This window comes from Geotrypetes seraphini, chromosome 1 (assembly GCF_902459505.1).
Source record: "Geotrypetes seraphini chromosome 1, aGeoSer1.1, whole genome shotgun sequence".
Taxonomy (NCBI): domain Eukaryota; kingdom Metazoa; phylum Chordata; class Amphibia; order Gymnophiona; family Dermophiidae; genus Geotrypetes; species Geotrypetes seraphini.
The window spans coordinates 448,048,232-448,336,589 of record NC_047084.1 but is presented as its reverse complement, the minus strand read 5'-3'; the positions used below and the strand labels follow the sequence as shown (position 1 = coordinate 448,336,589).

At 43.3% G+C, this 288,358-nt stretch overlaps 7 protein-coding genes across 12 annotated transcripts; 3 read left to right on the top strand and 4 right to left on the bottom strand.

The window, feature by feature from the left end:
• Positions 1-13,332: 13,332 nt before the first annotated feature.
• On the top strand, positions 13,333-32,643 carry LOC117363348 (caveolin-2-like). Its single transcript, XM_033950947.1, has 3 exons — positions 13,333-13,686; positions 30,676-30,863; positions 32,389-32,643. The coding sequence occupies exons 1-3, from the start codon at positions 13,561-13,563 to the stop codon at positions 32,537-32,539; spliced, it is 465 nt and encodes a 154-aa protein (XP_033806838.1). The 5' UTR covers positions 13,333-13,560; the 3' UTR covers positions 32,540-32,643.
• Positions 32,644-45,627: 12,984 nt separating this feature from the next.
• On the top strand, positions 45,628-57,043 carry LOC117348516 (caveolin-3-like). The gene is made up of 2 exons (XM_033920736.1): positions 45,628-45,872; positions 56,024-57,043. Exons 1-2 carry the CDS (start codon positions 45,759-45,761, stop codon positions 56,363-56,365), a joined length of 456 nt encoding a protein of 151 aa, XP_033776627.1. The 5' UTR covers positions 45,628-45,758; the 3' UTR covers positions 56,366-57,043.
• A 3,948-nt stretch (positions 57,044-60,991) lies between these two features.
• ARHGAP4 (Rho GTPase activating protein 4) lies at positions 60,992-206,760 on the bottom strand. 3 transcript variants are annotated; one of them, XM_033920717.1, is made up of 24 exons: positions 206,161-206,760; positions 195,532-195,658; positions 172,400-172,595; positions 172,031-172,193; positions 142,630-142,692; positions 138,777-138,962; positions 137,743-137,871; positions 117,288-117,509; positions 108,689-108,790; positions 108,041-108,235; positions 107,085-107,169; positions 90,409-90,436; positions 89,664-89,763; positions 84,901-84,961; positions 84,710-84,787; positions 80,539-80,673; positions 80,237-80,342; positions 72,614-72,844; positions 70,345-70,409; positions 68,458-68,629; positions 63,694-63,786; positions 62,293-62,445; positions 61,644-61,788; positions 60,992-61,467 (listed from the first exon to the last, which is right to left on the bottom strand). In XM_033920717.1, exons 3-24 carry the CDS (start codon positions 172,591-172,593, stop codon positions 61,222-61,224), a joined length of 2,952 nt encoding a protein of 983 aa, XP_033776608.1. In that variant the 5' UTR covers positions 172,594-172,595; positions 195,532-195,658; positions 206,161-206,760; the 3' UTR covers positions 60,992-61,221. The 3 variants fall into 3 exon arrangements, with proteins under 3 accessions (XP_033776608.1, XP_033776603.1, XP_033776615.1); XM_033920712.1 differs by lacking the exon at positions 195,532-195,658; XM_033920724.1 differs by lacking the exons at positions 172,031-172,193; positions 172,400-172,595; positions 195,532-195,658 and having other exon boundaries at positions 206,161-206,759.
• A 4,320-nt stretch (positions 206,761-211,080) lies between these two features.
• NUDT16 (nudix hydrolase 16) lies at positions 211,081-216,713 on the bottom strand. Of its 2 annotated transcripts, none has more exons than XM_033950729.1 (3): positions 216,502-216,713; positions 213,311-213,583; positions 211,081-212,074 (listed from the first exon to the last, which is right to left on the bottom strand). In XM_033950729.1, exons 1-3 carry the CDS (start codon positions 216,637-216,639, stop codon positions 211,895-211,897), a joined length of 591 nt encoding a protein of 196 aa, XP_033806620.1. In that variant the 5' UTR covers positions 216,640-216,713; the 3' UTR covers positions 211,081-211,894. The 2 variants fall into 2 exon arrangements, with proteins under 2 accessions (XP_033806620.1, XP_033806710.1); XM_033950819.1 differs by lacking the exon at positions 216,502-216,713 and adding an exon at positions 216,319-216,452.
• A 9,357-nt stretch (positions 216,714-226,070) lies between these two features.
• NAA10 (N-alpha-acetyltransferase 10, NatA catalytic subunit) lies at positions 226,071-259,104 on the bottom strand. 2 transcript variants are annotated; one of them, XM_033920690.1, is made up of 8 exons: positions 258,940-259,104; positions 255,930-256,028; positions 235,086-235,144; positions 234,673-234,718; positions 233,021-233,136; positions 232,843-232,887; positions 231,552-231,636; positions 226,071-229,555 (listed from the first exon to the last, which is right to left on the bottom strand). In XM_033920690.1, the coding sequence occupies exons 1-8, from the start codon at positions 258,958-258,960 to the stop codon at positions 229,319-229,321; spliced, it is 708 nt and encodes a 235-aa protein (XP_033776581.1). In that variant the 5' UTR covers positions 258,961-259,104; the 3' UTR covers positions 226,071-229,318. The 2 variants fall into 2 exon arrangements, with proteins under 2 accessions (XP_033776581.1, XP_033776590.1); XM_033920699.1 differs by lacking the exon at positions 258,940-259,104 and adding an exon at positions 258,679-258,839.
• Positions 259,105-262,554: 3,450 nt separating this feature from the next.
• Positions 262,555-281,691, top strand: LOC117348473 (perilipin-2-like). 2 transcript variants are annotated; one of them, XM_033920681.1, is made up of 8 exons: positions 262,555-262,664; positions 264,118-264,155; positions 264,238-264,433; positions 267,706-267,788; positions 268,373-268,658; positions 276,598-276,773; positions 278,356-278,469; positions 280,776-281,691. In XM_033920681.1, exons 2-8 carry the CDS (start codon positions 264,132-264,134, stop codon positions 281,178-281,180), a joined length of 1,284 nt encoding a protein of 427 aa, XP_033776572.1. In that variant the 5' UTR covers positions 262,555-262,664; positions 264,118-264,131; the 3' UTR covers positions 281,181-281,691. The 2 variants fall into 2 exon arrangements, with proteins under 2 accessions (XP_033776572.1, XP_033776564.1); XM_033920673.1 differs by having other exon boundaries at positions 262,571-262,688.
• Positions 281,692-286,926: 5,235 nt separating this feature from the next.
• LOC117368139 (taste receptor type 2 member 9-like) lies at positions 286,927-287,774 on the bottom strand (the record flags this gene model as incomplete). Its single annotated transcript, XM_033961504.1, is given in 3 exon segments — positions 286,927-287,332; positions 287,384-287,583; positions 287,586-287,774. Coding segments are annotated over 3 exon segments (795 nt in total), but the record flags the coding sequence as incomplete, so codon positions are not given.
• Positions 287,775-288,358: the final 584 nt, after the last annotated feature.

The window sequence follows — 288,358 nt, the reverse complement described above, 5'->3', positions numbered from 1 at the left end:
GTCATTATATGAGTAATGTATTTTGAGATTTCATTTGTTATGCTGTTAGGATGGAGATGTCGTCTGCATATATTGTGGCGGGGCCGGGGTTAAGCCTAGCGCTGGCAACCCAGCTCCCGCCCCAGGCGTGGGGACCAGGCGCTCCCAGGAGGATTCCCACTGGGAAACAGTGAAATAATTAGTGGAGGCTGCGTTAGTGGTAAAGTTCAGCTTTTCTTTATTTCCCTCAGTTTGCAGCACTGGGGTTCCAGCAGTCCCTCTGTGTTGAGGAGACTTGGACAAAAGCATACTTTCATACAGTCCAGCCTGCTGTCCAGGCAGAAAAGCCAAAAAAAAAAAATAAAACCAAAAACGTTTTCTCCTGATTTTGCTTTTTCTGTTTGAGAAATCTTTAGGAGGCTTTAGCACTGTCCCACCTGAAGCCCAATGCCCCCACTACCCCAAACTCCCAGGGTAGGGTTAGGGAACTTTATTACCCAACCATTTCAGACTGCTCTTAAGGGTTAAGAATTCTCGGGACTCTAAGTTCCGTGCAAGCTTTCGGGAGAGGTTAATTACAGGTTCTCACCTCCGGCTTTCCTCTCAGGCTCTAAGTAATTTATTCATACTAGTTCACAGTTAGACTAAGGGAGAAAGAACGCTTTGGTTTCTGTCCTTGCCTCTCTGCCTTGCCCTACCTGTTGGCTCTTAGTGATAGGCACAGGGTTACTAGGCAGTTTCCTGGGCTTAGGAATAGGGACAGCCCTTTGCAAGGCAGGGTTTAAAACCGGGTTTAAACTGCTGACAGGCACTTCCCTGTCACAATATGTATTGGATCAGGTTTGGTTTTTGCAGTGGGTGTCCTAGAGCTGATTCTGTGGCAGTCTTTGTCCTTTGTTGTAGTGACAAGCAGGCTGACTAGTTTTCAGCACTGTTTGTAGGCCAGTAGGTTTCAGGTTTGTTTGGGGAACTTACAGAAACAAAATGAAAAAGGGTAGAAATACATTTGTGTAATTATTAAAACAGACAGTCAGAAAGGCATATATTTAAAAACAAAGCAAAACAAATTATAATGAAAAAGAAAGAGAGAAGGATGAAAACAAAAGGGAGGAAACAAAAAAATAAATAATCTAGCACTTTATAGAAAAGATTAAAATGAATAAGAAAAGCAAGGAGCAAAGTCCCATTACAGTCTTTAAAAGGACTATTATACTCCAAATGCGTCTTTAAAAAGAAAGGCCTTCAAGCTAGTTTTAAATTTATCAAGTGATGAACTTTATTAGTATGCACGGTGCCAAGGTGTTTTAAAGAGGGAATGGATAACAGGTTTTGATAAGAAGAATGTAATGTGCGATGCAGGTTGTGGGAGATTAATAACCTGTTGATGAAATCAGGTAGACCGGAAGCTATGGTTTTATGTATCAAGTTTCAAGTTTATTAGGTGACATGATCAAATTTTTGAGCTTTTAAGGTGAAATGATTTTGATGGCAGTATTTTGAATAATTTGGAGGCAATTGTCTTAAAGAGGGTCAGGATAAATTAACTTTAATTAATACAGGGGCCAGAATTAGTTTTACAGATAGAGCATGAAAGATATGGAAATTTGTGAGATTCAAGTTTCAAGTTTATTTTTAACTTATTGAATAGCTTAATTTAATTTGCTAAGCGATTTACAAATCAAGTTTCAAGTTTCAGGTTTATTATTTTTCTTGATTAATCGCTTAATCAAATTCTATAGTCAAATAAGGACAATACAATACAAAACAAACTTTAAATAATAACATTGGGTAAAAAAACTAATACATAATATTTTATACTCATGACATAGGGTAAGATAAGGGTTAGAAATATAATTGATGGAGAAAAGTAAAACAAAAGAAAAAAATACATTAAGTGAATCAATTAACACATAGCATAACACAGTAAAATAACATTACCAAATTAAGAACTATTTAATTAAATATTAAAAGCATCTTTAAAAAGAAATGTTTTCAAATTGCTTTTAAAATTTTCCTAAATCCTGCTCATTCCGCAGATAAATGGGAAAATCGTTCCAAGTTTGAGGAGCAGTTACAGAAAAAAAATAAATTGACGTCTAGTGTTAATAATTTTAAGTGATAGAATGGTTAATAAGTTTTGCTCATTAGACCTCAGGGTTCTGTTTGAATGATAAGGAATTAAATGTTTAAATATGAATGCTGGGGTCTTATGAAGACTTGGCTCTTCTCCAGAACGTAACCCCGTCCCGCTCCTGGCACTCTCACACCAACCTATCTTCTCTCATACTTATATAATTCCACTGGAGTTCCGTTCCTTCCCTAACCATGTAAACCGTGTCGAGCTCCATCTGCGGAGATGATGCGGTATATAAACCCAAGATTTAGATTAGATTAGATTTTAAAAAAAAACAAACAAACAAGCAGACAGAGTTTGTACGTTATCCGAAATTAACTGGAAGCCAATGTGCATCTATCAAAAGGGGTGTAACATGGTCATATTTTCTAGACTTAGTGATGAGTTTAATGGATATGTTCTGACATAGGAATTTTGCAATAGATCGTATCCTACGTAATCTGTAAAATGTAGATTTAATTATAGTGCTAATATGATCATATAAACAAAAGGTGTACACATATGCTTATTTATAGTAAATTACATGAGCCTGACATATTGACATACAAACTAACAGATGCATAAGGAAGAAAGGGCAGAACTACAATTGTATTAATAGAACACAAGGGAAGACGTGAATGATGAGGGCAATAGGAATAGGGAATAAATAAATTAAAGGCGTCTTTAAAAAGGAAACTCTTCAGATTGCTTTTAAAATGGTTTAGGTCATTTTCTTCTTCAATAATTCTTTATAATTGTTTCTAATCCTACAAGTTTATATCTTGGTGAGAAAAGTGGCACACTCACCCCTGAGATAGAAGGGAAGTCCAGAAACTAAACAGAAATTTTCCTACAGACCAAAGTGCCAGGTGCCAAGAGCTAATTCAGTGGGAGAACTAATTCAGAATGAACTTTTACTTTCAGTAATGGAATTGTTAAGAGTTTTTGATTAATGGATCTTAAAGAAAGTGATATACTATGGGGAGTAAATAGTTATTAATGAATTGGGGTTCGTTCAAAGACAGTGTTTTAAAAAAAACTAAAAGTAGGATTTTAAAGGTAATGCGATGAGTAACAGGAATCCAATGTGATTCGATTAGGATTGCAGACAGAGCTTGATAGGTGTGGAAGAGGCTTAATGAGTCTTAGTGCCCATGCAAATATGGATTCCCTACTTATTCAGACTTTCCTTTCTAACCTCCGTTCTCCTTTGCAGATTCTGGTCAAACAAATGATTTCAGAATGGCCCACTAGTTCTCGTGCATAATTTCAGATTGAAAAAAGGAGCAGTGCGGGGTTTGAACCCCCAAGCCTCAGGTTCCTTAGGCTGTAGCGCTAACCACTACGCAACACTCTCCTACGCTTTGAGATCTCTAAGCCTTGGGAAATCCTGCATTATTAGGGCCAGCTACCTACCTGGGGACCGCGCCTGTCCGCTCCTCGCGGAAGAAGGGGTCACGGGTTTCGTAGCGGGCGGGCCCCTGTCTCCGATTGAGATGGTAATAATCCATCTAGAAGTACTGGATGTTTTAATTGCGGAGACCCTGGTCACTGGCTTAATCAATGCCCATCTGGCCGGTGCCCAAAGCCGCCCTTCGGACGGACTTTGGTGCAAAGAGGGGAAATCCTGTATACCAGCTGCCCTTGTTATTGTTGACATGTTCTCCCCTCCCGATAACCTGAAGTTTTTTCCCACTACAAATGAAACTGCTCAGACTATGGTGAACATTTTACTTCGCGAAATCATCCCTAGGTGGGGATGTCCCACACACATCAACAGATAATGGTCCTGCTTTCACTGCCAGAGTATGCAAAGATTTAGCTATCGCATTCCGCATTGAGTGGAAATTTCATCTCCTATATCACCCACAGAGTTTCGGTGTTGTCGAACGCATGAACAGGACTATTAAAGATAAAATCTGGAAAGCCACAGCTGGCACATTTGTGAATGGAAAAAATTCCTTCCTATTGTTTTAGCTGAAATTAGGATGTTGCAAAATTAAAATGTGTTTTTCTTTTCTTTTTCTTAGCAGCAGTTCGGATATATGCATGCCCATCCCAGTTTTGGCACTAGGATATTTCTGGTGTTTTCCAGGGATCCTCTTTGTCACTGCAGAGATAAAGACGATCCAAAGAGACATTAGCTTTTCTAAATATGAGATGGTTATGATATGCATTTCATCTCTGTTTTGTTTTTCTATAACAATGTGTTTATTTGCAGAGTTAAATTCAGCCCTGAACACTTGACAGATGGAAGAATAATGCCGACGCCTCAAAATTTGTGTTTTATGTTGTCTGTGCTATGTGGTCTGTCTTTTGTCTATTTGTTTAGGGGGTACCCCAGGATACATAATATTGGCCATTTCTAGAGCAAGCTCTTTTCCCACTTTTTACTAGTCCAAATGCGCAATGTTCTTTTTTTCCCTATAATTTGCATATGCTAAATGTAGCTTAGTTAGGGGTTATATTTTAAGAAAAGGTTTTATTCTATATCTATATTCTATGGTGCTCACTTGATATGAACCATTCAGTACACATTTCTGACATAATTTTTTAAATACATTCAGTACAGAATTATGGTCTCTCTGAATTGCCATAATAGTTATATGCAGCACACAAAAAAAACATATCTTTTTGAAATGTCTGATTAAGAACCTTAAGTACCTGATTATTGTCTGTCTTTTGCCATAACTGTGACAAGTAGATGCATTGATATTGTTACATGTTGCCACATTCAGTACAGGCAACTAGTCTTTATCTCTCTCTACATTCAGTACAGGCAACATGTTTTCTCTTCCATTTTCTATCTCTTATTTGGATCACACTGGAGTACAGCTGCTGAATGATGCACAAACATCATTCCATCTCAAGGGTGAACACCACCAGTTTCCAGTGACTTGAAAGATCCTGTGCAAACATCAGATCCTGTGCAAACATCATTTCATCCCAAGTGTGCATCTCACCCATTTAAAGAGACTGCCGGTTCCTGCTAGACTGTAATTCATCTTCCTGCACCCTGACTGCAAAGACTTTTCCACACATGCTGTACACAATGTTTCCTGTTCATCGGAGAAAGCCACCTTCCTAAGAACGCTTTGCTGTACAATTCCTCCTATTTAACCTATTCTATGGACATTTCAGACTTTACTTCATATGCTGTACATCCACTATCTCTTGGAATGGGGAATGAGACATTCCAAAAGCTGCTGAACTTTACTGAACTCCATACTTTACATTGAACAACTTAAGAAAACCTCCAAAGAAGTGAATCATACTATCACTTTTGAAAATGGACAGATTGCACAAACTATAGAAAATTTGCTACGAGATGCTCATGTCTCAAGCTTTGGAACTTTTCTTTGAGTATTCGCCCACTGCAAACCATGTATTTAATGTTTTAATTCATCCTATCTTAACTATTCTACAAATTTTGCTATGTATTGTTATGATTCTCCTTTGCTGTAGAGTGAAACACGTGTACATTTCTTTTCTCACAAAGTTCCCTCTAGCTTTTAAGGCAGTTATACATGAATTTCCAGTATCTTCTCTGACAACTTGCTAATTTGGTTCTAATTTGGTTTTAATTTGGCATGGCCTATTGCATTACCATTACCAGGGTCAGAGATAATATTATCCCATACTTACATACTCTCTTATGACATCTTTGTATCTTTTTGCCTGGGCCTCCTGAGAAAGTTTCCTACAACCCTTATGCACGTTCACTCGCTCAACGACGGGTAAGATATGGGCATACTGGGATCCCCGCCCAGATTATGGCCTATACGACCTAAGACAGAGGTTTGAACTCATAATGGGAACTGTTCATCTTCATAGCTTGGAGGACAGCTATGATATACTGTTAGAGATTGGCAAGGCATAAGCGAGGCAAGCTGGCTAAGGGTACCACAAGTTTGCTTTCATTTCAAAGAATATGGAAGATGTCAGCATAGCCGTTGCAGGCGTTCAGCATTTTCGGTTGGCATAGCTGGTGTCACCAAAAGCCTATGGGAAATTGTATCAATCTGACTCTGGCATGGGGATGCAGATAGACCCTGAGGACAGGAAGACGGTTTCAAGTAGTCCTGATTAAATCATGATTAGCTAAAATGTGTTAATGTATTAATCAGAAACTATTGTCCGAGGCATACTGGAAATTTAACTACAGCCTAGTATTCTTTTTTTGGAAATTATAGGTATGCTTCACTGTTGCAGCATTAGATTTTTCTTTAGGTGATATTTACTGGCTCTGTGGAGACCTCCGGCTCCGTGTTAAACTACTCAGCCAGTAGATAGGCCAGTGCACTTTAGCTATACATAGATGAGATAGGGGTCCCAGATGAATTCAAGGCCCGAGACCAGGTTAAGGCTAGGTTTGAGTCCCTTATTACTATCAATAAGAATGTTGAACTTAGACCTTCTTATTGTTATAATCTTTATTATTATCTGCACTCTTGTTGCTTATGTAATTTTTAGACTGTTCCTGTGCTGTTTGACTCATTGCAGCCCCTAAAACCCCTCCTCAAGAGACATATCTAGAATATCTCTCCCTCCACGCTCATGCTGTGCATTTATGACGTCATTTTCATGACGTAAGAGGGGATTGTAATGAAAGGATAGATTTTCTGTCTCTGTCTATGAAAGGACACATTTGAAAAGGACACACATATTTTATGTCTTTTGTTCCTGCCTGTGCTGGAAGTAATCAAATGTAGAATGTTGGGTGTTTACTTTCTTAATGGTTTGGGAAGAGGTCATTTAATTTATGTTAACTAGGTTAGTTGTCTGAGACAGGAAGGCTCAACCCCCCACAGCTCTTAACACCTTTAAGATTTAAACAATGAAGTACATATCCTGCTCACGCACCCCTTCCCCTCTCTTGTCCATCCCCCTTTTGTTGTGATAGTTACCACTGACCCATGTAACAGATATATAAATGTTTTGCAGACTCATAATAAATCAGGCAAAAATCTCTTTGGAATACTGGCTATCTATCTTTCTTTCTAAGGGGAATTGCCTCCAGATGACAGAATGTTATTTTGGGGCCTAGAAACGGATCCTGTTCGTTTCAATTAATAGAAATTGCTCTGAGAAAAGGGACGTTACCAGTGGTTTGCCTCAAGGTTCTGTTCTTGGGCATGTTCTTTTTAACATTTTTATAAACGATATTGCTGCAGTGCTGTCTGGTAAGATTTGCCTCTTTGCGGATGATACCAAAATCTGCAATAGAGTAGATACCTAGGATTGTGTGAATAACATGAAGAAAGACCTGGCGAAGCTTGAAGAATGGTCTGAAATTTGGCAGCTAAAATTTAATGCTAAGAAATACAAGGTCATGCATTTGGGCTACAAAAACCCAAGGGAATAGTACAGTTTAGGAGGTGAAGAACTTATGTGCATGACAGAAGAGTGGGACTTGGGTGTGATTGTGATGATCTTAAGGTGGCCAAACAGGTTGAAAAGGTGACCGCGAAAGCTAGAAGGATGCTAGGGTGCATAGGGAAATGTATGTCCGTTAGCAAAAAGAAGGTATTGATGCCCTTGTATATGACTCTGGTGAGACCTCATTTAGAATATTGTGTACAATTCTAGAGGCCACACCTTCAAAAAGATATAAAAAGGATGGAGTCGGTCCAGAGGAAGGCTACTAAAATGGTGCTTGGTCTTCGTCATAAGGCATATGGGGACAAACTTAAAGATCTCAATATGTATACTTTGGAGGAAAGGTGGGAGAGGGGAGATATGATAGAGACATTTAAATACTTACGTGGCATAAATGCACAGGAGTCAAGTCTCTTTCATTTGAAAGGAAGCTCTGGAATGAGATAGCATAGGATGAAGTTAAGAGGTGATAGGCTCAGAAGTAATCTAAGGAAATATTTTTTTACAGAAAGGGTGGTAGATGCTTGGAACAGTCTCCCGATAGAGGTGGTGGAGACAGAGACTATGTCTGATTTCAAGAAAGCCAGGGATAGGCATGTGGGATCTCTTAGAGAGAGGAAGAGATAATGGTTACTGTGGATGGGCACACTGAATGGGCCATTTGGCCTTTATCTGCCATCATGTTTCTATGTTTCACTAAGTACAACGCAGCTGAAAGATCAAAGTTCTTCTATTCAAGAAAAGCTTTCTAAGGTAATACCTTCTTCTTTAGATCAAAAATGAGCCAAAGATGACAAATATGAGAATATATAGGTGACACATAAAAGCATTCCAATGGCTCTTGGGAAACGATATGAGTGTGTATGGGGACTGAGAACAGGGAGAGATGGATGGTTGATTACAAGCTATTATTTGGGGGTTTTATTTTGTTATATTTCTATTTATTACCTTTAAAAATTGACTAATACTACTACCACTACTATCATTTTGTCTAACTGTCAAAAAGAAATGCCAGTGAGATTCAGTTCTACCCTGTTGCCTCCAGGTGGCATAAAAGGATAACTAATCCACTGTCAGGTTTGTGGCTCAGTCATTTAAAATGACAGTTGTCAAGTTATTCAATGCCAAGATAATTGACATATTATATAGCAATAACACATAGAAATCAGGCCTGGATTTAGATTTAGCCAATTAACTGGGTTGCCAAAATGCTGAAGATGCCAAATAACAAACAAAAAAAAAGAAACAAAACTGCAGGAGTGATGTACAAGATGCCAAGTCTTTAATCAACAAACATAGATATGAACATAAAACAGTTTGTATCCAAAATATGGTCCAAGAAGGTTGGTGAATCGGGACCACATACGTATTTAAATGTCTCTATCATATCTACCCTCTTCCGTCTTTTCTCCAAAATATACATATTGAGATCTTTAAGTCTATCCCCATAAGTCTTATGAAGAATACTGACCATTTTAGTAGCCTTCTTCTGGATCAACTTCCTCTGGATCGACTCCATCCTGTTTATATCTTTTTGAACCTGAAACGCCAAGAAGTCCGACTCTGCATTCAAGGCAAAGCCAGAGAAAAAGAAAGAGATATATTTCATCATGTACTGTGTAAAACATAAAGATAGAAGGTGTCAAATCCCAAAACTAATATATTATCATCACTAAATGGGAAATAAATTATTGTTTTCTATCTTTCTTGTCTGGTAATTTTACTTTTCTAATCATATTTGTCCCAGTCTCTGGTTCTTCTTTCCTTTGTCCTCTCTCCTTGTATTCTAGGGCCTCTTGTCAGTTTTCATTTTTTTTTCTCTTCCTGTCTTCTTCACTTCCTTACCTACATTTATCTCTGACATTGGTCTTTCATGCTCAGCTTTCTTCCATTTATTTTTCTGCAACTAAATCCACTCATATTTCATCACCAAGCTCCTCACCAAGCTCCTTCTTTTCTTATTTTCCCTTCCTCTGTGGCCACCAATTCTCTTCAAGTTCCTTCCTGCCACTTTCACAGCAAGTCCCCTTCCACTTTTCCCTTGTCCAGCATCTCCCCTTCCATCTCCCCCATATCCAGCATCTCCCATTCAACTTTCCCAATGTCCAACATTTCTTCTTACACATAAACAGTATCTTCTCCCAATCTTACCTTCTATAACCCTGTCCAGCATGTCACATGATCTTTTCTTCTACATGTTCTGTATCTCCCTTGTCTCTCCTATCTCCTTGCAAAGTCCAGCATCTCCTCTTCCTTCCACTTTCCCATGTCTAGTATCTCTCCTTTCTTCTCCTTCAATGTGCAGTATTTTCCTAAATTCCTGTCTCACACATCCAGCATTTCCCCTTGATCTTCCTTTCTATCCCCTTTCCAGCATTTTCCCCAATTTCCTTTTCCATGTGCCCACCACCTCCCCTATCTACTACTTCCACATCTTTTTGAAGTCCAGCATCTCCCTGGTCCTTCTACTTTTCCCCAAGTTCAGCATCTCCCCTTCCATCTTTCTCATGTCCAGCATTTCTCTGGCTATTCCACCTTTCTCCAAGTCCAGCATTTTCCCTGATCTACTCTTCCACATGTCCATCGTTTTCCTCAATTTCCCATCTGCCTCCGAAGTTTAGCATTTCCTTCTCCACCATTCCTGTGTCCAGCATTTTTGCCGATCTTCTTTCTCACATGTCTAGCATATCCCTCAATCTTCCCTTCTTCCCCTTCCACACCCATGTCTATTATTTTCTCTCAATTACTCCTTTGTGCCACAGCTATTCTGACATCTGAAACAAAAAGCCTTGTAGCCTATGTGCACACTCTACTTCTTTCTGTCCCTTCCTCTTCAATACAACAACTTAAGTCAGAGTGCTCAGGACCAGCAGATGCCAAGCCCTGGAGTACCCTCTTGCCAGTCAGGTTTTTAGGATATTCACAATGAATATGCATGAAAGAAATTTGCATACAATGGAGGCAGTCTCTGTAAATCAAGTTTATGCATGCTCATTGTGGATATCCCAAAAACCTGACTGGCAAGAGGGTACTACTCCAGGACCGAGCTGAGAAACACTGGTCTACACGGACACATGTTGCTATTTTCTTCCTGTTGCATTTGTCTGGTGCTCGGGGGGGGGGGGGGGCGACTGGGATTACTCAGTAGTAGCTATAGCTTTGGCACCCTGATCATAATATAAAAGGTTGCTTTCTGTGACAACTAGTCTCATCTTTCCATGAGGAAATGGCTATAGATCCTGCAATTCTTTGGTACAGCTCACAGAACCTGACAATAGCACCTGGAGAAGGTAGTTTGTGGCATCCAAGCCACAATGACCACTGTTCTCTGGAAGAAGCCAGAAGGCAAAGTGCCCCTAATTTATATATTTATTCAATTTTCTATACTGTTCTCCCAGGGGAGCTCAGAACAGTTTACATGAATTTATTCAGGTATTCAAGCATTTTTCCCTGTCTGTCCCAGTGGGCTCTCAATCTATCTAATGTATCTGGGGAGGATTAAGTGACTTACCCAGGGTCACAAGGAGCAGTTTGGTGTTGAGGCTGTAGCTTTAACCACTGCGCCACACTCTCCTCCTACTTCACACCTTCTGGGATGGCATGACCCCTTGTAGTAGTAATGAAAGATTACTGCTAGGAGTCACCAGCAACATTTTGCATTTAGCACTGGCAGAGGTGAGAGCAACTGAGAATGCTGGAACTCCCTAGACCAGTGGCATACCAAAGGGGGGGCAGTCTGCCCTGGGTGCACGCTCCAAGGGGATGCATAGCTGGCAGGGTCCGGAACCTCCCGCGCTGCTCTAAACGGCACCTAATCATGGCTACTGTACTTATTCCAGAGCAGAGTCGGCAGCCGCCCTGAAGTGCAGGAAGTTCCCGTGATGACTGCATCTACCGCCTCTGCTCTGGAAGAGATAAGTGACGTCAGAGGGGTTGGATCTTGCCGCAACTCCCTGCGTCTGCCAGTCCACCCCCCTCCGACGTCACTTACCTCTTCCGGAGCAGAGGAAACAGAAGTAGTCATCGCGGGACCTTGCTGATTTGGATGGAGAGAGAAAGGAGCATAGCAGGGTGGTGGAAGGAGAAAAAGGAGGTCAGGGTGATATGGAAGCATGGTGGAGAGTGAGAAAGGGGTCAGGGTGATATGAAAGTGTGGTGGAGGGAGAGAAAGGGGGCAGATGCTGATGGAATTGGTGTGCAGGGAAAAGGGAAAGAGACATAAGGGGGAAGGATACTACATGGAATTGGGTTGGAGGGAAAGAAAGGGGGCAGATGCTGATGGAAGTGGGGGGAAAGGAGAGGAAGGAGTGAAATGCCAGATCATGGGGGTATGGGAGAGGGAAGGAGAGGAGAGAGATGCCAGACCATTGGAGGAAGGAAGGGAAGAAGATGGATGCTAGATCAATTGGGGGTGAAGGGAGAGATGGAAGGGGAGGCATAAAGTTTCTGGAAGGGGAATAGAAGGAGAGAAGATGCCATATAGAAGAGGCGGAGAGAGGGTAGATAGTGGATGAAAGGAAGAGAGTGACAAGAAGAGGAAGAAAGCAGAAACCAGAGAAGACAAGAAAAAAATTATATATATATATATATTTTTTTTTTAACTTTAGGGGAAATGCATCGCTGTTTCTGTGATGTTGCATTGTATGCAGAGTCCAGCTTCTTGGTGCTTCAGTTTAACCTTTGTCTACGTATTTTTATTCTATCTCCCCATTTACAAAACTGTAGAGAGTTTTTTAGCATTGGCATCTGAGCTGTTATCACTGTAGCTAAAAACCACACTACAGTTTTATAAAAGGGGGAGGAGTTAGTTTGTGATTACATATTCCATACCAGGTGAAGGTGTTTTCTGTGTTCTGTGTGTTTGAAAAGACATGGTTTTCTGTTAGGATTGACTGTGTAGGATTAATCTGTACTAGTCTGGCTTGTTTAGTTTTACAGTGGGCGTAGTGATGATTTACTGCTCACTGCAGTATGTAAGATGCTGCCTTTTCCTAGGTACACTCTTGTGTGACGTGGATTGTTACTAAAAATCATGTTTTTCATACAGATGGGGGGTGTCAAAAAATGATGGGTCACATATGCTAGGTACGCCACTGCCCTAGACCACAAAGATTGGGAGCGGTAGGCCCAGGGTAACCTGCAGGAGGAGATCTATGGGTAGTGGTGTCTGTTTGGAGAGGTTGGGGGGGAGAGGAGAATCACTGTTCCGCTCCTGACCCTTTAAGATCACTCCCTGGGAGCACTGGGTGCAGCATGCGAGGTTGATAGGAAGTTGCATTATTCATGTACTGGTACTGATTGAGTCACTAACCTGTGGTACTGGAATACTTTAGTGACTTCCATGGTAAAAGGCTATCTTTTACCCCACATTAATAACATGGGGTCCTTTTACTAAGGCGCGTTAGCCATTTTAACTCACACTAAATATTAGCACGTGCTAAACGCTAACACATCCATTATAGTCTATGGACGCGTTAGTGTTTAGCTCGCACTAAAACTGTTACATAAGAGATGATTCAAAAGCAATTTCATTCCCATCTATTTATAATAAACCTTCATTGTTCTGTCATCCCCAGATCAGTCTCTACTGTACATTCTCTGACCGCCTCACCTCCATCCTCTACTCCTTTCCCTCCATCCCCTTGTATCTGTTTATCCCTCTGCCCCCCTCTTTCTCTCTCTCTGCAATCCCTTTTGCAGCTTTTAACCCCCGTCCACCGAGACAGCTGGCGTGTCTAGCACAGAAATATGTCGAGGCCCGAACTGCCAAGAAAGAGCTGGCATTCGAAACATTATCCAAGTCCCCCTTCCATTCCCACCCTCTCTCAGAATAGCATCCCCGTCACATTCCTGCAAAGAGAGAGACCCACACACTAACAGCTGGACCGACAGAGAAGAAAAAGCATAAAGCACCAAAGAGAAGTGAATGGAATGAAAAAGTGACTGAACAGCAGGGTGAGCCAGGTGGGGAGGTTGAGAATTGGAAATCCTGTTTAGCTGCTGCCCTGCAGCACTTGTCTCTTCCCTTCTTCTCTCGCATCTGAGTTCACCTCCCCCAGCTGGGGGCCCAATTCACTACCTCAACCCACATGAGCACTCTTGGGATGAATGCAGATGACTACTTCATCGAGTGCAAGATCGACCCTGGTCAGCAGGCGGATGCCTCGTCAAAGCCAGACCTCCGGGATCCCCGAGGCATAAACAGCCACCTTAAGGTAAGACCACAAGGAAGAGAGGGGAGCAGGAGTAATAACAAAAGACAACATAACCTGTAGACTGGACTTAATATAAAGTAACTACCACATGCAGAGAGTGTTGGTGCTGCTGTTCCCACCTCTAAGGTCTCTTTTCAGCTGTTCATGATATCTGCACACTTTCCATTCAGGATTTTCTTCTTTGTACTAGTGCTAAGACCCCATTAAAATCTGTGCTCAGATTGCTTCACTTGTTAAGACTATAGGGTGCCCCTACACCTTTTAAAACCTTCTAACCTATCTAAGGCTCTTCCCAAGCCACCATTCTCACTCTCCTTAGTCCATCAGCTCTCTTTGATACGCCATTGTTCCATATTCTTTACGTACCCTCGGCTCTTACCTGGCTCTCCTCCTCTTTTTCCACATGTTCCTCTCAGGCTCCGCCTTCCGTGGATGTCTCTCCAGAGCCATTGTATGAATGTTAGGCACCCGGCCTAGACAAACCTTGAGTGTTGCACCCCCTCTAGCCCCAGTCACATACACATAAAATTAACTGTCATAAATGAATATTATCCACAAGTAAGAATAAAAATCCTGCAGTGTTACTAACTGCATTATGTGACAGGAAAACAAAGGAATATATACTACCAGGGCAGGATTAATTCTTCAAGGGCCCCTAGGCACACAAGTATACTAGGCCCCCTAGCCCCGCCCCCTGCTCCACCCCCCAATTATTTACCTGTTTTCTTATTTACTTCTTTATTTCCACTTATAGTTCTTTTTTTTCTTTTATTATAAAATTCAAAACAAACAACAAACTTTACCAAACCCGTGCCAGTGTACAGTTTTAGCTCTGTGCAAGCCCCAAACATCTCTGAACAAATCCCCCCTTCCTTCCCTTCCCACCTACTTGCCCAGGACCCATTCCATACGTATATAAAAGTGTTCAAATGCATTGTAAAGCAGTAATACTATCCGAAAAATAAGTCTATATTAATAACTAAGTTTGCAACTCCTCTCAACTGCCTCACTCTATGTCAACCAACTTTAACCCATATGTATGTATAAACAACCAAATCTGTAACTCCTCTGGTACGTTCCACTCCATGTATGTTAATTTGTAACAAAACAACAAGGCAAGTGGTCCACCAAAGAATCCAACGTGGAACAAAAGAAGATCAGCAGACAATAAGGAGATTCAAATCAGATTTATTCAAGGTGCTCCGAGGAACCATGCCTGATGTATTTCGCCAAACAAGGTTGGTCAATGCTAACAGAAAACCATATCTTTCATACACACAGGACACAGAACCATCCTCACCCAGTATGGAATAAGTAATCACAAACTAAACTCCCCCTCCCCCCTTTTTATAAAAGCATGGAAGAGGTTTTCAGCGCTGGCTGGCGGGCTGAATGTTCTGCGCCTTTCTGACAATAAAAGGAATTCTGTGACCATCAAAGCAGTGCAGAGCATTCAGCATGCTGGCTTGTGCTACAAACCAAAGGAACGGTACAGTTTAGGGGTGAAGAAACAGTGGTGCATATCCCCCAATACTGAACAAAATATAAAGATAGCAGATGTAAATTTTAAAAAAGAAAAATAACAAATCACTTTACAAATTAACAAATAAAAATAAAACAAAAAATGGAAAATAAGATAATACCATTTTATTGGACTAATACATTTTTTAATTAGCTTTCAGAGGTCAAACCCTCTTTCCTTAGGTCAGTAAAGTATACTGCTGTTACAGTATCCTGTCCTGACCTGAGGAAGAATTTGATCTCTGAAAGTTAATCAAATGTATAAAAATAAAAGGATCACCATTTTTATTTCTAACCATTTATCAAAACTGCTAAAATACTACTTTATCCTAAAGCAATAAAATAAAAAAATAGAATTTTTTCTACCTTTGTCATGTGGTTTCTGCTTTCCTCATCTTCTTGTCATTCTCTTCCTTCCATCCACTGTCTGTCTTCCCCTGCCCCCCCTCATGCCCCACCCCTCCCCGCCCCTTGGTCTGGCATCCATCATCTTCCCTCAGTTTACCTCATGGTCTGGTATCTCTCTCCTTCCATATCTACTTCCCTCTCCCCTGTGGTTTTTAGCATCTCTTTCTTCGCATTTTCTCCACTCAGATCTGATATCTCTGTCTCCTGCCCAGTTCTTTGGCATCGCTCTCTCCTCTTTCTTCCCTTTCCTATTCTTTTTTTTTTGTTATTTAATATTTATTGAATTTTTCAGTATAATCAAGCATAAAACTTGTACAGAAAGGAAATTCAGCATGAAATTAATACAATTGAAAACATATATAAAGAAATATCAAATATAAGCATAAATTTCTACTCAAGTCCTCAATAAGATCCAAGAGGGGAAATAGGCGAATCAAAGTAATTATATATAAACCAAGTAATAACTAGCTGAATGAGATTAAAGCACCCTTTCTTAAACTAAGCACTTTCTTTCTCCAGAGATGCAGTTGAAAGAAAGGTTGTCAGTTGAGATGGCTCAAAGAAAACATATTTATGAGAATGATAATTAATAACACATTTGCATGGATGTCGCAAATAAAAAGTCGCCCCCAGAGATATAACACCAGGTTTCCTTAACAAGAATTCTCGTCTCCTTCTCTGTGTGTCCCTAACCAAATCTGGGAACATCTGAATTTTACAACCTAAAAATTCTTTTTGTTTATTTTTAAAGAAAAGTCTCAGCAACCAGTTTTTATCTGGTGCGAGAGCTACTGTCAAAAGTAAAGTGGCTGGGGTCACTAATTCTCTATCAGACATTTCCAAAATATTAGATATGTTCATTAAATCAGGTCCCATTTTCTGTTGTTGTTGTTGTTGGTCTTGAGTCTTATTTGGAAGGTAATAGACCTGTGTAAATGGTGGTAACGACTCTTCAGGAAGTTCCAATACTTCCGTCATATAACGTTTCAGCATTTCCCTTGGGGCTATCATAGAAACCCTAGGGAAATTTATCAGTCTGAGGTTATTATTACGAGAAAAATTTTCCATTGCCTCCATCTTCCTTCTTAGGTTAATATTGTCTTTAATTAATGTCTCAGTAATTTGTTGGGAGACTTTTAATTCTTGACAGACATTCTGTACTGAAGTTTTTGAGTCCTCTAATCCAGTCTTTAAGTTTTTAATCTCAGTCTCATGGTTATTAAGTTTCTTTTCTAGTTGTTGTAGTTGTGGGTTAATAGATCTTGCCAAATTGGCCACAAGATCCCACAGAGAATCTAATGTAACCTCTCGGGGCTTCTCAAATTGAAAAGTTTGTGATTTTAATTTAATTAGCTCACCCTCTGGCAACTTGTCTTCAACAGCAGTCTGTCGAATTCTCTCATCCCCCAGCGCTTCCTCCTCAGTCTCCTCGCTCAGACTCCTCTGCACCGGCAGGGAGTCCTGCAACACAGTTCCCCCGTTGTTCTCCTTAGCCTCCGGGAGGAGGTGAACTCCGACCTCAGGAAGTACCTCCTCTCGCGGGGAACTGGTTGACTGAGGGCGTGGGGGAGGTGCTCTTGCTTCGGGGCTCAACGATGTCTCCGGCCCCATGGAGAGCGACACAGACGCGCCTCCACTGTGCGTCTCCCGCGGGGAACTCCCCAAAGCCGCTGGCGTGCCCTGCATTCTCCGCATCAACTCCTCTATATTCCCGAAGACGGCTGTTCTGGAGCGCTGCGAGGCTCCAGCAGTGCTGCGTCCCCTCCTCTTCGGCATTGTTCAAAACAGGTAAAAGATTTAGAAGTACACGGAGATTTTAAGGAGCTTCAGGGAGAGTGAAACTCAAACAACCTCTCGTGCGGCCATCTTGGATCACCCATGAATCGAGTCCCCTTTCCTATTCTTCTCTGGTTTTTCTTCTCTATTTTCTGCCTCTGTGTAAATTAAATTCTTTTTTACTATTCAGTCCTCAGTTTCCCTCTTTTCACTGTGTCTACTCACAGCTTGCCACCCCTTTCCTCCACCCCTCCACTATCTCACTAACTCTATCTTCTTCCCCCATTAAGCACCTCCTCACCACTGCTGCTTTCCCATATATGCCTGATGCTGACGGCACAATTTCTCCACACTTCTGTCATCTTCCCCCATTCTCTCTCTCTCTTCTCCCCACTTCCATCATCTGCCCCTTCTCCAGTCCCCACTTCCATCATCTGCCCTGCCCCCTTCTCTCTCTCCTTTAAGTTCTTTTCACTTCCATCATCATCATCAAATCCTGACTGCAAGCCTACTTTTTCGAGGCTGCTCTTAACTCCCAATCACTTGTAAATTACCCATGCCTATTTTCTCATTCCCTCTATCTGTTTTAATTAGATTGTAAGCTCTACAGCATACTATAGAAATGAAAAGTGGTAGTATGCTTGCTGTACTGGTAGAGAGGCTGGGGGAAATGCTTGGGTAGTACCCCACTGTACCTATTTTTCACTGCACCATAATTCATTTAACCATCTTGCCTTCTTCTCCATCCAATCCAGGATTGCTTACCTCCCCACCCAGGTCTTCCACTATCTCTAGGGAGGTGCATGCAAGCTCCCCTCCCCTTGCAAGTCTAAGAGTCCTGGGCCCCTGCCATGTCTAACCCCTGATGCTTGCTTTAGGTCCTGGAGTGGTTCCCACAGGCCTCCCCCGATTAACTTGCTTGTTAGAGACTAGCCTGAGAGCTGGGACCTTAGGGATATCCAGCTTTTACTTCCTTTTTCTGGAGCCAGGCTGAGATCAATTCCCAAATCATCAGCCCCCTGGCAGAGGATGAAAGCTGTGTACCGGGACCCAGGTGGGAGAGGTGGTGCAGAATTTGCTGCCCCCTGAGCCCGACGCACAGCGGCTACTCCAGCGTCTGCACTTGGCTCACACACCGGCCCCCAGCAGCAATGGCCAGGTGGAGGGAAGGGGCGGGGCAGAACGTGGCTCCTCCTCCAAAAACATTCCTTGCCTCGCACGCCACAACCAAAGTTTGCAATGATACTGGGCAACTGGGACATCCGCGGAGTGAGTCCTGCCCTGGATTGGGGGGGCTAAAGGTGCTGTGTTGGAGCGTTGGGATGCTTTGTTTTTTTTATGCGCATAAATGTGCATTTTCTGTGTTCCCCCCACCCTGAACGAAGAAGAGTCAAAGCAGAGGGAGGAAATCTGTGGTTTGCTTTCAATGGATGCCGGGGGGCTGTCGCTGTTTGAAAAAAAAAAGCTGAGTCGGTCTTACTTGTTTTTTTCAGCGGGCCTCCCTGGCAAGTTTGGGCCCTAGGCACGTGCCTAGTGGGCTTATTCATTAATCCAACCCTGACTACTACTACTTATCATTTCTACAGCGCTGCTAGAGGTACAAAGCACTGAATACTAACATGTAAGAGAATCTCTGCTCAATAGCGCTTGCAATCTAATTAAAACAGACAAACAGGACGAATAGGGCTAAGGGACTTTCTCACAGAAGGAATGATAAAACGGACGTGGGTACTTTACAACTAGGTGGGAGTTAGGAGTTAAAAGCAGCCTCGAAAAAGTGGGCACCTGGTTATTTAAAAACAAACATGTAAATCAATCAAAACATTTTAGGGGCTGGTTTTATAACAGTGCATGATTAAGTCTATTTTATAAAGATAATATTATATACACCTATACAGTATGTCTTTATAATATAGGATCCTAGGACAAGCCCCAACAGCAGGTACATGTTGACATATACATTTGTATTTGCTCAGTAGCTGATGGACACTCAGAACAGGCAGTGGCATGTTATGGGGGGGGGGTGTGGAGCAGACCACCATGGGCGCCATCTTGGTGGAGATGCCAGTACCTCTCCACCCCCTATACCATGTTTGCGCCCCATCCCCCCCTTTAAAATCTTCACCAGCACGAGCAACTACTCTAGCCTGCTGTTCGCGCTGGCCTGGCTCCCTCTGAAATCTCTTCCGGGTCACGTGGCCAGGAAGTGACATCAGAGGGAAAGCCAATGCCAGCGTGAGCCGCAGGCCAGAGAAGCTGCTCGAACTGGCGAAGATTTAAAGAGGTACAGGAATGGGAAGAGAGGGCGCGAGCATGGCATGGGGGTGTAGAAGGAGCAGGGGGGTGTGGAGAGGAGAGCGTGGGGGGCACCAGCTCCCCAGACAGCTCCCACCCTCGCTACACCCCTGAGAACGGGGACTTAGATACTGAAGGAAGGAAAACTAGAGTCTGAAATATTTACGACATGAATGGAAATCAGGGGACTGCAGAGATGCCAAGCAAGGGCGTAGTTTGACTGTTTCATTTGGGGATGTGGCACATTAACAAATCATTTGCATAGATGCATCAGGGAGTGTGTGGCACAGTGGTTAAAGCTACAGCCTCAGCACCCTGGGTTTGGGGGTTCAAACCCACGCTGCTCCTTGTGACCCTGGGCAAGTCACTTAATCCCCCTATTGCCCCAGGTACATTAGGTAGATTGTGAGCCCGCCGGGACAGACAGGGAAAAATGCTTGAGTACCTGAATAAATTCATGTAAACCATTCTGAACTCCCCTGGGAGAACGGTATAGAAAAATTGAATAAATTTAAAAAAAAATAAATTGTGGTTATTCCAAAAAAAGACAAACTGAATAGGAAGCCAGTATATCACAACAGTGTGTGCGTGCGTTCGTGTAAGGTTATAGTTATCTTTATTTGATATTCCGTCTTTCTTAAGCAGATATAGATACATTTTTTAGCTGAAAATTAGCGAACAATGGGAAATTTCTCTCATTTTGTCCCCTCTCATATTCACATGAACTAGCAATCGGCAAGCCCACTCTCCCTGTCCCCCTTTCCTAATAATAATAATAACTTTATTTTTGTATACCGCAAGTACCACAAGCAATTCAGAGCGGTTTACAGAGGAAGAGACTGTGCATAGCCAGTGATGTTACAGAGAGTAGTTTCGAGTTACATTGGTGTCAGGGGTGCAATAAGTAGTTCTGAGGTACAACAAGGTCGGAAGGAGTCAGAGAAATTTATCAAAGAGATAGGTTTTAATTGATCTCCTAAAGGATCGGTAGGAGGGAGTATTTAAGATGAGGGTGGTTAGGCATTTATTCCATTTGCCTGCTTGGAATGACAGTGTTCAGTAAAGGAATCTCTTGTAGATGCAGCCCTTTAGGGAGGGGAAGGCAAACAGATAGGCGTTGCGTGTGCAAGTGGAGCTTGGGAATACAAAGTGGTGTAACATGTAGATTGGGGATAAGCCTGTTAGGGTTTTGAAGCAGAGGCAGACAAATTTGAAGATGACCCTTGCTTCGATTGGCAACCAGTGAAGTTTTCTGTAGAACGGGCTTATATGATCTGACTTTTTTAGGCCATAGATGAGACCCATAGGCGGCGGAAAGCTTTTTTGTTTGGGAGGGGCCCAAAAGCTCCGCTCCAGAATGCCCAAGCTCCGTCCATTACTTCGCCCCCATAATAATATTACTAATTGTAAATGCCATTTCTTTCATTCATTTTTCACATACAGTATACCCCCGCGAATTCACGGTTCGCAAATCGCGGACTCAGTCTTTCGCAGTATTTTACGACCGCCCCTTCCTGGTACTAAAGTCAGGCTACACCAATCAGGAGCTGCTTTGACACGCCAGATAGCGTGTCAAAGCAGCTCCTGATTGGTGTAGCCTGACTTTAGTTCCCGGAAGAGGCGGTCGGCAAATACTTAGAATGATCCTGCACCCGATTTTCAGCACCCACTGGCGCCCCAGCTGCCCTCTCCTGCCTTCGATCCTCTCCTTAACCACATTTGTATTTTTTTGAAATTCACAGGTGTTCCTGGAACGGAACCCCCATGAATTTCAGGGGAGTACTATACACACAATATAATCTTATTAACAACACATTATGGTAACCACAAAATTAAACTACACAGAGCATATTCTTTTCCCCCTCCCCAATCCTGCACAGCATTTTTTCCTCTCTTCCTCCCCTATGTGCAATGTCTCCCTCTCTCTCACTGTCCACCATCTCTCTTTCTCTCATTCCCTCCCTTGCTGCAAAGGGAGTAGGAAAAGAGAGCGATTGGGATCCAGGGTGCATCTCTCTAACTCCTTCTACTGCCACATCCAACATTTCTCCCTCTCCTATCCCCCAGATTGTGTGCAGTATCTTTTTCCCCTGCTCACCAGCCCCATGTCCAACATTCCTCCCTCTTTCATCCCTTTCCATCTGTCCCTCTGTCCCATCATATCCAACATTTCTCCCTCTCATCTCTCGCTACCTCACTCCTCTCGCACAGCCATGTCCAACAATTCTCTCCTCCCTATTTACAACAATTCTTTCTTCCTTTTCCCATGTACACCATCTCACTCACCCATTCTCATCCATTCTCCCTTTCTATTGCTTCCCCCACCTCAGAATCTCTTTCTCTTTCTCCCTCCCTTCTTTGTCCCAATGTGCTCCCTCTCTCCCTTCTGTGTCCCAAGTTCATGCTCCCTCCATTCCTTCCAGCCTTTGTCCCAAGTTTGTGCCCCCTCTGTCCCTTCTGTGTCCCAAGTTCTCCCCCCCCCAAAGTGGGCTGTGCAGTCCAATCTACAATCAGTCTGTTCTCAGTTTCCAGCAGGTGGAGATGGTAAACCTGTGCTGTCTTTCCTTTGATAGTTAGGGCCTGTTGGATCTGATTAGTGACCTTTTATTGTCCCTTTTTTCTGTCCGGACAGAGCTCGGGGGACCCTTTCAGGGATCCGTCCAACCTCAGGAGTGCCACACTCAAAGGGTTGAGTCCCTACCCCCATTTCCCCATTATCCAATTTTATTTCTTTAGAGGTGCCTCAGCTGGCGCATGGCCACCCTTCGGGCACAGACTACAGCTTTGAGAGCCTGTGGGATCTACTGTCTTATCCTTTACAGTGGTTTGCTGTGGGAACAATTGAAGAAAAAAAAAAAAAAGGTGTAAAGGAAGCTTTGAATTGGCTTTAATTGCTTTCTTTTTTTTCTAACTGACAGTTTTGGGCATTGGTCTCCTGTGTGTATGCTATGAGCACTTTTACAAAGGAAGAAGTGCATTTTATGTGCGTGCCAAGTGGTGGATGCGGCCGGTGTGTGCACGAAGTGTTCCGGCCACTTGGAGGGAGAATCCACGTCAGCTTCATGTGCAGGGTTCCCCTTCGCACATGACCACTCATCAGCTGTAAGTGGTGAAGCCTGTGCTTACCCTACAGCCCGTGCTGGGATTTTCCTCAGCCACTGATGGTCAGGGAAATAAAGTTGCCCTTACTGCCGATGGCGCTGGGAATTCCTTTATCACTACAGTGGCTGCTGCTTGCAGTTCTGGTTTAGCATCTGGGTCTAGTCAGTTGCCGTTACTGGACTCAGGAGACAGTTTTTCGGTGGGCTTTTCTCCGGTTTTGGCGGAAAGCTCTGCCATTTTGCCTGTGGCCTAAGGTGACCTTCCTCCTGTTTTAAAGTGACAGGAACAGCTGCTTCTTCTGCACCTGCAGTGAGTTCTGTTGTGTTGCCAGGGGTTTTTTGCCCTGACTTTGTTTTAGCCATGTACAAGGCTTATTTGCAGGTGGCTGGGGGATCATGCTTCCTCCCCAGGGGTCTTCAGGTCTGCTGAGGGGTCTCTACATTCCAAGTTAGCCCCCGTTCAGTCTCCTGCAGCGTCTGACCCCATCCAGTTCCCCCAGCTATCGTCCAAGTTGTTGCGGGTGTCTTAGGATGAGGAATTCTTTTCTAGCTGACCCAGTTTCATCGGACTTAGATCGTAGATCCTCTAGGGAGGATGGATGATTTAGGCAGCGGGATTTTTGGAAATGGATGCATCTGTCTGGCACATTTTTCACCGGGAAGAGCTGCAGGAGCTTATTCTCCAGGTGTCTTTGGTTTTGCATTTTGAGGAAGCTAAGAACCCCCCCCACACACACACACACACCTTGAGTTGTGGTTCCTCTGCTTTGGGGTATTCGGTAAGCATCCTGCTCATCTCCTATGCATCAGGATATTTGGGATTTGGTGCATGCACAGTGGAAGACTCTGGACGTGCCTTTTTGCTTGATGCAGTTCATGGCCAGGCAGTATCCCATTACTGATGGGGATAGGGATACCTTTAAGTCTCCTGTGGTTGATGCTGTGGCGTCTGCTATTGCACATAGGCATACCATTCCAGGGTGGTCCAGCCCTAAGAGACCCTCAGGACCGTAAGATGGAGTCTCTCCTTAAACAGAGTTTTGACGTGGCTGCTTTGGTTGTCTAGGTGGCGATTTGTGACGGTTTGGCGGCCAAAGCTTGTTTCCATGGTCTGAGTGGGGCCTTGACCCGGAGTCTGCTGACTGGTCCTTAGTGAATCAGGAAGTGGCAAAGATTGAGCTTGGCACTTCTTATCTTTCTGATACCATGTATTATCTGTTGCGGGTTCGGCCAAGTCCACAGCCCTCGGAGTAGCTACTCGCCATACCTTGTAGCTTTGGGGTTGGTTGGCAGATGCAGCCTCTAAGTCTAAGCTCAGTAAATTTCCTTTATGGGGCTCATTCCTCTTTGGGGAGGAGTTGGATAAACTTGTTCAGGCCATGTGTGACTTTAAGGTGCCTTGGCTTCCAGAGGATCGCCCTCACCAGGCGTCTCAGGGCAGTGCCTCCCAAGGGTCGGGGCTTGGCTCCTTTCCCTTCCAGAGAACGCTTCTTTCAATGCATGCAGTCCTTTCGAGGAGCCCACCGGGGAGGTCAGGGCTCCACTGGTGGCTCCTGCTCCATTCATCTGGCCCAATGACTCACTGTGGGTCCTTCCCATAGTTCCTGTGGGAGCCCAGTTAAGGGGATTTTACAGGGGGTTGGTCGAGTACACAACGGATCAGTGGATCCTTTAGGTGATTCAGGATGGCTATGCTCTCGAGTTTTACCTGCCCTTACCAGATTGTTTCCTCTGTTCTCCTGTCAGGCAACTTGGAATAAGTGGGTGTTTTCACCTCAGAGCGGTTGTCCCGGTGTCTCCGCAGCAAATTTGCACCAGAAGGTATCTCATTTACTTTGTAGTGCCCAAGAAAGAGGGGTCTTTCCGGCCCTTTTTTGGATCTGAAAGATGTAAACAGAGCACTCTGGGTTCCATCTTTTTGCATGGAAACTCTGAAGTCCGTAATTTTCGCTGTTCAATCTGGGGAGTTTCTGACTCCTCTTGACCTGATGGAGGCCTATCTACATGTTCTGATGTGGGTCTCCCATCAGTGATTACTTTGCTTTGCGATTTTGGAACAGCACTATCAGTTTTGTGCACTTCCTTTTGGTCTGGCCACGGTTCCATGGATTTCACCAAGATTATGATAGTGGTGGTGGCGGCCTTGCACAAGGAGAGCATTCTGGTTTATCCCTTTCTGGATGACTGGTTGATTTGAGCAAAGTATTTTCAGGAGAGCTCCTGGGTCATGGCTCGGGTTGTGGTGTTTCTACAGTCACTAGGCTAGATGGTCAACCTGGCCAAAAGTCAGTTGACTCCATCTCAGCGCCTGGAGTATCTTGGAGTTCTCTTTGACACCAGCTTGTGGAGAGTTTTTCTTCCCGAGGCCTGGTTGTTGAAATTGCAGTTGCAGATTCGCTCCCTGATGGATTGTCGTTGCCCTCGGGCACAGGATTTTCTGTGGGTCTTGGGGTCGATGGTGGCCTCCCTAGAAGTAGTCAGATGGGTACAAGCTCACATGCGCCCCCTCCATATGTTCTTCTTCGGCGATTCACAATCTGGACTCTCCCATCCCTCTTTGGGGGTTAGTTCATTGCAGCCTGCGCTGGTGGCTACAGTCTTCCAATCTGGTTCAGGGAGTGAGTTTAGATCAGAACCAGTGGACAGTGCTTCTTCCGGATGCCAGTCTCCTCGGTTGGGGAGCTCAATGTCTCAGTTGCTCAGCTCCAGGCAGCTGGTCACTGATTGAGGCGTCCTGGTCATTCAATATTCTCAAGTCCAAAGGCATTTGCTTGGTATTAGGGGCCTTCTAGTCATTGTTGGAGGGCAAGTTGATCCGGGTTTTCTTGGACAATGCCATGGTGATGGCTTACGTCATTCATCAGGAGGGAACCAAGAGTCATCTGGTAGCACAGGAAGCAACTCTTCTTATGGAATGGGCAGAGGCTCACTTTCTGGACATCTCAGCTTCCCATATAGCGGGAACGGACAATGTCAAGGCGGACTTCCTCTGTTGTCATGTACTAGATTCTGGCGAGTGGTGTCTTGTGCTGGAAGCCTTCAGATTGATTGTTCAGTCTTGAGGCTGGCTGGTCAAGGACCTCATGGCCATGAGTGTCAATGCCAAAGTGCCGAGGTTCTTCAGTTGGCGCAGGGATTACCATGCCGAGGGGCTGGATGCTCTGGTGCAGGCTTGGTTAATGGATGGCCTGATGTATGTCTTTCTTCTGTGGCCTCTGGTAGACAGAGTTCTTCTTCACATTGCCCGGCATTCAGGCCATGTGTTTCTGGTGGCTCTGGACTGGCCTAGGCGCCTGTGGTACGCAGATCTGGTTTGTTTTCTCAGGGCAGATCCTCTTCCTCTGCCCCTCTTGCCTGACCTTCTGACTCAGGGTCCCATTCCTATGTTCGATCTGAGTCCCTTTTCTCTTATGGCTTGGATCTTGAAAGGGTACGCCTTAGTAAGAAATAATATACGGATAAGGTGATCTCCACCCTCTTGGGTTCTTGGAGACTTTCCGCTTCTCAGGCTTATGTGCGCATTTGGCATCTTTTTGAAGAGTGGTGTTCCGCTTGTGGCATGATTCCCCTTCGCGCGTCTTTGCCTTACATCTTGGAGTTTTTGCAGAATGGCCTGGAGCAGGGCCTTGCTTGGTCCTTCCTCAGGGTTCAGATTGTGGCTTTTTTTCTTTTCGCAGTCTGTTGCATGGTCGGCGTTTGACCTGTTCTTTGGTCTTGAGAGTGGCAAAATTGCTCCAGCCTCCAGTTCGTCCTGGGATCTCAATCTGGTTCTTTCCATGCTTGTTCATCCTCCTTTTGAGCCTCTCAGCTCCTGCACATTGAAGGACCTTACTCTTAAGGCAGTGTTCCTGGTGGCCATTACTTCCGCAAGACGTGTTTCTGAATTGCAGGCCTTGTAGTCCTCCCTTCCTGGAGTTCTCTAGGAAGTGGGTTGTGCTGTGGCCAGTTCCCTTCTTTCTTCCGAAGGTGGTTTCGCCTTTTCATGTCAACTAGTCCATTGCCCTTCTGGTCTTGTGTAGTTGGGAAGGCTTTTTGGAGCAGAGACAGTTGCGCAAATTGGATGTCCATAGGGTCCTTTGCGTTTATGTTCAGCAGACCCAGGAGTTCCATTAGTCAGATTGTCTTTTTGTCCTTTTAGTAGGTCCTCATAAGGGGAACAGTGCTTCCAAGGCTACGATTGCGCGCTGGATCAAGGAAGCTTTCGTTTTGGTGTATCTTCTTCATAAGAAACCGGTTCTGGATTTTCTCAAAAATCATTCCACTCGTGGTCAAGTGGTCTCTTGAGATGAGAGTTCTCTTGTACTTCCGGTGGATATCTGTAAAGCTGCGGTTTGGTCTTCTCTCCATGCCTTTGTTTGCCACTACCGTGAAGATCATTAATACCAGAAGACAATTTATCTTCTCAGTTACTGCCCCACAAATCTGGAACTCTCTGCCAATTTATTTAAGAGAACATAATATTGATAAATTCAAGACCAATTTAAAAACATTCCTTTTCAAAGACGCTTTTGATTAATAAGTCTTACTCTGAATTCATTAATGCTGTATTTGACCATTCATTTTAATTCCCAATCTTGTGTTTTTGCCTGACCTCCTTTTCTATAATATTTTGTAGTTCAAATCCCCTCTTCCTCTTACTCGTGTTTTGTTAAGTTTGATATAGTTTAGTTTATTTTAATGTTATGTTTAAATTAATGTTTTATTTTTAATATTGTAATTTTAATTGTTTCTGTTCATCGCTTTGAAGTAAGATTAAGCGATTAATCAAAAATTTTAATAAACTTGAAACTTGGATGTTCAGGTGCGTTGGGATGCAGTGTTTGGTGAGTGTGTTCTTATGGCCCTTAGAAGGTCTCACCTATGATGGGTACTGCTCTGGTATGCTCCATCCATTCTGTGCCTGTCTGGAGGGACACTAAAGAAGGCAAAATTAGGTACTTACCTGCTAATTTTCTTTCTTTTAGTCCCTCCAGACTGGCACAGACCTCGCCCTGTTGTTTTATTTGGTGTTTTTCCCAAAGAGTGCATTTTTTTCTACAGTATTGTTTGTCTTGGTTGTTGGGAAGTATAATAACAGCAGCGGTATTTGGTTCATCTGGTTTAGCTGGCGAACTGTGGGGACATTTTTGAAGGTTCTTGTTCTAATCAGTATTCAACAGTGTTTCCAGGTCCGATCCGGACACTTAAGTGGTCTTCTCCATGTGAGAATGGAGTTGGTATGTTTTCTTGTTCAGCCTAGTTAGTTTCTGCTTGGCTCTTCATCAGACTGATTGTAGATGGGACTGCATAGCCCACTTGTACTACTGCCAAAAGTTAATATTTCTCAGTCTCCACGTGCTGGCAGAGGAACATAAACCCATCTATTCTGTGCCGGTCTGGAGGGACTAAAAGAAAGAAAATTAGCAGGTAAGAAACTAATTTATCCATGATTTAAGTGTAGTATCGCTTTGCAAATGAATTAAGGCATATTAAATGATATTGACTTTTCTTTGGAGCCTCTGAAAAAAAAACAAAGTGAAAAGCAATTTGCATACATTTTTTAAGTTGAAAATGTCTTCCACCTATCTATATATATAAAATCGGAGGTATGTATGTGTGTATGTGCCGCGATCACGCAAAAACGGCTTGACCGATTTGAACGAAACTTGGTATGCAGATCCCTCACTACCTGGAATGATATGTTCTGGGGGTCTCGCGGCCCACCTGCACACGTGGGCGGAGCTACAAACAGAAAATCAGATTTCACCCATTCATGTCAATGGAAAAAATGTAAAAAGCTGCCAACGCAAAAACGGCTTGCCCGATTTGAACGAAACTTGGTATGCTGATCCCTCACTACCTGGGGTGATATGTTCTGTGGGTCTCGCGGCCCACCTGCACACGTGGGCGGAGCTACAAACAGAAAATCTGATTTCACCCATTCAAGTCAATGGAAAAAATGTAAAAAGCTGTGGGACCGATTTGAACGAAACTTGGTATGCAGATCCCTCACTACCTGGGGTGATATGTTCTGGGGGTCTCGCGGCCCATCTGCACACGTGGGCGGAGCTACAAACAGAAAATCAGATTTCACCCATTCACGTCAATGGAAAAAATGTAAAAAGCTGTGGGACCGATTTGAACGAAACTTGGTATGCAGATCCCTCACTACCTGGGGTGATATGTTCTGGGGGTCTCGCTGCCCACCTGCACACATGGGCGGAGCTACAAACAGAAAATCAGATTTCACCCATTCAAGTCAATGGAAAAAATGTAAAAAGCTGTGGGACCGATTTGAACGAAACTTGGTATGCAGATCCCTCACTACCTGGGGTGATATGTTCTGGGGGTCTCGCTGCCCACCTGTACACATGGGCGGAGCTACAAACAGAAAATCAGATTTCACCCATTCAAGTCAATGGAAAAAATGTAAAAAGCTGTGGGACCGATTTGAACGAAACTTGATATGCAGATCCCTCACTACCTGGGGTGATATGTTCTGGGGGTCTCGTGGCCCACCTGCACACGTGGGCGGAGCTACAAACAGAAAATCATATTTCACCCATTCAAGTCAATGGAAAAAATGTAAAAAGCTGTGGGACCGATTTGAACGAAACTTGGTATGCAGATCCCTCACTACCTGGGGTGATATGTTCTGGGGGTCTCGCTGCCCACCTGTACACATGGGCGGAGCTACAAACAGAAAATCAGATTTCACCCATTCAAGTCAATGGAAAAAAATGTAAAAAGCTGTGGGACCGATTTGAACGAAACTTGATATGCAGATCCCTCACTACCTGGGGTGATATGTTCTGGGGGTCTCGCGGCCCACCTGCACACGTGGGCGGAGCTACAAACATAAAATCTTATTTCACCCATTCATGTCAATGGAAAAAATGTAAAAAGCTGTGGGATCTCCAGTTATTTTACTTAGCAACCTTGACCCACCAAAACTTTGCAATGGCACAAGGCTTTGTGTAAAGAGATTACTGTCCAATGTAATTGAAGCGACTATCTTAACCGGAAAGGGACAAGGTGAAACCGTATTTATCCCGCGGATACCACTTATTCCAAAAGATCTTCCTTTTCAGTTTAAGAGATTGCAAATTCCAGTGAGACTTGCATTTTCTATCACAATCAACAAATCACAAGGACAGACTATTACATACTGTGGAGTGGATTTAAGATCCCCCTGTTTTTCCCATGGACAACTCTATGTTGCTTGCTCAAGGGTGGGTTCACCCAAGAATGTATATGTTCTTGCTCCTGGAGGTGAAACTAAAAATGTTGTTTATAATCAAGTTTTGTGTTAGTAATATTTCACATTATTATTTGAATATTGTACTTTTTATAAAGCTGTAAAAAAATAATTTATTTCACCACTATAAAGTATCTTTTTTTGAATCCATTTACAGTGTTATTGCTATAATTAAATACCCGTGCAACGCCGGGGCATCAGCTAGTTAGTTATAAAAATGTACATTGGTTTCAGAGCACATGTACTTGCAGTGAAGGGAAAAGGGACAGGGCAAGGGAAAGCAGTTAGCAGAAAGGTGTGCTCAGATTTCTCCTTACTGATTGGACCACTTATGAAAGCAGTGATCAAGATCAGTGCACTGGTACTGAAACTCTAAAAGCTTTCAATAAGTGTGAAACACTCCTAATGGATGAGATGTGGCATCTCTGTGAACCTTATCTCCAAAATGGGAGCCAGACTGTAGCTGTAGGCCATTTTGATCTTCATCTGCCATCATTCACTATGTCTGTATTCTAATTATTATTTATGGTTTTTCTCAATGTTGTTTTAGTCTTTATATGCCCTACATGAATAATCAAAATTATATATTCTACTGTTGTTTCCTCTTCTGAGTGGTCTGTTAGATCTCACCCTTTTCTGCCTTGTTTCCAGGTGGATTTCTCTGATGTCCTGGCTGAGCCCGCCTCCTTTCACAGCTTCGACAAGGTCTGGACATGGAGTGACATACTTTTTGAGTCCTCTAAACTTTGGTGCTACAGGATCATCTCACTGCTCTGTGCTGTCCCTGTCTCTCTCCTCACTGGATTCCTCTTTGCCTTTCTAGGCTGCCTGCACATCTGGTAAACATGTTTCCCATCTGTGTTGAACTAGCCATAGCATAGAGTGATACCCCTGTCCCTAGGAGGAGGAAGTGACCTATTGTGCAGCGGGTCACTTCTTCCGTGCCATGAGAGTTTAGCAGGGGAGGGGTAGAGAGAGTGAGCAGAGCTACTACCATGGCTGAAAATCAATGAAAAGGGGCCAGAAAAAAGGTGAGCGTGCAATAGGAGATTGGGGACAGAATACAGGGGTAAATGTGAATGGAAGGCAGAATAACAGAGTGAGTGTGCCATGAGGGGTGGGAGGCTTGCTGGAGGCTGCTATAGGAGTGTGGAGGGGAGAGATGACACAGTAATAGCTGGGGAGATGAGAAGAAAGAATAACAGGTTGAGATGGTTTTGCTGATCCACCCCTGTGGTTGGTTGGTGATAATCCCAACCCCTTCAGTTTGACTAGGTCCCTTTTCTTTCTGGTATCTACCTGAAGGTATTGGTTGAGCTTTGGCCCTTTTAAGTAATCTGGATACCTGGAGTGTCCATGCTCTGCTGGTGTACACTGTACAGGTCTCTTTGAACCTTCCTGCCACTATTGCTCTGCTGTTGATGCTCTTAATCATACAGGCACTCTGTGAAAACATACCAGCAATTAGGCTTATACCTGTATTCCTCCTTCCAAAGGTCATTCTTGAGTCCTGGTTTCCCAGAGCACAGCAATTTACCTGATTCCTCTTGAGGGCCTTGAATAGGGTCTCCTCTCTTGCTTAGGGTGAGAAGATACTAACTCAGTTAAAACCCCCATGGATGCCTATTACAAAGAGAAGGAGACTGCCCCCCTTTCTGGGTTTTCCTCAGTCTATAGGGTCTCTTAAATAGCTTCAGAGTCCTTCAGAATCCTTTTATCTCTGCAATAAAAAATGTATGCAAATAAATATGCAAATCAGTTCCTTCAGATGCAAATCAGTCCACTTTCTCTTCTGAGGTTTCTTTATCAACAGTTTATCTGACCAAGGTGTCCCCTCTAAAAGGATAAGGGACATCTGGGTCCTGTCACCACCCTCCTGGTCTTTCTATATTGACTAGAACCTCCCAAGCAGGACTGCAATTCCCCCAGTTATATCCCAGAAGCTGTTCTGCAAGTGAACGAGGAGATCCATGATCCTTAGGTTCCTGGGATAGGATGTACATCCCGTCACATATATGTTAAGTTGTACTTTATGTTTTATTCTATACATTTTATTCTATATTATGTTATGTTATAAACTGTTTTAATACTGTGTGCTAAGTGATAAATCAAATAAATCAAATCAAATATGCAGAGTGAACACTTTCCTAACAGTGCGTGCATGCATGATGATTCACACATGCATGCACTCTCAGGAAAAGAATGCATACTCTTTGAGAAGAGTGTATGACAACATTTGTGGCTGGGAAAAAACCCACCAAAAATATTTTGTGGCTGCCTGACCCTAGTCTTCACAGCAAGTGTCTCAGATGACAAGTTTCTCAATTGCCCGATTGCTCTCTCCTCTGCTAATTGTCTCTGCAGGTGTGTGATGCCCTGTTCCCAGTTCTGTACTATCTGTATGCCTCCAATCCGCACTCTCTGGACCAGTATCCTGGACATCCTTCTGGCCCCACTCTGTTCCAGCATCGGCCGCTGCTGTGGCTCCATCTACCTCACCGTTTCCCGGAAGTGAGGGAGTGCTCTCATTTTCCTCTGGAGAAGAAACCACAGGTGCTCTGGCTTCCATCTGCCCATCAACTCTTGTAAATTCTGTCTGTCTTTTTGTTTGTGTTTATAAATAAATCTATGACACAGGTAGAAAAAAACTTTGAGTTTCATATGTGTTTGAGTGTAAATATATATAAATGTATCTAGGAACAGAGGAAGAAACAACAACCACACATAAATTACTGAGAGAACAGATCAATAAAGCATATTACAAAAGATTTAAATTGATAGTGAAAAGTGCTTTAACAGTATAGAATAAAATGCAAATCATTAGTCAGTTGACAATTCCCATACTCTCATACAGCTTTGGAATTGTAGATGGGCCTCTTAAAGATCCTGAAAAAAATGAGTGTTTAAACAAGAAAACTTCTCCATGCCTACAAGGTAATTTATCAAATGATATGCTTGATAAAGACAGATTACATGTACTGAGCTACTATTGTAGGTCTTCAGAACTATCTGACAGCATTAATAGATCCAAATGCATAAAAAATGTTACATATAAAAATAAATGTTCAAAATCTGCCTCCATCATTAAACTTAAAATGCAATGAGTAAAAGAAATGAAGAAGAATCCACCACTATTAAAACTGAAGGAAGCAACAGCATTTGTAAAACAAGAGAGAAAAATGAAAGTACTAAATGCAGAAACACAGTAGGAAATTTTTCCAGGAGCCATTCATTGATCAAAACCAGACACACGAATGGTTAAGGCAGTGGTTCTAAAATCTGTCAAGGGGGCTCCCCAGCCAATCAGAATTTTAGGATAACCACAATGAATATTCATGAAAGACAGTTGCATGCAGTGGAGGCAGGAAATGCAGATCTCTCTCTTGAATATTTATTGTGGATATCTTGAAAATATGACTGGCTGGGGAACCTCCAGGACAGGTTTACCTTGTGTAGTGATTAGTCGGTAAGTTTCAAGTTTCAAGTTTATTAGATGGCTTGATTAACCGCTTTAGACAAAGTTTCTAAGCGGTGAACATTTAAAAAGCTACATAGCTTAGGTAACAAAACAGTCCATACAATTAATAAATAAACTTATTATACTAAAAATTAACATTGTTTAACACAAGGTAAGGAGGGATGAAATACAATTTGTAAAGTAAAGAGGAGACATCAAAGGGAAATACAAAAGGGTAATAAGACATTTAGGGGAATAAAATAAGCAAAGCAATAAAATAAAAGATTAACTTGCAAATGCATCTCTAAAAAGGAAAGTTTTTAATTCGTTTTTAAATTTTACAAACTCTTTCTCCTCCCGTAAAAACATAGGGAGGGCGTTCCATGTTTGCGGTGCCGTACAAGAGAAGATAAATTGTCTCCTTGTATTGATAATTTTTAGAGAAGGAATAGATAAAAGATTTTGTTCGCTAGATCTCAAGGTTCTCTTTGCAGAATAAGGGATAAGTAATCTAAATAAAAATGCTGGGGTCTTATTATATAAAGTTTTAAAAATGATTGTACATAATTTATGCGTAATTCTGTGCATAACAGGAAGCCAGTGAGCCTTTTTAAGGAGTGGTGTTACATGATCAAACTTTTTGGATTTCGTTATTAATTTAATTGATGCATTCTGAATGATTTGTAGTCGTTTTATTTCTTGTAAAGCAAGTCTGTTGGCGAGGGAGGTGGTGGGACCTCTGGATGAGGGAGACAGGAAGGGAGTGGTGAAGGAGGAAAAATAGGTGGCAGACAGACTAAACATGTTCTTCTCGTCGGTCTTTACAAGAGAGGACACATCCAACCGGAAAAAATCTTCAAGGGAGATCAAGAGGAAAAATTATCATGCATGGAGGTAAGCCTCGAAGACGTACTCAAACAGATAGATAGATTAAAAACTGACAAATCTCCGGGCCCAGATGGAATCCGTCTGAGAATAATATCTTTTACTGAGACGCAGTGACCAGAATTGCACAAAGTGTTTGAAGTGTGGTCACAACATGGTGCGATACAAAGGCATTATAACATTCTCATTTTTTTCATTCCTCTCCTAATAATTCCTAACATTCTATTTGCTTTCTTAGCTGCCACTGAACACTGAGCAGAGGGTTTCAATGTATCATCAATGATGCCGCCCCTAGATCTTTTTCCGGGGCAGAGGCTTCTAGTGTGGAACCTTGCATCATGTAGCTATAGTTTGGGTTCCTCTTTCCCACATGCATCACTTTGGAATTGCTCACTTTAAATGTAATCTGCCATTTGGATGCTCAGTCTCCCAGTCTCATAAGGTCCTCTTCCAATTTTTTTTCAGTCCTCTTGCGATTTAACAATTTTGTGTCATCAGCAAATTTAATGATCTCAGTAGTTATTCCCATCTCAAGGTTATTTATAAATAGGTTAAAAAGCTGCATTCCCAGCACAGACCCCTGGGGAACCCCACTATCTACCCTTCTCCATTGAGAATAGTGACCTTTTAACCCTACCCTGTTTTCTATATGGTAACCAGTTCTTAATCCATAAAACATAAGAACATAAGCAGTGCCTCTGCTAGGTCAGACCAGAGGTCCATCACGCCCAGCAGTCCGCTCACGCGGCGGCCCATCAGGTCCAGGACCTGTATAGTAATCCTTTATCCCCTTTTGAACCCCAAAACCGTACTTTGTCCTATCACACCCTCCGGAAGCACATTCCAGGTGTCCACCACCCTTTGGGTGAAGAAGAACTTCCTAGCATTGGTTCTGAATCTGTCCCCTCTTAATTTTTCCGAATGCCCTCTCGTTCTTGTAGTTTTCGAAAGTTCGAAGAATCTGTCTCTCTCCACCTTCTCTGTGCCCTTCATGATCTTGTAAGTCTCTATCATGTCCCCTCTAAGTCTCCGCTTTTCCAGGGAAAAGAGCCCCAGTTTCTCTAATCTTTCAGCATATGAAAGGTTTTCCATACCCTTGATCAATCGTGTCGCTCTTTTCTGGACCCTCTCGAGTATCGCCATATCCTTCTTAAGGTACGGCGACCAGTATTGGATGCAGTACTCCAGATGTGGGCGTACCATCGCCCGACACAACGGCAGGATAACTTCTTTCGTTCTGGTTGTAATACCTTTCTTGATAATACCTAGCATTCTGTTCGCCTTCTTAGAGGCCGCTGCGCACTGGGCCGACGGCTTCATTACCTTTTATCCAATAACTTTCTAATTTCCTCAGGAGTCTTTCATGAGGTACTTTGTCAAATGTCTTTTGAAAATTCAGATATACAATATCGACTAGCTTACCTTTATCCACAGATTTATTCACCCCTTCAAAGAAAGGTAGTAGATTGGTGAGGCAAGATTTCCCTTGACTAAATGGTCCTTCTACTAAAGTGCACTAACCAATTTAGCACTAAATGCTAAGATGCCCATATAATGGATGTCTTAGCATTTAGAAAGTGCTAATCTTTAGTGTGTGCTACATCGGTTAATGCATCTTAATAAAAGGACCCCTAAATCCCTTTCGGCTTTGTCTCATTAATCTATGCTTATGTATATGCTCTATAATTTACTCTTTATAATAGTCTCTACCATTTTGCCTGGCATCGATGTCAGTTTCACCAGTCTATAATTTCCCAGATCACCTCTGGAACCCTTTTTTTAAAAAATTGGCATCACATTGGTCACCCTCCAATCTTCTGCTCTTCCGGAGGCTGTTATAGGGGAAAACACCCTCCAGGAATTCAAAACAAAGTTAGGCAAGTTCCTGCTGAACCAGAACGTACGCAGGTAAGGCTAGACTCAGTTAGGGCACTGGTCTTTGACATAAGGGCCGCCGCAGGAGCGGACTGCTGGGCACGATGGACCACTGATCTGACCCAGCGGCGGCAGTTCTTATGTCCATACTATTAACAGTCATTCTGCAAGTTCATTTTTTTATTCTATCAATATTCTGAGATGTATACCTTCCAGTCCAGGTGATTTGCTACTCTTCAATTTGTCATATTGTCCCATACACCCAAACAGGAGATTCTATCCCCTCAAGGTAGAACAAAGAAAAACAAAAGAGGCGACCTATGGTGCTCAATCCTTTTATTCACTCAAGACTTGACATGTACGTGTTTCGGCCGTACGGCCTGCCTCAGGGGTCTTATCCTCAATACAGAGCACGTAGCTTAGATTACAGCACAAATGGATGATTAAGAGATTTTGATTGTTTCACTATAAGAGAGTAATTGTAAACACAGTGCTCTGTATTGAGGATAAGACCCCTGAGGCAGGCCTTACGGCCGAAACACGTACATGTCAGGTCTTGAGTGATTAAAAGGATTGAGCACCATAGGTTGCCTCTTTTGTTTTTCATATTGTCTCATTACATTTTACAGGTTTAAGGAGATTAGTTTCAGTTCCTCTGACTCATCAGCACTGAGTACCATTTCTGGCACTGGTATTCTCTTTCACATCTTCCTCAATGAAAACCAAAGCAAATAATTTATTTAATCTCTCCACTATGGTCTTGTCTTCTCTGAGTGCTCTTTTTACCCCTTGGTCATCCAGTTGTCCTACTGATCCTTTTATCGGCTTCTTGTTTCTAATATACCTAAAAAGGTTTTTTACTATACTGTATATTTTTGCCTTCAACACAATCTTCTTTTTAAAGTCTCTCTATGCCTTCCTTTGCATTTCACTTGCCATTCCTTATGCTGTTTCTTATTATTTTCAGTCAGATCCTTCTTCCATTTCTGAAGGATTTTCTTTTAGCTCTAATAGCTTCTTCCTTCACCTCACTTTTTAACCATGCTGGCTCTCATTCGGTCTTCCTTCCTCCTGCGAATCGTGGAGAGAGAGAGAAAAGATCCTTAAGTATAAAGAAAGCAGTCCAAGACCTAAAAAATGTGGCAGAAAGATTTAGAAAAAATCTGCTTGATTAAAAGGAATTTTCAGGCACACGTGGAAAGGTCACCCATACATGAGTGAGGCGCAGTGGTTAGAACTACAGCCTCAGCACCCTGAGGTTGTGGGTTCAAACCCACGCTGCTCCTTACAACCCTGGGAAAGTCACTTAATCCCCCTATTGCCCCAGGTATATTAAATAGATTGTGAGCCTGCCAGGACAGACAGGGAAAAATGCTTGAGTACCTGAATAAACTCATGTGAACCATTCTGAGCTCTCCTGGGAGTATAGAAAATTGAATAAATAAATGTTACATTCTATGAACTCCAGAGAGGAGCTCTCTTTGGTATGATACAAGTACAAGTGTTAGCACTAAATTTGAGAGACTGAGATCTTACTCCACATATCCTGACTTAGAAGTGAGATTCATTCCTATCATAGCATGCACAAACTAAACCATTCAGATACATTACGCTCAGGAGCATTTTGCTGAAACATTCCAGCAAGGAGCAAATGTAGAGGTGAAGTTGCTATTAGGTACCAGGTGCAACAATATTTTCTGAAGTAGATGCGTGGAACAGTCTCCCGGAAGAGGTGATGGAAACAGAGACTGTGTCTGAATTCAAGAGGGCCTGGGATAGGCACATGGGTTCTCTCAGAGAGAGAAAGAGATCATGGTTACTGAGGATGGGCAGACTAGATGGGCTATTTGGCCTTTATCTGCCGTCATGTTTCTATGACCTCACAGACTAACATTTACCAGGACAAAATATCACGTAAACACCTTCAGGAACAAAGGTTATGCATTCTACACATACATTCTACACATACATGCATTCTACACAAACATGCATTCTACACATACATTCTACACATACATGCATTCTACACAAACATGCATTCTACACATACATGCAGGCTATATGACCACCATATACAGATGTACATAACAAGAGACAAAAGTGCTACATACATACTTCCTGCATGTGCATGCATTAACATGCATCTCTCTCAGAAACACGTGCTACATACACCCAGAACATGCATCCCACACAACTACAAACTGTCTAGGGAAACACTTGGATCAGGCTCATATCACAGTGAAGCAGGCTCAGACTTTATCAGTACTTCCATGGTCAACCACTAGGACACTAATTATCCAAATAAAGTGTAGTTACTTACCTGTAACGTAGGTTCTCCGTGGACAGCAGGATAGTCAGCCACATATGGGTGTTGTCCCAACGCCTCCCAATTTGCGGATAAGCTCTCCAATAGCTCAGAGAGATTTTTTTTTTTTTTTCTCTGAGCACGTGCAGTGCCCGGGCCCCACTGGGCATGCCCGAGCCCTACCCATTTCCCCCTGCTTCCCCCTAATCCCCAGGATGTTCCTAGCTGTGGCCGGGACGGCCGTATGGGGAGGCAGGTGGGTTGTGTGGCTGACTATCCTGCTGTCCACGGAGAACCTACGTTACAGGTAAGTAACTACACTTTCTCCTAGGACAAGCAGGATGAGTCAGCCACATATGGGTGACTCCCTAGCCGAGGGATGTACTGACTGGACCTGCGCCTTAGCGCTTTGTGCATCCCTCGCCTGGCTGTGGAGGCCGAGCCGGGCAGGGTAATCAGGCAAAGCAGGTAAAGTTGTGGAAACAAGGTTTTAGATAAAGCGCTGTGTTAACTGAGCAATAATACTCACAGAACAGTGAACTGGTCAATGACAATCAATGAACAGTGAGAAACCAACTGGTCAAAAGTGACAATTCGTACTTGCATGTGAGAATTCATACTTGCCTATTCCACATTCAGTCTAGACAGGAGTGCTGGAAGACCTACTTAACTCACAGAACAGCGAAACTGGTCAATGACAATCAATGAACAGTAAGAAAACCAACTGGTCAACAGTGACAATTCGTAACTGGTCAACAGTGACAATTCGTACTTGCATAAGAGAATTCATACTTGCCTGTTCCACATTCAGACTAGACAGGAGTGCTGGAAGACCTACTTAACTCACAGAACAGCGAAAACTGGTCAATGACAATCAATGAACAGTGAGAAAACCAACTGGTCAACGGTGACAATTCATAACTGGTCAATAGTGACAATTCGTACTTGCATATGAGAATTCATACTTGCCTATTCCACCTTCAGACTAGACAGGATTGCTGGAAGACCTACTTAACTCACAGAACAGTGAAATTGGTCAATGACAATCAATGAACAGTGAGAAACCAACTGGTCAACAGTGACAGATCGTACTTGCATGTGAGAATTCATACTTGCCTATTCCACATTCAGTCTAGGAAGGAGTGCTGGAAGACCTACTTAATCAATATCTATAACACCCTACTTGATCAGTGTTTGTCAAGGCTGTGCTAGTGGTTGCTGTCCCTCCCGGGAGGGAACCTGTTCTTGGTGAAGGTGTGCATGGAGGACAAGTGGCTGCATCGCAGATGTCCCCTATTGGTGTGTGGTGCAGATGTGCCGTTGTGTTGGCTATGGTTCTGCGCTGGTGGGCGTTGGCTCCCACCTGCGGTTGATGCTGCGCTTTTCTATAGGTGAAGGGGATGCACTCTTATATCCAGCGCGCGCGCCTGCGTTTGGTGGCCGGAAGTCCTGGTTTGTTTTGGTCGTAGGAGACGAACAATTGAGGCTTGTCTAATCTGCTGCATAGTCAGGGCCCGCACACAGTCCAGGAGGTGTTGCTGAGGTGGCAGTGTGCCTTCCCTGTGGGGAGATGTAGAGTGCCGGGAGGCACGTTGAAGCCGCCTTCGGCAAGAATCGGGGGTGGGTTCTGGGTACCACCCTGTTCTCATGAGGGAGTGTGTCGGTAGACACGATGGTCAGGGTTTTCCCAGCCAGGAATACGGGATCTGCCTCCCCCAAAGGTTTGAAGGGGTCGAGGTGAGATGATGCGGCACCAAGTTGAGGTCCCATCCGGGCGGTGGTGGTCTGACCGGTGGGTGCAGATTGGACAGTCCCTTCATGAAATTTTGTGATTACTGGATGCCTCGACACTGGTTTGCTGTCTAGGCCAGCGTGGTATGCCGTGATTGCACTTAGGTGGACCTTGATGGAAGTGGGTTTTAGGCCCCCCTGAGATAAGCTCAGTATGTACTGCAGGATGTCTGGTATGGGGCAGTTGTAGGGGTCTCGCTGCGTGTCTGTGCACTGGTAGCGGAACCTTCTCCCTTTCAACCCATAGCGTTTTCTTTTGAAGGTCTTCTGGCTGCCATAAGAGTATGCTCCATGTCTTGTGGTAGGTTCATCCTCTCATCATCCATGCGGTCAGGGCTAAGGAACGCAGGTCGTGGTGGAGGGGGTAATGAGAACTGCACTGATCGGGAGCGGGGAGAGGTGGGTGAACCGCTATCCCTTGCCGGAACGGGAACCATGGTTGCAGGAGCCCGAACAGGGCAATCATGATCGCCGTTGCTCTGTCCTGAAGAATCTTCTGCAGGACTTAGGGTGTTCCAACTCACAGACAGACCGTCGGGGCTGAGACGGCGATGGGTTGATCTCTTTGCGCAGAAGGTCGAGTATTTTGAGTTCGGTTCGGTTGCAAACAGGTCGATGCTCGGTGTGCCCCAGGTGCTGAAGATCTTCTTCATCGCCGCTGGGTTGAGACACCACTCATCAGGATCCAGCTGGTGGCTGAGTCTTTCTGCCAGGTCGTTCTGCTCCCACAGGAGGTAAGTTGCCTGGATGGTGCATTGAATGGAGTTGGAGAACTCCCACATGTGGCAAGCTTCCTTGCATAGCGAGGTTGACCCTGTCCCTCCCTGTTTGCTGATATAGTGCGAGGCCACCTGGTTTTCTGTTTGGGTGAGGACTGCCCTGCCTGTTTGAAGGTTTCGAGGGCATTCCCTAAGGCCCTGAGCTCCAGTGGGTGGGTGGTCAGAGGTTGGGTACACTGGTCCCAGTGACGTCTGAGGTGCCCTTTCAGGGATCACATGAGTAGTCTGGTGTGCTGCACAACAAAGACCGGAGCGTGCTGTAAGAAGGTAATTTAGATTTGCGGCTACAGGGCAGGGAGGATTGTTGGACCCGGGCTGTTATCGGTCGGTCGGGGAAGTGCCACAAAAGTAAGGGGACCTGGCCGGCTGTGCTGCAACCGGGGCGGGGCGGGGTGGACCGCCCCCCTCCCTTGGTAGCCACTCAAACCGCGAGGCTACTCTCCTTCTCCTTACCTGCCCTGCCTGCAGCACAGAGCCGAACGGAAGTCTTCCCGACGTCAGCGCTGACGTCGGAGGGAGGGAGGGCTTTGTTTAAGCTTTGTTTAAGCCCTCCCTCCCCTCCGACGTCAGCGCTGACATCGGGAAGACTTCCGTTCGGCTCTGTGCTGCAAGCAGAGAAGGTAGGGAGAAGAAGAGCCGCGCGACTGAGTACATCCAGCCCCGCAGGAGCCCCGCGACCCTCGGAGGCGTCCCCATGGGATCCCCATGACCCTAGAGGGCGTCCCCACGGGATCCCTGTGACCCTAGGGGCATCACCACGGGATCCCCGTGACCCGAAGGGGGAACCCGCGGGATGCCCGCGGGTCCCGCGGGATTCCCATCGTCCCCGTTCCCATGCAGCTCTCTAGTCTGCAGGTCCCCTCCAAGGGAAAGAAGCATGGGAGATTCTTTCTCCTTAAATTCAGATTGGGAGGAGGGTGGGGCAGAGCCCTCGGGGCTGCAACAGATTATCAGAGGTTTTCCCAAAAACAAGCAGATAGGACTTACCTTTGAACCCCAATCGGCTCCCTGCAGAGGCTGGCTGAAAGAGGCAGCATGCCGTCTGGAGGGTGAAAGCCCCGATCTGTTGCTTGCAGAGGCTGTGGATTTACGCAGCAGCATGCAAGACTCCTATCGGCTGCCCTGCAGAGGATGGCTGTGCGTGGCAACATGCAGGGATTCCTGGAGAGATCTCTCGGTCTGGCGAGACTCCTATCGGCTGCCCTGCAGATGCTGGTTCTAAGCGGCAACATGCAGGGACTCCGGGAGATATTTCTCTACCGGGCCAAGTGCAGGCGGGGGGATTAGCTGAGCCAGGGCATCCTGAAGGCTCCTTGCCACTGTAGCATGTGGATCCCCCGCTGCTGCATTCTGATGAGGATGGCTGCTGGAGGAAGATTCTCGGGCCTCACTTCTCTTCATGCCCTGCGGAGGCTGGCTGTAAGCAGCAACATGCAGGAACTCCTGGAGAGATCTCTCGGTCTGGTGAGACTCCTATCGGCTTCCTGCAGGGGCTGGCGGCTAGCGACAGCATGCAGGACTTCCGGGAGAGATTTCTCGACCGGGCAAGTTGCAGTCGGGGGGGTTGACTGAGCCAGGATGTCCTGGAGGCTCCTCACCGGATTCGTCTGTGGATCCCCCGCTGCTACGCTCCGATGAGGATGGCTGCTGGAGGAAGATTCTCGGGCCTCACTTCTCTTCATGAAGTCTCTCAGTGCCCTCTTCCTTAGCTTGCGTGCACGTGGTGACATGTGCGCACAATGCAAGCCACACGGAAACCTCGAGCGCCAGATCCAATCAATGGGCGCACAATTCATGAGGATCCAGTGTGTTCATCCTCCTCCTGCATCCCAGTTGTTTCTTTAGATGATTCAGGCATCTTCAAGTTGATGAGTAGAAAAGTTGTAATGGAGAGCTGTAGAAAAATCCGACCGATGGGAACGGGCGGAAACTAAAGACTGGGGATTAGGGGGAAGCAAGGGGAAATGGGTAGGGCTCGGGCATGCCCAGTGGGGCCCGGGCACTGCACGTGCTCAGAGAAAAAAAAAAAAAAAAAATCTCTGAGCTATTGGAGAGCTTATCCGCAAATTGGGAGGTGTTGGGACAACACCCATATGTGGCTGACTCATCCTGCTTGTCCTAGGAGAACCAGCATGCACTATGCATGAGTGGAAGAGTAGCCTGATAGCCAGGGCAGTAGCTTGACAACCTAGAGAATTAGGTTCAGTTCCCACTGCAGTACCTTGTGACTCTGGGCAAATCACTTTATCCCTCCATTGCCCAAGGGTATAACGCTTAGATTATGAACCCAACAGGGACAGAGAAAATACCTCTTATAATGTATACAATGCAGTGTATGTCTAGTAGCAGTAAAGGCAAAAGTAAAACAAGAACACATAGCATGCAACATACATTAAAAAAAAACCCCACAAAGCCCACAGGTCAACATGCATGTGACACATCTACAACACATGAGTTATTCCCATTTTGCTTCTGTAGGTGATATGCTTAGCACCTGTCCTCAGTGTAGGAAACACAAATCCCACAGGACTACGAGCGACAGCTGAAAAATTCTCAGCCCAACTAGCCATGAAACCTACAAGTTATTCCATACTTTTCTTGACACTTTTCGTTTCAACGATAAGAAACAAAACGAAAAGTGTCAAGAAAAAAAGTGTGAAATAACCTGTAAGTTTCATGGCTCCACATCATTCTCTTCTTGGCTGGGCTGAGAACTTTTCAGCAGCCCCTCATACTGTGATGTCATAATGCCTCATTCCACCAATGCCTAAGAGCCAACCTCATCAGTGACATCACAATGACTTGGTTTCCTGTGACCATTTATTAGATGCATTTGTCTCATTGAAATGAAAAGCGTCAAGAAAAGTGTGGCTTAACTTGTAAGTTTCATGGCTCCACATCATTCTCTTCTTGGTTGGACTGAGAACTTTTCAGCAGCCCCTCGTCCTTGAATGAAAAATAGGCTGAATGACACCAGTGTACTGTACATACATTTCTGTGTAGTATAAAAAAATACATTCCACAATTCCAAAATTACTGTTTCCCACCTATTATTCTGAAAAAAGAATTCTCATACTACCTCCAGCACACAGCCCTGGTAACTCCTTATGAACTCCAAAGCATGAAACATGCCATAGCCCATATTCTGCCTTAGAGAGATGTAGCCATGATGCAGCCCTCATGCCAAATGGCAGCTGGTGAACCTAGGCACCGATGCTGAGAGCTCCTCTTGGATCCCCTGCTCCCTCCCTCCTTGAATACCAGTTTGTTCTACCAGCCCACCCCACCCCAAACATCAGATCCCCCTTAACTCAGAGGCAGGAATCCCGGTACTTCTGCACGCTGCAGGGGAGAATAGACATGAGCAGGGCCTAGCAGGGAGGGGGGGGTTATAGGATTTCACATTCTTTGCAGTCTTGAGAGAGTCAAAGTACTATTTAGAGCACATGCAGCTAAAACAGAAAAGGAACAGGGATTAAGAGGAGAGTGACAGAAGGGTGCCACTCTCACACTTGAATTTCTAATGCCCCAGACTTTTATCTGGAAGGCACAGCGGGAGCCTCCCTCTGTACATTTGTGACATCATCTATGACATCAGTGCATCATGCTCCAGGCACAAGCTTTCTACCTTTCCACCTTTGTTCATGATGCCTATATCCTTGCAATTGGTTTTTGGGAGATTAAAAAAAAGCAGGAAGGGGGGAAAGTTATGTCATTTCACCTTTTTAACTCATCGCATTCTGTTCTGACCAGAGTAAAAACATGTCGGGGCTTTGTCGTTCACGTACTTTCTGCATTAGCCATGCACATAATAGGATTTTTAATCAGTGAACTCTACAGATTTGAACATAGAAACTGGGAACAAGCAGGTGGTTAGCCCTGAGAAGACACTGAATAAATCCTGAATAAAGACTATGGGGTCCTTTTATCCGCGTGTTAAACCTCCTGCTGCGCTAGCTGCTAAGGCCAGCATTGAGCAGGCGTTAGTTTTTTTAGCCGGCTGCGGGGGTTAGCGCATGATGAAATGTCCGACGCGCTAACCCCGCTAGCAAGGCTTGATAAAAGGTTCTCTATAAGTTCTAGTTTTAATGGGGGTTTCTTTGTATTCAGTGCTCTAATAAATCATAACCCCCTCTGGATAGAATGCAATGTTATTAAAACAGAGATATTCCCTCCCCTCAACTTCATGTTTTCCATCCTAACTCCCCATCTCCACCCGTCCTCCAAACACATACACACATGTTGTTGGTTTTTTTTACCACTTAAAGGGCAATCTCAAAGTTTCCTAAGGCTGAAAATTGTCCCTTCTATGCTGATACCGTTGCTTCTTTTCCCTCTTTGGGATCCATATCCAGAAATAATTGATCGTATAGAGCATGTTGCAGAGTTCTCAGAGTGAGGGAGATTAGATAGGGGAAGAGGGTGGGAATGATTCCTTTGATGGGACCCAGAGAAAGGCTACACTTTCAGGAGTAGGGGAGGAGAGAGGGAGTGCCCTTTGCCATGCCTGGGAGCAGCAGCTTGACAGACAAAGCTGAGTTGTGTAGAGAAAAAGAAACAGAGGAGCCCCTTAGATATTCCTGAAGTGGGATAAGACACAGTCCCCCACCACAGCAATAAACGAGGGGGAACATTGAGAGCCATGGCCCAGCAGGAGCAGCCACCGGAAATTGGCAAGAGCTTCCAGGAGATGCTGACCAAAGAGATTGACCTGGTAGATAGAGATCCCAAGAAGATCAATGAGGAGGTGGTGCAGGTGAGGAGGGAAAGGATTTCAATGCCTCCCAAACTGGGAGAAAGGTGTCACAGGTTGGGGAGGGGATAGAAAACGAGTGTGTGTAATGAATGAGTGAGGGTATGAGTAGGTGTGGGAGGGGGAGAGAGAACATGATCTGGAGTTATGTGCCCTCTCCCTGGTTTCAATGGTTATTGAATATGTACCATTGTGCCCTCAAGTGAGTCTAAGTTGGTAGCCGTATCCGTTTTTAAGTTTCTTAGAGGCCACCAGAGGTCAGAGTGCACTGGCCAGTGCCACACCATGCTCCTTCTCCTCCTTACTGGCCCAGGGTATGCAGAGAGCTAGCCTCCCCAGATTTGAAAAGGGGATAGAGAAGATTGGGGGGAGGAAAGAGACTTGAAAGTTTAAAAAATTCAGTGCAGATCCCTTACCCCAGTGACTCCACTGTACATCCCTCCTAGACTTCCAGGCAAGCTGTGAATAGCATCAAGGGGGCACAGAAATAGCAGGGCACAGCTGTTTCAGAGAGACGAGGAAGGAGGGGAATGGGGACTATATTTAACTTGCCACTTAACTCCTTCCTTCTTTACTACTGTGTGGTGCTGGGATGGCTTTAGGGCTTGTTTGGGGGTTTTTTTTGGAGGGGGATAGGAGTGGTGGGGGTAGGATGGATAGACAGATAGCAGCAGAGAGGAGTATTCTAATACCTCACCACTTTAATTCTTTGTCTTCTTCCTCCTGTGTGGTATCACCATTTATTCACTAAACTTGCACCTCCTTTTGTTTGTTCAGTCGTCATATAATTCCTGGACACGTTTTCAAGAATGCGTTATCAAATGAAAACTCAGTCATGTGTTAGACGGGAACTTTAAGTCACACAGGAAAGACTTTTTACAGTTTAAAGTTTATTATTTGGTTTGGGGTTACATATCATCGGCAGACAGCTTTTGTTTTGCTTCCACTGCATGCCTGGGTTTTATACTGTATTTTTCTGGAGTGCTGAAGTATGGCTCAGTTCTGCAGGGTGCGGTTGTTCCTCTGATGTGTAACTTCCTTTCTAGTGCTACCCCAGATCCAACAGTGCATAACTCTAGTATTCAAACTTGCAGTCACTACCTAGGTGCATCATCACTTGAAGTAGCTGATGGGTCGAACGTGGCTGCATCAGGCCAGCCCATCTAGCTGTATTCACTGCTCTTGGCTACTGTCTAGGACAGGGGTGGACAACTCCGGTCCTTGAGGGCCGGAATCCAATCGGGTTTTCAGGATTTCCCCAATGAATATGCATTGAAAGAAGTGCATGCAAATAGATCTCATGCATATTCATTGAGGAAATCCTGAAAACCTGATTGGATTCCTGCCCTCGAGGACCGGAGTTGCCCATGTCTGGTCTAGGACCTGGTGACCTTTGTTTCTCCATCCAAGCTTTATCCTCCTCCCATCCCTTCCCACTCCCTCCCTATACCCAACACTGGCTAAACTTTCAGATTAGTTGCTTGACAGCTTTAAATCCTTTGGGATCCAGGGATCATTTTGTTAAATAGGAACATTATGAGTCTGACAATGTCACTGAATACTTGGTTAGACATTGTCTCCATACAGCTAAATTGATGTTGGCCGCTGTGCAGAAGGATTCTGGAATTTCACTCCTTTATAAATGGAAAGCTAAGCTGAGTTATATCTAAGGGATGGAGAAGTTAGCTGTGTGTGACACATGGGAATTTTTTTACCTCAATAAGAAAATAGTCAGGGGAGGTACTTTTTGTGTGGAATAATTGATTTAAATGCTGATTTTTTTCTACTATGCATGAAGTTAAGTTTGAGTTGGATGATTGTGGGGAAATGGAAGATACTATTTGAATTTTGTTTCTGGTGGAGATTTGAAAGTTTTGGTTTCTATAACTATTTAAAAACTGGAGGTTGTTAAGCTTATTGATTTTTCAATTTTACAATTGCTATTTCATAATCGCACTTTGATGCTGTCCCAGAGTCAGAAAAATAGATGTTTATTGGTGTATTCACATTGTGAAAAGACAGATTTTGTGGCTTTTTAACTGGTTTCCATTCAATGATCCCCAATTTTTTGATGCAGTTATGAGTATTGGAACTTCCATTCTCACAACATTTTCACAAATGAAATGTCAGCTTTCACATAAAAAAAAACTTTTATCAACAAAATATGTACCCATTAAGAGAGAGTACCAATATGGAGTGCAATAAAATATTTGCCCTGAAAGTCAGTCTTTTCTAGAAAAAAACCAAGGGCCTTCACATCCCCACAGCCTTTAAAGGGCAATTCTATAATTGAGCATCTGCATGCATGCACCACTTGCACATGTAAACATACAAAATACTTTTGTGAATAAGTGTACTTTACACCATAATTCTATAAATAGTGCTACAAACTGCATGCAGAAATTTGGGTGACTGCCCAATTTCTGCATGCAATTTAATTAACAACCCAATTAGTACTGATAATTAGGTGCTAATAATCATATCGACTTTGATTAAAATTTTCACATGCATTTTAGGCATTGGGATCTGCGTGTAAATTTTATATGTGGTTCTAAAAAGGGGGTGTGGTGATGGGTGGAGCATACTTGTTTTTATAGAATAAAGGGAATCCATACCTATCCTGTTTGTCTGTCTTGTCTGTTTAGATTGTAAGTTCTTTCGAGCTGGGACTTCTTTATAGCTCTGTACAGCACTGTATACATCTGGTAGTGCTATAGAAATAATTAATAATAGAAGTAGTAGTATTGTAAAATAATGATTGATAATATTTCAATATTTTATATTTTTTAAAAATCTGTGGTTAAACTAGTAGGGAGCATAGAGGCTGACATCTCTTTAGTACAACTGCTGTTGTTTGGATAGTGTAAATCTGAAACAGCACACTCCATCTCAGCCTGAGAAGCCCAATGAGACAAAGTGCTAAATACACAAAGCACAGTCGTTAAGACCATGCGGGTCACTGTTGGCTGATTTTTTGGCCAATTTCCAAACAGAGATCTATGCTCAAAAAACTTCCCATGCAAATGAATTGAGTTGGATGTCTACCCTAATGCTGCCTCACCAGTCATTGGAAAACTGACTCTACATATGGGCAGAGAATTAGGAACACCTGCACTGCAGGAGAATCCCCAAAGCAGCCTCCAGCTGCTCAGCTGTTCAGGCAGGAAGCCTTTAAAAAAAAAAAAAAAAAATTAATGGACAGAGATGTTGTGACAGAGCCAGTCAGGGCCTTAGGTTCCTCCCTGTGCATCCCCGGATGCAATGGGAAGGGGAAGGACCACCATTTTGGAGTGACGGGCCTGTGAGCAGGAGGGACTGGACATTCCTACTGCGGTCTAATGTGTGAACAGGTACGGGGGAGGTTCGGGGGTGTGTGAAGTGGGCATCCTTCCTGATTCTTTTTTTGTAGGAAGGAGAGTGGGGAAGGGGAGGGTTTGTGGTGGGGTGTCAGTATGGGGGGGGGTATGTTCAGCTGCAGGAGGGAGTAGACATTCCTCCTGCCAATTTTGGATGGCATGGGGGAGGGGGTTCACAGCAATAGGCATCCCTCCTGCTGATTTATTGGTCCCGGGGTCATCGGGGGGGATTGTTGGGGTGTGGCGATATTGCATGGCATTTTTTTATGGGCACATCTGTGCTCATAGAAAAAAAAAATTTTAAACCGGTTACTGACAATCTGTCTGCTTTTCCTGGTCGGTCCTATGACCCAATTCTGGCATGCTAGTTTATGGCATCGATCGGATTCCTGGTTTTAATATTAATGGACTCATTTGCATATCAGAATCGGAGAATATAGGACCACACAGAAAACCACATGGTGACCGTTTAGAACATCAGGTCAGCAAATATGATTGGTCGCTAAACCAGTTTAGCGACGATCATTTGAAGATCAGAGGCTTTAGTGCATCTAGCCCAGTGGTCTCAAACACGCAGCCCGTGGGCCGCATGTGGCTCTCCAGGTGCTATTTTGCGGCCCACGGTCTGGACACGATGATCAACTGTAAAGCGGCGGTGGCTCCTCGCGCATTTCTCTTCCCCCTTCCCTTGTGGAGCAGCAGCGTGTCAGGCCGGCTCAAGTCAATCGATCCGTACAAAGCCGCGGGTGGCGGCTCCTTGCGCTATCCACTCCTGCATTGGAAGCCTCTCTGATGTCACATCAGAGGCTTCTGACGCAGGCGCAGATCTCGCGAGGAGCCGCCACCCGTGGCTTTGAACGGAACGATTGATTGGGAGCCGGCCAGACACGCTGCTGCTACACAAGGAAAGGAACCGAAGGGGAGGGGAAAGAGAAATGCTCTGCTGCATATGGAAAGGAGGACCCTAGGGAAATGCTGCTGCTGCTGCACAGGGAAAGGGAGAGGGAGGGAAAGGGGAAGAGAAATGCCTCTCCTGCACAGGAGAGGGGGGGAGGGAAATGCTGCTGCTTCTGCTGCTGCTGCATAAGGAAAGGGAGAGGGAGGGAAGGGGAAGAGAAATGCCTCTCCTGCACAGGAAAGGGGGAAAGGAAATGCTGCTTTTGTTGCTGCTGCACCCAATTGGGGAAAGAGAGGGAAGGAAGGAGAAGGAAGACAAGGGAGAGGAGAGGAACAAGAGATGCCAAGTTCATGGGAGGGAGGGAAGGAAAGGAAATATCAGACCATAGAGGGGGAGGGAGAGATGCCAGAGCAAGGGGGGAGGGAAGGAGACAGATGCAAGACCAGGGAAAAGGAAAGAAGGAGGGAGGGAGAAAAGGAAGGAAAGAGATGTCAGACCATGGAAATAGGGATGGAAGAAGAGAGAGATAGAAGGAAAGGTAAGACATGGAAACGTAGATTTTGAAAAGAAAGCAGAAAAATTGAATATTAAGTTAATGCCAAAGATGGATGCAATAATAGGTGAGAGACTGACTATGGTAATAAATACCAGTGGGGAGAGAGCAAATGCCGTCTAGAAAAACGCTCAGAAAAAGTGAAACTCTAAAGGGGGGGTGAATACCTCCCCTTGGTAAAAGAGTTTACCATCCAATCATTGCATTCACTTTATAGAACATCACTCTCTGACCATTGGTAAAAACTTTGATAGTTTAAATAAACTTGCTTAATCGACAAAAATGTTCAAAAATGTCGTACACAAAAAGATCTCTTGCTTAATGAAAGAAATGATACCGTGCACTTATCTGTGCAGACTTTAAAGTTTGTAGTTGTGAGGGCTCTGGGGTCTCAACGTGGCCCCGTTTCGAAAATCTGCTTCAGGAGACCCAATACTACACACTTGTGAGCCTTCGGGACAGTAAGGGAAATTTTCAAGTACCTTTCTTATTTCTAATCTTAATGTATATTTTCTGTAAACCGCTTAGAACCTAACGGATGTAGCGGTATATAAGAAATAAATTACATTATATTACATTACATATATATGAGTCCCTGTATGCCTTCTTAACAAAGATGGATGCAAGGCAGAAAGTGAAGTTGGAGAGAAAAACAGTCAAAGGACAAGAAGGCCCTGGAAACATAGTTAAAAGCACAGAAAAATAAAGTCACCAGCCAACAAGGGTAGGGAAAATGATTTTATTTTCAATATAGTAATTGAAATGTGTCAGTTTTGAGAAAGAAAAGATATTAAACTTTAAATGTGAGGGCTGCAGAAAAAATAGAGTACTTGGAGGGCCGCAGAAAAAATAGTTAATGTCTTATTAAAGAAATTACAATTTTGCATAAGGTAAAACTCTTTATAGTTTATATATCTTTCCTTTTAACTGTTAAAGGAAAGTTTTATAAACTATAAAGAGTTTTACCTCATGCAAAATTGTCATTTCTTTAATAAGACATTAACTATTTTTTCTGCGGCCCTCCAAGTACCTACAAATCCAAAATGTGGCCCCGCAAAGGGTTTGAGTTTGAGACCACTAATCTAGCCCAAAGTCTACCACTGGCTCCATAGTCCCAAAATAAGCAGTCGCTGCTTGCTATATTTCATCACGATAGAATAGGATATGGTAAAGCAAACTTAAGACTCCTTTTACTAAACTGCGGAAGAGCTTCTTACTGTGGTACGGCAAGGTATATGTTCCAACACTCACTCAATTTCTATGAGCTTTGGATCGTTTACCTCGCCGGCCCGCAAAAAGAAGCTCTTCTGCAATTTAGTAAAACCCAGGGTTAGCCTTCATTTTGGCCAGATATGAGCAGAGAGGAGAAAGGTCTTCCACAAAACAGAAATGTGATTAATGTAGTTCTGAAAACAGAGTATTGTTTGGCCCTGATATCCCAGCTTCCTTCCTCTCAGAAATGCGTGCAAAACCTCCTGCTTATGCACATAATTAAGCCTGTGTTTGGAAATATTGCAAGGAGTAAACCATCACTCAAAGAAAGTCATACTGAATCCCATTAAGGAACTCTCAGAAGATACTATAGCCACTGGTCAGTGGTTTTGTCCACAGAGATGTACAACTTGATCATCATTTTCTCCCTCTAATTTTTCCCCTTTAATTTTAGTGGTGGGGAACTCCTTTCATTGAACATTTATGTATGTTAGCTTTCCGGAAGGATTGAGGTGGGCGTTTGTATCACTTGGTGGCTTCTTTACTAATATTTGTATTATTTATGCCATTTCGCTTCTCTGCCTCCCCCCCCCTTCACCCCTTTTTAATAAGCCACGATAGAGATTTCTACCATGACCCCGGGCACTAAATGCTCTGATTCTCATAAAATTCCTAAGAGCGTTGGAGCAGCATCAAAGCATTTAGCACTCTGAGCCATGGTAGAAAACTCTACTGTAGCTTAGCACAAAAAAAAAAAAAAGGGCTTTGTTTTTCATAGTGAACTTGAGTTTGGTCAGTATAAGGTGGTTTTTTTCCCCCTTATTTTGTTCTCTCTGACTTATAGAATATAAGATTTCTTGCACACATAAATAAATAATAATTTTATAAAGAGAAACTTTTTTTTTATTTTCATCAGGAAGACATTTACCAATCTAAAAATACTGCATAGGATTAAAACATTCTTGGATCCATCTTAGCAGAAAACAGTATTGCAGGTCATTATTCTAATACAATTGGATTATTGTAATATTATGTTGCTTGGCCTTCTAGTCCGTCCGTTATGCAGACTCCAGACTGTGCACAATGCTGCAGTTAAACTGTTCTTTGGGGGTACATCAATCGATCATACTACCCCATTTATGTTAAAGCTGCATTGGCTCCCTGTACATATGGCATAGAGCAAATTGGGTCTAATATGGATGTTTCCAAAAGATTTGAAGAATATATAAAAAGGCCTACCACAGGCTAACTTGAGTGTGTCTAGCTTCAATATTAGCTGTTCCCATATAGAACAAAATAAGCTACTATCTTTTTCTAAACAGTAGATTTACTTGCAATAAGAGACAGGCGTATCATAATCGTGGGTGATCAGATCATAGGATCTCTTATAATTTCCATATTATTTCAGGTCCACACATCCTGACTCCAAATTTTAATCACCTACACCTGTCTCATCCTAACTGCCTCACTTATTTTGTGTAAAAAAAACTACAGAACTACATCTGCAGGTGTGTGCTTCATGAGCTGTATCATCGAAATATATTGTATAACAATGAAATTTTTTTTTTAAAAACCCACTAATCACAAAAGTAGTAAATATAAACCCTCAAATCATGGGTGAAGAGAGAAAGCAACATTTATCTCAAATGGTATAACCCATGAACCAGTGCTGGTTGAGAATGTACAACTTCCAACACCCTTCTGACAGGAGAAACAGGCGTTTTAATCTGTCCAAAGCAGATCTTCCTCAGGGGATAATAACCAGCGTTGCTCTTCTACAATGAAAGAAAAGAAAAAACCATAAATAGGAAACACAATTAAAACATATGTGTGCACCAAAACCCCCTTTGATTTCTTTTTTATCACAAATATATAATTGATAAAAGCCATGTTTATATGTACTACATTTGTGATTAGAGATTTTTTTTTTTCATTGCTATACAATATATTTTGATGATACAGCTCATGAAGCACACATCTGCAGATGTAGTTCTGTAGTTTTTTTTACACAAAATAGGTGAGGCAGGTAGGATGGGACAGGTGTAGGTGATTAAAATTTGGAGTCAGGATGTGGACCTGAAATAATATGGAAATTATAAGAGGTCCTATGACTGATCACTCATGATTATGATACGCCTGTCTCTTACTGCAAGTGAATCTACTATTTAGAAAAAAGATAGTAGCTTATTTTGTTCTATATGGGAACAACTAATATTAAAGATAGACACACTCAAGTTAGCCTGTGGTAGGCCTTTTTATATATTCTTCAAGTCTTTTGGAAACATCCATATTAGACCCAATTTGCTCTACGCCATATGTCATTCTGGGTAGGATGATTATTCAATAAGGAAGTCCTCTTCTTCTTGGTTTACCTTTGGCTCCCTGTACAAGCAAGAACAGAATTCAAACTTCTTTAATTTATTTCTAAAATCCTACATGGTTTGACACCTGAATACCTCTGTTCATCAATCTCTCTGCTGTATTCCTTAGCCAAATCTCTAAACCCCCTCCCCCCCTTTCACAAAGCCATGATAGTGGCTGCCGTGCGACAAATGCTCTGACACCCATTAAATCCCTCTGGGCGTCGGAGGAATTACTATAGCAGCAGCCATTACCGCAGTTTTGTAAAAGAAGACCTAAGTTTATTTCAGGAAACTTGTTTATCAATTCCATCAAACTCCCTATGTCAAAATTCACCATGAGACTAAGATCAATTGTAGGCAAAGGCCTGATTCATGGAATAGGTTTCCGCAACCCCTCAGAGAAATTGAATGGTCTTAGGTTCAGTTATTGAAAGCTTATTTGTTCGATCATTATCTATTAAGTGCTTAATGTTATGGACTCTTTTGACATTCTTTGTATTTTTTTTAAATGTTTTTGTTTTGGGGATTATAGCCCATTTCTTTGCATTGTAGTCTGCCTGGAGCAGAATAAAAATGCTCATATTAAATTAGTTTTTTACCTGTACTATTTATCTGCTTCTGCAAATTAAAAAAAATATATACTGTATATCTAAACCATGAATACAGCACAGACAGCTGATATTGAGCTCCTTTTACTACCGACCCAGAGCACTAAATGCTCCAACACTCATAGGAATTCTATAAGTGTTGGAGCAGCATTGAAGGTTTTTTGGCGCTCCATGCTGTGGTAGAAACCTCTACCATGGCTTAGTAAAATCCAGCGATAATTTAAAATGTATACACACACATAGGACAAGGCTATGATAAAAGATGTATTTGAACGTTGATTATCCAGATTGCTCCGGTAGTCTCACTTTATATTCAAGTTCCTCCTGAAGTACCATGCCTATCACCCTCCCTCCCACTAGTGGTTTTTCTCTGCTTTTGCTGCCACTGCCATCAGCTCAGCCCAGCTCCCCCCCCAAACCGGGAAATTTTCCCCCCACCATTAGCATGCACCCTACAAGAGAAGAGAGTGTTTCCCCTCCCTTCCCAAACAGACATCAACCCCCCTCCCGGACCCAGAGGAAGGACCCCGGGCTTACCTTGTTTCTCTTGTGGTCTAGTGGCACGCTGGGGCAGGAGCAATTCTCACTCGTTCCTGCCCTTGCTCTTTCAGTGACAAAAATAGCTGCCGAGACTTCCAGTGGCAGTCTCATGAAATTATGAGTAGCCTCGTGAGACTGCCGCTGGAAGTCTTGTCAGCTATTTTCGTCGATGAAAAAACATGGGCAGGAGCGAGTGGGAAATGCTCCTGCCCCAGCGTGCCACTAGACCACCAAGGAAACAAGATAGGCCTGGGGTCTTTCTTCTGGGTCCAGAATGGGGTTGATTTTGTCTGTTCTGGGAGGGAGGAGAAATGCTGTCTTTTCATGCTGGGGGGAGGGGCACTGACAGTATTTTTAAACAATTTTTATTAAAAACAAAACCAAAAAAATAATGTCCAATCATCCAGATTTTTGATAATCTGGACTGCCCTTTGCTGAGGTTAGTCCGGATAATCAGCATTTTACTGTACTTTAAATTCTCCAAGAAAAGTGTGAAAAAATTACAAGAGGTTGTAAAAATGACTAAGAGGTTGCAACAGAGCCCAGACACAGGTAGGTTAATATGCTGAACTGGTCTCGTCCCTCTTTCTCTCTATTTTCTATTTCTTATTTATTCCTCTGCAGGTGGATTTTGAAGATGTCATTGCAGAGCCGGATGGTACCCATAGCTTTGATGGGGTCTGGAAAACGAGCAACACCGTATTCACGATCACAAAATACTGGTGCTATCGCCTGCTCTCAGCGGTGCTGGGAGCCCCCCTGGCACTGCTCTGGGGCTTTCTCTTCGCCTGCCTCTCCTTCTGTCACATCTGGGCAGTGGTACCATGCATAAAGAGCTACATGATTGAGGTGCAGTGTGTGAGTCGATTCTATGCACTGTGCGTGGCAACCTTCTGTGACCCTATCTTTGAAACTTTTGGAAAGATCTTCAGTGGCATTCGTATGACTCTCAGAAAGGAGGCCTAGGGAAGGACAGACATCAGCACCCAGGGAAAAGTACCTTTAATCCAACCCCAAACACAACATAGTCCCATATTGACTCTGTAGGGAGACAAAGACTGACACTTCTCATTTCATATTTCCTTCTTTTATTTACTGCCTGGAGGATTGTTCTTTATTCTTAAGTGACAGGTAAAGCGATGGGGAGTGATGGATAGCTTTTGCAGCCCTCTTGGTTAGGCCAAGAATGACTAACTGGCTCTAGGTCAGGAATGCCCAGCAGAGTTGGTTGTGGTTTTATTCCTAGTATATCTGTGGTTTGGTAAATTTGTTTTGCATATGAGAGACTGGAACGAGACCTAGAGATACAATGGGGGTAAAAGTAGAGAGGGTTCAGCCTGTCGCTGATGAAATGGAGCTCTCAGATCATCTCAGTTAAAAAGCATAATAGTTGGAAGGGAGAGCCCCACATATATGGACAGAGGTTTCACTGGATGGCTGACCATGTCTGTGGTGCACTAATTCCCTTCTGCTGAACCTGCAAGGTACAGGGGTGGGTAAGAAAACTGTAAATACAAATAAATGACACAGTTGCCTGAATCCTCGAGATGTGTATCTCTTGTGTTCCTAAGGTTAACTCCAGAAACACTGGGCCTGACGATATTCAAAGGATTGTGCTTCTAATTATGAGGACTTTTTACTAAGGCATGGTAAAATCTAGGCTTAGTGATTTACTGTGGCATATTTTTAAGGCTTTTTAATTTTTGTTACTCTTTTCATTAATGCACAGGACCACTTATTTAGGAGGCGTTAAGTCTGCTTTATCCAGTCAGGACCAAATTCTGTATATGGTGGCCTAAGTTGCACTCACAAAATCAGTGTGCACAGCTAATTTGTAACTTAATTGTACAACAAGCCAATTGGCACAGATTGGCAATTAACCAATTGATGCTAATTGGCACTAATTAGAAGCTGCGTGCTTGCAGGTATATTGTATATAGTGGTGCGTGTCACTTCTAGTGCGTGAATCTCAAAAGGGGCGTGGTCAAGGGTGGCACATGGGTGGATTATGGACATTCCTAAAAGGTAGACACACTGTTGTAGAATAAGCCCAATCCACACGCAGCTTAGGTACAGGTATTTAGGACTGGCTTTCCTTAGCCTAAATGAATGTGCCTAAATGTTATGCCACATATGGCTGCTAAGCGTAATTCTATATATATAGTGGATGCCTTTTATAGGAGCATGCTAAGTGCCATTCTGATCAGTGCCAATCCTTTAGGCACCATATATAGAATTTGGCCCTTAATGTGCACTAATCGGAGCCCACTAAAGAGGCCATGTTGTTGATACACCACCTTTCTGTGGTACAACTAAAGCGGTTCACATATATTATATACAGGTACTAGCTGGATAACACTTCAAGACCCATTCCTACCCAAATCACACCCCCTCCCAAAAATAGTTTTTTTAAAAATGATATAAACTACCACAAAATGCTTTAGTGAATTTTGCAGGCCTTTGTCCCGTATTAAGTGCATGGTTTAGTAAAAGGGCTCCTATGGGAGTTATGCTCCTAAATTGGCCTTTTTTAACTTTACTAGGGTTGAGGACCTATATTTAATATCAAAACTTCACTAAACACCTTTAAACCTAGGAGCACAAAAAGTGGGTGGCAACAGGGGCGGATTTACGGCAGGGAAAAAGGTTATGAGCTTAGCACTGATTTTCAATACTAGGCCCAGAAATCTAGGTAAACAAATGGCAGGCCTGGATTTATTCAAACATGGATGTTTGCAGCAGATGGTAGGTGCAAAACAAGGAACTGGAATAATATATCAATTATAAAAGGTTCTATGATGTGAACCTTTGTGGTTATGATATGCCTGCTCTCTGTTTAGATAAGTGTCTGGGGAGAGTGCATTGGATATACAGTGGTACCATGGTTTATGAGCATAATTCATTCCAGAAGCATGCTCGTAATCCAAAGCACTCGTATATCAAAGCAACTTTCCGAATAAGAATTAACGTAAATTCGGACAATTCATTCCACATCCCAAAAACTTAATTACCATTAGCAACGCCTCCACCGCTGCCTCTGCCACAGACCTATCCACGCGGCTCCTCCAGTTCTCTTGGGGAGGCCACTGCTGCTGTTCGCTGCCTCTCACAGGACCTGGAGAGGGGCTGTACTGCAGGGCGCTCATGTCACTGTGGGTGATGGTGCGCCCTGGCTACAGGGTGCTGGCTTTAATCAAACCGCCGCCGCCACAGAGCCTGGATGGGCACCATTGGCCCTGCTATTCATGTGCATAGCCGCTCCCGGACGCTGCCCCCCTGGATACCACTACCCCCCCCTCCGCCCCCCCCCCCCCGGGACTCTCAGGTGTTGGCCCACTCCTGCTGGACTCCCCCCGAGGCCACAGGTGCTGTGATCGCCTCCTCCCCCCACTAACCGGCCCTGTCCTTACTCGTGCGCTGCCGGTGTTAGAAAGTGCCTGCCACCAGTTTTCTGCTGGGCTGCTGCTGGACCTTGAGCATCTTCGCATGCTCAAGGCCTTCTGGATCTCACCCTTACCGAGATTCTCATGAGATCTCGAGACTCATGAAAATTTCGGAGAGGGTGAGATCCAGAAGGCCTTGAGCATGCGCAGATGCTCAAGGCCCAGCAGAAGCCCAGCAGAAAACCGGCGGCAGGCACTTTCTAACACCAGCGGCGCATGGGTAAGGACAGGGCCGGTCAGTGGGGGGTGGGGAGGCGATCGTGAAGGGAGGGAGCAGCGCTGGTGGCCACAGGGAGAGCAATACTGCTGGTTCCCGGGGTCAGGTCGGGTCGGGTGGGGGCTTGCAAATTGAGTCAATGCTCGGTTTGCGAGTTACAGTTTGCTCGAGTGTTTTACTCGTCTTGCAAAACAGTCACAAACCGTGTTACTCGCAAACCGAGGTTTGACTGTACTTCAGTAAAAAAGTCTCTATATCAGGCCTGCACAACTCCGGTCCTCAAGGGCCAAATCCAGTTGGGTTTCCAGGATTTCCCCAGTGTATTTGCATAAGATCTATTTGCCTGCACTGCTTCCATTGCATATTCATTTGGGAAATCCTGAAAACCTGGCCTGGCGAGGGCTGAAATTGTGCAGGCCTGCTCTATATGAAGGTTTGTTCCTTTATAAATAGAAGCTCCTTGAGCTCTGTGTTAAGGATTTTAAGGCATCGGAAAAAGTTTTTTTGACCATCCGGTTTTACCCTTTGGCTCTAGAAATCATTTACATTTGGGTAGGATGCTGTTTTTAAAAAAATACCAGCTTTGTTGGAGGCCTGGATTTATAAGCATAATTAAATTAAGATGAATTTTCAGATGAAAATTTACCCCCTCTTTTACAAAGGTGCACTATGCTTTTTAGCGCGCGCTAAACGCTAACGCATGCACGTTATCCTATGGACACATTAGCGGTTACCGCACACTAAATCCACGCTAAAACACTTAGCACGCCTTTGTTAAAGAGGGCCTTAGGTTCCTAAGTCTGGATGAAAACAAGGTACAAATTTAGGAGCCTAAATTTAAGAGTTCAGCTTTTCTTTGAATATTGGGCTCACTGTGAATTTTTTGCCCCATAGCCATGCCAACTTTCCAAGCCCTGGCAGCCTTGCTGGAAAGCAGAGGTGAGAGGATGTCTCATATCACAGCCTCACCCTGCGCCACAAGCTCTAATCCTGCAGCTTCTCTTTCCCACATGCACCTCCCCCCCCTTCTTTGTTCAAAGACCACTAGCCAATCCTTAGTTCAAAGGGATATTACCATCCTCCAGAGAGAACAGAAAGTGAAGGCATTCCTGATATACCTTTTTCTACATAGTTCAAGTGATTTCCAGAAGCTTAATTTAAAAAGCTGGGTGAACAATGAAGGTTGAGATTGAAAGAAAAGGGTGGTGACCCTTCTTACTGTCCAAATACAGAATCTGTGGGAGAAGTTAGTGGATGCTTTACTTGGGCACAGAGCTCTACTCATCCTTTCAAGCAAGAGTTGTCAACCATATAGGATAAGCAAGCCCCTTATCAACCACCAAAAGATTTTAGGACCCCCCAGCCAATACCCAACTACTGTATTTTTTTTTCACCTCCCCCATCCTGAGCCTGTTCCCACTATTTGCTCTCTCCCTCCAAATTTTCCAGCCCTATCATCCTCTCTCTCTCTCCCCTCTCTTCTCTCCAAACATTCCCTACCACCCTCACGCTCTCTCTCTCATCTGTTGCTGAAGCACTTCTTATTACCAGTCCTCACTGGCTGCTACTGGTACCATCACCAACGCTGCTCCTGTGTCCTGTCCCCAAAGCTTTGGCTGTTTCTAGCCTGTGTGGCTGTGTCAGTTCCACCTCCAGGTCTGCAGCTGTTTCCAGCTCTTATGGCGGTGTTGATTCTATCCCCATGCAACTTGCAGATCCCCTACAATGGTCTCATGGATCAGAAGTTGAGCCACTACTTTACAGAACTCAGTTCATGAAATACTGTATGGTGCTATTTTAGAATGGCGGGCTTTCTCATAACCCTTCCCTGTTCCCTCACCAAGTACCATCTCCATCTAAGTGCTAACCCTGGCTATATTATGATCTGCAAGTGTTATTAATAACTCAGAGGCTGCTGTTGGAGGCAGAACGCAGGGACCACTGGTCTGGCACAGCTTGACTGTTTTTAATTTTAACCGCTGAAATGCAGGAGAAAGAGCTGGTCAATTATACATGCTTCCTGAGTTTTCTTCATATACGTTCAGTCATAACAAATAAACCCCCGGCCCTCCCACATCAACACAAAGTGCCTGGGGTGGCATGGGACTTCTGCATAAAGCAGAGTATGCTCCTGGCCTGATGTGAGGGAGTTCGCATTTTGGCTATTCTGGCTGTAGGCCATTATTGGCCTGGGCCCCTCCACTGGGCTTGAATAGGCCCTTGCTCCTCAATCCAAAGGTAATCCTGCCACCCCCTGATGCTATCCCCTTCTTGCTGGTGGTGGGCTGTGGAGAATCCATTCCAGAAGGTTCCGGGGTAGAATCCATCCCTTCCTCGGCGCCCTGCTTTTTCACAGCTGTCTTTCCAAGGAGCTCCTTGAATACTGAGTTCATGTTTTTAGTCACATCCTGTCCAAGGAGAAAGAGAGAACTGAGATAAAGAATGTGTTTCTGCTACACACTTCCACTGTTTCATGGCAGAATATCTTACAGTAACAATTAGTACTTCTGCACAATCCCTACAGTTTCATGAACAAAGGTGATATAGGAGCACTTAGTCTTATACTAAATCCTTGATAGCATACCTTGTCAACTTCCACAGTAGCACATTTCTCCGTTCCCTGATGCTCTGGGTTGATCCCTTGACAAACTTTAGGGGATCCATACCCCTTTGTAGGGGTGTCTGATATGCTTCGCTTCTCCTGGCCTCCAGTACATGCTGGAGACTGTCTGTAAATTTAGAAATATTTCATTCAAAATGAATGTGTTCTTGCAAAACAGTGTATCGCAAACTATGTGCTGTGGCACACAAGATTTCAGTTATGCCACCAGATGCTGGGGAGGAGGAGAGGCGCCAGCGCCAGCCGACTGACTACAGGATGTGCCTCTCGCAGCGAGAGGCACATCCTGTAACCAGTCAGCTGCTACCGCCAGTGCCTCTCCTCCTCGCTGGCGTCTCTCCTCCTCTCTGTGCTTCTTCTTTTTCTACACCCCCCACTGGTCACTCAGGGCCCAATCTGGAGGGCCTCCGTGCATGCGTGTGAAGTCATCACATCAATGTCTGCGTACTTCTGGGTGCCCTCGAGCTGCGGCTGCCACTTTAGTGTGTCACAGCTTGCAAAGTTTGTGAGACACTGTTGTAAAAGACAGGTTAGCATATGGAGTGCTGGGCATGACTGCAGCGACACCACTTGTATGGGAGGTGTCATTGCAGACATGGGGGAGGACAGTTACCTGTCTGCTGTCAACAGTTTCTTAGATCCTGGGTAAGTCATGGGGAAGGGGAGCTTCCCAGAGTCTGTGAAAGGGGAAACCACCCTGCTGACTGAACTGTTCCCTGCACGCTTTTGATGGGCAGCAGCAGCACCATCTGAGTTGACACGCAACCTGAGAAAATAAGGTCAGAGACAGAGAACAGATGGAGAAAGAGAGAGAGAGATAGAGACAGACAGAGGGAAAGAAAAGGAGAAGGTGAGCATGACAGCCTTTTTTTTTTTTTAATTATTATTTAATTTTTTTCCAAGAAACCTCTTGTACAGAATAATGAAAATAAGAGAAATAACATATTTTAAACAAGACAGAATCTCAATTAGGCAATACCATTCTTAATCAATACTATTAATCCCATAATATGGATCCTAAAATTCCAGTGAGTGCTAGTGAAATTAAATCATATTATTAACAAGAAAAGCAAAACATCTGACTGCAGTAGTAGGAGTCTACCTAATTACTTTACTATTGCTGTTGTTTCATTTACCCGTTCCAGGCGTTTCGTAGAGAGGAACCCTGTTAATTGAGAAGGGTCAAAGAATCTATATTTAACAATACATTTACAGGGATATCGTAATAAAAAAGACCTCCCATCATTGTTACCCCTGGTTTAAGAAGCAAGAATTGTCGTCTAGCCCAGGGAGGTTCACAATGGCTTAACTCACTGCCGGGACCTCCAGCGGGCGATTCCCCGGCGTTACTGTCTCTTGATGCAGGTGCCTCAGTATTTCATCTATTGTGAGCAGAGGAGAGGTTTCCGGGCGCCGTAAGGCTCCACCAGTGCTCTTGCCTCTCCTCTTCGGCATTCCGATGATGTAAGTAAAACTTTAGGGAGAATTACTGAAAGCGTCTCTCCGCAATCAGATCATTGCGGCCATCTTGGATCCAGTATGTCCATGACAGACATTTGTGAGATACAAATAAGCCTAGCATTTGGTGGGTGCAAACAGGCAGTTGCTTTAGACCTCCATGCTACAGGGGACCTCAAGCCTGACTAAATCTGGCTTTGGAGCTCCCTTTCAAAATTCTATTCTGGGCACTGGCTAGCTTAATACTGGCCTTGGATACACACTAATATTATAAGGTAAGTCTAGGTCCCTATTGCAGAAATAAAGAGCCAACAGTGAACGGAGAAGAACAGTATCCAACCCCTATCCACAGCCTGAGGGAACCATTGACCTCCACATACCATACTTCCTCCTGGTGGGGAGGGATATGGAGAAAATGCTGTTGTCAATCTAGGGTGGGCCTGGTTCTTATTTACATCAGCAACTATCATGATGGCTCTGTGGTACCAACAGGGGGTGTCACACAATCTGATAAGGGCCCTACCACAGGACCAGTCCTTTAATCCACGGAGCTCACCTGCTGGTAAGATCTGTCAGCTGCTCTTCCATAGCACTGCTGTCTTTGCGGAGTCCACCTTCCACCTCGGTTTTCGAGCTCTGCTGCTCCATTCTGCAAGAAAGATGAAGAAACCCTGAGATCACACAGCCTTCAAAGTTCCTTTATTTTCATGGCAATTACAGAGAGGCTACCCAAAAACAGCCGATTATGCATTCTCAAAATAACGAGAGCCAAGACTTTGGATGCTTTACCTGTTGTTCTGATATCTGTAGGGCTTCTGAAAGGCTGAAAAAACCTGGCTTTTCATGGAAGCCTTTGATAACGTGTGACTATTTTAGTTACATAATTTCATTAACTGTTAGTGGTAATTTTTTTCTCAGATCATATTGTATATTATGTTACGTTGTAGTTCTTATGTTTATTGTAATTTGTTTTATCTTTTTATTGTAAACCATTTTAATACTTTGAGTGCTAAGTGATATATAAAGTAAATAAATCAAATCAGATCTTTATAGTGCGGCTCTAAAATTTGTTTAATGTTATTGTTCTTAGGAGTTTAGTGCTGCTGTTACTTCCTGTCATGGTTTGTGAGCAATGCATTATGTGTAATGTAGTCCCATACATATTGCAGCCACCCCTGCGTGGAGGGGCATTTTTTATAAGATGTCTAAGTTCAAAGTTTGGACGTTTTGGGAAAAATGTCCAAAAATCCAGTAGAGAAAATGAGTAGAGCAAAATGCCTATCTTATTTTTGAAAATGATCGTTTCTAGTTGTGTTCGCCCTTAGTGCCTCTATCTTTTTTGACCATTTTTGAAAGCAAAATGTCCAAAAGAAAAATACACACAAACAAGCCATTGGGACCTAGAAGCAGCCAGCATTCTTAGCAAACTGGCCACACAGACATCAGAGGGGCACCTTAGGGGGTACTGCAGTGAACATCACATAAAGTCCCAGGTACACATCTCACCATAATATTTTAAGATGAGCCCTTCAAAACCCACCCAAAACTTACTGTATCCACCTGTATACCATAACAGCAGCCCCTATGCCTACAGTGTCATCTTAAAGCTCCAAGCTTCTGAGAATCTACAACTGTGAGTAAATTAGCTACTTTTATTCAATAAAGTAAATTTCAGAAAAAGAACAGACTTTTGCATGCTTATGTGCAAAGTTTTACTGCCTAGATATTAGAACAGGTGTACGTTCTAACAGGGCCAGGACAGGGTTATCAGATTTCTTCATGAAAATAAGAGGACATGTGGCCCCAAACTATTCTGCTCCAAGCCCAGCCCATACACAAACCTGCCTGGAAAGAAGGCACATCTCCCTGTTCAAACCATATCCATCCCCCTAACTATCACGGAGGCTCCCAGTTACAAGGAATGAAATTCCAACCTGGGAAGCTCGGTATTCCAGATGACAAAACTGCCTTCTCCATAGAAGAAAAAGAGTTCCTAAGCAAAGACTAATCGAGCAGCTGGGTGGCACCTCTCCCATTCCATAAGCCCAAGCCTCGACTTCCAAACAATAGAAATCACGCTCTCCCACAGTTTACCTCCACACAAAGGACCCTAAAAGGGAAGCCAGAGTTGATGCAGCATTTTATGATCTTCATGCAGGATCTGCTTGCCAATGGCCATGCGTAGCTTGCCCCACCTCTGAGGAAGAATGAAGAGTGTTGGTGCTTAACCACCTTTGGGGTATACCACCCACAGAAACCAGGGCAAATCTGAATTGTGTTTGATCTAGCACCCAGTTCCAAGGAGCCTCGCTAAATAATGTGCTGCTCATCAGGCCCAACCCGACCAAAAGTCTACTAGGGATTTTGATCTCTAATTAGAAAATGAATGGTATAAGACACAAAACTTAAATGGTTGTATGTATGTTTGATGTGTCAAGTGGTGCTTAGATAGAGACTCCGATTGTGAAGAATTAAGGCTGGTACTGGGCAGATTTGCACAGCCTGTATATGGCAATTTGGTTTAGGATGGGCTGGAGAGGGATTCGATGGAAACTCCAGTAATTTAGAATGTGAGGACAATGCCAGGCAGACTTTTATAGACTATGTCCTGAAAATGACACGATGGATTGGATAAGCTGCAATGGGCTTCTATGACAACTCCAGTACTTGGAACCTAAGGCCATTGCCAGGTGGACTTCTATGGTCTATGTCCCAGAAATTCCAAAGAAAGACAATTTAATCATGAATAAATAATGAATGTGAACTGTTCAGGTCTTTAGCTGCCATCAGAAAAGAACCTATTGTCATAACAGCCAATATTCAGCAAATGTTTTTCTGCTTTGTTGTCCATGAAGACTATAAGAATTACTTCAGGTTCCTGTGGTTCTGTGATAATGACATCAATGGAGATGTTATTTAATACATGACATGAATAAATGTCTTTGAGAACAGCCAGCACCAGCAGTGGCCACCTATGGTCTCTGATGAACTGCACAAGATGGAGAAAGGGAGTGTGGAACTGATACCAGGTGTTTCTTGGAGAGAGGCTTATGTGGTTTGAAGTTCCTGCCCACTTAAACAGAAGCCATAAACCTACTGAAAAGAACACAGATGATAGTGGAGGCTAACCTGAGTCTTCAAAAGATCACTTCCAACAGCACAGAGGTGATGAAAATTTTCCCCTCAGAAGCCTATGCTAAAGATTTGAAGAATGTCAACTTGGGAGTGGACACACCTCCATTATAATAAAGCCTTGGTCCAAACTGGGACCTGAAGACTCACCTTCCAGATCTCCACTCAAGAGAAACTGCACATTCAACAAGACATCTTCTCCACAGCAAACAACCTGTATGACCCACTGAGATTTGTGGCACCACTCATCGTTTAAGGAAGAACTTACTACTGAATAACTCAGCATCTCACCTCTGAACTGACTTCTATCCACCTGCCAATTCTACCACTTCTCTCATAAAGCTTTTTTCTGTTCAGAGCTCCACTTTGTTCTCCAGCTATGACCTTCAGAAACTTGAAATCTAATGCCTTAGGGCACCAAGCTTCTGAGAATCTACAACTGTGAGTAAATTAGCTATATTTATTTAATATGGAGAGTCATTTTCAATATGTCATTCAAATCCCAAGTTTGAAAATGAACCCCATAATAAATTTTGACAAAAAAGAACAGAGACTTCTATATGTTTGCTGAAGTGTAAGGTTATAAAGCCTGGACTGGAGTGTGTATACATTCTAAGAGAGGGTTAGTGCAGTGGACCATGAACCAAGTGACTCGGGTTCAAATCCCACTTTAACTCTTTAGTCTGCTATTGAGACAGATGTGGGGGAAGTCACTGCTTGCCCTGGGATTGTAGCATGGAATGTTGCTACTGTTTAGGTTTCTGCCAGGTTCCTGGATTAGCCACTGCTGGAAAAAGGATATTAGGCTAGATGGACCATCGGTCTGACCCAGAATGGCTAGTCAATATTCTTATGTTCTTAGTATCATTACTGGGCAAGCTGCTGATCCTCCGCTATGAAAAAATGTAGGAGTCAGGATGGCCTCTGGGAGCTCATTATTCAAAAGCTATTATTCAGTCAGTTGTGGCGCTGAACACATAAGACAGACTGTAAGGATTTTCAGAGGCACTATTCACAATTTAAAATACTTCTTTTAGTTTTTAAACCTCTGAAGAATGATGCTCCATCTGTGATCACAAAATCTTTCAAATTTAATGATCCTGTAAAAAAAAATCTGAGGCCTCACGGTAAATATTTCTTATATTCCAACTCTTCAGCAAATTCATTAGGGAAACTGAGCTCTAGGATGTTTTCTCTTGCAGGTCCAAATAAGAGGAATGATCTTCAACTCTGTTTAAGGCAATTGCCTTCTCGCCTTCTGGTCAGGAAGCAATTGAAAACCTATTTGAGAGAGCATTTTGCCGATTTGTGTATTAAGTATTTGAGGAGACTAATCTGCATTCATTGTGTTTTACTTTTGATTGTTTTATGTTTTTTTTGTGTATGTTATATTGTAACCCACTTAGATTTCCTGGATAATGTGGGATTATACGCTTAATAAATCAATAGCACAGAGGCAGTGCGTAAGGATATTCAGAGACACTTTCCACACAGGCTTAGGAAGTTGCATCAAAGGGAAGGCTTGGAGCCAAAGTGAGCAAGGGGAATGACTTGCTGCTCACTGCTGGTGAAGCCCTAAAGAATCTAAAGGTACCTGGGAGAGTGGAGCAAAGCGATCCCCCAATCTTCTGCAGGGGGAGAGAGAGATGCCATGCCAAATAGAGTGCATCAGTGTAGGGGGTGCAGTGAGGGTGTGGTTTTCATGCCCACCCAAAACTGGGTGTCTGGCTACATCCCTGAAGAGCAAAACCTTACCACAATTTCTTAAAATGGACCCTTTGTTTCTAAGCATAACAACCTGAGAACGTGCAGGTAAGTTTTTTTAACAGACCACCTATTGTGTGCAGTTTAGAAGTATATAAGTCACACTGATTTTCAAGGGGAAAATACAGCTTTCTTGGCTTTTGAAAATTACTCCATCAAACCTACAAGCATACAGCCACATTTGCAACTCAGTACATAAGATATGTTTTGAGAAAATTCATGTGGTACTCTAGAAATTCACAGTATGTGAATAAATCCAAACCCAGCCCCAGCTTTGTCCCCAAGAACACTTCTGTTTGTCACATAATTTCCAGTCAATTTTATGAAACATTTCTGCACATAAATGCCTGTTGTATGAAACAGAGTGAGACTAGTTCTATTGTACTAGTACAGGGCATGGACATTTGTGAGGTATAATACTCACCTGTCTGGGAGTATGACACATTTGTGGGGAATAAGCCCTTTTATTCCATCATGCTCTCCTCTCCACCAGTCACCAGAGGCTTTCTCTTGCAGAAGCAGTGTTTCCCCTTTCTTAAAGGACAACTCCTGAGGCGTGCGCGCTATATAATCAAACCTAGCCACAACCTCAGGCTCTGGAAATGGAAAAGTGATGAAAGACTTAGTGAGAGAGTCAGTTGTCACATAAAGTAGAACAAAAAGATCAAATTAGTATCTACTATAATAGCTCTGCATTCTTTCCAACCCGCTGAAATATTGAAAAGAAATTATATATAAGGAGTTGAGAATGTCTTGCTGTCTGGGGAGAAAATAATGCTCTGAAAATTAATGGAATGGGATCAAATTTTGTATAAGAGAAAAGCACAATGGGAAAAAACCCCCCACCAAGATTGATAACAGGCCAGATCAGACTGGGGTTATAGAGACAGGGCCGGTGTAAGGGTTTCTGGTGCCTCCCCCCTGCAACTTGTCAGTTGGTGTCCCCAGGTAGTCAGATGTACTGAGGCAAGAGTGCTTGGAAGGTAAAGACTGCAAAGAAGGTAATTTAAAGGCCAACCAAGCACTTTGCCAGTTGACAAATAGTCATGGGAATGGACCACTGGTCTGACCCAGCAGCAGCCATTCTTTTTTTTTTTAAGTTCAGAAAGTTTTATTGAAAGTTTTGCATAACAAAAGAGTAAAATAATACAAATTCTTATGTTCTTATGGCATTTGAAATTGGAAAGAGCACACGGTGTACTTTCTCAAGGTTGGATGATGAAAAGGACAGTGGACAGAGTTGGAGCAGCAGGGAGGGCTAGGGAGTTGAGGGATGTTTATGATATTAATTCTCTATGACTTGGCTTTTAATGCTGTTGTTTTTGCTTGATTTCCTTTTCTTAATAAAAAATACTTAGTAGCTCAAAAAATGCAGAGATACTCTTATGCACACACAAAATAATAACGCATGAATCCACACCCCACGCACACAAAGAAAGCCTAGGCACATACACACACGACAAAACACAAAAACGCACACACAAAACACAGGCATGCACAACTTGTACATACACATGCACAAACAAAACAGAGACATACACATTCGCATACCTGCAAATAAACAGACATACAAACAAAATGTATATACATACACACATGTATACAGACAGGTTGGAAAGAGTTCCATGAGCCATGCTCCACATGCTCTCCTCACTTGGTTAAATAAAATTGCCTGAGCTCTGGGAACAGGATCATTTGTTGTATTAAACTCTGGAAAATCACAAGTGTACACTTCCCCCTCCCCATTCGCGGTTTCGGCAATCGCGATTTCACATATTCACGATTTTGGGGGGAGGGGGAAAAAAAGAAAAAAAAAAACACAGTTTAGCCTTCCCCCCAGCGTTCTGGCCTTACCTGGTGGTCTAGCGGCTTTCGGGGCAGGAGCAATTTTCCTATGCTCCTGCTATGGGGAGTTCCCGTCGTTGTCTCAAGAGACTACGGGAACTCACGGCAGCTATTTCCTATTGGCGATCTGCACGGGGCAGGAGCGTAGGAAGATCGCTCCTGCCTTGAAAGCCCGCTAGACCACCAGATAAGGCCGGGATGCCGGGGGGAAGGCAGGAGGGAGGCAGGGGTGGGTCAGAGCCGGACCAGAAGATATTTGCGGTATTTCACCATTCGTGGTCCGGCTATCCCCCGCGAATCTGGAAGGAGAAGTGTATTCAAAACAAATAAAAAGGTGGGTTTACTGAGCTGCTAGAAAAAGTCTTTACCTGCTTCATTAGATAGTGCTTTATACCGCTAATGGCAAGAGGAACAATCTCTTCCCCACCTTCTATCAGTGTTCCAAAATAAAAATAAATTCTCTTACCCTCCTCACTGACTGGAATCTCCAGTTCCCCCTCTTCAATGGTGGGTTCCAGATGTACTATATCACTAAAATTAGGAAAGATCAAGAAGAAAACAAAAATAACTAGCCTGGCTCAGAAGAACATGGAAAGAGAATTCTCACTTTCATGTAGGATTCTCCCTGACCCCAGAGACATAACAACATTAGAGTTGTCATAATGGGACAGACCAAAGGTCCATTCAGCCCATACCCTGTTTCTATCAATGGCCAGTCCAGGTTACAAATACCTGGCAGATCACATAAAAATAAAACATATTTTATGCTGTTTATTCTAGAAGTAAGCTGTGGATTTTCCCAAGTTCTTCTTAATAATGGCTTATGGACTTCTCTGCCAGGAACGTGTCCAAAGACCTTCTTTAAACCCTGCTAAGCTAACTGCTTTTACCACATTCTCTGGCAATGAATTCCAGAGTTTAATTACACTTTGAGTGAAGAAATATTCTCTCTGGTTTGTTTTAGATCTACCACTTAATAGCTTCATTGCATGCCCCCTAGTCCTAGATGCTTAGAGATCATCCTGAAAATCCTTCCTCCCACTACCCACGGCAGGGACATTTTCAGCGGGGGTAGTCACACTGGCACGATTCCATAGAATAAAACAGGTTTTTGATGCTTATCCTAGGAATAAGCAGTGGATTTTCCCAAGTCCATTGTAATAGTGGCTTATGGATTTTTCTTTTAGGAAACTATAGAAACCTTTTTTTAAAAATCTTGCTAAGCTAACTGTTTTCACCACATTTCCTGACAAAGGTGTGCTAGGGCCTTAATGTGCGCAATAGCGCGCGTTAAATTCCTGAGCGCGCTAGCCACTACTGCCTCCTTTTTAGGATGCGTCAGATTTTCAGCTACTGCCCACTATAGCGCATGGTAATTTTGTGCGTGCGCTAAAAACCCTAGCGCACCTTCATAAAAGGAGCCCTATATGTTGAGTGAAGAAATATTTTCTCCAATTTGCTTTAAATCTGCTACTTAGTAGTTTCATTATATGCCCCCCTAATCCTAGTATTTTTGGAAATAGTAAACAAGAAATTCACATCAACCCATTTCACTCCTCAGTGTTTTTTAGACTTCGCTCATATCTCCCCTCAGTTGCCTCTTTTCCACGCTGAAGAGACTTAGGCCTCCTTTTCTGAAACTGTGATAGCAGTTTCTAGCGTGGGGAGCTGTGCTGAATGGTCCGCGCTGCTCTCGACGCTGAGTTCCTATGAGCGTCGGGAGCAATGCGGGCCATTCAGCACAGCTCCCAGCGCTAGAAACTGCTATCACACTTTCGTAAAAGAGGGGGTTAGCCTCTTTAGTCTTTCCTCATAGGGATGTCATCCCATCCTCTTTATAATTTTCATCACTTTTCTCTGTACCTTTTCTAATTCCACTATATCTTTTTTGAGATGTGATCAGAATTGCACACAGGGAGAATGAGCAGACTGATCCAGCTCAGTTTACCCCATTTATTTCAGAATATCTACACATTCAAAGATGAAACATGAAAGGGTTAAACCAGGACAAAAATCTGCCTGTCCCTGATGACCTGAAAGGCTGCAAACCAGGGGCATAGCCAGAATCCGTTGGAGGGGGAGCCCGGGGGTGAACTGAGGAAGCTATGTATTTCATCTCAGCTCTTCCCCCCCCCCCGCCATGTTTAAATCATACCTTTGTTAGTGAAGATGCCCAAGTCCTGCCAGCCAAAGAGGTCCACTGCCAGAGTTCCTACCCATTCTACCTCAGCAGCGCAGAAATGAGCTTCACGCTTCAGCAGTCAATGCCGACATTCTTATGCATGCTTAATTTAGTGACTGAACTCAGCATGCTAGAGATTGTCAGTGTCGATGGTTGAAGCACGCCGCCGCTGCTCAGGCAACATGGACAGGGATTTGGGCAGCAGACCTCCCGCTGATAGGACTTGGGCATCCCTGCCAGCCATTAAACCAGTACCACAATTTTGGAAGAGGTTTGAGGCAAAGGAGGTCCTCCTTGGATATGCCCCTGCAGCAGGCTGTAGAAAGTTGATCAAGTCTCAGGGAACAGTATTTCTAACACTCTACTCAGCCTAGCTAGCCCCTGAAATTACTTCTTCTCCCAGATTTCTCTTCAGAAGCTGTAACATAGTGCAGGTGCCAGAAATACACTGGCAGACTCTGCGTCCTAGAGGTGTCTGCACTTCTGCTTGTGAAGTCTCAGAAGCACGCCATATTCATATTATGCTAACAAATGAGAGATTTGTCCATTGTACCTGTAATTATCATCTGCTACAGTCATACACTTCTCGTAGACAGGTCCTTCCAGTTCCGAAGGTCCAGGAAATATCTGCTCCTGATAAATGATGATGGTCTTTACCAACTCGTTAACCTGAGCTTGAATGAAGACAGGGTCCTGATTCTGGGGAACAGAAACCAGAGTAGGCCCGAAGCACACAGAGAGATTGTAGGGGTCCATCATGTTCTCATCACTGTACTGTGACAGGCTGACAAGCGACAAAAGAATAGCACAGTCAAGACCACAGTGAAGACCTGAAGTAGTACACTGATACATGTAAAGATCAGGGTTTCATCAGAATCCCATACAAACATCACTCTCAAGCAGTGGCTTAGCGAGGGTAGGAGGCGCCCTTGCAGTGGTGCCCTCTGCCTCTTCTTCGCCCCCTTCACCATATGCATGGCCTTTTCCTTCCCCTATACCTCTTTAACTTCACCAGCATGAGCAGCATCTCCAACCTGCTGCCTGCACCAACCTCGACTCTCCCTCTAATGTCATTTCCTGGTCCCGCGACCAGGAAGTGGCTTCAGAGGGAGAGCTGAGGTCGGTGCGAGCAGCAGGTTGAAGCTGCTGCTCGTGCTAGTGAAGAGTTAGAGGCACAGGGGGGGTGAGGGGGGAGAAGGAAGGCCTGCATGCAGCGGGGAAGGACAGGGGGGGATGAGGCAGAAAGGTGTTCCCCACCAAGATGGCGCCCGGGATGGTCAGTCCCCCTGCCCCCCTCCCCTCATTACGCCATTGCTCTCAACTGAATTTAAGCATATTGTGTCCAATATTCAGCACTATTTAGCCAGCTGGGAACAGCTTCTGGCTGGCTAAATAGTGCTAACCACAGATATTTGGCAGAAGATAGCTGGCTATCACTCGCTGAATATCCTGGTCAGGTGCTAGCCCACTCACCAGCTGGTCTACTGACATCGCTGGTCAGCGCCAATATTGATTGGCTGGCTAAGTCTAGTGGCCGGATAGACTCACCTAAATAGTGGCCAGCTATGTCTACCACGGCCGAACTTAGACCAGAAATTCAATGTTGGTGGCCAGATATGGCCCCAGAACTGAATTTCCAGGTTCACCACCAACCACGGGAGCTAGCCGGGCTGCCTCCCGTAATCTGAATATTGGCTGAATGTGGCTTATAAATTGTACTATTTAAGAGACCCCCCCCCCTCAATTAAGCGGGAAATAAATGTTAAATTTAAAAACATATACAAAATACCTAACAATCAATAATTAGGATTATTTTATACTGTAATTTTCATTATTTCTAAATGCATTTAATTTTATTTTACCCCCTCTTTTACTAAGGGGCCCTAACCGATTAGTGCGCGCTAAACGCTAACGCGTTCATAGACTAACATGCACGCGTTAGTGTTTAGCGCGCGCTAATCGGTTAGCGCACCTTAGTACAAGAGGGCCTTAGTGAAGCGTGAGGTCCCTTGTAATGTAAGGTCCTAAGTTGTAGCTTGTCTAGCATACACATAAATCCAGTCTTGGTCACTCTGAAATATAAAGGGAATAATTTCATAATGGTCAACTAAGTTGAGAGGGCATGAAGGTGCCCTCCAGTTAGAGGCTGCAAAATGAAAAAACACCACGAACACCTTCTATCTCACCAAGCAGTCCTATGGGGCAAAGACCTAGACCAACTGCTTTCGCCCACTACACACGGGGAATTCAGGAAACGCCTAAAAACATACCTGTTCCAGAAATACCTAAACAATTGACCCGCTCTCCCTCTCCCTCCCTATTCCACCTGAACTTACAGCACTGTTATAAATATAATCTGTTATCTTCGTCTTATCGTAACTTTACGTTGCTATTTATCCCCAACAGGTCCTGTCGGACATTACCTACTAAAACGTACATATCACATTTTCGCTCAGCAAATTGTATTTCTATACTATTGCCTCCTGAGGTCTCTGATCTCTGTATTTCCTCTGAATATCTACTTATTGTATTTCGCTGAATGTCCAGCACTCTTGATTGTAAACCGCCTAGAAGTCGCAAGATTGTGGCGGTATAGAAGAATAAAGTTATTATTATTATTATTTCTGGCCTATTTTATAAAGATGCATAGGCATTTAGATGTCTTTATAAAATACTAGGGCTAAACTGGCAGAAATTGCAGCAAATTTTATCATGTAAAGTACACATATACTAGGTATGCATCATTTATAAAGGAGGGAAATTTAGTGGTGACACCAGGAAGTATTTCTTTACAGAAAGGGTGGTAGATCACTGGAACAAACTTCCGGTGCAAGTGGTCGAGGCCATCAGTGTACTCGACTTTAAAAATAAATGGGACATCCACGTAGGATCCCTACGGGGGTCGAGCTAAGGAACTGGGTCATTGGTACTCGGACTCGATGGGGTGGGACAGAAGAGTGGGCAGACTTGGTGGGCTGTAGCCCTTTTCTGCCGTCATCTTTCTATGTTTCTATGTTTATAAAGTTCACATGGCCCAAACTCCGACACAGAACATGCCTCCACTGTATGCGTTTTATGGGAACATTCTATAAAAGACCTTTTACATTAATGAAACAGGGTTTTAGCCATGAAAAAAAGAAGTTTATAAATTATCCCTAAAGAGAATCATCTTTAAAATAAAGTCAGCTAGGTGGAGAGGTCAATCAGGCACATATTTATAACTTATTTAATAAAGAAAGATAGGCAGCTATATGTCTCTGAAACGCTGCAGAAATTGTGGATAAAATGAAACCATGTACACGTACACGGCTTAGCAACAGGAGTAAAATTTTCTGAACAATATGGGGCTCATAATCGAAACAGAAATACATTTATAAACCGGCCTAAATCGGCACTTAGACGATCAGTAAAACAGGTCGTCCAAGTGCCGATAATCGAACCGGGTAGTAGATGTATTTAAAAACGACCTAGGCCTTCACAGTGCTGCTGAACAACCAGAGCTAAAAGGGGCGTGTCAGGAGGAGTGTCGAGGGTGGATTTGGGCGGGACGTGGGCTGTCCTAGACTTAGTCGTACTGCATGTATAACCAAAAGTTTTACAACACTGCCTAGACGGAACCTGGACGTTGTGACTTAAGCTATCTAAAACCAGGTCTAAGTCACAAGAAGGTATCCAAAGTGACCAGATATGCACTGCAGACACAAAGTACAGACCCCCACACACTGCCCCAGTGATCACTGACCTCCTCCCCTAAAAATCGTAATAACAACTTTATATATCTGCCTCCAGAACATCAGCACCTGGCAGTCTGGCATAGGAAAGCTTAGTAGAGCTGCACAGAGGTGGCTTAAGTGGTTTTGGGGGTGGGTTAGTAAACCATGGAGAAGAGGACCCAGACCCATAAGCCACTCTAATCATTGCATTCATGGTGAAACATGTGCACCCCCAAAAACCCTTTTGTACTGCCATATAAGTGGCTCCTGCAGCTTTAAGGGCTATTGGGGTGGTAGATAGGTGGGTCTAGTAGATTCTGGGGTGTTTTGGAGGTGCACCATGACCTATAAGGGAGATGTTTATGTGGGACTCTTTTTCATGAAGTTTATGTGGGACTCTTTTTGTGAAGTTTACAGCAGTGTCCTGTAAGGTACCCCATAGAGAATGACACGGGGAAAAAAATCTGTCCCCGTCACTGCCCCGTCCCCGGCCCACCATTCCCTTCACCGCCCCGTCACCGTAACTGCCATCACATTCACCGCCCTGTCACCGTCCCCGCAGCATCCATACAAGCCTAAGTACTGCAATATTTAGCTTATTCCTTCCTTATAAATCAAAGTTCTGGCTGCTGAACTGGAGAAAGAGATGTTCAGCTGGCAGGGCTTTGTTTATACATTTTTATCAACACAACTAATATACTACTTTATCCTGAAGCAAAAAAGAAATAGAATTTTTTTTTCTACCTTTGTTGTCTGGTTTCTGCTATCCTCATCTTCTCATTCAATTCCTTCCATCCACTGTCTCTCTTCTCTCTGCATCTTCCATTTGCTCTGTTACTATGCCTCTCCCTTTCTCCCCCCTCCAAATTGGCCTGGCACCCATCTTCTTCCCTCCGCTCCCCCCATAGTCTGGCATCTCTGTCTTCTTCCCTGCCAGCATCTTCTCCCCACTCTCTTCCCCATTTCCCTTCAGCATCTTCTCCTCACTCTCTGTTCCCCATTTCTCTTCTGCGTCTTCTCCAAATTTCTCTTCCCCATGTCCTTTCAGCGTCCTTCTCCCCACTCTGTCTTCCCCATGTCCTTTTAGTGTCCTTTTCCCCACTCTGTCTTCACTATGTCCTTTCAGCGTCCTTCTCCCCACTCTTTCTTGCCCATGTCCTTTCAGCGTCTTCTTCCCACTCTGTTTTACCCATTTCCCTTCAGTGTCTTCTCCCCACTCTGTTTTACCCATTTCCCTTCAGCGTCTGTTCCTCCCAACCCCACCTTTCCTCCCTTTCTCTCTCCCTGCCCCTTACCTTCGTGGCGCTTTCACACCCCTTCCTGCAATGAGAACACTTCTTAGCCACTTCCGCCATGCACCCGCACCCCCCCCCCGGACAACAGGCCCGGCCGACAATTGTGCCGACAAACCTCCCTGCCCTTTACCTTTGTGGCCGGCGATGTCTAAACTGCCTTCTTACAGCAACCGGAGCATTGAAGTTGCATATGGCTGTTGGAAAGGTCGTCTCTGATGCAACTTCCGGTTGTGTCAGAGATGACCTTTACGGCAGCCACATGCAGCTTCAACGCTCCGGCTGCTGTAAGAAGGTAGTTTAGACATCGCCGGCCACGAAGGTATAGGGCAGGGGCGGAGTAGGGAGATGTTTAAACTCGGCGACGGTGGTGTCAGTAAGGAGGGCGGCAGTAAGGAGGGAGGGAGCGCGATAGGTGACCACGCGCGTTCCTTCCCTTAACTGCGGGGACAAGGCCATTCACCGCTCCACGGGGCGGTGAATGGCCTTGTCCCTGTAGCCATGGTGAACACAGGTTTTTCCTCACCGTTTAGGCAGGTTACTTGTGGCTAACAACCACCGTGTCATTCTCTAGTACCATGTCTGGGTATCCAGTCCATCACTTTTCTGGCCCCTCCCATGCCCAAAAGGTCTTTTTCTAGGCGTTTTTGAATCGGACAAATTTTTGGTTGAAAATGGGGTATAAAGATGGATGACTTAGCGGTCTGGATGATCAGATGGCTGGACGTACAGTTGGCCGATTTTCGAAAAAAAAATATGTTGGACATATTTTTCGAAAATGGACCTTTTCCCATGTCCAACATTTGTCCAACTTTGGGAAACTTGCGACTTAGGCCCAAAACGGACTTAGACATTTCTTTTGATTATGCCCCTCCACATGTAAAGCTGTATATTTTATATCGTAACATAGCAAATGAGGGCAGAAAAAGACATGAATGGTCCATCCAGTCTGCCCAACAGTCACACTCATTATAATAAACACACTTCAACAGCAAAACAATTCTAGAAAATAATATTTATAGGAACTCTTAAATCGGCGCAGTGCGTTACATTATGACTTCTCATGCAATAAATATTTTTGATTTGCTCAAAAATTATACATGATAGGAGAAAACTGAGGCTATTTTCATACACAGGAGGTCAAATTCTATAAAGTAAACCTCATTTTCTTCTTGCCCCAGAAAAAAGTTAAAATTTGTTGTGCAGTGATTCAGTGCTATTTAACTGACCAGGAACAGCTCCTGGTTGGTTAAATAGTGTTTGGCTAGGTAACCACTACTATTCAACGGGAGACAGCTGGTTATCTCCACTGACTAGTCACGGCTAGTGGCTAGCTTCTATCTGGCTATGTCATGAATATTCAAGTGCTAGCCGGCTAAGTTTAGCTGATGCTATGTTTTCTCTGACAGTTTAAATTCTCAGCACCGACAGCGTTCTTTTGACGATGTTACCACATCGCAAACTTGAAGCATTCTATCAGCATTGAAAAGGTTTTTCAGTTTACATATAATAGGGTCTCCTGAAGAAGGAATCGAAACGGGGCCACGTAGAGACCCCGAACCTGTTATAAACTGAATTATCAAGCTGCTCTCAATTTTCTCACAGAGCGATGTTCGTTTGAAAAGATTTGTAAAGATAAGAAAAACCAAAGTATTTTCATACAAGTGTTTGAAAGACTGTAAAGACATTTATTTATTTATTTATTTTTGTAATCAAACTTGGAGCGTAACCAGCACTAATAAAGTTGCAACGACTGAAAAGTATACTTTGGTTCATCACTAGAGGGCGCTACTCTCTTCTTGAAGAACTCTATACCTCTGAGTGACTTTCAAACGTGACGGTTGCAATCCTGAAGTTTGGTTACCAATTTGAATGAGAAGACAGTTCTTTTGTTTGAACTCTAATATTTTTCTGACTTCCACTAGTATTTAACTATTAGTACCCCAGTGACATTATAAAGAGGCTAAGTTTAGCAGGCAAAACGAACCTAATAAATAGAAGTCCTAACCTTTGCCCACTATTAACTTAACCGGCCACCACTAAATATTCACTTAGCCAGTTAACCCCTCCCCTCCCCCCACACACATCTTTTTACAAAGTTGCGTTAGGCTTTTTTTATCGCCAGCCGTGGCAGTAAAAGCTCTTATGCTCATAGGAATTCTATGAGCGTCGGATCTTTTACCATCGCAGCCGGCAATAAAAAAAACCTAGCATGGCTTCATAAAAGGGGAGGGAGGGTAAGTTAGAGCCAGCCATTAAAAAAATAAAGGATATTCAATGCTGATCTCCGAAAACAGCCTGGCATTGGATATCCGGATTGAGTGCCGGCATTGACTGAATATCAAACCCCTTATGTACAGTTGAATTGTGCTGTGGTTTATATATGTCGCAGAGGGAGGGTGGAGGATTCTTTCTTTAAAAATCAGAATCATATTCTTGGTTGAATTGGAGAATGATTCATCGCTCTTTGTGATGTTGTATGCTTCTGGGATTTAATCCCTGAGATTTTATATTGTTATTTCCTTTTTTTGTGTGATCTTGAATAAAAATTATTTCAATTATAAAACCATAACTATGAAAGAAAATGAGGTAAAACCGATTTCTTATGACAAAACGGCTTCTTGAACTCTGCCCACCCTCTGAATTTTCAGGAATGTGCACCTGCCATGAACTCGGGCCCCAGCACATGGTTTTGCATTTTCAAAGCTACATGGGCTGCTTGGCCTAAAAATAGAAAAAGCAGGAGCAAAACTGCACAGGTACTTACTACTTATCATTTTTATAGCATTGCTAGACATGCACAGTGCTGTTCATTAAAAAACGCAAGAGACAGTCCCTGCTCAGTAGAGTTTACAATCTAATCAAATAGACAAACAGGACAAGTTGGGGGTTAGGGAGTTTCTCAGGCATGGGTACTTCTTCCTTTAGCAAATTTTCAAAGAGAAAATTTGATTGTAAGCTCTACTGAGCAGGGATTGTCTCTTACATGTTTAAGATACAAAGCTGCATAAGTCTATTAGCACTATAGAAATGATAAGTAGTAATAGTAGTAGGTAAGCCCTGCACCAATAAGGTAGCTGAGAAAACCACACACAGTCTTCACATAGCAGCACAGATAGCTAACATGCACTCTCCCCCCCTCCCCCCCCCCGAACACAGAGCCACACTTACTGGTTTAAGAATGCAAAAAGGTATCGAAGAACCACCAGAACCTGTGATGGGAATCTCACGATCACCTTCTTAATGTTACATGTCCTCTCCAGCATGTCCTCAATTTCTGTGATTCAACAAAAAATAGACACCATTCGTAAAACAGAAAGTGGAGAGCTCCTCAAGTGACCCATCCCCCTCTTCTTTTTTCTCACACTACCTTCAATCTTCTCAGAAGCATAAAAAGAGCTTCCATCTCCCCCTCCAAATATAATTCATCAGTCTGCTTGCCCATCTATATGCCCTGTGGTAAGATCACTTACGAACACAGTGGAGCAGGTCATCAAACAAGTCCTGAGGAAAAAGAGGCTTCTGAAAGCCACGCAAGTACAGCTTGAGGACCCCAGCCACGGAATCCACATCGTGCTCTGAGTAACCATCTAGAAGGGGGTCTTCACCTGCAAAGCCAGCAAGAAGTCATGAGTATCAGAGAGGTTATAGGGCTGGAGAACTGTGAGAGATGATAGTATTACATTTACATTTCTAGACCACAAAAACTCACAGATCGATGCGGTTCACAAAAAGATTAAAATCTGGACATTCCCAGTGATGTACAAAACTTGACATAAGATCGTATTACTGCTCTAGGAATTTTGTAAATTGTATTGATTTTAGTAATTTTCTAAAATGTAAGTAGGAACAAGACTTTGTGAATAAAGAGCGTAACTCTCTGTCCCAGCTTGCTGCCTGATAAGCAAGCAGATGCTGTCTATCTGTGGGAAGTTATAGGGAGTACAGCAGGACTAAATCAGATTATAAGGACAAAGGAAAGAAGGATTAAGAGGCAAGAAAACTTTGATGGCTGAATTCTGCATGCACAGAATTAGCGCAGAATTCCTCACCCCCTCATGCTCTGCTCACTCGCTTTTTCCCTCTAGTGCTACGCTCCCACAGCAAGAAGAGGAGGAAGCGAACTGTTGCATGGTGAACCGCGGTTCACTTGAACAGTCAAGTCTAAATCGGCACAGGAGAAGGAAGTGATCTATTATGCAGCAGGTCACTTCCTCCTTGTCGTGGGAGCTTAGCGGGAGAGGGGAAGAGAGAGTGAGCGGAGCTACTGCCATGGTTAAAAATGGAGGGGATATAGCACAGCAGTTACTATACAAAGAACAGAAATTGATCTATATATCACATACAGTGACACCTTTGGGATTAAATCATGAGCTTGAATGGCCTGCGGTGTGAGTAAGCTCCGCAGTTCATTGGCTAGTTAGTTTAGTTTCCTTCCTGATTGGTTCTACATCATGTCATCATTATTTAAATAAGGCAGGCATAGTTTCTCTGCAGCAGTCCTTTCTTTGAAGAAGCCATGATAGCTTGCAGCCACATTTAAGTACGTTTATATTATTTGTTTTATTTTATTTTTACCAGTATCATCGGATGGCCGTCTGTTTACCCTGAAGACGATTGCCGAAACTCAGCTTGAGCTGGCAGACAGTGGCATTAGAGCTGATAAAGTTAAACATGACTGACTCATTGACTGTTGGAGATTAAACAGCGTTTTCACACTGAGAATATTAACTAGTGACCCGATTTCAACATACCAACACTCCTACATTGGACCAGTGTAGCTTTTTTAGTTTGAATTTTGATGTTTTCTTCTTTCTGTTTAGTTCAACACGTTGGTAGAAATTAACACAAGATTGAGCACACATTATACAATTTATTTTTCTGGTCTAAAGGAAGAGCAGGGAACCTGTATGTGCAATGATGGTTCCCATTCAATCATGGTCATTATAAATTAAGTTTTATAATATGATCTGGTGGTGGTTACAGAGCACAATACATAATATTTATTATTTATTAGGACATGAGAAGATTTTTGTTATAAGTACTAGTATTTGAGCATAAAAATGAGAAACAGCCAGAAAATGGTTAGTGTGCAATGGGAGATTAGGGACAGAGTTAAGGGATGAATCACATGCCAAGGAGTAGGGATTGGGAGCATAGTAATGGGGTGTATGTGCCACGCCATGAGTAATGTGACCATATGTCCCATTTTGAACGGGACCGTCCTGTTTTTAGATCGCCTGTCCTGTTGTCCCCATGCAACACTTTGGGATGCCTAAATGTCCGGTTTTCAGAAACAGCATCCTGAAGCTGTGCGTGGGTAGACAAAGAGACATTCGATCGTGGAGCCTGGGATTTCTCCGACGCAGCTCAGATCAGGTGTGTGCAGCCGTGACTGCACAAACCTCCCCCAATGTCAATTCTGATGTTGGAGAGGAAGTTCTGGGCCAGCCAATCGCTGTCTGGCTGGCCCGGAACTTCCTTTCCGATGTCAGAATTGATATCAGGGGGCAGGCTTGTGTAGTCAAGGCTGCACGCACCTGTTGCTGCATTGGCTTGCAGAAATTGGCAGCAGAGGCAGTGGCTTGGGGGGAGGGCAGGGAGAGCGAAAGAAAGAAAAGGGGGCAGGGAGAAAGAAAGAAAGAAATGAAAGAAAGAAAGGATGCACAGTTAGAAGGAAGTGCAACCAGAGACTCATGAAATCACCAGACAACAAAGGTAGGAAAAATTATTTTACTTTCAGTTTAGTGATCAAAATGTGTCAGTTTTGAGAATTTATATCTGCTTTCTATATTTTGCACTATATTTAACGGGAGGATCCGCGGGAGGATGAGGGTCCTGTCCTGTTTTGAAAAAAAAAATGAATGGTCACATTAGTCATGAGGGGCTTTGGCGGCAAAGTAAAAGAGTGATTATGCCTCAGGGGTGGGAGCAGCAAGCTGAAGGCTTATCATGGGGAAGGGAGGAAAAAAAAATGAAGGATGGGGTACTACATATGGGGGAAGACGTTAGGGGCAGACAGAATAGTAGATCATGTTGGGATTTTTAGGGAGACAGAACTGCAGTTGGAGTGAGAGGGAACTGAGGAGGCTGGAGCCTGTGAAAGGAAAAGGCAGGAAGGGATTTCAGACCTTATGATGGAGAAATTCCTACACAAAGCACTACAAATAAATGTAGAATTTTAAAATATTGTAGCAGAATTTTCAAAAATTTTGCACAGGAGTAGATTTGGAGAACTACAGAACTATCCTAATGTAACCAAGGTTATATATAAAAATATATATATATATTCCTGTAGATGTAAGAATTTTCAGCTGTACATGTCACTTTTGGAATTCTGAATAGCACAGCTCTCTCCAGGAAGTGAGTAGTGCTAGAGAGACTTCTAAAACTGCCAGAGAGAGCAATTGAGGGCTGTTGAGTTGGTTTGTGGCAGAGACAGGTGTTTGTTATATGCTGTCTCTGGAAAATTGGGTTTTAAAGACATTGGATATTTACTGGATATTGAAAATTGCATATTTATTGGATATTGTTAAGGAATTATATTGATTTTTATTTTAAACCTTGGTTTAATAAAAAAAATAGGTGGGATTAGTTTTTAGGGAAATTTCAATTATCCTTTGATTTTTGGGGAGTAGCTAGTGATCACAGTGGTTTGTTGGTTTTTTTTGTCATCAAATAGGGATATAGGGTTTTGCTTCTTTTGGGTTTTTTAGTTAGGAAGTAGGTACACCATTCGTTGAAGCTGAATCTCCTGGAAAAAAGAAGCACTGGTACCCACCTGCCCTGCAGAGAAAAAAAATTATTTCAAAGACCTAAGGGCTCCTTTTACTAAGGGGTCCTTTTACAAAGGTGTGGTAGCGGTTTAACGCGCGGAATATGGTGCGTTAAACCGCCTGCCGCACCAGTACCTAACGCTTCCATTGATGAGGAGTTAGGATTTTAGGCTGCCGCGGGGATTAGCGCGTGATGAAATGTCCGACGCACTAACCCCCATAGCGCGCCTTGATAAAAGGAGCCCTAAGCTGTGATAGCATTTTTAGCACGCGCTAAACCCATGCTACGTGGCTAGAACTAACGCCAGCTCAATGCTGGTGTTAGCGTCTAGCGCATGTGGCAATTCTGCGCACGCTTAGCGTGCGCTAAAACCACTGTCGCAGCTTAGTAAAAGGAGCCCTAAATTCTTTGAGAAAGGTTATTCTAAAGCTGTATAGATATATACGTTTTATTAGATTTGTATAAATCAATATTTGTTTAAAAGGTTTTACTTATTGTTCACCCGGTATCTTTTATTTAGAGTGAAATATATTTTATGCTAACTTTTCCCTCTTTTTAGAAAAAAATTTTCACTTTGACTTGTAGGGTAACCTGACTACAGAAAGTGAAGTAAGTGAGAATTGATATTCAAAGAGGGAGAGGTTACACTAATCTCATATCCTTTTACCCCTCATATTTATTAGGATTTATTTACCATCTTTCTGAAGAAAGTCATCTAAGGTACGCCAAAAATGAGGCATAAGCAATAAACAATTACAGCAATGCAAATATTCAAGTAACAGTACCATGTCAACACAATACACATTATAAGCCTCCTCTCCCTCCTTCCCACGTGTTTCTCCTCCCTTTTCCTCTCCCTTTACTCACCCATCTCAAAAGCATCACGTATCTCATTAACCTGTATCTGTAAGCCAGAGACACGAAAGATCCCCTCATGCTGTAGGCCTTTAAAGAAAGAAAGGGGGCTGTAAGTGAAAGCCAGGACTGTCAGCTAATAAGCTGGCTCAGTTCACAAAGATTTAGGCATTTCAAAATGTTCCGAGAAAAGGGCTGAATACCATGTAGGTTAATGAAACGGATGCAGCTTTCCATCACCAGGGGGATCCTCTGTCCTGAGCTCTGGGGGAAGGAAGAAGAGTGAGGAGTCAGGACAACAGCTAGATTACACACCATGCAACTGCTCCTTTACATATGCAGATAGTCACTCTCTTAATCAAGCAGCTCCCCTTCTTAGATTGCTACAACAAACAATAACCACAGACAATTGTAGAATTCAAAATATATTAGAATATTGAAGTGACCCACCAGTTTATTATAACTTTATGGTCATTCTTCTGCAACAAGCTGATCTTTGAGTACAATAAAATATTTTTGAAGTCATCTTAAGTATAATTTATGAATATATTTTGAATTCCACAATTGTCTGTGCTTATTGTTTGTTGTGGCAGTGTCCTTATTTAACTCAATACGTTTCAAAAATTATTTTGTTTCCACGTATGTATGTTGGATAGCCTCTTCTTAGACTTACAAGGCATCACCTTCTTCAAATCTCTTTCTATGTACACAGGGGCCGACGCAGAAAGCTACCACGGGCCTCAGTGCGCAGTTAATGCGTGGTCTATGTTATGGGCCATACGATGCAGAAAGGGATTCAGCAATCAAATTAACTTGCATGGTAGAAATCAGTACGCAGTATATTATGTATATTATAAGGCGCAGTAAACAATTTGTTAGCACAGAAGTTTCTAACCTGTGCGCTGATGTCTTTAGAACGAGAAATCTAACACCAGGTCAGAGGTAGCATAGAAGGTTAGGGGAAACCCTCAGCCTGAATCCCCATGCCCAGATAGTTTTCTACATGGTTCCCTGGTAGTTTAGCAACCTCTCCCTCCCGGAACTTATCTGACCCGTCCCCACGCCTCCCAAATAATCAAAAAGCCTTGTTAGGTAAGTGGTCCCCCCTCTCTCCCCTTTATCCAGTCCTCCCTACCCTACTACTGCTATTTATTATTTCTATAGTGCTACCAAACACATGCAGCGCTGTACATTAAACACGCATAAGATGGTCCCTGCTCATAAGAGCTTACAATCTAATTATGACAGACACAGTGGACAAAATGATGAATCAATATATACTGCTCATTTAGGGAAATACAAAGGGATGAAAGGATAAAGAGGGTAGAGGACTACAGAGGGAATAATAAACAAATATGGTGCTTTACCAGTTGGTAGGGTTAGGACTTAAACGCAGCTTCAAAAAAGTGGGTTTTCAGCCTGGATTTGAATATTGCTAGGGACGGAGCCCCACGTACCAAGTCAAGCAGGTTATTCCAGGCATATAGCACAGCAAGACAGAAGGGACGGAGTCGGGAGTTGGCCAGCGAGGAGAGGGGTACAGACAAGAGAAATTTGTCCGATGAACAGAATTCCCAGGGTGGAGTATAGGGAGAGATAAGAAAGGAGAGATATTGAGGAGCTGCGGAGTGAATACACTTGTAGGTCAGTAAGAGGAGTTTGTATGTGTAAGAGGACAAGGAGCCATTGAAGTGGACAGGGAGCCAATGAAGCAACTTGAGGAGAGGGATAACATGAGAATAATGACATTGGCGGAATACAAGGCGTGCAGCAGAATTCTGGACAGATTGAAGGGGAGAGAGATGGCTAAGCACAAGACCCTCAAGAAGCAAGTTGCAGTAATCCAGGCTAGAGGTGACAAGAACATGGATGAGGGCAGCATGCTCAGAAAGGAAATTCCAGATTTTAGCAATGTTGTATAGAAAGAAACGACAAGCTTTGGTGGTCTGCTGTGTTTAAGAAGAGAAGGAAAAAGACAAGTCAAAGATGACTGACCCTGAGGATGAGAGCATTATCCACCGAAATAGAGAACGGAGGAAGGGGAGAAGCAGGTTTAGGAGGAAAGATAAGGAGTTCAGTCTTGGCAATGTTTAATTTTAGATGGCAGTGAGATATCCAGGTAGCAATGTCAACCAGGCAGGCTGAGAGTTGAATCTGGATTCCCATAGGAATTTTTGGCATAGAGAAGTAAATTAGCGAATCTTCAGCATAGAGATGGTACTGGAAGCCATGGGAGATTAGAGAGCCAAGACTTCTAAAAATAACCCCTTGTGGTCTAGCATTCAACTTCCTCCCCTCACCCTGACTTTAAAATACTAAATCCCTGGTGTCTAGTGGCATCCCCACCCATCCAACCCCTCCCACTGGTTCCTCCAACCTCCCAGTTTATACCTTTAAAAGAAGCAGCAGTAATGCCAGCTTACTCCTGCCTCTGGCCTCCTTCCCCACAGGCTTTATCCCCATCCCTGCGCCATGGGCTCTGTCCCCGTCCTGCAGTTAACTGCAAGTACTTGTTCCAATGTCATTCTCTACCAGCAACCTCCTTGAATTTTTACAGGTGATGGAGGCTTTGGAACCAGGTTGGGAGAAGAAAAGGACATCTTGGTCCATAGGGGCCCCCTAGAGTTAGGGGGCCCAGGGCAGCTGCCCTGTTTATCCCTCCCTAACACCGGCCCTGGTAGAATAGTTACTAGAGAGTTCATTTTGAGTTCCCTCAATTTAACATAGTACTCCTGACTTCCTGAGGATGAGGAAATATCCGGAGTAAAACCATTAATCCTTTTCAGATAGATGTACCTCCTCACTTAAGCACATAAGCACATAAGCATTGCCTCTACTGAGTCAGACCATAGGTCCATCACGCCCAGCAGTCCGCTCCCGCGGTGGCCCCCCAGGTCAATGACCTGTAGTGATCTATTACTCTACTACTCTATTACTTTACAGCCTTCTGTACTGTATAGTAACCCTCTAATTGTACCCATGGATCCCCTTTTCCTTCATGAACTCGTTCAATCCCCTTTTGAACCCCAAAGTCGTACTTTGCTCTACCACCTCCTCTGGAAGCGTATTCCAGGTGTTCACCACCCTCTGCGTGAAGAAGAACTTCCTAGCATTTGTTCTGAACCTATCTCCCTTCAATTTTTTTGAGTGCCCTCTAGTTTTTGCTGCCCCTGCTAGTCTGAAGAATCTGTCCCTTTCTACCTTCACTATACCCTTCATGATCTTATGAGTTTCTATCATATCCCCTCTAAGTCTCCGCTTTTCCAGGGAAAAGAGCCCCAGCTTCTCCAGCCTCTCAGCATATGAGAGGTTTTCCATGCCCTTTATCATTTTTGTCGCTCTCCTCTGGACCCTCTTGAGAATCGCCATATCCTTCTTAAGGTACGGCGACCAGTACTGAACGCAGTACTCCAGATGCGGTCGCACCATCGCCCTATACAGCGGGAAGATAACATCCTTGGTTCTGGTAGTGATACCTTTTTTGATAATGCCCAACATTCTGTTTGCCTTTTTTGAGGCCGCTGCGCACTGTGCCGCCGGCTTCATTGTTCTATCTACCAAAACCCCCAAGTCCTTTTCTAGGTTGCCTTCCCCCAGTACCATCCCCCCCATTGTGTAGTTGTACATCGGGTTCCCTTTCCCTATGTGCATAACTTTACATTTTTCTACATTGAAGCTCATCTGCCATTTAGTAGTTTATGGTTTACGGGTATTTACTTAACCATCTTTACTGAAACTTGCAGGTCAAAGCAGTGAATAGCTAAAGTTAAAAATGCTGTAGAAAGCAACTACAAAATTAAATGAGATAGAAATCATGCAAACAAGAACAAGATCATTCAGCAGAGAAGCACAGTCAAATGCAATTATCACAGCAGCCAGAGCCAGCCCACCTGTGAATACATCTGCCTTCAAGTGGACCTAGTGGTGTTCAAAAAATGCTCAGAGAAGTGAAACCCTGAAGAGGGGGTGAAAACCACCTCTTGAAAGGAAGAGTTTACCATCCAATCATTGCATTTACATGTAGAAAATCACTCTCTGGTCACTGGTAAAAGTATAGGTTCATATACTCAATGCAGTATTATTCCAAAACTTATAACAAAAAGTTCTCTATATGGACAAAATGATGTAATGCACTTAGCTGCAAAAGACTTAAAAAGATTGAAAGTCTCAGGGGTCCCTGTCTTTTGCAGCTAAGTGCATTACATCATTTTGTCCATATAGAGAACTTTTTGTTATAAGTTTTGGAATAATACTGCATTGAGTATATGAACCTATACTTTTACCAGTGACCAGAGAGTGATTTTCTACATGTAAATGCAATGATTGGATGGTAAACTCTTCCTTTCAAGAGGTGGTTTTCACCCCCTCTTCAGGGTTTCACTTCTCTGAGCATTTTTTGAACACCAGTAGTTCCACTCCCTCCTCACTGTTAAACATTATTACCATAGTCAGTCTGTTTTTTCTATCATTCAGCTATTTTCTGACTACATTGATATACATCCCTGTATCCTCTTAAACATTCAAGTGGACCTAGGCTGAAGCCATAACATTAAAATATATATTTGTCTCTAAAAGCAGTTTGATTTTCTCACTGAGGTGAACTAGAAGCTTGTGCTGGTACCAGAGGCCTCTGGCAGAAAGAGGAGACAGAAAATTGATTCTGTAGCTTTGATATATAGTTTTCAAAACCTATTTGTCTGCTGTTATGGAGTACCAGGTTTCTGTGAGCTCTAGCGGCTAACTAGTCTTTAACAAGATAATCCCATTGCTTACTCATCAAGAGGAGAGTTTAATAGCACTATTACCAGTGCAACCTAATGAGATGCTCCTTCCAGTCAGGAGTTGCTTCCTGTGGGTCAGCGTTCAAGCGGGAGATTAACAATCCGAAGGAAAGGGAATTGTGAAACAGACTGGTGATATGCTGGCTTTAGGAAGCAGGGGAGTGGAGGAAGAGGGGCAACGGTACCTGGATAAACTGTTCCAGATCTCCGTTAAAAAGTTTGTGGATGTACTGGGAACTGGGGCGTTTCCGGAGCCGCTGTGATTTCCCTGAGCTGGACTGCAACCTGCACACGAATAAGGGAGAAATAGCATGTGACCTGTTATATCAAATTGGATTAAGTGTTGTATCTAAGTTTAAAATGTTTTTATTTGCTGATACACTTATTGTAAGTTTTAAAAAATGAATAAAGAATTAAAAAAAAAAAAAATCATGAAAGCCTCACTCCCCACAACTGCAAGGATCAATGATGAAAAACAGTGTTCTTTAAAAAATAATATGTCTGAATCGACCAATCCTACCCATGATAGAATCTATATCCCTTGGGCCCATCCTTGAGACATCTAGCACCAGTATCCATATGACATGTGAGTCATCTAGGCCTAGAGGTAGAAGACTATCCCAAACTCATTCCTGAACTGAACCACTGAATCATCTATTTTTACAAATAGACTCCTTTTGACTGTGTCCATACTTAGAATTCATTAACACCTTTTAAAGAGAGGTTCCCTGTTCCAGTTCCTACTCCTGAGCCATTCAGTCCTAAAAGTGACAGATTCTGCATCACTGTGCCATTCCCTAGGGTCCTCCCCCCAGCCCAGTTCCAGAGATCAGAGGCCCTGTATTCCAGCAGCCATTCATTGAGCCATGTAGTCCTAGAGGTGAGAAATTTGGTCTACAGCACAGCTCTCTATACTCCTGTACTACTTACCTGGACCCTTCTCGATCCACCATATCTCCTACAAATTAAAAAAAAAAAAAAAATCAGGCTATTTATAAAGCATATATTCAAACCTAGTTTAATAAGGACAAGGAAAGTTCTCTCCCTTTAAAAAAGTAGAGATTTGAATTCTTATCTACCAAGGGTACAGATAAGAGTAGCGGTAGGTTATAGGGATAGTCTGGGACCATTGCTCAGGCAATGGGCCTGATGGGCCGCCGCGGGAGCGGACCGCTGGGCGAGATGGACCTCTGGTCTGCCTCAGCGGAGGCAACTTCTTATGTTCTTAAGGGATTTTCCCAACAGATACAGAATGAGAGGGCACTCCCCTCTCCACACACATACACTATTCTGCCCCCATATTTATGAGCCCTATTGAGGTCCAAAAGTGTGGTGGTAGAGGGACTCGCATTCATGAGAGCAGATTGTTTGCATTCAAATATGCAATCAGAGTGTGTTTATTTAACTTAAGTTCCCAGTGTGCACTTCTGTATCCTTGGGGGCCTGAGCCTCCCTCTCTCTTCTGCCTGTGGAGATACTCCATTTTACAGCTCCATGTGGCCACAGGAAATAATTGTTCCCCAACTAGTTTAACCTTTGAAGCTGCTGGTCTAAATACAGCTTAGTTGACTAAGTTTAAATTATAGTATTATCCTTTACAAAGAGTATGTGAAATAAACTCCTGGTTTCCCCTATCTCTGAGATGCACTGGTAGAGTATGGATTTTGTAGAAGAAATTTCTTGAGATCAACTGAACTGTGAGTTTATTTATGTCTTTGTTTAAGTTTGTATTAAAGAAGTTAGCTTAAGGAATACAGAATCCAATCTGATAATATTACAAGACTACAGGTTTAATGAGTCTATCTGTCTGGGATCCTTGGGAGAAGTCATTCACAGTGAAAACCAGTAAGAGCAATCCTTAATTAAACCCAGTCAGAGAATGGCATAGATGTGAATAGGGTTCCATGGACATTTGGATTATTGAAAATTTGGAAATTGAAGCAAATAAAGAACCCTTGTAAGGCACAAGCAGTGAGACTGTCCAGGAGTTATGTGTAAAGTTCCAAGGAGACTAAAAAGGAGAAACAATGTCCCATGAAACAAGCAACAAGAAGCAAAAAAAAAAAAAGGTGGGTCACATAAAAGTCCAGTTTTGGATCTTTCATCTCCATTGTGTGTCTCCTTATGGACTAAATGACAGCATTGAATGAAACACTATTGTTTAGTGTGGCTCCTCCTCCTGTGCGCTGATTGGCTCTATGTCCTTCCTGTTGGCTTTTAAGCACGTTTGCGTGCCTTCTTGTTTGCTCCTCCTTTCTTCCCAGCTCTCCTGGAGGACTGCCATTGATTGATTTGTTCAGTTATGGATTCCTGAGGAAGGGACTTGTTCCCGAAACCAGGCTGGTTGAACCTGGTCTTCTGGCGTTCCATCTGCCCTGTCTCACTTCCCTTGGACATTGGATGAAAATCTTTTGAAGCTAAGTTTTGCTTTTTCAATTTTGGGAGGTTGCTGTAATAGTGCCCTGTGTTTATTTTGCACTGCTTTTGTTGGTGATAGTGTTATTTTGATTTAAAAACACACACTCTGGTACCCTATGATGGTGTGTAGGTGTACGCCTTCCCGGCGCCACCTTGATGCGTGAAGCGTTGGAGCTACACTCCCGTCGCTGTCCCTTCGCACTGAGGGTACCTAAGTCTTGTAAAATTCTGATAGTTATTTACCTTATATACATTATTGTATTGGTTACTGATTTAACCTTTGCTGGGGACACTGTTTCACTACCACTCTTGGGAACCTTTGACCTTTTTGTGGGTCTCTTTATAAGGTTCTTTGGCAATTCTGTTTTTGGAGGTTGTTTGAATAATTAATAAGGCACATCCAGTGCAGAGAATGTGCCCTCCTCAACATACAAATTTACTTTTTTTCTGCACAGCTCAAAGCCAGAAGCACCTATAAATAGCTTATGGAAAAAGAAAAAAAAGGGGTTTATTATTATTAGTCATCATTCCTGATAAGGCTACTGAACCCAGCTTATCACAAGCCCACCCTGGCAGTGAAATGGTCACGTGCAAAGTATCCAGAGGACATACTTTGACTGAAAAAGCCTAGGAAAATAATGAATTAGAGTTCAAAATACATCATGATACTGGAAAACCAGTGGGCATTATTGGCAATAAATGAAAAATCTAAGAAAGGCCAAGCCAGTCAGCTACATACATATATCAAAGAACTTCTACAGAATTCTGTTTGTATTTGCATAGGAAGCATACCCAGGATAGGCTGGCACAGCATGAAAGACAAAGGGCTACAGATCAAACATGGCATGGCTCTTTAAAAAAAAAAAAAAAAAAAAACTTATAAAGATTTTATTATTCCAGAAGCATTATGTTTAACGGTTCTAGGAAAAAGACAGGTATTTTGAGATAAGCTAGGAAATTATTGTGGCAGATAATTATGTAGAAAGGACAACAAGAAGAGGCACTGGAGATGTCACAGCCAACTTATGGATACAAGTCTTTTATTTGAAGTAAAACAATTAAAATATATAAAAACAAAACAAAGTCCCGACTAGGATCCAAGTTTCGGCAACTACATTGCCTTCTTCAGGGGACAATATCAAGCATTTTGGTGTCTTTGCTTAGCTTGCGAGCCGCAGATAATTATGTGAGATGTTTAGTAAGACTATTTCTGTTACTGTTGTGAAACTTTCCCCCTCTTCTATTAAACCGTGCTAGCAGTCTGTAGCGCAGAGAGCTGCGCTGAATGGCCCGCGCCACTCCCGACACCCACAGGAACTCCATGAGCATCGGGAGTAGTACGGCTCACCACATCCAAAAACCGAAATCGCAGTCTCGTAGCAGAGGGGATTTGTTTGAATAATTGCATACTGCTTCTGTTTCAACTGTTTATTAGTTTTATAACATCATACAGAAAATGCATAAAATGTAATACAATAAAATCTATAAAAGCACTTCAATTCTACAAATGAAACCTTAAGTCCCTTTCTTCCCTCCCAATTCCACCCTCTCATTTTTACTCTGGATATGCTTTCGGAATTTGAAAGTTGACAGGATCATATAAACCTTATTTAAAGATCTTTTATGTAAAGTTCCAATGGTCCCCAAATCTCCTTAAATTTCCTGGAATCACCTAGTTCCTCTGCTAATATTTTCTCATGTTGATAGTACAAACAAAGAGTCTCCCACCAGAAAGGTAAATTTAATCGATCCCATTGTTTCCAATTCCTCATAATCATTTGTAAAGCAATTCCACTCATAATAAGGAGAAGCTGATCCTTATGTTTTTTAAGTGGACTCTTATTCATGATTGAGGTTCCAAACAGTATGTTTTTATAAGATAACGAAATGGGCACCTCAAGAATAGAAATTATCTTACTCCATATTGACTTTCAGAAAGTTAGTATTAGGGACATTAAAATAGAAGGTGATCTAAGGCACCCACCTCCAAATGACAATGCCAGCACCTGTTAGACTGTGTTTTTTAGCAATTTTTTGGAATTCTGTATAATAAAAAATACAAAGATTGTCTCATGGAAGCTGAGGCTGTGCACTGCACTCTGCGCTTCCAAAGTTGAGATATTATAATTTATCTCTAAGCTCCAAATGTCACGTAAACCTGTTTTGGGTTTTTGAGGTAAATATTGACATACAGTATAACTTTGTACCATGTAGAGTCATGGTGCCCTTAAAAATCTACTTGGAAGCTTAAAAATGGCAAGTGTTTGCCATTATTTATTTATTTTTTAAGTCTGTATTAAAGAAGTTAGTTTAAGGAATATAGAGTCCAGTCTGATACTATTATAGACTACAGATTTAATGAGTTCATCTGTCTGGGATCCTCTGGAAGAAGCCAGTTACATACATGCACACATACATGACTACCCAGACTGCGATGAACCTCACTGCTTTGTCTTTCACTCCTAGGCTTTCCAAGATAAGCAGATAATTAACAATACATAATCACTGAGTCTTCAGGATAGGAACTCTAAGGGGTAGTGGCATAGCTAGGACTGACTGGGCCCTGGGCAGAAAAAATTAAGATGGGCCTCCCTTGAACACCATCACTTCCATGGGGAAGGAGGAGGAGGGGGAGGATGCACATTTCCCAGTCAACACTACTATTAATAAATTTAAAAATACTTTTTTCTCTATCTGAGCATTGCTTTGGTCCTAGTATCTCTCTTCTGCTTTTGTGCTTTTTTTCTTAATTCTCTCCAAGGTCTCCTGTCCTTTTGACATTTCTTCTCTATGTCCACCATCCATCTTGTGTGCCTCTATCCATCCTGTCCAGTGTCTTCCCTCTGTGTCCCTGACCCTATGCTTCCTCCAGAGCTAGCATCTCATTTGTGTCTCCATCCCTCCCCATATCCAGCTTCTCTCCTCTCTCTTCCCTTCTTGCACCTACTCTCTGTGGTCTGGTATCTCTATCTCCCTCCCTCTGTTTGTTGGTACATCATATCTCCCTTTCCCGTGATCCAGTCTTTCTCTCTTTTCCCTCAGCTTCCTCTCCCCAGGTCTAATATTTGCCCCCTTTTTCCATCACCAGGTCTCTATTTCTTACTATTTCCTCCGCTCCACCTCCAAGTCCAGGATCTTTCCTTCTCTTTCCCCTCCCTCATTTCGGTCTGACATCTAACCCCCACATCTACCTCACACCTCCCACGGTTCGAAGTCTCTCTAACACACACACATCCACCAGGGGTCTGGCACCTTTCCTCCCCGCCCCCACCACCACCACCACCACCACATGAGTCCAGCATCTTTCTACCCCCTCCTCTGCTCCTGCAAATGCCATAGCAGGACATAGTAGAGGCAATACTGAAAACTCCCCTCTGTCTGGCGGAGCCTTTCTTCTGTGTTTCTAGCCTCATCCTGCCCACAGGAAGTTGTATCAGAGAGGAAGGACACACAGAGGAAAGTCTCTGCTGGACAAAGAGTAGTTTTTAATACTGCCTCTGCCACAACCCACAACAGCATTTTCAGGAGTGTGGGATGAAGAAACGTCAGACGTGAATGTGAGGGGGTGGGGGAAGGGGAGACTAGGAGAGGAAGGGCTACCCTAACCATTTTGCCGGATTCGCTTAATTATATCTACGGCGTTGCCCGAGGAGATGTTAATGCCAATCTATGAATGCAAGCTAAATGCCTAATGCCTCCAGAACATAAGAGTTGCCATACTGGGACAGACCAAAGGTCCATCAAGCCCAGTATCCTGTTTCCAAATAATGGCCAACCCATGTTACAAGTACCTGGCAAGATCCCAAAGAGTAAAAGATTTTATGTTGCTTATACTAGAATAATCAGTGGAAGTTCCTAAATCCATCTTAATAATGGCTTATTGACTTTTCTTTTAGTAAATTATCCAAACCTTTTTTAAACCCTGCTAAGCTAACTGTTTTCACCACATTCTTTGCCAAAGAATCCCAGAGTTTAATTATATGTTGAATGAAGAAATATTTTCTCTGGTTTGTTTTAAATCTATTACTTAGTAGCTTCATTGCATGCCTCCTAGTATTTTTGGAAAGAGTAAACAAACAATTCACATCTACCCATTCCACTCCACTCCATATATATTTTAGTCACCCTTCTCTGTATCTTTTCTAATTCTGATATATCTTTTTTGAGTTGCAACTACCAAAATTGCACACTTTATTAGAGGTGTGGCCACACCATGGAGCGAAGCAAAGGCATTATAACATTCTCATACAATCCATACTGTCCATGACAAGACCAACCAATGATAATTTATTTATTTATTCAGTTTTCTATACCATTCTCCTAGTAGAACTCAGAATGTTTTACAAGAATTTATTCAGGTACTCAAGCATTTTTCTGTCAGCTCACAATCTATCTAATGTACCTGGGGCAATGGGGGGATTAAGTGACTTGCTCAGGGTCACAAGAAGCTGTGTGGGTTTGAACCCACAAGCCAAGGGTGCTGAGGATGTAGCTTTAACCACTGCATCACACTCTCCCCTGTGTGTTTGACCTTGGTCAAAGAAAGGAGCAGAGAAGGCAAAACCTATTTTGTTTGTAGAGGCAGTGGCGTATCAAGGAGGTGGCGGGGGGGCAGTCTGCCCCAGGTGCACGCCTTGGGGGGGGGGGGGTGCACAGCCAGCTGTTCTCACTGCCTGTAACACCGGCCCTGCAGCTCTGGACTTCCCCACATCTGTTCCCCCCTCCCCGATCGCTATTATTTTAAACGTTATGGCAGCTGCGGCGCTGTATCCATCGAAGGAGACTTCTAACCTCGGCCTGCCCCAGAACTCTTCCTGCAACAGCAACTTCCTGTTCTCGCCTAGGCGGGCGGTGGCTGCAGGAAGAGTTCCGGGGCAGGCCGAGGTTAGAAGTCTTCTTTGATGGATATAGCGCCATGGCTGTCATAACGTTTAAAATAATAGCGATCGGTGGGGGGGAGCAGGTGTGGGGAAGTCCGGAGCTGCAGGGCCGGCATTAGAGGGACTAAGAGGTGATGGTGCCGCAGGGTCCTGCGCTGGGGGGAGGGAGGAAGAAAGAAGAGTAACCAAAGCATTGGCAATTTGGGGGAAGCAGGTGTGGGGAAGTCCAGAGCTGCAGGGGAGAGTGTTGCTGTACCCAGCTGGAGGGAGAAGGAAGATGAGGGAGGGAATGAAAGATGCCAGGGCTTGGAGTGAAGGAGGAAGGTATGCCAGACTAAGGGAAAAGGAAGGGGGAGATGTCAGAGAATGGAGGGGAAAGGAAAGATGGAAGGAAAGGAGAAAAATGCCAGAGAATCAGGGAAGAGCAGATACCAGACTGTGGGGTGCGAAGGAAAGAAAGGAGAAGAGAGAGATGCCAGAGCATAGGGGATGGGTCGGTGACAAAGAGAAAAAAATGGAGAGGTGGCAGAGCTGAAATCAATCATGTACAAAGGACAGAAGGGGCACAGGATAGATAGTTATGAAAGGAGCATAGAAAGAAGGAAGATGTTGTATGGAAGAGAGAGAAGGCAGACATTGGATGAAAAGGGCAGAGAGGGCAGTGACTGGAAGGGGTGAGACAGAAGGTGAACAGTAGATGGAAGGGGTAGAGAGAGGGACAGCCATTGAATGGAAGTGTGAGGGAGAGGGGAGCAGACTCTGGAAGGAAGTGGGGAGGAGAAAGAAAAAAAGGGCACATGCTGGATTGAGGGACAAGGATAGAGTTAGATACTGGAAGGGAAAGAGGTGGCAAGCTTTAGGTAGACAGTAAAAAAGGACATTGATGAGAGGATAGTAAGAACGTAATCTAGACAGATGCAGAAAATAAACTGGAAAGGAAAATGAGGGAAAAAAGGGAAAGGGAGAGGGAAGGAGAGTTTCAAGTTTATTGATTTTTAATATACCGACCATCAATGGGTATCTAGCCGGTTTACAATAAAAGATAAAATAGAAGTAAAATTATGCTTATAGATATAAAAGAGCAAAGGGGAAGTGGACATTAAGGACATTTGACGATGACAAACATGAAAGTGAGGTTGACAAGAGAAGGAGGGGGAAAGTTACATTATTAGTGGTGAAAAGAGAGATGCCAGACCGATGGGGGTGAAAGGAGAGATGGAAGGGGGAGGCATACAGTTTCTGGAAGGGGCCTAGAAGGAGAGAAGATGCCATATAGGGGAAGAGAGACGGCAGACAGTGGATGGAAGGAAGAGAGTTACAAGAAGATGAGGAAAGCAGAAACCACAGAAGACAAAGGTAGAAAAAAATTTCTATTTATTTATTGCTTTAGGAGACATGCAGAGTCCAGCTTCTTACTGGTTCAATTTAATCTTTATCTATGTATTTCTATTTTATCCCCCCTTTTACAAAACTGTGGAGCGTTTTTTAGCGCCAGCCGTGGTGGTAGCAGCTCTGATGCTCAGAATTCTATGAGCGTCAGAGCTGTTATCACTGTGGCTAAAATCCACACTATAGTTTTGTAAAAGAGGGAGGGGTTAGTTTGTGATTACATATTCTATACTAGGCGAAGGTGTTTTCTGTGTTCTGTGTGTTCGAAAGACATGGTTTTTTGTTAGGCTTGACTGCAGGATTGATCTGTACTAGTCTGGCTTGTTTAGTTTTACAATGGGTATACTGATGTTGTACTCTCACTGCAGTATGTAAGATGCTGCCTTTTCCTAGGTACTCATGTGTGATGTGTGGCTTGTTACTAAAAATCATGTTTTCTGTACAGATGGGGGGGGTGTCAAAAAAATGATGGGCCTCGGGTGTCACATATGCTAGGTACGCCACTGTGTAGAGGCTATATTAATGAGTACAGTGAACAGTGAATGTACGCACTCCTTGTTATGCCATTGATCAACTCCCCTTAATTTAAACTAGTACAATAAAGAACATAAGAATAGCCTTACTGGATCAGATCAATGGTCCATCAAGCCCAGTAGCCCGTTCTCATGGTGACCAAAACCCAAGTAGTAGCAATATTCCATGGTACCAATAAAGGGCAAGCAGTGGCTTCCCCCATGTCTTTCTCAATAACAGACTATGGACTTTTCCTCCAGAAACTTGTCCAAACCTTTCTTAAAACCAGCTTCGCTATCCACTCTTACCACATCCTTTGGCAACACATTCCAGAGCTTAACTATTCTCTGTGTGAAAAAAATTTCCTCCTATTGGTTTTAAAAGTATTTCCCTGTAACTTCATCGAGTGTTCCCTAGTCTTTGTAATTTTTGACGGAGTGAAAAATCGATCCACTTGTACCCGTTCTACTCCATTTAGGATTTTGTAGACTTAAATCATATCTCCCCTCAGCCATCTCTTTTCCAAGCTGAAGAGCCCTAACCGTTTTAGTCTTTCCTCATATGAGAGGAGTTCCATCCCCTTTACCATCTTGGTCACTCTTCTTTGAACCTTTTCTAGTGCCACTATATCTTTCTTGAGATAAGGAAGGAGACCAGAATTGAATGCAATACTCCAGATGAGGTCGCACCATGGAGAGATACAGGGGCATTATAACATTCTTTTTTTAATAATTCCTAGCATCCCGTTTGCTTTTTTAGCCCCTGCCGCACATTGGGCAGAAGGGTTCATCGTATTGTCTACGATGACACCCAAACCCTTTTCTTGGGCGCTAATCCCCAAGGTGGACCTTAGAATCCAGTAACTGTGATTCAGATTATTCTTCCCAATGTCCACATTAAATTTCATCTGCCATTTGGATGCCCAGTCTTCCAATTTCCTAAGGTCCGCATGCAATTGTTCACAATCTGAATGCGTTTTAACAACTTTGAACAGTTTAGTGTCATCTGCAAATTTAATCGCCTCACTCGTCGTTCCAATTTCCAGGTCATTTATAATTAAGTTAAATAGCACCGGTCCCAGTACAGACCCCTGTGGCACTCCACTGTTTACTCTCCTCCATTGAGAAAAATGATCATTTAACTCTACCTTCTGTTTTCTATGCGATAATCAATTCTTAATCCACAACTGAACTTTGCCATCTATCCTATGACACTTTAATTTTCTCAGGAGCCTCTCCTGAGGAACTAGCAGATATAAACCCAGTCTTTGGGATATACCCAGGCAGCCATGGTGTTTAGGATATCCACAGACACAGACTCTCAACAAATACAGAATAAACGATCCTAGAGAATTACATAGGGACGTTTGTCTCCGTCCTCACGGGGGTCTGTTTTTATCCCCACACTGTTCTCATGAGCTCTGTCCTCATCTGCACAAGCCTCGAACACATAATTTTAAAGTGTTCAAGACTTGTGCAGATAAGAACAGAGTTCGCAGGGAAGGGACAGAGTCAGAGCTTGCAGGGATGAGACAGGGAGGACAGGGTCAAACTTTGTCCCATGTTACTCTCCACACAGACTAGAAATAGAAAGAGGCAGGCAAAAACTTAATTGGAAACCTCAGGAAGCCAAACTGCATGCAATGCAATACTGGAGAAGTAGAAACAGAAAATAAATGTATGTACAGTACTTCCTATTAACACTATGCAAATTAAAGATATCAGTGATACACATTTCTCTAAACAGAGTAAATCAAAGACTTCCCAAAAAAGAATGAACAAGAACAACTCTGTATAATCTTGTGGTAAAGAGGAGAAACCGTAGCTGAAGCAGCAAAATATGTGGTATCCTGTCACCAGACCGGAAATGTGACCTGACCATGGGCAATGCAAACCAGAACCAGTTAACTGTTCTAGCTATAAACCTCTCTGTACATAACTCTATGTTATTGCTCTTGTTATTTCTTTGAAAAAGATCTCCTTCTTTGTTTTCTCTTTATCTACCAGTAAGTGTATCATTTTTAGGGGCATAATTAAAGAACTAAAATGTCCAAAAAGCTGCCTATGTAGATTCGCTCCGTGACTACTGGGGCTCCCCGTTTCCTTTACAAAGGGCTAGGAGTTCTTTTCGATACCTTGGGATTCAACTGCCGTTGGATATCAAATCTCTCTTCAGTTTGAATGTGGATAAGCTTTTGTTAGAGACAAAAATCTTCGACAGTGGAGAAATCTCCCCCTCTCCTTGCTAGGGCGTATCAAGCTATTCCGGATGATTATTTTTCCTAAATGGCTCTACACTGTACAAACTTTACCTTTGTATTTGTTGAATAAAGACATTGTGTGCCTTCGTAGGTTGGTTCTTTCATTCTGTTGGGGGGGAAAAAGGTAGATTCCGATAGGAATTTTTACAGGGCCCCTGGTCTCAGGGAGGCCTGAGAGTCCCGTACTTTAAATTGTATAATCTTGCCTGTTATTACAGCATTTGAGAGATTGGATTTTGAGTAGTCATCAGTTTACAGATGTAGCTCTGGAGAAAGATTCTTTTTTTCTCCCGGCACCTCAATTATTTATTGCATGCACAACGTGCTGTGGTACCTAGCTCAGTGATACAAAGTTGTTTAGTTCAGTCTCTTCGTCAAGCTTGATAACAGTTGTTATCACTTTCAGGTCAGGATTTCTTTTGTACTGCTATATTGCTGTTGGTGGGTAAATCCAGATTTTAGCCCGGGTATGGAAAATGTTGTGTTTAAATGTTGGGCCCATAAAGGACTTCAATATTTGGGTCAGGTGGTTGCGGATGATGGTACATTCTGTACCTTTCCAGACCTCCAGAATGCTTGATCCCACTGATTATTATGCATACTTGCAGGTGGCACATTATTTTGCTTCTTTGCACGTTGGGGCAATTTTTAGGAAATTCCAAACTACACTTCATTGGTTTTTCTCTGATAACTGATGGTACTGGCTCTCGGTTTCCCAATACCATAAGCCAGGGGTAGGCAATTCCGGTCCTCGAGAGCCGAAGCCAGGTCAGGTTTTCAGGATATCCACAATAAATTTGCATGAGATAGATTAGCATCTCAAGGAGGCAGTGCATGCAAATCCATCTCATACATATTCATTGTGGATATTTTGAAAACCTGACCTGGTTCTGGCTCTCGAGGACTGGAATTGCCTACCCCTGCCATAAACTATTAGAAAAAGTCCAGCCGAATAAAGCCTATCAGGTACTCTTAGATCAGTGGAGTAGAAATTTGGGTAGTCAGCTTTGGTTTACTTCCCTATCTTCTACTGTTGCAGGTATCCCCCGGCTGATTAAAAATGTGGAACTTCAAGAATGCCATTTTTGCACAGTTCATCGTGCTTATATTTCACAAAAGCAAGCGTTTCATTTTGGGGGTTTGCCTACACCTTTATGTCTTAAATGGAGGTAGTTAGGGGGTGGGCCATTAGTGTGGGCAGACTAGATGGGCCGTGGCCCTTTTCTGCCGTCATTTTCTATGTTTCTATGTTTAAATGTTAGGCAGGGGATAACTCCATTGGTCATGGATTCTGGCTTTGCCCGAGAATTCGAGCATTTTGGCAGGCAGTACACACTTATCTGCAGCCTCTACTTGGGCGCTCTCTCATCTTTCATCTGGAAAGTACGATTTTTCTTTCAGTGGAATATCTGGGGGGGGGGGTCATTTTTTGGGGAAGAAAATTTGCTTTTGATTAAAAAATCGCCTCCATGAACTTATGGGTTGGGAGGCACGTTTGGCACGTTCTTCCCGACGCCGGAGCAGAGACTTTGTTCACACTTGGACTCCATATTTGAACATTTTGCCTCCTGAGAGTCGTAGCCGGGTCTTGAATAGACTCCACCTCTGAAACTGTGCTTCTAGATGTTTCTGCTTTTCCCTGCTTCCGAGTGTTTCTGTCTCTGTGGGGGGATGGGGAGGGGGGGGGTGGGGGGTAGGGTTTTCTTTGTTGGGGGGGGGGGTCGGGTGGGTCCGGGGAGGACATAAGAGTCCAGTCCTCCGCGGGTGTTTGCTGAAAATGTTGCTATTGTAGTTGTACTTACATGGTTGCTATTGTAGTTGTACTTACTGTTGCTTAATAAAATAGATTTAAACATAAAAGTTATATTTCGGGGGTTTCAAGATTCTCCACCTTCTATTTGGTATTGGAGGAACAAATTTCATAATTTAATGTCATGGGAGTCTATATCAGCATGGTATTCTAGGAAACAGAGCAAAACCTGTCTGTCTTTCTCTTTGGTCTCCCTATCTGTTCACATTCTCTCTGCAACGGAGCCAAATTTTGAACAAATTGCAGAAGCTGTCGCTTGGCCCTTGAAAGGGGGGTATTGGGATGGGGGGTTGCTCAGGAGTTCTTTTCAAGGGTATTTATCTTGTGTATTGGAATCCAGGTCATAAGAACCAAGACCTGGGTTTTGCTTTTGTCTTCATCATTCTTTATTTGCTTGTCTGCCTTGGAAATTTTACTATGAAAATTCTGGTTGGCTGCATTTTTGATTTGAAATTTTTTTTTGCATTGAATAAACAGTTTATGAAATAAAAAAGCCACCTAAGTCGGCTCTCAGATGTCCTAATTGCCAGAATGTCCAAGTGTCAATAATCAAAACCATTTTCCTGGATTTGTAGCGAGACTTTCACTTGCTGTGCGCCCAGAGTTCCAGGGGTGTGTGTTGGGAGGCATGTTTTGGGCGTGCTTAGCACTTGGACATCTTGTAGTGATAATCAAACCTTTTCCAAGATGTCCTAGACGGAACTTATACGTTTAGAGATAGACCTGTTTTAGAAGCATCTAAGTGCCAAAAAGGTACCCAAACTGACCCCCTACACACTCCTTCACTGCTCACTAACAACCTCCCATCCCCCATAAAATCTGAATGAAAGAGTACATACCTGTCTCTAGAACAGCAGCACTTGGTATGGGAAAGCCTACATCATCACACAAGTGTCTTAAGTAACTTGGTGGATGGGCCAGTGAACCATAGAGAAAAGGACCCATGCCCATAAGGCACTCTAGCCACAACATCTATGGTGTTAAGTATGAGCCCACCAAAACTGTAGTCATGAGGGCTACTGAGGTGGTAAAGAGGTTGGTATAGTACGTTTTGTGGGAGTTTGGGAAGGCTCACCATAAATTATAAGGGGTTTATAATGAGATGTATAACTGGCACGTTTTATGTGAAGTTCACAGCAGTGCCCTCTAAAGTGCCTCACTACTCTGTTGGCATGTCTATGTGGCCAAGTCCATTAGAAGGGTGGCCCTTCCCATGTCTAAATGGTGCTGACATGGACGTTTCTAACTTGGCCTTTTTTGATGTTGAAAATGGCAAATAAAGTTAGATGTCCTGGCATTTCTAGATGTTTTGGCGGCCAAGACTACCAAGTAGGCGATTTTCCCTCCCAAAAAATTGGGAGGGGGGAACATCTAGCAGTTCAGTTTTCCAAAATGGACATTTCTGTGTTCCGACTTTGGACGTTTAGCAGAAAATATCCAAATCAGACTTAGACATCCTTTTCGAAAATGGCCCTCCAAGGCATATATGCAACAGTCATTCCAATAAAGGCATCAAAAAGCACAGCTACTTACCGTAACAGGTGTTATCCAGGGACAGCAGGCATATATTCTCACATGTGGGTGACGTCATCTACGGAGCCCCAGCGCGGACAGCTTTTCAAGCAAACTTGCTAGAAGTTTCAAGTTTGCACACTGCACCACGCATGTGCATGCCTTCTCGCCCACTAGAGGGCGCATCCCACCTCGTGGTCCTCAGTTCCATAACTAGCAAAGAAGCCATCCCCGGGGAGGCGGGCGGGTTGTGAGAATATATGCCTCCACGGCGAACAATTCCGCCATTCTGGCTTGTCGGCGGCGGAGAGCTCTGGCCTGAAAAGTAGCACAGCGATCACACGAAGCTGTCGGATGATCCGGCCCGAGACAAACAATGCACCACCGGTGAGGGTCAGTGATGGAAAGTAACCTCTCACACCGGCTGCACTTCTTAAATCCCGTAACAGGACGGGACATCAACGGAAAAGGAGGCCGGGAACGACCGATGTCCCGCGGCCACGGCTGCCGGGAGCCCCCGGAGCCCAATGAAAAGAAAAATTTTTTTTTTTTTTTTTTTTTAATTTAAAACGAACGAAAAACACAAATAAGAAAAGAGCACCGCGAATCGATCGAAAAAAACGGAACGCGGCAGCAGAAAGGCAATGCAAAATTGGAGCTCAAATCCACAGGGCTTTCTGGCTCCGCGGAAAAAATTGAACTGAGGACCACGAGGTGGGATGCGCCCTCTAGTGGGCGAGAAGGCATGCACATGCGTGGTGCAGTGTGCAAACTTGAAACTTCTAGCAAGTTTGCTTGAAAAGCTGTCCGCGCTGGGGCTCCGTAGATGACGTCACCCACATGTGAGAATATCATGCCTGCTTGTCCTGGGATAATCTAACTTATCAGTTATTTTTTTTATTACTGCTGACCTCTAGTGATCAGCTGAAAAATTGCATAAATTCATTATGTAACCAGCATTTTTCTTATTTACTGAAATCATTTGATTAGATCACTATTTACATTGTTGTACACCATAATATGGTGATCCTGATGCTATTTTTAGACTACTTTCAGCTTTGTGCAATTAATTCCTGCGGCATTTTTTGGCAAAGCTACTATTTTATGACAGACCTGCATTAGTCCATGCTTTAATTTATAAAGTCCTACCATCTGTCAAGTTGCTCCGTTCCAGGGAGACTTTTTGTACAGGCCTGATTTTGACCTCATAGCACTAAGCAATGTGAAATTGTGACTGGATCCATTAAAAGTAGTGCTTCAGGTCCCATAATGCATCAGAAGGAATACATCAGAAATCCAAGACTAACCTAAAATCTCCCTCCTGGTAACTTGGCAGTTTTGAGCAAATGCCCTACAGACAGCATCCTTACATGAAACCCCCCCTTTTTTTTTTTTTTTTTTACAAAAGCATGGAAGAGGTTTTTAGTGCCAGCTAGTGCACTGTATGCTTTGTGCTGCTCCAACGCTCATAAGAACTCTATCACCATCAGAGCAGCACAGAGCATTCAGCTCGTTGGCCGGTGCTAAAAACCTCTTCTGCGCTTTTGTAAAAGTGGGGGTTGGGAGGAGTTTGCTTTTAGTACACTTTCTTTTCAAGCAGCCACAGTTTAGAATAATTTACCATCACCAATAAGACTGATTCATCATTTGGGAATTTTCAGAAAGGGAGTGAAGACTTTTTTTAAATAAGTTTGTATTATCCTGAATTTAATTTGATGTTGTTATTATAGGCTGATGTCTGTTTATTTAGGATATTTATTTCTTTTAGAAATTTTGTTATTTCCTTGGTATTTGTCCAGAGGTTTCATTTGTTATCTACAAAGAATCTAAATAAAGTGGTTGTGAAATATATGAATTAAGATAAGAAAAGATACATAAAGGGTATATTTTTGATTGAATGCTAAAGGAAAGGGTGGGTGGGAAGGGAATACATTTATTTATTTGATGTTATACTAGAAAGAAATTCAAGTGATGTATTTAATTTTAAATGTTTTATTATTTGTACACTTGTTGTAAGATTAAAAAATGAATAAAGAATTTTTTAAAAAATGGTTTATTTTTAGCAATAAAACTTAAAACAAAACATGAAAGTGTAAATTTTAGAATAGATTTACTTTTATAGCAGTATTTCAACAGCTGAGAAACAAAGTAATGTCCACCGGAGGCAGGGAAGGGAGAAGATATGGGGGCCAAGAAAGGGAGGTACGAGGGTAATACAACCAAGACAAGGAGAAGACAGGGAGTAGGGAAAGGAGATGGGAGGAGAAAAGGTATAAGTTGGTGTTTCTTGAATCAGTTCTTCACTCCATTCTCCCTTCTCACCCTTTATCAGTGCTTTAGCCAGTCTTGTTTCCAGGATGTCCACAATGAGTATGCATAACTTCCACTGCCTACAAATCTATCTCATTCATAATAATCATTGTGGACATCCTGAAAACCTGAGTTGCTCGGGGGTTCTCCAGGACCATCCTGAGAATAGGGAGTTTGAGTCAAGGAAGAGTGGATGAAAGAGTACTTTCAGGGACTATGGGAAGGGGTAGGAGAAAGGGAAGGGAGAGATTATTAGAGAGATGCCACTCCAGACTTCAACCTTCACCCCCCCAATCCCCCTCCCCCAATTTTCCCCATTCACAAAATTTACTTTCTCTCCCAATACATCTCCTTTCTATTAGAGACAACCCTATTTCTTTCAGAAAACAGCTGGAGCTGAGGGTGGCACAGTCAGTACAAAGGGAGACTTTAACTATATGATGACAAAGATATCTTATGAGGTTAATTCTGAGGCAACCCCTAATCTCTGTCCCCTGTTCACTAGGCCACTCACCCTTCTTAATAGCCTCTTTCAGCTGTTCATGCTTGGCTTCTAGTTTGGAGATAAGGCTCCGGCCATTCAGATATTCCTGAAATTTCTGAACAAATGAAAAAGTCAGTAAGGACCTCATGAAGGCTATGACCCCACCCCAGCACCAATCTCATTACACCTTCTACTCACCTAATAAAAGCCATGTTCCCACTACCACCACTGTAGCACTAATCACATTGCACCTTACATTGATCTCATGAGGGCCAAGTCCCTCCCCTCCCTCATAGCACTAATCAAGGTGCACCTTCCATTTATTTCATGAACAATTCTATTGTGTCTTTCAGGTCATCCATTCATCCACATGCTTCTCCTAATAACCTTCCTACCATTAATATTCATCTATTTGTTCATTCATTCTTCCATCCCTCTATTCCATTCGTTTCCTCACACACCAGGCCATTCCTGCACCCCAGTTTACACAGTACACTTTCCCCTCCCAATTCGCGGTTTTAGGACTCGCAATTTCGATTGTTTATGATTTCCTAAAACCGGAATCACCCCCACTTCCCTCCTGCCTCCTGTACCTTACCTGGTGGTCTAGTGGTCTTTCGGGTCAGGAGCGATCTTCCTATGCTCCTGCCCCATGCAGATCACTCATCCAAAATGGCTGCCGTGAGTTCCCGTCGTAGAAGTAACTGCATGGGGCAGGAGCAAAGGAAGATCGCTCCTGCCCTGAAAGACTGCTAGACCACCAGGTTAGGTCTAGAATGCCAGGGGGAAGGCGGGAGGAAGGTGGGGTGGGTGGCCCAAAATTTATTTGTGAATTTTCAATAGTCACGGGCCGGCTCTACCCCTAACCCCCGCGAATATTGAGGGAGAAGTGCATACTGGTCTCCACGTGTGTCCAATATGGCGCTTACCACATCAACTGAGGAACATCTAAGCCCATCCTTTCTTCCCCCCATCCTCTCCTTTACCATCAAGTAAAAGCTCTCTGTTTCCTGCTGGTTGGATCGGCGCTTGGCAATGCTCTGCTTGCTACCCGGATCAGATCCTGAGGACTTGAGTGATTCTGTAGACTGGCTGGATTGAAAGGCTTCCAAGACATCCCAGTCATCTGCTGTCATGAGGTCCAGGAGAGGCTGTAGGGTGGCCTTCAGTGTCTTGTTCACCTGAGAATAGGGAAAGAAATAATAGGGATCAGAATACCCATATGTACAATCCACACCTCAAACTGCCTGCCAACCAACTGCTGAAACATTATAAACTACATCAGAAAGCAGATTCTCTCCTTCCACCAGTTACATGAACTATGATTCATTCCCACCCCAATTTCTTGCCCTTCACAGAATTGTGGTAACAGCAATCTAAACAAGAGGCCATATTATAAAAATAATAAACAAAATTCCCCCTCCCCCCACCCATTTCTCTAGAACCAATCCATTTGGATCCCAAATCAGCCAGAGATTTCAAGGTCTCCCACCCAGTTTGCACTGTCTTACTCTGGCCGGTTGCACCCTGCTAAGATTTTGAGAAGGGCACAGGAGGCATCAGAGCCTCAGTGCCAGAGTGTCTCCTGTTCCTTGTCCTCCACCCTCCAGAAAGCAAGAGGAGCCCTGCAGTACCTCTTCTGTCTCAATATTCACAGTGGAAAGCCTGGATTGGATCTGTTGGAATCGGGCAACCAGCTCATTACGCAAGGTGGACTCCACTCTCACGTCACACACCTGACAGACAAGCCAAGAAGACAAAGCAAAAAGGTTTTACATATAATATTTGATACTAAAATATATAATCTCTGTAACCCACTGAGACTGTCATATTTTCCTGTTAGAGATTTAGGGTTGGAGTTCCCAAAACTAGCACAAAACCAATTTCTTTTTAGATCCGCAATTCAAGTCACTAGGCCTCGAACGTGAGTCGATGGCACCTAACAACAACAGCAATTCTCAACAAGGGCTACCATTAAGAAGAGTTACTTTACCACTAACCGTGCTATTTTAGCACAGGATCCAATTTAGGCAATGAGATCTAGGGAGTAACATTCAGCTTGCGGTGGTCAGCAGTTTTTAAGTCACTGACACCGCAAGCAGAATTAATCCATATTCAGTGCCAGGCCATGTCACCCAGAAATTAACTGGAAACTGTCCAATACTGTTAACTCAGCAGATAAAATTAAGGCAGCCTCTTAACAAAACAGCCAAAGTTATACATTTAGAAAAAAGGTGCAGAGGTCAGGCAAAACCATATGGGGCTCATAATCGAAAGAGAAAAACATCCAAAAACTGGCCTAAGTCGTCACTTGGACAAACATTGTTGAAATACATCCAAGTGCCGATAATAAAAACGGGTTTTGGACATATTTCTAAACGACCTAGGCCTTCATAGTGCCGCTGAACGACCAAAGTGTCGAGGGCGGGAGTTGGGCAGGACGTGGGCCGGCTTAGACTTAGTCATACAGCATGTATAACCGTACAGTCCAGAATCGACGGAACTTGGACGTTGTGACTTAGACCATCTAAAACATGATCTAAGTCACATAAACCCACCTAAAGTCACCAGATAAGCACTGCAAACACATAAAACAGACCCCCACACACTACCCCAGTGATCACCAACCCCTCACCCCCCACCCCCATAAAAATATTAATCACACCTTTAAAATTCAGCCTCCAGACCATCATCACCTGGCAGCCTGGCATAGGAAAGCCTAGTCGTCCAGCACAGAGGCAGTTTAAGCCGTCTTGAGGGTGGGTTAGGGACCCATGGAGAGGAGGACCCATGCCCATAAGCCCCTGTAATTACTGCATTGATACTGAAACATGTGCACTCCCCTATACACCCCCAAAACCCTTTTTTACTGGCATATAAGTGTTTCCTGCAGCCATAAGGGCTATTGGGGTGGTAGATAAGTGGGTCTAGGGGATTCTGGATGTGGTCTGGGGGGCTCACTATGACCTATAAGGGAGCTGTAGTGAGGAGAAGACATTGCACCCTTTTTGTGAAGTTCACAGCAGTTCCCTGTAAGGTACCCCACTATTTAGGTGCCATGTCTGGGTGTTCAGTCCATCACTTTGCAGACCCCTCCCACGCCCAACAGGACTTGCTCTAGGCATTTTTGAATTGGATGAAAAGTTGGATGAAAATGTGGTATAAAGATGGACGATTTAGCGACTTGGATGATCATATCGGCAGGACATATAGTTAGACGATTTTCCAAACAAAAACTTTGGATGTATTTTTCAAAAATGTGTCCTAAGATGTTTTTTTACTTTGGACAACTTGCGACTTAGATGAAAACGGACTTAGACATCCCTTTCGATTATGCCCCTCTATGTGTTTAGCAGCAAAATTCAGCTGCAGGTAAATTGCAGGCATAACGGTAGATGAATAAGAAATACATTTAAAATTATATGTGACTTCTCAGTGGCATCACTAATATGCTTACTTCACTGAAAATACGTGTAACTTTAAACTTGATTTGTATCCATTTAAAGCTATACGTCCTTCCCACTGTTGAAAACTGATCTTATTAAGGGCCTATTTTACAAAGCCGCACTAGCAGCTGCAGCGCAGTAACGGCCCCAAAGCCCATAGAGATTTAAAGGGCTTTGGGGCTGTTGCCGCGCGGCTTTGTAAAACAGGCCCTACGAGCTGGGAGGTTTCTGCACTCAATTAGCACCTGTTGCCCCAGTATAAAGTGGATGATGATTTAATTGTATCATGTTTATTACATTAGGGATTTTTATCCTCAATTTTTGCAATATCATGTCTTATAGCATATACTGTACATTACAGAAGCCCCCTTCCAGACAGCCGAAGACCCCATGAGAGAGAGGTGCATCGAGGAGCAAGTCAGGGAGCTCGAGAAGTTCATCGAGGATGCCTACAGGAAAGTGGAAGAACAGGTGCACGGAAATGATGAAGACACACAGAGCAGAAGACAAGAAACTTCTGACATCAAGGTAGAGGATACCCACGGAAGAACCTTGCTGGAAGAAAAGAAGAACACCAAGGACACAGACCTGCGACCGAAACATAGGCTGAAAGAAGGGAAATCTGCAATCCTGGTGGGAGACTCAATCCTGAGGCACGTCGACAGTCACATAGCAGAAGGGAGAGAGGATCAGCTAGTGACCTGTCTCCCAGGAGCAAGAACGAAGGACATCGTTGACAAGATTGAAAGAATCCTGGTGGGGGCAGAGACGGAAGAAACAGCAGTGATAGTCCACGTCGGAACGAATGATGTCACCAGGAGAGACTACAGCAAGAATGCACTGACTGAACAGTTCAAGATCTTAGGAAGGAAACTGAAGATGAGGACCCAGAGGATAGCCTTCTCAGAGATCCTGCCAGTGCCGAGGGCAGAAACGAAGAGGCAGACGGAGCTACAATCAATTAATGCATGGATGAGAAGATGGTGTGAGGAAGAGGGTTTTCTCTTCATAAGGAACTGGACAACATTCTGGGGAAAGAACAAGCTTTTCAAAAAGGATGGTCTACACCTGAGCAAGGCGGGAACTAGACAACTAGCAAATAACGTCAGAAGAGCGATAGAACAAGCTTTAAACTAAGTAGAAGGGGAAAGCCGACAGTCGACCTGGTATCGACGGTTCGGGAAACAGTATCCAGTGAAGGTACTGAGGGGAAGATTGCGGGGAAGACACAAGTGGCAAGCAACTGACTATGAACATTCAAGGGAGTCAGACGAAGTGAGAGGGGGACAGGATGAACATACTACAAGGGGAAGTCAAAATGGGACTGGATAATGAGAAGGAACAAGAGGAGGACAATAGGAACACGACAAAAGGGGAAGGCAATAGGAATCTACCACAAAGAGAAGACAAAAGAGACAATACTCAGGAGTTGACAGGTCAGGAAGGGGACAGAATGAAGAATGGAATGCAAGGGAAAATAGCAAGGAAGGGAAAATGCCAGGACTTGAACTGCATGTATACTAATGCAAGGAGCCTGAAGAACAAAATGGGGGAGCTAGAAGTCATGGCCAATAAGGAGAGACTAGACATCATAGGGATCACGGAAACTTGGTGGAACGAGGAAAACAAATGGGACATAGTACTGCCAGGATACAAACTCTACCGAAAAGACAGGACTTACCAGAAAGGAGGAGGAATAGCACTATACATAAGGGACACCATTTACTCATCCACTCTGGACACATCAGCAACAAATGCCCAACTGGAGTCATTGTGGGTCAAAGTACCAGGAAGCAACGGATCCGAGATAAAGATGGGACTGTTCTACCGTCCACCTGGGCAAACCGAAGCCGAGGATACAGAAATGGTAGCCGAGCTGAGAAGGGAATGCAAAAACCCAAACACCATAGTTATGGGAGATTTCAACTACCCTGGGATAGACTGGTGTCTTGGAAATTCAAAATGTGCAAGGGAAACGGAGTTCCTGGAAGCTGTTCAGGACAGCTTCATGGAACAACTTGTCGAGGCACCAACGAGAGGATCAGTGATTCTGGATCTGATCCTCAATGGGCTGAAAGGACCAGCAAAGGGAGTGGAGGTCGTGGGACCACTAGGAACCAGTGACCACAACATGATTCAGTTCAAAGTGCAAATAGGATTACCTAAGGGAAAGAGAACCAAGGCAACAACGTTTAACTTCAAGAAAGGGAACTATGATGCCATGAGACAAATGGTGAGAAAGAAGCTCAGAAACAGCTCCAAGGAAACACGGACTGTGGAGCAAGCCTGGTCCCTATTCAAGGACACAATAAACAAGGCGCAAAACCTATATATACCAAGATTTAGGAAAGGGTCCAAAAAGAATCAGACGAAGGACCCTGCATGGATAACCAGTGAAGTAAAGAAAGTGATAGGAGACAAGAAAAAATCATTTCGGAAGTGGAAAAAAGACAAAACCGAAGGAAATTGGAGAGAGCACAGGCAGTATCAAAAACAATGTCACCGAGTAGTCAGGAAAGCCAAGAAAGAGTATGAGGAGAGACTGGCAAACGAAGCAAGAAATTTCAAACCATTTTTCCGATATGTGAAAGGGAAACAGCCAGCGAGGGAGGAGGTGGGACCCCTGGATGAGGGTGACCGGAAGGGAGTGGTGAAAGAGGAAAAAGAGGTGGCCGGTAGGCTAAACGAGTTCTTCTCGTCGGTCTTTACAATAGAAGACACGTCCAGTGTGCCAGAACCAGAAAAAATCTTCAGGGGAGATCAAGAGGGGAAATTATCATGCATGGAGGTAAGCCTCGAAGACGTTCTCAGGCAGATAGATAGATTAAAAACTGACAAAGCTCCGGGACCAGACGGGATCCACCCGAGAATACTGAAAGAGCTCAGAGATGAAACAGCAGAGTTACTGCGGCATATTTGCAACCTGTCCTTGAGAACAGGGGTAATCCCGGAGGACTGGAAGATAGCGAATATTACACCGATCTTCAAGAAAGGATCGAGAGGCGACCCGGGAAACTACAGACCGGTGAGCTTAACCTCTGTTCCGGGAAAGATGGCCGAATCACTGATCAGGGAAGGTATCAATGAGCATATAGAAAAAAATAATCTGATGAGATCAAGCCAGCATGGTTTCTGTAAAGGCCGATCATGCCAGACGAATCTACTGAATTTCTTTGAGGGGATAAGTAAACAATTGGACCAAGGTGACCCCGTAGACATCGTATATCTAGATTTCCAAAAAACCTTCGACAAGGTGCCCCATGAATGCCTACTGAAGAAACTGTGGAGTCACGGGGTGGAAGGGGACGTGCACAGATGGATCAAAAATTGACTGGCGGACAGGAAGCAGAGGGTAGGAGTAAAGGGGCACTACTCTGACTGGATAGGGGTCACAAGTGGTGTTCCGCAGGGGTCAGTGCTGGGACCACTGTTGTTCAATATATTTATTAATGATCTAGAAACGGGGACAAAGTGCGAAGTTATCAAGTTCGCGGATGACACAAAACTCTCCAGAACGGTCAGAACTGTTGAGGAATGCAAAGACCTGCAGAGCGACCTGAACAAACTGAGTGAGTGGGCAAAAAAATGGCAGATGAGCTTCAATGTGGAGAAATGTAAGGTCTTGCACATAGGGAAGGGGAACTCCAGGTACAGCTATACAATGGGAGGGAGGGTACTCGGGGAAGGCAACCAAGAAAAAGATCTGGGGGTATTGGTGGATAACACAATGAAGCCGGAGGCGCAATGTGCAGCGGCCTCAAAAAAAGCGAGCAGAATGCTGGGCATTATCAAAAAGGGTATCACTACCAGAACGAAGGAAGTTATCCTGCCACTGTATCGAGCAATGGTGCGCCCACATCTGGAATACTGCGTCCAATACTGGTCGCCATACCTCAAGAAGGACATGGCAATACTCGAGAGGGTCCAGAGGAGAGCAACGAGGATGATAAAGGGTATGGAGAACCTCTCATATGCCGAACGGTTAGACAGGCTGGGGCTCTTTACCCTGGAAAAGCGGAGACTGAGAGGGGACATGATACAGACTTATAAAATCATGAAAGGCATAGAGAAGGTGGAGAGGGACAGATTCTTTAGACTAGCAGGGGCAACTAAAACAAGAGGTCACTCAGAAAAACTGAGAGGAGACAGATTCAAAACGAATGCAAGAAAGTTCTTCTTCACTCAACGGGTGGTAGACACCTGGAACGCGCTTCCCGGAGAGGTGATAAGCCAGAGTACAATTCTGGGGTTCAAAAAGGGACTGGATGACTTCCTGGAAGCGAAGGGAATAACGGGGTACAGATAGAGGTTTACCTCACAAGACACTGAGCAAATAGGGTATGGACTTTTTAGGTAAGGTAGGGAACATTTTCAGGTCATGGACCTGGAGGGCCGCCGCGGGAGCGGACTGCCGGGCGCGACCCGGTCTGACCCGGCAGAGGCAATGCTTATGTTCTTATGTTCTTATGTATAATCTGCCGTCTCCTGACCTAGGTCAAGAAAGAGCAAAATGCACACATGACATGAAATCAAATATAAACTAAACTAAAACTTAAGTTTATAGACCATGTCTTCTCCATGCAAATAGAACTCGACTCGTTTTACAGTAAGATTAATAATAATAAAGAAAAAAAAGGAAGAAACGAACTTCTGATAACCAGCCAACATGGTTTCTGCAAGGGGAGATCGTGCCTAATGAACTTATTGCACTTCTTCGAAGGAATTAACAAACGAATGAACAGAGGAGACCCCATAGACATCATATACCTAGACTTCCAAAGAGCCTTTGACAAGCTACCCTATGAACGCCTACTTCGTAAACTGAAGAACCATGGGGTGAAAGGAGACATACATAGATGGATCAGAAATTGGTTGGTGGGTAGGAAACAGAGGGTAGGAGTGAAGGGCCACTACTCGGACTGGAGAAGGGTCACGAGTGGTGTTCCGCAGGGCTCAGTGCTTGGACCACTGCTATTTAATATATTTATAAATGATCTAGAAACAGGGACAAAGTGCGAGATAATAAAATTCTCAGATGACACCGAACTATTTAGTGCAGCTCGGACTAAAGAGGACTGCGAAGAATTACAAAGAGACTTGAACAAACTAGGGGAATGGGCGACGAGATGGCAGATGAAGTTCAACGTTGAGAAATGTAAAGTACTACATGTGGGAAGCAGGAACCCGAGGTACAGTTATTCGATGGGAGGGATGTTATTGAATGAGAGTACCCAAGAAAGGGACTTGGGGGTAATGGTGGACATGACAATGAAGCCGACGGCACACTGCGCAGCGGCCACTATGAGAGCAAATAGAATGCTAGATATAATCAAGAAGGGTATTACAACCAGAATGAAAGAAATTATCCTGCCATTGTATCGGGCAATGGTGCGTCCGCATCTGGAGTACTGAGTCCAATATTGGTCGCCGAACCTTAAGAAGGATATGGCGATACTCGAGAGGGTTCAGAGGAGAGCAACACGTCTGATAAAAGGTATGGAAAACCTTTCATATGCTGAGAGATTGGAGAAACTGGGACTCTTTTCCCTGGAGAAGAGGAGACTTAGAGGGAATATGATAGAGACTTAAAGATTATGAAGGGCATAGAGAGAGTGGAGAGGGACAGATTCTTCAAACTTTCGAAAAATAAAAGAACAAGAGGGCATTTAGAAAAGTTGAAAGGGGACAGATTCAAAACGAATGCTAGGAAGTTTTTCTTTACCCAATGTGTGGTGGACACCTGGAATGCGCTTCCAGAGGGAGTAATAAGGCAGAGTACAGTACTGGGGTTCAAGAAAGGATTGGACAATTTCCTGTTGGAAAAGGGGATAGAGGGGTATAGATAGAGGATTACTGCACAGGTCCTGGACCTGTTGGGCCACCGCGTGAGCGGACTGATGGGCACGATGGACCTCAGGTCTGACCCAGCAGAGGCATTGCTTATGTTCTTATGAAAATGTTTTACAATTTTGAAAATAACCAAGTTTTCAGATGTTTGCAAAATATTTGAAGAGAGCCCAGATTTCGCAACTGTAAAGGAATATTATTTCATAGATCAGTTACAGGTTTCCCCCGCGAATTTGCAATTCGCGAATCACAGACTCACTTATTCGCAGTCTGCTCCGACTGCCTCTTCCTGTAGTAAAGTCAGGCTACACCAATCAGGAGCTGCATGTCAAAGCAGCTCCTGATTAGTGTAGCCCGATTTTACTACAGGAAGAGGCGGTTGGAGCAGACTGCGAGTGATTTTCTTCACCCGCCGACACTCCAGCTGCCCTCTTCTGCCTCCCCTGCCTTTTGATAGGCAAAAAACTGCATTTGAATTTCGGAGGATTACTGTATTTTGAAAAATAAAGATTTCCCCAGTTTGCCAGTAGAGGTGATGCCTTTCAGTGAAGGGAAGAAAAGTTTAAGTTTTTGTATGGTTCTGGTTATACCAGGTCTTTTTGAATTCCAAGATAAAGGAATTAGTAAAGGACAGATGCAAAACAAGAATAAATGTTATACAGGAACATTTAAGGTAAACCCTAGAGATTATTGGAAGCCAGTGAAGTTTAGTCAATAGCGGAGATACTGTATATTCTATGAGGGGTCAATACATGAACTTCATACCCTATAAAGGCATTTACTCCAGTCACAAGCTGAGTCCTTGTGCATTCACTGGTGCAGTGATCCGCCAGACAACCCAATTCCTTATATCTAAACAAAACTCTTGAAAGGAAGATTGGGGTGGGGCTGGCGGTGTGAGGTTTTAAGTACATTCAGGATACATTTCTCCACACCTTACCTCGTCCCCCTCATGTGGCTGGAACTCAAATTTCAGCGGTGGGCAGAAAGCAGCAGAGCTGGCTTCCATGACCTTTCCCTTGTCCCCGAGAGCATCCAGGCCCTCTACAGCCCTCCGCACAGCCCCCAGGCTCTCCTGATGCGAGGCCTCCACCTGCGTTTCTGCAGACAAATACACCCGTAGTGCTCGGCCCAGGGAGAGGTGGAAACCGAGGTCACAGCACTATAGGGTAGAATGAGGAAAGAGAAAGTGACTGAGGACTACAGCTCATGGGGACATGACATTCACAAGAAAAAGCAAATAATCCTGTTGACTTCATATTTATTTTGGGAAACACTAGTAGCATTAAATTTGAATTTTGAGCTAGAAATCCCACAAGGGGATTTTTAAATATCTTTTCCCCTTCCCCTTTCCTCTCTCTCTCTCTCTAAATACAGTCAAAAAAACTTTATTGGCACGACAATTCCCATATACATTAATGGATGGAGGTACATAGGGGTAATTCTATAACTGGGTGCCTCCAGTATGCCCACTAACACCATACACTTAGCACCAATTATATAATAGAAACAGAGAAACATGATGGCAGATATAGGACAAATGGCCCATCCAGTCCGCCCATCTGCAGTAACCATTATCTTTTCCTCTCTCTAAGAGATCCCACATGCCTATCCCAAGCTTTCTTGAATTCAGACATAATCTCTGTCTCCACTACCTCTTCCTACTGTTCCATGCATCTACCACCCTTTCTGAGCCTGTTTTCTCTTAACTTCATCCTATGCCCTCTCATTCCAGAGCTTCCTTTCAAATGAAAGAGAATCGACTCATGAACATTTATGTCATGTAGGTATTTGAACATCTCTATCATATCTCCCCTCTCCTGCCTTTCCTCCAAAGTATACATATTGAGATCTTTAAGGGCTCCTTTTATCAAGCCTTGCTAGCAGGGTTAACACGCGCGACTTTTCATCACGCGTTAACCCCTGCGCTGGCCAAAAAACTACCGCCTGCTCAAGAGGAGGCGGTCGCGGCTGGTGGTTTAATGCGCGCTATTACGTGCGTTAAACCGCTAGCGCAGCTTGATAAAAGGAGCCCTAAGTCTGTCCCCATATGCCTTATGACGAAGACCAGGCACCATTTTAGTAGCCTTCCTCTGGACCAACTCATCCTTTTTATATCTTTTTGAAGGTGATTGTACACAATATTCTTTTTTTTTTTTTTTTTTTTTTTTTAGTTCAATATTTTTTATTGAGTTTTTTGAAAAAATATAAGAAACAGTTCAAGTACAGGGTATCAAAAAATAAAACAAAACATTTAGTATAACAAATATTCAGTTACATTGTACAATGTAGAATTGAATCGTTTTAAAAGATCTAAAGTACTAGGACTGTTCATGAAAAAATAATAAAAGAAAAGATAAGAGGAAAGAGAAATTGAAGGAAGAAAGAAAAAGAATAAAATGAGGAAAAAGATGAAGGTAAAGAGGAAGAGGAAGAAGAAGAAGAGAGGAGTGTCTATGAAATAGATTGAACATATGAGTACACAATATTCTAAATGAGGTCTCACCAGAGTCTTATACAGGGGCATCAATGCCTCTTTTTTTCCTACTGGCCATACCTCTTCCTATGCACCCTAGCATCCTTCTAGCTTTCACCATCACCTTTTCAACCTTTTGGGCCACTTTAAGATCATCACATACAATCACACCCAAGTCCCGCTCTTCTGTCATGCACATAAGTTCTTCACCCCCCCTAAACTGTACCGTTCCCTCGGGTTTTTGCAGTCCAAATGCATGACCTTGCATTTCTTAGCATTAAATTTTAGCTGCCAAATTTCAGACCATTTTTCAAGCTTCACTAGGTCTTTCTTCATGTTATTCACATCATCCGGAGTGTCTACTGCATTGCAGATTTTGGTATCGTCCGCAAAGAGGCAAATCTTACCTTACAGCCCTTCAGCAATATCGCTTATAAAAATGTTAAAAGGAACAGGACCAAGAACAGAACCACTGGTAACATCCCTTTCCTCAGAGCAATCTCCATTGACCACTACCCTCTGTCGTCTTCTACTCAACCAGTTCCTGACCCAGCCTGTCACTATGGGGCCCATCCTGAAGGCACTCAGTTTATAAGATGTCTATCATCTGTGTGCCAGTATGCCCTTATAGAATACTAGAATAAACTCAGATTGGTGCTCCTAAATTTAGACATAACCATTTACACCAGGTCAATGGCAGGCCATGTAACACCTGTAACTTACAGTAATCTATAAATGTGTGCATATTGTGGAGACAGATCCACACCCCTTCCATGTTCCATCCATATGCACACAACCTGCAGTTATGCACTATCTTATGGAATAGTGCAGAGTGCATAAGTGTACAAGTCACACATAATTGCACAAACCAAGTTATAGAACTGCCTTTTATGTATTTTATCTGTAAACTCAAAAAGGTAAAAGTCCTACAGAGCACTGGGTCTCAAACGGTACAGAAGTAAAATATCAAAGACAATTCTTGTCCTGATGCTACTTTGTGTGTTGCCTCTGGTCAGATTACGTTTCTGTCCTGGTGACTGGATACCTTAAAGGCAATTCTATAAATTAACATTGTACCCTGTTTATAGAGTAGCATTTCTCATTTATTTATGTTTGATAAGATCGCATTTTTTACAATGCAAATTATGGCACATTACAATAAAAAGATCAAGAAAAATACTCCATTAGAATAAAAAAAGCAATTCATACATACAATAAAACCATTCAACTATTATTATTATTTTTTTATCATCTTTATTAAGGAGTCAACAGAAAACAGAAACAGCAATACCATAGAATGCCCTTACACAATCGTTACAAAAAGCAAATAGCACAAAATATAAGAGCATTATAAAAGGCATCCACAAACATTCAACTATTATAGCATTAACTGCATCCTCTGGTTAAAATTCCTACATGGACAGAACCACCTAGGCCTTTGAACCTACAAGTCCTTAAAAGCCAAGATTTAAAATATTTTAGATATTTGGAAGACCTTGAGATGTATTAATAAGTTAACTGAAATTCCTATAGAGAAATCCATGTCTCAGTCCTTGTGGCTGAACTCCAAGATTCAAATTGGTGGGTCCAAAATTGCCTGGAAAGAGTGGATGCAGGCAGGTATACGAACATTAGATGATGTTATATTAAATGAAAAATTGCTTGACTTTTCACGGTTGCAACAATCTTTTGCTATTTCAAAATCTCAATTTTACAAATGATTGCAGTTGAAGCAGGCCATTCAGAAAGGGTTCCCTGACTGGCGAAATTTTAAAAATCATTACAGCTTGCAGATCCTCTGTTTCCAGACAGATTTGCTAGGGCATCAGGCCACCAGGTGGTATAAATTAATATATGAACTTCTGAATAAGAAACCCAAAAATGCTCTTTGAGACATTTGGAGCATTGAGATTAAGCAGTATATTTCTGCATCTCGATGGCCACGTATTTGGTCTTGGAGGATGAGATGTACAGCGTAAGAATCTAGGAGACAAACATGTTTTTTTCTGTTACACCATTCTTTTTGGACCCCGGTTAGGATGAATAAGATGGATAGTGCTAAGTCTAATAGATGCTGGCACTGTCATCTATATATAGGAACATTGGATCATTTACTGTTTTATTGTCCTATGATACTGAGTTTTTGGAAGTCGATTTGGGGACATATTAATTTTGGAGTCTGCGATCCCTCTGACGTATGAGGTAGTGGTTTGAGGAACTGTTCTGCGTGTTAAACCCCCGATGGATAGATATAAAGGCCGACTCTTCTTAATTATGACAGGAACAGCTATGCAGTTGATCACGCGTACCTGGAAAAATTGGGACCGTCTTAATTTCACTTTCTGGTGGGCAAATCTGTGTTTAGTGTATAAATATGAAAAAATGAATGTTGATTTGGCAGGGAACACAAAAATATTCAAATTAGTGTGGGGTCCATTGGCGTCTTTTGTAGAATTGTTGTTTTATTTTTGCTGATATAATACTTGCACATCCAGGGGTAGAAGGGTGGGTATAGAAACATAGAAACACAGAAAATGACGGCAGAAAAGGGCCAAAGCCCATCAAATCTGCCCACTCCATTGACCCACCCCCCCTGACTTTACCCCCCTAGAGATCCCACATGTAAATCCCATTTACTCTTAAAATCTGGCACGCTGCTGGCCTTAATCACCTGCAGTGGAAGTTTATTCCAACGATCAACCACCCTTTCGGTGAAGAAATATTTTCTGGAGTCGCCATGAAATTTCCCTCCCTTGATTTTCAGCGGATGCCCTCTTTGATGGTTGGGAAGGGAGGTGGGCAGTGTTCCCTCTAAGCTGCGCTGGCGTGCGCTGGCGCACAAAATATTGCATCGCAGCGCACAAGTTTACGTCACAGCGCACGGCGTACGGAGATGGCAGGGCGGCGAGAGGAGAATCGGACGAGTTGGCGCTGGCGCCCGATATTTGTAGCGCACAGCGAAAAAAATTTTGCCCACAACACCCGCCCGCTTAGAGGGAGCACTGGAGGTGGGTATTTCTGGGTATTGATAAACTGATTCTGAGTGTTTATAAGTGCTTAATTGTTATGGTTATGGTTATGTCATGTATGTTAAGATGCACTTTTTGTAAGATCTGAAAATTTAATAAAAATTAAAAAAAAGAAGAAGAAAAAAAGGCAACTATTCCAAAGGAAGGGAGCTAAGAAACAGAATGTGTTCTTTCTGCTGGAGTCCCAGTAGGCACATAAGGGGTTGTGAAGAACAAGTTCAGAGATTGAAGATGATGAACAGGGAGGAGCATAGAGAATTAATGCAGCAAGGTAATCGGGGATCCTAGTGTGAGGCACTTATGTGTGTGAAGGAGATTAGCAGCAGAATTACAAAGGAGGTTGACAGAATGTCTTTATAAAGTGGTAGAAAGGTTAAGACAAGGGGCTGCTACATAACTTGGCAACATTGATAAACTGTAAGGTTTGGAGGTAGGCATGTAAGCAGACCAGTATCAGTGAGCTGTAGGCCTGTGCCTGTAATACCATTTTCAGGCCTTGGGCCTAGTATTAAAAAAAAAAAATCATTTTCCCTTCTATCAGCATCCTGGAATTTCAAGCTACTTCTCTGTTAGCCAAGGAGGCCCCTCTGCCTGAGGAATGTGTGATAAGAAGGATCCAGCATGGACCGGTGGTCGGCAGAGCCTGGCAATCTTATCTCTAGGACAATTTATGAGGACATCGGACCTTGGGCAGATAATACAGGACACTTCGGTATGTGAGAAAGAAATCTGCCTGGTAACAAGGACTTTATTGGTCAAAAAAACCCTTTTGGCAAGGGTCAGAAGACAAGAAGAAGGAAGTACGTGACTAGTCTCAGGGAGTTGGTAGTGGGGTGTGGAAGAGATAACTTTAAAATTATACTGGAGAGAAAGAGAAGGGATGCTGGAGTGATGGCATGTACCTTACCAGACCTAAGATCACAGAGAAGAGTTCCCTTGGCTGCTCCTTGTAAGAAGATACCAGTCTTCACCTGGACTTTGCAACTTTTTCTCTAACTTGTCTGAGATTGATATCAGCTGATCACCCAAGCTAAGCCTACTATAAGCCCTGTGAAGTTTCCTGTGTGCGGAAATTCTGCAGCTGTCCAAGTAACTGTGGTCCACTTCTGGCTCATTGCCCTGGATTGCAGCCTGGGAATGAAAATGGTGAGCAGGTTAGCCATTTAGTTTACGGGGATTTTAGTTTAGAATTCCCTCCTGTGCACATGACAGGTAGTTTAGGGGACTTCATCTGTAATTTAGCCATTTGGGACATCTAGCTGTTTATCTCTCTTGGAGATCTTAGTATATGCTGTGTGCTATATATTTAGTTCTGATGACAAGGGTACACCAGTAACTACCACTGGTTTAGTAATTATTTAGATAAGCCTAACTGTGTGTTCTTTTCTCTTAGTAACCTAGTTTCTTTGCATAATCTATATCAGGGGTGTCCAACCTTTTGGCTTCCCTGGGCTGCATTGGCCGAAAAAAATGTTTCTGGGGCCGCACAAATGCGCAAACGCTGCAGCAAGACAGAGGAGGGAACTGGCAAGATGGTAAACACCCGGGGGCAGCAGAGGAAAACACTGCATCGCCCTCGAATGGGGCTGCACAAAATACTTCGCGGGGCCGCAGGTTGGACACCCCTGATCTATATCAATATCATTTTGTGCCTAGTTGTTCAGTGTTATTGTGTTCATTTATGAATATTTATCTATGCATGCATGTAACTAAGCATTACATACCCTGAATACATGTGCAAGTATGTTTTCTGTAGAGATAACCATAAAATAAAGACAATTGCTTTCAGGACAGTGTGGTCATTGCCTATAAGCGAATAGACAAGCTAAAAGTTGTTCCTTGGGACCTAACATTTATTGCAGTGCTAAGAAGATAAACTCCTAGACAGATGAGATTTTTATTATCAGTAATTGCATAGCACTAATCATCCTACATTTATTATGGGGACTTGTCTGGGAATCTATGTGGTCTTGGTGAACCTTGTCCTTTGGAGTCAGTTACAAAGTAGTCCTGTGGAGTCTGCGGATACAAGGGCTAGTCTCAACGCTGGACAAACCCTTCCTCAAGTGTGTGAAGTGGTGTCTGCTGAAGAGGTGCGAATTCCTGGCCTTGTGCAAGACTTTGCTTGTCCCTTTGTTTGGCCTATGGTCAATGTCTATTGGAAAACTTGGGATTTTTCAATTCCAACACTTCTTTTCTGAACCATGGGTTGGTTCTTGGTACTTTACCATTCTTCTCTTAGTCCCTTCACTAAAACACATTTATTCAAGAAGGGACATGATCTTTTCTGTCACAGCCCCTCAGATTTGGAATTCGCTCTTAATCAATATAAGGGAAGAAAAATTACTTAGTAAGTTCAAAGGTCTCCTGAAAAGCTGGCTTTTTAAGGACGCCTTTAACTGAGTTATTTGAATTCTATATAATTAGGATACTTTTTAGTGGATTAATAATGCTGTTAAGCGAAAATTGAGCATTAAACCTTTTCCCATCCTATTGTTTCATTACCTATGCCCTTTTTATTTTGTTTACAAATTGTATTTAATCCTTTTTTTTTCCCCCTGTTGTGTTTTGCTGGTCAAAAGTTATATTAAGTGTCTGGTTTAATCAATGTGTTTTTCTTTTTTACCCCGATTTTATTGTATTTTGTAAATTGCATTGGATTATGGTTTTGCGATCAAATCAAATCTTTAAATAAACTTGAAACTTATCTTTGCAAAATAAATCAGGAGTCGAAAGTTGAAGGCATTATCCTAACTTGAAGAGTTAAAGGTCGAAAACATCCTTAAAAAGAAAGCATTTTAACTTACTCTTAAATCTATCAAGAAAACATTCTTCTCTTAATTGAATGGGAAGGGAGTTCCACGTTTGCGGTGCCGTGACTGAGAAAATGTATTGCCATCGTGTGTTAATAATTTTAAGCCACACTCGTGCTCTCTCGTCCTTAACATCTGTACCTCTTTAAAATCTTTGCCAGCGTGAGCAACTACTCTAGCCTGTTGCTCACACAGGCCTGGTTTCCTCTGAAATCACTTCCAGATCATGGGGCCAGGAAGTGACATCAGAGGAAAACCCAGTGCAAGTAGCAGGCGGAGAAGCTGCTATCGCTGGCAAAGATTTAGAGGTAAGGAGTGGGAAGGGATGGTGCGAGTGCAGCGTGGGGACATAGAAGGAGCAGGGAGGGAGGGAGAGAGGGCAGAGAGGAGGGCACAAGGAGCACCACAGCCCCGGGTATCTCCCACCCTTGCTATACCACTGATCCCTCATAAAGATGTTAACAAGAGCTGGGCCAAGGACCGATCCCTTCAGTACACCACTGGTAATATCCTCTTCCTCTGAGTGAACTCCATTTATCATCACCCTCTGTCTTCTTCCAGGTTCTAACCCAGTCAGTGACTTTTCAGTCCAGACACACACACAAGCAGAAGGGTTAAAAAGAATTTCATGAGCCATGCGCTGTATGTTTTCCTCACTTGTTTCCCAATAGGAAGTGTACTTGTGTACTGGGACCTGATATAATATTTGCAGCTTTGCCTCTTCAGAGGTGGGTTGCTGTGTGAGTCCTAGGAGTTTAAAATTATAGTTTATAGGCGCTGAGTGTGGTTTTTAAAGGGTTTTGCTACTTCACAAAGTACAGAGTTGTGGAGGGAGTTTATGACATTTTTAGTGAGGTTCCAGCAGAATTTAAATATTCTTTTTTTATACAATGAGCAGTAAGAGGAAATGTCCTAGTTCTGCTCATGCTAAGGGAGTTCCTGTGGAGGAATAGCAGCTGCTTGCAGAATGGAGGCTTACCACTGCCATTAGGAATGTGTCTCAGATCAGAGATGTCAAAGTCCCTCCTCAAGGGCCGCAATCCAGTCGGGTTTTCAGGATTTCCCCAATGAATATGCATGAGATCTATGTTCATGCACTGCTTTCAATGCATATTCATTGGGGAAATCCTGAAAATCCAACTGGATTGCGGCCCTCGAGGAGGGACTTTGACACTCCTGTTCTAGATTTAAAATGAACCACAGATTTCAGTGTAAACTGATTTTTTTACTTGTAAATTCCAGACTTTTTGTAAAGTGAAAATCAGTCTAAACCAGGGATCTCAAAGTCCCTCCTCAAGGGCCGCAATCCAGTCAGGTTTTCAGGATTTCCCCAATGAATATGCATTGAAAGTAGTGCATGCACATAGATCTCATGCATATTCATTGGGGAAATCTTGAAAACCCGACTGGATTGCGGCCCTCAAGGAGGGACTTTGAGACCCCTGGTCTCTAAACTGATTTTCATCCTAATTTTATCCTCTACAGTAACTGCTTCTTAAAACTCACAACTGTGATCGCAGCCTCAACACAGATGCTGAACCACTCCAACAGAGAAAGTGCAGCATTTTTAGGTGGGCCAGACCCTGCCAACTCTCAGGTGCATAACAGTTCCTCCATCATCTCAGGCAAATTTGTTGACAGTTCTGCCTCCCTCTAGTCTAAACCATATCTAGTATACCCATCATTCTCCATTTGCTTACTTTCCCCCATCATTTTTAGCATGCTTTCACACCCAATCTGAGGCTGGAGTTGTCCTTTAAGAAATGTAAATCTGGAATGAAAACTTGGTTTTATGTGAGGCATTTGTTAGAACAAGGAACCAGGGAAGCTAAGGTTCAAATCTCTCTATTGTTCTTTGTGATCTTGGACAAGTCACTTAATTTCGGGTTGGTTTCGGTGCTGAATCCAAACAGAAATTGAAACTGGGTTGGCCTCTAAATTCTATAGACTGTGTTTCAGGCATGAAAAGGCTTTTATAAAATAACTCTATGGGTTAAATGCACATAAAAATGCACACAGTGGCAAGAAGCTGCATACTTTTATGTTACCTGTGTTTAGGCATGTTCTGGGGTGGAGTTTGGAGGAGGAAGGGGGGAATATCACAATTTATCTGCATAGTTTATAAAATATGCATGCACATTACTTGCTAACATTTACCCCTGGACCTGAGCAGACATATGTACAAGGCTCCAATCTAGCTGCAATTTCTGTCACTTTACCCTTACTATCTTATAAGACACAGAGGTACCTATGAGTATTTATAAAATAGATTGGAAATAAGCATCCGCTTGCCTTCCTAACCTTGGTGTCCTCACATATAATTAACCCCTAAAGAATTTCTAAATTTTTGTGTCCATGGAAAAAATGCTTTGTAAATAACTGTGTTTATAAAATACACATCATCATGATGCTGCACTTTCCTCTATCCAGGCTACACATCCAGGAACACCTACACGTAGATCATGCAAAAGGATGTGCGCTATTCTCTTGTGTATACTTTTATGCATGTATGCAGCTGCAGAATTCCTCAAAAGCCCTTTTTCTGTGTGTAAAACAGGCTTTACATGAGGAAAAGCTTCCTATAAATGCCCCCATAATTTTATGGAATGCCCAGAACACAACTTCCTGCATCAGAGCGTGCCTGATGCAGCTACCTATATATATATGTGTATGACAATTTACACATGCAAATTGTAGCTTTTTTTTCACATATGTAGACCTTTTCAAAATGCTTGCTGCTTGCTTACTATTTTATAAGAGCCCTGTGTTTTTGAAAACTAAAAGTGTTAAAAATATATTCTTTCATTTCATTTATTGTTATAGGGGTGACAAGTGTCTTTTTATATTTTTGCCCGATTACCCTTGCCAGCAAGTTTGGACTCTTCTTGGCTGTATTTTTGATCCTGCGTGATATTTTCAGGTTTGGTATCTTTCTCTTTGGCTCTTCTTCCTTTCTCTGGCTTTCTCACTCAAATTCTTTTTCATCTCTTTTTCACTAGTTCCCTGTTTTCCCCTTCTGTCCCCACCCGCTCCCGGTACATTTCATAGTAACATAGTGGATGACGGCAGATAAAGACCCGAATGGTCCATACAGTCTGCCCAACCTGATTCAATTTAAATTTTTTAAATTTTTATTCTTAGCTATTTCTGGGCAAGAATCCAATGACTTATTCCAGTTGAGTAGCAATAAACAAAAACGGAACAAGGTGGGCGGGTGTATTAGCATTAACTTGCACCCGACTTCCTCTTCAGCTTCCTGTGATTCTGTTAAATGTTTTTTTTCTCTCTCTTTCCGGTGTTTCTGGTTTTATCATTTGACAGGATGGCTTGTTCTCGCACAGAAAGTGGCTTTACCTGTAAACAGACTAAGCAAGTTGCTATGGGCAATCACTGATGTTGCACTGTCAGCTGTAGCTGTGCTATCTTGTTATTCACATAGTTAAAGGACAGCTAGGGATATAAATATCATGCCACTGTACACAGAGCCAGAGCATGCGGGCCCACTGTTATGCCAAACAGTGCTCTGGGTAATCCTGGAAGCCCAGCAACTACTGCAGTCACTCATTGATACGCTGTCTTAACTTGGGTTTCAGGGCTCTGTTATTTCGTGGTTTTCTTCCTATCTTTCCCTTCGCACCTTTAGAGTAAGCTCTAGAGGATCCTCCTCTGCTGCCATTCCGCTATTGGTTGGCATACCTCAGGGATCTGTCCTGAGACCTCTTCTTTTCTCTATCTGCACTTCTCTTGGTACTCTAATTTCATCCCACGCGTTCCAGTACCATCTTTATGCTGATGACTCGCAAATCTACCTCTCTACCCCTGAAATTTCTATGGGAATCCAGGCCTGAGTCTTGGCCCGCCTATTTGATATTGCTACCTGGATGTCTCACCGTATCTAATATTAAACATGGCCTTATCTTTCCTCCTAAACCCATCTCTCCTTTGTCCCCATTCTCTATAGCAGTGGATAACACTCTCATCCTCCCTGTCTTGTCGGCTCGCAACCTCGGAGTCATCTTTGACTCATCGCTCTCCTTCTCCTTGTATATCCAGCAGACTGCCATAACTTGTCATCTTTTTCTCTATAATATTGCTAAAATCCATCCTTTCCTTTCTGAGCACACTGCAAATACATTCATTCACGCTCTTGTCATCTCTCGTCTGGATTACTGCAATGTGCTTCTCACAGGTCTTCCACTAAGCCATATCTCTCCCCTTAAATCTTCAAAATGTTGCTGTGCATCTCATATTCTGCCAAGATCGTTATATCCACATTACTCCTCTCCTCAGGTCACTTCACTGGCTCTCTGTCCTTCTCCACATACAATTCTTACTGACATTCACATGTACTTACTCTGCAGCTCCTCAATATCTCTCCTCTCTTTTACTCCTTATACTTACCCTCGGAAACTTTGTTTGTCAGACAAGTCCCTCCTGTTGGTACCCTTCTTCTCTACTACCAACTCCCATCTCCGTCCCTTCTACCTTGCTGCGCCAAGTGCCTGGAACAACCTGCTTGGCTTGTTACATTATGCTCCGTCTCTAGTGATATTCAAATCTAGACCGAAAGACCACTTTTTTGAAGTGGCATTTACATAGTAGATGATGACAGCAGATAAAGACCCAAACGGTCCATCTAGTCTGCCCAACCTGATTCAATCTAAAAATTTGTTGTTTTTTTCTTCTTCTCCTTAGCTATTTCTGGGCATGAATCTAAAGCTCTGCCCGGTACTGTTCTTAGGTTCCAACTACTGAAGTCTCCGTCATAGCTCACTCCAGTCCATCTACATCCTCCCAGCCATTGAAGCCCTCCCCAGCCCATCCTCCACCAAACGGCCACATACAGACACAGACCATGCAAGTCTGCCCAGTACTGGCCTTAGTTTCTTCAATATTTACTGTTATTTTCTGATTCTAGATCCTCTGTGTTCATCCCATACATTTTTGACCTCCATCACCGTTTATCTCTCCACCACAACTCTCGGGAGCACATTCCAGGCATTCACCACCCTCTCTGTAAAGAAGAATTTCCTTACATTGCTCTTGAGTCTCCCTCCCCTCAACCTCGAATTATGTTCTCTGGTTTTACTATTTTCCTTTCTCCTACCAACATATCTGTCTGTCAACCCCTCAATAGTTCCCTACCACCTCTCCTGCCCCCTCTAATTCCCTTCATGAGCACTAAGCTCAGACTCCCCTTTGTCCTATGTGATTTCACCTCATAGGACCCCCCTCTAATTCCCTACATGAGCACTATGTACTGACTCCCTTTTGTCCTGTGTGTCTGTCATAATTAGATTGTAAGCTCTTCTGAGCAGGGACTGTCTCTTGCATGTACAATCTGCAGTGCTGCATGTGTCTGGTAGCGCTATAGAAATAATAAATTGTTGTTGTTGAACAACAAATTAACAAACGGATGGACAAAGGGAACTCCATAGACATCGTATATTTAGATTTCCAAAAAGCCTTTGACAAGGTACCCCATGAACCCCTACTTCGTAAACTGAAGAACCATGGGGTGGAAGGAGACGTACATAGATGGATCAGAAATTGGTTGGGAGGTAGGAAGCAGAGGGTAAGAGTAAAGGGCCACTACTCGGACTGGAGGAGGGTCACAAGTGGTGTTCTGCAGGGGTCGGTGCTTGGACCGCTGCTTTTCAATATATTTATAAATGACATAGGATCGGAAGAAATGCGAAATAATAAAATTTGCAGACGACACCAAACTATTTAGTGGTGCTCGGACTAAAGAGGACTGCGAAGAATTACAAAGGGACCTGAACAAACTAGGGGAGTGGGCGATGAGATGGCAGATGAAGTTCAATGTAGAGAAATGTAAAGTATTGCATGTAGGAAGCAGAAACCCGAGGTACAGCTATACGATGGGAGTACCCAAGAAAGGGACTTGGGGGTAAAAGTGGACAAGACAATGAAACCGTTGGCACAGTGTGCAGCGGCCGCTAAGAGAGTGAATAGAATGCTAGGTATAATCAAGAAGGGTATTACAACCAGATCGAAATAAGTTATCCTGCCATTGTATCGGGCGATGGTGTGTCCGCATCTGCAGTACTGTGTCCAATATTGGGCTGTACCTTAAGAAGGATATGGCGATACTCGAGAGGGTTTGGAGGAGAGCGACACATCTGATAAAGGGTATGGAAAACCTTTCATACACTGAGAGACTGGAGAAACTGGGGCTCTTTTCCCTGGAGAAGAGGAGAATTAGAGGGGATATGATAGAGACTTACAAAATCATGAAGGGCATAGAGAAAGTAGAGAGGGACAGATTCTTCAAACTTTCAAAAACCACAAGAACGAGAGGGTATTCGGAAAAGTTGAAAGGGGACAAATTCAAAACCAATGCTAGGAAACTTTTCTTCACCCAAAGGGTGGTGGACACCTGGAATGCGCTTCCAGAGGGCGTGATAGGACAGAGTACGGTATTAGGGTTCAAGAAGGGATTGGACAGTTTTCTGAAGGAAAAGGTGATAGAGGGGTATAGATAGAGGACTACTACACAGGTCCTGGACCTGTTGGGCCGCCGCACGAGCGGACTGCTGGGCACGATGGACCTCTGGTCTGACCCAGCAGAGGCACTTCTTATGTTCTTAACAAACATTTATTACCACAGGGATGTGATGGGATGGAAGGAAAGGGAATGGGAGAGGATGGGGACTAAACTATGTCAAGAAATATCCAGAGAAGGGTAGAGCAGAAAATCACACAATACAAAACTAAGATCTACTCCCTTCCAATGCTAAGGCAGGTAAATTAGGACCCAATCCAGAGTTTACACAATAAAAGTGGAGAAAAAGACTCAGTTAAAGGCACTAGTGGCTAGGAATCCACTGCTATAGCAAGCACTATAATTGTACAAGCACACTCAGTGGTTACATAGCAGTTACAGGTCAGAGAAAAAAAACTCCACTGTGTGTACATGTACAATTATAGTGCTTGCTGTAGCAGTGGTTTCCTGAGGTGTTTTTCCTCCACTTTTATGGTGTATTCTCTGGATTGGGTCCTAATTTACCTGCCTTAGCATCAGAAGGGAGTAGATCTTAGTTTTGTACTGACTAAACTATGTCCCCATCAACCTTGCAGCCTCGGAACCTCCCTGCCCACCTGGTCTAGCATCACCTCTCTTCCCCCCTTCCCCCCCCCCCGACCCAACGCAGCTACTCTTTGTCACCTGCCTGCTGCATACCTTTAAAGTCAGTCTTTGGCTTTGCAGACCAGCAGTAGCCATACAGAAAGGCTGACTGCGGTCTGTACTGGGCTTTTCCCTCTGACCTGGCCCACCCCTTCTGACTTGACTTCCTGTTTCAGAAGAGTTACCTAGGTCAATGGGAGAAGCCAGTGCAGACTGCAGGCAGCTTTTCTATACAGCTGCCACTGACCTGCAGGTCTGAAGATTGACTTTAGGTGGTGGGCGGGTGGCAGAGAGCAGCCATGTTGGATCCAGAAAGTAGGGGGAGGTGATGCTGGACCAAGTAGACTTAAGGGCCGGGTGTGTATGTGGAAGAGCAGCCATGATAGGTCCGGGAGGGAAGGGAGGTGATGTTGGACCCGGGGGGGGGATGGTAGAGAGGGAATTGAAAGAACTGGGGCAAAGCCAAGGCAGGATGGAGAAGAAAAGAAAGGAAATAAGGAGAGCTGGACCTGGGGGAGGGAGGGGGAGAGAGAGTGTTGGACCTGGGGGAGGGAAAGAGGGAAGGAGAGAGAGTATTGGAGTTGGGGGGAGGGAGAGAGAGTTGGACCTAGAGGTAGAGAAGGAAGACAAATCTGAGGTTGAGAGAAAGGAAGACATTACAAGACCTGTTAAATGCAGGCTGGGGATGTTGTGGGGACAGTACCGTAATGACGGGCATGGTGTGGGGACGGAAAAGAATAGCCCAGGAATGGGGGTAGATGGGGACCAGACTATGTCCTTGTGTAAAGGGACATGCAGAAACTCACATACAGTCCCACCTTGAGCAAACATCATACCATAATTTTTGGTTCTCTGTCTTAACCACAATGTATTGCAAAGATAAAGATTTCCAGACTTCCAATATAAGCCACACACTACCTTTCTACAGTCCAATTTGCTTCACTTCCCCTCCCCTAAGGATATTCTGTGTCCAAAGTCTTGATTTAGTCCTCTCACCCCTACCGCTAAAGATCCTTTCAGCCTATCTCAGACTTTACCTGGCAACAATGTCAAGTTTGCTGGTCTGTATTTTTTTTTGATTCCCCCTTGAAGTCTTTGTAATAACTTGACATTGCATTGACCATCCTCCTGTCTTCAGGCACACTGGCAGATTTGAATGATAGGTTACAGGTTTGAATATCATAGTTATTTTAAGATACTATCTAGTCCAGATGATTTGCTAAATTTTAATTTGACAAGTTATTCTGTCACATCTTCCAGTTTCAGAGTTCTTTGCTTCAGTTCCTCGGAAGCATAGGCATAGGCTGTTTGAGGAGGCTAAAATGGGCAGGGCTAGGGTCAGGGTATGGGTGTGGCTAGGGTGGTGTATGGGGCGGAGTAGAATGGAATGGAGCAAGTTAAAATCTTGAAGTGAGGAACACCGCCTATGTCAACACTAAAAGGACAGTAGGACACTTTTGAACACAGCCAGGAATGAGTCCTTCACTATGGCCCTGTTTTACTAAGGTGCGCTAACCGATTAGCGCGCGCTAAACACTAACACATGCATGTCAGTCTATGGACGCATTAGCGTTTAGCGTGCGCTAATCGGTTAGCGCACCTTAGTACAACAGGGGATATTTGGCTCTGGTGCAGCTGTATCAGCTGCCTCTCCAGTACTTCTGTTACTGATAGTAATGTGCACACTAAGGGCTCCTTTTACGAAGCCACGTTAGCGGCTTTAGCGCACGCACCTTTTTAGCGTGCGCTAACCCCCGCGCTAGCCGAAAAGCTACCGCCTGCTCAAGAGGAGGCGGTAGCGGCTAGCGCGGCCGGCAAATTAGCGCGCGCTATTACGCCCATTAAACCGCTAACGCGGCTTCATAAAAGGAGCCCTAAATGACAGAAAACCTAAAATAAAGCACCAAATTAACGCAACATATTAAACAGAACAATATTTGCGGTATTCTAGAAATATATGCAAGTGTTTGAACACTTGGCTCACAGACAGAGCTTCCTAGTCCAGCACCTTCCTGGTTACCATGTGAACAGTGATGCTCAGCAACACTGTAACAGAAATTTTGTGGTTAATGGCAACCATAAAATGATTTGCCTATCAGGTTTTGGGTTTTATGAGGGGGCAGATTGCCAAACAGCCACAAGGCTTCAGATGTGCCAGCCTTAAATTTATTTATTCATTCATTTTTCTCTACCGTATTAGTCTGAGATCCAGGGAAACCCAGGGTTCCAACCCACTGCCACTCCTTGAGATCACGAACAAGTCACCTAACCTTCCATAGCCTCGAGTACAAACAGATTGTAAGTTCCATAGAGACAGGAAAATGTCTACTGTACTGAAAGTAAATTGCTTTGAACTATAATTGAAAGAGGCATGAGCTAAATCCAAATCCACAATCCAGTACAAGGCATATTTTGAAGTACAGTGATGCCTTGGAATCCGAACTTAATCCGTTCCAGAACCCCGTTCGAGTTCCAAAGCGTTCGAGTTCCAAGACAATTTTTCCCATTGAAAATAATAGAAACTGGATTAATCCGTTCCTGGGTCCCACAAACTCAAATTTTAACAGGAAATACACTGGATTTTAAGGTAAAATATTAACAAATATTCCAAAGCAGCATTCAAATTCTGGGGCACAAACCCACACATACAATGTGCAGGGTGTTCGGATTCCAAGACAAAATTTACTACAAAATAAAGTTTGGATTCCAAGTCGTTCGAGTTCTGGGGCGTTCAGATTCTGAAGTACCACTGTAATACAAACCCCTAAAAGATCAGGATCTATAAAGCAATTCAAGCATACCATAACAGTACTAACCTTCCAGGAGGTCACACAACAAGGGTCTTACTAGAAAAAGGCAACCCCGTAAACATTAGGTGGGCAGAAGAATATCAATATGCCTTTTGGAAAACTAAACAAACTCGATTAGTACAGGTCAGTCCTACATAGACATTCAATGCTAACAGAAGATCTAGCCTTTTTCAAATACATGTAGACCCTCAAATATAGAATAAGCAACTACAAACTAAAATCTGAAATATGTAGATAAAAATTAAACTGAAACCCCCAAGAACCCACACTTTGCATATAGGGTAACTCTAGAGAAATAGAAACAGTGATGTACTATGCAAATATAAAAAGAGCAGATGTAAATTTTAAAAACATCCCGTAATTTACAATGTAGCAATTAGACTAACAAATAAAATGAAAACAGAAAATATGAGGGGGCTAAAAGTTCTCAGCCCAACCAAGACTGGAAAAAATGTCAAAATAACGCTCAGAATTTAGGAAGTTGGTTGGTTTGGCTGAGAACTTTTCAGCACCCCATGTAAGGTGATATCTTTTTATGGACTAACTTATTACAATTTTTAACTAGTTTTCAGAGGTCAAAACATCCTTCCTTAATTTAGAACAAGCAAAGTATAACAGCAGTATACTGTCCAGACATGAAGGAAGAGGTTTTGGCCTCTGAAATCTGAAAGCTAGTCCAAAATATATTTAGTCCAATAAAAAGGTATCAACTTATTTTCCTTTTTTTAAAATTTTATTTATGTTTATTAATGGACTAACACAGTCATCACATTATTTCATCCTAAATTAAAAGAAAAATGATTTTCTCTATCTTTACTGTCTGGCCATTGAATTTTTTTAAACTGTGTTGGTCCTAGTCTCTGGTTACTGCTTTCCTGTCTTCTTTTCAAGGGCCTTCTTTTTTCTCTTCTGTCTTCTTCACCTCCTCCACTATATCCAACTCTAGCATTGATCTGTTCCTTTCAGCTTTCTTCCATTTTTTCCTGCCTATCCATTCAAATTTAATTCATATCATCCAGACTTCAGGCTCCCTCTTTTTCCTGCTCTCTCTTTCCATTTCTTTCCCTCACTTTTCTCTCCGATTCTCCTTCCTCTCACTTCCCAGCTTTTTACTAACTCTTTCATCTCTCCCCCTTCCATCCAGCATCTTCTCTTTCTACTCCTGCATCCAGCGAAGCCGCTCTTGTCTCTCTCTCTTTTCTCCCCTTGCCATCCAGCATACCCACTCCTCTCTCTCTCCTTCCCCTGCCATCAGTATATCCTCTGCTGACCCTCTTCCTCCTCCCCCTGCAATCCAGCATATTACATTACATTGTCATTTGTATACCGCATAACCTAATATAGTTCAATGCGGTGCACAGCTTTAAGATTCTATAAGCAGCGATGGGCATATGCAAATTTTGCGAATCTTCGCTACTCTCCACCAACTTCATTTGCATGAGCATTTTTTGGAGAATGACTTGCTTTTTTAAAATTGCAACTATAACAACTGTGACAGCAGCCCGTTGTTGTTTTAGGTGGTTTTTTGAGAATCTAGCCCTCAGGCCTTTGGTTGACTTCCATTCTGTATTTAACATTTTTTTATCACGTGGGGATGATCTTAGACTTGCAAAGGAAAGATATAGATATAGATATTTTTTTTTTTTTTCATTTTTATTATGCCTGGAAATAGCCCAGGCCTCTCTGGAGCTCAGAGTGCTTATACCCTACACCAGTGTATTGCAAACTGTGTGCTGCAGCACACCAGTGTGCCTCCTGAGATTTCAGGTGTGCCATGACACACTGGCAAGGAGAGTCGTCCACGCTGGCTGACTGCCTACAGGACGTGCCTCTCATGGCGAGAGGCACATCCTGTAGGAAGTCAGCTGGCGCAGATGACTCTCTTCTTTTGGCCAGTGTCTCTCCTCCTCTTCCTGCACCTCCTGGATCCCTCCATCAAAGCGGTTTGTGGTCAGATGGGCGTCCACACACTTCCGGGTGCCTTCTGGTTGGGGCACTGGATTTAGTGTGCAGCCGGCTGGAAAGTTTGCGAGACACTGCCCTGCACCATCCCCTATAAGTCACTTACATCTCTCTGCCTTGTGCACCCAGCTCTACCCTCAACAGATACCAGTCCTGGGAGCATAGAGAACTGCAGGCTGTTTTGTGCCTGTTTCTATCTGTCCTGTCCTCACATGCTGCCTGTTGGCACAGGAGGGAAGGGCATGAGGGTGGAGTGACCATATGAAAACAGAAAACAATTGCTCAGCAACCTTTTCCATCCCCCTCCCCTCTTGTTTCTCCCATGCTGCCTGCAATGTATGCTCCAGCTTCCTTTTCTTCCTTTCCCATTTTATGCAGTGCAGACTGCAGATGAGGGAGGAGAAGGTGAGGCTGCAGCAGATACTACAAAGCAGAAAACAATTAATCTGCTCCTTTCACCAACCTCTCCCCTCCTGTTTCCTGGTAAATGTCTAAAGGCAAAGACTTGGAACAGGTTATCTGGGGGGAGGGTAGACCGCCCCGGGCACCATCTTGGTGGGAGCGCCAGCCCCTCTCTGCCCTCACACACCACGCTCGCGCCCTCCCTTCCCCACCCCCTCATACCTCTTTAAATCTTTGCCAGCATGAGCAACTACTCTGGCCTGCTACTTGCGCCAGCCTGGCTCCCTCTGAAATCACTTCCGGGTCACAGGGCCAGGAAGTGACTTCAGAGGGGAAAGACGTTGGCACAAGCAGCAGGCCAGAGAAGCTGCTCGTGCTGGTGAAGATTTAAAGAGGTACGGGGGTGGGAAGGGAGGGCACAAGTGTGGCATGGTAGGCGTGGGGAGGTGCCACCGCCCTGAGTGCCTTCTAGCCTCGCTATGCCACTGCTTAAGATTACTACTGTTTCCCCAAAGAGGTCTGAGGATTTTCAGGCTTTCCACCATTGCTGAGGATCCTTTGTGGTCATCTCAGGCTTCATTCCTCCCTCCCCTTCTCACTATGCTTTACATTATTCCCAAGTCTTGTGCTCAGTGCCTGTGCTGGAATTTCCTTTAATTTAAAAAAAAAAAATGTTAAGCCCTTGTGCATTATTTATATCACAAGACAGAGTGAATAAAAATGATGATCTGATGTAGAGTTTGTCTCACTTACATCAATGAGGTTGTTCACATCACGGATGTAGTAATTATTCACAGAGGCATTCACAGCGGATAAGTTGAGGAGGTAGTCGTTCCGTGCCTTAGTGCACTTCAGCTGGCTGTCCTGGAACTTCACTTGTCTCTGTGAGGGATGAAGGAAAGGGAGACAGCACCAGAGCAGGAGGATAGGAGTGCAGATTGGGGAATGAAGAAGCAAATGGAAAAATAAAAGTGACAGTGTAAAACAAGTCCAGGAGGAAAGAAATGCAGAAAGGAAAAAGGGATTGAGAGACAAGAAAAGATGGAACCAATAAATTATTTCTCTGTTTTACTTTTACTGATAAGAGTTTTACTGATTGACTTCTTGCCCAACACAATTTCGGGGGAAGCTTTTCAAAACCCGGACAAAGTGCTGGGTTTTGAAAGCCATCCGGACCCCTGGATATGTCCTCAAAAAGAGAACATGTCCTGGGAAATCCGGACCACTGGTAACCCTAATCTAATGTACCTGGGGCAATGAAGGAATTAATTTGCCCAGGGTCACAAGGAGCAGTGTGGGTTTGAATCCACAAGCTCAGAGTGCTCAGGCTGTAGCTTTAACTACTGTGTCACAATCCCCCCCCCCCACCCACCACCCCCATAATTGGATTTATGGCACTGATTTCAATGGGCAGGATCAGGCACTACAAATCGCACTCTGCTTTGGAATGTCAGTTCAAAACCAGGATTGGCCATAAATTTTCCAGCCTGGAACCAATTAACTCACCACTTATGGCTATCCTTACAATAATTGGACTAAGAGTTGTGAATGAAGGCTCATGTCAGTCCCAGTTCCAACTGTGATGAAAGCCCAAAGAAGTACATATAAAATGTCAGGCCCAAAAGGAAAGAAAATCTCCCTTGAATGGGCCAACACTTTGATTCATGCCAATCTTTATACATGTAACATTAACAATGCCCCCTAATGTTAAAAGGAAAGAACAGCACCAAAGGAGGAAAAAAAGCAAATGTAATTAGCTAAAGAAGCACATAATAGAATAAACTTGCCTTCTCCACCAGACGCTCTCCTTTCTTTAGGGAACCACGCTTTGGGGTCTTTGAGTCTATCCCTGAGACATTCCCCCCTTGTTCCGCCGACCGCCCTGTGCGCTTCTCCTCCTGTTTCTCTGCATCTCGCAGTTTATGCTCCGCCGCCAGGCTCTCCCCATGGTATACCTGGTATGTCTTCATCGCCTGAGTTGTTGAAAAGGAAACAGCAAAAGTCAGTGGAAAGACGTTTCGGGGGATGTTCTTTGGTTTTCATGAGCACTGATCGTTCTGAACGTTTATTGGTTTATCATTCTTTTGTTAGTATGAGAGTTAAATGAAAAGTAAAGCCTCTACTTCAGTAACTTTTGTTTAAATGAAGACATTGTATGAGGTGGTGCTGCAGGAATAGGAACTTCATGATGGCCCGGAGTTCCACATTGAAAATTCCACACTTTCATTGATATGGTTCAATCAATTCTCTGAAACAATGTCAAAACATAGCTTTATGATTCTGCAAATTGGCACTTTGCTAAATAAAATAACTCTTTTCAGCTACAGTGGCATAATAACACACAGAATTTAGGAAGTTAGTTGGTCTGAGAACTTTTCAGTAACCCCTTGTAATGACTAAAAAATTAAAATAATACTTGACACTTGTTCTTATATTACACATATTTACTTTTCTACATAGTCATCATCAGTGTTGTGCTAGTTACTTTTCAAAAGTAATTAATTACAGCTATCATTTACTTCTCAGCGTAAAGTAACTAGTCACAGTAATTAAATTACTCATTTAGGAAAGTAATTGATTACTGATTGAGGTTGTCTACTTAAAGTAACTAATTGCTTTTTCTTTACTGATACCACATCCAAGAATATAAGTAGTAATATTAATACTTATGGTCAATGTTCCCTCTAAGCTGTGTGACTGCGTACCTTTCAGCCACCGTGCAGCCAGTGGAGTCAAGACCAGCACCCCTTGGGTATCAGTCTTCCATCCTGTGCTGCTGTTGCTTTCCTGAAGCAGAAGCAGCAGCAAAATGAAACAAATCAGCTGCAGGACCTTCCCATACATACCTGTGGCTGCCGGCCCACTTCCTCCAATGTCACTTCTTCTTCTGGGATAAAGCCGGCAGCTGTGGATGTTTGGGAAGGTACTACAGCTGGCTTATTTCGGTTTGCTGCTGCTGCTTTGGGAAAGCAACAGCAGCAGTGGGGATTCTAGGGGGCAAACACTGCTGGATGTGGGGTGGGGGAGAAAGAGGGGCAGATGCTGGTGGATATGGGTTGGGCGAGAGAGGGGGCAGGTGCTGGTGGATGTGAAGTGAGAGGAGGCAGACAGTGGAAAAGGGATGGGGAGAGAGGGGATACAGATGGAAATGCGGTGGGAGTAGAAAGAGGAGGCAGAAGCTGGTGGAAATGGTTTGGAGTGGGGGGGGGGACAGATTTTGAATAGATGTGGTAAGACAGATTCTAGATAGGATAGGGGAGAGAGAGGGCAGATGTTGGGGGATGAGATACAGAGAGGAGGGAGATGATGGAATGTGGGAAGAGAAAGGGGAGATGCTGAGTGAAAGGTGAGGGGGAGAGAGGGGGCAGATGTATGGAAGGGAAGAGACACAAAAAAATGGAAATATTGATGGGGGAGAGGGGAGATACTAGATGGAAAGGGGAGGAGGAAATAAGTTATATAGAAGGAAGGAGACTGAAGCCTGGATGGAAGAAGGGAGAGATGATAGAAGGGGAAGTGAAAGGGGAGAGAGGGGCAGACTGTACAGAAGGGGGAAGAGACAAAGGAGGAAGATACTGATGGAAGGAGGGAGACGCTAGATGGAAAGGGGGCGAGGAGGCAGATACTGTATAGAAGGGGTAGATGTTGGATAGAAGAGGGGAGAGAAATGGGCAGATATTTGGGGAGGGTGGAGAGACAGAAAGGAGGGAGATAATAATGGAAGGGGAAAGAAAGGACAGATATAGGGAGCAAACACAGTACAGAAGGGGAAGAGAAAGAGGGCAGAGTTAGTGAAAGTCTAGGAATAAAGGGAAGTAAAATAGGAGAGCCAGGATGTGGGAAAGAGATGGAGAGCTGCCAGTAGACCATTAAAAAATGATAGTAAGAATGAGTTAAATCTGGACATAGAGGTAGAAAAATAAATTGAAGAAAGCCAAAAGGAAAAAGAGGAGAGAAAAATCCTGGAAAGAGACTTAAGACAGAGGAAAGCAGAAACCAGAGAAGTGAATGGCCAGAACATAAAGGTAGAAAAAATAATTTTATTTTTTATTTAAGATAAAGTAGTGTGGTACCCATGTTTATAAAGGTTAATAAATATAAATAGAATTAAGCTGATATCTTTTCATTGAACTAATTTTAATACATTTTTGACGAACTGTCAGAGACCAAAACCTCTTTCTTAGGTCAGGCCAGCATACAGTCTGGGGAAGGAGGTGTTGGCTTCTGAGAGCTAACTGAAAATTTTTTTAAGTCCTTTCAATAAAAATCATCTTATTTTTCAATATTTTTAAAATATTTGTAATTCTTAATTTGTAAAGTACAGTGTGTATAATACCATTAGGGTAATGTAACAGAAAATGTTTGCTCATTATCAACTCAGTCCTTTGCTTGCGAAAAAATATTTTTGCTCACATGAACTCGGTCCTTAGAGGGAACATTGCTTATGGTAAAAGACCTATGGTATGTGAAGCAATAAATGATCCATCTTATATACAGCAGCAATGTGAATATTGAATAACCATCTCTTGATGCTTATTTCAAGGAGGTTTGACCAACTCGCACCAACCACATCCTCTGCCATGTCATGTCATGTTGTGCTAATTACTCTTCAAAAGTAATTCATTAAAGTTACCAGGATATTGAATAAGTAGTTAATTACTTAATTACTGCAAGAAAGTAATTGACTACAGTAACTAATTACTAGAGACTCAATGTCACACAGCTATGTCCACCACCATTCGCCACACATTTCTGCCAACAAGGGACATGTGTTTAAAAGCCATTGTAAAAGAATTGCCCATTTTGTTTCATCAGCCAGTTGCTCACAGTCCTTTCCCTCTCTTCATTTGATTCAGACAAATATCTCTGGAAATGGGAATTTCATAGCACTATTGTAAATCTGGGCTGGATGGTGGATAGGGTAAGACTGTGAGACCCATCTTCACAATTGCCTCTGTAGTGTTTTGTGTACTGCTTGAGGCCTAGCATTGTCATGCTGCAATAACATTTCCTTCTTGTGCTTCCAAACTCTTCTCAATTGTTCTTTCAAAGGTTTCAGGGATGTGGCATAAGGCTTTGAGTGATTCTTTGATTGTCCTTTTTTGAGTTTGCAAACTTTTTCATGCATCAATAGTATTTTTGGAATCGGCCAAAAATCAGATCGGAGCGGACCTACACAGTCTTACTGACCCTGTTTAGTGCATCTAGCTCAGAATAAGCAGGTGAAGAGGCAAGCGAGTCACTGTTCTTGAGTAACCTATATGAAAAAAGTTGCCGTTGAGGCTTCAAAGAATTGCAGAGGTTTAAATATTACTTTGAGAGTTGAGCATTCTGATTGATTCGTTGTTTAGACCCCATTCAATTGTATAGAATACACACCAAGTTAAAAGAGATAGCTACCATCTTAGCATATCCTGCTTTTCTTCTAAAAACTTGTCCAGTTTACTTTGAAATTGATTTAGCGTGGTAGCCATAACTACCTCTGCTGCAAAAAACAAGATCTTAAGCATGGAAATAAAGCATGATATGGGCGGGAAGAGCAGTAAAGTGAAAGTGAAAGGCACAAAGCACTGAGGGCAAAGTTCAGTGCATCCAGCCTTTAGAGGAGAGAAAAGTGAAAGATGTTTACAAAGTACACACCAGCTGCAGCTCCAAGGCCACCTTAATCAGCTCCTCCTGCACCTGCAGCCCCATGTCCTTGCTCTGTATAGAAAGACAAAAAAGCCATTGGCACGTATTCATGAAAACAAGAAAAAAATAAAGAGGAAACAGAGGAATCTTAAGGATTTCATTTGACTCATCTGAAACACTTCTTTGAGGTTTTTTATTTTAAGCTCCATTTGCATAGTCCCTTTCACCATTATGAATCAGAGTAAACACAAGATTCTGCTGTGCTGTTTGTCATCAGAACCACATCTCCAATACATCCTTCACATTGATACATAGAGAGGGCTTGTGTCATAGGGCTAGATTCACTAACCTCCTTTTGCGATCCATGGCCATGTGCGATCCGTGACCAAGTCTTGGCGGGCGACTGATTCACTACAGCATCCTCATGCAAATGTAGTGATCGGACGCATGCCCTTTACCGACCCCACAGATCACTGCAGAGCGATCCAGATGCATGCGCAGATCATCCTCTTTGCCTGTAGGTATGATCCCACAAGCCAAGTCAGCACAAGTGGGGGAGGGGGGGAAGGGGCGGAGGCTATGGAACAGTACGCTTGCCTACTGGACAATGGGATACTTTCAATGAAGTCCGCTTTCAAGACCAAACTTCAGACATCGCCATAGTGCAGCCCGCTGTTAACCTGTGAGTTAAAAGTGCGGGTTAAAAACACGGGCTCGCAGGGCAGCAGCAAGGAAGGCAGGGTGGCTCTGCTTTTTAATACTGATGCATATGTAAAAGTAGATATGCATTTCTTCATTTACTGAACGGTTGGATTAGCTCCCCCTGCCGCTTCTCGTTTGCTTCTATTTCAGAGCACCTATTGCCCAGTCCCCCATGTGTGCACCCAGCAGGATCAATATTTCATTTTGTTATTTATAAATATATTTTTTCTACTGCTTTTCTGGTATGGAGGGTGGATGCGTATAATATGTGCACTGTCAGTCCAGAGAGGCAGGCAGGGTGGCAGAGATGTGAGCGACTGGTCCTCAGCAGTCGCTTCTTTTTTGATTGGCCAGCCCAGTCAGTGTTCCTGATTTTGTTTAGTGAATCGCTGCCTTCCTACTTTTGCAAGCCATTGCCCCTCATTGGCATGCGTGGATTGGATCGGGTGCGGATCGGATCGGGAGGAAGATTAGTGAATCAGGTCGGGGTCGCAAAGTGGTCACAAACTGGTTGGGACACAATCGGTGGGCTTAGTGAATCTAGCCCATAGTGCCTGCATACTTTAATCTGAAACTCGCTTTAGAGAAAAGTACCTATTGACGCTTGTGTGCTTCCTCTTTCTGAAGTGTGGGGTTTTTTTCTGATCAAGTAAGGTACCTACTCTGAAAACCACAAAAGCATATACATAATTTCAGTCCCTGCTCCCAAGAATGCCTCCAATAAATTTAATTCAGTATGTGTGCTGTGGCATTGCATATATGTCTTTTATTTTACCCATGGAAATTTTTTTTCAATTTGCTTTTGGAGGATGTAAGGTGATGGTTTCTATTTTGCATGAAACAGGTCAGTTGATAGAGGATCCAATGCTCAAAACCTAACACCAGCATTAGATCAAATAGCACTGGATTAGCACCAACACTAATCTGTGCAGAATGCCCAGAAGGCTCTAGTGCAGGAAATAGCTTGCAGGCCAGAGATAGCCATAAATTGTATTTACTTTCAAACATTTGTATTGAAGGAATAAAGTAGAAATAAACTTATACAATATATAAAGATATTACTTACAAATTATTTCACAAATTTTAAAATTCTAATATCATATATTCTATAAAATACTATCATTCCTCCAAACATTTTATATGACACACTATATTCCCCCCCTTATCACCCCACTTCCTTTCCCCCTCCCTCCCAGGATGGAAGGTGACAAAAACAACCAGGTTTTGGAATACAATGAAGGCAATCATAGCTTCAATGTAATTCATTAAGAATTAAACTTCTTGCTCTAGGTGAAAGTTTTTGAATATAGAGGTCCCAAGTTTTCATAAAGAAATTAGTTCGTCTAGATCAGTGGTTCCCAAACATGTCCTGGGGGACCCCCAGCCAGTCAGGTTTTCAAGATATCCCTAATGAATATGCATGAGAGAGATTTGCATACCTGTCACTTCCATTATATGCAAATCTCTCTCATGCATATTCATTAGGGATATCTTGAAAACCTGACTGGCTGGGGGTCTCCCAGGACAGGTTTGGGAACCACTGGTCTAGATCGACAAACCTCCCAAACCTCAAATAAAAGTACACAATGAAATTGGCTCCTCCAATGCCAAAAACTAGGAGGCTCTGTCTGTAACCAATATTGCATAATACATTTATGACCTACCAAACAAGCTTTCTGAAATAAAAGGCATCTTCCTTGACCATATGTCCCACAAGCAGCTGCTTTACCAAAATGTACTCCCCTTGGAGATCCCACCACAGGACTATCCCATAATGAACCCAAATATAATAGGATGCCAGACCAGAAAGACTTACCCCCTCTTTTACTAAGGTGCGCTAATCAAATTAGCGCACGCTAACGCATCCATAGACTAACATGCACGCATTACCATTTAGTGCACGCTAAATCGATTAGCGTGCGCTAATCGGTTAGCGCACCTTAGTAAAAGAGGGCCTTAATTAAAGCACATTGCCAAAAAAGCATGAGCTAACGTATTAAGATCTTTATCACATTTAGGCCCCGATTCTGCAAAGTGTGCCTATCTTTAGGCATGCTTTAGGCGTCTTTTATATTTAGCTGCCATATAGGCGTCATATGGGCGTCCCCAATAATAATTTTTCTGTTCTAGGCACCGGATAGACGTCCCTGCAATGTATTTATTATATGTAAAAATGTGTTTTTCTCTGATTTTTTCATTATTTCACGATTGTAAGCTTTAACATAATTTTAAAAAAAGTACCACAATATTTTTCTTTCAGTGAGAGATACAGTTGGGTTTTGTTCCAGTGCTGAGTGGATGTTACTTGACTTGGTGCTATCTACAGACAAAACTAATGTCCTCTGAAGCTGAAGTGAAGCAGAAATCTGAAGATCTGACTAGTCTCAAAGAAAAGCTGGCACAGACGAATGACGAAAACCTACAGTTGGCAGAAAGAATTAAATCGATTGAGTTTCTTCTGGATGCAAGCCAGGGTAATGAGGTGGAAAAGTCCAAAGAACTGCAGGCAACGGTAGACGCAAAAGAAGCAGAAATTACACAGCTCCAAGCAAGATTTGAAGAGAAGGACTCACAGGTCTCCTTACTAGAAAAAGAAGTGATGGGCCTGAAAGATACCACTGAACAGCAAAGGATTAAAAACAATGATCTTCGTGAGAAAAATTGGCAAGCTATGGAGGCATTGCGTTTAGCTGAGAAATCGTGTGAGGAGAAATTGAATTCCTTCACGAAAATTCAGGAAGAAGCAGCTCAGCAGTTGAATGCAATGGAAACACAAACCAAGGAAACATTACAGTCTCTCTTTCCAGAGGTCACTGTGGTATCACAGGAGGTATACAGTGAGTGGTTGCAAGAATTCAGGGAAAAGACCTTGAGAACACTAAACCAGCAGGACACTAAAGCAGAGACCTCTGATTTGCCGTTGAGATTAAAAAAAGCAGAGGAAGTGCAGAGCACTTTACAAGCTGAATGTGATCAGTACAGAACCATCCTGGCAGAAACGGAAGGCATGCTAAAAGACCTCCAGAAGAGTGTAGAGGAGGAGGAACAGGTTTGGAAAGCTAAATTAGCTACAACCGAGGAAGAACTACAGAAGTCCAATCTGGAGGTGAAATCGATGGAAGAAACAGTTGAGAAGTTAAAGTCGGATCTCCATACCACAGAACAGTTAAAAGAATACATTTCCCTCATGGAAGCCCAGCTGGAAACTCAGATGAATTCTGCTACTTCTGAATGCCAGAATTACTCCAAAGAGGTTGAAATTTTGCGACAGCTTTTATCAGAATCACAAGAACAGCTGGATGCAGCCCAAACCGAATCACAGAAGCAAAGCAAAGAGCTTGCATTGGTAACGTCCACTTTATCTGTACATGCTAAAATGTATCAATAAAGATTCATTGGTAGAACTTAAAAAAAAAAAAAAAAGAGAGGTACTGACTGGGAGTTGAACTGGGAACATCAGTGTGAATCTTAAGTATAATAATAATAATAATAATTTATTCTTATATACCGCCCTACCCTTCAAGTTCTAGGCGGTTCACATTAATTACATTAGGATCCGCATTGACATGCCGATTTACAACAGTTTATTAGATTAACAACAAATTTAGCCGAACTTTATGATCGGGTTATAAAAAACCAATAAACTAGTAGGAATAAGAGAGGGAAGAAAGCGTTTAGGAGGGGGGGAGAGGGCCGCGAGTGGGGCCCGGTAATACCGGAAAGGGGCGGTTATGGGTCTTGTTTGTTGAATAGGTAAGTTTTGAGAGTTTTTCTGAAGCCGAGGTAAGCGGGGGCCTCGAGTATCATTTGGGCGAGCCATGGGTTCATCTTGGCTGCTAGGAAGGCAAAGGTTGAATAAATGTGACAATGAGTCAAATACTGCTGTTTATATCAATTGCAAACTCAACTTTTGTTATGTATTGTTTCTAGTATTGCTAATGTTGTGCTATTTGAGATGAAAATTAGATTGGATTGGTCTGTAGCTTGTAATATTTATTAAAACGAGTATTGTGTGAGCTGCAAAGGACGTGGAAGTAGTGGGACTGTTGGGAAACAGCGATCATAACATGATCAAGTTCAAAGTTGAAGTAGGAATACCAGAGCGAAAGAGAACCACAGCGACAACTTTTAACTTCAAGAAAGGAAACTATGAAGCAATGAGGTTAATGGTAAGGAAGAAACTCAGGAAGAACACAAAGAAATGGCAGACTGTAGAGCAAGCCTGGTCTTTTTTCAAGGACACGGTAAGGGAGGCGCAAAATCGGTATATCCCCAGATTCAGAAAAGGGTGCAAAAAGAGTCAAACAAAAGACCCGGCGTGGATAACTAAAGAAGTGAAGAAAGCAATAGGGGATAAGAAGAATTCATTCAAGAAATGGAAAAAGGGCACAACCGAGGAGAACTGGAAAGAACACAGGAAGTATCAAAAAGAATGTCACCTCGTTGTTTGAAAAGCAAAAAGAGAATATGAAGAGAGGGTAGCCAGGGAATCACGAAATTTCAAACCGTTCTTCAGATATGTTAAAGGGAAGCAGCTGGCTAGAGGGGAGGTGGGACCGCTGGATGACGGAGATAGGAAGGGAGTGGTGAAGGAGGAGAAAGATGTGGCGGAAAGACTAAACATATTCTTTCGTCAGTATTTACAAAAGACACATCCAACATACCGGAACCTGAACAAATCTTCAAAGGTGACCAAGCAGAAAAATTAATATCCATGGAAGTAAGCCTTGAGGACATACACAGGCAGATAGAAAAATTTAAAACTGACAAATCGCCGGGCCCAGACGGAATCCACCCTAGAGTATTGAAAGAACTAAAGGAGGAAATAGCGGAACTACTACAGCAGGTTTATAATCTATCCCTGAAAACAGGTGTGATCCCGTTGGATTGGAGGATAGCCAATGTTACGTCCATCTTTAAAAAGGGATCAAGAGGTGACCCAGGGAACTACAGACCGGTAAGTCTGACCTCAGTTCCGGGGAAAATGGCGGAAGCGCCGATAAAAGATAGCATCGAGGAGCATCTAGAGAGGCATAAACTTATGAAAACAAGCCAACATGGCTTCTGCAAGGGAAGATCGTGCCTGATGAACTTGTTGCACTTCTTCAAAGGAATTAACAAATGGATGGACAAAGAGGACCCCATAGATATTGTATACTTAGACTTCCAAAAAGCCTTTGACAAGGTACCCCATGAATGCCTACTTTGGAAACTGAAGAACCATGGGGTGGAAGGAGACGTACACAGATGGATTAGGAATTGGTTGGCGGGCAGGAAGCAGAGTATAGGAGTGAAGGGCCACTACTCGGACTGGAGGAAGATCACGAGTGGTGTTCCGCAGGGGTCGGTGCCTGGACCACTGCTATTCAATGTATTTATAAATGATCTGGAAATGGGGACGAAGAGCAAAGTAATAAAATTCGTAGATGACACCAAGCAATTTAATGGGGCTAGGACTAAAGAGGACTGTGAAGATTTACAAAGGGACCTGAACAAACTAGGGGAGTGGGCGACGAAATGGCAGATGAAGTTCAATGTAGAGAAATGTAAAGTCTTACACGTAGGAAACAGAAACCCGAGGTACAGCTACATGATGGGAGGGCTGTTACTGAGTGAGAGTTCCCAAGAAAGGGACTTGGGGGTAATAGTGGATATGACAATGAAGCCGTCGGCAAAATGCCCAGCGGCTGCTAAGAAAGCGACTAGAATGCTAGGAATAATCAAGTAAGGTATTACAAGCAGAATGAAAGAAGTTATCCTGCCGTTGTATCAGGCGATGGTGCGCCAGCATCTGGAGTACTGCTTCCGATATTGGTCGCCGTACCTAAAGAAGGATATGGCGATACTCAAGAGGGTTCAGAAGAGAGCGACACATTTGAAAAAAGGTATGGAAAACCTTTCATACGTTGAAAGATTAGAGAGATTGGGGCTTTTTTCGCTGGAGAAGTGGAGACTTAGAGGGGATATGATAGAGACTTACAAGATCACGAAGGGCATAGAGAAACTGGAGAGGGACAGATTCTTCAAACTTTCGACAACTACAAGAACGAGAGGGCACTTGGAAAAATTAAAAGGGGACAGATTCAGAACCAATGCTAGGAAGTTCTTCTTCACCTGGTATGCGCTTCCAGAGGGAGTGATAGGACAGAGTACGGTATTGGAGTTCAAGAAGGGATTGGACAATTTTCTTAAGGAAAAGGGGATAGAAGGGTATAGATAGACGGCTACTGTACATGTCCTGGACCTGATGGGCCGCCGTGTGAGCGGACTGCTGGGCATGATAGACCTCAGGTCTGACCCAGCAGAGGCACGGCTTATGTTCTTATGAAGTCCACCAGAATTACATGCTAACCATTATTCTAACTGCTGTGCTACAGAATGAGCTATAAAATAATACCAATTCAGCTTTTATTATACTCTTCTGTGTAGGCATCGTTATGGCTGCAGCACAGGCGTTTTTGCTGCTCCGTATCGGAGCCCTATATTCCTTTTCTTCACTATTTCAAGATTGTAAGCTTTAACCTTTTCCTATCGTGTGTCCCGGATGACGGGACATTCCAAAAATGTCGTTGCCATCGTGGATAAACAGTCTCTATGGACTAATAAAGAGCCAGGAACACAAAATATTTGAATTTACAGACTTATGACTTATTTACATTAAGTTTACAATAGCCGTAAATGATAACGGTGAATAATACAAAATTTTGCTAAAATAATTACGATTGGAACCAGCGTAACGTAAAATTTATTACGATAGGAAAAGGTTAACATAATAAATATAAAAAAACTAATATACTATGCCATCTTTAAAAGGATATTTAAAAATATTTTAGCTTTATTGAGATGCACTGACTGGGAACATCAGTATAGAAGGATGGAAGTTTAACCTCTGTGCTACACAGGAAGTTGCATAGCAATTGTAAAATTAGCTCCTAGAAGGAATAGCTGTTTGAGCATTGTTTGGGTTTTAAATAGATGTGGTATGGGCTTTAGAACGATGTTAGTCTGATAGATGTGAGTTCTATGGATGGTATTTAGGCAACCATGTAAGTCATCATTTGAGCTTTGGGCATCAGATAGATGTTATTTGATACATGTTTCTCTGAATGGGATTTAGGCAGATTTGGGACCTTTCAAAAGTGAACTTCAGGGATTTTATTTAGTGATCCAGCCACCACATAAACAGTATATTGAATTTAAAACTGGCTATAGCAGCAATGTTTTTAGCTAATTACAGCACATGAAAATCACAGCTTTAGGGTTTCTTGCTCCAAATAACACTTTCTTTCTCACTAAACATTGCTCCAATCAGCTCATTCATCAAAGCAAAAAAAGCCCATAACTTCATTTGGCAAAGCTTAAAAACAGAATAAAACACATTACAGACCTGAATGTGGCTTCTATTTCATTGCAAATGAAGGTGTCTAGTTGCACAATGGTGACCTCATTGTGAGATCATCAAGGTACACCTGCAATTACAATGCCACAGTTAAAAAATGGGCTGGGAGTTGAACTCACAACCTCTACAAGATCAGCACAGCTTTTACACATTGAGCTACATCAACTAGGTAGATCTGACTGCCCTGTCATATAGCTTACTGACTTGCCTATGTATCATCTGCTTAGGAATGATATCACAGTTACCACAAAGAAAGCATTTCTAGCTCACCAGGTTAATGCACCTCCTGTATCCTCTTCAGGTCACTGGTTCAAATCCTACTGTCACCTTCACTAATTTTAGCAACTTCTTAACAGCTTGTTATTAGCTCTCATAAGAGTCTGGGATTAGAACTTTTGTAATTTATTGTTTCTAGTATTGCAATGTTGTGATGAAAATGATATTTGATTGGCCTGTAGCTTCTAACTCTTTGAGTTAAAATGAGTACTGTGTGAGCTGAAGTACATGAGGGAGTTAAACCCACACTAGGCTTACACGCTAACCTTCATTGTAACCGCTGTGAGCCATAAAATAATAGTAATTCAGCTTTTATAATACTGTTCAGCATAGGCGTTGTTATGACTGTAGGATCAGCACCGTATCAGAACACTCCAAGCATGTCTAAAGGGCTGCAGTTAATTCTGCTAGAATACATGCCAGGAGACAACCCAAGGTGGATCTCACTGCCTGCCATGGCGGATCCTGCCATTTTTCATCCGTACATTTCCCTTTCCAGGCAAACTTATTCTCACCTTCACATGGCTAGTACATCCTAACCTGTCATAGTAGGAAACATCTCCCCTGACTGAAAGAAGCCATTTCTAGTTCACCAAGTTAAGGCACCTTGTCCATCCTCTCCAGCTCTCTGGTTGAAATCCTACCTTATTTGCTTTCATATAATGCCATTTTCTCAAATATGCTGTTTGGAGGCTGTGAGGTAGTTTAGATGTCTCATTGGACATCCTAGAAACATGTTGCTTTGAGCATCATTAGCGTTTCTGCCTTTGAAGCTGATTGGGCATCCTTTGGGTGTAGTTTTATTAAAGTATTCACTTGCAACAATGCTCCTAGAAGAAAATCAGATTTTATCCCAGCAGTGGCAGCAGACCACAGCATTATGAAAGCAAGGATGGTGGCCACAGGCTGTGTTCCTTAAACACCTCCTTAACTGATAGCTCCATACAACTAAAATGGGAGACACGCCAGTCCATGCCGCGCCCCTCCCCCCCAAAAAAGCACATTCTTGTTACATGTTGTCCCCACATCACATAGGGTTAGAGTTATCAGGCCTTGGCCTGCCTTTTGTGAATAAGCACAAGGTCAAAAATGGTTTTAAGATTTTTATTGTAGAATGTCATGTAATGTGCTAGACACTCAAATCACAAATCCTTGCACAGTCTAGGAAAGCAGCATGCAAGTATAACACAATGCAAGTGTAGTTCGATGAGATGGATCACAGATACACAAGTATGCAGAGTAAGCCACTCATAGGTCTAAATCAAGTGCCAGCCTACAAGATGAAGGGGAAAATTGTTAGTGTGGAATATGAGCACAAAACTGTCCCCTCTTTTACACAGGGGCGCTAAGTGAATGCACGCGTTAACTGCTAAGGCATCCATAGAATAACATGCACGCACTAACAGATAAGGCATCTAAAGGATAACAAGCACGCACTAACAGATATGGCATCACATGCACACAGTAACCGATAAGGCATCCATAGGATAACATACACGCACTAACAGATAAGGCATCCATAGGATAACATGCACGCATTAACAGATATGGCATCCATAGGTTAACATGCACGCATTAACAGATATAGCATCCATAGGTTAACATGCACGCATTAACAGATATGGCATCCATAGGATAGCATGCACGTAGTAACAGATATGGCATCCATAGGATAGCATGCACGCAGTAACCGATAAGGCATCCATAGGATAACATGCACGCAACTGATAAAGCATCCATAGGATAACATGCACACATTAACAGATAAGGCATCCATAGGATAGCATGCACGCACTAACAGATATGGCATCCATAGGTTAACATACACCCAGTAACAGATAAGGCATCCATAGGATAACATGCACGCAGTAACAGGCGCCATATTAGCACTTACATATCAAGGCCTAGGTCTAAATCAAGTGCCAACCTATAGGAGGAAGGGGAAAATTGTTAGTGTGGAATATGAGCACAAAACTGTCCCCTCTTTTACACAGGCGGGCTAAGTGAATGCATGCACTAACTGCTAAGGCATCTATAGGATAACATGCACGCACTAACAGATAAGTCATCCATAGGATAACATGCACGCAGTAATAGATAAGGTACCCTACACGTATAACCTATATGTGTACCCTACATGTGTAGCCTACCCAACGCCTAGGTAACACTCATTGCACTTTGCGCCATGTGAATGTCTAAAGCACGCCTAAAACTAGACGCAGTTTACAGAATTGGGGCCAGAGTGCCAGTGGTACATTCAAGCTAATGGAAGATAAAATATGTTTACTAGGCTACACATGCACCCTACACATAGGGTACACGTGTAACCTACACATGTACCCTACATGTGTAACCTACACGTGTAGCCTACATGAGTAGCCTACACGTGGGTACAAGCTAATGGAAGATAAAATATGTTTACTAGGGATGTAGGGTGCACGTGTAGGCTACACGTTTAGGCTACATCCCTACATCAGAAAAAGTATGATATCTGGGAATGGGTATCGGATGCCTACCCGATGCCTAGGTAACGCTCATTGCACTTCGTGCACGCGAACGTCTAAAGCACGCCTAAAACTAGACGCAGTTTACAGAATTGAGGCCAGAGTGCCAATGGAAGATAAAATATGTAGGCTACACATGTAGGGTGCATGTGTAGGCTACACGTGTACCCTAGGTAACGCTCATTGCACTTTGTGCCACACAAACGTCTAAAGCACACCTAAAACTAGACGCAGTTTACAGAATTGAGGCCAGGGTGCCAGTGGTACATTCAAGCTAATAGAAGATAAAATATGTTTACTAGGGATGTAGGGTACACGTGTAGACTACATGTGTAGCCTACACGTGTAGGGTACATGTGTAGCCTACACGTGTAGGGTACATGTGTAGCCTACACGTGTAGGGTACATGTGTAGCCTACACATGTACCCTACACGTGTACCCTACCCGATGCCTAGGTAATGCTCATTGCACTTTGTGCCACGTGAACGTCTAAAGCACACCTAAAACTAGACGCAGTTTACAGAATTGAGGCCAGAGTGCCAGTGGTACATTCAAGCTAATATATTTTATCTTCCATTAGCTTGAATGTACCACTGGCACTCTGGCCTCAATTCTGTAAACTGTATTTAGTTTTATGCGTGCTTTAGACGTTCGCGTGGCACAAAGTGCAATGAGCGTTACCTAGGCGTCGGGTAGGCGTCCGATACCCGTTCCCAGATATCATACTTTTTCTGATGTAGATGCCAGAGAGATATCCCTACGATGTTTGTTATATATAAAAATGTGTTTTTTACTGATTTGTTATCATTATTTCAGGATTGTAAGCTTTAACATAAACACAAAGTATACCATCATTAAAAGGATAATAATACAGTATACCATTTTTAAAAGGATATTTATAATATATTAGTTTCAGTGGGAGTTGAACTGGGAACATCAGTGTGAATTTTGAAAAAATGTGACATGCTTACACGCTAACCTTCACTCTAATCCGCTGTGCTAAACAATGAGCCATACAATAATAGCAATTCTGATTTGATTATACTGCTCCTTATAGGTAGTGAATGGCAGTTAATTCTGCTAGGAGACAGAAGAACTTCTACAGTAATGGTAAAATTAGCTCCTATAAGAAGTATAAAGCGTCGTAGAGGCTTTAGACTTTAGCAGGATACGTGCTATTTCGGCAGCCTAGGTCATCCAATGAGCTTTCTCTGGGCATCCCATAGAGGTTATATTTGAGAGTTGTTTTTAGACGTTTCCCAAGTGATCGTTGAAATACAGCTTCAGGGATTTTTATTTTGTTATTCAGGCACCATATAAACAGGACACATCCATACAAGCATATTGAATTTAAAATTGCCCAAAGAAGCAATGTTATTAGCTAATTGCAGCACATGAAAATCACAGTTTTAGGTTCCTTGCTTTAAATAACACTCTTTCTCATTAAACATTGCTACAATCAGCTCATTCTTCAAAGCAAAGAGAAAGCCCATAACTTTATTTGGCCAAGCTTAAAAACAGAATAGAACACATAACAGACCTGAATGTGGCTTCTTGTTCATTGCAAAAGGAGGTGTGCAGCTGCACAATGCTGACCTCATTGTGAGATCATTAAGGTGCACCTGCAAGGTACAATGCCACAAGTAAAAAAACGGGCTGGGAGTTGAATTCACAACCTCCGCAAGATCAGCACAGCGCTTTTACTTATTGAGCTACACCACTTTCCACTCAAGTTTCTCTGATTCCCCTGTCATATCATAGCTTACTGACCTGCCTATTTATCATCTGCTTAGCTATCATAAGCTATCATAAGCTGAGACAAAAGACTGGTAGCTCAATGGTTTAAAGCACTGCTTTCATTATCCCAAAAGCCAGAATCCCAAGTATTCTTGAATAAATGTGACATGGAGTCAAATACTGCTGTTTTTATCAATTGCAAACTCCACTTTTGGAATAGATTGCTTCTAGTATTGTTAATGTGCTGTTTGAGATGAAATTAGATTTTATTGGTCTGTAGCTTGTAATTTTTATTAAAATGAGTATTGTGTCAGCTGAAGTACATGAGGGAGTCGAACCCAGACCAGGCTCAAACCCCAACCTTCATTCTAACCACTGTGCTATACAATAAGCCATAAAATCATAGCAATTCAGGTTTGATTATACTGTTCCATTTAGGCATCGTTACGGCTGTAGCTACGGCATGCTTGCGGCTCCGTAGCAGAGTGCCCAAAGCATGCCGTAACCACTGCAATTAAGCATATCTTAAGCTGTCAGGGTAGGAAACTTCTCCCCTGACTGAAAGAAGCCATTTCTGGCTCACCAAGTTAGGGCACCTCGTTGCATCTTGTTCATCCTCTCCAGTTCTTATATAATGTAATTTTCTCAAATATTATGTCGGTTGCAGGCTGTGAGGCAGGAGACATGCCAGCCACCCTGTTTGCCACACCCTAAGGGTCTCCCACTTCTCTCCTTTGCAGCCTGGACCTCATGGAACACTACATAAGACAAAGGTCAATGTGACAAAGTAGCTGAAGTGGTGTTTATTAAGGAAACACTAATGCCCTGCTGCTACTCAATGTAAATAAGCACAAGGTGAAAAGTGGTTTAAGATTTTTATTGCACAGTCTAGGAAAACAGCATGCAAGTGTATTATTAGGCACCTGCAGTTAGATGAGATGGATGACAGGTATGCAGAGTAAGCCACTCGTAGGTCCAAGTTGTTACTGTGGTAGAATTGTTAATCTGCTCCCGGTAGGAGAAGGCAGGCTGAAGAAAAAGAAAGATGGATTAAGACAAATTAAGAGTTTATTGGTGAGTTTTAGGCTCTCTTTTATAAAGGCGCGCTAAATCAACGCATGCACTATTAACACGTCCATAGGATAACATGCAAGCGGTAACATTTAGCAAATGCCAATGGTGCCCTAAAAGGCACTGCTTTAAGCGCATGGTAAATGTTAACGCATGCATTTTATCCTATAGACGCGTTAATAGCGCATGCGTTGATTTAACACACCTTTACAAAAGAGAGCCTAAAACTCACCAATTTACTGTTCTCTCAGAAAATCAATAACTACACCCTTCTGAAGGAAAAAAGTGTGAAACATGTAAGTATAGTCAAACCTCGGTATGCGAGTAACGCGGTTTGCGAGTTTTTTGCAAGACGAGCAAAACATTTTCGCAAATAGTGACTCACAAACCGAGCCACCCTCCTGCGAACCGGCATCACCCCCCCTCGCGAACGCCTGCCCCTCCTGCGTGAACCGGCATCCCCCACATGCCCAAATTGAAGGCTTACCCCCAATCTGGCACCGGCACGCAGCACCAATCCACAGGAGGTGCTGGTGCCGGTGTCCGAAGATCGTGCTGCTTGTCGGACTGGGCCTTGAGCATCTGTGCATGCTCAAGGCCTTCTTGCTTTATTCTCTCCGAGAATCTCGGAGAGAGGTGGGAGCCAAAAGGCCTTGAGCATGCACAGATGCTCAAGGCCCAGACCGGCAAGCAGCACGATCTTCGGGCATGGGCACCTCCTCTGGGTTAGTGCTGCGTGCCGGTGCCAGATTGGGGGTAAACCTTCAGTTTGGGCAGATGGGGGATGCTGGTTCACATGAGGGGGGATGCCAGTTTGCGGGGCGGATATGGAAGCGCACTAGTGGCCTCGGGTGTGGGGAGTCTTTTAGGGATGTGGTGGGGTGGGGCAGCGCCAGTGGATGGGGGAGGGAGGGGAGGTGGAACAAATCAAGCGAGTTTTCCTTACTTCCTATGGGGAAACTCGCTTTGATATATGAGTAATTTGGTTTACAAGCATGCTTCTGGAACAAATTATGCTCGTAAACCAAGGTTCCAATGTATTGTGGAAATGTATATAATTCATCACAAGGGCATAGAAAGGTTGCAGTACATCATTCTCACCTATTCTTTCAGTTTTGGTATTTGAGCTTTGGCCAGGTGCAAGCTGGTGTGCTGAACCCAGTTTGAAAAGATCTGCTCTGGCCTCTGGGAAACACAAGGGGAGTCATTAGCCACTCTGGGAACCTGAAATCAGGAGAAAAAGGGGAGAAATGTTAGACATCTGTAGCAAAAATAAAAAGCAGAAGTCTTGGGAGAATATGTCACAGCACAGTCTCAGAATAACAGCTAGAATGAACAGAAGCACAAACACTGTTCCCTTTTTATAATAAGGATGCCTAACAATTATGACTCTAAAAAGATTTACCTTTAGCTCTATGAGTAAAAGCACTGTGTCCATCTTCCCAACATCACGGATTCCACATATTCATGTAACTTGCATATCCATTTTGCTGGCACCAAAGTTTCAAACAGCATGGGGGATTTTCAGCCAACACTCCTGGAACCAATATTTATCATCACTAATTCTCAGACCTGATAATGATCCTGTGGAATAGAGAGTTGTAGCAGATATCAAGGGGACTAAAGTTAATGGAGAATCGCCATAAGCAATAACACAGAATGGGTGTCCAAAAGAAGAAATCAGTTCTGCCTGAGCTTTTATCTAATAAAGACACCTAAGTAGCTAGCAATATATCATTCTCACCTGGATTTGGTATCTGAGCTGCTAGCAAGGAGTTCCTTGCATAGGTGCAGCATAGTCACCTGGAAAGATGAAAAAGATTAGAGACACATCAAAATTGCAAATTACTATAGCTGCTAATGGTCCTGTGAAATAGAGAGTTGTGTCAGATATAGGAAAGAAAAGGTTAAAAGATAATCAAGAAAGGTAAGGTCTTGGAAATCAGCATAAGCAATAACACAGAATAGGAGTCCTAAAAGAGAAAACTCTGCTTTGATGAACCTTCTTATACTAAGCACGCCTAAGTGGCATCTGACATCATAGGCACTGTTAGGACTTCCCACCAGAAAACTTTCAAATCTGATTGGGCGTGCTTTGGGTGTTGTTCGGCCAAACACACCTGTACTGACTTTTAATCATTTCCTTCACTTCTCACAGCTTTTACAAGAAGCCATTTCTCATCTGCTTAGTTTGTAGAGGCTCTGTTACCAAATTCTAAATGAAGTTCCCTCTATAGCTCTATGACTTAAACCACTGCTTTTATCTTCCATATGTCAGGGGTTCAAGTCTTGAGTGTGGTTAGCAAATATTTTATATTCATTTTTCTATCAGAAAACCTTCAAACTCTTTGGTTATTCCTTAGCTTAAACATATTTGGGTTGAGCTTTAAAATAACCTGCAGCAATTCTCAGATGTCTAAAGCAGACTGTTCTCTCATCTTAAACCCCCTCCCCCACTCCCAATTCTAAAGCCAAGCTGAATTTACCAATAGTAATGTCTCTAGGATACATCTCAAAACATGTACCTTCCATCAACACCTGTACAAGCCCTCTGCCTATATTGCATAAAAAGAAATACATTCCTACCACAATGGCTTGTAGTTGAAAGCAAATGAATGTATCTGATGCATCTATGCCTGCAAACTGCAGAATGCTGATGAAAAACAGCAAAGTCCACCACTTATGAGAGCTGTTAGGATGCTGTTAAAATGAGTGAAGGTGGGATTTGAACTGGTGAGCTTGAGAAGATGGACAAGGTGCAACAAGGTACATTAACTTGGTGAGCTACAAATGACTTTATTCTGTCAGAGGAGAAATTTCCTCCCATGACAGCTTAGGATATCCTAGCCATGGGAAGGTGAAAATAAGTTTGCCTGGAAAGGGAAATGTGCTGATGAAAAACAGCAGAAATCTACCATCTTCTAGACCAGGGATCTCAAAGTCCCTCCTTGATGGCTGCAATCCAGTCAATTTTTCAGGATTTCCCCAATGAATATGCATTGAAAGCAGTGCATGCACATAGATCTCATGCATATTCATTGGGGAAATCCTGAAAACCCGACTGGATTGCGGCCCTCAAGGAGGGACTTTGATATTCCTGTTCTAGACTGTCTTATGAGAGCTAATAAGAAGCTGTTAGGATGTTGTTAAAATTATTGAAGGTGAGGGTGGGATTAGAATCGGTGACTTGGAGAGAATAGAGGAAGTGCATTAACTTGGTGAGCTAGAAAATGCTTTCTTTGTGGTGACTCTAATATCATTCCTAAGCAGATGATACACAGGCAGGTCATGATAGGGCAGCTACATACACATACTTGGAAGCTGATGTAGCTCAATATGTTAAAATCCTCTGCTGATCACCCTTTGCATCTTTTAATTGTGGTATTGTACCTTGCAGGTGCACCTTGATGATCTCACAATGAGGTCACCATTGTGCAACTAGACACCTCCATTTGCAATAAAGGAAAATGCATGTTAAGGTCTGTATTTGGTTATTCTGTTTTTAAGCTTTGAGAAAAGAAGTAATGTGTGCAATCTTTATATATTTTTCATGTTCTTTCTTTGCTTTCAAGAAAGAGCTGATTGCAGCACTTTGGTGAAAAAATCCAAAGGTTTTTCATGTGCTGTAATTACATTACATTACATTACATTAGGGATTTCTATTCCGCCATTACCTTGCAGTTCAAGGCGGATTACAAAAGAATTATCCTAGATGTATTACAACAAGAACTAGTTACTTATATTGCTGTTTGGGCAGAAAAGTACTATGTTTTGCATGCAATATGTTTGTATTGATGTGCCCTATTGATATGATGGCTTATTAAATGTACTAGGAGTGGAAAAAAAGAGGGAAAAACATATTCCTGAACTCTATTTAGAAAATATCATTTCAGAAGCCCAAAGGACACTTATGTTTCACCCATACGAAGTCGCATCTAGCCGAAGCTGAAATTACACTGAACTGAAGCTAAAACCACACTTAGACCAGCTTTTTATTTGCCTACAAGTTCTGCGCTATATGGATGCCCAAATAGCGCCTATCTCAAGCCTAACCTTAACCACGCCCAGGTTACGCCCACGTCTACAAAGGTAGATGTGACAGATGCCAGTTTTTGTTGAGGACGCCTACAAATAGATAGGCGCCCTTCAGAACTCGCGTCTACCTTCTAAGGACATCTAAGTGGTGCCTACCTCCATTTAAGTCCCAATTAGTGCTTATTAAGACCCTTAAAACACTCATTAACCACTTGATTAGGACGCCTAAATAGTAGGCATCACTTAGGCGTCATTAGGTGCACTTTGCAGAATCGGGGCCTTAATACATATTGGAGAATTCACCAATCCCGCTTGAAAAGCTTGTACTTGTGAGAAATAGGCCCTATGTATCACTCTATATCAGTGGTCTCAAACTCAACCCCTTTGCAGGGCCACATTTTGGATTTGTAGGTACTTGGAGGGCCGCAGTAAAAATAGTTAATGTCTTATTAAAGAAATGATTTCCAGTGATTTTCAGAATCCATTTCAAATGCTCCTGCCTGACTTTTAAGATCATTCACGGCATCCTTCCTCCCTTAATCTCACTATCTTATAACTCCTCGAGTCCTGACTCTACCAGACCCGCCCAAAGGTATAAACTATCCTTCCCCTCTCTACACGGTATTCGCTATGCAGGCAAACTGGGAAAATCCCTTCTCTTCAGAATCACAGGTCTTTGGAAAGACCTTACTACCCCGCTGCAGAACCTGGGCTTCCTCCAATTATTCCGCAAGCAACTGAAAACCTGGCTTTTCACTAAAATGTAATTCTATCCCCCTTACTCTTCTCTTCTATATATAAGTTCATGTAAACCTTTTTTTTCCTTCTCTTCCTATATTTTAAGTTCTTGTAAACCGTGCCGAGCTCCACAACATCCGTGGAGATGATGCGGTATATAAACTTAAGGTTTAGTTTAGTTTAGGTAAAACTCTTTATAGTTTATAAATCTTTCCTTTGAGCTGTCTTAATAATAATATTGTCATTTATAGCTAAAGAGACATGTGATCAAAAAACTGTTTTATTTTACTTTTGTGATTATGATAAACATTCAGAGGGCCTCAAAATAGTACCTGATGGGCCGCAAGTTGGAGACCACTGCTCTTTATGTACATTCTTTCCATACAAAAGCTGTAATAATTTTAGGTAATCTATGAATTGCTTGACCAAAATCAAGAAGCGTTATCTGAATCCCTAACTCCTCATTCCAATTTTGTAAAAGTTTACCATATATGCAATTTGGAAGTAAATTTCACCACCACTTATGTAATAGAGATATTGAAATTGGTAAATCCTCACATTGATTGAAAAAAGTAAGAAGTCTGTCATGAACTCCTTAGGAAAGACCCGATCTCCATAATTTACTCACCTAATTCACCAATTCCCTATAACCATATAAAGACCCAGGACCACCTCCTATTGTTAAAGAAAGGTCAGGGAACTTTCTTATCTTCCCTGTCTCGTCCAATACCTGCACTAAATAATGAACACCCTTTGTCCCCCAATTTCGAAAAATCCCAGAAGTCATACTAGGAGTAAAGTCACATGGATTGTAAGCACATACTAACCTCATTGGATTTAAAATAGAATTATATCGCAATTGAACCAGCAACCCTGACTGATATACCTGAAGTAAGAATAATAACTGAAAAGGATGAAAAAAGGCCTTTTCATAATCTATTGGAGAAAATAAATCATCATCAATAACCCAATCTCTAATATGTCTTAATAAACAAGCCCTGAGCAACAAAAAAGGAAGGAGGGGTCCAACCTTATCTGCAGAAAAAACCAACCAGGAACAAACAAAAACCAACTGCAGATATGTACAAGATGCAGGCAGAATTTATTGTGACAAATATAAATTTATAAAAACCTTTTTCCCAAACAAGGGACCTGACACGGTCCGTGTTTCGGACAAACCTTCGTCAGGAGTCCAATATGCAAAAAGGTTTGAAAAATATGCCACAAAAAATATAGAATAAAAAATCATAAACCAAAAGGTCCAATGCGCCGAGAATCGCCAACTCCTGTAAAGCGTCTTGCATATTGGACCCCTGACGAAGGTTTGTCCGAAACACGGACCGTGTCGGGTCCCTTGTTTGGGAAAAAGGTTTTTATAAATTTATATTTGTCACAATAAATTCTGCCTTCATCTTGTACACATCTGCAGTTGGTTTTTGTTTGTTCTTAATAAACAAGCCCTACCATATATACGAAGATCAGGAAGTCCCATTCCACTTCTCTTCCCCAATCCCAATAAAATATCAAAAGATAATTTTGTTTTTTTCCTGGCCCAACAAAATTTAGTAAGTGTTATTCTTAGTTTCCGCCAATCTCTATTTGTTAATTCCAGAGGAAGCATCTGAAGAGTATATAACCACTTGGGGAAAAGAATCACTTTAAATAGAGCTATACGGCCACTCAGGGATAAAGGCAAAAACTGCCATTTCTGCAATTGTTGTTTTGTGTAAATTATTAAAGCAGGAATATTAAATTTTTATATAATAATTTAGGATCTACCGGTATATAGATACTTAGATATTTAAATTGACCCTCCATCCAACATAGTGGAAAATCAGGACCCCACTGAGTACTGCATATTTAATTTAAATCCAGAAAAGTCTCCATATTCCACAAAACTTTCCAATAAGGTATGTAATGATAAACCTGGGATTTGTTAAGTGGACTAGAATATCATCTGCAAAAGTAGCTATTTTAAAAGTAGAAGCCCTTATATCCACTCCAATAATACCTGGATTAGAAAGAATTTCATGAATCAATGGGTCTAAAGTTAAGATAAAAAGTAAAGGAGATAAGGGGCAACCTTGCCTCGTCCCTTGACCCACATTAAAAAATTCCGAGTGACATTCATTAACATACACTCTAGCTTGTATATCCGAATAAAGAGTCTTAATAGCTTCCTGAAAATATCCCGTAATACCATATGTAGTCAAGACTGCAAATAGGAATTCCCATCGAACCCTATCAAATGCTTTCTCTGCGTAAAAACTAATCAACAACAAAGGCAAATTCTGATGACGCACCCCTCCAAAGAAAATAAAATTGAACGAATATTCTTAACTGCGGTTCGTCCTCTTACAAACCCTACCTGAGGTTCAGCAATCAAATCAGGTAATAATTTTGCCAATCTATTAGCCAAATTCTTAGCTAATAATTTAGCTTCATAACAAAGAAGAGATATTAGTCTGTAAGACTCCACCTTATTAGGATCTTTTCCCGATTTTGGAAATACACTTCTCCCTCCGTATCCGTGGTTTCCGTATCTGCAGATTCGCTTATTCGTGATTTTTCAGCTGCTGACTCCGCCCCCCCCCAAATTACATCATCATTAAAGTTCTTTTTCCTTTTACTGTACCGATAAAAAGTTTATCGCTTACCATTCACTTTGAAAATCACTGCTTCCATGCTTTCTCCCACAAATTCGCTGCTTCCCTGCTTCCCAGTGTGCACTGAGAAAAACGCTGCTTCCCAGCATCCATAGAGAGAAAGGCTTCTTCCCAGCATGCATGGAGAAAATCGCTGGGAATCATTGCTTGCCTGCTATTAGCTCTAAATTCTCTTTGAATCGCTGGGAATCGCTTCTTGCCTGCTATTTGCCCTAAATTCGCTTTGGATCGCTGGGAATCGCTGCTTGCCTGCTCCAAGCCCTGAAATCGCTGCATATTTCAAAAACCGCAAATAACAGTAGGAAAGTTATTCGCGGTTTCAATAATAAAAATGACGTTTTCTAAAAACCTCGAACAACATATTAAAAGTTATTCACGGTTTTTCCATATTCGCACCTATGGTCTGTCTGCATCCCCCGCGAATACGGAAGGAGACGTACAATTTGAGCTTGATGAAGTGTTTTTGGTAATATCTGTTTCTGTTTCTTAATCTGATTATTAAACATAAACACCAAAGGAGTCGCAATATTTTGTCCCAGAATCTTATAAAACTCTGCTCGATAGCCATCCAAACCAGGTGCTTTATAAAATGGGCTTTGTTGTATAGCTAACAACAGTTCTTCTTCGCCAATGGGATGATTCAAATTGTATTTAAATGTAATCAAATGAATACAAATAAGAATCTTTGTTATTCCCGCCCAATTTTAGAGATCAGCACATTCTGCTCTTACCACCAGCAAAAGGATCTGAAGATAGTATTTCTTGTGATTTCTCTTTAAAATATGTCGGTTTTCATTTGTTTTAGAAGCCCACCTGCTGAGCACTTGAGCACTAAATTCACTTTAGTTGCTGCATTTTAGTTGTTTAAGTTTTGCCTGTAATTATTTTTTATTTGTACTGTTCTTATTGTTTGTTAAACTTTTGTTCTTTCAGTTCTCTGATGCTGTGTTCTTTGATTTGCCGCCGCAATGCAGTGGCACATTGAATTCTGCCCCCCCCCCCCCTCAGCTGGTACATGTTATTTAAAAACTTTTCTTTTGTGGCACATGCCACAAAGGTGCGTGCCAAAGGAGCGTACCTAAGGAGCATGTAATGCTCCTTAGTTTGCTCCTTTGTGCGCAACTTTGTTCGCTACTTTTCGCAGTACGATCTCAGGGTAATCAGCCTCCTTTTATTCAGTGCCAATACAAATCTCAACCATCTTCCGTTCTCTATATCTTTTCCTCAGCTATTCTCTCATTTCTCAATGGATTCACAGTCATCACAAATTCCAGTTTTCTGGGGTCACAGACTCAACAACCCCCTTCCCCCTTCTGAATGTATTGAACTTCATACAGTTCCAACTTCTATCCAACTACCTACACACACTAATATCAAACCATTAGATATTCCAAAACTTGGCCTAATAAACTCAAGATTGCTACGTAGTAAACATCATTTTGTACAACGCTTTGTACTCCTGGATAAGCGTTTAATCAAAGATAAAGATCATATTCTCAAAGATCTGGTTACCATTAATTCTTTGTGGACATACTTTGTATTGTGGAAACTTGGTTAAAAGATGGCGAAGAGGCCTATTTATCCTTTGCCAGCCCTCCTGGCTACTTTTACTCTTTCAACCATCGAGTAGGCAGAAATAGTGGTGGTTTAATCATAATTTACAAATCTTCCCTCACTATATGTTTCGATTCATCAATATCCAATTCCAATTCCCCCATTGAAACCATTCAGCGTAAAATCAACACTAACCCTTCCATTGATCTTCTACTTTTATATAACCCTCCACCTCTTACTACAAATTCTATAGCTCTAATGCAAAGCATTGATTTTGACTTTTCCACACTCTCTCAGTTTCCTATCATCCTCGGGGACTTCAATTTGTATTTTGAGGATTCCAGCAATATTAACACTTGCAATTTCATAACTCGTATGTGTGATAGTAACCTAATCCCTCTAATTTTAGGTCCTACACATATAAAGGGTCACACCCTCGACATGATTTTTGTTCCCCCATCTCAGTATTCTAATTTCTCAATACCTACTTCATGCCAAGTTCCATGGTCTGATCATTTATCTCTATTTTTTGTCATCTCAACCCAGTTTCTAGCATTCCTTTTCCTAAGAAAATTTTATTTAGAGATTTTGATAATCTCACTGACACTACCATATCCTCCACATTTAAACTTAACACAGATATGATTATGGCTGCATCACTTAATGATCAAATTCAAATTTGGGACGATGCTTGTCATTCCCTTTTCAATGAAATAGCCCCAATTCATGTTCGTACAATCTCAGCTAAAAAACAAAAGAACCCTTGGTTCAACTATGAATTAACCCTTCTTAAATGTCAGCTGCACTCCTCAGAACGTAAATGGCATTCTAATCCAACTAAGTCCAACCTACATAAATAAGACGAACATTCACATTTCTATAAAGCCACTTTAAATGCTACAAAGAAAAAATATTACTCCAAACGCATAAATAAAGCTAAGAACTCAGCTGCCCTATTTGCAATCTTAAAAAAACTCACACAATACAAGCATACTCAACATATCTCATCTGATAACTCCCTTACAGTCCAAAATCTCGCAGATTTTTTCCAAGAAAAAATCAATAATATTCAAAATGATCTTTTACAGCAAAATACTCCTATCACTCCACTTGTGCACGCTTTACTCTACCTTCTCTTAAAGATGTTCAACATACGAACCAATCTCTCAACTCTAAAGAAGGTAAATCCGAGAGTATTCCCCCATTTATTCTTAAAAAATTATTTTCTATATTTGGTCCATATATTCAAAAATTCATATGTAGTAGTTTGCAAACATCAACTTTACCTAATATTTGGAAACATTCTACTATCTTCCCGATCTTAAAACATCAGAATGAGAGCAATTCAGAATGCTCCAATTATAGACCCATTGCAAATTTACCATTTTTAGTTAAATTAACAGAAAAAATTGTATTTAATCAACTTTCTGATTTCATCAATAAAACTCAAATTCTCCATCCAAACCAAACAGGATTTCGTCAGCACCATTCTACCGAGCATTCTTTGTTAGGCTTAACAACCTCTATACAATATTTCCTAAACCAACATAAATCTGTTATCCTGATCTCACTAGATCTTGCAGCTGCCTTTGATACCATTGATCAACATCTTCTGCTTAAAAGACTAGACTCAATTGGCATCACCGAGCAAGTCTTGGATTGGTTTCATTCCTACTTCACTGATCGTTCTTCAAGAGTTATTTTTAATTAGAGAATGACACGGGGAAAAAAATCTGTCCCCGTCACTGCACCGGCCCTGGCCCACTGTCCCCTTCAACGTCCCATCACCGCCATCCAATTCACCGCCCCGTTACCGTCACTGCCATCCCATTCACCGCCCCATCACCGTCCTCACAACATCCATACAAGCCTCAGTACTGCAATATTTAGCTTATTCATTCCTTTTAAATCAAAGTTCTGGCTGCTGAACTAGAGAAAGAGATGTTCAGCTGCCAGGGCTTTGTTTATAAATTTTCATCAACACAACTAATATACTACTTTATCCTGAAGAGAAAAAGAAAAAGAAAAAATTTTTTTTTCTACCTTTGTTGTCTGGTTTCTGCTTTCCTCATCTTCTCATTCAATTCCTTCCATTCACTGTTTGTCTTCTTTCTGTGTCTTCCATTTGCTCTTTTACTGTGCCTCTCCCTTTCTCCCCCCCTTCCAAATTGGTCTGGCACCCATCTTCTTCCCTCCGTTCTCCCCATAGTCTGGCATCTCTGTCTTCTTCCCTGCCAGCATCTTCTCCCCACTCTCTCTTCCCCATTTCCCTTCAGCATCTTCTCCCACTCTGTCTTCCTCATGTCCTTTTAGTGTCCTTCTCCCCCCTCTGTCTTTCCCATGTGCTTTCAGTGTCTTCTCCCACTCTGTCTTCTCCATGTCCTTTCAGCGTCCTTCTCCCCACTCTGTCTTCCCCATGTGCTTTCAGCATCCTTCTCCCCCCCTCTGTCCTCCCCATGTGCTTTCAGCGTCCTTCCCCCCCTGTCTTCCCCATGTGCTTTCAGCATCCTTCTTTCCACTCTGTTTTACCCATTTCCCTTCAGCGTCTTTTCCTCTCCACCCCACATTTCCTCCTCCCTGCCCCTTACCTTCATGGCGCTTTCACCCCCCTCCCCCGGACAACAGGCCCGGTCCGACAAACCTCCCCGCCCTTTACCTGTGGCCGGCGATGTCTAAACTGCCTTCTTACAGCAGCCAGAGCATTGTAGTTGCATATGGCTGCCATAAAGGTCATCTCTGATGCAACTTCCGGTTGCATCAGAGATGACCTTTAAGGCAGCCACATGCAGCTTCAAGGCTCCAGCTGCTGTAAGAAGACAATTTAGACTCGCGGCCATGAAGGTAAGGGGCAGGGAGGGAGAAAGGGAGCTGTTTCAACTCAGTGGCGGCAGTAAGGAGGGTGGCAGTAGGGAGGGAGCGCGATAGGTAACCGGACGCGTTCCCTCCCTTAACTGTGAGTGAATGGCCTTGTCCCCGTAGCCATGGTGAACACAGGTTTTTCCTCACCGTTTTGGCGGGTTACCCGCGGCTACCCGCGGCTAGCCGTGGGTAACAGCCACCGTGTCATTCTCTATTTTTAATAACACCTCTTCAGACACCTATCCAAATAACTCTGGAATTCCTCAAGGCTCCATTCTTTCTCCGTTGTTGTTCAATATCTACATGGCCCCTTTATTAACATTGTGCCAATCAATTGGTTTTACAGCATCTGCGTATGCAGATAATTTCCAAATCATACATCCCGTCGATCCATCTAATAGCAATGCCCTCTCTGCTATAAATTTGAAACTTCACCGTATTAACAATTGGTTAAAAACAAATATGTTATCTCTTAATATTCTTAAAACAAATAGCCTCTTTTTTCCATAGAAAGATAATATTCAAATTACGTCTACAATATGTATTAATAACATTCCAATCAAATCTGTAGACATGATTAAAATCTTAGGTGTAACTATAGACAACCGACTCAACTATCGTTCACAAATAGGTTCTGTGGTAAGAAGCTGCTTTTACAAACTTAGAATTATTAGATCTCTGGCAAAAATCCTGGAACCATCATCAATTAATATTTTAATTCATTCACTTATCTCGAAAACAGATTATTGTAACTCCTTATATCAGGGAATCTGTCAGAAAGATATCAGGCACTTACAGTTAGTACAAAACACTGCCATCAAAGTGATTACAAACTCTGGAAAATACGAACATGTTACCCCTCTTTTAAAAAAAAGCCCATTGGCTTCCAGTCCAATACAGGATAACTTATAAGATTGCCCTTTTAATATTCAAAACCCTCAAAACTAAAGAACCAGCATTCCTCGATAAAAATCTTATACCTCATGAATCTAATAGATCCTTAAGATCCTCTGGACAGCATCTACTCTGGGTTCCTTCTTTAAAAATAATAAATACCCGTAGAACAACAATATTCTCAGTTACCGCACCAACACTCTGGAACACATTACCCACTTACCTTCAGGCAGAACAGAACTCAGATAAATTTAAAGGAGCTTTAAAAAGCTTCTTATTCATTGTTGCCTTCGGCTAACTATGCTACTATTCTTTTCTTATTGAACCCCTTAGTCCTTTTGTTTTTTTTCCATATATGTTCTCTTTTCTGTAGTTACTGTAGTTCTCCCCCTATCCTTTTTGTTCTTATTACATCTACTTTGTGTCTTGTTCATCTGAGTATATTTCGTCTGTTTAATAGTGTTGTTTTTAATTATGTTCTTACCCCTATTTTATTTCTGTAATACGCTTATGGCTCCTTTTACAAAGTCACGCTAGTGGTTTTATTGCACGCACCGGAATAGTGCGCGCTAGCCGGAAATCTACCGCCTGTTCAAAAGGAGGCGGTAGCGTCTAGCGCATGGAGAAATTTAGCGCACGTTAAGGCCCTAGCGCGACTTTGTAAAAGGGGCCCTTAGTATTTGATAAGCATTTAATCAAATTTACAATAAACTTGGAAGCTCATTCAAGCCTGTAAGCGCCAGTACTGAAAAATAAATGTGTGCGAGTCTGAGCAAACCCAAAAGTGAAAGTACACATTGGAGCCTGTTTTCTGTGCTTAAATATAAGCCTTACATGTGAAAAAATAAATAAATTTGAGAACCTTACAAGGGGTGCTGAAAAGTTCTCAGCCCAACCAACTTCCTAAATTCTGAACGTTATTTCACCAATGTAGCTCAAAAAGAGTGATATCTTATTTCGTTAAGTGCCAATTTGCAGAAACAAAATTCTATGTTTTTCACATAGTTTCAGATCATTGATTGAACCATATCCACATCATTCTCTTCTTGGCTGGGCTGAGAACTTTTCAGCACCCATGCGTATATTTTAAAGGTGCAGAAGAACGGCATCAATCTGTGCTTCACTTTCAGGAATGCCTGGCGAATGCGCACAAGAGCCACGCTTACTGCAAAATTTGTCTGCGTGTGCGCCAAGCATGTTTCCCCCTTCTTGCTTTCACTTTTATAGTGCACATACAATTTGAATTCCATTAACTTTGGGCATTGAAGAACTATGTTTCTTCACTATTCCTGCACTGTTCATTTCATGGCTGGAGCTTTGAGCATCGGGCCCAGACTGGTGCAAAAGGGATGCTCCTCTTATCACCATAACAGAAACACAGGGTAGAGACAAACAAAACTTCACTAAATCCTACATCAAAAATCATATAAACCCTGTGGGGGGGAGGGGGAAGACATCATACAGTATTTAATGTATCAGATCATAGAATCTCTTATAACACAGTTATTCCAGATCCCTATCTTGAGCATCATCAATGTAATCATTTGTCCAACCCCACCTCTAACTCATAAATAAATGACTTAAACAGTAATCTATAAACACATCAGTTTCTTGAACTCTAGAAATTTCTAGAGTTGAAGAAACTGATGTAGAGGCAGTCCCTGTTTTACAAACATCCGACTTACATCAGACTCGTACTTACGAACGGGGGCTCCTGTTCTATCTTCTGTGTCCTAACACACCCTATTCCCTCCCTCCCGAGTTCCAATGCACCCCTCTCTCTCCCCCTCCCTTCCTCAATTCTGTGCCCCAAGTATCTGCCTCCTTCCGGTGGGTGTTTATTTTCTGGCCGGCTCCCTCCTCCTTCCATCTGCAGTCGTTTCTCTGCACAAAGTCACGGGCAGCGGCTCCTGTGCGCATCCCATGGCTGAGCCAGAAGCCTTCCCTCCGACATGGGAGTAGCTTCCTCCAACGTCAGAAGGATGGCTTCCAGCTCAGCTGTGGGACGCGCGTAGGAGCTCCTGTCCACGGCTTTGAGCAGAAAAATGACTGCGGCTGGAAGGAGGAGGGAGCCGGCCAGAAGAAGGTAAACACACGCCGGAGGCAGGCACATACTTGGGGCACAGAATGGAGGGAGGGAGGGAAAGATAGGAGCACATTGGGACTCAGGAGGGAGTGACACAAACTTTGGACAAAGGATGGAAGGAAAGAGGGAGGGGGCTTGAACTTTGGACACAAAATAGAGGGAGGGGAGCATGAGCCATAGATGGAAAAATGGAGGGAGTGAGGGAAAGAGATGCTGAGGTGTGGGAGGGAATAGAAATGGGAGAATTGGGTATCTCAGTGAGAGGGAAAGAAAGATGGTGCACATGGGGAGATGAAGAAAGAGGAGAATTGTTGGGCATAGGGAGGGAGAGAGAATTATTGGACATGGTGGTGGGAGAGGAGTGAGGTAGAGATGCATGAGGAAGAGAGAGATGAGAGGGATGTGGTGGTGGATGTGGTGTGTGGAGAGGGAACAATGGGATGGATGGAAAGGGATGCAAGAGGGGCCTCAAGGAAGTGGAGAAGGTGGGAAGAATACTAGGATCCGAGTTACGTACAAATTCAACTTAAGAACAGTTTAAAAAACGGAACCTGTTCTTAACCTGGGGACTGCCTGTATTATAGATTACTGTATGATGTCTTCCCCCCCCCCCCCTGAGTTTTAAATGATTTTTGATCTAGGATTTAGTGAAGTTTTTGTTTGTTTCTATGTTGTGTTTCTGTAGTAGTTATTTGTTATAATGCAGGTGAACATTTCATAAATTGCCCTATAGTGTTGTATGATAGATCCTCTTATCACCATAACACTGATTTGGGTGATATATGAATAACTGGTTGGGGCAGCAGAATATAAGCAGTTTTCTGTTTGCATGCAAGTAAGATCATGGGAACACATCAGCTAAGGTACAGGGGAGCAGTTGGTGCTCACTTTCTTGGCCAGCCGCATCATATCTTCACTAAGATACATCAGACGCTGGGTGAGGTGACCGGCATAAACCTCCCCAAGGCCTGCCCGATTCCGACTCTCCTGCCGCGTTTGGTTGAGGATCATGTACCAGCAGTTTACAGGAGACAGAAGGCTCTGGTCTTTCCTAAGACAGAAAGAGAGAGGATTGTGAAAAGCCTAGTGTAGTGAATACCAGTGAACATGCCCAGACTAAGGTTTGTGTTGGCATTGGCATCACCGATATAGGCTTTGGGGTTGATGTCAGGAAGGCACAGGGACTGAAGCATGAAAGCGATGAGGAACAAACCACCTGCGTGCTGTAGAACACAGCCCAGTCTCCCCCATTCCTACCTGAAGCAATGGTATTCCTTGGAGCCCCGGGTCCGAGAAGAGAACCGGTCAGCAAGCTTCTCCAAGCTACGTGAGTACTCTAGCTCCACTTCTGCCCGGCGACGCAGGAAATCAGACAGATCCTGCAGCAGCTGCAGTCGTAACTCCACCTGGGTGTCCAAGCAGCGCAGCTGTTCCGACAACTGCCCGCGCATCTCTGGGGGACGATGACAATGGGGGGGAAAACAGAGAGAGTTAGGAGGAGATGGATGAAGCTCAATAAATTGGAAAACATAGTTTGTTCTTTGTACGACTAGAATGCTTCTCTATCGGAGACACGATGGCAGTGTTGACAATCTGCCAAGCTTCCCATAAGCTACTGATGCATGCAGTCCATGTCCAGGTGTTGTCCAGGTGTAAATTGTTTGGGCTGAAAACAACACATACGTTTCACAGCACAGCTACAAGCATGTGCAAGGAAAGGATCAAGAATAGGAGGTAAAAGAACCAGGAATGTGCCCTCACATCTCTTCATATGGCTGGGGCCACTTGGCTTTTCTTCTCTTAGTCTCCCCTCCGTGAACACAGTGATCAGGTTCAGAGCACTACCCAGAGGCTCTAATGAGTGAGAGAAGGGGCTCAGAGAGCGAGAGAACCTTGAAATGAGAGTGATACGCTCCTATGGATTGAGAGAACGGGCTCAGAGTGTGTGTGAGAGCGAGAGAACCTTGAAATGAGAGTGATACCCTCCTAAGGAATGAGTGAAGGGGCTGAGAGAATGAGAGAACCTTGAAATGAGTGTGATACACTCTTAAGGAATGAGAAAAGGGGCTAAGAGTATGTGTGAGAGCGAGATAACCTTGAAATGAGTGTGATACACTCCTAAGGAATGAGAGAAGGGGCTCAGAGTGTGTATGAGAGCAAGAGAACCTTGAAATGAGAGCGATACGCTCCTAAGGAATGAGTGAAGGGGCTGAGAAAATGAGAGAACCTTGAAATGAGTGTGATACACTCTTAAGGAATGAGAAAAGGGGATCAGAGTGTGTGTGAGAGCGAGATAACCTTGAAATGAGAGTGATACACTCCTAAGGAATGAGAGAAGGGGCTCAGAGTGTGTGTGAGAGCGAGAGAACCTTGAAATGAGCGTGATACACTCCTAAGGAATGAGAGAAGGAGCTCAGAGTGTGTGTGAGAGCGAGAGAACCTTGAAGTGAGAGTGATACGCTTCTAAGGAATGAGTGAAGGGGCTGAGAGAATGAGAGAACCTTCAAAATGAGTGTGATACACTCTTAAGGAATGAGAAAAGGGGCTCAGAGTGTGTGTGAGAGCGAGATAACCTTGAAATGAGAGTGATACACTCCTAAGGAATGATAGAAGGGGCTCAGAGTGTGTGTGAGAGCGAGATAACCTTGAAATGAGAGTGATACACTCCTAAGGAATGAGAGAAGGGGCTCAGAGTGTGTGTGAGAGCGAGATAACCTTGAAATGAGAGTGATACGCTCCTAAGGAATGAGAGAAGGGGCTCAGAGTGTGTGTGAGAGCGAGAGAACCTTGAAATGAGAGTGATACGCTCTTAAGGAATGAGAGAAGGGGCTCAGAGTGTGTGTGAGAGCGAGAGAACCTTGAAATGAGTGTGATACCCTCCTAAGGAATGAGAAAAGGGGCTCAGAGTGTGTGTGAGAGCGAGAGAACCTTGAAATGAGTGTGATACACTCCTAAGGAATGAGAGAAGGGGCTCAGAGTGTGTGTGAGAGCGAGATAACCTTGAAATGAGAGTGATACACTCCTAAGGAATGAGAGAAGGGGCTCAGAGTGTGTGTGAGAGCGAGAGAACCTTGAAATGAGCGTGATACACTCCTAAGGAATGAGAGAAGGGGCTCAGAGAGTGTGAGAGTGAGAGAACCTTGAAATGAGTGTTATACACTCCTAAGGAATGAGAGAAGGGGCTCAGAGTGTGTGTGAGAGCGAGAGAACCTTGAAATGAGAGTGATACCCTCCTAAGGAATGAGTGAATGGGCTGAGAGAATGAGAGAACCTTGAAATGAGTGTCATACACTCCTAAGGAATGAGAAAAGGGGCTCAGAGTATGTGTGAGAGCGAGAGAACCTTGAAATGAGTGTGATACACTCCTAAGGAATGAGAGAAGGGGCTCAGAGAGTGTGAGAGTGAGAGAACCTTGAAATGAGTGTGATACACTCCTAAGGAATGAGAGAAGGGGCTCAGAGTGTGTGTGAGAGCGAGAGAACCTTGAAATGAGTGTGATACACTCCTAAGGAATGAGAGAAGGGGCTCAGAGAGTGTGAGAGTGAGAACCTTGAAATGAGTGTGATACACTCCTAAGGAATGAGAGAAGGGGCTCAGAGTGTGTGTGAGAGCGAGATAACCTTGAAATGAGAGTGATACACTCCTAAGGAATGAGAGAAGGGGCTCAGAGTGTGTATGAGAGCGAGAGAACCTTGAAATGAGAGTGATACGCTCCTAAGGAATGAGAGAAGGGGCTCAGAGTGTGTGTGAGAGCGAGAGAACCTTGAAATGAGTGTGATACACTCCTAAGGAATGAGAGAAGGGGCTCAGAGAGTGTGAGAACCTTGAAATGAGTGTGATACACTCCTAAGGAATAAGAGAAGGGGCTCAGAGAGTGTGAGAGTGAGAGAACCTTGAAATGAGTGTGATACACTCCTAAGGAATGAGAGAAGGGGCTCAGAGTGTGTGTGAGAGCGAGATAACCTTGAAATGAGAGTGATACACTCCTAAGGAATGACAGAAGGGGCTCAGAGTGTGTGTGAGAGCGAGAGAACCTTGAAATGAGTGTGATACACTCCTAAGGAATGATAGAAGGGGCTCAGTGTGTGTGTGAGAGCGAGATAACCTTGAAATGAGAGTGATACGCTCCTAAGGAATGAGAGAAGGGGCTCAGAGTGTGTGTGAGAGCGAGAGAACCTTGAAATGAGTGTGATACACTCCTAAGGAATGAGAGAAGGAGCTCAGAGTGTGTGTGAGAGCGAGAGAACCTTGAAGTGAGAGTGATACGCATCTAAGGAATGAGTGAAGGGGCTGAGAGAATGAGAGAACCTTGAAATGAGTGTGATACACTCCTAAGGAATGAGAGAAGGGGCTCAGAGTGGGTGTGAGAGCGAGAGAACCTTGAAATGAGAGTGATACGCTCCTAAGGAATGAGAGAAGGGGCTCAAGTGTGTGTGAGAGCGAGAGAACCTTGAAATGAGTGTGATACACTCCTAAGGAATGAGAGAAGGGGCTCAGAGAGTGTGAGAGTGAGAGAACCTTGAAATGAGTGTGATACACTCCTAAGGAATGAGAGAAGTGGCTCAGAGTGTGTGTGAGAGCAAGAGAACCTTGAAATGAGAGTGATACGCTCCTAAGGAATGAGAAAAGGGGCTCAGAGTGTGTGTGAGAGCGAGAGAACCTTGAAATGAGTGTGATACACTCCTAAGAAATGAGAGAAGGGGCTCAGAGTGTGTGTGAGAGCGAGAGAACCTTGAAATGAGTGTGATACACTCCTAAGGAATGAGAAAAGGGGCTCAGAGTGTGTGTGAGAGCGAGAGAACCTTGAAATGAGAGTGTTACGCTCCTAAAGAATGAGAGAAGGGGCTCAGAGTGTGTGTGAGAGCGAGAGAACCTTGAAATGAGTGTGATACACTCCTAAGGAATGAGAGAAGGGACTCAGAGTGTGAGAGTGAGAGAACCTTGAAATGAGTGTGATACACTCCTAAGGAATGAGAGAAGGGGCTCAGAGTGTGTGTGAGAGCAAGAGAACCTTGAAATGAGAGTGTTACGCTCCTAAAGAATGAGAGAAGGGGCTCAGAGAGTGTGAGAGTAATATTCACAAAAAACCCCCATAAACCTATTAGAGTAAAAACATTAACATACAATGTAAAATAAAAATCAATGTTTTAGACTTTCTTTCCCTCTCTCACTTCTTCTAGGTTTCGGTTTTCATTTCTATCTTCCCCTTGCTCCCTTTGACAATGACTGAACACATTAGACTCTAACACAATGGAAAGGAGCAGCAAAAGCTACCACACAGACTAGTCATGCAGTGCCCACTCCCTGTTATAGCAAAAGCTGAATGAATTCTTCAAATCCAGAGTATAAATATTAGGTTTGGGGTTTTTTCTGCAAAGCTGTGACCTGAGAGGGGAACAGACCTTCCTTTGTGCAGATGTTGTCTGGATGAAAACACAGGCGCCTGTGTGTAGGAGGAAAGCGGACAGAAAGTGATCCATGGGCAACCAAGGTGAAAGACATAAGATAGAACAGCCAGTGGACCTGATGTAATAAATTGCGCTCTTCAGCATGGCCATTAACTTTGATTTCCCCACAACAACCCTACCCCACAGTAAGGATTCTAGCACAAAAGCAGCCACTGTACTAAAGAGGAGCAGACTCAGCGTGCAAATCGCATGCAAACTGGTCAAATCAGGAATTGCTCCTAATGCCAAAAAACTGAATTTTGGCACATGTTTACGTGCATTTCCCCAAATAATATCACCTACTAGGAAAGCTCCATTCAACTGTCTGTCTTTCCACATAGGCACAAACAAACAAACACACATTAAAACACACACATACATACACAGACACACAAACACATGAAAACACACACAGACATACAGGCAGTAGAGTGGGGTTTTGGTGGGCTCACATTTTCCACCATGAATGCATTGGTTAGAGTGGCTTATGGGCCTGGGTCCTTCTCTCTGTAGTTCACTAGTCCTCTCTCCAGACTACTTAAGCCATCTCTGTGCAACTCTACTAGGCTTTCCTATTCCAGGTGCTGATGTTCCAGAGGCAGGTATGTACATTTTTATTCTGAACTTTGTGAGGATGCAAACACGGGGGAGGGGGGGTCTTTACTTTATCTCTGCAGTGGTTATCTGATTACTCTGGATACCTTTTGGGCACTTATACCTGTCTTTATATCACCTTAACTCACAACGTATAAGTTTCATCTACGCAATACCGTTAAACATTCGATTATCCCCGCAGGACGACTTAAGTCTAGGTTGGCCCACATCCCGCCCTAACCACTCCTCCAAAAATGCCCCTTTCAGCTAAAATGCCCATGGATTCATCCAAAAAAGCTGTTTTGATTATCGGCACTTGGACGACCTATCTTGTAGGACGACCAAGTGCCGACTTGGGTGGGTTTTTAGATGTATTTAAGTTTCGATTATGAGCCTCATAATATTTACTGGGTCCAGGGAGGCTTCTAGTGATGTCCTTCTCTCACTGACCCATCTTGTACAAGCAAAATTCCCTGGACCCCTAAAGTTGTTATATAATAAGCACAGGGTCAGAGCTCTTGGGAATTCCTGCTATATAAAAAGAACAAGCACGGAGCTCATATGAATTCTTGCTATATGAGCTCCTGGGAATTCATACCATACCATATAGTTTCTTATATCTCACAATTTTCTACTAGGCCCAAGGATTTAGCTCTGGCAGATCTTTCTATATACCGGTAATTGCATAGCCTGAATTCCAATCCCAGCAGTTTCTGTCAGGGACAATGTCTTCAAATGAGTTTGTTTTGTGCATACCATGACAGGAATGAACCTCAATCCTAAACCAGGGGTATATTGCATAGTACTTGCATGCATGCAAAGAGAGCTTCCTTTTAGAGTTTATAAGATGTAACAAGTAAAGGTAATTTATCAAAGTGTGCTTGAAAATTCCTTTTAATCAAGCCTGTAGCTCCCAAAACAACCAGAAAGGGGGGAAAGAGGATGGGACTTTTATACCACGTTTTTGTGGTTACACATTCAAAGCGGTTTACATATATACAGGAATAGTACTTATTTTGTACCTTGGGCAGTGGAGTGACTTGCCCAGGGTCACAAGGAGCAGAAATATTTCTCTCAGTGCCACATTTTCTTAGTCTCGGACTGCATTTCTTGGTACCTGGACATCTCTCTCACCACATGATTTACAGAGTAATCGCTTGGACTCAGTGATTAATGCTGTAACCATTTTGTTGTTTTTCTCTTTTACCATTTTCTCTGACTTCTTTGCATCTAGCTTTTTTTAATCCATGGCAATAGTCCAGATAGTCATAAACTTTTCATTCTCCATAATTCTCTTAGGGTCATAATTCTACAATTTTTCTGGTAAAGCAATATTGTAATGTTTACAAAGTTTTCAATGGATGAGAGAAATCTATGTTAGGAGTACAACCAACCTTTTTCCTGTACCATGTAGTTATGTTTGTATTGCAATAATTGCTGCTGTAATGTTTGTGCTACATTACCGTATATACTCGAATATAAACCCATTTAAATATAAACTGAGGTAAACTTTTTCTCCCATAGAGGTTAAAATAAGGTTGACTCAAATATAAACCAATCTCAAATCATTCTTGCAAGGTTATTGTGGGAGTGAGTGGCCTAGTGGTTAGAGCTGCTGCCCCAGCACCACGAGGTTGTATGTTTAATCCCAGCCTGCTCCATGTGACTCTGGGCAAGTCACTTAGGGGGAAATTCTAAAACCAGCACCTAAATTTAGCCGTCAGTAGGCACCCTGCAATTGAAAAATGATGTTAGAAACGGCTAAAAATGGCAACATTGAAGTGGCTACCAACCTCTAAATAAAAGGTGCCAGAATCGCAACTAGGTGGCTGCGGAACGCCAAAGTAGGCGTGGCTAATGCCGGAAGTGGCATTAGGTGGATTAAAAGTGGCTAACAAGCCACGATTCATGCCTGTATTTCAGCTGCCTATTTTTGCCACAAGATTCTAAAACCAGACTACAGCTGTCATAAGCTGATCATGGCAGGGGAATTTATCCCCGATCAGCTGAGCTGGCAGGACTCACTGAAGCCACGGCTCCTGCCGGCTCACTGGGGAGGGGAAGGCCCGCCATTTTGAAGAGTTGGGCCAGCTGGCCAGAAGAAGTAGGCATCCCTCCGGCCAGCCACCTAAAGTACGGTAAGGGGGAAGAGGATGGGGGACATCGGAAGCACAGGGTGGGTGTTGCGTGGTGGCAGGAGAGTGTGGGCATCTCTCCCGCTGTTTGGGGTTTATGTTGGTTAGCGGTGGAAGAAATTGGGCATCTCTCCCGCTGCCGAGAGGGGGGGGAGGGCTATAATACACACACTCAAAAAGCATGCTTTTACCACTCCCACAAAAAAAAATATAGCTCCAATTTATGAGAATCATGTAACTTTTATTTTTTTTCATTAGCCAGTCAAAACACACATCACTTTTAACAGTGCTGGCACTGTACCGGCAGGAATGTTTAAGAATCCACTGGAGGGCACATTTCAATATTCAAGAGTCCATTTGCATGGCAGTGTCAGAGACTCCTAGAAAGCTCGCTAAAGACCGTGATAAGCCATTTTGATAATCTGCCGATAAAACGCATTCAGGCTAAATCTTGTGGAACCAGTTTAGAAACTGCATTAAAGGCAACCTTAAGTTTTGAGAATCTGGCCCTAAGAATCTAGGGAACGGAGTTTGATTCCCACTGCAGCTCCCTGTGACTCAGAGCAAGCCATTTAACCATCCATTGCCCAAGTACAAAACTTAGATTAAAGTGAGTCCACTAAGGACAGAGAAAGTACCTGCATATAATATACGCAGACATGTCAAATCACATGCGTTTGGTGTGTGATGTGCATTTACACCCTTTCTTCAGCTCACATGTCTGAATATGTTTGTCACACACATTTGCTCTGATCCCCGCCACTCTTCGAAATAAGCTGCAAGGCTACCATGCAGAAAAATCAGCAATCTCCCACCTCCCTCCTACTACTGTTGCTGCTTTTCTTGACCAACAGCAGCAAAACAACTGATATCACTTGTATGACATTTGTTTCTCTTCCTGCAGCTGCTGGCCCTGCCCCCTCTGACATCACCTTCCTGTTCCAGGACAGAGTTAACCAACATGAGAAGAGAAAAAACTGTCCCGCAAGTGATGTCAGCTATTTTGCCACTGTTGCTGCTGGTCAGGAAAGCAGCGTGTTGGCTGGGGTGTTTCAGGGGGAATAAGGACACAAAAAGGAGGGAGATGCTGGATGGAAAGTGGGGATGTAAAAAAGACAGAGGGCAGATGCTGGATGAAAGGAAGAGCAGAATCTGGGTTAAAGAGGGAAAGGGGTTAATGCTGAATAGGAGGAAAGAAAGGATAGAAGATGGATGGGTGTGGAAGACGAGAAATAGGGCAGATACTGGAGGAAAAGGGAAAGGCAAATGCTGAATGGAAAGGGGAAGAAAAGAGGACAAATGCTGGATGGAAGGGGTAGGATTAGGAAGCAGAGCAATACTGGACCCATTGATGGTGAGGGGTGCAGGAGGGAGGGATGAGAGAAGGATACTTGCTAAACTCTGGGGGGGAGAGAAGAAGAAATAATGTTAAGATAAGGAACAGGGAAAGATGCTGGACCTGTAGAAGGGGGAGGAGAGGCCATGACAGGAAGAAAGGAAGTGAAGCAAAGGGACTATTGCTGGACCCTGGGAGAGGACAGCAGGAGGTCAGGAGGAAAGGAAGAGAGGGAAAAATGCTGGCCACTGGTACGAGGAGGGAAGGAAGAAAAATGCTGGACTCAGAGAGTGGGAGGACAGAAGGGAAGGAAAAGAAATTTTGGCCCCTGGGGGGATGGGAAGCAGAGGGAAGGCAATGAAATACTAGGATGGGGGGGGTTGGGGACAGGAAGCAAGAAAGAAAGATGCTGGTCACTCTGATGGCAGAGGAAAAATAGATGCTGGCTCCTAAGGTGGGGGGGGGGGGAGAGATTAAAGAAAAATGAAGAGATGTTGGCATTGGATGTAGATGTGGGGGAAGGGAAGAATGAGGGAAAAGATGGACATAGGGAAAGATAAGGACAAATACGGATAATGCTGGGAATGATGATGGAGGAGAGAGACATTGGGCCCAATATTGAGACCAAGGGCAGCAGTCTAGCTACCTCCCGTGGTCCACGGGGATCCCGGATATTCAATGTTCTCTGTGTCTGGCCACTGGCATTGAATATCCAGATCAAAGTTCACCGCCTTGGACTTAATCAGCCAAGCCAATATTCATCGGCTGGCCAGCTAAGGCAAAGCAGAGAAAGATAGACCTGCTTTTTAAGTGGGTCTATCTCATGTGACATAGCTAGTCACTGGCCAATCCAGCAGACGGGATATTCAGCAGGAGACAGCCAGCTAAGACCTGTGGAATATCGGGGAGATGGACACAAAGGAGTAATGATGAACAAGGTGAGAATAAGGATGCTCAACCTAGCAGGAGGATAGGGACACAGAGGGGAGATACTGAACATGGATGCAAAGGAAGATGAAATGATGGACATGGAGAGAAAAGAAATGCCCTAGCAAAAGAGTTAAGAAAAGAGAGAATAAAACAGAATCCAAACAACAAAGAAAGAAAAAATACTTTTATTTTCTATTTATTGAGTAGAATATGTCAGTTTATGGAATCTACATATGCTAGAGCTGGTTTAAGACATGGCTGGGACCTGCGAGAGAAACCTCACTCATTGGCCTTAAATCTCCAACATAGCAGTAGTATGTTACCAGCTTTGGAATGGGCCACCCTTGGCATCTTTCTATATGTAAACCACCACGGTTATGCCACAGAAAAATAGTACATTAATTCATGACCATTTACTCTCTTCTGAACCATTCCTGTGTCTAGGCTGGATCCATGAACAGTTTCTGGAGCAGCATTTTATATTTCCCTCAGCAGTTGTGCATTTGCCACATATTTTTCTTCATTTCTTGATATAATTCTTTACTGATTTTTTTCTCATTTCACAAATGGAGCTGCTTCATTCTCTGCGCATATTATTAAGTTCTCACTTGTTCCTTTTACTCATCGGAATCTTCTTGCAAATTTAATGATGGAGACAGACTCTTGCTCTCTCTTCTACGAAACCACGCTAGCATTTTTTAGCACAGAGAGCCGCACTGAATTCATTGAGTTCCTATGAGCGTCGGGAGCAGCGTGGGCCATTCAGCGCGACTCTCTGAGCTAAAAAACGCTAGCGCGGTTTCGTAGAAGAGGGGGTTGGTGTTTACTTTCATAATTCAAACTTTTTGCGTATTCATATCTGTTGAAGCTGGTAAGTAGGCCTGAAGGATTATGATAATAGCTCCCTAGTTATAGTTTCTCTTTCCGAGGCCCATTCTTTCTTCAGCTCAAGAAGGCCAATTCTTTAGTCAGTATAGTCTGCCGTTGTTATGAATCCAGGTGGACTTTCTGGAACACCAGGCTGCTCAGTGGTATAAATTAATATCTGGCTTTTTAATTAAGAAACCAAAAACTGGTCTACGGGACATTTGGAGCATTGAGATAAAGCATCAAATTACTGTGTCTCAATGGCCACGAATTTAGTTTTGAAGGATGAGATGTACAATGTCGGCATCTATGAGACAAACTTGGTTTTTCTTGTTGCATAGAGCATTTTGGACCCCAGTTCGTTTACAAAAGTTAGATAGCTCTAAGTCTAATAAATGCTGGCACTGTCATCTCGAAGCTGGGATATTAGATCACTTGCTATTCTATTGTCCACTGATACTTGCTTTTTGGAAATCAATTTGGGGTCAAATAAATGATTTTTAGAAAATCCGGTTGCATTAACTTATGACACTGTTATTTGGAACATCAATGAGAGCTAAGAGTCAAATTTCATCTAATAATAATAAGCTATTACTCATTATAACAAGGATTGCCATACAACATATAATGAAAAATTGGGATCACTTAAATTATAGTTTTTGGTGGAATTCGCTATGTCACATATTTAAAATGGAAAGGGTAATTGCCATACAAAGGGGGTGCATTAAGAAATTTCAGAATATTTGGGAGCCATTAACAAAATACTATAATGATTGAATATCAAGTTTTCCCCTTAAATATGCACATCCAAGAAGGGGGGTGGGGATTTCTTGGTTTTCTTTGAGAGTAACAATGTGGGGAGGGGGAGGTTATTATATTACATTACATTAGTGACTTCTATTCTGCCTTTACCTTGCGGTTCAAGGCGGATTACATAAGAATTGTTATAATCTTAATACATAAGCTTATAGAGGGACATTTTCTAATTTTCTAAGGAGTAGATTGGTAATGTTGGTGGAATTTGGAACTTTGTTAGTAAAGTTATATTGGTTTTATGTGTTTTTTGAAAAGTAAGGTTTTTGTTTCTTTTTTGAAAGTTTTGTAGTCTGTGATTGAAGTCAGCAGATTGGTGAGTTGTCGGTCCAGTTTTGCTGCTCTGGTGGCCAGAAGGTTGTCATATATTTTTTTTCGTTTGACTTTTTTGGTTGGCGGGTGTGCGAATATTGTGTGGGTTCTCCTGTGTCTGATTGAGGTGGAATGAGTTAGTCGATTGTTCCAGTAGGAAGGGCTGTTTCCGTTTATGGCTTTGAAAAGAAGGCAGAGGAATTTGAAGTGTATTCTGGCTTGAATTGGGAGCCAGTATGAGTTGTGGTAGGCCTCTGTGATGTGGTCGTACTTTTTCAGAGAATAGGCCTGTATTTTGTATTGTTTGGAGTTGTTTTATCTTTGTTGTTGGGCAAGGGAGATATAGAATGTTGCAGTAGTCTATTAGGCCTAGGATTAGAGATTGAACCAACAGTTGGAATTGTTTTCTGTTGAAGAATTTTCTGACTTGTCTAAGGTTTCTCATAGTGGCGAATGATGTTTTTATAATTTTGTTGATTTGTGGTTGCATGGTGCAACCTCTATCTATCAGCACTCCGAGGAGTTTTAGCGTAGGATGAATGGGGTATGAGATCGAGTTAATTTCTATGTTTGTCAAGGTTGGGAGTTTTGCAGTTTTCAAGGAGGACGAAGTTTGTTTTATCCGGGTTAAGTTTTAGTTTGTGTTCTTTCATCCATGTTGCTACTGTTTCAAGTGTTTCGTGTATTGTGCCTATCATGGATGGTTCAAGTTGGTCGAAGGGGATGAGTATGGTGATATCATCTGCGTAGCTGTAAGAGGTAATGCCTAGTTTATCTAGGTAGGAACATAGGGAGGCAATGCATAGGTTGAAGAGTGTGGGAGATAGGGGAGATCCTTGTGGCACTCCACATGGGTTGGACCAAGGATCCGATTTTTCTTTGTTTGTTTTTACTCTATAAGTTCTGGAATATATATGTTTGTCTTGAGTTGATGAATGTTATTGAATAGGGAAGGGGAGGTACCGTATTTTCGCGGATATAACGCGCGCGTTATACGCGTTTTTACCTACCGCGCATACCCCCCGCGCGTTATATGCCTGAGCGCGGTATACAAAAGTTTTTAAACATAGTTCCCACCCCGCCCGACGCCCGATTCACCCCCCCAGCAGGACCGCTCGCACCCCCACCCCGAACGACCGCTCGCACGCGCTCCCACCCGCACCCGCATCCACGATCGGAGCAAGAGGGAGCCCAAGCCCTCTTGCCCGGCCGACTCCCCGACGGTCCGATACATCCCCCCCCCGGCAGGACCACTCGCACCCCCACCCCGAAGGACCGCCGACTTCCCGACAATATCGGGCCAGAAGGGAGCCCAAACCCTCCTGGCCACGGCGACCCCCTAACCCCACCCCGCACTACATTACAGGCAGGAGGGATCCCAGGCCCTCCTGCCCTCGACGCAAACCCCCCTCCCACCCAACGACCGCCCCCCCCAAGAACCTCCGACCGCCCCCCCAGCCGACCCGCGACCCCCCTGGCCGACCCCCACGACCCCCCCACCCCCCTTCCCCGTACCTTTGGTAGTTGGCCGGACAGACGGGAGCCAAACCCGCCTGTCCGGCAGGCAGCCAACGAAGGAATGAGGCCGGATTGGCCCATCCATCCTAAAGCTCCGCCTACTGGTGGGGCCTAAGGCGCGTGGGCCAATCAGAATAGGCCCTGGAGCCTTAGGTCCCACCTGGGGGCGCGGCCTGAGGCACATGGTCGGGTTGGGCCCATGTGCCTCAGGCCGCGCCCCCAGGTGGGACCTAAGGCTCCAGGGCCTATTCTGATTGGCCCACGCGCCTTAGGCCCCACCAGTAGGCGGAGCTTTAGGACGGATGGGCCAATCCGGCCTCATTCCTTCGTTGGCTGCCTGCCGGACAGGCGGGTTTGGCTCCCGTCTGTCCGGCCAACTACCAAAGGTACGGGGAAGGGGGGTGGGGGGGTCGTGGGGGTCGGCCAGGGGGGTCGCGGGTTGGCTGGGGGGGCGGTCGGAGGTTCTTGGGGGGGGCGGTCGTTGGGTGGGAGGGGGGTTTGCGTCGAGGGCAGGAGGGCCTGGGATCCCTCCTGCCCGTAATGTAGTGCGGGGTGGGGTTAGGGGGTCGCCGTGGCCAGGAGGGTTTGGGCTCCCTTCTGGCCCAACTACACAAAGGTACGGGGAAGGCGGGTGGGGGTGTCGTGGGGGTCGGCCAGGGGGGTCGCGGGTCGGCTGGGGGACGGGCGGAGGTTCTTGGGGGGGGGCGGTCGTTGGGGGGAGGGGGTTTGCGTCGAGGGCAGGAGGGCCTGGGATCCCTCCTGCCCGTAATGTAGTGCGGGGTGGGGTTAGGGGGTCGCCGTGGCCAGGAGGGTTTGGGCTCCCTCCTGGCCCGATATTGTTGGGGAGTCGGCGGTCCTTCGGGGTGGGGTTGCGAGTGGTCCTGCCGGGGGGGGGGGAATGTATCGGACGTCGGGGGGGGGCATCAGGCTTTCAGGATGGGGACAGGACTTCAAGGGGGGACAGTGCACGGAAAGTCAGGGGGGTGAACGGAGAGTCGGGACAGCGCACGGAAAGTCAGGGCAGTGCACGGAAGTCAGGGGGGGCGAAAGGAGCGTCGGGCATCATGCGCGGTATACCCGTGAGCGCGGTATACAAAAGTTTTTGTACATATCATCGTGATTTCTGCGCGCTATACCCGTGTGCGCGTTTTACACGGGTGCGCGTTATATCCGCGAAAATACGGTATATGGAATTTGAAACTGAGTTTTGTATAATATTAAGTGATGTATGTAAGACCAAATGGATGTTATATACTGTTTCACTTATTGTGAGTGTTAAAATGAATAAAGAATTTAAAAAAGGCCAATTCTCAGAACTCCAGCAGTAAAGGCAACAGTGCAGATCCCATACTGCTGGAACAGGGCAGAAAACAAGCTCTGATATTCAAATTATATGCATGCTGTAAAAGTGAAAGCAAGGAGAAGGAACATGCTTGGTGTATGTGCTGAAGAGTTTCATGATAAACACAGCTCTTCTTTGCATGCAACAGGCAAACCCAACCTTATATTTAAGGTAAGAAAACAGGCACCAATTGTGCATTTATTTTCAGGTTTGCTTGGATTCAACCATATTTTTTCTCAGTATTAGAATTTATAAGTTTGCATGAGCTTTCTTCCCTAAAGGAAATCAAAATCAGCAGATTTTAAACTGGAAAGTAAAAGAAATTATCTCTTCAAACCTTCCACCACCAGCTCTGAGCTGGTGTTATTTTTCTGGCTGTACAAGCAGGGATTGTTTGTGCATTGTTCTCTGAGGATTGGGAAAGTATAACAAACAACATAATTAACATATATTTAAATACAATTTGCGACCACCTCTGCTGTGCACATTGTTTTCTTCACTAAAGTCCTCTGAGCATTCTTCGCAGATTTATGTGCGTGCTATGCCTGCATTGATTGACCTTACCACGAACAGTAGGTTTTCAGAATCAACTTGAAGGATTGTACAGTCTCAGCATTCATCGATTCTTATAAATGGCCTCATGGGCATGGAGGAGTTTTTCTGCTGGATGTAATTGTGGCTTCCTCCTTTGTTCTTAGATATTCATACATACCTTCCTATTCAATTTTTCTATGTCAAAGTCATAAGTCAAAAATATATTTTCAGTGTTGTTCAATTTTCCACTAAAAGAATGTTGAGTTAGCATATCTTGTTCTGCTTGTATGTAACAGATTATGTGTCCTGTATATTTATTAAATTGTATATCTGCGGTCCTCTGGGTTAGCCTTTATGAACACCTGTGTTCTGCTCACAGTTCCTTTTAGAGCTTTGTTGTTATTACCTGCCTTTGGGTATTCTGAGAGAAGCAGATTTTCCCTTCCCTCCAATTGCTTTAGATGTAAATAGAAAATATATGGTAACCTGTTAAACAGCTGTGCCTAGATCATAGATCTAACATATAGAGTTTGAACTCTCCATGCTGAGGCAGTAAACTGAAGCTTGTTTTTCTCTCTCAGTGGGCTAGATGCATTAAAACTTCCAATTATATTTGCCGACCCGAAGCTCTAAGCGGCTCACCACATGTTTTTCCGTGCGGTCATACATTCTCCAATTCTGGCATGAATACGAGGTTATTTCGATCGATGCCCTAACCTTGCATGCCAGCATTGGGTTGAAACAGGTCTCTAGACCTGTTGGTAACTGTGTTACCAAAAAGTCTGACTTATTTTTCCATGGGCATGGATGTTGTGTGTATGTTACATACATAGCAAGCTAAAGAAAATCACCAAAATGTTCCACAGAAAAACAGGGGAAACCAAGTAGCAAACAAAATTATGGAGTCGATGATCTTGGTCTGAAAGTTTATTAAAAAGTCTTCATAATAAAAAGTGAAGCAGATCAATTGGTAAATCCATGTAATTCACAGTGAAAGTTATGTGGTGTGGACCCGACACGGTCCATGTTTTGGTTAAAGATAACTTTCTTCTAAGATCCGATCTGATACTGCCACAAAATTAAAATATGCTACAAAGCATCCAAGCACTTTGAGCTTATACTGGTGACCTCAATGGAATTTTCAGCTTCAATGTCTCCATCTGCTGGTAGGAGAACATAAACATTGATCTGAACAGGTCTCTAGCTACCTCCAAATCTTCCAGCATTAACGGTAAACAAATCAACGAGGTTAGAACACCATTGCGCCTTGACCAGACCCCTCCACACCTCTAAATCATTGTCATATTTACGATTAAGCCTAAATTTGTAGCCCAAGTTGTTAATAAGTGTATTCAATGGATTAAATGTCCTACACAATAAGAATGGTGACAAGGAAACGCCATAAAACTTTTCTCTCTGGATCATGATGCAGTATTCCCCCGAAATTCGTGGGAGGTTCCATTCCAGGAACCCTCACAAATTTCAAAAAAACACGAATATGGTTTTTTTGCTTGTCAAAAGGCAGGAGAGGGCAGCTGGGGCACCGGCAGGTGCAGAAAATCACTTGCAGTATGCTCCGACCACCTCTTCCTGTTACTAAAGCAGGCTACACCAATCAGGAGCTGCTCTGATAGCGTGTCAAAGCAGCTCCTGATTGGTGTAACCATGACTTTAGTACAAGGAAGTGGCAGTCAGAAAATATCGTGAATTACCGAGTCTGCGATTCGTGAACCACAAATTTGCGGGGGTTTACTGTATTATGAATCACAAACTGACTGTCCATACTTCAGATGGACTGTGCTTTATAATATTTTCATGGTGAATTTGATATACTCAATCAATCCAAGATTTATTTTGTACATTTCAAGGCACTTTCTTCATTATCCGTGAATGTGGGATGCTATCAAAGATTTTATTGGTCAATCCATGCTATAGTGGGATTTCTGGGTTTTTTTAAGCACTGGTCAAAATTGCTGAATTTAGCATTGATTGATCTTTGGTTTCATGTACTGACATCTTATTGCCCTTCTGCTCTATTGCCATTAAGTTTTTAGAAGCAATATGATCATATGTTCTGTTGGTATGTATTGCAAAGAACAGCTTATAGATTGTAGGTAGACATACTATTGGGCTATAATTTTGGGGAAGGTTACTTTGGAAATAGAACTGTACTTCCTATTGTTACCCTTTTAATGTTAAGTTTGGTTGCCTAATTGATTTTTGCCATCTTCCACATCTTAGTGGAATGACATTAAGTACCTGAGCCAATAATTAGTGACTCCATCTGGGCCAGGGCTCTTCCATTTTGGGTCTCTTTTTAACCTGCTTTCCAATTCTTTTGTTGTTACTTTAAGCTAGTCTATAACTTTGATGTCTGCCTTTTCCAAATTCTCCTCTATGTAGGGCAGCCATTCTGCTCTTGGTTGTGCTCTACAAGGTTCTTGTACAAGTTTCTCCAGGTTTCTGTTTCAGCTGTACTTAGAAATATTTTCATTGCAGTAGCATAGCCAGACCTGTTATTTTGGGTGGACCCAAAGTTATGTTAGGTGGGCTCTCCCAAACTACCGCCACTGCCACAATACATGTTTTATCCTGCATCTTGCCTCCTTTTCTTCTGCCCTTGGATCTGGCATTTCCTGCCACTCTCTCCAGCCTGTGGCCTGGCAATTCCCCCCTCCTGATGTACCTCAGCTCCTAGGTGGCAACTGTAACGCGCATCTGCTACTTGCACCAGCCCCACAGGCTTCCCTCTGCAATGTATTGTCAAAAAGAAAATAGAAAGCGACATCAGCATAGGATGATAGCATGGCAGAGGGAAGTCTGGAGAACTGGCGAAGGCAGCAGATGCGCATTGCTGTTCTCACCTGCAAGGGTGATGAGGTACATCAGGAAGGGGGAAGTTTAGAAAAAAGAGGGGAGCTGCTGGGCTGTGGACCAGTGAGCAGCGCAAATGCTGGATCCAGATGTGGGAGAGAGAGGCGAAAGGCAGCCACTGATGACTCGTATGCCATCCTTAACAACGCCACTGTTTTACTGTACTAGTGTCCTTCCCCAGTTTCTGATAGAACTGTTTTGCATTCTCTCTAAGCAGCTTATTTTGATATCTCTTATCTTCAGTTTTTTGTTCTTCAGCTGCAACTTGTAATTTTTATAACTTGTAATTTATTATTGGAGCATATGAATTGAAGATCTTCTTCCATTAATGCAGCATGATTCCATTTGATACTTTAGATCTTTTTTATTATTCTTTCGTGAATGTGATCTTTTTAGATGCCTGTCTATCAAGGACACCTTTGCCCACAATAATTTTATTTTTCCTTCAATGTGTTTTCTCATTTTCACTGGCCCTGCGTCCTCACTGGTAAAATTGTCTTAGGCACAGTTTTATATTTCATTAAATTTATGTGATATCAATAGATTTTTCTTAGACTAAGACCTTATTTATCCCACTTTTCATATTTTTTACTCTAGGTATTAAATTCAGCCTGGGTAATCTTTCTCTCTCCTGGAACCCAGCATATTCATATCTTTCCAAATACTTCTAGGTCTTTTTCCTGCACTTTCCTCTTCAGTTAATTTCTTTACCTTTTCTTCATTTCACTCTCTTGCATTTCTGGATCTCTTTTCACCATCTCTACCCCAGTTTTCCTTCTAGCACTCCATTCCGAGCCCCCACTATCTCTTTTTCTCAACCTTTGCCCTAGCGTTCCTTTCTGGATTGCTTCTTTCTCCCTCTGCGTCAGACCTTCTTCATGTACTCCTTTCCAGACCCACTCTTTCTTTTGTGCATCAGCCTTTCTTCTGGTGATTTGTTTCAGACTCTCTCTGCACCAGCTTTTCTTCAGTTGTTCCTTGCTGATACTTTTCTTTCTGAGTTTGTATATACCCTTCTTCTGGTACCCCCACTTAGGGCTTTGCATTCTCTTTCCATTTCTTTTTCCACAAAGCTCTCAATTGTTTTAATATGTTATCACTCACATACGTCTTTAGGGATCTTAAATTTGCATTAATCGCTTTTTGTAGCTTTTCCTATGACAATATTTCTCCCTCCTCCAGTTTTTGGCAAATTCTCTTGATTTACCTTTTTTGATCTAAATAGAGGGTTTGTAGCATAAAGGTAGTAGCACATTATCTCCTTTTTATCTAGAAGAGTCTACTTAATCCTCTTAACTAATTATTTCAGAAGGCACTCTACTGCAAAATGCTCCAAAACTACTACTGCTACTATTTGGGATTCTGCCATGTACTTGTACCCTGGATTGGCCGCTGTGGAAACAGGATACTGGGCTAGTATTGGTCTGGTATGGCTACTCTTATGTTCTTAAATTCTTATCTACCTCAGTGTACTATCAGCAATGAGCATTCAAATTACTTTGCGTTAACATCATGGCAGTAATCACAGCTCATGGTGAAATGTAACACTCCCTGTCAGTGTCTGAGAGGTAATTGGTTCAGGAACTGAGAGGAAGGGCGACATTAAAAAAAAGAAGTTGATGTGGCCTGCATTAACCCCATTCTACCTCTTCTCCCACCCAAATTGGCACAACTTGACTCAACCCCATTCCCCCCACCCCAATTTTACAAAAACTTTTCATAGTGTCAAGCGGTACCTCAGCTCCTTTAAAAAAGTTTTAAAATCCTTTTTATTTAAAGATGCTTTTACTACTTAATGATTTAACTCTTTATTTAAAATTTTTCATGTTCAAAACTTTTAACCTTCTAAATATATCCCTTGTCCCCTCCTATGTGTTTTTACCCTTTATGTTTCTTCTATCTTAGACTGAGAATATTGTAACTGTGCCCCTCTTTCCTACTGTATCTAGTTAGTCATGTTACCCCTTAAGTTCTAACATTGTATGTTATAAATTATTGTTTTTTTTTAAAACTTGTTAAAAATTTTGTTTTTAATAGAGTCTGTTATCTCATATGATGTTTTAAATTGTACATCGCTTAGAAATTGTTATAGGCGATTCATCAAATAAAATTGAACTTGAACTTGAACCTGACATGACTGACATCTGCTCAACCCTCCTTCCCTCGCAATTTTAAAAGGACCTAGTGGAACCCTCCCTACCCCTGACAAAATAACTGCCTGGTCTCTACTGGCACCCTCCAAATGCTTCCCCAGAACCCCTGAACCCTCCCTGCACATATCTTAACAAGAGGTAGGAGCTTCACTTATAAGGCAGACTGACCCCCCACTTGATGCATCTCAGGATGCACTGAAAGGGGCTGGGCACCATCATTCTTCGAGATGACAGAACTGGAGAAAGGAGTGGGTGAGCATCGACCCTGAATCTAGTTAAGATACACATGCGGAGGTTGGGGATTACCACTAGATACCAGGGCCATTTCTTTAAGTCGAGGAAAGAAGCTTGGATCAGAAAGGAAAGGGAGACCACTAGATGCCAGGGAATTCTTTTTTAGGTTGTGGGAAGGGGGAATGGGTCAGGAAGAGGGAGGGAGCCACTAGACCTGGGAATTTTTATTTTTAATTAAAAGGATAGGATATCAGGTCAGGAGGAGGGAGATGTGCCACTAGACACAGGGGCTATGTCAAACGCTACTGGAGGCAGGTGCGTCAACCAACCTTTATACACCACCCTTTGTGGACAATTTCCCTGATTATTATCAGAGCAGCAAAACCCAATGTTACATACCTTCTGTGCATTTTAGCAGAGTACTTAATGGCTTTATTAACACAGATTTTGCAGCCAGGTTTTCCTACTATATAATAAGCACAGAGACCGGATTACTAGAAATTCAGGCTATCTAATAAGCATAGGGACTGAGCTCCTGGTAATTCCCACTGTGCAGGGATGTAACTACCATTGAGCAAGCACAGCAAAATGCCCAGAGCTGCCCAATGTTAAGGGCCACCTGCAGCTGAACCTTGCCTTCTGTGATCCAAGGTCCAGCACCTCCCTGCCCCCTGCACTGAGATACTTACCCACCTACCAGGTTTTCCGCAGGTACAGAATCAGAGACAGCATTAAAGGCTGCTTCTCTGGCTGGCGAGACCTATCCTCTGCCATTTCCCACCACGTTAATGCAACTTCCTGTGGATGAGACAAAGCAGAGGAAAGGTCCCACTGGCCATAGAGGTAGCCTTTAGTGCTGTATCTGATGTTGTGGCTGTGGAGGACCCAGCGGACAGGTAAACAGTTGAGTGCGGGGAAGAAGGGAGATGCCTGAGCCGAGAGCATGTACTCGCATACATGCATGGGAGGAGAGGCGATCTCTATCCTCCCGCACAGGGCTGAGTCCTAGATATGCCACTGTGTAATAAGCACAGGGTCAGAGCTCCTGGGAATTCCTGGTTACCTGTATCAGCAAGAATAAGGTTTAATTTGGGAGTTATGGTTTTCAATATTTTAACAGGCAATGTCAACAAACTTGATAACGTTGTTGCATGGCTCTTCTACCAAATATCAAATGAGAAGCCTTTTTTATGTTTCCAATGTTTAAAATTTTGAAGTCTGCTAGACCAGTGTTCTTCAACCTTTTTACACCTATGGACCAGCGGGGAAAAAAAAATTATTTTGTGGACCGGCAAACTACTAGGACTGAAATTTAAAAACCCCGTTTCCGCCCTGTCTCCGCGAGCTCGGTCCTCGCAAACCATCTGATCCCATCCGTACAAGCCTCAGTTATGATTGTATACTGAATGTATTTTATTAAAGTATAAAAATAAACAATATTCTGTACAAATTGTCATTTTATAAATACAAATAATACAGAGCAAGGATCAACAAAACCCGTCTCCCCTCCCCTTCACATATATCCCCTCTACTATCAAGAAAACTGAATAAGCCAAATTATTACAGAATACTACACAGAAATATCATGCTAACAGAATACCACAGTCACACATAGCAGGAATAGGGTTAGGGGAGTGCAACTAGGGCAACTGCCCCCTGATCAGAGAGAGCCCTAAGCCACTGCCTGGACTTTGCAGTCCCCAGTTATGTCTAATACCAGCTCTAGCAGGATATATATTTCAAATCTGATATATTCTAATCACAAAATAGAAATAAAATTATTTGTTTCTACCTTTTGTTGTCTCTGGTTTCTGCTTTCATCTTCTTTTCACTCTCTTCCTTCCAGCGTCTGTCCTCTCTGTCTCTTCAATCCAGCATCTGCCCCTTCCATCTACTGTCTGACCTCTCCCCCTTCCATATGGTATTTGTCTTCTTTCTATGCCCCCCTCCCCTTTCCATCCAGCCTATGCCCCTCTCTCCTTTTTACATGATTCATTCCAGCTTCACTGCTCTCTTCATTTTTATCTCTCCTACACCAGATCTAGCATCTTTGTCCCTCTCAATTTCTCTGCTGACCCCCCTTCCCATCTCATTCCTGTCTCTCCCCTTCCTCTAATCTCCCTGCAAGCTGTTTCCTTCCTTTTTTCTTCTCCCTTCCCTCCTCCCCCTGTCCAGCAGTAACTCTCATCCCTTTCCTTTCCCTCCTCCCCTCTCAGCAGCATCTCTCCTTCTCCCTCCCTCCAGGTCCAGTAGCAGCTGTCCCTTTTTCCCCTTGCCCAGCAGCTTCCCAGACTCCTTTCCCTCCTCCCCTCCCAGCAGCATCTCTCCTTCTCCCTCTCTAGGTCCAGTAGCAGCTATACTTTTTTCACCATGCCCAGCAGCTTCCCAGACTCCTTTCCCTCCTCCCCTCCCAGCAGCATCTCTCCTCCCTCTCCAGGTCCAGTAACAGCTGTCCCTTTTTTTTTTTCACCATGCCCAGCAGCTTTCTCCCCTCCCAGAAACTCTCCTTACTTGCCAGTGCTGCGATTCAGTAAGGCAGCCTCGGGTCCTTCGCACCGCCTCTGAGGAAAGTGGAAGTTGCATCATCAGAGGTGGCCCGACTCAGCAAAAGCTCCAAAGCTTCCTTCCTGAATCGCTGTGCTTGTAAGGAGAGCCGCTGGGAGGGAAGAAAGCACAGTCTGAGGCTCCCCATTATCTCTCCGGCCCTGCGCTCCTATGCGGACCGGCAGGAAATTGAAGATGTTGATCTCGCTGGTCCTGTGCGGACCGGCAGGAAATTGAAGATGTTGATCTTGCCGGTCCTGTGTGGACCGGCAGGAAATTGAAGATGTTGATCTTGCCGGTCCTGTGTGGACCGGCAGGAATTTTCTGCGGACCGGCGATTGAAAAACTGTGTGCTAGACTGCTTTATTCATATATTCCATAGCAGTTAGCAAAGTGGGGGTGTGGGGTGCTAAAGATCTTCTGCAGTTAAAACACAACAGATCTCGACAACCACATAAAATCTGAAACTACAGTACTCTGAAACAGCAGGAGGTACTTTACTTTTATCAGCAGAAAAGGTGGGCAGTTTTCATATAGGAGTAGCTCATTTACACTGATTTTTCTGGGAGGAGATATGGGGTGATCATGCTATTTGCAGAGCCCAAGGAACCTGAAAATTAATTGGGGAGAGGGGTGCCAAAAGGTTTGCCTAGCATGCCTAAAACCCTTGTACCAGCTCTGCTGTTGTATAAGTGCAGGGACTGAGCTCTAATCTAATCTATCTAATCTAATCTTCTATTTGTGCGTGGTGCATACCTGGTCAGGCTCAAGGCGACTTACAAAGGGAAGGAAAGACATCTCTGTGAGATCTTGCTCTACAAGAAATGTCTTGTTCTGTTCTTCCAAGAAGTCACCCAGCATTGCAGCACCTCGACCAGAAACTCTGTAAGAGGAAGTGGTATTTCAGGGTAAGGGAAAATAGATGACCTTGGCACCTTCCCTTTTTTAAGTGCTAGTGTGATTAAAAATACCATCTTGTCCCCTCCCTCTTCCTGAGCAAATATGAAGTAAGGGCACAAAGAAACCTAAAATTGTTTTACTTGGTTTTTTTTCATCATGATCATGTACATACATCTACATACCTGTTTGTATTGTTTTTCGGTTGGCTTTCAGGCCATTCTGATCAGTCTATTGTACACTCCAATGTCAGTCACTGTTAACGTTCTTGCCTGTAATCACTGTAATGCAGGGCTGATAAGAGGGACAGGGCAGGATTAAAGGGTAGACCAAGTAGGCACATGCTTTGGGCCTGAAGCGTTCAAGGGGGTGCAGAATGCTGCCTGCTCCGATGATGTCAATGTACCTGCCTCCGGACCCAGCTCCAGATGTCCAAGTACTGCCTTCTCCATTATTCATTACCGCCAAACTCAAAAGTTCATGGGAGGTTCCTATACGCTGCCCACGGCTTACACGGAAGCCTTTCCTCTGACCCTGGGATTTTGCGTCAGCTATGAGCAGTGTGTAAGAACCGCTGCCCATGGCCTTTTGAAGACTGAGAGTTTGGCTGCACTAAATAATGAAGAAGGAAGGAGAAGATGCTACTTGGACTTCTGAAGCTAGGCCCAGAGATATACTCTTGCGGGAGGGGGAGCATAGGGGGGCAGGGACAGGGAGGAGTCAGGGCCATGGAGGGACGAGTCCAGGGAGCCCAATGTACTTGGGTGCCTAAGGCTCACTGAAGAATTAATCTTGCCCTGATGAGGGTACAATGTAAGCAAATCCACCTTGTGTTCACACTGCTCCATGGACTCCGAGTTACTTGCAGCTCCCCACTGCTTTGCGTCCTCGTCCTTAAGGCTAGTACCATATATTCAAAAGGTAAGGTTGAGGGGCCAGTATTTCCTGATGCCAATTTTGTGATCATTATCAGAAAGCTCTGGCCCCGCAGCCATACATTTTAAATGTGCTTACAGTACTAGCCATAGGGAATAGCAACGGGGAGCTTCTGTGCAGGCTTTCACAGCTCCACCCAATTCATTTCTGTCTTCCACTAGCAGGAATGACGATCTCCACTGATCATACCATTCCACCCGACTATTTTTTCTTACCCTCCTCCCCACATAGACACACACCCATTATGAAGCTCTAGGCAACTGCCTAGTACACCTAGTGGTAGGGCTAGCCCTGCTCTGATATGATTAGTTTCCATGAAGCATGGGCCTTGCTTAATGCAGGACATTTTGGAGAAACTATGTTGCAGGGATAGTGCTCACTAACTGTGACAGGGGATGGAGACCTCTCTGGGATCCACTTCCTTTGGCATCTGGGGTTTAAGGATTTCCATGTTATCAGGACTTGGTGACATCATAGGACTTGGTGACTTTCTCGTCCCATCTTCTTTCCGACTCACCAATATTACCCGATCTACTCTTTACCATCTTCCTCCTGACTCCGATACTACCTGATCTACTCTTTACCCTGACTAGAAATGACCAATGTTCTTCTTTTGTAACTCACCTTCTTTAACTCTTTTGTAATCCGCCTTGAACCGCAAGGTAATGGCGGAATAGAAATTTCTAATGTAATGTAATGTAATCATAGCGATTGCATGATGACATAGTAAAGCCAGTCATTCATTGAGTGGATAAATGAGTCCCAGATGGTCATGGGGAGAATCCCCCCTCTGATGCCATGAGGAACCCTCCAATAACATGCTGTAAACTATGCAACATGGGAGGAACTGTGCTGGACCTATCAGATGTATACTGCAGCATTAGTCTAGGGCAGGGGTAGGCAATTCTGGTCCTTGAGAGCCAGAGGTCAGGCTTTCAGGATATCCACAATAAATATGCATGAGATAGATTTGCGTTTCAAGGAAGGCAGTGCATGCAAATCCATCTCATACATATTCATTGTGGATATCCTGAAAACCTGACCCTCTCGAGGACTGGAATTGCCTACCCCTGGTCTAGGGGAGGGATACGGACCATGCTGCAGATTATTTGGCATCTCCTACCCAGCCTTCCGACAACCCTGCTGGTTACAGCACAGTGAGTGTTAGCATGTGAAAAACACTGGTCATAGAGTTACTGATTCTTCAGTTACTAATTCTAGCCACACATGGTTAGCAGCTTTGTTATATCACAAATCTCTGGCATTACTATGTCATCAGTCAATAACCATGTCACCAGGACCTGATAACACAGTCGTCATCAGACCCCCTGCCCTGGGATACTCATCCTTACTAAACATAGAAACATAGAAAATGACGGCAGAAAAGGGCCACCGGCCCAACAAGTCTGCCCACTCTAAGGACCCTCCCCCCTAAGTACTTCCTCGAAGTGAACCCACATGCTTATCCCATTTTTTCTTAAAATCGAGCACGTTGCTTGCCTCAGTTACCTGACGTGGAAGGTCATTCCAACGATCAACCACCCTTTCTGTGAAGAAATACTTCCTAGTGTCGCTATGAAATCTCCCACCCCTGATTTTCAATGGATGCCCTCTTGTTGCCATAGGTCCTGTAAGCTGGCTTTTTAAGGATGCTTTCAACTGAGATGGTCGAATTCTATATAACTCAAACATCCTATAGCGTAGAAAAATTTTTAAATGAAAATTAAATGGGTAATTCCCATCCTATTGTCTTAACACCTATGTTCATTTTATTTATGAATTGTATTTAAACCTATCCTCCTCTTGTGTCCTGTATTAATTTGTGTGGTTTTATTCTTAGTTGATTTTTACTTTTACCCTGATTTTATTTGTAAATTGCATTGGATTATGATATTGCAATCAAATCAAACTTTTAAATAAACTTGAAACTCATCTGTTTACAGCAGTAATTACTGAAGATCATGAGTGTTATATTGTCGTGCTTCAGATTGTTGGTGTATTTATTATGTGTGTTCACTTGTGCTTCGCTTTGTATAAGGCGAATAATAAATAAACAATACAATACATGAGGACATCACAACTTAAGTCAGAACCTCTCCCTTATTCCCCCTAGGTCCAGAATTCCTTGAAAGCGGGGCACGACACCTTTCTTCCTCTTCCCTCACCCATTACATTAGATGTTGCATGTATAAGCAATTTAACCAGGTGTGCTTGGAAATTCTTTATAATCAAGCCTGTGGCACCCAAAACTATGGAAAATATTTCTCTATCCTTCTGCCACATTTTCTTGGTCTCAGACTGCATTTACCGTATATACTCGAATATAAGTTAATCTGAATATAAGTCAAGACCCCCATTTTCCCTCCAAAAAGGAGGAAAAATGGGTTGACTCGAATATAAGTCGGGCGGCTTAATATTCAAGTGCCCTGCCCTGTCAGGCTCTGCACCCAGTCCCCTCCCTGCTAGGCACTGCACCCAGCCCCCTTCCCTCCCTCCCTTCCCTGTCAGGCACTGCACCCAGCCCTCTTTCCTCCCTCCCTCCCTGTCAGGCTCTGCACCCAGCCCCCTTTCCTCCCTCCCCTGTCAGGCACTGCACCCAGCCCTCTTTCCTCCCTCCCTCCCTGTCAGGCTCTTCACCCAGTCCCCTTCCTTCCTTCCCTCCCCTGCCAGGCTCTGAACCCTGTCCCCCCTCTCTGCCCTGTCCTCGTACCTCCTCTGCCAATCCCTGGTGGTCCAGAGGTGCAGCGGGCAGGAGCAAGGTTTCTGAGCTCCTGCCCTGCTGCTAACCCGGTCAGTGGTGGCTGTTGCGAGATTCGATTTTTTTTCTGCCACTGAGCAGCAACGAGCAGGAGCGCGCTTTGGCGCTTCTGCTTGGTGCTTAGCAGCTTCTTGACTGGCTCCCACAAATTCTCACAAAAATTTTCGGGAGCCAGTCAAGAAGCTGTTCAGCACTGAGAAAGCACGCCAAAGCGCACTCCTGATCATTGCCACTCAGCAGCAGAAGAAATCGGACTGTAAAATAAAAGTTAAAGGTATGAGAAAAATATTGAACTGTGTTGGACCTAAAATACAGCCCTGCAGAACACCCGATTTCATTGAAAAAGAGCTTTCTGCTCTAAGAGCCAATAGTAGTTCTCAGCTCTCTGCTCTTGGAAGTGGGAGGAGTCCACACAGTGTACAGGACAACTTCCCCATTGCCATGACATCAGAGGCCTGCCTTCTGAATCTGTGCATTAACCTATTGTTTTGTGATGATCTGAGTGTATGTGAATATGCATATGGAATGATCACTGCATATAAATAACTTGATTGTTGTGAATAAAGTGACCTATGATACTTGAGTGAAGTGATGTAGCGATACTTGAGGATCGAGCTAGGTACTTAGGACCTGAGTTGGCCACTGTTGGAAACAGGATACAGGGCTTGATGGACCTTCGGTCTGTCCCAGTATGGCAATTCTTATGTTCTTAACTTTCTCTCTCTCTCTCTACACCAGTTCACTGAAGAGTCACTCAGGACTGATACCTCTACAGTCAATATTGTTCAGGTGTGTTTCTCTTTTACCACTATGTCTGGTTTCCTTCTATCCCATAACCTGATCATAACCTCTTCATGCTTCATGATCTTAGGGTCATGATCCCACTGCTTTTCCAGCTTAGCAATGTTGTAATGTTTACAAAGGCTCCAATGGATAAGGCGTGACACCTTTTTGTGCTTTTCTGTATAGAGGTTTTCTGCTGTCACAAGTCTACAGCCATGTAAAGGGCAACTGAATTTCAATTTCAAATTTGGATTCGGCACCAAAACTAGACCAAAATCTGAGTTCAGATTTTGGCTGAAAATGCCTGTGATTTTTGGCTGAAACCCAAAACCCATCCCCCCCTCCCTCTCATCCTTACTACCAAGCAGTTAATTTCAATTAGTTTTGGCAAAAAATCAGATCCTGAGTTCAACTGGGCTCTTCAGCCAGCTACAAGATGAATGACCATTTCCAGCTCTTCCTTACAGAATTTACAGATGTTTGTGGCACCAGTTTTTCTATGCTTCCTGTAAACCATCTCATCAGTAATCTGCTGTCCTGAGCTGCAACTATCACCTGTTCATCCTTAGGTTTCAATTCACCTCTCCTTAACCATTTATGCTTAATGTATCTTGCAGCATTTAGGGGGAAATTCTAGAAACGGCACCTAAACTTAGGCACCTAAGAGGCTTATAATCAAAACTTATACACGTCTAAAAACCTGCCCTAGTCAGCACTTGGATGACCTAAAAGACAGGTCATGTGTGCCCACCAAACCCCCCCCCCCAAACCCTACTCTACTGCTATATAGGTATCACCTGCAGCTATTGGGGTTGTAGATAGGTGGGTAAAGTGGGTTTTGGGGTGCTCACCATAACCTACAAGGGAGTTCTGGTGATATGTTTATATGGCACCCTTTTTGTGAACTTCACAGCAGTGCCCTCTAAGGCACAATTTATGGCAAGATATACACTGGAAATAAAGGCTTGGAAAACCCTGGCGCGATTCTCTATAAGGCACCTTTGTATGATTGACACGCGATCGATCAGTGGCCGCTTTTTAGACCTTAGTCTCCACAGTTACACCAGGTCTTTCTCTGGTCAGCACCTTCTAGGAAACTGGAGGTGTCCATTTCTTTATCCACCCTGTCCAAACAAATACTATGATTTCAAGAGTCTCCCGCTCCCATCCCACCTTCAGCAGCAGCCTTCACACCAGTGGAGATGCTTCATCTCACCCTATATTCCCACTTCTATTTTTATCCACCCCCACAAAGACATGAATAGCAATATAGATACACTTCAGCTCAAAACAGTACTGAAATGGCTTTCTTTGCTTCTAAAAAAATCATGGTGGGGGAGCTGCACAGAGAGCAGTACGGTCATTAATACATGCAGGTCACTACTCAGGGCCGAATCAAATCAAAAGCGACATGCTTGAGCATGAATCACTACTTCCAATTTTCACTCTTGAGCAGGCAGCACGTGAACTAGCTGCGAACAATTTTTGAACTCTGTCATCTCGTACTGCTAATGCAGGAATAACACTTAGAAAAAGGTTTCCTGTGAAAAGTGCACATCTCACAGCAGAATGGGTTGGAGTAAGAAGACAGACAGCTTGTCAGCAGTTAGATGAAAATATGTGTGCTGGTATATAGGAGGAGATGCTGCAGGGCAGGAGCGAGGCACATAGGCAAAGCTGTGTGTGGGTGTTGGGGGGGTAGGGTTACCATATGGCTCTAGAACAGGGGTCTCAAAGTCCCTCCTTGAGGGCCGCAATCCAGTCTGGTTTTCAGGATTTCCGCACTGAATTTGCATGAGATCTATGTGCATGCACTGCTTTCTATTGAAAGCAACTCCAGTCCTTAAAGGCCAGAATCCAGTCGGGTTTTCAGGATTTCCTCAATGACTATGCATGAGATCTATTTGTATGCACTGCGAGGGAAGCGGTGGGGCCGTTGGATGACCATGGAATAAAGGGAGTGCTAAAGGAGGACAAAGAAATCGCCGACAAACTGAACACATTTTTTGTGTCTGTATTTACCTAAGAGGATATACACAGCATACCAGAACCCATCAGGCTACATGCTGGAAAAGAAGATGGGAAACTGACACGTTTGACGGTCAGTCTAGAAGAGGTATGCAAGCAGATTGATAGGCTTAAGAGCGACAAATCCCCAGGACCAGATGGCATCCATCTGAGGGTCATCAAGGAACTGAAAGGGACTATAGCTGAACTGCTTCAGCTAATAGCCAATCTGTCGATCAAATCGGGAAAGATTCCGGAAGACTGGAAGGTGGCGAATGTTACGCCGATCTTCAAAAAAGGTTCGAGGGGAGATCCAGGAAACTACAGACCGGCGAGTCTGACCTTGGTACCGGGAAAGATGGTAGAGGCGCTGATAAAGGACCACATCATTGATCACCTTGACGGACACGATCTGATGAGGACCAGCCAGCACGGTTTCAGTAAAGGCAGATCTTGCCTGACGAACTTGCTGCATTTCTTTGAGGGAGTAAACGAGCAGATAGACAAGGGCGACCCGGTTGACATTGTATATCTGGATTTTCAGAAGGCGTTCGACAAAGTTCCACATGAATGACTACTTCGGAAAATTGCATGCCATGAAATCGAGGGTGAAATACTCATGTGGATTAAAAACTGGCTGGGGCATAGGAAACAGAGAGTGGGGGTAAATGGACAATATTCGGACTGGAAGAGGGTCACCAGTGGGGTGCCGCAGGGCTCAGTGCTTGGACCTGTGCTCTTCAACATCTTTATAAACGATCTGGACTTTGGTACGACGAGCGAGGTGATTAAATTTGCAGACAATATGAAGTTATACAGCAGGGGTAGGGAACTCCGGTCCTCGAGAGCCATATTCCAATCAGGTTTTCCCCAATGAATATGCATTGAAAGCAATGCATACAAATAGATCTCATGCATATTCATTGGGGAAATCCCAATATGGCTCTCAAGGACTGGAGTGCCCTATCCCTGTTATACAGAGTAGTGAAGGCACAGGGGGACTGCGAAGATCTACAACGGGACATAATCAAGCTCAAGAAATGGGCATCGACATGGCAAATGAGGTTCAATGTGGATAAGTGCAAAGTGATGCATGTGGGGAACAAAAATCTCATGCACGAATACAGGATGTCCAGGTCGGTACTTGGAAAGACCTCCCAGGAAAGGGACTTGGGAGTTCTGATCGACAAGTCCATGAAGCCATCTGCACAATGTGCTACGGTGGCAAAAAGGGTGAACAGAATACTAGGAATGATCAAGAAGGGGATCATGGGAAGAGAGAAACAAGATGGCGACGATAGCGGACGTCTGAGAAGGAGGCTCCCTCTTTCATAGTCGGCCGGCGTACTTTTGATCCAACAGTCCCCTTACCTCAATAAGGGTAAGAGGAAAGGAGCCCTTTGCGGCAACCCTCCGGCGGCAACAGTGGCACCGCGTCTGGTGCAGTCTACGAACGAGGGAGCATTGGCCCGCTCGGGCGAATCTGCGGGGGCTACTTCAGGGGTAAGCCCGAATTCGTCGGGCAAACTTAGCCAGCAGCTTCGAGCGTTGTTGAGCCCGGACCAAAGGCAGCCACCACCCCAACCCAGAAGCAGTGCAGAGCTGGGAGTGCCTGAGACGATGACCCGGGAGGAGACTTCGATCCTCAGAGAAGGAGGGCTGGTAGCTCAATATCATCGGGAGCTGAAGAAGCTGGAGAACAGCGACAGCTAACTCACACTGCAGAAGAGGTGAGAGGAGCTTCGGGCAGAAGTAATATCAATTTTGGGGTGCTGGAGAAACCTAAGAAAATAGATATGGAGGCTTTATGGCAGGCCATTTCAGTTATGGACGCTAACCTCAAACTGTCTTTTTCCACTTTAAATATCGATTATGGGACTATGCATTCTAAAGTGGAGCAATAGGGTTTGATCCTTAAAGATTTGAGTGAAAAAAATAGAAAAACAGGAGACAAGAATATGTGAAATGAAAACTTTGGACTTGGAATTAGTAAAAGAAAGATCATTTATTGCTAGGAAAATGGAAAGTTTTGAAAACCAATTAAGGAAAAATAACTTGAGACTCCTGAACTTTCTTAAATGTCCCTTAATTTCACCAACGGAGATGGCAAGAAAGTACTTTAAGGAAATTTTGCTTTCTCCTACAGAAAGTTTGTCACTTATCGTTAGAGCTAATTATCCTCAATTAAAGAAACCTGTGGAAGTTTCCACTCCTAATGAGATTCAAGGGACAAATAATGGAAATATGAATTTGACAACTTTTCTGAAAAACTCTTTAGAGGTTATAACGGAAAGGAAAACCCTGTTAATAACTCTTGCCTTGGAAAGTGATAGAGAATATTTATTACGTCTGTATTTTCGTCATATTAATGACCAGTTTTAGGTTCTAATGTTCGAATATTTCCAGATATGTCTTTAAGATCTCAGAGGCGTAGGAAGGAATTCTTGGCATTAAGGCCAAGAGTTCTAGCCCTGGGAGCAAATTTCTTGGTGAAATTTCCTGTAAAATGTTTTGTTCTCTATCAGAATAAGAACTATTTATTTTTTGAACCTAAACAACTGTTAGGATTTATAGAATCTAAAGAGCAAGTAGTGCCGGTAGCTGAAAATGTGTAGCCTGTCATGAATGGCTGTAGCACTGCAGATGAGTGCCGCTTTCTAGGTGGATATGACTGTTTCATTTGTAATTTTTTTTTTCTTCTAAAAGTCTCTCTCCAATTGTTGTGGACGAAATAACTTGAATTGTAAGTAACTAACCAAAAACACTGAATTAAGTGGATTTGGAATTATAGATTTTCTTTTTAACAATCTTTGTAAATATGTGCACAAGTATGTGAATTGCTTGTTTGAATTGGATAAATTGAATAAATAAATAATAATAATAAAAGAAGGGGATCACAAACAGATCAGAGAAGGTTATCATGCCGCTGTACTGGGCCATGGTGCGCCCTCACCTTGAGTACTGCGTCCAGCACTGGTCGCCGTACATGAAGAAGGATACGGTACTATTCGAAAGAGTCCAGAGAAGGGCAATTAAAATGGTTAAGGGGCTGGAGGAGTTGCCGTATAGCGAGAGATTAGAGAAACTGGGCCTCTTCTCCCTTGAAAAGAGGAGACTGCGAGGGGACATGATCGAAACATTCAAAATACTGAAGGGAATAGACTTAGTAGAGAAAGACAGACTGTTCACCCTCTCCAAGGTAGGGAGAACGAAAGGACACTCTTTACAGTTGAAAGGGGATAGATTCCGTACAAATGTAAGGAAATTCTTCTTTACCCAGAGTGGTAGAAAACTGGAACGCTCTTCCGGAGTCTGTTATAGGGGAAAACACCTTCCAGGGTTTCAAGACAAAGTTGGACAAGTTCATGCTAAACTGGTGAGACTGGACTCATTTGGAGCACTGGTCTTGACCTTGGGGCCACCGCGTGAGCGGACTGCTGGGCAGGATGGACCATTGGTCTGACCCAGCAGCGGCAATTCTTATGTTCTTATGGATTCCGGCCCTCAAGGATTGAAGTTACCCACCCCTGGGGTAGGGGGTGTCAGTGCAGGAGTAACTACATGTTGAAGGGTATAACTGAGGTAACAAGGGACAGTTGCAGTACTGGAGTAACCAGAGTTGCTGCAAGGCAAGATTGTTAGGTTTTAACAAGAGCTGGAGGGTCTCAGTACTACAGGGAAAGACTAAGGTGCATTGCTAGTACTCTGGGTAATGGGCGAGGTACATTATCAGAGCTGTGGGGGGGGAGGTTGAGTCCTAGAGTAGCAGCGATTGCTGCAAGGCAGTAATGAAATAAATAAGCAGAGCTGCGGCTCCTCAATGCTGAGGTAAGAGGATCTACTACCGGTTAGGAGTGAGGTGTACAATATAGGGCAGCTGCGGTAATAGGAAGTACTGCAGGGCAGGCATGAGATGCTTTTTAAACGTTTATCAGCTGGCTATGAAAAGTTCAGAAAAATATGTATCCCCAACAGAAACTGTGTGAAGGCCAGAGGGCTCTTACCTTTCACCTGGTTTTCATACTCCACCTGCGGCCCCCGGTCCTTGCGCAGTTTCCCGTGAGAGGCCATAGTCCCCCCTCTGTTGCTACTCCGACGGAGAACTTGTTCAGGTGCAATATCCTTTGCAAATCCTTTTGAATTTGTGGGTAGCTGGGCAGCGCATCGCGATACCTTACAGCCTCTCAATTAGGGGGGGGGGGGAGAGAAAAAAGTGCACTTAACATTCCGAAAGAAAGTCTCCCGCAAAAATGAAAATTTTCAAAACCTGAGAATTGCAAAAATAAAACTCCTAACTTTCTTTTTGGACCTGCAGATCTTATACAGTGATGAACTTGGCAGAGGAGAAGGGAAGGGGGAGAGCCGGAAGAGTCTCTGATGGCCGAAGTCGCGACGGTGGCCGCTGTTCGCGCAGGTTCTGCAGTTTGCCCGAGCTTAGGGGGGGGGGGGGTAAGAGGCTCCTGCCCAGAGGCCACCTCTCTGCCCTCCTGAAAGAGTCGCGCGGTGCAGCCACCCAGCAGCGGGAAAATGCCACACACACATCAACGCAGCAGCAAAGCCAGAGAGCACAGGAAACAGGCAGACTGACACACCTACACGTAGAGGAACCACTCAAGCACAAGACGCGCACGCATAAAATAAAACGATAAAATGCACATCCAGGGAGGGAGGGGGGATTATAAGGGCTTTTAATTGATTATTTATACAGATGATAAATAGAAAAGAAGGGTGGGGTTTTTTTTGAGGTTTGATAAATAAGTCTGATTTACAATATGAAAACTTAAGTTTTAAATATGTATAATATAACTCTGAACATATGATACATTTTTTAAATTACTTTAATGATAATGATTGGGAGGGTAATGTTCTAAATGAATCTTGTAAAATTATAAGTGATGTCTAAAGTGTTAAATGTATAATCTATGTTGTTTACACTTATTGAAAGTGTTTTAAAATAGAATAGATTATAAAAATAAAAAAAAGACACGCACACACACACACAAAACACAGGCGCTTACAATCCGTCTCTTTAAGGCTATGAGCTTTAACTTGTACCCTACCAACACACGAGAAAAGTAACCTAAACAGAGGCAGGACGGACCAGCACCAGAAGTTGAGAACTTCCTCCTTTAATTTTTATTTTAAAAAATGTATATTCCGCTTAACACTAAGCGGCTTACAATAAAATCTTTTATATCAGTCTCATTATTTAGGTGGATCAGGATGTTGCTTGTCTTTTAACTTATGATATTGTGATTTTGTGCAGCTAGGGAAATCCAAAGTAACATTTTTATTTATTTTATTTTAATGTATCTTTAATCTATCTTCATTGTAAACCACTTTGAACCTCGCGGTATATAAGAAATCAAATTAAATCAAAATATTTCAACATAAAAACGCTGTGTTAGTACTCAGATTCCATTATAGAATACCAGTGTAACCTGGTCATCAGCCCATATTGTATTTAGGCGAGCACAGTTACGCCAGCCCTAGAGTCTCAACATGTCAAGAGCGTGTGGAGCATATTATATTCAGTAAGTTGCACATAAATGCCAGCCCTGCCTGTGCCTTCCCATGTGATTACCCTTCCTTGCATTTACACCTTCTTAAAGAATAACAGTCGATTAGATGCCACTTACGTGCATATGTGTCAGCTTTCTTTACATATACACACACAAGTGGTGTGTAATTGCAAGCATCCTGTTGGCCCTCTAAACCTTAATTTTCTAACAGGATGAGAAGTTCAAAAAGGCAACCCCTGTGCTTTTATTAAATAACACATGTATAGAACATATAGAAGGGGTAGGGAGGGAAAACTAATGTAATATTAATATGATATAAAATTCTGATAAAGGGGTTATTTAATTCACATTGTAAGAACATTTAATAATAATTTCAAGTGTTTTTTCATAATTGAATGTATTACACTTGATGTAAGAATTTAAAAAAAGAATAAAAAATATTTATTATAAAAAAAAATAAAATAAAATAAACTCCCAGTTTCAGCCCCAACAGCACAAAAATGCCAACACCCATTTACACCTGCTTTGAAGGTGTAAAGCAGGGTGAATACCTTTATGTATGTACACATCTTAAAATATGCATGTACATTGAAATTCCACATGTGCTCCTATGTGCAGGTCATGTAAAAGTTGGCACATACAATCCATATGCATGCTTTTTCAGCATTTTATAAAAGCCCATGTAAAAGTCTTAATGTGCAGAAAAAGCTTTATGATATTCCCCCTTCCCCATATGTATTACTTATGTAGCATGTGTAAAAGTGCCACTTCAATAAAGTTAAATGACTCTCAATATTTGTTCATGTCTACAATGTTGTATAGCTCTTTCTCTGAGTTTCGACAGTCGGCTCAGCCTCTAGAGATGGACTAGGCATCCAACTCGGATGGCAGAATTTGGAAGGTGATATGGCTCTGGCACTTGGGAGAACCTTCTCACATGTCTCTGCTGCTGCTGTCCCCTCCCTTGCTTCTGGACCAGCCAGAAGATTAAAGAAGCATCAGGGTTGTGAAGGCTCTGTAAGCACAGATTTGCACTGAAGTGCTTCTTTGTCCTGCCCCCTCCAACAAAGACTTCCTGTCAAAGGGGAGGAGGGGATAAAACTGCTTCGGTGAGGGTCTGTGCACAGCACTGATGCTTCTTTAATCTTCAGGTCAGCCCAAGAGTTCTTAGAGGCAGCAGCAGCAAAAAGGAGGGAAATGGTGGACACAAGGTGGAGATAGGGAAATGAGAATTTTGCCATCTAAGGGGGATAGGTTGGAGGGAGAAGGGAGATGTTGGGCAAGTGTGTTGCCTGGGTGGGGGTGGGGAGAGGAGAGGGGAAAGTGATACGCTTAACTGAGGTGGGGATGAGACTGAAGGTTCTCTTAAGGCTAACCTTTGAGCTAGCCCTGGATTTTGGACCAATATAATATACAATGTGTACACTGCAATTCTGCTACCAAGGCCCAAAAATGCCTCCTGTCATCAAGAGGAAAAGTTGGCAAACTCCCTGTGCAGGGAACTTCCAACATCTTTCTCTCCTCACTAGTCATTTTCCCAGATCCCACTAGAGCAGGGGTGTCCAACCTTTTGGCTTCCCTGGGCCGCATTGGCCCCTAAACATTTTTCTAGGGCTGCACAAATGCACAAACACTGCAGCAAGAGAGAGGAGGGAGCTGGCAAGATGGTAAACACCCAGGGACAGCAGAGGAAAACACTGCATCGCCCTCGACTGGGGCCACACAAAATACTTCACGGGGCCGCATGCGGCCCTTGGGCCATAGGTTGGACACCCCTGCCCTAGAGTGTTGAGGCCAGGCAGAGAAAATGGTGCTAGAGGTCCCCTGTGCAGACTAGCACAGCAATTAATGCCAGAAATGGGTTTGATTTTCAGGACAGCCACATTAAGCAAATTACCCCAATTCTTGGAACAAATATATATAAATTTCATCAATGTTCATTGTGGAAAGCCTGAAAAATCTGAACCTGGTTGTGACAGGTTATAACATTTCATTCATACCCTACACATACCTCTTTAAAAACCTCCAAGTCGCCCATCCTACACATACACTGCATGACAAGCCAGGAGGAGACACAGGGAAGTTAGGGGAGCCCTGTCGCAGGCAGAAGGGGGTGAATAAGCCACCCCCTCTCCTCAGAGGACTCCTCAATTTTCCCTCCTTAAAAAGAAAAATGCAGTTTCGCAGAACTGGAAGATTCTGTCTCAGCAGGAACAGCACTAGGGGAGTGCAACCAGAGCAATGTGTTCAGGTCAAAAAGTCAAAGGAGGCCCCCTAAGCTCACCCAGAGCTGGAGGCATAGCTTGCTGATGAGCTTTGGGGTCCCCTTCCACATTTCTGCCCAAAGCCTCAGCATATCTAACCCCAGCCCTGCTTCTGAAGAGCTGATACAGGTGGGAATTTCTCACTGGCTTTCGCAACTAGGTTCCTCTTTTCATAATTTCCTCATTTAGGCCAACGGATATCAAACAACTGTTCATTTCAGATACCCTCCATTTTAAGGAAATTATAGCTATACAGCACCAGTTGGGCAAAGCAGATCCAGTGACAGAGGGCCCAGCCAGCCTGTCACTCCTCCAGATGAAGTGTGAATAAAATAACTCTCATTATTATTATTTTAGTATTTATGTACTGCTTAAATGTCCCCACAGGGTTCCTAAGCGGTTTATATTATATGGTGGTCAGGTACTCTAAACATCTTCCTTACCTGTCCTGGGGGGCTCACAATCCTGAGGCAATGGAGGGTTAAGTAGCTTGCCCAGGATCACAAGGAATGGCGTTGGGCTTGAGTCTGCAACCTCAGGGTGCTGAAGCAGCAGCTCTCACCACTAGGCCTGAGTGTTCTGTCTCCAGAGTTCCTTCTTGTGAAAGGCACCAACAAGAGGCAACCGTAAGCCTGCTGTTGAAAACCACCACTGAGAATAGTGATAAGTTCAGCAATCTGCTCTAATTTTTGAGACATATGACCATAATAAAAGACTTCTCCAAACCAAACATGGGCCCAGAACAAGTACAGCACAGGTAGCAGCAGTTCAAGCTTCTTTTACATACACACATTACCCCATCACAGCTACAGTACAGGCAACAACACACAAACACTGCTCCACCACAGATACAGCAAAGCAGCTACAGCAATATAAACTTCCCTCACGTATATTTTTGTCCTACCACAAAGAAATATAACAAAGCCACTCAAAGGCTATTGAGTATAACCTTTCTTTTGTCTTTTGAGATAGAGTGCCACCTAGTGATAAGTTACAACATTTCCCTTCATCAGTAACCAAATAAATGTGACTAAAAGTCATCAGAAACAAAAAAAATGGTTTTAATGAATTCTGTTAGATTAAACAATTAACAGTCCAAAAACTCCATATTTTTATGTAAAAAAAAAAAGAAGTTACAGACTTTCTTATGGACCCATGAAATCAGTCATTCTCAATATTTTGAATCCACTACTTTAGTCACCTTTTCCCAGAGATGGTCATAGATAACTGAGACCACACGAAAACTCACTGAAGACCAGAGTGTTTAAACACCTCCAAAGGAGGCAGAATTTGTAATAAAAATATGGTATCAATTTTTTTCAGGTAATTACAGCCTCCAAATTGAGATTAATGATAACTCATAGGCATAAAAGCCAGCTTTTCAAAATAATTGAGTGTGCTAAATACAACACAAATTACCCTTCCCTGGCCACAGTGCTTGCTCAATATCAAAGAGCTGGCTCCTATGCTCATAGGTACACTGAATTTCCTGTTATGACCCTCACATTTAAGAGAGACACTGTTGCTTAGCCAACTAAGAAGCAGCTTCAGTGTATCAGTACTTAAAGCCAGAGATTAAAGAAGATAAATCAGTCCCTCAAGAACTTGTGCCATTTCCTACATGACATCTGAAAAAAATGAACAAAAATAATTAGTCAATGTTCTTAGGTTTTTGTAAATCCAAAAACAAGTGTATTATTATTACACATACATAGAAATACATGACTACACATAAACTAACAATTCTGGAAGATTCTTGTTAGCCTGCTTCCATTAAGTATTAGCCATGTTAAGCATGATGTAACAGGAGCATGGAGAACAGAAGCAGACTGGTCCATGCAATCAGAGTACATAAGTTAGTAAATGTGCTGTCTGGAGATGCTGCACTGTTGCTGATCTTAAGACATCCTTTTTAAAAATAGCTACTTTAGAGACTGTAGCCTGGAGGACGGTTACTTCTGGCTGGCCCACACAGCCTCTTCTAGCTTGTTTTGTGGCATTAGTCCAAGGCATCCAAGGGCTTCTAGTAGCTGCTCCTTAGCTTTGCCGATGAAATTATTGCAGAGGAAGGCTGGCAGACCACCAATGCCATCCCGAAGGGTATAGAGGGGCACTCGGACCAGTCCCATCACCTACAACCAGCCACAGAGGTCAAGAAACCATGAATAATACAAACAAAATATCCTAGCAAGTGACAGTCACTAGGCACATTCAGTCTCTTATCCATCTTCCTTACCACAAGCCCTCTCTTACTATCCAAAGGCTGAGGAAATCAGTGCCCATCCCAGGCTTTAGCCCTTACCCTCTCACACCACTATGCCAGTACTTCTCGATCCTCTCCCAGAAGCACTCTTAGCCAGTTGGGTTTTCAAGATTCCCACAATGAAAATACATCATTTACACTAGGAGTACACTTGAAAAACACAAGTCCACTTTGAAATAAATTATCTCCTCATTCAAAATAATAATAATATATATAATTTTTTTATATGATGTGCTCAGACCCATAACCAAAATGCCACAGGATAGGCAAGGGTTACCACGGGACTATCATAGCCACATCAATGTCCTAATCGCCCTTGCCTTGTCACACTTGTTCACTTCTCGTCAGACAAGTGTTAATAGAAACATAGTCCTCATGCAAGACTACACATGTATCATTCAACTAGCTTCTGCATTCCTGCAGAGAAGTTCTCTGGCTGCTCCCGAAGCCAAGTGAGCACCACTTCCTTTACTTCATCATGCTTTGGCCTAGATACACTAAAGTCAGCAATCATCGCTAAACCACAGTTTTGACTGCTTTAGCGACAAATCGCATTTGCCGACTCCATGCACAAAATGGCTCACCGTGTGTTTTTCCCCTCAATTGCCCATTTTCTGATCCAGCCAAACAAATTTGCTATTTAATATTAAAATCCCATGCAAACTACCTGAGCGATTGATGCACTAACATCCTATACCATTTGTCAGGTCTTGCCAAACAACGTGGCAGGAATGTGTAAGTTGAGAGATCGGGTGATAGCCCAAGATCCAATTTCTGTCTTGTATCATTTGCTTACTCTGATCATGCATAACTGTACTACCTTGATTTATATAATATTAAGCAAATTCTCAACCTACTAATCACTCATTGTTAGGGTTGCCATATGGTTACAGAGTTGATCTAGTTTGGTTTTACTCCACTGCATGAAGGGACTTGTAGTCACAATTTTCTTAGAGAATGCAATTGGGAAAGTCCCTAAATAAAACAGGGTAAACACAGAACCCGATCTACCCTGTTAAGCAAGACCAGAGCCACTTGGCAACTTACTTGTTTTCTTTCCCTCATCTGGACTGACTTAATAGAGTGGAGAACAAGTCAAGCGTACCTCCAGCCCATGGTCTTTGGCATGTAAAGCCCCTTCTTCTAGATGTTCTAGATCTTCTAAACTCATTTGCTTGGCGTAGAAGTGCCCTTCGATCTTCTGAGGATTCTCCATGACCCAGGAGCTAATGTAATCATTCTCAGTCACATAGGCAGCAGTGGCCCCTGGCCCCAGCTCTTCAGTCAACTCACGATTCAGGCCTTCCTCTAGAGAGCCATCCTTTGGATCAATAAATCCACCTGGGAAACCCAAACGTCCATCAAAGCGCATTTGCATCTAGAATGTAGAAAGAAAAGAAAAAGTCATCAGAGAGACAATACATCCCATCCATATAGCTGCCAAGAATGGCTAGCTCAGCCTATGGACCAGATAAGGCATTGACCCAGAGCTAAGGTGACCCATACGTCCCGTTTTTTGATTCCCTGTCCAGTTGTCCCCACACACAGCTTCGGGACGCCGAAATGTGGAGCACCTATCACAGGAGTCGGTAGGATGCTCAGGACCCAAACACACCAAGCACCACCGGTGAGGATCGGTAATCGAGAGCAACCGATCGCACCGGGTGCACTTTTTAAAGCCCGTCAAGGGACGGGACATGGACACAAAACCCGGCCGGGAACGAACGAGGTCCCGCGGCCGCGGCTACCGGGAGCCCCCGGAGCCGAATCAAAAGACTTTTTTTTTTTTTTTGCGAAAACGAAAAGAAAAGAAAGAAAGAAAAGCAAATCAAGCACAGCGACCGTGAAAAAAGCACAGCCGCGGTGTCAGAAGGCTAAATCGAAGAGCACAATTTCCACAGGGCTTCTGGCTCCGCGGAAAAAACTGAACTGAGGACCACGAGGTGGGGATGCGCCCTCTAGTGGGCAAGAAGGCATGCACATGCATGGTGCAGTGTAGCAAACTTGAAACTTCAATCAAATTTGCTTGAAAAGCTGTCCGCGCTGGGGCTCCGTAGATGACGTCACCCACATGTGAGAATATCATGCCTGCTTGTCCTGGGATAATGTCCCGTTTTCAGGGACAGCATCCCAAAGCTATGCCCGGGGACAACGGGACAGGCCATTGCTTCCCCTCGGTCCACCGCTGCAGCTGCTTACCAGCCTCTCTCCTGCGCCTATTCAAACCACCCCACCTGGTCCGCTGCTTGCCCTCCAGAATCCTTCACCCCAACGTCAATTCTGACGTCTGAGAGGAAGTTCCAGGCCAGCCAGACAGTGATTGGTTGGCCCAGAACTTCCTCTCGATGTCAGAATTGACATCGGGAAGAAGTATTCTGCCTAATCTTCCGAACCGCTTCCTTAATTTGCCCCTTGACTCCGGCCACCTCTCGCTGGAGATCAGCTTTTGTTACTGCAGCCGAGTTAGGAGACAGGGAGGCAGCCCGCGGTTCATCCTGACCTGACTCAAGCTCGGAATCGCTATCACCCAAGCCATTTTAGAACCGCTCCCATGCGGTGCAGGGCTCCATGCTCCGATCCTCCCAGCGGCAGCTTGTCAATCACCAGTTTCCATTTTGGCGGCATCACTCTACTCCTCCACTGTTCCAATTGCAGGAACGCACTGGTAAGGACCAGGAAAAGGGGTGCTAGTGCTAAATCGGGAGGTTTTAAGTCTCAAACAGGTTGGAGCTCCAGCTCTAACCGGCATACTGTCGGATGACGTCACCTGAAGCCAGGGAAGAAGAATTTTGGACGGCAAGCAGCAGCAGCGGATCAGGGGTGGTGGAATCGGGTGCGGTAGGGAGGAAGGTAGGCAGGCTGGCTTTGGATGAGGGGGTGGGACAAAGGCTGGAAGGCAGTGAGGGGGACATAGGAAGGAGGGAGGAAGGAAGGAAGGTGAGAAAGAGGCAGAGAAAGGGGGGGTTATAAGTAGAAGAAAGACTAGAGAGATAAAGGCCTGGCCAAAGGGGAAAAACAGGAGGCAGAAGCAAGACTATGGGAGGTGCAGAGGGAGAAAGACCCTGAGGAAGAGCAGAGAGAAGCAAGATCATAACAGAGGAGGGAGAGAGAGGGAGACCTGAAACAAAGTACAAAGGAGAACTGACACTGAATCTGGGGGCACTAAGGACATAGGAAGGAGACGCTGGGGACACTAAGGACATAGGAAGGAGGCACTGGCGGCACTAAGGACATAGGAAGGGGCACTAAGGACATAGGAAGGAGGGAGGGAGGGAATAGAAAGGGACAATTGTTGGGCCTGAGTGCAGAAAGAAAAAAATTAAAGAAAAGATATACAATCAGAAGGAAACGCCAGAGACTCATGAAATCACCAGGCAGCAAAGGTAGGAAAAATTATTTTATTTTCAATTTAGTGATCAAAATGTGTCAGTTTTGAGAATTTATATCTGCTATCTATATTTTGCACTATATTTGTCTATTTTTCTATAGTTACTGAGGTAACAACTTTGAAAACCCCCCAAATATAAATGATAATTAACATTTTCTCTGCGTATAGGGTGCTTTGTGGGTTTTTTAAAATTTTATGGTTACCATTATGAAATAAGATATTGTGTGTACGTGAAAAATGAATGGAAGAAATTGGGGGTGGGGCTAGGGCGGGATTGCAGGTGGGGCTAGGGTGGGATTGGGTGCGGGACTGAATATTAATAGATGTCCCGGTTTGATGAAAAAAATAAATGGTCAGGTTACTCAGAGCACCAGTGATAAAGGGTGCCACTATCCTAGTCCAGAATATCTCTCTCGTATCTGCTCCCTATGGAGGAGGAAGGAAAGACGCTCAACCAGGATTTTGGCACCCTTTATTATCTGCAAAGGTGGGGGAATCACCAGATCACAGGTGAAGGGGTGACCAATACAAAGTTGGATCAGGTGCCAGTCCCTTGAGTCAGCCGTACAACCAAGTGCCCCAGTTTAAGTAGGGAAAATGTGGTCAGTCTTGAATTTTGACCTTCCATCCCGGTTAGGGTGACCAGTTGTACTTTTAAATAAAGCATCTTGAGCATCACCATATCCACAGAGTTGTTGGTTTTTTTTTGGTTTGTTCTGCTGGACCTGCATTTTCTGTGGAATTAAGGATCAATTTTTTGCTTGTGTCACAGGAACCAGTCACATTCTCATACCATACAGAAACCCTCAGGAGCCTTCTAATCTCTCCCCTACCCCAGCAGCACTTTTTGCTGTGCATTTTTCGCTGCCTGTACTCCGCCCTCTGTCAAACCTCCCGCCCCATCTCACCAGAACCACGTGACGGATCGGCACGCGGCCAAACAGTTTGTGGGGGCTGGGCGCGTGCAGCAGTACGTGGCCGGCGCGCTTGTACTCCGGACCGAGCTTCAAGCCTGTCCTAGGCCCCGCTTTTTTTACCGCAGCCATCCACTGACGAGCACCCAAACCCACGCGGCCGACACTTCCGCCTGTCGCATAAAGTGTCAGTCCAATACCGTGCCAGCACCTCACACTGTCGCCGCCCCCAGTGTAGGGAGGCGAAGTCGCCGGCAGGATATTAGCCAATCAGGCAACAGGAGATCGTTTGGAACGTTTTCCAACAGGAATTGAGGACTGTTAGCCAATCAGACTTTCAAAGAAGGAAGCTGGCTATACATATGTCTATGGAATCAGTCCTGAGGAGTGGGGCATAAAGGCTTTTTTCATCGACAGCACGCCTGCTAGAACGATTGACATATTAATTCAGAGCACAGAAACCCTCTATTATTCAGTTGTGAACTAAGGACTTTTCCCCGTATAGCTTACCATTCCTGCGCCCCTGTCTTGTCAAAACATTGAAGGGACCATCTACCCAATGAATTCAAATATAAATATTGTACTACAAATAAAGCCTGAAAACAAAGTAGCATTACTTAAGAAATCAACCAAAAAATAAATTGAAAACAGGTACATTAGATAGATTGTGAGCCCACCGGGACAGCTAGGGAAAATGCTTGAAGCACTTGTATGCAAACTGCTTTGAGTGTGGTTGTAAAAAGTGCGAGACGGTATATTAGTCCCAATCCCTTTCTCTCCCCTTTCCCAAAGATGCCATGTTTTACCTAGGAGTTTGTCACACTCATTTGAAAGCAATCTCGCTCTGTTCTGCCCCCATATGCATGGAAGCAGATTGCTTGTTTTGCATATATTAAGCATTGACTGTGCCTTTAAATTTGGGTCACTGGCATAGCGAGGGTGGGAGGCACCCCCTCACCCTCTTCTCTGCCCCTCCACTCCTTCCCTACCCCCATACACACATGCCCCTTCCCTTCCCCTATACCTGTTTAGCTTCTCCAACGCAAGAAGCATCTCTAACCTATTGCCCGCACCAGCTCTCCCGCTGATGTCACTTTCTTGTCGCAGGACCTGGAAGTAACGTCAGAAAGGGGTGCCAAGGCTGGTGCAAGTAGCAGGGTAGAGCTGCTGTTCACACTGGTGAAGAGCTAGAGGTGCAGCAGAATCCACTCCAGAGTTTTCACTCTGCCTCTGCTGTACTTCACTGGGTTCTCTAGAGCTCTTTCCTTCTGCAGGCGTACCTGCAGGAGTGTTTATTCTGCTCTCCCCATTTTATTATTTTTAATTTGATGTAATTGTATCCCTTTTTTGGGTAATTTGGTGCTTGGAGCAAATTTGAAGCTCTGCCTGCTTAATAATCCAGACTTCGGTCTGTAGCCAACAGGCCGATCACACTTGGTACCTGTTAGCCAGCCTGCATAGTTTTCTCTGGAGCTCAGGGTCATCCTTGATGTGGTCTCACCTACTGTTAAGCAGAGGTCAAGCGTAGGCTGTTAGGCACCCTTAGGAGGCTCAGCAGTGTCTTGCAGGGTGCCAGCTGTGTCTTCGTTCCTCTGCCTCCATGCATCCGTGCGCATTCTTTGGTCCAGAGGGGTGTTGTAGTCAGACATAGGAGTCTGACTGGCAGCCTAAAGAGGAAATTGGGGGAGGTTGGAAAAGTGGGGGGTGTCAGTGTTTCTGAATGTTCCTCTGTTTACCCTCCTGAAAAATCTTAAAATCACAATTTTTAGAGTACGGGAAGTGTGAAAAATGTCACAATTATGGCACTTTTTTTTGACAATAGCCATCTTGGATTTTTAGCGCTTTTTTTGTCTAAAGCTCCCTGTTTCTTCAAAGCCTCAAATTTTACGTAGAAAGCTGCTGGGATTGAGTCCTTAGGCTCTACTCATGTGGATTCTTGCCAGGATTGCACAAATTTAGCATTTTTAGAGCATCCTTGCACCATGTGCCACGTGGCGCAGCCAGGATGAGGCCCATAGGGTCTAGCTTAGCCTCTCCCCTGCTGAAGCAGGTAACCAAACGCTCAGCTAGCCTGCTGGGGCAGCCTTCAGGGCTCAGCATGGCTGCTGACCCTTCACAGCCTAAAAAACACAAGTCTCAAACTCGTGACCCCCATCCCCCCAGGTATTATTCTGCGGCCGGCGTTCTAGATACGATGATCGAGTCGGATCCCTTGCTGCGGTCTTTTTTCCCATTCAAAGCCGTGGGTGGCGGCTCCTTGCATGATCCGTGCCTGTGTCGAAAGCCTCTCTGATGTCATAAAGTCAGAGAGAAGGCTTCTAACACAGGCGCGCATTGTGTGAGGAGCCGCCACTTGCAGCTTTGAATAGAAAAAAAAACCACAGCAAGGGAGCCAACTCTTGATCATCGTGTCCAGGGGAGGAGGAAGAGAAATGCTGCTGTTGCACACGGGAAGGGAGGAAGAGAAATGCTGCTGCTGCACAGGGAAGAGGGGAGGGAAATGATGCATGCAGCCAATTGGAGAGAGAGAAGAAGGAAGACAAGGGAGATGAGAGGAATGAGAGATGCCAAGTCCAAGGGAGGGAAAGGAAAAGAGATAATAGACCATAGAGGGGGAGGGAGAAATGCCAGACCAGGGGAAACGAAGGAGGGAGGGTGAGAAAGGAAGGAGAGAGATATCAGACCGTGGAAATAGGGAGAGAAGGTGAGAGAGATAGGAAGGGAAGACATGGAAAAGTAGATTTTGAGAAGAAAGCAGAAAAAAAGGAAAAATTGATTGTTAAGTTAATGCCAAAGATGGATGCAAGGCAGAACGGAAAGACGGAGAGGAAAAACAGTCAAAGGACAAGAAGGCCCTGGAAACATAGTTAAAAGCACAAAAAAGTCACCAGACAACAAAGGCAGAGGAAATCATTTTATTTTCAATATAGTGATTGAAATGTGTCAGTTCTGAGAAAGGAAAGATGTTACTGTTCAAACAATTTTTATTGATGCAAACAAGAGTAAGCAAAACAATGGCATAAAAGGGTTCACAGCAACGAACAATGAAGCATCTTCCTCAACACTATAACAAGCAGCAACAGTTAAAGATTCACATCAACAAACCTCCACCAATTCTGCCCATGTCAAGTGAGGCCTGAATCGGTAGAATGGCATCCTGAGGCCCTGGAATGTTATGAGCCCTGAAGAAGGCCACTCCACCTCCCTCAACCTACTCATCCCTAAAGATGATACCTATAACTAAGTGCCAGAACCCAACGGAACACCCCCCTCCCCCCCTGGTACTCTCCACCCCGCCCCACTGTGTCTCACCGTGGATCTCTCACCCCAGCAACAGCTGAATGCCCAGATTAGGACACCCAACTTTCAGGGCATGGAGGACTATGTCTACAAAGTGCTGCGAAACCAAAACAGGACAGACAGTGTAGAGATACTATGGTCGGCTCTGAAATCTACCCTACAAGAAGCAACCAACATTTACATAAAAACTGTGAGTAAACAACGCAGGAAAAATAGACCACAATGGTTCTCCGCGGAAATCTCAGAACTAGTAAAGCAAAAGAAAACAGCTTTCGTTACCTACAAACAGTCACAAAGACCGAAAGCTAGAGAAACTTATCTGGCGAAATCTAGAAAAGTCAAAACACAACTCAGAGAGGCCAAACTCCGGATGGAAGAGAACATAGCTAGGCAGGTAAAGAAAGGGGAGAAATCCTTTTTCAAATACATTAACGACAGGAAGAAAAACACAAGCGGTATCGGGCGCTAAAGAAACCTGACGGCAACTTGACAGACTCTGATGCAGACAAAGCAGAACTACTCAACAACTACTTCTGCTCAGTCTTCATCTGCGAAGCGCCAGGATCCGGTCCTCAGCTATAGACCAAGGGGAGCTCAGAGGACCCATTCCGAGACACAAAATTTACTGCGAGCGACATCTACCACGAGCTATCAAAACTAAAAGTAGAAGATCGCTGGCTCTAGTGATCTTTGCAAGCTGCCATATGTCGTCCGAGTTGTCTTCTCTCTGCCGCGGTCCCGCCCCTTCTATGACGTCAGCTAGAGCCAGCGATCTTCTGCAGGGCAGGCTGCTGAAATTAGGTAAATTGATGTGGGGAAGCCGGACACCAGCGGGGAAGCCACTTCTCGACTGACCCTCCCCACTCGCCCTCTAAAGCAGGAGCAGCAGGCCAGCAAGAGGCAGCACTGCCGCTCCTGCTTTAGGGGGGAGGGTTAGTCAACGAATCGGGAGACCGATTTTTTTGTCGTGGTAAATCGATTTGAATCATGAATCAGGCAGCTTGATTCTCAGCTTCCCCAGCCCGATTCTAATTTTCCTCAGCCCCCCCTGCCCGATTCTCAGCTTCCATCCCTAGCCCATAAGACTCACCAGACCCCCTGCTGATTTCAGTTTCCAGCCCCAGCCCCCCTGCCGATTTCAGCTTCCATCCCCAGTCCCCATGTCTCACCAGCCCCCCTGCCAATTCTCAGCCCCCCGATGCAGATTCTCAGCCCCCCTGATGCAGATTCTCTGTCCCCCCTCCCCCCACCGCAATTCTCAGCCCTCCTGCCAGTTACCTTTTGCTTCCGAGGTCTTCTCGGCCCCCCCCCCCCCTCGATGCTCCCAAGTCCTTTCTTTCTTCTGATGTAATTTACGGTTTCGCAAAACCGGAAGTTACATTAGATGAGAATGAGTCCGGCGGCCGGTGGTGAAAAAAAGAATTAACTGGAATCGGAGCTGAATCGGTGAGTTCATTTTTTTACCAAAACGAACCGATTCGAATCGATTCACCTGATCGAATCGGTGAACTGATTCGAATCGTGAATCGGGCAGCACTAGTTAGGACTAGGAGAAACACTGGCAGCATGGGTAAAAGACTGGCTTAGCGGCAGATTTCAAAGGTTAATGGTAAACGGCATCCCCTCAAAAATGTCAAAAGTGACCAGTGGAGTGCCGCAGGGCTCAGTTTTGGTCCCAATGCTATTTAATATCTTTGTAAGGGATTTGACTCAGGGACTTCGAGGCAAAATTACATTAGTTGCCGACGAAGCTAAACTATGCAACGTTGTAGACAGGGTAACAGAACCTGGCAGCGCAACCAGGCCCAATACTATGGAGCAGGACCTACTTTTACTGGAAAAATGGTCCAATACTTGGCAACTGAACATTAATGCCAAGAAATATAAAGTAATGCATCTTGGAAGCAGAAATCCATGCAGAACATACACCTTGAATGTACCTTAACAAGAACTACTGCAGAAAGGGACTTGGGAGTACTCATCCGGGAGGATATGAAGGCTGCCAATCAGGTGGAGAAAGCTTCAGCAAAGGCTAGACAAATGCTGGGTTGCATCACAAGGAGCTTTATCAGCTGAAAGCCTGAAGTCATACTGCCGTTATACAGATCCATGGTGAGACCTCACCTCAAATACTGTGTCCAGTTTTGGAGGCCACATTATCAAAAGGATGTGAAGAGAATGGAGTCGATCCAGAGAACGGCCACTAGGATGGTCTCAGGACTTAAAGATATCCCATATGAAGAATGAATGACCAGACTGTGCTTATATTCTCTCGAAGAGCGCAGAGAAAGGGGGGACATGATAGAAACATTTAAATACATCACGGGCCACATTGAAGTAGAGGAAGAAATCTTTTTCCTTAAGGGTCCCACAGCAACAAGAGGGCATCCGCTAAAACTTAAAGGGGGAAGATTTCATGGTGACACCAGGAAATACTTCTTCACCGAAAGGGTGATTGATCGTTGGAACGGTCTTCCACGCCAGGTGGTCAAGGCCAGTAGCGTGCCCGAATTCAAGAGTCGATGGGACAAACACATGGGGTTGCGGCATAGTTATACTTAAAAAAATGGATGCTGCATAGTTATACTTAAAAAAAATGGATTCTCAAGGGATGGAGGGATCTTGTGTGGGCAGACTTATTGGGCCGTCGGCCCTTTTCTGCCGTCATACTCTATGTTTCTATCATAATACCCCACTTCATCCCTTTGAATGTAAGAAATGCAGATATGGCTCCCATATATTCAAGAACACTAGCTTCCACTTCCGAGGCCCCCTCCCCCCCCCCCGCATCCTTCGCCTCCCAAGTAGCCAACTGATGCAATTGGTTCCTCCAATGCCAATACCCGGAGGGTCCTGGACCGTCCAGTATTAGAGAATACATTTCCTGGCCAGCAAGCTCATCTTCCTGCAGAGAGCCCTGTTCCCCCTATGCAAATAGCCATAAGCCTCCGGCAAATCCAGAACTAAGTGGGCTAGGGTACTCCACAAGGCTCTACCAATCAACCCTGACATGTAAGAGACTATACGCCTCAAGAAGCACTGGATTATGGGGCAAGACCAAAAGGCATGCCCCAATGTGTGTGTCCCCCGTCCCGCATTTATGACATATTGGAGTGGGAAACCTCCACTGTAATATAACTGTGTACGAGTATAAAAGGCGTGTAAGGTCACCCTGTAATATGTTTCCCGCAACCAAGCACACGGGGTCACCCCAGGCATCGCCCTCAAAGTACGGGCAACATCCCATTGTCCAAAATTAATCTGCAATTCCATCTCCCATTTACCCCTGACTAATTGATAGTCCATAGCTGGCTGTAAGTCTTGCATACTAACATGTATACTGGACACTGAGAGGGAAACCCCTTCCTGCCAGGCAAAAAACTCCCGCAGCCTGGACCCAAATGTTAGGAAAGATGTTAAACTTTAACTGTGAGGGCTGCAGAAAAAAATAGGGCATTTGGAGTACCGCAGAAAAAATAGTTACACTTCCCCCTCCCCATTCACGGTTTCCGCACTCGCAATTTCACATAATTGCAATTTTTTTGGGGGAGGGGGGAAAACCCCCCCCCCATATTTTTGCCTTCCCCCGGCATCCCGGCCTTACCTGGTGGTCTAGCGGTTTTGGGGGCAGGAGTGATCTTCCTACATTCCTGCCCCATGTAGATCGCCAATAGGAAATGGCTGCCGTGAGCTCTCGCCTTAGTCTCCTGCTTTAGGGGGCGAAGGTCCGAATTGGGAAGCGGATTTTTTGATGTTTTAAATCGATTGGAATCGATTCACCCGAAGTGAATCGGTGAACCAATTCGAATCATGAATCGGGCAGCACTAGTCTAGAATGTCTCACTTATTGCACTGGAAAAAGAGATTATGTTTTTACCCTGGTAAGCTCTTTTCCAGTAGATAGGTGAAACATTCTAGACCTCCACCCAGTCCTTTCTGCACCTGCCTACTGTTTTTAGTCTGTTTATGCTTCTCCAAGCTGATTCTTGGATGACCGTCAGCCCTTGGGGATTGGGAAGAATTTGTATATGCTGTATTCCAATATAAACAGAGTATTGGGCCAAAAAAATGGCCCAAAAATGGGGGAGGGAGATCTGTGTTTATATTTGGATCAGCACTGACCTGCCCCCTTCCAAACCTGTTTGCAGGCTTCTGCCGGGCCTGCCATAAGACCTGGTGGTCCAGCAGTGGCCGGGACAGGAGGAATCCTCCTCCTGCCCCATTCTAATTATTTTTAATCTTCCTTCTGCCTCCCCTGCATACCTTAAGTATCCCTGGTGGTCCATCAGTGAATCACAGCAGAAGCAAGCTTCATTCGCTCCTGCCCATGCAGAACTGCTATCTAATTGGCTGCCACAAGTTCTCATGGAACCGCTAGGGATACTTAAGGCATGTGGGAGAAGCAGGAAGGAGATAAAAATAATTAGAATTGGGCTGGGACAAGAAGCGATAGGAACACTCCTTTCCCACCCATCAGTCCCACATGGCATCAAGAGGGGGGAGAGAGAGATTATGTACAGAGACTGGCAGGGGAGGGAGTGATGGCACCAGATGCAGAGCAGCAAGGGAGGGGGAACAGGATGCAGAGCCTGGCAAGGCAAGACAACACACTTGAATATTAATGCCCACTCCCAATTTATTTTCTAGTCAACCTTTTCTTTGGGGAAAAAAGGTTACCTCGGTTTATATTTGGGTCACTTTATATTTGAGTATATACTGATTGTATAATTTTTTTTACTGTATGTGAACTGCCTAGAACTATGTGGTATGGTGGCATCGCTATGTGGTATGGCAGCATACAAAAATAAAATTATTATATTTCAGTTTTATTTCAGAGCAGTTTCTGAACTCCTTTGAAGCCTGTATTGGCAGTTTACATTGCTGTTAATTCTTGAACAGAACAGTTGGTTTAAGCCTGTTGATACAGGTGCCTCTACTTCACATGTATTGGGTGGCTTTCAGTGCTTGGGTACTAACTATAGGTGGAGCTAGTGAACCCAGTGAAGTGCAGCAGAGGCAGAGTGAAAAATTTGAAGTGGAAGTGGATTCCTTCTGCAGCAGCACACGGCTATGGGGAGATAACCCATCTGTCGAATGTCTCGCCTATCTTTAAGTGTTTGTATGGAATTCATGTTGCTTGATGACTTCTGGTCTGCTTTATTCCTGAATGCCAGTGTGGTTTTGTTAATCGTTGCCTTGTTGCTAGTGTTGTATGTTCTGCTACAAAAAAAAAAAAGAATACAGGCAGTTCCAGGGTTAAGAACAGCTTCCGTTTTTTAAACTGTTCTTAAGTTGAATTTGTATGTAACTCGGATATTAAATAACATTAAAGAAACAGTCCTCAAAATAAAGTACTGTAGTTTAAATAGAAAGAAAACACTTACTTTTGTTCTTCATCTGTCCCACTGTTCCCTCTCCACCACTACATCTAACTTTCTCCTTCTCATCTCTCTTCCCCATGCATCTGTACTTCACACCTCTCCCATCATGTCCAATATTTCTCTCCCCCTCCTTATGCCCAACAATTCACCTGTCTTCATTTCCCCATGTGCACCATCTCTCTCACTCAAGCCCAATTCTCCCTTTCTATTCCCTCCACCTCAGCATCTTTCCCTCATTCTTCCATCCTATATCAAGTTCATGATCCCTCCCCTCCTTTCATTCTGTATCTCAAGTTCATGCTCCCTCCCCTACTTCCTTCCTTCGTTTGTGCTCCCTCCTTTCCTTGTGTGTCCCCTGCTTCTCCCTTCAGTGTTTCAAAGTGCCCCTCGTCATCCTTCCCTCCCGCTATGCTGTGTCATAAATTCTGCCTCTCTCCCGCAGGTGTTTACCCTGTCTGGCTGGCTCCCTCTTCCCAGCCACAATTCTCTTCACAAACTTGCGGTTCCTACATACGGCCCGTGGCTGACCCGTAAGCCTTCCCTCTAAACGTCAGAGGGAAGGCTTCTGCATCAGTCGCAGGCAGCTTGCAAAAGGCACTGCTTGTGGCTTTGTGAAAAGAATTGGGCTGGGAGGAGGCAGCCGGCCAGACGAGGTAAACACCCATGGAAGGGAGGGAGACACAAATTAGGACACAGAAGGGAGGAAGGACAGTACATTGACACAGGAAGAAAGAAGCAGACTCCAGTTCGTATGTACGAGTCTGATGTAAGTTGGATGTTCTTAACCCAGGGACTGCCTGTATTTAAAAATTTAGAAAATTCTCAAGGAAGAAACAAGATGAGATAACAGAGGAAGGAAATAAAAGAACAAAACATGGAAAGGTTTGGAAATATATATTTATATTTATTGAACACTAGCAATATGTTACATTTCAAGGTCGGTATCCAGAACAATGGCAGAGCTGCATGGAATGCAGTAGATGTTTTGTCTGGCTCTTGGGTTCCTATCTGAATAACATTAGTATGTTAACTGAACACACAAGTCCCAAAATGTGGCAGAAACATAAATCTTTAGGTACTACTGTAGCTAGGGTAGACTTCATGCACAAGAGAGCTAGGAGTATTGGTGCATGAAGTCTCCCCTATGAAATGAGTGATAGCTGCTGCTCCCCTAGGTTTAAGGCTGCCTGTTAGTAAAGGTGGTTGGTAGGAAGTGACATCACCTCTCAAGATGGCAGCCTAAACCTGAGGCTCTGTCTGTAGCTTCTATAATTCCCTCTCACAAGAGCATGCACTACCTTGTGTTCAAGCAGTTGGTGCTGTACAGTGATAATAGAAGTGCAGTAGTGGCTTTGGATGGTGTCCAAAAGAAATCGGAAGTGACTCGGATGAAGGGGTGAGAAGCAGATGGAGTGCAACCATCATGTGGGACTGGGCTGCTAGCAGATCATGAGGACAGAGTGGCTGTAACGATGGGTTCGTTGGAGCAGATTATGGCGGTGATTGCAGGCGAGGTTGATCAGCGAGAGCCCAACTTGACTGCAAGGATGGCAGAAACAAAGGTGCAGATTTATGCAGTGACGGTCCAAGTGTGGGAAGCTATACAAGAGCTCAAGAGTGATCTTATGCATATGGGGACGCACATCGACAGTTGAAACCTGCATAGATCTGTGTGAGGAGACAGTGACAGGGGCCCAGAGAGGAGTGAAGGAAGTTCACGTGGAGCTCCAGGTGCTCCTGGATAAAGGTGGAATATCTCGAAAATCGTACCTAACATTCGGGTGCAGGGAGTTCCTGACACTACAACTTTTAAAGATCCTCAGGAGGTTTTTACCAATTTGGTTAGATTGCTTTTGGCACACAACTTGGAGGTGGGAATTGAAAGTGCCGATTGAGCGCTGGGGCCCTGTGCTGTGGAGAGGCCATGGGATATTGTGGTCTGCTTACAGAGTTTCACCCTGAATGAGCACCTTCTCCGCAGAGCGCAAGAAGTGGGTTTAATGATCTGGAGTGGCTGCTCAGTAGAACTTTATCAAGATCTAGCTGCCTGTACCCTGCAAAAATGGCACTCCTTTCGGGCGGTGACTGGGGCGCTAGCAAAGGCTAATATTTGCTACCGTTGGACTTTTCCTTTTGGCCTTCTTCCAACTTTGAATGGTGTACACCATTGGGTGACCATGTTGGGAGCACAGACCCTGCTACAGAAGGGATTAAGTTCCTTGGGAAGATGGAGTGCAGTTCCCAGACTCAAGCGATATGTCAACAGTTGTCTGGCTTGCTGGCAGAGGGTGAATCAGTGGTCAGGCTCCTCCGAGGCCCCTGCTGGATCTGAAGAAGCCAGACCAATAGACTGATATTTGGCTATGGACAGACTGGTGGCTGTTTACCTGTGCTCTACAGCACCTTGCAGAGTTTCTCACCTTCTAGCTTGCTACTTGGTTGAACTGAGTGGTGGTTGCATTATTGCAAACCGCTTCGAACTTCACGGTATAGCGGTATATAAGAAATAAATTATTATTATTATTTACTCTTGCTGGGAAGGGAGACTGTGGAATGTGCATATGGTACGGTGTATTTGGGAGGAGTATGGCTGAGTGCAGTACGTTATTGAGGGGGGCTGTGTGAATAAGGCACAAATGTGCATGTTGGGATCTCTACTTGGGTTGCCTCTGGGGACAATATATTCCTTTCTTGTATCCAATATATTCCTTTGCATTAGTGGGAGGTCAGGTGGATCCTGCTAAGATGTTTGGGGGATGGGGGTAGGATATGGGAGGGGGTTGGGGTGTATTGGTTTTCTTCCTCATGGCTGCGAGAGGGCTTAAATTTGTTTCTTATAACATTTGCGGCCCTAACAAAGATCCTCTGGATTAGATGGATCCTGATCTGATGGGGGAGATTGCCCAAAAGACAATTCTCCTGCCCAAAACATGAGCTTAAGAGCCCTCAGTCACTTATTTGTTTCTTTGAATGCACCTTTCAGAGATCCAAGCACTTCCTGGGTCTTATACACTACAAGCTTCCAGAAGTTGTTGGAACCCAAAGGCTGGGTTTCTAACTGCCTTCTGAACTTTTGTTTACTCTTCATGATCAGTGGAAATCAAATTTCACACACCAACCACTTTTACTAACAGGCAGCCCTAAACTTAGGGACTTATATCACCCATTTCATAGTCAAGGGAGACTCATGCACCAGTACGCCTAGCTCTCTTGTGCATGAAGTCTACCCCCTGGCTACACTAGTACAGTATCTCTGTCCTCCCTTCAAATATTTTCTACATTCACCACCATAATTTTAGTTTTGTTACTGAACAAGACAGGTTGAAAAAGATACTTATGGTATTTGGATTTTGGCTAAGAGAGAGATGATAATCAGAAAATGCTATGTAAACTAATGAGGAAGAGAAACATGGGAGAGACAGAGAAACAGGTGAGGGATAAAGCAGAAGACAAGACATCAAAACACATGATGGAAGGAAGGAAGTATAAAAGAGTGGAGGGGAGGGGAAGGAAGGGAGGCTGGAATGGTGCTAGGGTGGAAAAGAGATTAAAGAATATGATATGAGGGTCTCAGTTGAGGCCTTCCATAGTTCTGTTATGCCATTTTGTACTTATTTGTTTACCTTTTAGCAACCAGTCAGATTTCCCAGCCCACTTCAACTGCTCCCCAGGTCAACTGTAAATGCTGAACGGAGAGGGGATGTAGGATATAAAAAAATTCATAGGTAGTTGTAAATAAAAAGCTCATGTTACTAGATCCCAGGTTTGGCTTTAATTATCTGAAAAGCAAGTGAGGAGTCATAACATAACATCAGCTCCAGTAAAAACAAACAAAAAAAAAAAAACCCCACCCAAAAAACAGACAGGAAAAGAAAACTGAAATGAACCACCCAAAAGAACAAACAGGAAAAGAACACTGAAATGAAACCTGTACTTATTCATCCAGTTCCACTTGCACAGTTCAGTTTCATGAAGTGAGGTTAATCCCCAGAGAAGCAGAATTTAAGAAAGTTCCTGAGGACTTTTCCCAAGATGATTTGTATTTTAAACAGATCTACCAAACTCGCCCCGTGTGCATGGGGAGCATCTGTAACTTGTATCCAAACTCCACACTCCTCTTCCTCGCTTGCTTAGGAAGCAGAGTCAGAGGCCTCGGAGCTGTCCTTTACGTCTGTGCTTTCGGTGGCCTCACTGACCTCACTCAGGTCCTTGCTATCCCCACTGTCCTCAGTTGTCCCTGCCACCACACCCCCACACTTCTCATCCCGGCAGCAGTCTCCCGGGTGGCTCTGTCTGTGTTCAGCCCTGTTCTCAATGGATCCCAATGGCTTTGTCTTCTCCTTTGCCTCTAATTGTTTTTTCAATTGCTGAAACAAAAACAAAAACAAAATATTAAAGTACCAGTTTCCATTTGATAATAAATCTTATGCAACAATGATGTACAGTACATATTTGTCTAGGAGCATATTCATACCTTAAGAAACCCAGGCTTTTTACCCCTCACTAACCCCCCCCCCCCCCATCCCTTCCGCTTTGCCTTCATTCTCCCTCAAGTGCTTAGAATCACCTGCATTTATCTCTGGCTTTTTCCTTTCTTCTCCCATCACCATGTGCACCTGCCTCAATTTTACTCCTCTCTGGAACTATTTTATGTATTATTCTAGAATACTAAGAAAGAAAAATAATGAAGTATATGAAGAGAAAAAAGATTGGAAAGACACAAAAAATATGAAAAAAAAAATCATATATTTGGAGACACTCCAAAACATAATTGGTTAGCTCTGCAGAAGACTAAAAAACCGATGGTTCCGTGAGCCAATGCCAGGTGGGAATGCACTTGCGCATATACGGTATGGGCCATCTCAAAACTTTAAGAGTTAAAAGTGATACTACACTCTTAGACTGTCTGTACCGGGCACCGTGGATGACGTTACTCATCTGTGAGAAGACGCCAACTTCTTCTCCTGGGATAATCTCAGATATCTCCTGTGAGCCAGAAAAATGGGAATGTGTAGATTAACCTCCGTCAAACCCAGAGAGGCAAGGAATTCTCCTGGAGCCACTGCCATGATGGAGAGGACTATTTCCATGGGAAAGAAGGGGACCCTTAATGTCTTGGTTACAGACTTCAAATCCAGAATGGGCTTCCAATCTTCTGTGCCTTTCTTTGACACTATGAAATATAAAGAGTATCTGCCTGAGCCCGATTCTCCTTTGGTAACTGGTTCTATGGCGTGAATGGCTAAGAAACATTGCACTGGCCTCCTTCTACAGATGTCCAGTGGGAGAGTTGAAGAGATCTGGAGGGGGGGGTCTGAGAACCCTGGCTCTGAGTCATCAGAGGAAAAACCTGTAGAAGAATGGGATCCATGATGGTCAGTTGAAAGAGTAGAGAGAACCATGGCTGTCTGGGTCACCAAGGAACTATGAGAATCATGGTGGCTGTTCCTGCTTGAGTTTGAACAAGGTGGTAGAAAGAAGAGGAACTGGAGGAAACGCATACAAGAACTTATGAGACCAGTCCAGTAGGAAGGCATCTGCTTTGAGTCAATTCAGGAAGAACTGCATGGAGCAAAGCCTGCAAGTGACAAAGCCTGCACTGAAGATGCCTTTAACGGTGGATGGGAGGACGATGGATTCTTAACAGGTTTACCTGATGGTGGCAACGAGTCCAACTGGTTGATACCAGTACCACTGATGTCGATGCATCCTCTAAAGACATGGTAAACCCCAAAAGACACTCTTGCTGAAGTCTTCAAGCTTTGAGGGTTCATGATTTTAGCGCAAGGCAACAAGTCCATGCAATGCTCCAGCCCCAAGCACTGTATACACCAACTGTGTGGGTCAGTGATTGAAATGGGCTGCTAACAACGAGAACAATTTTTAAAACCTGTTAATGGCTTCGACATGAGAAGAAATACTGAGTCAGCCAAGTCAAAAGACTTAACTGTGACTCGATGCTAAAGGCCCAACAGGGCCGAAGCCCTGAGAGGCATGGAAAAAACTCTGGAGTTTGGAGAAAAATTTTTTTTAAAAAAGGGGTAAAACCCCCACAGGTAATATACTTAAACAAAAAATGAAGAAAAAAATAGAACGCATATGGGAAGGCAACTCAGAGGACATAGATCTGAGGTATTGCAAACCAGCGCTGGGCAAGAAGGCACTTGCGGATACGCAGTGCGTGCAGTAACAAAGCTTAAAGTGAGACAGTTCACTTTGCACTGTCTGTACCGAGCTCTGTGGATAACGTCACCCACATGTGAGAATATGCTGCCTGCTTGTCCTAGGATAACTTCAGCGCTACCCTTTCTTTCTCCTCCTTCTCCCCCCCCCCCAAACTAGTAAGCAGCATTGAGAACTAACCTCATCTGCCATCTGTGTCAGATCACGCTTCATGGCATAGGCGTCCTCACCATCAGCATAATATTTAGGCTCCACTTCACTGATCCTGTGTGAAAGAAGTGTAGAATCAAGCTTCAACAGTGGCTAAAGCAACTTTTGCCCTGTAAATACACAGGGAGCAACTGTATAAAGTGTGCCAAAGCAATAAGCGCTATAATGAAATATAGTACTATAATGGGATCCAGATGCCCAATGCCATTATGGTTTACAACAATATGCCCAAACACTAGGAATATTTTACACTGGTGTCCGTGTAAATAAAGTACTTCAACAACAACCCTTCATATCTTCATACATTGTGTAATTAGATGTGGCCTCAGATACATCACCTCCTCCTTAGATAATAAATTATGTCGGGAGGGAATAACAGTGTTTGGGTGTCTTAATTGGCCTACAAAAACTTTAGTATGACCATTTTTTTTTACTTTTTTTGTAATGTTTTGAGTTTATATATATATATTTTAGGAGATTATTCTATATTTAATAATAATAATCTTAAGATGAATTTTATACTCAACTTAAGTTCATCCAAAGCTCTCACGCTCCTGGGGCCAAATGATCCGACATGTTTCGCAAGTTATTGCTTTTTCAAGGATCCCCCAGAGCTGCTGTGTACTCCACCTAACTCAAGCTCTTTAGCAAGATCCATTATGGAACACTAACACAAGTCAGCATTTACACTCCAACATTTAGGCATGCCATTTATATCATGACTAAGGCTGGCATAAATGTGTGCACCTGAATTTGGCATTTTAACATGACACTGTTCTATAACGTGTGTGTGGATTTGGGGAAGATGACTGAGCCCCACCCACATGAACACTCCCCCCTGCATTTGCGTGCTATGCAAGTTTCACACTAAGATTACTAAATATTGCGCAGCTTCCAACAAACCTGTGACATCCATCCATGTAAGGGCTAGTCTCCTATAACCTGAACATTTAAATGGCATGTACATTTAGGTGCTCACATTATAAAAGGAAGCGGATAGAGCCTGTGCCACAGACCCCAAAGTCCATGCAAAATAAAATACACAAGTACATACAAAGCATGGAATAGCATGGCAACAAATGTGTCTGAATTCAAGAAAGCATGGGACAGGCACATGTGATCTCTTAGGGAGAGGAGGAGATAGTGGATACTGCAGATGGGCAGACTGGATGGGCCATTTAGCCTTTATCTGCCCTCATGTTTCTATAAGATCACCCATCGCCTACAGCAGAAGCAAGCAAGATGACAGCACAATACTCACTGGAAGTTGAGTGTGTTGGAATACAGGTGTAGAGCTGCCCGGTTACTATAAGAAAACATTGACAAATAAAGCTAAATTGTTAGTTCAGGCTGGCATTTCCACACTCCCTCCCATCTGCTCTCTCTCACAACTTCTCTGTTTTCAGGCATCGCATCTCTCCTCTTCCCCCTTCTCTTACCTTTTGCGAACATGCAGAGACACATATTTGGCATTGAAGTTCTCAATCATAGCCCTGGAAGCCTGGTCCATGAGTTTCTGGGCCAGCCCCAACCGACGGTGAGATCTTTTCACAGCCTGAGAGACAGAAGGAATGTTGGGGAAAGATTAGTGCTTCCACTTTTTTTTATTTTTTTTAACTGCACCCTCATTAAACAGAAAAATGTTTTAGGCAGCCCCTGTTCTATAGGAAAAGTCCAATAAAGCTCTCCTCAGCTTCTGCTCCTTGGGCTGTCTGCTGCAGCTAGAGATTTTGTGGCTATAGAATGACTTAAGCTAGGTACTGGAGGAACCTGTGGTATGTGCCTCTCAGCCTGAGGACTGCTGATGAGATGTCTGAGCTGTAAACAACAATTAAGAATGGTGAAAAAAAAAACCAAATAGCTGTAAATGAAGGCTCATGGCATCATAGCCCTGGTTGTGTGATTGGTTCTGATTGAGTTGGAAGCCCAAAGAGACAAAGGTCCCGATTCTATATACAGCATCTAATTTTTTTAGGCACCAAGGAGTGCATTTGCTAATGATCCACTAGGCGTCATTTATAGAATCATACCTAGAGGAACTTAAGCATCTTAGGCACCATCAGGTGCAGAAACCTTAGGTGCACTCCCATTTATGCCAGGGTTTTCTTGGTCTAAATGAGTGCACCCAAGTTAGGCGCTGGTGTCAAATCCTGCCCCAAATCAACCCCTAACCAAACCTACTTTCTGGTAGGGCCTCAGTGTAAACGCCTACCAGCTAATTGTTTTGTTTTAAAATTGATTGTTAATGACACTTTCAATCAAGGGCGTTAAGCCTAATTGGATAATTAAGTTAGGTCTAGATCAGCTAGTGCCCAGCTGGAATAAATATGTTTTAACAGCACATGCTCACCTGCAGAAGAGTCAGTCACTGCAATAGTTTCAGTTCTGCTGAAAAGCTATTAGGGGCCCTTTTACTAAATGCTGCACATTCTATTATATACTTAAGGGCCAGGTGGCACTTAAGAGGCTGATTCTATAACTGGTACCTGAAATAGCAGGCACCTAGAAAAATGGCGTCTGCTGTATGCCAATCATTTTCAGGCACCACTTAAATCACAGCTACCAGTACCCAACAACAAACTTAAGTGCTGGTAATGTAGGCCAGGTTTTAAAAGGCCCACATTTCGGATGCCTAGGTTCATCGTAGAATCACACTTAGTATCACTTAGTGATGCCTAAAGCCAACTTCACCCCTAAACACACCTACTTAGGCGTACGGGATCACTAAGCGCCCGGGTGCTAGTGATCCAGGGAGATGCCTAGATTTTTTAAAATTGGTTTTAAATTGGTTTTTAATGACACAATCAATTATCGCGCCACTTAAAACCAATTAAAACAATTAAGTTAGTCACTTGGCAGGTGCAATCTAGGCATCTAACTTTAGGCGGAACCTTACAGAATTTCCCCCTTAGTGCATTCTAATGCCCATTAGTGTGCTTAAGCTTTAGTAAAAGGGTCCCTTTGACCTTGGCAGAAAAAATAAATGCTTTAACAGGGTCTGAGATAACAGGATTGCAACAGCATTTTAACTGGAGAGAGCAGCCTCACATCGGATTATGCATAATTGAGAATGAAGATAAATAGGCCTTACCAGTGATGTTATGTGTCCGTGAGGCACATCATCAGGATCCTCTTCCCTAACAGAGAAGCAAGTAAGGTTAAGCAGTGAAGGGGCAATGGGAAATAGAAGACAAAAGTGAAAGAAAAGGGTTTATTTTCAGCAAATGAAATATTTCTACAATAGCTGCAACCGTATCAGCAATTCTGAAACCTCTCCTGGTCAAGTTTTCCAGACACCTACAAGTAATATGCAAATTTATCTTACACATTCATTGTGCATATCCTGAAAATCCAAAATGCCTGCTGCAAATGAATTAAGCTACCATCTTATGCACAATCTCCCCCTCAAAAAAAAAAAAAGACATTTTAATGGCATTTAAAGAAGCACAGCAATCAGCAAATAAGCAGAAGCATGTTATCAGGAAGAACAGGAGTGCAACTTACATTTTAGCCAAGACATAGCCCACAATCTTCCCATTTTCATCTTCAGCAATGTAGGACAGCTGCAGGAAGAGAGGTAGAGTGTAATGGCAACAGGGATCATAGCAAACACCTTCACAGAGAAAGAGAAGCTGCACCAAATATTCTTCAGTTCCATTATCATAAAAGCCACAATCTCCTGAAGATGTCTGGAAATAAGCCCCCACATTCTTCCAGGCAATAAACAAACAGCAGCATCCTATATAATAAAAGCTTACCGGCGCATGCGCTGTTAAAACAGCGTGATCCCTGCCGCTGTGGTGTGTGATCCGTGGCCGTGTTCCATTTTAGAACCCGGCGACAGGGAACATTCTGGCCACTCCCCTCCTCCCACCCTCACTCACCAACTGCTGCTGTGAGGAAGCGCAGGCAAGCTCTCTCCATGCCCGCGTCCTTGGCAGGGAACACACCTCCCGCCCTCGCTCACCGCTACCGCCGCTGATCCTCCTCTTCAGAGCAGCCTATGATCGTGGCTGGATTTAAAGAACCTCGCAGGCCGCTCTCCAACCTCAGTAGCACATTCCCTCTGACGCATGGGATCGCGTCAGAGGGAACGTGCTACCGAGTTGGAGAGTAGCCTACGAAGTTCGCTAAAGCCGGCCACCTCGATCGCAGGCTGCTTTGAAAAGGAGCAGGCCAGAAGACACCGGGATGGAGGGAGGGTAAGAAGGGGATCAATACAGGGGGCCAGGGGGAGAGGGAAAGGAGGCTGCTTTGGGGGGGAGGTGTGCTGGGGACAGACAGCTTTGCTCTGGGGGGCTGACAGAAGAGGCCATGGAGAGACAGGGAGAGGGAAAGGGGGCTGCTTTGGGGGGAGGTGTGTGCTGGGGGCAGACAGCTTTGCTCGGGGGGGAGACAGAAGGACACAGACAGAGGCCAAGGAGAGAGAGAAAGAAACACAGAGACAGACATATCTATTCTAGCACCCGTTAATGTAACGGGCTTAACTAGAAAAATCACCAACTGTAAATGACAAAAAATAATTTGTATTTCCCCAAACAGAACCTGAATGTAAACTCAAGAGCTTCATTTTCTCTCCTCATACATGCTTCAGTTTGCAATAACACTGGCCTCGGGTTGATTTTCAGTCATGACTAGGTATTTTTTAAAGGGGATATTATTAAGCTATTAAGTGTTAGGGCCTTAAGTCATGTTATTTACCCTTTAATGCAGCTTGATAATTTCTCCACTAAATTAAAAAAACCACACACACATGGACAAAATACCGCTTAAAATCAACTGGAGGCCAGTTCTACTGGGTTTTTTGTTGTTTTTTTTTAATTCTTTATTCATTTTTTAATCTTACAAGTGTACAAATAATAAAACATTTAAAATTAAATACATCACTTGAATTTCTTTCTAGTATAACATCAAATAAATAAATTTATTCCCTTCCCACCCACCCTTTCCTTTAGCATTCAATCAAAAATATACAAATATAAATATTCTTTACTATTGATTAAACCTATAGTAAAACTTTAATTCACCCTCCTCCCCCCATTTGCAAATATACTTTCAATAGAAAATGGTGTCTACTCATTACAGTAAGTTGTCAATGGCCCCCAGATCTTTTTAAATTTATTATAATATCCTTTTTGACTAGCAATTATGCTTTCCATTTTATAAATGTGACATAACGAATTCCACCAGAAGGTATAATTTAATCTACTGCAGTTTTTTCAATTACTTGTGATATTTTGAATGGCAACCCCTGTCATAATCAATAAAAGTTTATTGTTTGATGAAATCTGACTTTTTGTTCTCATTGATGTACCAAATAAAATCGTATCATATGATAATGCTACATGATTCTTTAATAAACAATTAATTTGGGACCAAATTGATTTCCAAAAGGCCATGATAAAGAGACAATAGAATAATAAATGATCTAGAGTCCCTGCTTCAAGTTTACAATGCCAGCATCTAAACTAAACTAAACCTTAAGTTTATATACCGCATCATCTCCACGGATGTTGTGGAGCTCGGCACGGTTTACAAGAACCATCTATTAGACTTAGAGCTGTTTAACTTTTGTAATCGAACTGGGGTCCAAAATGCACTATGCAACAGAAAGAACCAAGTTTGTCTCATAGATACAGACACTGTACACCTCATCCTCCAAGACCAAATTCATGGCCATTGAGACGCAGAAATTTGATGCTTAATCTCACCACACCCACACACAACTCTAAGTTACCCTCTGCAAATGACTTAGCACTACACTTTGATTCGAAAATTAAAAACCTTAAAATCCGATACCTATCACCCAAGGAAATCATACACCGGCAGACATGATCTGGAGCTCCTTTCAAGATTTAGAGTGGAACAATTACAACAGACTATATAACAAATACTCTAAATCCTATTGCGTTCTGGACTCATGCCCCCAGAAATCATGAAAGCGGCACCTTTAGTATTTAAACTATCGTTGATGCAATATTTGGCTCATAACCTAAAAACTCATAACCTCTCTAATAATGGTCACATAATAATAACCCCAATTCTAAAAAATCGAAAATAATCTTCAGCTATAATATCCAACTACAGACCAGTAGCATCCATTCCGTTTATTGTAAAAATTATGGAGGGATTGGTACACACCCAACTGATGGATTATCTGGATCAGTTCTCTCTCCTACATGAAACTCAATCCAGTTTTAGACCGTTGTTCAGTACTGAGACAGTAATTGTGGCTATTTTAGACAATCTGCGCCTACTGTTTAGTAAGGGCCTTAATGCCCTGATTATGCAATTCGATATGAGTTCTGCCTTTGATCTAGTAGACCACGGGAAACTGCTGCAATGCCTAGACGCCATTGGTATCAGGGATGAGGTGCTGAATTGGTTCCATGGCTTCCTTATGTCCCGCACTTATCAAGTACGTTTTAATTATGAACTTTCAGATACCTGGAGCAATCCATCCGGTGTGCCACAAGGGTCTCTGCTATCTCCATTGCTCTTCAACGTCTACATGTCCTCACTAGGCACGCAGCTAACCCAGTTAGGGATAAAACTATTTAGTTATGCAGATGATTTTACGATTATCATCCCATTCGTTAATTCTATCACTGAAACTATTCCTAAAGCTTCAGAAGCCATAAACGTGATGGAGCACTGGATGACAACCTTTAGGCTCAAACTTAATTCAGAAAAGACAACTTTCTTCCAGGGCTGTGGAGTCTGAGTCGAGGAGTCAGAGGAAATTTCAGGTTCCTGGAGTCGGAGTCAGAAGTACAAAAAACTGAGGAGTCGGAACATTTATCTACCGACTCCATTTTTGAACTTGGCATACCAATCACAAGCGATTCTTTCAGCTATAGCACCCACTATATACACAGCACAAATGTTGCTAGCAGCTTCTGCGGCCTTAGAACCTCAATTAAAAGCAAAAAGAAGGTGGTGTCGAAAATGCTCATTTCTCTCAACTTGACATTCCATTTTAACGATCTGAAAATTAACCAGTGCTGTGGAGTCGGAGTCTGAGTAAATTTCAGGTACCTGGAGTCGGAGTCGGAGTCTGAAGTACAAAAAACTGAGGAGTTGGAGTCGGAACATTTATCTACCGACTCCACAGCCCTGCTTTCTTCGTTGTTTCGCCACATCCACTTGACACCAAATCACCACTATGTATCAATAATCTTAATTACCCTATCCAACCTACCATAAAGATACTAGGTGTAACTTTGGATCAGTGCCTAACCATGAGAGACCAGGTGGACTCCTTGATCAGAAAGGGATTTTTCACTCTCTGGAAACTCAGATCCATTAAAGCTTATTTCGATACAGCGGCATTCAGAACCCTAGTCCAATCCCTCGTACCGAGTCTACTTGACTACTGTAACATCGCCTATTTAGCAATTTCCCAAAAGAACATGCAGCGTTTACAATTGATGCAAAATGCAGCGGTCAAACTGATCTTTGGGCTGAGGAAGTTTGACCACGTGACACCCTACTACCGGCAGCTGCATTTGGCTGCCAATGGAGGCACGAGTAAAGTTTAAATTTGCCTGCTTCTGCTTCAAAGCACTACACGGACTTGCCCCTAAATATATAACTGACCTTTTCGACTTCTCGAAAAGGTCAGTTTTTCTTGACAGAAATTGAAGCGGGTGAATCGATGCTCAAATCCCTGAAGAAGCGCACCAGCGAAACAGGGAACCCTGTTGGATTATGCTAGTGGTGATATTTAGTAGCTGCTATGCTCTGAGTTTGTCTCCTATGGAGTGATTTTCTCCTGCTTCCAAGCTCCAGGATCAAGTTCTTGTGTTTGCAATTTGATTGAGAAGACAACAATTTTCAGATAAGTGTTTTTTTGAAAACTTTTTGAGACTTAGAATTAAGACTGTTGAAATTCACTGTGAAATTGTGTCCTCAACTTTTGGGAGTTTTTGACCGAGGATGTGTCTGCTGGCTGCAAGTGATATTTGCAACTAGCCTGTCTATATGGGTTGCTTTGATTTTCCCTATTAGACACTGAGGTCTTTTCTCCCTTAAGAGTAACACTTGGACTTGTTATCCTATATTCTTGAGGTTGTGCTATGTGGATATAGATAAATGTAAAGGGAACATGAGTCGCCGTTCCAAATATAACCAATCTGGGACATTTTCCAAGAGTTCTGGGAGGACCCAATACATACCCTGGCGTAGAATATAGGCTTGATGATACCTATAAAAATTTGGGAAATTTACCCCACCCTCCCTAATTTATTTTTTGTAGAGATACTAAAGGAATTCTAGGCCTTTTACCCAGCCAAATAATACCATTTAACTTTTTATAAAAGGACCCATGAAAAAAAAACTGGTATCATACTCATTTGGTAACAAACCACAGGCAATATCATCATTTTAATAGTTTGAACTCTCCCCCACCAAGAAAGATGCAAAGGATACAAGGTCAGCCGAAGGGAGACTGTAGGAGCTGTGCCTAGTCCTGAGCACATGGTAGCAGAGTTCTGAGCACATGGCAGAACAGTGAGTGGAGAGTGTGCTAGCAGGAAGAAGCAGAGAGAGGAGCAGAGAAGGCGGTGCTAGCAGGGGAAGAGGCGAGAGCTAACTCCGCCCACCCCTGACATCACCAGCCAAACTCCCCCCATAAAAGGGGACGAGCCAACAGCAGAGAGTTCACAGTGCAAGGCCAGCCGAAGGGAGACTGTAGGAGCTGTGCCTAGTCCTGAGCACATGGTAGCAGAGTTCTGAGCACATGGCAGAACAGTGAGCGGAGAGTGTGCTAGCAGGAAGAAGCAGAGAGAGGAGCAGAGAAGGCAGTGCTAGCAGGGGAAGAGGCGAGAGCTAACTCCGCCCACCCCTGACATCACCAGCCAAACTCCCCCCATAAAAGGGGACGAGCCAACGGCGCGCAGCCGTTCGGCGCGCGGCAAAGGCGAGCGCCTTTGCGAAGGGCCTCAAGAAGGGCATCAAGAAAGGGCTATCAACTATAGCCGGACTCCCAACTTATAAGACTAGCTAACTAATCAATTGTCTTCAGTCTTTCTTTAGCGTTCTACCAAGTCTTTAACTATCAATCTACAACTTTCTATCTCACCAACAAGCTATTAAATCTTTCTCACTAAACAGGCACACTAACAAACAGACGTTCTTAACTGACAATTAACTAACTGTTAACTAACTAACTACTACTACTACTAACTAACTAACTACTCCATCCCTCAGACCAAGAACTAACTAACTACCTCTATCCCTCCCTCAACACTTACTGACCAACACCTAACAGCCCCCACCCTAACAAACATCCTAAAAAAAAAAAAAAAAAAAATTTTAAATTAAGAAATAATAACAATAAACCTTTGTAATGGCAGGTAGGACTAGAAGCAGCAAGACTTCAATCAAAACAGGCAGTTGTCACCGAGAGCACCCAGGGGATGGCTATGGTCCGAGTACAGATGGAAGGAGAACCAGGACGGAGGGCAGAGGTCTCTGTACAAACCGAGGCCATCCCCTCAAAGATGTCTACAGTCTCAACGCAGACAGAAGTAATGGTTCAACAGGACGAAAGCCTTTTGATGGAGCTAAAGAGCCTGAGAGAGGAGGTTCAGCGCTTAAGGAGCATCCGAGACGACGAGACCTTCATCGATGGAATCATCCAGGAGCTGTCTCAGATCGCTGAACAGGAACCTGACAAGACCGCCCTGGGAACACCCATAGCATCCAAAACGGCCACCTTGAGACAAACTACCGGAATGCAGGAAGTGGTTGGAGACGCTGACTCCTGGCAGTTGGTGACTTCCTCCACAAGAAAATGCAGAGGACCTAACTCTGTCTCTTTTTCCCCCATACAGGACAGCTCAACATCGACACCTCATATCGCCCTGAGGAACAGATATCAGCTGCTACAGGAAGGTCCGGAGAAAGAGCTACAAGTAGTTGTTCAGCAGACGGTTCCAACTCCGGAATCAACAGTACAGCCCACCCCTAAGAAGCGCAGAGTGGTGGTCATCGGAGATTCGCTGCTGAGGGGCACCGAGGGACCAATCTGCAGACCAGACCTACAATCAAGAGAGGTCTGCTGTTTGCCAGGGGCCAGGATCCGGGATGTCACTGCTTGCATTGACAGACTCATCAAGCCCCGAGACCACTTCCCCATGGTTCTAATCCACGTCGGAACCAACGACACCGCAAGGAGCAGCCCGGACAGCATACCTGAAGACTTCAGGGCCCTGGGGGAGAAGCTGAGGAGGATGGATGCGCAGGTAGTCTTCTCTTCGATTCTCCCAGTGAGGGGCAAGGGCAGAGCCAGAGAGGATCGAATACAAAGGGCGAACGACTGGCTGCGAGGATGGTGCAAGGAGATGAACTTCGGGTTTCTGCACCATGGAGAAGCATTGCAAGGACTACAGGGACACGACGAGCTACACCTAACCAGAAGAGGGAAGAATGTCCTTGGACACCGCCTAGCCCGCCTACTCCACAGGGCTTTAAACTAGGTAAGTCGGGGGAGTGTACAGGCACAAACAACATACCAGGCGAACTAAAATGCCAATACATTTATGAGGCTGAGGAAAGTAGACACCGAAATTCTGGGTCAGGGGTGAGTGCACACACTTTTGAGTCGGGAGTAGGGTCACATCATATTTATGAGTCACATTGTAATTCCGGGTCTAGGGGGAGTACACACTGTAGTTCTGGGTATATGGGGAGTACACATTGTGGTTCTGAGCCTCAGGAAAGCACAAATAACACAAACAATGCTAAAGGTGTTCAAATAGCTCAAACAGGAATATCCCCACTGAGACATAACAAAAATATAACATGGAGGGCTATGTACGTCAACGCACACAGTTTAGGAAACAAGATCCTGGAATTGGAAACAGAAATAAGGAATGCCGACCTGGATGTGGTGGCGATATCCGAAACCTGGCTCACAGACTCCCACGGGTGGGACATGGTCATACCGGGTTACAACTTGCTTCGCCGGGACAGAGAGGGTAGGAAGGGAGGGGGTGTAGCATTATATACTAAAGATGACATTAAGGTCACGAGAATCTCAGATGTCCAGTATACTGGGGAATCCCTTTGGGTTAATTTGGCCAGAGGGAAGGACAAATGCTTGTATCTTGGCGTAATTTACAGACCCCCAAGACAACAGGATGACCTTGATATGGAAATAATCGAAGATATAGAAAATATCACCTTGCGTGGGGACACAGTATTGCTAGGTGACTTCAACATGCCTGATGTGGATTGGGTTACACTTACCTCTGCTTCCGGCAGCAGCAGGAGGCTATTAAACTCTATGAAAGGAGCAAGCCTCAGGCAACTGGTGTTGGAACCGACAAGGGATCAGGCAATACTGGACCTGATACTTACCAATGGAGAAAGTGTCACAGAGGTCTCGGTGGGCGACACATTGGCCTCCAGTGACCACAACATGGTATGGTTCAATATCAGGAAAGGTTTCACTAAATCTACTACACTAACCAAAGTCCTCAAATTCAAGGACACAAATTTCAAAGAAATGGGAGACTTCGTTCACCAGGCGCTACAAAGCCAAGAAGAAACCGATAACGTGGAAGACATGTGGTCGACTTTGAAAGCAACCATACAAGAAGCAACAAACCGCTATGTAAAATCAGTAAGTAAACGGCGAAGGAACAATAAGCCTCAGTGGTTTACTGCGGAGATCTCAGACCTGATCAAGGAGAAGAAAAAAGCATTCATCTCTTACAAACAATCAGGGAAGCAGGACTCTAGAGCAGACTACCTGGCCAAATCAAAAGCCGTCAAAACAGCAGTCAGGGAGGCTAAATTCCTCATGGAGGAGTCTCTAGCAAAGAACATCCAGAAGGAAGATAAATCCTTCTTCAGGTATCCTTCTTCAGTGATAGAAGAAAAAACTCAGGCGGGATTGTACGTCTTAGGAAACCAGACGGAGACTATGTGGAAAAGGATTCGGAAAAAGCCCAACTATTAAATGAATACTTCTGCTCAGTCTTCACCCGAGAAGCGCCAGGGCTCGGCCCTCAGCTACAGACAAGGGTTGGCTCAGTTGACCCGTTTAGTAACTTTGAGTTTACGCCCAGCAGTGTCTACGGTGAGCTGTCAAAGCTCAAGGTTAACAAAGCAATGGGGCCGGACAACCTGCACCCCAGGGTGCTTAGGGAGCTGAGTGATGTCTTGGCGGAGCCACTGTCCGCGCTCTTCAACCTCTCCCTTAGTACAGGCAGCGTCCCGTTGGACTGGAGGACGGCTAACGTCATTCCACTCCACAAGAAAGGCTCAAAGATGGAGACAGCAAACTACAGACCAGTGAGTCTAACATCGATAGTGAGCAAACTAATGGAAACTCTAATCAAACACCAATTAAATAAGATCCTGGATGAGGAGAATCTACGGGATCCCCGACAACATGGATTTACTAAGGGGAGATCCTGCCAATCCAACCTGATCAGCTTCTTTGACTGGGTAACGGGGAAGCTGGATATTGGGGAGTCCCTGGACATCGTGTACCTGGACTTTAGCAAAGCATTCGATAGTGTACCACACCGCAGGTTACTGAGCAAGATGAGTTCTATAGGATTAGGTAACACATTGACGAAATGGGTTGGGAGCTGGCTTGGAGGTAGGCTCCAAAGGGTGGTAGTGAACGGCACCCCTCCGAAATGACGGAGGTGATTAGTGGAGTACCACAGGGCTCAGTCTTGGGCCCAATCCTATTCAAGTACAAATAAAAAAGCCAAAAACAGAAAACTATTACTGTTGGGGGATTCCATCATCAGAGGCATTAACCTTGGAACACAGGGCGAGGAGTCCAAAATAGTGAAATGTCTTCCAGGATCCTCAGCTACCAGGAGTTCCAGGCAAATACTGACTATAATTAAGGAAGAAACTAAGGATTTTAACACTGATGTTGTTATCCATCTGGGAACAAATGACCTGGCCAACAACTCCACACTTGCAGCACAGAAAGCTTTTCGGGAGCTTGGTGAGGGCGTGAAACCTTTTGTAAAGACTTTAGCTTTTTCTGAAATACTGCCTGCATATGGAAAAGGAGAGCAAAGAATGAAAAACACAGAGGACTTTAATAGATGGCTCAGAGCCTGGTGTCATCAAGAAGGCTTCAGGTACATAGGAGGATGGGGAAATACATGGAAGGACAAGAAGCTATATTGCACTGATGGGCTACATATTACTACAGCAGGAAAAAGAAACCTTGCAGAGAAATTTAGACAATATTTTTCCAGGCATTTAAACTAGAAGGTGGGGGTGGTGTATGTACGAAGGACAATTATAGAGACCACCCCCGGCAAAAGAAAAGATGTGATAGTAGTAAAGGCTGCAACATAAGCAATATCAGCAACTCATTTCTTAGTATTGCAACGGAAAGTGAAACGACACAAAAATCCATACGAAAAAGGAGATTATTGCTGAAAAATAGCTGGAAAGCGATGACCACAAATGCTCGCAGTCTAAGCAACAAAGTTCATGATCTGCAAGCCCTGATATTAGAGGCAGATCTAGATATTGTTGCTATCACAGAGACATGGTTCAGTGAATCACATGGATGGGATGCAAACATACCGGGATATAATCTTTTTAGGAAGGACAGAGATGGTCATAAAGGTGGAGGAGTAGCTCTCTATGTAAAGATCAATATCCAAGCGACCGAAATGCAAGGGACCTGGGGAGAGGAAGAAGCGATATGGATTGCTCTGAAAAGAGAAGATGGAACTTCTATCTACGTGGGTGTAGTCTACAGACCTCCGACTCAATCGCAGCAAATTGATAAGGATCTGATTGTGGATATCCAAAAGTTTGGAAGGAAAGAGGAGGTTCTGCTGTTGGGAGATTTCAACCTGCCGGATGCGGACTGGAATGTTCCGTCTGCGGAATCGGAAAGAAGTAGGGAGATTGTGGATGCCTTTCAAGAGGCTCTGCTCAGACAAATGGTGACGGAACCCACAAGGGAAAAAGCGATATTGGATCTGGTCCTCACAAATGGAGAGAGTATCTCTAATGTTCGAGTGGGTGCTCACCTGGGTAGTAGCGATCATCAAACGGTTTGGTTTGATATAACGGCTAAAGTGGAGAGCGGCCGCACAATACTTAAAGTCCTAGATTTCAAACGTACGGACTTTAATGCAATGGGAAAGTACCTGAAGAAAGAGCTGTTAGGATGGGAGGACATAAGAGAAGTGGAAAGACAGTGGTCTAAGCTGAAAGGAGTGATAAAAATGGCTACGGACCTTTATGTGAAGAAAATCAATAAAAACAAAAGAAAAAGGAAGCCGACATGGTTCTCCAACCTAGTGGCTGAGAAAATAAAGGCGAAAGAGTTGGCGTTCATGAAATATAAAAAAACCCAAGAAGAGGAGAGCAGAAAAGACTACAGGGTGAAACTGAAAGAAGCCAAGAGAGAGATACGTTTGGCGAAGGCACAGGCGGAAGAACAAATGGCTAAAAATGTAAAAAAGGGAGATAAAAATTTTTTCAGATATATTAGTGAAAGGAGGAAGATAAAAAATGGAATTGCTAGGCTAAAAGATGCTGGGAACAAATATGTGGAGAGTGATGAGGAGAAAGCAAATGTGCTAAACAAATACTTCTGTTCTGTGTTCACAGAAGAAAATCCTGGAGAAGGACCGAGATTGTCCGGCAAAGTTACACGAGAAAATGGAGTAGATTCTGCGCCGTTCACGGAGGAGGGTGTTTATGAGCAACTTGAAAAACTGAAGGTGGACAAAGCGATGGGACCAGACGGGATCCATCCCAGGATACTAAGGGAACTCAGAGAGGTTCTGGCGAGTCCTATTAAAGACTTGTTCAACAAATCTCTGGAGACGGGAGTGATTCCTGGGGATTGGAGGAGAGCGGATGTGGTCCCTATTCATAAAAGTGGTCACAGGGATGAAGCAGGAAACTACAGGCCGGTGAGCCTCACTTCAGTTGTTGGAAAAATAATGGAAGTGTTGCTGAAAGAAAGGATAGTGTATTTCCTTGAATCTAATGGGTTACAGGATCCGAGGCAACATGGCTTTACAAAAGGTAAATCGTGCCAAACGAACCTGATTGAATTTTTTGATTGGGTGACCAGAGAGCTGGATCGAGGACATATGCTAGATGTAATTTATTTGGATTTCAGCAAAGCCTTTGATACAGTTCCTCATAGGAGGCTGTTGAACAAACTTGAAGGGCTGAAGTTAGGACCCAAAGTGGTGAACTGGGTCAGAAACTGGCTGTCGGACAGACGCCAGAGGGTGGTGGTTAATGGAAGTCGCTCGAAGGAAGGAAAGGTGACTAGTGGAGTCCCTCAGGGTTCGGTGCTGGGGCCAATCCTGTTCAATATGTATGTAAGTGACATTGCTGAAGGGTTAGAAGGAAAAGTGTGCCTTTTTGCAGATGATACCAAGATTTGTAACAGAGTAGACACCGAAGAGGGAGTGGAAAATATGAAAAAGGATCTGCAAAAGTTAGAGGAATGGTCTAATGCCTGGCAACTAAAATTCAATGCAAAGAAATGCAGAGTAATGCATTTGGGGATTAATAATAGGAAGGAACCGTATATGCTGGGAGGAGAGAAGCTGATATGCACGGACGGGGAGAGGGACCTTGGGGTGATAGTGTCCGAAGATCTAAAGGCGAAAAAACAGTGTGACAAGGCAGTGGCTACTGCCAGAAGGATTCTGGGCTGTATAAAGAGAGGCGTAGTCAGTAGAAGAAAGAAGGTGTTGATGCCCCTGTACAGGTCATTGGTGAGGCCCCACTTGGAGTATTGTGTTCAGTTTTGGAGACCGTATCTGGCGAAAGACGTAAGAAGACTTGAGGCGGTCCAGAGGAGGGCGACGAAAATGATAGGAGGCTTGCACCAGAAGACATATGAGGAGAGACTGGAAGCCCTGAATATGTATACCCTAGAGGAAAGGAGAGACAGGGGAGATATGATTCAGACGTTCAAATACTTAAAGGGTATTAACGTAGAACAAAATCTTTTCCAGAGAAAGGAAAATGGTAAAACCAGAGGACATAATTTGAGGTTGAGGGGTGGTAGATTCAGGGGCAATGTTAGGAAATTCTACTTTACGGAGAGGGTGGTGGATGCCTGGAATGCGATCCCGAGAGAGGTGGTGGAGAGTAAAACTGTGACTGAGTTCAAAGAAGCGTGGGATGAACACAGAAGATTTAGAATCAGAAAATAATATTAAAGATTGAACTAGGCCAGTTACTGGGCAGACTTGTACGGTCTGTGTCTGTGTATGGCCGTTTGGAGGAGGATGGGCAGGGGAGGGCTTCAATGGCTGGGAGGGTGTAGATGGGCTGGAGTAAGTCTTAACAGAGATTTCGGCAGTTGGAACCCAAGCACAGTACCGGGTAAAGCTTTGGATTCTCGCCCAGAAATAGCTAAGAAGAAAAAAAAAAAAAAAAAAAAATTTTAAATTGAATCAGGTTGGGCAGACTGGATGGACCATTCGGGTCTTTATCTGCCGTCATCTACTATGTTACTATGTAACATCTTTATAAGAGACTTGGCAGAAGGGCTTCGAGGTAAAATAACATTATTCGCCGATGACGCCAAACTTAGTAATGTAGTGGGCAAATGCACAACAGACGAAGATTCAGTGCCCGACAATATGATGCACGACCTACTCCTACTGGAGCGATGGTCTAGGACATGGCAACTCAACTTCAATGCCAAAAAATGCAAAGTTATGCACCTGGGCAGCCAGAATCCATGCAAGTCTTATACCCTTAATGGCGAGATCCTAGCAAAAACGGTAGCAGAACGAGACTTGGGGGTAATCGTCAGTGAGGACATGAAGTCTGCCAATCAAGTGGAGCAGGCTTCGTCCAAAGCAAGACAAATCATGGGCTGCATACGAAGGGGTTTCGTCAGTCGTAAGGCGGAAGTCATTATGCCATTGTATAGATCCATGGTGAGGCCCCCACCTGGAATATTGTGTGCAATTCTGGAGGCCGCATTATCGCAAGGATGTGCTGAGACTGGAGTCGGTGCAAAGAATGGCCACCCGAATGGTCTCGGGACTCAAGGATCTACCATACGAAAAACGGCTTGACAAATTACAGCTATATTCGCTCGAGGAGCGCAGAGAGAGGGGGGACATGATCGAGACGTTCAAGTATCTTACGGGCCGCATCGAGGTGGAGGAAGATATCTTCTTTTTCAAAGGTCCCACGACAACAAGAGGGCATCTGTTGAAAATCAGGGGCGGGAAACTACGAGGTGACACCAGGAAATTCTTTTTCACTGAAAGAGTGGTTGATCGCTGGAATAGTCTTCCACTACAGGTGATTGAGGCCAGCAGCGTGCCTGATTTTAAGGCCAAATGGGATCGGCACATGGGATCTATTCACAGGGCAAAGGTAGGGGAGGGACATTAAGGTGGGCAGACTAGATGGGCCGTGGGCCCTTATCTGCCGTCTATTTCTATGTTTCTATGATTCCATTGCTCACACATTTCTGTTACTTTTTTTAATAAAAGTTTTTCATTCTCTTTTACCGTGTCATCAAGTGTATTTTTAATCCAAATACCTAAATATTTTAATCCATCTTCTTTCCATACAAAGGAAAATGAGTCAAATAGTCCTTTAGTACAATGCACATTAAGTGGCAGAATTTCTGATTTACTCCAATTGATCTTATATCCTGAAAATTTTCCAAATTTCTCTATCAATTCAAGCAAGCATGGCATGGAAGTTTCTGGATTCCTCAAATAAAGCAGTATATCATCTGCATAGGCAGAGACTTTGTATTCCCAGTCTGTACGAAGAATACCCTGTATCCCCTTTGCTTGTTGAATAGCTAATAATAAGGGTTCTAATACAATATCAAAAAGCAAAGGAGATAATGGACAGCCTTGTCTAACCCCCCTCCACAAGTTAAAACACTCTGATAAATTATTATTAATATACAATCTTGCAGTTGGGGAGTTATACAATGATTGAATCATTTGTATAAATCCAGAACCTATACCAAACCATTCTAGAGCTTGATACATAAAGGTCCATTCCACCCGATCAAAAGCTTTACCTGCATCCAAGGACACAGAGAAAGCTGGTTCATTCATGGCTTTTGTTAAATTTAACATATGAAAAGCCAACCTGGTATTACTAAAGGAATGCCTCTTTGCAACGAATCCAGTTTGGTGCATATCAATAATAAAAGGGAGAGTCTTAGCCAACCGTAAAGCCAATGTTTTAGCTAAAAGTTTTCCATCTACATTAATTAGTGAAATAGGCCTGTAGTTTGAAACCAAAGTTGAATCTTTATTTGGCTTTGGTAAAACTATTGTTAATAATTCTGCCATAATACCTGTGATGCAACCTTTAGTTAATTGATACTGATATAAATTTAATAAATAGGGTAATATAGTATTTTGAAATGATTTGTAAAATTCAACAGTAAAACCATCACCACCTGGAGCGGAACCAACTCTAAGAGACTTCAACGCTATTTCTATTTCTTTTAATGATATAGGCTCATCTAAACTTTTTTTTATATGCTCAGGAATTTTCAGCCCAACAATTAGATTCAAAAATTCTAAACCATCTTTTTCTTTATCATCATAAGGCTCAGAAGAATATAGGTCTTTATAAAATTTTAGAAATTGATTTAAAATATTTCCAATTCTAGTATGTGTATCTCCTTTCTCATCCTTTATAGCAATAATTTTTGTTCTTCTTTTCTTCGCTTTAAGATAATTTGCCAATAGTCTTCCCGCCTTATTTGAGTTTCCATAATACAAAGTTTGATGAGAAAACAAAACTTTGTTTACCAATTTTGAAGATATCTCGTTATATTTACCTTTTGCTTTTAATAAAGCCTGTAGGGTACTTTGCTCCCATTTGTCAATTAATTTAGCATCCAAATGTTTAATTTCTTTTTCCAAATTAGAAAATTGTTTTTTAATTTGTTTTCTAATATAAGCTGAATATGAAATATTACCTCTCATGGTAGCCTTAAATGCATCCCATAAAGTTTCTATGGTAATATCTTCTGAAGTATTAAATTGAAAAAATTCCATCATTTATAAATTCTTCAAGTAAATTTCAATCCGCAATCAATGTATTATCGAATCTCTATACAGACCTACTATTATCTTGCTCATCAAATTGAAATTCAATCCATACTCCACCATGATCAGATAAAATGTAGGATCTATGGCAGCTTTTGTTACTTGTACCATTTGATTCGAGACAAAAATATAATCTATTCTTGAAAAGGATTTATGAACTTGTAAGCAAAAGGAAAATTCCCGATTATCAAAATGAAGTATTCGCCATATATCTTACAAATCACAAGAATTCACCAAATTATCTAATCTTAACGACTTCATAATCCTACTTGGTTTTTTGTCCATTATTGTATCCATAACAGCATTGAAATCTCCTGCCACTACTAAATTAGAAGCAGCCAGTGGGAATAATAACTGTTGTAATTTCTTTAAAAATTCAATTTGATTTGTATTTGGGGCATACACATTAAACAATTCCAGGGTATTATTTCCCCATGCTCATTTCCACATGTACCCACCTTCCCAAGGGATAAAAATCAATTAATTTAAAATTAGCTGTACATTTTTTTATTTACTAGTATAGCAACTCATGCTTTTTTGCCAACTGCAGGGGCAAAGAAACTTTGTTTTACCCAACCCTCTTCGAGCTTTTTTGACTCCACCAATGATAGGTGTGTCTCCTGTATGTAATATATGTCAGCATTTTGCTGTTTTAAAAAGGCAAGCATTTTTTTCTTTTTTATTTGATGATTAAGGCCATTGACGTTTAATGCAAAAATTTTAATCTCCATTATAAATTCCAAATCTCAGACACTTGATCAAACATAGATATTTATGATTAAAATTAATATAGAGACACACCATTTTCATACACATCCATATTTCTCCCCACCCAACCCCTATTCCTTTACCCTCCCCCCAACCAACTAAATGATATGAATACTTGAAAGCGCTTATCAGGACTTAGCACCCAAAAAACTCCCCCAGGCACATATAAATAATTATACTAAAATAATTAAAGATTTTCGTCATTTTCAATGCTGACAGCTAATTGAATTAACTTAATTGACAAATAAAATAGTTTAATAGATAAGTATCCTAACCCATTACATACCTTATATCTAAACAGATCAGGGTAGAAAATAAAACCATCACTGTGACTTCGGAGAAACTTGCACTGCTGGTCCTTTCAAAAGGGTTGGAAAGGAAGTAGCGCCAGCTGAATTGCCTGAAGTTCCAGACGATTGGTCAACCAACATTTCGGACCAGAAGTCCACTGCCCCTGAATGGAGCAGGCCCTGCAGCGAGCTCGCAACCCAAAAAGCTGGCATCCATCCTAAGAGTCGGAAATCCAAAGAAGCCAGGCCTGTCAGAATGCCTCAAGTCGCTGCTAGCTGGCACTGTCCAGGGGAGTGGCATTTGAAGGGGAAAACTTTGCAGAGACAACCAAGATAGGAGTGATTCCTGTAAAGGGCACATGGGTGCTATGGCCCAGGGGATCGCCTCCAAGACCAAGACCCCAGAACCTGAAGATAAAACCAGGCCGAAGGAGCCAGACGGTCCAGGAGAATTCTGATCTGTTGTCGAAGGTTCTGATAAGTGTCTTGAGAAGAAATACACGACTGTCTGGAAACAAAGAGAAGCCTCCAGAAACTCCAGGGACTGGAAGGATGCCAAGCGTCTCTTCCTGAAATTGCCCAACACCTGCAGCAGAGACACTACCGTCTCCACTGCACTTTTGTACACCCGACGAGACAGAGCCTGGATCAACCACTTGTCCCAGGAAGAGTGGAATTGGACCTCCTTGCTGGCAGAAAGCCGCCACAACTACCATCACTTTGACGAAAGTGCGGGGTGCCATTGCGAGGCCAAAATGCAGAGCTGCCAACTGAAAATACTGTGGAAGAACATGGAAACACAAAAACCTGCAATGCTCCGGGTAGATTGTAATAAGGAGAAAAGCCTCTGAGAAACTCTTCTGTAAAGACAGCAGCTATCACCGTGTATTCCACTGCCATTTGGAAAAAAGGAATTCACAAGAAGCGGTACAGAATGGGTCTCCAATCCTTTCTGGTACAATGAAGTATAAGCCCCAATTTGTTTCTGGAACAGGTTCTAGCATCCCGATGTCTAAGAGGCAATGCAGAGTATCGCAGACCCTGGACTCTGTTCCGGTCGACTTGCCAGAGTTCAGAAACCAAGCTGGAGGTGGGCAAAGGAGGATTAACTAGTGTCCAATGAAAGTCAAGTCCACTCCTGACAAAACTGAAAAGGCAGCCTTCAATGAGGTCCGGCCCCTGGCCTCATCAGGACTTTTTAGGGGTAGCATTTGCACAGGAACCCGAGGACACCTAGAATTGTAACCCTGGTAATGTCTCTGGGAGGAAAAACATGTGTATCCCCGACGACACCTGAGGGAGGAACAAAGAGTACTACAACTCCCTCCTGACGTCCAGCAAAACTTTTCACAGGTAGCGATTTAGAGCAGCACTCGGCAACACCTGTGTAGAGGTCATCCAGCCCTATACCAATAAGAAGCTGGCCCTTAAAAAGACATCCACTTAAGGTGATCCTTGAGGCAACGTCCCCAGTCAAAAGACGGATCCAAAGAGTCTGGCGCGAAAACACTGCACCAGCAGAGAATGTACTAAAAATTCAAATTAGATCATAAAGGGTGCCCGGCACCTAATCCATACCAATCATCACCAGCGGAGAACAGGCATGCACCTCCACAGAGGACGCATTGCACAGCTCGGAATGACAGGCACACGCCACAAAGGAAGTGGCCAGTGCTGCTTGGCTGCCTGAAGATGCTGCTAGAAAAGAATATCCACCCTGCGATCCTAAGAGTCCTTAAACCTCACTCCCCATCACTAGTGAGGACTGCACGCTGGATAACCTGCACCATAGCAGAATCTACTACAGGCTGTTCAATCCTGCCAAAAACCAGGATCCAGGTAATAAAAGTGTAGACATAGCTTAAGAAGGTTGGTATCGCATTGTTCTGAAACCAGACCAAGGAGGTGTGGGTTGAATGGAAAAAAGGGCACAGAACAACGGTCCAGAACCAAAGCCTGAGAAATAAAAGGTGAAGAATCCAAATGGAGCTCTTTCAGATCATCATCCATAAAGAGCTGGACAGAAGCCTGCTTAAAAATCTGTGAAGAAAGGTCAGCACCCAATTCCGGACACTCAGGATGGCTGAGGAGACCAGTCTCAGCAAAAAGCATCAGCCAGATCCAAAGTAAAGACAGAGGCAGGAGACAGAAGAAACATAATATCTGCATGGCAACTACTGCAATCGAGGTCTGGCACTGCCAGACAAGAGGGCTCCCAAACAGGAAGCTTTGCCACAGGTGCAGCAGACCAAAAAAGCCCCAATGCGCCCGCCGGCTGTATCAAATGAGCTGGGTCTGAGGAATATGCCTTTCAGAGGAGTCGAATAAAATCCAGTGAATAGGCCCACTCTGCAACCATGGCATGGCTCTGTTGAGCTATATGTGCCATGCCAAAAGAGTCCATAGACTCAGAATGCAGGCGTTTTACACCAGACTCCAGAACATTCTCTGGGCGAGATTTTCTTCAGAAGGCATAGACCCAGGCCAGTTTTCCAGCCCAAGATTACTGGAGGAGGCGAAGTCCAAAGCTCCCACCTCCTTCCCCCAGCATTCTATGGCACGCGGTACACAATCACTGATCCAGCGCCAATTTGGCACAATCAATGTCCACATTCAACAGATTAGGGGCTTCGGAGTCCATCCCGAATGATTTTGTATCAAAATCGAGGGGGTTTTGAGGCAGAAATTAAAAAGTTAGAAAAAAAGATCATTTTTAAAATCCAAGATGGCCACTGTCACGAATTTGCACCAAAAACAGCAAAAATAAACAAAAACTGAAAATAAATAAATAGTTATTTGAGGTCTGGGGAGGTGGGGAACCTGAAGCCTACCCTCAGAAACAGTGAAAAACAACTTTTAAATCATTTTACCAGCTACCCCCAAAGTTCCCTTAGGAGATAATGCTCCTGCCTAGCTTTTAAAATACTACATGGCATCCTCCCTCCTCTAATCCCTCTATCTTGGAACTCACCGAATCCTGACAATACCAGGCCCACACAAAAACTTAAACTTTCCTTCCCCTCTCTAAAAGGTATCCTCTATGCGGGAAAATCTCTCTTTTTCAGAATTACAGGGCTCTGAAATAACCTTACTACCCTACTGCGGACTCAGATCTCCTTCCAACTATTCCGTAAGCATCTGAAAACCAGTCTTTTCACAAAAACGTAACGCTCTCCTCCTCCACTATTCTCAATCCACTAAACTCAATGTGCTATTCTCTTCCTTTATTAAACTTTTGTAAACCGTGCCGAGCTATTTTCATGGAGAGGATGCAGTATATAAACTTAAGGTTTAGTTTAGTTTAGAGATAATGGAGGTTTATTCAGAGTTATGCAGTGCCAGATTGTAAAACAGCATTAGAGTGGAGGAAAATGATTTTCTGCCTCAGAAACAGCTCCAAATGGATCTGGACTTGAAATCTTCAGACTGCCAACTGGCCAAACACAGACTATGACCTCCGCCCCCATGGATCTTCGTCCACACGGTCAGAGGCGGGAAAGGCAGCCTGCGCCTTGAAACGCGGGTGGGTTTCACTCCAGATGCATAGTCTGTGCTTGAAACCTGTGTGACAAGGTCACCGGCAAGCAGATTCCCAGGGGAAGGGACCCCCAAGTCTAGAAATGGTGGCACACGGCAGGCTGACTTCACAGATCTACCAGTTTCTCTGTGAAGCAACAGTCCAGAATTGCAGGACTGCATCCTTTCCTCTGACAGGGGATCACCTGGAAGGGGTCTCAAGGCACTAAAACCACCGAGAAAATGAACTATTAAGTGAAAAAAATAAGAAAAAGAAGCAGAGCAACTGCAAAGACTTCTGCACTGATTACTTGAAGAAATTTTAACTGAATATGTTTGTTAGCTCTCAGGCTAGGGGGGTGGAGCATGTGCTTAGAAAAGACTGTGGATTTCTGCAACTCCTGGATTGTGGGTTGGGATTGAACACCTAGTGTATGGAATCCGGAAGGGACGTAAGAAATTTTTTTGATGTTTCGGGTTCTTCCTCTTGCTACTTTATAAATTAATTGAGGTATTGTCACACTGAAAGTTATAATGAATTGTAAATGTGATAAAAGCTTCTGATCAAGAGAGACTGGAGAATAAAATAATTTTAAGATATTAAAACAACACAAAGGTAAATTTGAAACTCTGGGAGGCCTTGCACAGAAGACAGAGGGAAAACAGATATCCATGAGTGATTGTCTCACCTGAGGCCATGACAAACCATGGTAGAAGTAATATTTCATTTGATAGTTCTCAGGCAAGCACAAGAGGTTACAGTGCTGCATGTTCATGAGGTCTTCTGGCTGCAAGAAAAGAAATGTATAGAGCACATTCAGATGCAGAAACCTGCCAAACACATCACAACTATAAGGTGGTGGGGGGGAGGCTTCCAATTTAAAAGCAACCCTTAAAACGCCATACAACTCTTTAAATCAGATAGGCTGTTTTCATTGGCACTCATCTTGCTCATCTCTTCTGACAGCTCTGGGCATTGGGGGGGAGCCTTATACACTCCACCAAAATTTTTTTTACCCTAATTCTAACCATGCACATGTAATATTTCAGCAAAGATTAATATCGCTTCCCATAGGCCATACATAACAAAACTGAGAAGAACCTGGAAGAAAACCTTTTATCACTCAACCCATAGGATTACACAGTACATTAATTGCACTGCATGAATATTATCTGGTAAATCTGCCTCAACTACTACTATTTATTATTTCTATAGCTCTACCAGGCGCCCACAGAGCTGTACATTAAACACTCAATAGACAGTCCCTGCTTGAAAGAGCTAACAATCTAATTAAGACAGACACACAGGATAGGACAAAGGCAAAATTTAAGCCAGCACTGGGGGGGGGGGAAATTGTTCAAGGCCCTTTCACCCTTCCCTTTCTTTTTCTCATTCCCTTTCCTTTCCTTCCCTACCCCACCCCATTCCTCATCCTTTTCCCTTTCGTAGCATCCACCATCCCAGGGTCACCATCAACCTTTCCCTTGCCTTCCCCCAGGTATCCAGTAGTGCTGCCCGATTCACCGATTTGAATCGATTTATTGTCTGAGAAAATCAGACTCACCAATTCAGCAACCAACACCTTCAACCCACACCACCCCAGTGAGACCTGACATAGCTCCAAGGATTCCTAAAGCAGCAGCAGCAGCAGCAAAGAGGCAGGTCGCGAATTGGAGTGGAGGAGAGGAAGGGAGAGATGGAAAAGGGTGATAGGGAGAAGTCCTCCATAAGGTGGAGGGGAGGGAGAAATGTTGGACATAGGGTGGACGGCAGGGAGAGATGGTGCATGGGGAGAAAGAAATGTTGCTCATGTTAATGGAGAGGAAAGGAGAGACGCTACGAGGTGGGGAATAGAGAGGCTTGTCCCAGGGTGGGGATGGGGGGGGGGAGAGAAATAAAAAATTTTTTTTTAATCTTGTGATTACAATATGTCAGATTTGAAATGTGTAACCTGGCACAGCTGGTGTTAGACAGCAAGCGTGAGTTAGGACCTAACAGAGAGAGGAAAAGTATTTTGTGTTTATTCTGTTTATACCACAGCACTAGCATAGGGTTGGAGAGGGCAAACGGGGGTGGGGTGGGTTTAAAGACTACAAAATAAACCCACCCCATTGGGTGGGAAAAGCGAATCAAATCGAAAAATCTCTTCTCTTCCAGTCCTATGTTACTGCTGCTAGAACTGCACCACCATACCCTCTGCCAGCCCAGCACTATAGTAAAGAGCAGCTGGCACAGGGACTTGGACCAGTACCTGCGTCTGTCTCCTTTGATTGCATCCACAAGAGAGGGCATCTGCAAACTTATACAAGGCCTCATACTGGCTGCATTCACTCAGCTTTAAAGCTGTTGGTGCCAGTACCGATATGGCAATCATCAACCCCAGAGCTGTGCTGCTTCAGGTGGACACCTCGTCTGCATAGTGGTAGAGCCAGCCCTGTCAACTGAGCAGACTAGATGGGCCACATTGATCTTTTTCAACCTTCACTATGTTAATATAATTCAACTTTCTGACAGATATCACAGAAATGACTACCGAGTCAGACTCTTCATGACTGTCATGTAGAATGATTATTTTGATTTTAGTTAATACACAAAGGGAGCGATATAACTAAACTCTCTAGCCAGCAAATGGAGGTCAGCTTTCTCATTGAAAGTGAGGGAACGGGCAGCAGACCTTACTTTAAGTGATGGAGGGTTTTATTGGGAAAATAAGGCATCAGCCTATTAAATAGGTTGGTCCCATCTGGTTGAGGTATTTGAAAACAAAGGAACATATTATAATTGAACTGCCACTTCAAAAAGCTTCTTCAGAAACAGGGTGACAAGTTCTCTTGTGTTAATGGCCACTGTGTATTTTTACCACCATATCCTGAATAAGATGAAGTTATTTTAAATGTTCTGCGGTAAGCTTTGGTGTAGGGGGTTGCAGTAGTTGATTCTGTTGGTGAATATTCTGAAAGCATATGGGGGACACCAAAGACAGGTTTGGGAAGTCCATCTATTGAATTGAAGCAGAAAGTAAATTGAATAGACCTTAAGTTCTTATGTGTCATTTTTACTTTTGTCTATTACAAAATTTCCTAAGTGTACTTTTCCCTCAGTGTCTAGCATGTTTCTTGCATGATTTCTCTGCCATTTCCCAGTTGGAATTGCAAAACTGAAGAGTGACTAATTCCAGTCCTAGCTTTTAAAACCTTGTCCTACAACATGCTACCACCTCCAGTGCTGGGTTCTCGTTTTTAAAGTATCACAATGTGTGGGAGATAAGTAAATAATGAAAAGAAAGGTAGTCATAGCTCAAAGTTTTCTTTCCAAGGCCCAGAAGTATGTCAGGTCTCACCATGAGAGGATCAGTTGGATTTCCCCAAGCAACAGAAGTATGTTTGAAGAAAGAAAATTAAAAAAGATATTTCTAAAAAGTATAAATAGAACATTACCAATTTGGAGACAAAGCCGGCATGCTATAAATTAACATACAATAAAATCCAACTGTAAGTTTAAATAAATACAGGCATTTATGGCCATTAAAAACAAATAATCATAATATAACGAATACAAAAAGTCACTGTAATGAAGCTAAACGAAGAGCACTAGATTAGACCGATGCAGTAGCTGGGCCCACGGCCTCCAGAGACAAGGGAATGCCCGCCCCACCCCTGGACACCCGCGCGACGCGAGCCCGATCACTCTCCTCTTACCCGGGCGTTGCGGATATTCATAACGACAGCACTGCGAGACAAACCGGAGAGAGACAAATAGAACAAGCAGCTACCACGCGCAGCTCTACAAACCGGCTCACTGCCAGCTTCAAAGATGGCTGCTGGGACGCCTCAAATGGGCCTTGATTACCTACGCCTTTTCATCGTGTAGGTGTTTGCCCTTTGCAAAGATGGCGGGGTGCACACGTGATAGTCTATTAATGTCGATTAATATGTTTGTTCTCAATTTTAAAAAAAACTCCGCCCTTTCTTACCCTACGGCCACTTCAGTGTGTATTTTGGGAACTTTAATGCAAAATGGATATAAAATACTTCGTGTTCAGACCCCCCCCCCCCAGGTCAAAGCCTGTCTCACTCTCACAGCATCATTTTATGTGGGGAGGAAACAGAGGGTTGCAAGCAAGTTAATATCGTTAACTCCTGTGGGTTCGATTATGAAAGAAGGTATAACTAGTATTGAGAGGCTGGTAAAAAAATAAAATAAAAAAAAGGCAGGACTTCCTCTTTTTTTTTTTTTTTTTTTTTTGCCACAGCTGCTGCTTTGCATTTAGTGGAGTCCCCCGTGGTCTTCTCGTCTGCCGGTCCCGCCCCTTATTGTTTCATGTTTATTAAAATTTGATGCAAACGCTTATAACATAGTTTCAAAGCGAATTACAAATATAAAAAGGGGCAACAGGAACATTTTCACACAAAAGTTACCATAAATAGAGGGGGTGGAACTCCAAAATTTTTAGAAAAAGATAACAATGAAGGGCCACATAACAGGGAGGGGCTAAAAGCAGAAGCAAAAATGTTTAAAAGCTAAATATATCAGGGCGGGGATTCCCTGCAGAATGACAGTCAGAGGGGCAGTCAAAATAGACTGTAGGGTATTCAAGCAGTGGGGGGTGGGGGGGAACCCCAACACTTTGGATTTAAAAGGTGACCTTTAGCAACCTGGTCAAACTTATTTAACTAATTACTAGGCATGTGAATATTACTGTCTTTTAAACAGTGCAGCAGGATGTAGCTGCTTCTCCTTCCATGACTGTTTCTAAACCTGCCAGAAACAAAAACCTTATGGAGAAGTGATGTTCCTGAGATGGACTTTATTGATATTAAAATAATATAATATTAAAAATTGTCAAACCACATATAAACCTCTAGGGGTTTTGAGCCCATGGTTTACGTGTAGCTTCTACAAATCATTAAATTTGGACTGGCATATTTATCCACAAATTTTTGCCATATGACTCACAAGGACCCCCTGAAGAAGACATTCTGTTGAAACACAGACCATGTTGGGTCCAGGGTCCAATGCTTTCAGCGGACTGAGTCCTAGAGGTTTTGGGTTTGTTTGTTTTTTCATTTACTTTGAGGAACTTAGAAGCCAAAAGAGCAATTGGACAATTATTGAAAGTACATGTTTGATATTTATCCTAGAAAAATTACTGCTTCTAAATCAAGAGAATATAACAGTTTTGGAACTGCCATGCATGTTACTATCTACATGTGTGTGGTGCAATGGTTAAAGCTACAGCCTTAGTACCCTGATGTTGTTGGTTTGAATCCCACTCTGCTCCCTGTGACAGAAGTAAAATAAAAAAAGGATTAAAATATAATAGTGATGTCAGCATTTTGCTGCATACAATTTTAATGAAAAAACCTCAACATAAAATCGACATTCTAATGACATCATAATAATGAGACACGATGTACATTTTTTGTAGTCATCTAAAAGGCGATTCTGTAAAGGACACCTAACTATTTAGACGTGCCTAGACTTGCTGAGCATGATTCTCTATAGTGCATCTATACATTGTAGAATCACACTTAGCTAGATGTCTAAACCATGCCTAAATGTAGACATCTTGTACAAAATCTACCCCTAGGTGCATGAGCATACTCTATTTCTGTGCATATGATGTTGCAACTGCCTTTCAGACATACAAAGAGGCACAATTGAACAGGTGCATTAAGATAAGAAAAAAGCAGATTAGTCTCTTATGTACCAAGGGCGGGGTGGTAGGGGCAGTCTACCCTGTGTGCTGGCAGTAGTGGTGGGAGGGGGTGTGTGTGTGTACTGGAGCAGTCACAGGGCCAAGGGCCGTGTACCATATGCATGCAACATCAGCTCCACTGGCCTCGCTGCCCCCCCCCCTTCCCTACCACCACATGTCAATTTCTTGTTCCAGAATATTACAAAAAGGAAAAAGGAGGACAATCTTCCAACTTAATAGAAAAATCTGGTAGAATTGTATTCTCTTTAGTAATTACTTCTTCTAAAGGAGGAAAAAGCAACATAGAGAAACATGGATCAAATCATAAGATCTCTTGTAGAGCAATGCTTTTCCAGATCCCCATCCTACAAAGCAGGTTCTAATCATGTGACCACTTCCTCCGTCCACCTTAAGGTGATTACAAAACTAAAGTTGAAGTGCGCTAAGACACAGTTCCAATTTTAATGCAAAAGTCCAACATTTCCTGTTCCGTGGCAGGGGAATGGCAGAGTTGACAACCATGCACATGTGGACTGCGGCCACAGGCCATTCACCCTCCACCCCCATCTCCACTGTCTGGAGGAAGGGGGTGCTCCTCCCCAAGTGGCTGCCAAGCCAGGTATGCAATTGAGATTAGTGTAAACTGTAAAGGAATAAGAAGTGCTATGGCTTATGGCACAGGTGTCAAAGTCGGTTCTCGAGGGCCACAATCCAGTCAGGTTTTCAGGATTTCCCCAATGAATATGCATGAGATCTATTAGCATACAATGAAAGCAGTGCATGCAAATAGATCTCATGCATATTCATTGGGGAAATCCTGAAAACCCGATTGGATTGCGGCCCTTGAGGAGGGACTTTGACACCCCTGGCTTATGGGGAAGAAAAGGGGCCAGTCCTGGAGTACAGAGCTTCCAACCTGCCCAGTTCCAGGTGAGAAACTTTTGTTCTGTCCTGGTTTTGAACTTATATACCAGGTTAGGGGTATCAGAAATGAAGATATACACCTTGAATTTCCCTCCTAGAACTTTACAGTTGTGTTGGAGAGAGAGAGAAAAATAGATGGAGAGATGTGCACTGAGGAAGGAAAATTAGGCAGGAGGCACTAGGTGTGACAAGGGGCAAAAGAGAGAGGTACCAATGGGATAGGTTATTACAGTTTTTATACATACTTCTAAGTCAGGGGTCTCAAAGCCCCTCTTTGAGGGCCGCAATCCAGTCGGGCTTTCAGGATTTCCCCAATGAATATGCATGAGTTCTATGTGCATGCACTGCTTTCAATGCATATTCATTGGGGAAATCCTGAAAACCCGACTGGATTGCGGCTCTCAAGGAGGGACTTTGAGATCCCTGTTCTAAGTGATTTGAAAGATTCTCTAAGGCCTTCTCATTAAAAAATAAAATAAAATTGGAAAGTCATGACTTCCATTAACAACAATCTGTTCTACTAGAACTAAGGCTACCAGGGCCACATGAAAGAATATATGTTCCCTAAAGAACAAACCAGGGAGAAAGGGAAGAGAGAGAGCCTGAAATAGAACAATCTAGCTCAGGATAAAAAGTATGGTGGGCAGGAATAGCCAAAAATACAAATTCTCAGGAAGATTCAGAGGGTGGAGCTATGCTGAATCTCAGGGCCCCACCCTTGTTTTTCCTAATAAAGGCTCTGAGCAGAGGTAGAGAAGGCATTTATTCTGATTACAGAGTAGGTTGGTGTTTTGGAAGAAGGTAACAAGTAGTGGTGAAATAAAGGTTTGTTGGGGGGTTTATGTAATTAGCCTTAACTATTTCTCAGTTACATAGTAAGAAGTTTGATTATTTTGTTTGTTTCCATGCTTATTTAGGGTTAGGCCATGGGATGATAATATGGGGTACTTGTTTAGTACCTGACTTGTCTGGTGTGTGTAATTTGGATGTAGCTTTTTGGGAAAGGGAACAAGAGTATAATAGTTGCTATACTAGGACAGGTGGAAATAGGATATTGGGCTTAATAGACCTTCAGACAGTAGCTAACACTGGTATCAAATACCTGCAAGATTCCAAAAGAGTGGAACCTACTTTATGCCAGAAACAAGCAGAAGATTTTCATATGCAGCTTAAGTTCATTTTAATAATGGCTAATGGACTTCTAAGAAACTATCCAAACCTTCTTCTTCTCTTCCCCCCCCACACTTTTTTTTTTTTAAACCCTGCTAAGGCTGAACAACACCTATCAGTTGGCTTAAGTGCTGAAACAGCCCAGTAATTCATTTTATATTTTGCAACTATATACTAGATATGGTATGTGGTAGATGACATTGACTTGTCTATAGGTTACTGACTTGAACAATTTTTAACATTTAACTTGTGTAGCATAGAGACCACTTCTCATCCTAACTTGCTCTCTTGCTTGAGAGGACCATCTTATTATGGGCATGCTGTCTGTCTACAGATAACACACTATAGCTATGGTTAGCTTAAAAGCCTGACCAGCTCACTGCTTATGATGAGAACTGGAATTGCTTACCTTTTCCTCCTTTAAAAATGCTTTTAAGATCTGCATTGCAGAATAAGTGTATGTTCAGCTTGTCCATTTACTTGTTTATGCATATACCATAAAGCAGAACCAATGAAAGAGGCAGTGAGTGGAACAGAGGCCAGACCTTACCACTGAATGCATAGGAATTGCTAGCTTGAATCCTTAAAACAAATGTAGGTCTATATCAGGGGTAGGCAATTCTGGTCCTCGAGAGCCTGAGCCAGGTCAGGTTTTCAGGATCTCCACCATGACTATGTATGAGATGGATTTGCATGCACTGCCTCCTTGAGATACAAATCTATCTCATGCATATTTATTGTGGATATCCTGAACCTGACCTGGCTCCGGCTCTCGAAGACCGGATTTGCCTACCCCTGGTCTATACAGCAAGTGATGTGAGAATATAATGGGGAAGGGGGGAATAACAAATTCTGCCTGTTACATCTTTCCATAGTCACAGGGCTCTATTCAATTAACCTATACAGTCACTGCAACCCTATTAAACTTTCCCTATCTCTCACTAATACTTTTCCACAGGCAACTGAAGCAAGGGGACTTTGTGCCCCCCTAATCATGCTAGAAACACATGTGCCTGCTTACAAGTATGAAAAAAAATTCATTTCTGTGAAAGGAAAATAAAGATATTTGTTTGTTACTTTGTAGGCTTTCTGAAGAAAATGGATCCAGAAGTAAATGAGACAGTACGTATAAAAATTGTATGAAATCATTCACTGATTTGCTTCTGCTGTAATTAATGTCCCTTGAAATTATGTTTTTTGACAGAATGTGATGGTGAGGGTGGCTAACCTGCCGCTGGTGAGCTCTACTTGTGATTTGGTGTCATCTGCATACTTTAGCACAAAAGAGAATCATCCTTACTTGAAGTCTGCCTGTGAGGTGGCAGAGAAGGGGGTGAGGAGCATCAGTGATGTAGTCCTCACCAGTGTAAAGCCAATTGTCCACAAACTGGAACCCGAGAGTAAGTTATAGCATTTATTTGCTTGAATAAGACTTGCATGCAAGAGTTCAGATCTTGACGTGCCTACTTAGACCCAAATTAGAGTCTTAAAATATGCTACGATATGAGCATTGTTAAGACAACTTCATTACATATTTTATGTTTGTTAAAATTTCTGACCGCACTTTGGTTTAGCAACGGCACAGTTTACAAATAGAGAAAAACACCGTTAAACATAGAAAATAAAAAAATAAAAAATAGTCTAAATAGTTGCCAAAGAGACCTCTACTCCCATTATTTCCAAGGACATGCTAGACCAAAGATCAGTCTTAACCATGGATCTGAATTTTACATAAAGCTCAGAGCAAATCGCAACTGGAAGAGAACTGACACTACCATGTAATACACATCTAAATTAAGGCTAGGCTGAACCTGTTTCAAGTATCTAGTCTAGTAGTGAAATGCCAATTTTAATGGTAAAAGTGTTTATAAATTCTTCAGAAGCAATTTCCTGACATGCAAAAAGAGATGGCATTCCACATGTAAATAAGAAGCTATTTGTCAGGCATTTCACTTGTAAATAAGAAGCTACTTGTCAGGGAATAGGCTTACTCCTGGGCTATACTACAGACATTCTCTTTGCTTTTGTAGCTATGCTAAATTGCCTAATCTCATTGAGGCCCTCTAAACAACTTGACCTTGTTCTTGTACATTGCCTCCTTTCCTTGCCCTTGAGGTGCTTTCCTAGGAAATGAGGGGGGAGGGGTGTCAACAGTATGAAAGTTTTTCACACACACTGATCTTTGGCTATCCTGAAAATTTGGCTAGGCAGTCCCCCCCTCCCCCCCAATGATTGGGTTGAGAGTCACTGCTTTAGATGAGTAGCCACACTCCTTGGCACTCAATTCTACTGATTTAACATAAAAGACCATGTCTTGTCTTGTCAAATCTAAAATGTAGGGATGTTCTTCTATGTAGTTCATAATGAACTGGTTACACCTGGTCACTGCAGCAACAACTTCTACAATCATGTTAGTTAATATTGGCTGTCTTGGATCACTTCTTAAAACAAGACTTAATGAGCTACAGGTGGAGCTTCACAGCACATTTGTTTACCTCACAGGATTAACCCCTGCAACCAGCAGTCTCTGTTTTGGGTTTGTCTAGGAGATGTGAAATGCAAAAGGTAGAGAGGTTATATGACTTAAACTGGCTGTGGCAGTGGGAGAATGTTGCTAGATTTATTGACCTAAATTGTAAATGCCCACTAACAGTGGGTTGAGTTGTCTTCATTTTTTTTGTTTTCTTTCAAGAATAGTCAAGATTGGGTCTTAGGATACATTACTATTAAAATGTTAGAACTGTGGCCCAATCCTTCTATTTTTATTCTTTACTGCTTTAATGATCATGTTATGACATCCTGCATTCTATTTTAAAATGTGCAATGGATTTTTATAAACTTCTTTATACTACAAAAGCCAACTTCCATTTGCTGCATGGCATCTGTCTCCTAGAGTTGCATTGTGTGGGAAAAGGCATGCACCCTGCTCTTAGCTTCTGCTAATTTTCAGCTGCTCCAGGCAAAATTCTGAGATCAGTTGACCCATTTGTGCAACTGACTGGGAGCATCAGAGAATCTGGACCTGCTGCCATCCTGTCAGCATTGCTCTTTCATAGTTGAGCACTGGCTAAAACTGCTCCCAGACCCCAGCACAACTGTGTGGCTTGGCTTTGCTTATTTGACACTGTCTGTGATGGGCAACCTGCTGCCCTATTACTGCCACTGTGAAGCCCAAAATTAGGCTAGTTAAGCCCTACTGCTAACATAACATAAGAATAACCTTACTGGGTCAGACCAATGGTCCAAGCCCAGTAGCACCTTCTCATGGTGGCCAATCCAGATCCTTAGTACCTGGCCAAAACCCAAGGAGTAGCAACATGTCACTATTTGCCCTAGATCAGTAGCATGGATTCCCCATGTCTTTCTCAATAACACACTAAGGACTTTTCCTCCAGGAAATTGTCCAAACATTCTTAAAACCAGCTATGCTATCTGCTCTTATCACAACATCTGGCAATGCATTCCAGAGCTTAACTATTTTCTGAATGAAAACATTTCCTCCTATTGGTTTTAAAAAGCTTCCCTGTAACTTTGAGTGTCCCCCTAGTCTTTGTAATTTTTGATGGAGTGAAAACTCAATTCACTTGTACCCAATCTACACCATTCAGGATTTTGTAGACTTCAATCATATCTCCCCTCAGCCGTTTTATTTTCCAAGCTGAAGAGCCCTAACCTTTTTAGTGTTTCTTCCATATGAGAGGTCATCCTTTCATCTTGGTTGCTCTTTGAACATTTTCTAGTGCTGCTATATCTATCATGAACTTAAAAGGGTAAACATGAATCGGGATCTGCAGCAAGCTTGCACTAGGGTTACTGTGATCACAGGTATGTCACACACTCTAATTTTTCACTTAGCCTTAAAGGCATTCTTCTTAGCTTGCTTGGTGGCTAGTGTTCTATCATGCAAAAATTAGTTACTATATGGGGTCTTCTGCTTCTTAGTACACTGGGGATTCTGCAGAGGCCACCTTTATGGTCCCTGGGAGGATAAGCTAAAGTTATGGTCAGATTAGATTGCAGAAAGCTCTAGGCATGGCTACAGCCCAGGATTCACTGCTGTGCCTATGAAAGGTCACTTGAACACAGTCAGAGGCGTGAAGAAAGTACAAGAGGTTTATTTACAGCATGCCACACTCTTGTGCAGTGAGCAGCCTGCTTACAAGGAGTGCCAGAAACAGGAAATGCATGGACTTATGTCCTTTTCACAAACTAATATATGCAAAATCTACAACTTCTCATTTGTTACTTCTATAACTTTTCTACAATTATTATTGGTCCTAAGCCAGCACTTGTGATAGGTTCAGTGGTACAACTTATAGTCCTATAGGAAGCTAGTTCATTTACCTGCTTATCTAAGCCTTGCAGTTCTAAATGTTACATGTTAAGGAGGGCAGGGTACATCATGGCTCAAATTTATTTATTTAGCTTACAATGTGGTAAGGCAGGAACATACATTTCAAGCAGATGTCAGCAGATTGTACACTGTTTCTAGCTATGTAGGCCAGAGCAGTATTTCAAACAGTTAACCATTTCATGACCCTACACCTAGACAAGTTGATGTAATTGAACCCTGGTTCTAATTGAGTTTGCAGTGTAAACAGGGAGAAGAAAGCCTTAAACAAAAGGAGTACCAGTCTATCTTTATGTACACGTGTCTATTTCCCTTTTATAGTTGCTCTTGCCAATAATTTTGCCTGCATTGGACTGGACAAGATTGAAGAGACGCTGCCCATCCTTTGTCAACCAACTGATAAAGTAAAGTAACTTCATTTCTTTGTGTTACTATAAACTTAAAGTGTAGGACATGAGCTCATACAACTTAGCAGCTCGTAGCCCTGGCACAGTCCGGATTGTTGTAACTAGTAAACGTAAACCTAGTTTTTACCACTCTGTACAACTGGCGACCTGATCAATTTGCCGTTAAACGGTGTACCTACCATGCATGAACACTTAGGTTGATCCTTACCAAATTTTAAAATGAAGCACAGAAGGGGGTCACTAAATGGTGGGTTCCACAGTGTGGAGCAATAGAACTTCAACACTATGAACCTTTGCCTTTTAGTGGGACTCCCATTATTCTTATGTGATCCTAGTTATTTCTCTAGAAATGCTAATAGTTGTCGGCAGAATTAAAGGGAAGCCATTGGCATGGAGGGTTGGGGGAGGGGTAACAGGTTTTCTTGAGCTTAATAGATATTCTAAGCCAGCAGGGTGGGCCATGTTGCTTCATTGGCCCTTTTAGGTTTCTATGATTCTAGGGTATTGAGATTGAGTAGCCTACAAACCGCAATACTAATGTGACAATTGTACCAAAGTCTTAATTTTACTTCCCTGTATAGATTGTTGCTAATGCTGCTGATATGGTGGTTATTGCAAAAGAAGCTGTGGCTGGGACTGTGATAAGTGCTAAGGACTCTGTTGCCCATACAATCACTGACGTGGTGGAGAAGACCAAGGGAGCTGTGCAGGGGAGCGTAGAGATGACCAAGGCAGTTATGAGTGACGGCATGAGTACTGTTCTGGGAAGCCATGTAGTGCAGATGGTGAGCACTGGAGTAGATGCAGCCCTGATCAAGTCTGAGGCTCTTGTGGATCAGTATCTCCCACTTCCTGAAGAGGAAGCAGGTAAGGAGACAAAGCAACTGTTGTGACCTATTGCAAGAAAGCTTAAATAACTTGGATGTCCTTCTGAATTTCTAAATGTCTTGCTTTAATATGATCGCTCTACAGTTAAATATGAAGAGGCTATTATGATTCTCTTTTCACGAGTTCAATTTATATTGATGCCACCTGTTGGCACATCTTAGCAGTTTACAATAAAATCTTGACTCATTTACAGTCTCTAGAGTAGGAATAACTACAAAATCATACTCTTTCAGAGCGTTAGTGACAACAGTGATGTGAATGAAGTATTAACTATCAAAAGCATGTGTGCAGTCTTTTGAATAATTGAGAGAATGAATGGTTAATCATAAATGAGATCTGGGGGAGGGGATTCTATAAAGAGGGACTAGCCACATTAACTTTAACACTAAACTAGGCTGCAAATACTGTACTTGTCATGATGACTTGTACCTGTTTTAATCTGTCGGATGCAAATTTTAAAGTACTGTATAATGTGGCTGGAGTTTTTCTCAGGTGGTGTGGGGTCACAGAACGCCTTGATGGCTTCTTGTGCCCTGGGCAAGGGAGAGCTCCTTTAAAACATCTTTCTGGGGGATGTTTATCTGGGCTGTACCAATCAACTTTCAGGCCTCAGTTTTATTGTCCAGTCTCTGAATAAAGTCAACTCTTACATATTAAAGTTAAAACCAATGTGGCTTAATCTACAGAGCTAGTCTTTCAATGACCTGCTTCTGTTCTACAGGTACAAAAGGTTAGAATAAATAAAACATCCTTATCCCCACTCCCAAGTCCTATAAGATTTTGCAGGGAACAGGCTATCTGTGGTTCTTTATATCCTGACCTAGGCAACTTGGCCTAGCAAACCACTGTGGGGCCTTTGGCTGCCCAACAGGGTAAATTGGCTTACAGGATTCCTCTCCTGTTTAGGCATGTCTCGTCCTAGCACCACCTTTCTAAAGGGTTCAGGTATGATTTCTGGCTGTCTCATTAAAATGGAGAAAAGGAAAGCCCATAACCCAGCTTACAAAACACATTCACCTCTGTACATAATGCAGTATGTACTGTATACCAGCATACAGATCCCAGTGAGGACTGATAACCAGTTTTCCCATTAGGCTGCTATCTACATACAGGCAGCTTAACTATCTTGTAAAATCATAGTGCAGGCAAAACAAAGGGGACGGGAGGAAAAATGATGCCAAGATACTGCTGAATGTCAGTGTGGGGCTAAAGCTTCTCAGAAGCCCTCTGCAGTGTTAAAATTGATCTTTCAAAGGTAAGGGGGGATAGAGGAATAGAACAGGAAACTGCTTCAGGGAGCGTTTTTCTATTCCATTACTACTTTGGCACTTTAGCTTATATTGTGATCCCAATCTGGGACAGATGGGGAAATTCTTTTTGCCTCAGTATTGCATTCAAATGGTTCTATTTCATATCTAATGTTAAGTTTTTTTGTATCTACTTTTCTGTAACTGCATTGAACCGAAAAGCATTTTGCGGTATATAAATAGTCTTATGTTCTCCAGGAAGGGAGACGGAACCGGGTAGAAGTATTCTAAGTAGATACTTGACCCACTACTTCTCATTCAACTACTTTTGAACATGAAGTTGTTGCACATTCATCTGCAGGCACACATGGTCCTGTCAGCTGGCAGAGGCCCATGTGAACCCAGGAGACTAGTGGCATTAGTATTGACTGGAAATTGACATCTAAATGGACTTGTGCAGTCAGGAAGAAGCAGGTCCATGTTGCTACATGGGTAGGAGGCAGGCTGTATCACTGAGGCGCTAATAGCATTGGCGATGAATGTTGATGGGAGAAGAGAAAGCAGAAGCAACTGTGCACCAGGGAGGGAGTTCAAAGCCTGTTCTCCCCATTCCTTTTATCAGGCAGACTATAAATATAAGGAGGAGTTTTAGAGTTAAGAGTACAAAGAGCAATCAAGAGCATGTACAGTAAGAGGCTAGATCTAAAGACTCAACTCCAGAGGTTGAAGTCAAAAGGAAAGAGCAGAAGGACTTGGCCTACCTCAGGGGTGTTGAGCTCAGTCACATAAGGGGCTGAAATCTAAAACATAGGCTAAGTTGTAGGACAAATTTTTATTAAAATACTTGGGGTGGGGGTTCTTTTTAATAAGGTACGCTAAATGCATCTTAATAAAAGGACCCCATAGAAGTATAGTATTACAACCGATCTAACCCCACGCCGGCTCTGATGTAAACAAATTTTTTTTTTCCTTTTAGGTCCTAGTTCATGCTATCTTAACACCAGCTCTGGCAGGATACACATTTCAAATCTGACATTGTATTGTCTGGTCATTATTCAAATCATGTTGGTCCTAGGATCTATTTTTCTTCAGATAACTCACTTGCCAGGGTCTCCTTCCCATTTGTTGTTTTCTTCTTTCTCATGTTAACCATCCATCTTCCATCTTTGTCCTCCCTTATCGTTTCCCTTCCCTCCCCTGGAGGTCTGGTATCTTTCTTCTTTTTCATCTCCATCTCCGCAGCTGCAGTGATGGACCCCCATCCCCAGATCCACCATATGTCCTTTTCTCAACTAACCTTTCATCCAACATTTCTCCCTTTCTTTTCCCAACTACCCTCCTATCCAGTATCTCTAACCCCCTCCACACCATCCCTTGTGTCCAACTTCTCTCCCTTTTCTGTTCCTTCCCTCCAATCCCATTGTCCACCATCTCTCTCCCTCTCCTCTGTTTTAGACCCATTATTTCTTCCCTCCACCCAGTCCGGCATATGCACATCTGTTTGGACCCCTCCTTCCTTCCATCCATGTACTTCTACACCAAGACCTGCTGCCCCCCCTCCCCAAAGGCCTCTATCTTATTTCTAACACACCTGCAGAGGATCGCCGGTGCTGTAGCGATCCTAAGCAGGCTGCTGTCTACCTCTGCCGCAGTCCCATATGTCAGAGGGGCAGGACTGTGGCAGAGGGAACATTTTTGCAGAGGTTGACAGCAGCCTGCTTAGCATCGCTACAGCACTGGCAATCCTTTGCAGGCTGTTTGAAGGTGAGACCAGGATAGAGGGAGAGAAGGACAGAGGGCCACATCACGGGCCAAATCTAATTATCTTGTGGGCCAAATTTGGCCCACAGGCCTGAGTTCAACACCCCTGGCCTACAGTAAGTTGGAGAATGGGAAAGAGGTTAGTCCATTCCTGGTTACTCCAGCAGAAATTCTTTAGAATGCAATGTCAAACCTATTAACTTTTTGCTTTTGATACCAAAGTATACTTTTTTTGTTGTTGCACAATTCCCTCAGGAGTAAATGGTGCAGAAAATAACTTTAGAAGGGCATAATCAAAAGATACATCAAAGTCTGATTTAGACATAAGGCACTAGTTGCCCAAAGCTGGCAGCAGCAAAATGTCCACCCTCAAGTGTGCCCAAACCTTTTTGGTTTTTAACATCTACTTAATCGTCCAGACCACTACTACATTTATCTTTATACCACAATATCAAACAAAATTTTCCCACGCCAAAACACCTAGAACCAGACCTTTTGGACATGGAGGTGGGGGTAGCATTGTGATGGACTGGCCACCCAGACACAGGCAACAGAGCAGTGGGACGCCTAACAGGACATTGCTGTGAACTTCACAAAAAGGGTTCTACATAAACATCTCACCAGAACTCCCTTATAGGTTATGGTGAGCCCCATAACACACTATACCTACCTTTTGTCTACAACCCAAGTAGCCCTTTTGGCTGCAGGTGCCACCTATATGGCACAGTAGGGTTTTCCACATTTTCCACCATGAATGTAGTGGTTAGAGTGGCTTATGGGCCTGGGTTCTCCTCTCTGGTTCACTAGCCCACCCCCCAGACTAAAGACACCTCTGTGCAGCTCTACTAGGCTTTCCTTTGCCAGGTGCTGATGTTCTGGAGGCAGGTATGTATTTTGAACTTCGTGGGAGTGCAATGAGGGGCATGTGTGTAGTTTTTTTAATTTTTTTTTATTTTAAACCACTGCAGGGACAAAGTAATCTGGTCACTTTGGATACCTTTTTGGGCACTTATACTTGTCATTACATCGTCTAAGTAACAATGTTTCATCTAGGCAGTCTTGTTAAAAATTCAGTTATTTGCTGCAGGACAACCAAGTAAGTCAGCCCACACCCTGCCCTAACCACTCCTCCAAAAATGCCCCTTTCAGCTCTGGGCACCAGGATTCAGAGACCTAAAATGTCCTGGAGTCATCCAAAAAGCTGACTGGGGCCAGTTTATAGACATATTTAGGTTTCGATTATGAGCCCCTTACTCTGTGACTTGCTTGCAACTTGCAGCTATCTTAATTACACATGACAAATTCCAGCTACTCATGGAAAGGGGAAGCTAGTACTGCATGAAGATGTGGATTAAGTTACTAAAACAACTTAATGCTATATTCAGGTTTTTGGCTTTCCTTTACTTGCCTACCTTAAATTCTTCCAGCCTCACACACAGCTAAAGCTCATTGGAACAGTTATACTACCTGCAACAGCATCACCCTCCTCCCTGCTACGCCTGTGCACACAACTGCACATGCAAACAGGCTAAAAAGACCAAGCCATGCTCTGCATACTTTCCCCACTTGTTTAAATTTCACTCTTTCTTCATACTTGCTCACTGTCTCTTGATCTCCCCCCAACCTATGTACCAGAATGAATCTGGCTGCATACCTTGTTAATTTGCACTTGGTAGCCCCTTACAATTGCTCTTCTCCATATTTCCCAATCATGTTGTGGTGTTCCCATGGCAATTGAGCAGTTGTAAAGCAACCCTGGTATCCATGAAAATGGATGTAGCGGGCATCTTGGGACTAGGAATGCATCCCAGTGGTGTAGTAGAAGTGGGGGGGCGGGGGGTGCAGTCCACCCCAGACAGTCTTCCTCGGGGCACTGGCACCCCTTTTCTCCACCCACATTCCCTTTCCATACCTTAACTTCAGCACAAGCAGTCATGAATTTGCTGCTCATATCTGCTTTGATGCTCTGACATCACATCCAGGACCCATACCTAGGAAGTGACAGAGTGCCAAAGCAGGTATGAGCAGCAAGTTTGACTAAAGGTTCAGGGGAGGGCAGGAGAGGGGTTACACAACCCCAGGTGCTGTTCATCCCCATTACACCACTGGTGCAGTCTCCATTCAGCTTTTTTTTTCCTAAACTTAGAGCTTGTGTAATAAAGCAGAGCTTCACTCTACAATGCCTAGTACATCCTTGCTGGCTTGCCTACCATGTTGTAGTAAAATGGCACCAACTCTAGAGAAACATTGAAAAGGTCCATCAGCAGAGCCACCAGAACTTCCCTAAGTTCCTTCAACACCCTCGGATGTACACCATCCAGCTCTATTCTTTGTCTACACCTTTATTTTAGCTAGCTCCTCACAAACGCAACCCTCTGAAAATCAATCCAGGTTACCAGTCCTCCATCCCTATTCGCGTTGTCTTCTGTGGTCCTGCTCCTGGTGCTTCAGCTGTGAAGAGAAATATTTTTGTTAAGCAATTCAGTATTTTCTTTATCAGCTTCTACATATTTCTCCCCTTCACCTTTTGAGTCTCAATGCCACTTTTTGCACTTAATAAGTCTTGTCTCCCTGTTCTATCTTTCTTCCATTTGCATCTTTGCATTCCTGATTATACAACCAACCTCTTACTTTTCTGGATATTTGTCAGTCTTCCTCTTTCTGTGATCTTTTGTAGTTTATGAAAGTTAATCTTGTGCCTTACCTTCTCAGCTACTACTTTTGAGAACCAAAGCAGCCTTTTCCTCTTACTACTTACTTGCCTCACACAAAAAGGTTTGTTGCCCTTACAATTACTCCTCCTTTCAGTTTTTCCCACTGCATTTCCACTCCTTCCAGATGACAATTCCTTGATGTAATCCCCCATCTGAACAAAGTGACTTTAAAAAAATGTCTAGAACCTTTGCTTTTGAATAGCCTTCTCTAACATCTTGTATTAAACCATACCATGCCAGATCACCCACTTAACATCAAACACTTTCCCTGTTTGTAAGCATTAAGTCAGTATGACCCCATCCCACGTAGATTCCATTACCAACTGCTAGAACATTTCTCCTTGTAGAGAATCCAGGATCTCCCCACTTCTAGGAGACCCTGCAATAGGGATCCAGCATATTAAAACCTATTAATAAAAACTTCCCTTTTTTGGATGGACTCTGAATGTCTACTATTAAATTTCTGTCCACTTCTGTCTAAAGGAGGCCTGTATATCGCACCAATGTAAATATATTCACCATTCCCTCTTTCCAAATTGATCCACAGCACCTCTTCCTTGCCCTGCAGATCTTGCAATTGTGTAGTTTTAATATGATTAATATAACACTAATCCTCCCCTCCTTTTCTTCCTACCCTGTCTCTCTCCTGAACAAATTATAGCCCAGTATAACTACATCCCAGTCATGGGTCTCCATGATCACCACTATATCAACACATCTTCCATCATGGCTTCTAGATCCAGAATCTTGGTTTCCCATGCTTCAAGCATTAGTATATTGTATACTGCTTTCAGGCATTGTCCCCTTTTCCCATCCATGTAGAGGTATTCAGTGGGGGCTTTAATCACCCTGCCCCATCACTTCTAGTTTAAAGCCTTCTTCAGTAGATTAGCCAGCCTGCTGCCAAAGACACATCTTCCCTTTTGATAGATGGCACACCATCCCTGCTCTTTCCTTTCCCTGTTGTAGAAAGACGCATGGTAGCCTTACCCTGGTCCACCCCCACACAAACCTAATCTCTTTCTCAAGCATGGGGCTGCATATGGAGGGCCTCCAAGCATGTATGTATTTGTGTGATGTCATCACGTTGAATGCGCAGACATGGCCCTGAGCTCAGGACCTTCCAAAACCCAGACAAACTGACAGGTTTTGGAAATCTGTCAAGACACCCAGATGGTCTTCTAAAATAGGACATGTCCAGGTTTTTCCTGGATATCTGGTAACCCTATCTGTTGGAGGGGGGGTTCCCTTGGGTAGCCCTAGGGTAGCCCTAGCTATGCAACTCTTAACACTTAAACTTTTTAGCCTAATGCTTACTACATAATTTTATTTCTTGTATACCACCAAACCAGTAAAAGGTTCTAGGTGGTTCACAGCAAGATAACATCCAGCTGATTTACAATACTCCCTAGAGATTTAGATTCCGGTTCACTAACCTAGCCACAGGCCCAGTTCTATTAAGGTGTGCTTTATAAACTTGTAGTCTAAAAGCCATTTTCAATTTCACACTTGATTTGTGATCTCTTTGCCCCCATTAATCCCCCTTTCCCTAAAACAAGGTCAACTACTTTTGTAGTTCTTCACTTTCATCCCATGCCTGTTTGCCTAGGTAAGTCTTGTGCCTCGTTTCATTTTTGTGTTTGGTTTGTCACCTGTTAAATTTTATGTAAAACCACTTTGAATCCAGATAAGGTGGAATATCAAATTTTTAAGAAACTTGGAATACAGTATTTCTAAACGAGCCTAAATCTGAAGAGGGTTTGATTGCATTAACTGGAGATGGGGGGGGAGGAGATGTTCATCCAGCCCTCACTTTGCCATCACCATCAATGTTTGACAAGAATGGCTATCTGCTGCCCCATGTCTTGACTGCTAGTTTAAGCATGTTGGTATCGGTTTAACAGCTGTCAAGGCCTAGGGCAGAGGATGTATTCCAGCATAGTAACAGCTCTTACTATGTGTGGGATGGACTTCAATATGCTACTGCTGGACAGGGCAACAGCCTTCAGCTAGTTCCTTGATATCTAGGGCTAACAAGTCCATCAAACTCAGCAAGAAAGATAGTTGTCTGTACCACAAGCAGGACCCCTGGTCTCCTGTAACAACTTAATGGCCTCCCCTTTCATAGTTGCAGATTTTTATGCCTTGGAAGAGGTAAATTGCATCTTAAGCTATTTTTTTTTTTTCTCCTTTTAGCCAAAGAAGCTACTAAAGCAGAAGTATTCGAAACTCAGAAGCCAATTTATATCAGGTTGGGGTCCCTGTCTTCCAAGGTTCGCAGACATGCTTATGAACAGGCCTTGACCAGGGTCAAAGATGCTAAACAAAAGAGCCAGGAAGCCATCTCCAAGCTCCACCACACCTTTGATCTGGTAAGGCTATTTTAAGCTGGGCTTCAGTATGTTGTAATGTAATGTAATTTATTTCTTATATACCGCTACATCCGTTAGGTTCTAAGCGGTTTACAGAAAATATACATTAAGATTAGAAATAAGAAAGGTACTTGAAAAATTCCCTTACTGTCCCGAAGGCTCACAATCTAACTAAAGTACCTGGAGGGTAATAGAGAAGTGAAAAGTAGAGTTAGAGGAAAAATAAAAATAAAATAAACATTTTAACAAGACAGCATTGATCTAAATACTTTGGAAGGTAGAAGAGAGGAGAGAAAGGAATAGAAGCGTGATGAAGTGTGTTAAGGCCCGATTATGGCTGTACACACTGTCATTTGACAAGCAGATGCATCTGGGGACAATATCTAAGAGAAAACAGACACCTATTGTCTCTCAAACATGTCCACTTTATTGAATGTTCTATACCTCAATTTATATCATCTTACATGGGTAAGGGTCGTCAGCATATGACGTAAATGCAAACCATATCAGATCACATGCAACTTTAAAAGAAATAACAAAATCCTTTACTTATCTAAAGCCAAAGTCTAAAGGTGCTTTGGCTAACAAAGCCTTATCTAAATTTTCATACAAATACAGCTAAGAAAACAATTAGATTCACTTTACTACAGAATAAGAAAACACATCTCTCAAATATACAATGGCCTTGTAGTATATCAGCAGGAGAAGGCAAACAATCTGGATTTACAACTTCAAACACAACTTAAGGAAAACTACATAATAGAATAGCCTTATAATATTTGGCAAGAGAAGGCAAACAATATCTGGATTAAACATAGCATAAGGACACACATCTTTTCAAACATTAGATGTCCTTGCATTATTACAGAGAAGGAAAAACAAACAGGGCCTGGGTTTCTTACTGCTCCAAAACACATTCTATGGAAAACTACAAGACGTGTCCCTTCAAAGTGGAGCAAGTAAGTTTAGGAGGAGCGATTGACGTTTCCAGAAAGGGCTTCTTCAGAGAAGAGACTTGGCAGACAGTCCCAGGATGCCTATGTCTCCTCCCCTGCGATGTTCTCCCATCCATGCATTCCCTCCCAGACACACTGCCCGTGCCCCAGCCCCTCAAAGGAGGCTGCCCCAGATGAGGCCCACGGTGAATGCAGGATTCTCTCCTCTGCAGGAAAGCCGCCCGGAGCAGACAGTCGATCTTCTTAGCGGATTGCAGGGGGGGAAGAGTTCACACTCTTGGTAGTATCGGGTCTGTGTGCTCTCGGTGGTTGTGGCTGGTCTCGTTGCTAGTACTGTTCCAGATCATGGCTTCTAGATAGCTTTCATCATGCCTTTTAGGCACATCAGCAATCTGTCACCAAATAGGCTGTGTGGTTTGTTTGTTTTTTTTTATCCCAGCACTAGTACAAGAGAAGCCAGATTAACCTGCCTATGTAGGAGGTAGAGCAGCAGGGTCTAGGCTCATAAGAGGGCATTACATACCGACTTCTTTTCCTTCTGAAATAAGACCTCATTTAGTAATGCCAATGAATTATTGCTACAAAATTCATTTCAAAATGTTTTTATATAACATGATCTGTTTCAGATGACATATGCCAACCAAAAACTTCATGATGCTCAGGAGAGGCTATACCAGTCCTGGATCTCATGGAAGACAAACATAGGACAGCAGGATGCAGAGGAAGCTGTCAGCACAGAGGTAGAGCATCTAGATGGCCAATGTTCACAACCCTTTAACAGAATCTAAGGGCCTTCTTTGCAAAAGTATAAAGTTAAAATAGAAGCTACTACATATTCATTCCACATGGCGAGGACTGCTCCTTAGTTATAACTATTTAACTGCTGCCATAGATAACATGGAACAGTTTGATTCCAGCTTAATAGGTAGCAGTAACTAAATAACAGAACTGTGGTACTTAATCCCCTGTGTCACTGCATTTCTTGTGTGGTAAGATGTTGGACATGCCCCAATGCAGAGGCTTTACAGTTTGCTTTTTTTTATTGGCTGTACAATAACATCAAAGGTTTCACTACTTGGTGAACGCCTAAAACATCAACATGGCAGATCCATCCTTGAAGTATCCTGATTATGCTAATTAAAAATTTTTGGCCAGTTTTTGAGCTTGTGATCCTGTAGTTTCATACAGTATGAAAGTTGATAAAATTTTGGCATGCTATGGAGTCTTTAGATGGTAGTTGGTTTTCCTTATACCATTGTATACAATTTTTCACACCTCTACAAAGACTATTTTGGTCTGGCACTGCACCCCCCCCTCGCCAAACATGGCCCCTCAGTGGCCACAGTGCTTAATGCTAGACACATCCAGGTCTCTGGCAGTACACAACTGTGCCAGTGGGCAAACTGGTTGTGCTTGATATGGAATGGTAGTTATAATGGCAAAAGTCTGCAAGTAGGCTGTATGGACTAACTTCTATTTGTTTAGCCTATGGAATGGTGTCCCCTTTTTTGAGGAGAGGGCACAGAACATCCACTTATCTTCCGACACTTTCAGACTTATGCCATCGTTGTGGGTTAATGACACTTCCATGCTTATGGTAATCTTATTTGATATACTGCCTTTCCTCTATGGATATCAAAGCAGTTTACAATGCATTGAATAGTAAGCAGGTACACTCAGTCCTAGTGGGCTCACCATAAATCTAACTATGGTACCTGGGGCCAATGGAGGGTTAAGTGGCTTGCTCAGTCGTAAGGAGCATTGCTGGGATTGAGCCCACAATGGCAAATACTGCCCTAATTACATGACTGTTTAGAATCTTGGCCAGGGATAACATTCATACTTGAATGAAGCCCAAGTGGCCATGGGGCTCATAACTTTAAAATTGACCCACCTAAGTCAGCACTCTGATGTCCTAATAGACAAGACGTTCAAGTGCCGATAATCAAGCCAACTTTCTGGACATGCTGCAGGACTTATGCAGCTGTGTGCCCAGAGCTGAAAGGGATGTACTTGGACGAGTGGTCAGGGTAGGATGTGGGCTGACTTAAAGACATCCTGCAGGGATAATCAAATGGGCGTGGGTTGGGTTTTTTTTTTTTTAAACTAGTCATCCTGGACAAAACTTGAATGTGAGTTAGACTAAGTAAAAACAGGAATAAGTGTTGCAAAGGTATCGAATGACCAGATAAATCACTATAGAGACTAAAGACCCCCTTGTACTCCTACAAAGATCAGAATAAGAGTACATACCTGTCTCAAACATCAGCACCTGGTTTAGGAAAGCCTAATACAGCTGCCATAAAGAGGAGTAGCAAGTTCCATAAGCCACTCTAACACATCATTTTATGGTGGAACATGAGGTCACCAAAACCCTTCCCTACTGCTTAAGTGCCACCTGCAGCTGTAAGGGCTATTGGCATTGTAGACAGGGGGTTCTGGTGATTGGAACCCTTTATGTGATCACAGCAATGCCCTGCTGCTCTGTCTGGGTGGCCAGTCCATTACAAAGATTGGCCCCTCCCAACATCCAAATTGTCTTGTTCTGGGTGTTTGGGATTTGTATGACATTTTGGTCAATGTATAAAAATGTCCTGGTCTGGGTGACCCCAATGATCTGGACATCCAGATAGACAATTTTAGAGAGAAAAATAAAATTCTAGACATATGGGGGTTTGCCTTTCAAAAATGGCATTTTCCCCACTGCCAGCTTTGGGCATTTAGTGCCATACATCCAAGTCATACTTAGATATATATTTTGATTATGCACCTCAGTGTTCCTGGGTATCTGTAATAAGACTTGCACACAATGGATATGGTAGTATCCATGTAGATCTTGTATATTTTCAGGATATCCTTAAAGCCTGAACTTCTGCATCATTTACTCATTCCCTTGTCCTTTAATAGGTCATATTTTTCCCTCTTCAGTAACTTACCATTTGTTAAGATTTAAAAAAAAAATGTGTAGCCATTACTGTCATTAAAATTAAACTACTAGTTCTGGTACTGATCATATGATTCTAAAAATAAGCTCTGTCTTTTTTAGGATATTACATCACATGTCTTAGTTATTGCCCAAGATCTGTCTTGGCAGCTTAAGACCAACTGTCTTGCACTAGTAGCCAACATTCAAGGCTTGCCTCAGAGCATCCAAAACCAAGCATACTATGTTAGCTGCATGGCTCGAAATATCTACCAGAACTTCCACTCTGCTACCTCCTTCAGAGATGTGTCTGATCAACTCCTCACTACCAGCAAAGAACAGCTAAAGAAAATGAAGGACTACTTGGATGAGGTTATGGCATATCTTGCCAATAATACATCACTCAACTGGTTGGTAGATCCTGTGTACCCACAACTAAAGAATGAAGGTGAACAGGAACAAGCTCACCAGCAAGAGTACAAACATAGCACCAGCAGAAATGTAGATATAGACTTGTCCACCTGTTAGGTAAAAATACTTTAGCCCTGTCCATGTTTGTTCTGCTAGTCTCTTGTCCAAAAGACCTGCCTAGATGGTTGCTGGGAACTACAGTATGCTGTGGCTGATCTTGTACACAGTTCAGAGAACACATCTCAGTGGCTAACAAACCACAGCATACCATGGTTCCTCTTTAGATCTCATCACTAGATATACCTGGTGCTCTCAAAGGGGAAAAAACAGTAATTGGGCATGTAACATAGCTAAACTCAATCTAAATATAGAAATGACCTTTATCTAAAACTAGTGTAGAAAACTTTTTTAAATCACTCCTGCATACTGGCACTTTTTACACACCTTCATGTTGGACTGAGCCTAATGTAACATTCACATTTTGTTGACTTCACAGATGACTCACTTGTAAGGGGGATTTTTAGAAGACTTTCTAGAGCAGATTGGCCAATTTGTCTTTGAAATACAGCAGACCATGCATGAAAAATTTTTGTAGTTAGAATTAATATCAATAAAATGTTTATCATAACTTGTTTTATCTTGAAGTTCTTTAATAGTGTAACATCCAGATTTGTTGCTTCTGGAACACTGTCTTAGTCTTGGCCAATTTATTGGAACAAGGTCACTCTAAATATTAGGACATCTTTCTTAAGACAAGCACATAATTTTATATTGGACCTAACATTTTAGGTCCATGGGCAAGCAACTTTACAGTTAACTCTACAACAGGGGCACTCATGTGAAACTTACCATGGTTGTGGTGGGCTGTCTAATGGTCAGACACATGATTTGAAATAGTGCATGCACACCTCCAGTCTTAAGATCATTTAATGTGACAACCAACTTAAAGGAATAAAATGCCATCAGTGGGCATATTTCACAATATGTGACACATTAAGGACAATTAATTTCACTGTCGGGTATTCATTCATGTTCTAGCTCATTGATGCAGGCATTGGGTTCTAACTCCAGACCTGCAGTGGATACTGGGGACACACCAGGACCAAGTAGGTTTCTGCCTGCCTTGACAGGGGTCTCACCCATCCAGGCTGAGCATCTTCAGACCCTATACTGAGGGCAGGGCAAGATTTGATAGCACAAAGGGATCCCACTTTTTTTGAGGGGGGGGATGGTTGTTTGCATCAAGCAGAGGCAAAGGAGGACCTCTTCAAAACATGATGCTAGCATCAGTTGTATCCAAGAAACAATGGTGTTAAGATGCCTTCTTCCTTTCTGTGGAGTTGGTACTGAAACATCCTCACTAGAGTTGGGACCAGTGTTCTGATTCAGTGTCACTATCTTCCCAAGTTCTCTACATCAGCTCTACTTTTACTGATGCCTGCTATGGTTCTGGGCCATGCTGTAGGAGAAGCTTGAGCAGGTCTTGCCTTAGAACAGTGTTAAGGTATGAAAAGTGGTTCAGTTGGCAATGGCATGACTGCAGCTGATCTAGAGTTCTATAGCTGTTCTTTGACACAAGTGTCCTATAGCGCACCAGCCTGATCAATCAAAGTGCTCCTCTCCAGACCAGTGAGGGAAGAATCTCCCTTTAGTGTCCAGGAGAAGGTCCCTCCCTTAGCACTACCATCTGGAGTCTGTGCCTGCCTTGGACAACTGACTCAAAGCCAGATTTGTACATCTCTTAAGTAATTGATAGAAGAGAGATCCCTTGGTTTCCTTTGATTCTGCCCCACCTCAAAAAAGATAAGGTCTACTTTGTTAAGAATTGACTGAGCCTTTTTCTATACAAGATTATTTGTTGAGCCCAGGACCAATATATTAGACATCCTCAACATCTAACTGTGACCCCTCACCAAAGAAAGGTGTGATAATGCCAATGCCTAGTATACTTCAGGTAGTGTAGGTGATAAATTGAGGCAACTCTACTCTAATTTTTATGTATAGTCTAAAAGTTCTTGGATTTGAGCAGCAGCTGCCTTACTGTTCCATGGTGGCTGAATATGCTCTTAAAGGCCAGAGACCATACCATGGCTAGTTTTTGTTTGGGGTTTTTTGGAGGGAGGAAGATGCACATAATGTGGAGTATTTGGGGAAGAAGGCTTTATAGGGCTCTTTGCTCATAGCCTGCATACAGTCCTACCAGTTCTATGTGAGTTTTCATTTAGTTCAGTGTGGCAGTTTGGAGACATTGGCCATAGCACCTTGTCAGCTAATAGTCTGTTCTGCATCAAAGAAACAAATGAGCTTTTGACTGGTTCCAAGAAAGCAGAGCTGCTGAGAAGTGCCCTACTTCCATAGTCTACTGGTAGAGAGCAAGGCTGAATATCATGCAAGATGGCAACTTGTAACCTCAAACCATTGGGTTATTGAAGTAATCTAGTGGGTGGGGTTATTCCCTTTATTGGTGAACACTGCCTCCAAATTGCCCTGAGAGCTTCAAGAGTAAACTCTTAGCACTAGGACAGGGGTAGGGAACTCTGGTCCTTGAGAGCTGTATTCCAGTTGGGTTTTCCCCAATGAATATGCATGAGATTTATTTGCATGCACTACTTTCAATGCATATTCATTGGGGAAAACCTGACTGGCATTTGGCTCTCAAGGACCAGAGTTCCCTACCCCCTGCACTAGGACATACTTGCAAAAGCATTCTCTTCCAGTTGATACAGAGATTCAAATCTCCTGGAGTGTGTGGAGGGAGGTTGTTAAAAAAAAAAAAAAAAAGTGTGAATAATGCTTTTTTACCTCCCCCCCCCAGGCTGAATTTGAAGGGACAAGAACACCCACTTGGTTCATGGTGACCTCTGAAGGGTATAAAGGTTTGGAGGACAAGTCTGGATGGTAGAGGGTGGATGCCCTTTATTTGCCTCATGAAATCTGGTATATGTGTCTTGTTCATGTACTTATGAAACTAAAATTTTACACTACCAGCAGTGGAAGTAGCAGCAGAGGTTCTTCCAGAAGTGACCCCTATGACAGTGCATGAAAGGCCCTAGTGCAGGCAGGCTTCCTAATAACTACAGGCAGATGTTGGACCCAAAATTTAGTGAGTGATGGAGTAAGTAAAAGAGCAAGGGAAGATAGTAAGAGGAGATGAACAGGAAGGGAGAGATAAGACAGAAGGAAAAAGACTTATACAACTACACTCAAATTACTTATAGGTACTTCATGCATTTTCCCTATCTATCCTGGTGGGCTCACATTCTATCTAATGTAGCTGGGGTAGTGGAGGATTAGGTGACTTGCCCAGGGTCACAAGGAGAAGCATGGGGTTTGAACCCAGAACCTTAGGGTGCTGAGGTTGCAGATCTAACCACTGCACTACATTCTCCTGCAAATCTCCTCCAAATCTAGGTCACAAGTACCTGGCAGAAACCCAAACAGTTGCAACATTCCAGAGCTGAGATTGTGATGTCATAATGCCTCATTCCACCAATGCCTAAGAACCAGCCTCATCAGTGATGTCACAATGGCTCAATTGTCCTATATTTGGCTTACATAAGAATAGACATACCGGGTCAGACCAGTGGTCCAACTAGCCCAGTACCCTGTTTCCAATGGTAGGAATTGAGACTTGTTTCACAACCATTCTCAAAGCGGTTTTACATACAGGTACATCAAGCTTTTTCCTTACTTGTCCTAGTGGGCTCATAGTCTATCTAATGTACCTGGGGCAATAGAGGAATAAATGACTTGCCCAGGGTCACAAGGTACAGTGTGGGGTTTGAGCTTACAAACTCAGGGTGCTGAAAACCCGATTGGCCTGGTGTTCCTCCAGGACAGGGTTGGGAATCACTGCACTATGCCACACACTCCTTGGTAGAAGGAGAGAGAAAAAGGATAGGAAGTAAGCAATCCACACTCCTGTCTATGCAAACATACCAGACACAGTCACTCATTCATTGATGTAGATCCATTCAACTAGTCGCACACACAGAGAGTACATGACCCCTGGAGGCATGGGTTGATGGTGTTTGAATGGACAACCTACTCAGGTCATGACCCCAAATGTGGGTTTCACAACTATATTTGGGTTTGTGACTTACAGTTTGGGAAATCGTGCTACAAGACAACACTGAAACTAGATCACATATTTTATTGCAGACTTACTATACCACTTTTATCTGTCAGAGCAGGACAAAGCAGTACACATGCTAAAACAAATCTATACAGAAAGAATTGCAAAATCAATAAGAAAGTAATCATTCAAAGTAGAAAAGTTAGACAATAAACATATAAAAACAAGCAAATAGGACAGTAGAGAGACAGGTGGGTAGTCCAGTCATGAGGAATCTGATACAAATCAGCCAGGATAGCCATATTTTAATCAGAGCTTTGAAACATGGTAGAGAAAGTTCCCTACAAATGAGTCAAGATAGTGAATTCCAGAGTGCAGGGACTATAAAAAAGAAGGTACTATAATGAGCCACTTGTGGACTGGGCAGGACTATACAGTAGTCATTAATTGATCAAAGTGTCTGGAGGGGGGTGTACAGTATGGTAAAAGAGTTCAAGTAGGGAAATGTCCTCGTACAAAAAGCTTTAAAGGATAGAAGCAAAATTTTGAACTTAATCCTAAATTCAACTGGTAACCAGTGGTATTCCTTGAGCAAAGGTGTTGAATGCACAAATTGACCCAAATAACAGCAGACGATAGCACAATTCTGTAGAGTTTGAAGTGTCTTCAAAAGAGAATGTGAGATACCAGAATAAACATTAAAACAGTTGTTTAATCATAAAAAGGGCAAGTAAGAGAGAATGAATGGCTTTTATTGTTTCTGCATTTTGCTTAAGACATTAAGGCCTGGGTTCTCTAACCAGCGCTGTTGTCGGCGGCTGCCTTAAAAGCGGCCACTGTTCGCATGTCAATCTTAGGATGGTGCCATAGAGAGAATCCTGCCTCTGGCAAAGACCAGAAATGTAGGCCAAGGCCAAGGTTTTCAAGGCCTACATTTCTGGTGCCTATCCTTGACATGAATTACGCCTGTGGAGGTGCTTTATGGCGCCCAACACCACTTCCAGTATTAGCCACACCTACAGTGGCGTTAGGTGCTGTTTTTTTAGGCGCCTTGAAAATCAATTTAAAACATAATTTAAAATGGCATTTTTCACTGAGCTTGAGTGTCAACCAGCACCGTTTAGAGAATCTGGGCCTAAGGGCTGCTTTTACAAAGTGGCACTATTAATGGCACATTGAATATGAAGAAGCCTATTAATTTCCCAGGGGTTTCTTGGCATTCAGTGCATGCTAATTGGTAGCACTACTCTGTAAAAGGAGCCTTAATACTTCAACATAAAGAATGACAAGGGGACAGATTTTTTCCTGTCCCCGCAGGAACTAAATTTGCCCGTCCCATTCCTGCAAGTTTTGTCCCTGCCCCATTCCTATAAGCTCTGCCTTAACCACACAAAGCCTCGAACACTTATGATTTTAAAGTGTTTGAGGCTTGTGCAGAAGAGCTTGCAGGAATGGGGCAGGGGCAGGGTACAAAACTCACAGGATGAGACTGGGACATTGAGTCGGGGATGGGGGGGAATTTGTCCCCATGTCATTCTCTACTTCAACATACATTTCCAATGAAAATGCATTTCTGCAACACTTCAAAATTAATATAAATATTCTACCCATAGCAATTTAAAACATTTATTTCAAACATTTTTCTACAACTTCAACACCAAGCTGAACTAGAAAGGGCAAAATTATTTCCATGATGTCTATCAGATATCATAGAGTGTAATAGTAATCAGACTTGCCTTTTCTGTAAGAGGGAAGAATTATTTTACCCTGGTCTCCAGTTTGAAGGTATTAGGTGATATCTCCTCCCAAATGGACCTTTGCATGACGGAATATCCTTTCTAAGACTTGTCTGAGCTCTGAATTACTCAGAATCAGTATAACAGAGTGTATTGAGGGATAGGCAGTATAAAAAATTGAAATAATCCATAACAGTGGCTCTCCTGAGGAATGCAAGCCTGTTAATCCAAGCAAGAATGAAACCATGGCTTTAATGGCAGTGAAATACACATCAGGCCTAGGATTACAGGTGTTCTCGTTCATGTGCCAGATGTGGCCCAAAAGAGATCTGATCAGTAAAAGAAGTGCAACACAGATTATGAAGAAAGGCAGAGAATATCCAAGGCATAATAGTACCATCAGGAAAGTAGACATAGTGCACTTTTCTAAAACTTCTTGTGAAGCAATATTTGGTGGAGTTACTTTGGTGTCTCTTGCGGAGAGATCAGTGGTATAGTTGGTGTGGCATTCTTTGTATGTCCAGGTTATGGAAGTGCTGGTAACCACAGATGCCAATATACATCCCAGAAGCAACCAGGGTACTATCTGCAGGATCTTCAGCTTCAGAAAAACGAAGGCAGGATGGCTGTATTTGGCAACCTTGACACAATAGTAAACGCCAAGCAAGCCAGCAAACCAAACATTAATCTGATCTACAAATGTCCAAAAAAACTGTACAATACATTAAGAAACTCTGCAAAAATATAGAAGTTTGGATAAACAATAAGTATGATCCAATGCAGCATTACTACCGACTGGAAGAGAAATCTAGCTATACCCAGACTGATTAGGATGATGTCAATGGTATTCAAATGTCTGGTTGTCACCCAGTCAATACTATTCACAACCACAATGAAGATTTAAACAGAGACAACATCACTGATCACAGCTCAACTTTCTCTGTGTAATGTCAGGAGAAAAGGGGTAAGGGGTAATGGGATTTGATATACCACTTATCGACGTCTTTTTGCCCTGCTACTGTTAAAGGACAAATCTGGACTTTCGGACTACCTGCTGCTGTTTTTACAGAGTATCAGAATTAGGAATAGGAACAAGTTTTCTATATTTTTATAAAGGGATGCTCTGTGAAAAAATGCAAATGACAGAAGGATTCTGTTACCAACTGTCGTGTAATTTATACAAATAAGGTCTGTCACGTTTCAAATCACAAAAATTCTTAATACAATATCAGTGGAATGAGCTTTCAACTGAGAGGATTCAATCACCATGTTTTGCAATACAGTTGGATCTGTGACTGTAGCAATTTTATTTTTATAATATTTATTTATTTATGAATTTTCAAATTACATTCCAAGTATACACTTGTACAGAAAGTTGGTTAGACAAAGAAATTGCTTTCTTTAAAGTATAAATCATATTACACCTTAACACTCCTAAAAACAGAAGAAATATAAATTTTTGACTAACTCAGCTCAAGTCCTCT

Excerpts from the sequence above, each read along its gene's own strand:
- LOC117363348 (XM_033950947.1), top strand. The coding sequence starts at position 13,561 with ATGAGCACTCTTGGGATGAATGCAGATGACTACTTCATCGAGTGCAAG. Across the intron at positions 13,687-30,675 it reads GCATAAACAGCCACCTTAAG|GTGGATTTCTCTGATGTCCT; the intron begins GTAAGACCACAA and ends CCTTGTTTCCAG. Across the intron at positions 30,864-32,388 it reads CTAGGCTGCCTGCACATCTG|GTGTGTGATGCCCTGTTCCC; the intron begins GTAAACATGTTT and ends TTGTCTCTGCAG.
- LOC117348516 (XM_033920736.1), top strand. The coding sequence starts at position 45,759 with ATGGCCCAGCAGGAGCAGCCACCGGAAATTGGCAAGAGCTTCCAGGAG. Across the intron at positions 45,873-56,023 it reads TCAATGAGGAGGTGGTGCAG|GTGGATTTTGAAGATGTCAT; the intron begins GTGAGGAGGGAA and ends ATTCCTCTGCAG.
- ARHGAP4 (XM_033920712.1), bottom strand. The coding sequence starts at position 206,227 with ATGGCCTCTCACGGGAAACTGCGCAAGGACCGGGGGCCGCAGGTGGAG. Across the intron at positions 172,194-172,399 it reads AAGGAATACCATTGCTTCAG|GAAAGACCAGAGCCTTCTGT; the intron begins GTAGGAATGGGG and ends TTTCTGTCTTAG. Across the intron at positions 117,510-137,742 it reads ATGTGAACAACCTCATTGAT|TGCTGTGACCTCGGTTTCCA; the intron begins GTAAGTGAGACA and ends TCTACCCTATAG.
- NUDT16 (XM_033950729.1), bottom strand. The coding sequence starts at position 216,639 with ATGGCTGCGGTAAAAAAAGCGGGGCCTAGGACAGGCTTGAAGCTCGGT. Across the intron at positions 213,584-216,501 it reads CGATCCGTCACGTGGTTCTG|ATGCAAATGCGCTTTGATGG; the intron begins GTGAGATGGGGC and ends TCTACATTCTAG. Across the intron at positions 212,075-213,310 it reads CCAAAGACCATGGGCTGGAG|GTGATGGGACTGGTCCGAGT; the intron begins GTACGCTTGACT and ends GGCTGGTTGTAG.
- NAA10 (XM_033920690.1), bottom strand. The coding sequence starts at position 258,960 with ATGAATATCCGCAACGCCCGG. Across the intron at positions 234,719-235,085 it reads GGCTATGTCTTGGCTAAAAT|GGAAGAGGATCCTGATGATG; the intron begins GTAAGTTGCACT and ends CTTCTCTGTTAG. Across the intron at positions 233,137-234,672 it reads ACGGACACATAACATCACTG|GCTGTGAAAAGATCTCACCG; the intron begins GTAAGGCCTATT and ends TCTGTCTCTCAG.
- LOC117348473 (XM_033920681.1), top strand. The coding sequence starts at position 264,132 with ATGGATCCAGAAGTAAATGAGACA. Across the intron at positions 264,434-267,705 it reads CCACAAACTGGAACCCGAGA|TTGCTCTTGCCAATAATTTT; the intron begins GTAAGTTATAGC and ends TCCCTTTTATAG. Across the intron at positions 268,659-276,597 it reads ACTTCCTGAAGAGGAAGCAG|CCAAAGAAGCTACTAAAGCA; the intron begins GTAAGGAGACAA and ends TTCTCCTTTTAG.